This window comes from Netta rufina (assembly GCF_964035555.1).
Source record: "Netta rufina genome assembly, chromosome: 5".
NCBI classification, from domain to species: Eukaryota; Metazoa; Chordata; class Aves; order Anseriformes; family Anatidae; genus Netta; species Netta rufina.
In genome coordinates, this window is record NC_140128.1 from 36,775,541 (window position 1) to 37,063,898 (window position 288,358).

The 288,358-nt window shown below is 38.2% G+C and overlaps 4 protein-coding genes across 6 annotated transcripts in view; 3 read left to right on the forward strand and 1 right to left on the reverse strand.

Moving 5' to 3' along the window:
• Positions 1-12,085: 12,085 nt before the first annotated feature.
• Positions 12,086-66,909, forward strand: STON2 (stonin 2; the record flags this gene model as incomplete). Its single annotated transcript, XM_084288026.1, has 6 exons — positions 12,086-12,173; positions 12,648-12,902; positions 19,155-19,352; positions 58,654-60,489; positions 65,308-65,510; positions 66,671-66,909. The coding sequence occupies 6 exons, from the start codon at positions 12,086-12,088 to the stop codon at positions 66,752-66,754; spliced, it is 2,664 nt and encodes an 887-aa protein (XP_084144152.1). The 3' UTR covers positions 66,755-66,909.
• Positions 66,910-84,393: 17,484 nt separating this feature from the next.
• Positions 84,394-112,617, forward strand: GTF2A1 (general transcription factor IIA subunit 1). Its single transcript, XM_084288556.1, has 9 exons — positions 84,394-84,693; positions 91,605-91,706; positions 93,450-93,657; positions 96,024-96,088; positions 98,132-98,207; positions 99,198-99,331; positions 100,199-100,519; positions 103,796-103,885; positions 107,927-112,617. The coding sequence occupies exons 1-9, from the start codon at positions 84,664-84,666 to the stop codon at positions 108,032-108,034; spliced, it is 1,134 nt and encodes a 377-aa protein (XP_084144682.1). The 5' UTR covers positions 84,394-84,663; the 3' UTR covers positions 108,035-112,617.
• A 9,434-nt stretch (positions 112,618-122,051) lies between these two features.
• TSHR (thyroid stimulating hormone receptor) lies at positions 122,052-187,327 on the reverse strand (the record flags this gene model as incomplete). Of its 3 annotated transcripts, XM_084287014.1 has the most annotated exons (10): positions 187,108-187,327; positions 166,950-167,021; positions 160,499-160,573; positions 152,232-152,306; positions 150,878-150,952; positions 145,304-145,381; positions 144,255-144,323; positions 134,945-135,022; positions 124,947-125,135; positions 122,052-123,462 (listed from the first exon to the last, which is right to left on the reverse strand). In XM_084287014.1, exons 1-10 carry the CDS (start codon positions 187,281-187,283, stop codon positions 122,052-122,054), a joined length of 2,298 nt encoding a protein of 765 aa, XP_084143140.1. In that variant the 5' UTR covers positions 187,284-187,327. The 3 variants fall into 3 exon arrangements, with proteins under 3 accessions (XP_084143140.1, XP_084143141.1, XP_084143142.1); XM_084287015.1 differs by lacking the exon at positions 160,499-160,573; XM_084287016.1 differs by lacking the exons at positions 160,499-160,573; positions 166,950-167,021.
• A 12,823-nt stretch (positions 187,328-200,150) lies between these two features.
• CEP128 (centrosomal protein 128) overlaps positions 200,151-288,358 on the forward strand; it is a gene marked incomplete at both ends in the record, with an annotated part of 109,983 nt that continues 21,775 nt past the window's right edge. Inside the window, 19 exons of the mRNA XM_084288230.1 lie at positions 200,151-200,297; positions 202,243-202,329; positions 202,756-202,882; positions 203,797-203,918; positions 205,934-206,025; positions 206,718-206,790; positions 214,153-214,269; positions 225,156-225,242; positions 226,682-226,756; positions 227,978-228,110; positions 229,764-229,924; positions 239,350-239,700; positions 240,672-241,322; positions 245,676-245,840; positions 248,747-248,923; positions 251,326-251,385; positions 256,268-256,460; positions 283,056-283,105; positions 288,319-288,342. Coding sequence (XP_084144356.1) covers positions 200,151-200,297; positions 202,243-202,329; positions 202,756-202,882; positions 203,797-203,918; positions 205,934-206,025; positions 206,718-206,790; positions 214,153-214,269; positions 225,156-225,242; positions 226,682-226,756; positions 227,978-228,110; positions 229,764-229,924; positions 239,350-239,700; positions 240,672-241,322; positions 245,676-245,840; positions 248,747-248,923; positions 251,326-251,385; positions 256,268-256,460; positions 283,056-283,105; positions 288,319-288,342 — 2,892 coding nt within the window. The remainder of the gene's footprint in view (positions 200,298-202,242; positions 202,330-202,755; positions 202,883-203,796; positions 203,919-205,933; positions 206,026-206,717; positions 206,791-214,152; positions 214,270-225,155; positions 225,243-226,681; positions 226,757-227,977; positions 228,111-229,763; positions 229,925-239,349; positions 239,701-240,671; positions 241,323-245,675; positions 245,841-248,746; positions 248,924-251,325; positions 251,386-256,267; positions 256,461-283,055; positions 283,106-288,318; positions 288,343-288,358) is intronic.

A 288,358-nucleotide genomic window follows, 5' to 3' on the forward strand; every position in this document is an offset into this window, starting at 1 on the left:
CTTGTAGAATAGGCTGGGCAGGTTCAGGCTTTTCCCCTTCTCATAAGTAACTCATCTCTGTGACTTCCACAATGTAATTGGCCAAATTTCTGAAAGGAGGCAGCTGTATTGGTTTATCATACTACTTATATGCTCAGAGTTTGACACCAGCATATCAATGTTCACTTTTTTTTTTTTTAATTTTTCCCAGAAAAGATTGCAAATACTCCCTGTATTCAATCCAAGCTGTTGAAAGGAAAATGCTTGGAGCTAAGACTAATTGAGGGTGGCCATGATCTTTTGGGAGCTGCAGCTCCAAACAGCTGGATTAAACTTTCCTGTGACACTGAAATGAGTGCTAACTTTAAGGTTTTAATCCCTTCCTTTCAGGAATTTTGTTTGTCTTGAAGAAAAGTAAATTCTTCTAATTCTGCTCAATTCCAGTAGTTCACAACGTGCTTTTGTTTTTCTGTGTAAATGGGGCTGGAATCAGGTTTACAGCCCTGGTACAGGGAGTTACTGCCAGGCCTGGTAACAGCAATTGAGAGTCTCAGTCCCTTTGTGGATCTGTGCCTCTATGAAAGACGGAGGTAAATATCTCAAATATTTTAAAATCTTCTTGTCTGCATCCCATTTGCATCGCACACAAGTACGTGTACCTGCAGTGCTTGTATACCACTGTCAGGAGCCAGGCACAGAAGCAGCAGTCACTGCAGAAGCACCCCCAGCCAACAGCTCGCTCCACGGCCCACCTTCTCCCCCAGGTGTCTGTGCAGCTCTGTCAGTGTGCCTGTAATGCAGTGCTCCCTGCTGTTCCATTTCTTGACAGTTTTCTTGAGCAACAGTGCCCTAGCTGATGAGTGAGTAGCCATTGTCTATTCCTTTTTTTCATCCTTGATCACTGTTTTATGATCTGCTGACTGCTGGCTCGCCAGTGTGTTGGCACAGTGACTGTCGGAGCCGTTCCAAGCACTGTGAGACCAGGGGCTAGTATCAGCCATTCCTTTGGGAGATGGATTACATGAATTTCAGTGCATAATACTGCCCATGTGTCACTATCCTGAATGCCTTGCAACTGGACATTAGTACCCGATTAAAAGACAAGCATCTCATAGAAGCCATACAATAATGTTGGCATTAACTGTCCTGCGGTACTTGATGCTGTTGAGCATGATGTGAAATTGGTCCTTGTTGCTGCTGTTGTTATGCACACTATGCTCCTCTTGTAGCTTCCTCAGCAAAATGCTGAGTGTAATTTAAAAAAAAAAAAAAAAAAAAAAAAAAAAAGTGATTTGCTGCCTCCATATACCACAGGGGTCCACCTCTCACTGTGTACCCCTGCAGAGTTTACATGACCTCATGTGGATACATGGCAATGTATCTTGGCTGCCTTTCCTGGAACGCGTGGAGCTGCATGCTGGCTCACCAGTGCAGCTAGCTATCAGGGGAGTAGCACCATAAGGGTGATGAGCAGCTGCTGCTCACTGAAGCGGATGATGACAAAGAGTTGGTAGTTTGAAAGCAGGGAATTCAGAACTTCATACACAGCAAAAGGCTCTGCCCTTTTGCACCTGAGGAGAAGAAACCTTTGGCGTTCTATTTCCCAGGAACTTCCAGAAGATGAGTAATGCTGAGGAATGAGTATTTACCTCTACTGCCATCTTACTGACCCTGCTGACTACGTAAGGGCCTGCTGACAGATATATTCCAAAACAGGTTCTTATTTTCTCCACTGAAACAAGTTTTATTTTTATTGACATCAATGTGCTTTCTCATATGCTCTGTTCTACACTTAGTATACCACACACTCTTATTTCATGTTTTGACCATTATTAAACAAATACAATTGCACACAAATGTATTAGACAGTAGTAATGCATACAAATGTATTAGTAGTAATGCAAGCATACTATTTACCATGTAAGAATTTGACTCGACAAGGTCTTTGTTTATACTTTGTTTATTTTTTTTTCTAATGGCATATAAAATACTGGGTCCCTTTGCTCATGCATGTTTTTCTTCCAGAGATACTTTTCTTTCTCTTAAAATGGGGTAGTCATGCTAAATGATCAGCACCATCAAGTCTAATGGGCCTATATTTAGAGTGTCTAAAATAGAGAGTGACAACAAACATGGTATTTGTGGGTTGCCCCGAAGGACTGCAGTGTCCTGGCATCATACTAAATTGCATAATCTCAGCTGGCTCTCCAGACACTGGAAACGAGGAAGGACCAGTTGGATCATCTAAGGAATTTTCTGCCAGGGCAAGCCTGTTCCCTGTGATATCTCTTCCAGAGTATTGTATTTTGTCTGGCTTTAAATAATTAAGAGGGAATTCCTCAAACTGGAAGACAGCCTCACATTTTAAGATTGCTTTTTTACATAGCGCTCAAAACGGTATCTCCCTTACAGTGAAGATCCCTTTTTAAACTTGATTCCTTTGAGAGATATTGTTGCTACTGCTTTGAAGTTATCAAAGATGTTATATAGATGTATAGTTACATAGAAATTTTTTGCATATATAGTTAATTATATGGAAGTATGGAGAAAACTTGAACAGAACACGGCTTTCTGGTTCAATATTCCTAGTCCCCTTTTCCAGCCAGCATTTAGCACAGGCAAACTTCTTTGCTTTCTTTCAGGGCTGCATCGCTTCCTCAATGGTCCTTGTTTTTCTGCTGCTTCACAGTTGGATTCTGTTTTTTTTCACTCACTCAGAATCTGTTCTCCTGTTCTGTACATACTGACAGCTCAGCTAGATGAATACCCATCCTCTCTGTAGGCATTCAGCCTCCAGTGAAGCATCTCTGCCTACACAATCCGGTTTCTGCCTTGTCTTGAATGTGACTAGTGTTTGAGGGCTTGACTTTTTTTTCATGCTCCCTTGGTCCAAAATAAGTATAACTAATACTGATTGATAGCAACTAATTGTACCCACCATTTTTAGAAAAGATTTTTTTCACCTAATTTCTAGCATAAACCACAGCATGATCTTAGTTGCAATTAGACTGAAACCAGTCCTGAGGTGTTGGAAGAATTATGCTGGCTCTCCTTTCACTGACGGAGGTGATACACAGTGAACACTGGTAAAGCACTAATTTGTTGCAAGGTCTGTAGGCAATGCTAGGATGTTAGTGTCTGGCTGAACAGGCTGACATTTCGTGCAAGCCAGCATGCGAGTTTACTAGGACAGTGTTTATCATCCAGTGCTGTATTTCAGTAAACTTATGATCACTTACTTCCCTGTTGTTTTTTTTTTTTGTTATTAGCCCCAGTTTAGAAGAAGGATATGTACAGGCAGGCCTTTGTGATCTGTGCTCACCTCATGACATCTGTCTTCAGTGATAGCAGACTGTGGTGAGTGACATAGTTGGTTCAGGGGTGATTAATTGTACAACACTGCTTTTAACTTCACTTAGATAACTTTAAAAAAAGAGAGAATAAAGAAAAAACACGCCTTGATAATCATCACAGCAGCAAATAAAGTACAATAGCTTTTGGAGGATTTAGTAAATGGAATATATCTGCATTGCTTGGCTACGTGATTTAGACAAGAACATATGACAGTGTCTGTATCAGATGTGCAAACAAGGGTGCTCAGTAGGAGCTTTCTTTTCATAAATATGTTCCTTGTATGAATCACTTTATCGGGTTTGAAAGAAGAAAGCAGTTTTTAAAGCCATTTTCCTCCCATATTACAGATTAGAATGTCTCTTATGATAGCCGTTATCACAGAATCATAGAATGGCCCCAGTTGGAAGGGACCTTAAAGATGATCTAACTCCAACCCCCTGCCATAGGCAGGAACACCTCCCACTAGATCAGGTAGTCCAGGGCCTCATCTAACCTGGCCTTGAGCAACTCCAGGGATGGGGCATCCATATCTTCTCTGGGCAGCCTGTTCCAGGGCCTCAGCACCCTCTGCGTGAAGAATTTCCTCCTAACCTCTAATCTAAATCCCCCCTCTTTTAGTTAAAAAACATCCCCCCTTGTCCTATTATTATCTGACCAAGCAAAAAACAACTTTCTTCATATTTTTTATAACCCCCCTTTAAGTATTGAAAGGCTGCAATAAAGTCACCCCGGAGCCTTCTCTTCTCAAGGCTGAACAGCCCCAGCTCTCTCAGCCTTTCTTCACAGGAGAGGTGCTCCAGCCCCCTGATTGTCTTTGTGGCCCTCCTCTGGAGCTGCTCGGACAGCCCTACATCCTTCGTGTGCTGGGGACGCAGACCTGGATGCAGCACACCAAGTGGGGCCTCACAAGGGCAGAGCAAAGGGGGACAATCGCCTCCCTCAACCTGCTGTGTTATGTTGAGCAATAGTTGTGACTACTGCAAATTTGCAATCCCAAAGCAGAATAAATTAACCTTTCACAAGGTAAAATGAGTATGTGTCAGAGAAAGAGAGAGACCATTGCTTTCTCAACAGCTTAAATACCCTGGTGTTGATAGCAGGAGAAAAACTTAGGTGTTCTCTCTGAAAAACAGGGGAGCTTCTGCCACAGATAAGCTGTGATGTAGAGAAAACAGCAGCTGTTGACCTTTCAGATATTAGACTTGGCACAAGTATTCCTGAGGGAGATGCTTATGGCTTCCTTATCGGCACGTCACCTACAGATTCTCTTTTCTTACTGTCACTGAATGTGAGCTTCCAGCATAGCTGAGCTGTATGTTTGTGGGGCATGGTTGTATGTGTGGGTGGGTTTTTGTGGTCAAGGGAAAATAAGGGCATTTCAGGTCACCTAAACTTTAACACTAGTTTCAGACTTGCAGTCTGAATTTAGGCAGATCAATTTGGAATAATTGGGTATAGCTGTTAGTTAGTGTGGCTGCACTAGGTCCTGTTCTCAGAGAGACCCTCACCACTCTTCTGTCATCCAGTGTGCCAGATGGCTCTAGTTACCTTCAGTACCACACTCTGCCTCACTCCATCTCGGTCTAAAATTGCCATCTGTATCATCAATCCATAGGACAGTGGCAGTGACCTACCTTGTAATGGCCTGAAGTGAGATTGACCAAGCTCTGAGCACACAGTGCTATCAGGGCTCTCATTACTGTTCCCTTAGGAGTAATCTGTAGTGGGCAAAGACATTGCTGCTTCCAGGGAGGCTGGAGGAGCTTCACAAGTGAGTTGTTTTGGCTCCCTCTGAACCCTAGTTCTTCCTTACTTATTGAGAACTTTAATTATATGAGTCTCATATGCACAGATAATGACTGAACTTAAGCTAAATCTGAAATCGTGGAACTCGTGTAATGGCACATATGAGAGTAAGTAAAACCGGGGCAAGTTCTAAAACATGCCAGAAATTTCCTTATGGCAATTTATAATCTGGGGGAGCTTTATACATGGAAAAAAAATATGATTGTCAGTATCAGGAAATACGTAGAATAATTAAACATGACTTACTCCTGTCATTATCTAGGTTATTCGTAAGGTAATCTTTTCTCAGGCATTTAGACAGAAGCTGGTGTAATGATTTTTCAGTAATAATAAAATTCAGTTCCTTTATTTCATTGCATTTCTTTTGGGTATCTTTTTTTTCTTGTCATTTGTCACTGGGTTTTGTTTTTGTTGTGGCACCCTGATGTACTTAGAACTTTCTTTTGAGGCTTGAGAACAGATTTCCAATTTGGAGTTTGTTTATTATTCAGGTCATGATGTGCTGATGGTCGCTGCTTGTTGCACGCCAAGTTGAGAGGAAAAAACATGAGCTCTCACTCATTTGGAAATGTGCCCAAGGCAGCAATCATTCCGCAGTTCATGCTATTAGAGTTGTTTTGTCTGTAGAGGTTTGCCAAACAGACGTGGTCAAGATAAAATTATGTATTTTTCCTTGAGACTTTGATGCAGTTTATGAAACTTGATTGTTACAACCAAAGTCATAGTCATTTCTTCTTTGCTGTCCCTGTGGCTTAATTTCTTTTTCTGCTACCTGTAGCATAACTTGTTTATTTTTTTCCCTTCCATGGTCTCCTACAATGACTGAATGCAAACTACAGTAACCAGTTATTGTTTAAGTCCTTGGGATTGTATGGGAATGTATAAGCAAGAAAAATTGTATCATGTATGGATCACAAGATTTTTTAGTGCTGCTGCCGTGTAAGATGATATACTTAGTCTTTATAAATTTAGATGAAACTTGCTATACATACTGCATTTGCAAAGCAAAACCTGAGTTTAATCATCTTGGGTTTTTATTCTATTTTGTTTGTTTTTGTTTTCCCATCTAACTGTGCTGTAGTGAGCTCTGGGTAGTGGTGGTAAAGCCTGCTGCAGTATGCATCATATGTATATAACTTGAAGCAGTTGAAGAAATGATCCTTAGTGCTTAAAATGATTAAATGTGCTAAGCTGTTTCTGTTGAATGCGGTTGAAATGTACTGAGAATCAATGTCTGAGTTTGCTGTCTCACTATGCGAGTAGCTAATTTATTTTGATAGCGTTTCTGTAAATATACCGTGTAATTGTAGCTAATTCTGAAGTATCTCAGTGGTGCCATGAACTGCTACTACTGTTAGTGTTTGTATTCACATAGTGGTAAAAGTTCAAATTAAAGTGCAGGCTCAGTGTGCAAGGTGCTGGGTATGAGACTCCTGATAATTAAGAAGATAATTACATAACTTTCTCACATATTATATTGTTGGCTTAGCAAAGAAATGGAGAAGAGTATTTCCTTTTATCTGTTGCTAGAGCAAAGGTATACAAAAGGAGAGACAAGTAACTGTGTCACGAGAAGAAATGGCTAAAAACTGAATTTACAGGGATCAGAAAGGAGATGTTTCTAGTTATAAAAGCAGTCTATCATGTTAAAATGAACATTCATCAGTATTAGAAAGGGATTATGTAAAGTCATCAATAAAAACATCAGGAGGACTACACAGCCAGTAAGTTTTATTCCAGCTCTGTAATATTTGGAGAACTGGAAATAACTGTTACCCATTTGTCACTCAGAATTGCATACCCCAGTGTGAAACTGTTAAGCAAAAAAGGGAAACTTGAAGCAGAGATTTAAACCTGTTAGAGTTTTGAGATCTTGTGATCAAAGTGCTGCACTGGAATTGATGGTAAGGATCACTGGGATCAGTGCTTATAACATCTAGTGTTGTGTCATATTTACGATGTAGTGGTCAAACACCTTCACAAATTTTTGAATCACAAACTTTTGACAAAAATCTGATAAATTAGTTCACTTTTTTTTTTCCCAATTCCGCAACAAAGCTTAATCCACGTAACGCAAATCCATAAGTAACAAAATCTAAACTGACATGAATTCCGTTTACGTACAGAGGTGTATTGCTGGCCTCAGAATATTTTGATCCAAGAAATGTGTTTCCATCTCCTTTTGTTTGAGCTGCTCAGCATAAACTTTTGCTTTAACTGTAGCTCCCTTAAAGTAAAGGAGGACCGTTTTGTTCCCAATCTAGGCTCCAAAATCCATAGTTCTAGGAATAGCTATAGATGCTTGGGCATTCAAAAGGATAGGGAGAAAAATTTTTAAATTCTCTTAGAGTGTTCTCAGCATTGTTTAAGTAGTGGGTGTTGATTGCTTTGCTAAGGAAAGGACTCAGATTTATCTGTATTGTCAAATGGATCCCTAAAGAAACTTTACCTCTAGTAGTTCTGCAAATTGTAGTACCGTTTTATTAACTGAATGCATAGTGGCATTGGTAGCACGCTGGCTAAAGCTCCTTGTTTCATAATGGGTTGGCTTGGTGTATTTCACTGGGGATGATTTTGGAAAGCAAAGAGAACTAAAAATAATTTGAGGTGAATTTATATCTTTTACATATAATCTGCATAGGAATTAGCTTCATGTTATTCATAATTCTGTTACAAGTGCTTAGGTCAGGTGGTGGGATTAGAGCTTTCTTCTGAAAGCCGGGAGAGTACAAAATGCTCCGTGTTGTATATCTTTTTCATCCTAACATTCATCCACAGAATGCCTCTGCTCTGAAAATCTTTGACACAATAATCTTCTCAGGCTGTGTTTCCTTGCTTCCAGACTGCCTGTCTAAAAGCTGTGATAACCCTGCTAAGTCAACACAGTCATAGAATCATTAAGGTTGGAAAAGACCTCCAAGATCATCCAGTCCAACCATCCCCCTACCACCAATATTACCCACAAAACCATGTCCCTAAGCACCGGATCCAACCTTGAACACCCCCAGGGATGGTGACTCCAACACCTCCTTGGGCAATCCATTCCAGTGCCTAACTACTCTTTCTGAGAAGAAACGTCTCCTAATTTCTAACCGAAACTTCACTTGGTGCAACTTGAAATTCCCTGTAGTCCTATCACTAGTTATCTGTGAGAAGAGGATGACCCCCAGCTCCCCACAACTTCCTGAAGTAGTTGTAGAGAGCAATAAGGTCTCCCCTGAGCCTCCTCTTCTCCAGACTAAACAGCCCCAGTTCACTCAGCTGCTTCTCATAGGACTTGTGTTCCAGGCCCTTCACCAGCTTCGTAGCCCTGCTCTGGACATACTTCAGGGTCTTGATGTCCTTCTTGTACTGAGGGGCCCAGAACTGAACACAGTAGTCAAGGTGCGGCCTCACCAGAGCAGAGTACAGGGGGACAATTGTGGAGGAATGGTTAAGTAAAATAGGACATGTGGATGTTGGGCAGTTAGGAGGCAATGGGCTAGTAAAGTACCGTACTCAACTTACATGAGTCTGGGCACGTATGCAGCTGGCTGAGAGCCAATCAGGCTCAAGGACACGATGCCCTTGAGCGATTGGGAAAGTCCCTAAGGCGGACGGTGGCTAAAAGAAGGAGGAACTACCTGAAAAGAGCGGGAAATGTTAGCCAATCCTGAGCTTAGTTTTTGCAATATGTATGAGTTGATTATGTTCAAACTAGATAAAAGGCGACTGAGCTATCCATTAAAGTTGAAGTTCATTGTTCGCTCATATTGAGCGTCTGTGTCTTCCTTCCGTCGACAACAGACAATCACCTCTCTGGTCCTGCTGGCCACACTACTGACACAAGCCAGGATGCCGTTGGCCTTCTTGGCCACCTGGGCACACTGCTGGCTCATGTTCAAGTGAGCATTGACCAACACCTCCAGATCCTTTTTTTCTGCATAGCTTTCGAGCCACTCTGCCCCAAGCCTGTAGTGTTGCATGGGGTTGTTGTGGCCAAAGTGCAGGACCCAGCACTCAGCCATGTCGAACCTCATTGGCCTCTGCCCATTGATCCAACCTGCCCAGGTCCCTCTGAAGGGCCTTCCTACCCTCTGGCATATCAATACTTCCTTGGTGTCATCTTCAACCATCTCCTTCATTCACCAAACCGGGAATTCTGTACAAAATTCTAGCAGTGGGGAAATTGTATAATTGGAGTACACACTTAATGCCGTGCTTCATGGTAGCCTGATGTTTTTTTACTCTTACTATCTGTTGTAAGGTGTGTGTCTGCAGCATATACTGCATTTGTGTGGAGACCCAGAACCTCATTCAACAGTTTGATCTGGAATTGGAGCTGGGGCAGTCGTTTCTCATGCTGTGACGTGAGGGTTTCTGTGGTGCTGAAATGAGGGGGTGCCTGGTAAAAACCCAGGAGTAAAACCAAACAGAACAAATCCAACTCCAGCCAACTATTCTAGACTGGTTTTTTGCTGTCTGATATTGAGTGGATTTAGAAAGTATGCTTGTCCCAAGCCAGTAGAATTAAAAAAAAAAAAAAAAAAAAAGGCAAATCTATGCTAAAATAATGATATAATTCTCCCACATACCTGCACAGCTGAAACAGTTCATTTTCTTACCTTCTTCCAGGACTTTTTTTCCCTTGACATTTAAAAAAAAAAAAAAAAAAAGCTCTATTGGCGTCTGTGTGCATTAAAAGCAAAATAAACTGTTTTCTTTTTTCATTTCCTGTCATTTCATGCTTCCGTCAGGTTTTTGCCAGGAGAAAGGAGAGGTCAGTACTCAGTTGTTTAGGAAAATATGACTTAATTGGTCTCATGAGGAAAGTAAGATAGCAAGGTCAGCCTCTCCTCCCTTCACCTGGAGTCCCTGGGACACTAAATGTCAGTTTATTCTTTTTTTCTTAGCTTACCTCTATGCTTAGTTTTGTGTTTTTTTTTATTAAGAGCACCCAAAATCAATTCAGTCTCAGGCAGGGAAAAGCCCACACTGCATGAATGAACCTGGAGTGGAACAACCCCAGGTCCCAGTACATGCTGGAGGCCACCCAGTTGGGGAGCAACTCTGCAGAAAAGGCCCTAAGAATCCTGGGGGACACCAAGCTGAACGTGAGTCAACAACGTGCTGTTGCTGCTGAAAAAGCTAACAGTATTTTTGGCTTGCGTTAGGCACAGTATTGCAAGTACATCAACAGAGGTGGTCCTTCTGCTTTACTCAGCACTGGTGAGGCCACACCTGGAGTGCTGTGTCCAGTTCTGGGCCCCAGTACAAGAGAGACATGGACATACTGGGAACAGTTCAGTGGAGGGCTGCCGAGATGATCAGGGGCCTGGGGCACCTGACCTATGAGGAGAGGCTGAGTTGGGACTGTTCAGCCTGGAGAAGAGAAGGAGGGATCTTACCAATGTCTATAAATAACTGAAGGGAGGGTGCAATGAAGATGGAGCCAGGCTCTTTTCAGTGGTGCCCAGTGCCAGGACAAGAGGCAGTGGGCACAAACTGGAATGCTTCAGAAAATGAATATGGACCCATGAATTCTCTCTGTTAGGTGTCAGGCTGTTGTGTGACTTCCAGGCTTCTGAAGTTTTTGGCTCTTTAATGCAGCTCTTATTTGCTGATGGGCCTTTACCCCTCCCATAACTGTGTGGCCTTGAATAGACTAATCATGCTGGAGCTATGGAATGATCTACCTTCTGCAGAAAATGCTTCCAGAGTCAATATATTTAAATATTGTTCAGTCCTTTGGACCTAAACAATGTTTAGAGTAAGGAGAAGCCTCAGTAAAATACCTGTTCTTGTACACCAATATGAAATTTCACCAAAAAAATATATATATGCTAGCTGGGTGAGAGACAGAGATGCCTCGTAAAGCACATTAAAATAACCAAGTTTGAGTTTTAGAATTTTCAAGTACTTAAATACCATGGCAACAAGAGCTTCAGTACTTGTGGTGATTATGGACAGAATTCCCACTCTTTCCTAGATAGAGGCAATAGTCCTCTGAGAGCTTTGAAGTGTTCTGCAAATCTGAGGCAGTCACGGGTGCTTGTAAAAGGAGAATTTCTCTCCCTAGGCCTGACCTTCCCAGCTATTAGCTGACAGTCAGAGTCCTTGGCAGCGTCCCATCAGCTCTAGCAGACTCACAGATCTGTGTGGGGTACATCCCATTGAATAAAGTTGCTGATGCTGTGAAAGTGTTTGCTGGGCTACCACAAAATCGTGCTTAACTCCAGGCAAGGTTTAAGACATTGTTTTTTAAACTTAAAATCTGACATACCAGTCAAGCAGCAGTGTTGAAAGTGCAGCTAGCTGAGAAGGCATCTTTTCATGCCCAGACTGTGATGAGAGTCATGGGAAATATGTCCCAGTTCCAGAACTGGATACATAAATTTTATTGATAATGAGGCATGCAGCTTATTGCTAGCTCTTGAGAAGGATCAGATATAAGTGGCAAACTGAACAAGGACATCACAACACATTGGAATTGAGGCTACATTGCATCATAACCAAAGTTCACTGGACTGGGGGGAATTCCCTGATAACCTCTCTTACAGGGTTTCTGAGAGACATAGATCCCTGAGTAGGGAGTTGTTTTTGATGACTGACTGACTTAACATGAGGATATTTGAAGACCCTCGGAAGCTTTAATGAAGGAGTTGTTCAACTGTAGCCTTCCTCTAGTCATAGGTGACATTCCTCTCTTAAGGATGGCAGCATTTTGGCAGTACTCTGCCAGTGATAAATAAAGTGTCTTAACATTCTGTATTTTTAAAATAGTAGCACTGGTTTCTCCCATTTATTTTTCTAAAAAGCATTATTTAATCCTTTCTTAACAGCATTTGAAAAGAAAAGAAAGCACAAAGGAAGAGTTTCTCTCTATTGGCTTATCTTCACTGTGCCTCTCTCCCAATCTGCTTCCTCCTTATAATCACCAAGTGAAGATGAGGAGCCTGCTGTGAATATGACGTCTCTGACTAGTGTCATTGCCTCCAACCAGTCTGAGTGGGTGTCCTTCGCAGATGAGCTGCTCCTCCCGGTTAAGCCACGAGGTAAGGTACTTCTGATTTTCTTTGAATTGTTTAAGACCTTTTGTTTGATTTATACTATCATATACATAGCATTGCATAGAGTATTATCATTTAGGATCATAGAGCTTGCCTTCTAAGTAGAAGTGATATGTCCTGTTACCCTGACATAATATGAGAATTGGGGCCAAAAATGTAAAGCACTTTCCCACCTCTTAGCACAGATCTGTTACATGGTTTGGGTCTGTCCTTGGAGATACAAGGCAATATCCAATTGACCATGAAGGAAATCTCACCTATTACAATTAGGTGCAAATCTATGCCCAGTGTTAGGTTAAAAACTGTATTAGATGAAGGAAAATTTTCCATGTACATTCAAAGGCAAGTTTTAGAGGTTTCAATAAAAAAGATGAAGTAATGGTCATTCCTACCAATATTGCTGTTTGTTTTTATTTTTTTCTTTGTCCTTTTTTTTTTTTCTCTCTCTCTCTATTTTAGGTAGCACTGAGGAGCCTCTGGAAAAATGTTTTTCTTCTTCAGACACCTCCTCAGAAGAGAGCCATAATGTGGATGGAGAATTTCAGGACCTCTTCCGTACAGAGACAGATGATGCAGGTGACAAGCCCAAGGAGGACTCTACTGCGCTTGGGAACCATGTGTGTCCCAGAGCTGATCTGTCATCATCTATCAGAGCTTGGGTTCAGTTTGAAGATGCACCATGGACCAGTGCTTCAACCACCCATCCACAAGCAGGTGAGGCACATGCATGAAAAGGTCCATTCCAGTAACTTAACAAAATTCAGTGAGAGCCTACCAGATTTTTACCTTGCTCTTTGATCTCTGAGAGGTTGAATTTTGATTACTTTGTACTATATTTTAACACAACTAATGTTGTCAGAGTTTCAAAATGGATCATAACATAGTTCTGGATTGATCTAGCAACATAAACACAATGTCTTTTCTTCATGAAAAAAAATGAAAAGTTTCGGTGATTCATTCACCCTATACATGTATCTTGACCTTGGAGACTGCCAACATGCATTCTTGGGGAAACAATGCAGTGGTATTTGTAGTAGTGATGTTTGTTATGTACAGGTATGAACAGCCATCTGAAAAGTCTGAGCCATGTTTGCTCCTGTAATCTGGAACTGAAAGAATGTTGATTCCTGTCTGTGTTTGATGTCGTTATCTGCTCATAATCCCCACACTGCTTTTGCCAGAAGCTTAGAAAGACCAACTGCTAGTGTGGCAGTTCCATCAGGTTTTCTTTGCTGTCTTCTGATGCTCAAGCACCTTGAGATTTACAAAGACAGCAGAAGTCGATCCTATCTCCAGGACTGCATATGTTTTTGTTCCGATGTAAAAGTTCTTTCTGACATGCTTCAAACATGCATGCAAAGCTTCTGGCTTACCTCCTCAGCTTGCATTAACTCATACAGCTATATAAGCTTCTAGCTTTTCTGTATGAACACACTTCGGTTCCGTCTCATAGGAGACTGCGGAATAATTACCCAAAGAAAACATTTAGTTTACTTTTTCATGCCTGAATTGAGATACTCTCTCAATAATACCACTTGGTTACTTCTAGTTATTAAAGTGGTTTTAAAAGTTACAGTTTCATTCTCCTCACTGAGTCCATCAAATATTCCCTGCAACGTAAATAATGCTTCTGTCAGAAAACTTGGATTAGCAGCTTTGAATTGGGCTTTAAGTTTTTTTCCATCAGCTCTCTTTGTGGGTCCTACAGGTTAGTCCACTTAAGACAGTGGTTAGAATTTTGTGCAGGACAGGTGGGGGAATCTTCAGGCAAATATTTTTTCTTTTAAGCTCTTCATTAGTCCTATTTACCTTTATGTTTGTTTTTTAATTGCTCTTAGTTGTAAATATTTACTGATCCTGGTGAAAAGGAGAGAAAGAATAGTACTCACAATTGTAAATCTGTAAAACTAAGGTGCTTTACCTCTCTATTTCACAGTTAGGTGAAAACAATACAGACCCTCCTACTTTCTCTTACTCATACAGATACATACAGCCACATACTTTTTCAAATGTAGCTGTTGGTTGCTCTTATACCACATTTCCTTCCTACTGTGATGTCCCTGTTGACTGGAAAATCTTAAGTGCACCTTATTAAACAGCAACAACAAAAAAAAATATTTGATCAGACTAAAGAAAGGTAGCTGGAAAAAAAAATAAAAAAAGAAACTAATTTGATGGTTTATTACTTGATTTCCTGTTCTTAAAGGGATGTGGCCAAGTTTCAAGGTCTGTGCTTAGCAAGAGCAGTGCTTCTTGGTTTGTATTTTCAGACACAGGATACAGATTGTAGACAGAGCTCTTGGATATCCAAAAGAGGTGATCAGAGAAGACTGTTCAAAAACATGTCTGTTTTTAAAGGAAGCACCCATTTTTGCTCTGTAGTGCTTGGCCTAAGTGATCCATGCCACTGGAGGGATATTTGCACTCTAACTTTCAGCATCAGACTGAGATTAATGGAGGAGGATGGTTCCCCTGGCAGGCATATTGTGAGCCTTGCTTTGTTACTCCCTGTAATCCCTGTGTGGGAGGCTGCTTTTCTCTACTTACTACATAGGAAGCCTAGGGAGATTTTTTTCTAAAATGAGGTGATGTGCATAACCTGTGTTTAAGATCCATATTTATGAGCCAGTCCCACTCCTCTTCAAGACCCCATCATTTAAATGGCCAGACCAGCACAGCTGACAGCCACCAAAGGGGAGGTCACAGAGCATAAGAGATGACAGCTATTTGTTGCTGGCTGTCTGCTCCGAGGGGGTTTTGACAGCCGGAAGTAGGATAAACTTCAGGCTTGTTCTCAGTTAATAATGCAGTCACATCTTTTTTTGTGAGCAGCAGCAAAGCCAGAATATTTCTGCTACAACCGTGATACACTCACACGGTCTGTGGAAAGCCTGCGGTGACAGCAATTGTTCATTTCCAGTAGCAAACAGCCCACATGAGAACAATAGTGAATAGCCAGTTGGAGGGGAAGAGTAGGAACACCGACTATCAACAGCCAGATTGGTGTGAGAAGGATGGAGATGTTTGAAATCTGTTTCCTGTGTAGGCAGCTGTGAAGAGCGATGTCCTGAAGTCTCAGCATCCCCAGCCATGTTCCTGTCAGGGCTCCAGCACTTAGGAAATTGTCTGTCTGTCTCTCCACACTGAAGCATCTGCACAGCTGACTAGACAGTTACCCTGACCAATGGCCAGGCTGCCTGGAAGCACATTTTGAAAATCGATTGCAAAATGATGTTTCCAGAGCACCTTGAGAGCAGAGAGGACAGGTTCTAGCAGAGACAGACGCTATCTTCTTCTGACCCTAGTGTCATGATACTTCTGCACACGTTCCTCAGAAAGTGAATCTGTCCAAAAGTGATCACCATCTGGAAAAAATATTACTTTAAAAATGCAGCTACCACATGGTGGTTATCCTGTAGGAAATATGTTTAAAAGAAAAGCAAATCTAATGCTGGACCCTTGTTCTGGTAAAAGTGAAAACATTATTGAGGGAGCAGAAACCAGGGGGACTGATAGCAAGAAACAGGGCTGAAAAGAATTCAGAAGATGAAAAGAAAGCATAAAAGCTGAGGTGTAGCAATGAAAAACATACATTGTGAGCCTTAGAGTAGAAGTTGCCTTTGTTTAGGACATTCCTGTAAACCCTTCATTCTACCAGCTTCAGACAGAATAAATGCCTGAAACATTTGAAAAGCAAAATCTCTTACTTTCAAAATATTTCTGCCTTTCAGGTTTATGCATAGGTGACTGACAGCTGCATAGTCATATGGCTTTCTCCCTGGGAAGCAGTAGCTCTTGAGTGAGGCCACAGACATATTTAGTCACAGAAATGATGCATTGTGATGCCCTCTTCCACATTTCCCTTTTGCTGGGAAAAGAAGAAACATGATTTTTCTCATAGTTATTATCTGGCTAGTCAGACTCGTCAAACTGATACTGCAAAAATGAAAACTGGGATGTTTAGAAATCACCCAAATGTTCCTATCACAAACGTTACATAATCAGTAAATGATCACAGCCAGCCAGTGACATAACATTTGCATTTGTTATACAATGGGCTTTCAGCTAGCAATCTCATATTCTATGGGTGTTAGCTGCACCCTTGCATTCAATGAGGTATTCAGCAAAGCACCAAAATTAGAGCGAGGCAAGATCTATTACATCATCTGTTCCACCCCCACTCCTTCTTCCCGAGAGCTTTGTCTAGTTTTAAATGGCTCAAGTAACTTGGTCTCATACCATGTCCCTTGAGAGGCTGTCCCACAGTGAGACAAACCTCAGTTTAACCATTTCATGATGTTTTGTCTGAAAGTGGAAAGTACGTGCAGGACGAGGTCAGCAACTGAAGACTAGACAAACTGAGATGCTGTCTAAAAATCAAGAAAATCAGAGGTCCTGTGTGATAGGAAAAAAACAATGTTTATATTTAAAAAGGTTTATGGGAATACAGTGCAGGGATCAAGGAATATGTCCTCAAAACATCTAAAAGGAATGAATGCTTAACAGTAAATCTGTTAATTAAAATCCAAGCCAATGTATTAAGAACAAATGGATGCAGAAAAATAAAAATGCAAGTAGAAGGACACGTTGGAAAACACAGAAGGAAACACTTTGGGAAACAAGGAGTTGATTTTTCACTATTCTTTGCATGCTATGGGATTTGCATTTTCCAAACAGTTCTGTCCCTGGTCTTTCAACACAAACAGATTTCTGAGAACTGCTGCAACTGCAAGGCGTTGCCTCGGCATCTACTGACATTGGAGATTGAATTCCAAATTTCTAGGAAAAAAACTATATTATTTAGGATTTCTGTTTCAGAACTTCCAGGAGGTTGGAGAGCAGCAGGAGCATCTTAGGACAGGCCTTAGCATGCAGATGTTTGGTTCAGCTTGTCTTGCTTTTTGAGACTGGTTGTTGTTTGACTCAGTATAGGGAAAAAATTTATAGTTTCAAGTTCAGGAACCTAACAGTGGTAGGTGGAAGTTGACTGTAGTAAGATCCTAAAGAATGCCTGTTACAGGAAAAGCTCTCTATGGTTACTGTTTTCCAAAATAAACGCCACTTTATTTATAAAAAAAAATTATTCTTCCAAAGTGGCACAACTAACCTACAGTGAAATTAATTTGCCCTTATGTAGAAGTGTTGTGCAATGACGTTCCAGTCAGTGTCACTCATTAGACAAAATTTGGGTTTGGAAAGCAACAAACAAAAAAGAATTACTGTTATTACATAAGTATATGAATTATTAAATCCTATGTGTGTCTAAATTAGACTGGTTTTTATATTGCTGACTGACTTCAACAAAACAAAAAAGGGCACCACTGCAAATTTACAGCTAAGACCTTTTTTATAAAACACACTTAGAAAAAGTGTGTCTTGTTACTGGTTCACATACAGAGCTCAGCGTTTAAGCGTGTCTTCTGTGTCCAATTGAGCATTGTCCATCAAAGCAACTTCAGGTAAGGTTTTAAGGTTTGCTTTTCAGATACCTCACACAATGTTTAACAAAAGGCCTGAGGGGCTGGCAGACTATAATCAGGTACTTGTCATCGCTTCTTGACAGGCATCAAGCATGACACAGTGCAGAATTACTGGATGGAGAAGTGGGGCTTTTTAGGTTGTGTTACTATAAGATAGTTGTCAGTATGTGTGATGTGATAAGGAGATAGATATACTTTCAGCTCCTCATCCTTCAGGATGACTACTCAGAAGCAGCTCAGTACATAGGCTCACAGCTGTACAAATATAAATAGATTAGTGCCTGCTTACCTGAGGGTAACAGCGCAGCTATATAAAGTAAATTTGCACTTAGCTGGCAAGGCAGGGAGCACTGTTTGCATAGTACCTCTATGCACACAGAAGGGTATGTTTTTCCATAACGAGATGGTGTCCCATCACACTGTTCTGATGGAGAGAGAGATAGAGAGAAATCCTCTTCAGTGTTAATTTGCCATTTTCTTCCAAAGTATTTGTCAGCCTGATAAAGGTTGGTTATGTGTTACATGCTGAGGCGAGAACCTCTGTATCTCAGGATGTTCTATAAACGCAGATTTGAGGTGCACTGAAATATTTGCTTGTTTAAGAGATAAACGTAGATTTACAAATTTAGCAAACAGTTATTATCCCAAGGTTAAATTAGATATTCTTTAGTTCAGGAAGATTTTTTACTGCATCTTTTTTTTTTCCTCTTTACTCACATTTGTTAACTCAAATGTTAATGTGAGTGATATGGTGGGTAGAGTTTGCAAGACAAATTCATAGTAGTGCATGAATAAGATTGTTCTATCAGCTCTGGATGATGGTTAAGCAGGACTTACTGCTTGACATGTAGGCTCTGGCAAGAAAGTGGAATGGGATTTTTGGCCTAAACTAAGCAGAAATGTTATTCATTTTATTCAGATTGGGGTACTTCATTCTGCATATTCAGACACAAAAGCCATTTCTAATTCACATCAATAGATCATCTTATTTTTATACTCTACTCCCATATGTAGCTTCCTTAAGATGACTGCTGCATTTGAATGGGCACCACAGGTACAGAATGCTTAATGAAATACAATAAAACCACTTTATAAAACCTATGGTGCTGTAAGAACTCCACTGTGTCACACAACGTAGATACTCAGATATTGTCAGCAGTGGCAGAAGCACAAAATCTAACTGCTCTGAAAAGGTACTGCTTCTACAATACTTGAACAACAGGAAAACTAATAGTTGCCAGCAGTATGGGATGTAAGGCGGAGAGCTGAGTAGTGCTGCTCCCATCCAGTGGAGTCTAACAGTGCCATGCACTTGTTAAGTTGCTGTGTGTTTGTTATAAAATAACTGTGTTGCTGTGGGTGTTGGAATTAATACTTACAGAGTCTCAGTACGATGGTGTAGTGTATCTCTGGAATAGTGATCGTCTGGTTCTGGATGATTGCCTTGTAAGTCTCTCACTGGTGCCTGTTTGTTTCCTGCATCCAGTGTCTCCATCAAAAGCACCCAGCTGGACCTCCCCATCCTCCAATTCGTCTGAGAGGCATGCCCATGCATCGGAGAGCAGCTGGACAACCAACTCGGAGGATACCAGCAGCCCCAGCATTGCTCCATCCTACACAGATCTGCAGTCAGTTAATACTGAGGACTTGACTAGTGGTGGAACATCTGCAGCAGATTCAGCTGGTAAGAGGGGAGCTTCAGGTTTCTGTCTCAATCGTTTTGACATTACTCAAGCACTGTGCTCAGAATTGAACTACAGGAAATGCATCCAAAGCAGAACAAACTCAAGGATTAGGCAAACTAATGCTTTTCTTTTAGGTCCAATCCCCAAGTAATCATACTTGGATTTTGCACACCCATGATATGTGCAGGCTGCCAAAGTAAGAGCCAAATGCAACTGTGTACCTGTTGGTGGACTTAGCTCAGTGAAATGCTGCAGAATTTCTTTTGCATACCACATCAGCTGAAGCTCTTGGTATATGAGGAGCTCACTCTCAGTATATTCTGGGAGAAGTCCAGTGCCCTTCCTGGTCTTCTGTGCAGAAATGCTTTTAATTCACCAAAATGTTCAGCTGAGGCAGGCATAGGTCTCCATGCTTCCTGCAGTTTCAGTGAGTGCCAAAACACAGATCCAGGCTGCTGGATGCACTGTTACTGTAGAATAACAAAAAGACAGCATAGGAGATGACAGGTGGTGGTTCAGCAGTAGATTTTGATCCATTAAGGATATTGGCTGACTTTACAGTGATCTATTCATGCCAGATGATGCCCTGACTGCAGAGAAATTCTCTGTGTGGCATTGCAGCTCTTTGCACCTCAGTTGTATTCTAGAACCTCTGAAGCAGGAGAAATACCAGAGTGGTGCCATCAATGTCATGTGGAGCTGGGATGATGAGAACTCCTGCATGATAAAGCAGATTTTCACAGAGCACAAAAAGAGCTCCTCTTGGGCTTGCCATGTCAGAACATAAAAAGGAAAGAAAGAAGCAGCTCCAGGAGCAGGCAATTCCTGGAGCACCTGCAGTACATTGGAAGCTATCAAGACGAGTCTGAGGACAGTCAGTGGCTACCCAGTTTGGTGAGAATTGATTTGCTGGTACCATAATAGCTCAGACAAGTAAGGCATTTAATAATGTGTTTTACTCTTAGGTGGTGAATGTAACAATGTGTGTAACAGATGTGTTTTGCTGCTCTAAAAAAAAATCAACAAAAACAAGAAATCAAATTTTGATCTATTTAGTGATGATCAGGACAATACAAATATATCAGGTTTAATTTTTTTTAAGTAAGAAAAATGTATAGATGAGAAAAGCTTGAAAAAATCTGGTCAGTGGTCAGAGAAAAGTTATTGTAGCAATGGTGAATTTTTATTGTCTGAACACCACAGAAGATAATCTTGGATATGCTGTTTCCAAATATCACCACCTGTCCTGAATTTACGCGGCATGCAGAATGCTTAAGCATCTACTGCATGTCAAAGTTCAGGGCACAGCATTTTGCAAGGGAACGAATGAAAGCCTGAGGTAGGTCTGAATGCAGGCATACACAGAGCTGAGTCCCAGTGGTGAAAATTGTAGTGTCCAGGGATGTTAGGCTATAAGCAAGTAAAACTAGCTGGCAATCAACTTTCTCTCAATTTACACAAGATTTAAGAGCAAAACCATTCCACGGGCTTAAGCTTTATTAAGCTCATGTGTTTATGTAAGATATGACCTCGGAAGATATCCTAGAATGATGGTAGAGACCTCAGCAGTCCTAGTCTGAAAGTTTACCCTCACTATGGGGGGGATCACAGAAAGCCTCCTGACTGATGGAGTCTGGATAAGATCAGTGATTTCCTATAAAGACAGTGAGGTTTACAGCAGTGAAGGTAAATACAGCATGAGCAGACCTGAAAGCAAAGATTTGCTCTTCAATCAGAGAGCAGTTAGAGGATGCTGTGCTTTATTGCCAGTGCTGGTTTGAACTCCAGCACCAAGAAGCCTTTTACGATACCTTTGTTATATGAGGGGACTGTTCCAGCCTGCAGCAGCTAGCCCATAAATGTGGATCAAGTGACAGCAGACTGTCCGTATAACATGGGCACCTTTATATGGTTATAACATGAACTTTACAAGCCAGGGATTGTAAAGTGCTGTGGTTTCACAGTGTTTGTGAAGCTGTATTTGGTGCTGGTAAAGTGGCCTGTAGCTTCAGAGCTTCCTCCTGTGCATTTCTGTGTTGCTCAGCTTGGATCAGCAAGGAGCATGAAGAGAAGCACTTTTGGCATTTCTGCTGTACTCTGCAACAAAAATAACACAGGACATCTCTGTTGCTGATACAACTGAAGTATTTATTCATTCTTAAATGGATGCCTGCCTCTATTAAAAAAAAAAAAATCTGCACATAAGGGGAGCAAGGGAGAGCTTTTTGTTATGATTTGATATTTGGAAGCCCTGAGATCTGTTCAGAAGTTGCACACAACTACCTCACAGCTAGGTGTTTCGCATTAGAACCTAGCTTAGCTTGGATTTCTGCACTTCACTGTTCATCTCTAAAATAATTTTATTTATATAAATTAAAAATAAATATTGACTTATTAAAAATTAATATATATAGGATATATATGTATATACTAAAATAGATAAGATGTATTATACATTAGCACATGTAATATTTAATAGAATAATAAAATCTATATTACACATAATCATTAAGTTTATATATAATTATATGCATTATTTATATTATGTATGGCATATATTACTCTGATTTTCTATGATACATGCATAGGATTATCATATATATGATATGTGTTTACACGTATATACACACACACACACAGCCTTGTGTAGATGTTTGCTGTATATTTTAGGTGTTTTACTGCCAGTTCTGTTGTTGTTTACGCACTGATTGGTATCTATGGAGAGCTGGAGATACGCCAGGTTTGATGTTGACAGCTCAGCTTGCTGAGCAGTTGTCCTGTTTGGCATTCTCCTAAAAATCCAGGACTATTGGGGATTGTGAGGGAATCACTCCATTATTATTTTCTAACATCTGCATGGTTGGAGATAGAAGGTTGCATGTGTGACCCATAATGGCTCAAAATTTAGAAAGTTAATAAATAACACAAGGAATTAACTTTGAGAGTTTTGTTATTTTAAAAGTAAACAGCGTGTTTTGAGGGGATTCTGCTGCTTTCTTTTTAAAACTTGGAGATGACAGCTCTGGCAAGCTTAGCTTCAGCTATTTCTTGAAGGTAATGGAGGGCAAATACTAGCCGAAGTTTGAACTTTTCAAACTTTCCACCTCGCCTTTTATGCAGTAGTTTTCATACAAATACTGTTTCTTTGGCTTTAGCCTGACAGATACTGAGTCCTGATATTATGAATGCAAGAATGGTATTCTGTAGGTTTTAAACAAGCAGCTTTGAACAGATTATACAGCTGTGCAGTGTGCTGGCATTGAATGCAAGAAACTGGCTACAAGCATTGTTACAAGCTGTGGAGATACTGAACATTAATAACGAAACCAGAGGGGAAATAACACATGCTGACAGTTACCACCTTCTGCCCAGAACTGCACTTCAGCAACGCTGTGTAAATATTAACCAACTTGTTCTGGTTCCAAGTCCCAGACACAGGACAAATCCTAGGTGGGAGAGCCTGCCAAAGTCAGCTGGACAGACTGCACAGAGGAGCATCAAACCGTGCCTTCAGGGAGGAGGGGACTAAGGAATATGATGAGGAAATAGCATCCAGAATCTGTTCTTGCACTTGCTCAGTGCCAGAAATAGAGGTTTTTTTCTTCCTCACATCCAATACTAGCCAGCAGCTAGCAATTCAGGAATTCTATAAACCAGTTTTAATCCAATATTTTTCTTAATATATTTCTGACTTCTGTAATGCTTTTGTGAGGTAGAACAGGAAAGCTAGGACTAGATAATTCAAGCAGTAGAGAAGTTCTGATCTGAAATCAGATATGCGTACTGGAAATCAGTTCTTCCTTAACACTTCATGAACGCTTTAAGGAACCCAAGAATCTTAGTGTCCTCTGCATAGGTGTTGATGGAGTCACTGTCTTTGTCCCTCCTTATAGCAGGAAGGAGAGGCACAGGAAATCTGTCACGTGAGAGAGGGAAATGTTAGAATCAGTACCACAACAAGACAAAGTATATTTCTATCTATTATGTTGAGAAAATTGTGAAACAGGCTTGGTCTGCAGTCATCTTTTAAGATCAGCAGGGAGGACTATAATATTCTGCATATCTCAGGCCAAAGAACCTCACCCAGTCTTTTCTGCACCCAACCCATAACCACAGTCTGAGATACTGCATATTCTGAACAAGTATCTCCATAACATTTTTCTGATTAATATTAACAACAGCAAAGCTTGCCCCTATTCAGCCATCTCCAGCCCTTCAAAACTCCAAGTGTTTTCAACATGCAACTTTTTAAGTTTCAAAAAGGATTGCCCTAGTGGTAATACTTAAAGCAGAATCGAGATGTCAGTTGAGCTCAGCTCTGCCAGCCCTTGTGACCTCAGCTGAGACTAAAAGTAGTCCACTAACCTCAAAAGGTTCAGTATCTGCTTCATCTGTCCTCTAAAAAATAACTCTGATTAGTTATCTTCTCTGTTTTCCTCCCTTCCAAAGAAGAATGGTGTAAGTTGCTGTGGGACTGTCACATTCTTGCTTGTTCTTCAGGAATGCTGATGAGTTTCAGGAGGAGAGGATATAATGTTGCTCTCATATGAATAAAGGAGTTAGAAGAAAAATCAAAAGTGTCTGTTCCTACTCATTCCTACTAGGCTTTCTTATCCTGGTTTCTCCTGTGAATTAGTCTGGCTTCCTTTGCATCCCTGAAAACATCAGGTCTAGGATAGGGAAGAGGCAAAGTAAAAGAGGAGAAAGTGATGGTTTGAAAGAACAGGGTCTGATTTTAATGGTTGTGTAGGAACATTTCAGTTAAAAACATATATATATATATATAAATATGTTTTAAAACATATATATAAAACATACAGATATGGTCATTTTTCTGTTTAACTGTTTTCTTGCCTGTTCACCAGGGTAGAGTCAGTTCTGACTCCACCTGTGCTGTTGGCCCTGTACTGAAAGCAGCCAATGGACCATCTCCCAGTCGAGGTGCTGGGAATCATGTTTTTCCTCGTGGCTATTCTGAAGTGCAAACCACGGTTACTGTGAATTTGTACCAGTTATACTTTGTTAAAAAAACACTTAGTGCTGAACCTACACGGTGTTCTACATGAATGTCACAATTTTCACACGTATTCACTGATGTTTTTACATAGCTGGAGCAAGCGAAAGGGAAGCGGACAGAATTCTAGTCCCAGTCATGGGACTGAGCTGGTGAGGGCAATATCCTGAGAGAATAGATGTGGGTAGCTGCTTTGTAGTTTATCTCATGCCAGTGAGGCGAACTAGGTGGTGCGAAGCCCTGTGTTTGTGTTTGCAGTGCTGCAATTCCTCAGCCCCTGTGTTTACATTGGCTCCAGTTGCTCTCTAATGCTGTGCAGAAAGCCACATGCCTGTGTGATAAGCTGGAGAAGTTCAGTCAGAGATTTTGCAGCTGGGCAGGACATTTCAGTTGGAAGCATAATTGGAAATGGAGTACTTGCATACAGTGGCCATCTGTGCTGAAAGAAGAAAAGCTAGGGGTTTTTGTGCAATCTAAATTACTTCTGAACTTAAAGCCACTGGGAGTGAAGAGCACTTGAGGCATCTCCCGGCACCAAGTGTTTTGGTACAGTATGGAAATGGAAAACATCAGTGGCAATCTTCAACAGCATTATCTCACCTTTCATGTTCAGTTCCTGGCAGCGCACTGCTGTACCACTGATAGAAGCCAAAAATGGTACAGTAGAGATACAGCAGTCACAAAACCATAGAATGGATGGGGTTGAAAGGGACCTTAAAGATCACCTAACTACAACCCCCCTGCCATGGGCAGGGATGCCACTCACTAAATCAGGTTGGCTAAGGCCCCATCCAGCCTGGCCTTGAACACCTCCAGGGATGGAGCATCCACAGCTTCTCTGGGCAACCTTCTTCGTGTGGCACAGTGGCATGCCTGGTGCCCCATGGTGCTAGCTGCACCACTTCTGCTGTTCTCAAGCAGAAGGTAGCTGGGTTCACAGTGCAGAGAAGGTACCTACCAGGGAACACACATTTTGCACTTACATTTGTAAATTTGCATTTACATTTGTGAATTCAAAACAGCAGAAAAATAAGCAAGGCTTCAGCAATAGTAGTAATTAACAGGAGCTGTAAATTGTTTCATGTGCTCTTAATTAGAGATGTGCTATCCCAGTTCTGTGTGGAATTTCCTGTCTGAATAAGAAGGGGCTAAACAGAAGTGGCAATGTAAAACAGCAGGTGTAAAGGCTGGCTGGCGCATACAGCAAGAAAGAATGAGTGATTTCATTATGCCCAACTGCATAGATTTGTTTTTTTCTTCCTTACTGTGATATTATCTAAAACATAAGAGAGGTTCAAGGGATCACTGGACAGGATACACACAGCACAGGAACTGGAGAAGTGCTGATGAACGCCTTTAGAGGATCAATTACAGAGTCACCCTCTCAGTGTGGAATAAAATGGGAAGCAGGTTTGTTAAAAACAGGAAAAATGTAGGAATTATTTAAACAAAACATCTAGCTTCTGTGTTGACAATTTATTCTTTTGTGCCCACTTAGAAACTTTTCTTAATTATTTTTTATGTTCACTTTTATCAGAACTCCCACCTCCTTTATTCATTTATTTGGACCCAATGTTAGGGAAAAGAAATGACACTTACTTTCTGATCTTTCAAGCCAGAAGTGACCACAGCTGGATGAGAGCACTGTAAGGAGATTGTTGGTATGTGCCTCTACTTGAACACGTCTGCTTTCTAGTGGTCTACCGTTGATCAAACCAAACGTGTTGAAGCACAAATAGGACATCAGTGTTGTAGAATGAGCTTACTCATCTGTTATTAGAAGCAATTTGGGGTTAATTGTCCTAGTGTTGTCAGATGAGACTGAAGTCCTCTTGCCTAATCTTAGAACAGATACAAATTGATATTTGCATTACGACTGTGCTTGTTACACAACAATAAGAGGAGATTTCAGGCTACTTTGTTCATTCGGATTTTGGTTACTGAGAATTGTGAACCTGGATTTTGGGACATGGATGCGAGTCCAATATACTGGCATGGCATAATTTTCAAATAGCTGCAGCTCAGTATGCTCCTCTCCAAATCTAGCTATTTAGATCAGTACATAAAAGGATATTAGAGATCCTTTCAGCATACATCCCGTAGCTCAGTGCCCTCATTCACCTTACAGGCTTTGCAGAAGTTATGCCATTTAAGTGCAGACTTCAGTCACTAATTTACTGAATGGGGTGTATTTTCCCAGGTAGATGTTTTCAGAGAGCCTTAAACATGATTCACTTAAGATCATAGGAATAGAAGCTATTTCCCAGGACACCAACTGTAAACGTATTCATAACCACTTCCTATCCACTTGTTCCCATGCCAATATTACATTTTAAATAGATTTTGCCCTCTCCAATGTAAGTCCCTTTAATGTATTTATACAGTGTAATCATATCCCTCAATGTTTTCATTTTGCTGTACTGAACATGACAAGTTCTTCAGTATTCTGTTTCTCTTTTCTCCTGTTTCTCTCTGGCGCTTCTGTTTGAATTAATCTTTCTCAGATATGGTAATCAAAACTGCACAGACTGAGGTCTCACCATAGCCTGATGTCATGATAATATTTCCCTATCTTCTGGATTTCTCTCCTTGAAACACCCCCAGGATCTTATTTTCGTTTATGCTAGTGCATCAAGCAAGTACCTTTTTACTATATTCAGATTGACTTGCTTTATCCTAGATCACTCTTTCATATCTAATTAGTGAGTTCCTTCATCATTACAAATGTATCTGTCCTTAAATGCCTAAATTATGAACTTTATATTGTTTATTATATTTCATCCCATTTCTGTTCCACCCCTCAAGATGAACTGCTCCTTTCTGTATGATATTTAGAACTTCCTTTATATAACCAGTTCCTCCTAATAGTGTGCATTCAGCAAATACCATTAGCGTGCTCTTTTCTGTACCGTTATCATTAATTAAAATGCAGATAAAAGTAGTCTGTCTTAAAGAAATTCTACCTGTAGCTGCTCTAACCTAATACTTCTCTTATAATAGCTATCTTCCTTCTAGATTGGTTCTTATTTTTGTCTTAATACTAGTATCAGTCTCCATTTGAACTCTTTCCCAGATGGCATTACAGTATATGTTTTTTCTAATGCCTAAGGATCTATCTTTGGTCTGGAAAATCAGTTGTCAAAGAAATCTGTTAGCTTTAGCTGAAACAAACTACTTCTTTTAAAACGAGATTCCATCCCTTTTTCATTTTCTACTTTTCCCTCTTTCATTCCAAAGTCTTGCATAGTATTGCAGTCTGATTTTCAGCCTTGTGTTTTCCAAAGTCATTTTTACCCCCTACAAATAGTTACCATGTACGCTGTTCTCCACTTCTGTGTTACCATTCCCATCTGAAGTGACTCCTTTAAAATCCTTGTGATCGGAGCTGTAATTGCATATGCCAGTTCTTTCAAAGTTTAGGGATGGGGCTTATCAGGCCTCCTGATCTGAGTACAGTAACCTCTTCAAAATGTTTTCTTACCTCATTAATGTTAATTTCCACTTCCACTCCCTCCTTCTGATTATCTATCCTGCCTCCTGTGCTCTTATCGCTACATTCTGCATCATCGTTCTTATTAAAGAGTAGTAGCAAAGTATTCATTAGCTTTGGGGCAATGTCTAGGTGTGTTAATGTTTAATTATCACCACAGCCTCACTTCCTTGCTCTTTATATATACATATATGTGGTTTGCTTTGTATCCAGTGTGCAACATGACTGCCAAGGATTGTTTCTGAGGAAGGTAGGGCCCATTAAGCAGGTAGACTAGTCCTGTATTGGCTCTACTGAGCTTTCATCTTCAATAAGAGTTCTAGTTGTAGGGGAGAATTTAACGGAGATAGTGACAAAATAAGTCAACTTGGTAACACAAACAACAATATCCCTCATTTCAGTTGCTTAAATCATGTTAGACCAGAGATGAAGCTAAACCTGCTTGGAAAATCAAACGACTAGGGTAGGATCCCTTTCTGTCAGGTTTATCAGTGCATGCATAACTAAATTAATGTTTGGGAAGGAAGGAAAGAAATGCGTCTTCAGTGTTTATAGCAGCACAGTGGCACAACTCCACTGTCCACAACTGCGCTCTGTGGTCAGGAACATTTATTTTACACCAGCTCATACTTTAGCTGATGTACCCAAAGGGCTGGCTCTGGACATTGGTTCAGTTTTACCATGCCAGTGGAGAAGGTCCCAGGGGTGAGGAACATGGGGAGAGCTGCCAGAAGTGGGGCAGCGATGGCTGAAGGTGTGGGGAGACAAGAAGGACTGTGTGTAGGCGGGGGCTCCGACCTTGCCAGGAGCTTTGGATGTGGTCAGAGCCCCTCATCACTCCTTCACCGTTTTTTCCTCTCCTTGCTGCTTTCTGCCTTACCATGTGTGAGGATACAGGGCCCACATTGTCTGCCCTGGAGAAGAGCAGGATGTGGAGGCTTTCTGCTCTGCCTGCTGCTAGGGGTGTGGGAACTGCTGCTGGCAGGAAAAGCTGCCCACACACTTGGCAGGGCCGGGGCAAGGAACAGAGGGCTGTCGGGTAGGAATCAGCTGTTGGAGGCAGAGTAAGCACTCTCTGCCTTTGGCATAGGGTAGCCCGCAATCTGCCACACCTGGCAGTCCAGCACCTTTGGCTGCCATTTACGTTTTGCTTTTTGCTCTCTTTGTGTCTGCACACACAAACAAGCACTCTGGCACCTGAAAGAGGCGTAACTCACTGCGCTCGCCGTGAGACTCTGACCTCTGTGGGTGCAACTGTCTGTAGGAATCTCCTTGCTGGTTGAAATCTTTGTGTAAGTAGGATTTGAGAAGGTAGGTGCTTGTAATAGACACCTCTTGGCTCCAGCCCCAGGATTAGTCGATCATTTTCACAAGCACAGTAATGGAACAGCAATTACAAAGCACACTGTTTCCTGAAACACCCTAAGGCAGATTTTGGGGCAGCAGATTAATTTAATGTTTGAGCAGCATAAATGCAGATAAATTAACACTTGAGCATCTTCAATGCTCCATACCAAAGTGAGAAGTAAAGTGTAGGACAAGGAGATCAGTGGTTCCTAGCAAAGGGTAAATTATGATATGAAACGGACGTGTTGAAGTAGGTGTTTAGTAAGTAGCTGTTTTGAGTATTATCTGACATGTAGATAAGGTGTAAGCTTAGACTTAACCCCTTTCCCAGGTTTCATGTTATGCTAAAGCAGAAGTCCTGGTTTTCTGACTCAATACATAAAGAGGATGGCCCACCACAGCAGCACTGGCATGGCTGGAGGGAGCAGCATAGATCTGAGTCTGGATTCAGACTGATCTGCTGGATCTGAGTCTTTTGAAAAGTAGGGGTATATGCTGTACTGTCATTAACTGCTGAGGTCTTTCAGTATCTAAAATAATCTCTATGTGTACAACTCCATCTCAGTATAAATAATAGGTTCCTAGCACAGGCAGCTGCAAAGCTTTAGTCCATTTTGCATATGCTTTTTCTTAATATGTCCCCAATTCAATATGAATCCTCTTTTTTGGATTTTTTTTTTGTGCAGTTGCATAATTGTGAGTGTAGTGCTGAGATGTACGTGTTCTTACAAGAAATATGTGGTAAGACTGTCAGTTTTGAATGAAGTGAGATAAATTCATGTTCTTGCATAAGCACCAACAATGGTCTTGATTCTCTTCAGCAAAACATACAGCGAGGTCCTCCTCCAGAGAAGCCCAACAGAAATGTTTGCTCAGTGCAAAGAGCACAAGGATTTCTGTATGGCTGTGCCTGTTATATCTTGCCTTCCCCTAATCATGCATGTGTGTGCATTGTGGTGGGCACGAGTCTCATGGAAAGATCTGAGTGGAAGCAGAGCACAGCACACAGGGTCCGGAGAGTACTCTGGGCGCAGGGTCTTGCCAGCACAGCAGACAACTGGAGGGTGTTAGTTTATTTGACACACCAGCCGGGATGCCAGCTTCATTGCTTCACTGCCCTTCGGGGCTGCAGAGCTCTGTCTCCAGCACAGTGAGTTGGCTCTGAAAGTGGGACATGAGGTTCGCCCAGGGTGCTTCACTGTGCCTCCTCAGCGGCAGGCCCTTCGCTAGGCAGGCAGAATTAGGCTCTGGGTGGGAAAGTTTACACAAAAGAAATAGGGGGGCTTTACTGGAGGCTTTGCTTTCACAAGCCCATCACTCCTCCTCCCCCGGATTGAGTTGTTTGTTCAGGCCTGGTTGCCTCCAGCAACACATTATAGTGTGAACTATGGTGTATCCTGGGAGACCTGCAGGATTCTCTGCAAACCTTTTGAATTCTTAGTCTCCAAGGAGGGGGAGACAAAAAGGCATTTCACTCTGTTGACGCAGTTGCGTGGACATTGTTCTCCTTTTTTGAATGTTGGCTTGTCTCTCTGGCAAATGCTGTAACTGGACTCCACAGTCTTCATCTTGCTTCTTCATCTCAAACAGTAGAATGTAATTTTCTTGTTAAAGCCACCGACCTGCACTGCCTTAAAGGCTGTATTTGAAACCAGGCAATCTACTATGCCCAGCTGCAGAGGTTTCAGCAGGGCTGTGCACTTGTTATCTCTGTACACACAGGTCAGCCCTCACGGATGGTAGACTTCAGGCTTTCTGGGTACGTCTGGCCTTAAAGTAAACAAAGATTGTGTCATTCATGAGCAGTTTTCTGCTTGATTTGGCAGGGCCACAAAAGCAGTGAAGACGCAGTGACATGGATTTGCAACACGGGTATGTACTCAGAGCTCTGTTAAGGTCACATGTCTATGCTTAAATCGGTGCCACTGCAAATTCTTTAGATCTAAACAAGTATTATGAGAGCCTCTCCATGATGTTGTTAAACCCTGTAGGTACACATTTTGTCTCTGCTCAGTTTGAAATTACAGGACTCACTGATATTCCTCAGCTGCTTCAGCTCCTTTGGCTGCTTTGTGTCCTGTATTTACAGGGACCAGCCTGTCAGTCTCAGCATAGTTAAAACATTTTGAAAAGTATTTGATTTCTTGGTTAGTCATGTACATGTCCAGAGGCAGACAGTGTCAGACAAACTGAGCTCCCATAAAGCTCAAGGTGGGTTAGCTGAGAGGTCGGTGCTCCAGTAGCTGAGGCATCGACACCAGATGGCATCTCAGTAGCAGAGCAGAGTCAGATACAAGGCACACGACAATGGTGCTGGTGGTAAGGGGATGTTTCGGGAGGGCAAGAGGGTTGCAGAAATACACATAGTTGCAGAGTCGTGGACACACTCAGGGCCATGCCCTCTGCACCCAGGGGCACCACGTCCCTTGGCAGGCCTGGTTGCTGTGCTGAGGCTTTAGCCCTGCCCTTTATACCCCTGCTGGGGAGCTGCTGGGGCAAAAGACTAGCTGTGCCCTGCTGAGACTGACAGTCCAGCTGCACCCACAGAACAAAACCAGCTTGTCTCATGCCTCTGGGCAACCACACGGCTGAACGAATGGAGCAAACAGGTGTGAAGAGAGAAACGGAAGGGGAGAGGGGTTTGGCCGGAGCCAGTGGCTCCCTGTGTGCGGGATGAAAGGAAAATCAGGTCGGTGGAGACCAGCAGGTCAGAGGGGCTGCCCTTCAGTGCGGGAGGGCACTTGAGGTTAACCTGTTGCTCGCTGGGGGCCTGCTGCCAAGGACATCTCAAGTCAGACAGCGTGTGACCACGCCCCGGCATGCTTCTGCTTTTGTGCCTGGAAACGCAGCTCGGGCTTTCTCAGCTTTTTTTCCAAGGAAGAAATGAGGAGCAAGTACATATGAGGACACATGGGTAGCCTATATCTTTTCGTCTGGTTTGAATTCTTTTTTACTCTGTTAAGTAGGGAATGGCTTTAATCCATATGCTCCAGCCCATCCACTGTTTTACAGAGAAGTTTCAAAGCAACTCTTGAGCCTCCTGGCTCCCAGTACTTTGAAGAGAAAAGAGAGCCAGCAAAGGCCTCCTGGTGAAAGACAATTCTATTTTGGGTACTGTAATTGTAAGTGATACTGCTTCCTTACGTGTTCTTGCAGTTTTAAGGAGAAAAGGCTATTTTCACTTGCTGGTCTTTGTATACTTCTAGAGCAATCTTGTATTCCTCCCCAGAGGTGACTCTTATTTCAGGCTATAAAATGCATTCTTCAGTTAGCATAGTCCATACAGTGCTTTGGGATCATTTTAGTTGGAAACTGCCTTATTATGTGCAGATAAAATCATAAGTGAGGTCATTCTTGTCCTCCAGAAGTGCCAGCCTTCCTCATTTACTAGAATTTAGTAAACCCCTTGAAGACATATCCCAAACATTCCAGCAGATTGTTGTATGAGCTGCGCTCAAACACCATTGTGCCAGAGCAGGTTACTTCAGCTTCTTCTTAGCAGGTGAACATCTTGCCTTCTGTCAGTGAAGGTAAAATGGGCAAAGGGACTGTCATCCCCCTTTACTTGGCAGAAGACCCCTCTGCATGGGGAAGAATTTCTTTATAATGTGCCTAAGAATTTAAACTTCTGTTCATTGATTGGGTAATCATAGTAGCACTGATGCAAAGTAATGAAGGAATGGTATTCCCTGAGAAAATACATACCATACCAATTCTAGTAGTAGCTAATCCTACACTGAAGTGTCCTATAGTGTCATTTACATTTCATCAGCGATGATAATTTTTGCAGCTCACAAAAGACTGAAACTGGAACTAACTGTGTAGTAATCATTGGAGGTAAATATTTTTCACTGTTTTTCCCTCAAAAAATTAAAAACCTAATGCTGCCTTTATATTCCTTAGGTGATTTTTGTTTCTTTTAAAAGCCTTCAACTCAGAAAATCATGGCTGTGTTTGGAAAATGCAGTATTCTGTATTTCTTTGTATAAATGGAGCTGGCTTTGCAACGTGTTCAAAAAGTCAATTTCCACTTGACTACACACATCCAAATGGAAAAACATTTAAAAAGAGGCAAATACGATGGTGAATATACAGAAATATTTAAGAAAACTTCCAAGGTGTATGTCAAATCTGCTAGCATAGTTTATTTTAAAGTAAATTTCAAGTTAGCAGCTGTACAAAATGGTGGCCATACCATTTCTGATGAAGGAGGAAAAGTAACTGATAAAATCATTAAGGCAATGAACTGGGACTCAGACATGATATGTTCCTTGCTGTCTCTTTGTCCTCTGTGATGAATGGCAGGACAGATGATAATTCTCTTTATTACTAGCCCTGTAAGGATAAAGTCACTTTTAATTCCTGTGAAAAGGAAAAATGGGAACAATGAAGATCCTCCAACATAAGGTTCTTCTCTATGGTTTGTCCCACAGAAGTTTGAATGCAAAGGCTGCCTTTATCAGCTGCATGTTGATTTTATCAGCTTCTCATACTTTATAATTTGTCTATGAATTTTAAAGACCATCCAGTGGAGCAGAGATTAAAAATTAGCACCCTTTGTGTCCTATTGAAAGCTGAACAGCCCCTCCTTCTTAGGCACTGCAGTTCTTTGCTAATAAGGCTGACTGAACAAGTCTTCATTAAACTTCATGTTGCTGGACTGGAGAATTTATTCAGCCCCACCATCCGCTCAGACCATGACCTAGACAAATCAACCGTAATGCCTCAGATTTGAAAGGCCTTTGTTTGTCTTCTCACATTCTTAACGCAATTAGTAGCTCTGCAGCTTGTCTGCTTGGGCAAGGTGGGGTCACAGAGTCTCTTGGAGTAGCTACTGTTCTTACTGACTTGCCACGGGCATCCCTCAAGTGATTCAGTCCCATGTGATTTTAGCCATGCAACTTCCTGTCCCATGGCACGTAAGGATAAAGCCAGTAGCACCCAGCTCTCAGTCGCACTGTACTGCCTCTGCCTGCAACCTGCTAGGAAACATCATAGGCCAAAATTTCCTCTAAATGGGTATAAATAAACTTGGTTATGCAGTATGTCTGTCCTTGATGTGACTGAGTCTTCTCCTCACTTCCAGGCACTGTTGTCCAGATGTTCACCACTTCTTTTTTCAAACAGGAATTACAACAGGTATGACTTCTGTTTACCACAGCAGACTATACACAAGTCTTAGATGGAAAGTTATCTTCTACTTGAAGTTAGAGCTATTAGAAACAACACCAAATAAAACAGCTTTTTGTAAGAGTCTTTAAAGCCTTAGGAGATATTTTACAGATATGTAATTCCTTGAGCATGTTGGAGTTTGCTTTGCTCTAGAAGAATGAAAGGCCAGAGATTTAAATTGTATTTCTTCATCATAAATCCTGTGGATGATGCATTTACTTTGGCACTAGTTTTGCTGCTTCTTCAAATTAGGTCTCTGTTCCCTTCAGCATTACTGCATTGGAGGGAGTGGTATGATTGCCATTTATTATGGTCAGGAGCTAAGATTTCAGGTTTCTTCCCCCAGGCACTGGCTTACGCAGCATTAAGGCCTTTGCCTTTTCTGTGCCTTAAAGTCACAACACAGAGGAAACATATAGCAGGTAAGGCAGGGTGCTTCTTCTGTGTGTGTGCACATACGTACGTGTATGCATGTAACTAGATGCATTTCTATATATGTGTGTCTATATGTGTGCATGTATATTTCTACTTGTCCTTTTTTGTAGATTCTTGCATGACATGAAACAAAATCTAAGTAGCATTTATTGTCGGAAGGGAGGGGCAAGCATCAGGCACACCCATCAGAGTGGTTATTGAATCGGTATCAAAGGGTATCGAAGCAGTTCATAACAGTGCTACAAATAATCTCCCTGCTTTCTGGTCCCCCTTCATACCTCTTACACACACAGATCCAGGTCTCTCTGGTGTGAAGCATGGCTGCTGCGCAGCACAAGGCAGACCATTTTCTGTTCAGATGTCATCCACCAGTATGTGAGGAAGAGAACATTTTCTGACTCTTCTCAGCCAAGCTCATCTTAGAGAGGAACAGAGTTCCTGCCTCCAACTCAGAGAGTGGTTTGATAGGAGATGTGATAGGAGATGCACTCAAAGGAATCTGTTTCTAAGCATGGAAAGCTTGGCGTGGATTTGAGTAGCATGGTTAGGATATCTTGGGGGTGAAGAAGGCGTCTCTAAGAGTTCCCAGCATAGCATAAGAACTGGAACATCTGGGCATCGGTCTGTGGCCTGTGAACTTCTCTATACTCTCTTTTTCTCACAGACCTTAAGTGCTTACTGGCAAAACACTGATTCAACATGTGGAAACATGTAACAAGCAGAGACTCATCTGAGACCATGGCTCATAGAGCTCCCTGATATTAGTGGGTTTGGCTATTCATATTTTCAGTCATGAGAAGCCATATTTAGCTCTAATGAGTGCCTGGATTGAGCCTCGTGTTATATAGCTGAGGATTATCTGGCTTGCAGTTGATCTTTCCTCCCACTGTATTTTGATGCCTTTCATTCCTTAAAGCTTTGTTCCTCGTATTTGTTTTGTTTTGTTTTGTTTTTTTTTCTTTGAATATATCCTGGCCCAAACCACCTTGTCTATCCTGCCAGGATGGTGCTCCAGAAATGCATTCTGGGCCACTGAGCTTTCATTTTACCACCTTTTCCTCCAAAGGAAAGGGTTCAAGCCTGGCTCCTGTTCAGAAGTCATTGGTTGCAAGTTCTAAACACAAGACAAACATGACTGGCATGGGATTGTGTTCAGCTGAATTGTGTAGACTGGCTTTGGTTTGTTCTCGCTCTCAACTCCTGCAGGATGAGCACAGGCCAGCAGTGACAAGATACTGCGTTATGAGCAAATCCTTATCTGTTATCTATACTTTAAATGCCTCAGGAAACAAGAGTTGAAACAGACTTTGATGCAGGTTTCATCTTTTGTAAGGGTGAATATGAATAAAGCCTGATGAGCTGTGATGAAAAATAGACCTGGTGATCATGGGTAGCCAGGAGAGCTTGTGGATTCATGCAGTGTGATCCATTAGGCTGCCAGACTAGGCGCCAGCACTAAGGGGAAAAGCACCACTGGTTAGTTGTCAGAAGGTCCATCATGTTGTCGTAGAAGAGGTCAACTCAATAGCTGGTTTTAATTATTCTACTGGAGCTGTTGGAAAAGTTCTGAGGTTGTACTGGTTTTCTAGTACCTCCATCAAGGTTCACAGTTAAGCTTAAAAAGACTGGACCTGAACTAGCAATAGCATTATAGGGTCCTTTTCTGGGGTGAGGGGTGTGAAGCTCAAGCTTCTGCCTTGGGTAAACAAGAATAAAGTTGAACCCGGACTTCCTACAAGCAAACAGAAAGCCTTAGCACCAACCTAACAAACATTTTGAGTGAATTTATCCCTCTGATTTTTCAAAAAGGCTGTTGAGAGTCTTCAAGGTGTGTTCAGCTTGGAGATAACAACTTTTTAGTGCCTGGGGTTTTTGGAAGGCAGTATTTTCTTTCCACAGATCTGATTTTACTCCTAATTTCAGGTAATCCCTGCACATTTTAAACATTTTTTATCAGAAAGGGGTCAAGAGTCTAATACCACATGAGAGAAAAATCATCTTCTGCCTGAGCAACACGTTTACTTCAGTATTGCCATAACGTCTTTGAATCCCATGCAGTGCTCCATCTTGGTGGCCAGATTAATTAGGGACTTTAATTAGGAACAAGAAACAAAAGAGTGTCTATGAAGAGATGACTTCATCTCCCTGTTCATCTTACTTTGCTGTTTCACACAGAAAGACAGAGACAACAGACAGAACAGTAGACAAAATTATCTACATAAAGGTTTCACTTGGCTGAGGAGAAGAAGGATAAAATGAGAGAGTCATTGTTCACTTGGAAAGTCACAAGAGCAGGTTCAAGTTTTCATCTCTTCCAGCCAGGGTGTTTGTTTAAGCCATGCACCTTTTACAGTTTTGTTTAAGCAGTTTGTCCTTCGGTTGATTTCTTCATCTCATTCTCCTTTAGCCTCAACTTGCTACAGGCCAGGGAATTTTCAGCCTCGGAAACAAAAGGTGCCTTTTTTTTTTTATACAGGTAGAGAAAGCCCTATCTGCTACTCAAAGCTATTACACAAGGCTCAGGAGGGAAGTGAGTGGGGATGGTGTTGCAAAAAGGATGGCTTTATGGCTGGGGTTGTTAGAAAACAAATGATCCAGCTGTGCCATTAATTACCTAATTTCAGGCTCAAATTCCCAAAGGCCTAGACAGAGAGACTGGCACAAGGGGGCTCGTTTTGTGGCTGCTCTTCATTTGTATTTCTTTCCAGAGAGGAACATTTAACCACTGCCTGCCTCCTCACCAGCCAAAACAAATTCACCCTGTCAGAAAGGCAGTTGTCTCTTCTTCAGGTTGGCACTCACCAGCTCTGCTGCATGCTCTTCAGCATCTCTCCCACCTGAAAGGCTTTTGTATAACACTTGTCCCTGCACTACCCATTATAGTCATTCCATCATCTAGTCCCTCTTTCATCATTTAATTCACAGTCCTCGTTTGACCAAAAAAATCATAGCTTGCTCTTTCCTTTTTGATGGTGCACACTGCCATGCCCTGCTAGTCAAACTATAAAACCATTTACTTCTTCAGTTAACTCAGTGTACTTAAAATGGTTTCTGTACTGATTTATTTTAATGGTTGGTTGTCAAATCAGTAATTTATTGGTATGCCAGATACTTTCTGGCATGATTTCCGAATTATCCAGATAACCTTGCCTTCAAACAATCTGTTTGTTTTCCTTAGTGTGACAAAATCCCAAATAAATTTTATTTCTCCATAGTAACCATTAAGAGGAAATGAAAAACAAAAAGCTGAGTAGCCCTAAAAATGTCACAATGGAGCGGAAGGATGCTGGCTATTCTTCAGGGCCACTGACAGCTTGTCCCTGTGGTTTTGAGTCTTATGTCCAAAGTGTTTGGGATAGGAGGGGAGGGCAATGACAGAGAGAATGGAGGCTATGCTCAAGGTTTGGGGGATATATGGCAGATGGAGTGATTGGTTTTGATGAACCAGGGTGCTTGGGTTATAAGTTCTATTTCCTTCTTTAGTTTGGCTTCTATGGTAGGAACTGGAAGAAACTTCCCGGACCGTGAAGTCTAATCCCCTGCTATCACAACTGGACGCATCCTGTTTCCCTGCCATAAATTTGTTGTGCATGGTCTTCAAAAACAGGATTTCCATGCCCTTCATATTCCTACTGTATACAATATATGTATATATTATTTTTAATAATCAGAAACCTTTTCCTAATTTCTGTCCTTTAATTTGAAAGAGACATAGGAAAATACAAGAAGATACAAAAGTAGGGATTGAAATTGGTTGTCTTTAAAATATGGTAAGTACTTTGCATTTAAAAGTTGTCCCTGTGTTTACCTAATCTGGAATAAATCCAAACGAGTTCACCTGAGAGCAAAAAAAAAAAAAAAAAAGAAAATTCCCGTCCTAAAAACCAGCTGGTATTTGAAGGGTTAATTGGAGAAAGTGATTCAGCTGCTGACACAGGGAGTGGGCTGGGGATTGCTCTCCCAAGGTGATCAGCTGAAATGTTTGGGGGGTTGGTTTTTCAAAAAAAAAAAAAAAAAAAAAGAGGGAAAGAAAAGTTAGTTTTTCTATGGGAAGGGGAAAGGCTCAGTTTCTTGCATGCAGTTTCACCTGCAGTTTCCCACCCGTTCAGCCTGTTGATGGCAGCCGTACTGTCTCTCTCCCACTGCCTGCTTTCTGGGTGTGCCAGATCTGGAAGTAACCTGCACATTTTTCATATCTGCCCTGCCCACACAAGCAGGACGGGCTGATTGGCAGGCGGAGAGCCACGGGTCCTGCTCAAGCACGCCGAGTGCATACCTCCCCACACAACTCCCACAGGAGGCGGCCATGGACAGGCGCATGCACAGCCAGCCGGACTGACACACTGGGGGCTGGCACCGCAGAAAAGTTATCTGATCCCTGGGTAAGCTCAGCAAGAGGAAAATCCATTCATCCAAGCGATCTGGATTTTTTTTTCATCAGTGGGAAGAGGAGTGTGTAAACTTCATTTAGAAGAAAGGTACCGTAACAGCAGGGGCCAATACGTGTTTGGGTAGGTGGGTGGGTAGGTGGGAGGATGGCTGATGGATGAACGACAGACAGAGAAGACTGGAAGAAAGAACAATCTCAGCCGGTGGAGTCCTAGGGAACCTGTGACACAATACCTCTCACTTGGGAAAGTTTTATTTCCAGGAAGACTTAGGTCTGTGAAACTGGTAGGATGAGGCGGAGGGCTGACTTTTGGTCCTTCAGGAACAAGTGATTAAAAAGAGGGATTGTAAGTTGTATGTATACAACTAAACCAGCATGTAACGTCCCCCTGTGCTGTGCTCACAGTGCCTGCTGCGCTGCTGCAAGTGCAGTGTGTTTTAAAATTGAGAAGGATGTGGGGGAGGAGGGCAGTGTGGTTCATGAACTTTTGTGGGAGGTTATTTTCTGATCAGACGAAGGAAAAGTAGGCTGTTTCCTTGTTGATAAAAGGTGTTCTCTGTGCCATAAGAAGATAAATAGAAACGTACAAAAAGTGCTATATTAATTTTCTCCAAATATTGCTGAAGGGATAAAGGAAATCTGTGTCTGCCTACTTAGGTGTTCAAAAAAGTGAAGGTTTGGAAGCAGGTTTTGCTGTAAGACTAACAGCTCTGAGCTGCTCTGTATAGAATTTCAGTGGGTGAGTGAGCAATTCAGATTAGTCAAGTGCTGCATTGTTCAGGGACTTCAGTGTTCCAGTATTTGTTGAAAACACAAGAAATGCTTTGCCTTCGTGTGTGCAGGAAAAAGCAGCTGGAATGACAAATGAGCATACACTTGGTACTGAGTTCTGAAATGCAAAAAGCAAAGTTCAGCTAAGTATACTGTGATCTACAGGAAAGGATAATTTGATACAAACTCTTTTTCCCTCTTATGTTATTTTTAAATAGTACTCGTACTGCAGTATCATTATGTGTAAAAGCTTGTATGTCTGAGAACTCTGAGCTCAGGTTGTGTGAGGACATCCTCACAGATACAGTTATATTGGGCTTCCTGAATGCTGTCCTGGTTCCCTTCATATCATTTAATTTCCACTCCTTACAGCCAGTCCCAAAGAGCTCAACTCAACATCAGCTCTCCATACTTAATCTTGTTACATTAATGCTTCTCTGTGAGGGAGCAGCACTGACATTCATCCAGCTATTTCTAAATTCATCAGGAAAGGGGAATGCCCTTAAATAACTGTTGCTATAATTTTTCTCATGCATAGTTACAAGAACAGCTGTTTTAAAATTTACTAGTCACTCTGCAGATTAAAAGGTCAAAAAGTTTTAAAGTGATTTTGTAGCAGGAGCTCCTGCATATCGCAAATCATAGCACATCCCAGATTTAGTTCCCGTGAGAACAAGAATAATCCCTTAGAACAACTCCGAACCTGCCTAAAGCACTCCAGTGATGCGGAGACTTCACAGAGTTTTCGGTAAATCAGTTCAATAGTTAGTTGCTTTAGCTGTTAAAAATCTGCATATGATTTCTAATCTCAGTTTCTCAATGTTGCCTTCCAACTATCACATATCACTTTTTAGATCAAAGAGATTTTTCTTTTATAATTTTCTGTGTAGGTGCTTACAGACTGACTGTTCCTGAATCTCCTGTGAAGCAGATTAAATAGAAGAGCTTTTGTCTTTTGCTGTTTACTAGGATTTTTTTTTTCCTTTATAGTTCTGTTAGATCTTTCCTGAATCCTCCTCATTTTTTTCTACATCCCTGAATTATGGATGAAAGACTAGGTCATTGTGTTCCATTAGGAGCCAGGTCATGCTACGTGCATGAAGCAAAATGATTTTTGTACTGCTTCATGTTTCTCTGTTCCGAAATCCTAATATTACATCAGTTCTTTTAGCCTGAGGGTTGCACCACAGGTGACAATCATCCAAATCTTTTCCAGAATCACTGCTTGTGAAGGTGTCCTCCATCCTTTAAAGTTGCCCTACTTACCACTGACCCTCCTTACCTGTATGAAATCCATGCACGCTATTCCTAAGTGCATACTATTTGAACACCATTGTGTAAAACACATTTAGAGACAACAGTAAATGAGATTTATAAAATTATTTCCATCTATAAGTGGCTCCTGTAGGCTCAGTGTAGCAAGAGAGGCTCCTTAGCAAAATTGCTGCTCGCAGCATACAGGAGTTCTGGTTTGCATCTCATCTGCTGCAGCCTAAAGAGTGCACAGTCTGACTACCCAAGGAGTGTTACTGAGTAGTGAAATCTGCTTGGCATCTGGCCATCCATGGCAATCCACTTTCCAGGTGGTCCCTTGCTAGGAAATGAATGAAGTAATGCAGACAAAAAGAATCAACCTGAACTTTCTCCTTCCCAAATGTAAGCTGAACTCCAGAGCTTCTCAGGAGCTGGAAACTGTTCAGTCACACTTAGCTTGTCTGCTTTGCAGCTGCCTCAGCATGTACAGGTTCCAGCTGAGACTGGAGAATCACTGAAATGCTGTCAGGAATGCAGATCCAGGAGACTTTCTGTCCTGACCTGAAGTTCAGAAACTATCAGGAGAGCTCCTGTTCTCAGGAGATTTTCATTCTGCTTTGGAGGCCAAAAAGATTATGGAGGAATAGCCAGCCTTCAATGTACTTGTATGAACATAGTTTACAAGCTATTGAAGTAGACAGCTGCTGCAGGCAGAGTTCTTGTTCCTCCAGCTGAAACAAAATAAGGCTGCTCCTGGCTGAAAAGGGAATTGCTTTTTTTCTGCTGGTGGTTTTTCCATCTGTTTCTGTATCTGGGCAATAAGGGAAATAAGAGAATAATAATTGATTATTTTCCCCATCAATTATCATCTAAAAATGCCCTGACTATCACAAAATCAACTAGAAATATTCAGTTTGGACAGGGAGTCCTCGGTGTGGCATCTGTGGATGTACATGCTCTAGGCTGTCCATGCACACAGCCTCAATGCAGAGGCAGAAGTTGGTTACAGCATCTGCAATTCCAGTAACCACACTCCTCTACATGGATTTACACAGGATAATACTGCTGATGCTATTTATATTCATTCTTTGCTGGGGAATTGTTTGCTGCTTGCACTGACGACTTGCTAATTTTTCACGTTCTAGCATGCTGTGCAGGAGGAAGAGATAAAATAAAATATGCAGGTTCAGTTGTCTCCATATGTTTAAGCTGTAGAACCACTGCTGGCATTCCTGATCCGCCAGAGATCCCTGGAAAATGACTACAGTGAAGGACATCGTGCATTTCTGCACTCACAATGTTGTTACTTCTGGGGGACCCAGGAGGATGCCAGTTCCAGGCATGCTATGTTATGAACCTGTTTGGTGCTCATGATCTGGATCTTTCAAGTCCTGTAACAAGTGCTGAGGCTTGTCTGCAAGCAAACAGTCCCCAGTGGCTTTCACCACAGCTAACCTGCTCCAACCCAGCGCCTGAAATCTGTGTCCGCTGCCTCCCCCATCTAAAGGGGACACCCCTGATCCCCGGCATGGCAGCCCTGCCTCCTCCGCTTGGCGGGTGGAGGCCAAGCAGGGGTTAACATCTCTTCCTCTTCATTAACCTCTGTGCAGTGGGCTGCAGCCCCCGTGGTGGCCCTGCCACCAGCCTGGGTGCCGCTGCCTCGGCATTCACCCCGCTGCTATAGCAACAGGTTGGAAATTCTTCTGTCCGGCCATCCATCCATCCCGCCTCCCTTCACAAACGTCTGCTCTGCAGACAGCTTTATTGTCTGCCCGCCGGTCTCTTCCCATGAGCTCCCAGCCAAGCAGCTTCTTCCCAAAGACAAAAGGCCCGGCACAAAGAAGGGACTAAACAGGACTACATGTTTAAAGGGAAATTAAAAAAAAAATCCTTAAGTTATGTTTTAACTATAAGGGAGAGAGAAGGAAAATAATTCTGGCTTCTCCTAAATGATGGTTCATGAAGGAGGAGAGGGGGCATAATTAGGTTTTGCTGGGATTCGGTAATTGCTTCCTGATGCCTCATGAAACTCTTTACAAGGAGCATGGCTCGCCCACAGGGCTCTGTGGCACCGTCCTTCCCCCAGCAAGGTCAGGCTGCTGCCATCCGACAGCTGCTCGGGTCCTATGGTCAAAGAGTTGGGTTTCAGCCCGCTTTAGGGGTGATCCAATTTTCATATCCCAAATGATGGGCTATGTTGATGCTAAGGCACGGTTCTGTTCGTGTCAAGGTCAGAGGGGTCAGCCCCGGGTTCAGCCACGTGCCAGGTACGTATCTTGTTTTCCAAGGCCGCCCCCTGATGTTGTGGTGCACAGATGATGGGGAAATTTAGGGGGGAGGATAGTGCTGAGTTAGTAAATACGGGATTTAATCTTCCAAGCTGTCAGCGTTTATAAAGCACTGAAATTCTGGTTCAAGTAAACACACTCCCTTCCAGTACAACCTCTTTGCCTGTCCCAAACAGAAACGCGCTTTCATGAAGCCACAACAAGGGCAGAATTCTCCTCCATGGTTTCAAGTGGTCAGAAACACATTCCTTAACAAAGCCTTTGAGAAATACCATTTCACATGAATTTAAATTAGTGCTTTCTGTAAGGTGCATCTCCTTGTCCACGGGACCAGGCTGTTTGTTTCCGACATTTGTCCTCAGTGTGACCTAGGTGTGTGGCTGGAGCCTGCCAACTGCAGCCCCTGGGGAGAGGCAGCCCAGATTACAGATTACATCATCTTCCTAAACCCAGTAGATGTTTTTTCTTCACTTGTTAACCTAGTGGAAGTCAGCTGATGGTATGTTTTCATCTGACCTCTATTTCTGGCACCTTACCCATACCATATCCAAGTAAGTCAGTGGGCAAAAAAGAAATCCCCCCCCCCATTTCCATGTTTAAAAAAAAATATAAATAAATAAATTAATTAAAAAAAAAACAAAAAACTTTTCCTTGGCAGTGCTCAACTTATTTCTTGAAATCTTAAAATATAACACTCACTGAAGCAGGCATTCTTGTCCATAGCAGTGTTGCTCTTTTTGGTGCAACTAGGCAGTGCCACGGCTTAATAGAGCTGCTGCAGGGTGCTTTCATGATGTGTTAAGTATCTGCTGGACATTCATTTTTGAATGTTTGTTTGATTTTTTTATAGGAATAAATTGCTAATTATTTTTCAGTTTATAGTCTGTGTACCTTTCTTTTCACGCTCAGTAGTTAAAGTCCTCTTATCATCCCATTATCACACGTTTCTCATTTCTCTAATCACTGTTGTTTCCTTCTGGCAGACCTCAACTCTTTCAGGGCTCTTCTGCAAAATCTCACATGGCTTCAGAAAGCCGTGCTTTGTTTAGAGGGCACAGCAGCTGTGGGGCCCCTTTTGTTTTCCTTCCCATCCGTCACTTTCTGTGCTCAGCCCTTGTCTCTCACTGGCCACCAAATCAGCTATGCAGCGCTGGAGGGACTTTCTGCTTCGCCTGATGAAGACAGTAAGGTTTTCCCATCACGTTCTCCTTTTTTTTTTTTTTTTTTTTCTTTTCCCTCATCTTGTCCTATGCCCTGAAGACATGCTAAGTCTCTTCCATATTTCACTATGTAGTTGCCTATATATGGTATAGTGAGTACAGAAATTGCCCTGATACTGTCAGAGCCATGCCCCATCCAGCCTCTTTACCCTGCCTGATTCCTAGTAACTACTGCTTCAGGACAGAAATTTTCAGTATTCCTTGTTTGTCACCTTCAAAGCTGACAGTTTGTTCTGTCGTATGTGTGTCTGTATGTGTGTGTGTGTGTGTATACACATATGGCGTGGGGCTCACTTCTCATACCTTACTGAGATGGTGAGCATTTTGGGTCTCTTGTTTACTTCTCCACAGGATTATTTCAATCTTTTCTGCCCTTTGTTTCTATCTTGCTAAGAAAAAGAGGTGACTTGGCTAAGCCGGAGCTGAATTCCCCTCTCTGCACCCCCATCAAAAGAATGCAGAGCATCATTTGGGAAAGAAAGAGGACATACAGCTTCAGCTACAGGCTACACAGTGTGTGAGGGGCTGGGGGGAGGGAAGCAGAGACTTAACTGTAGGAAAAGAAATCATCAGAGCTGGTAAGTTGTACAGAACTAGCATAAGGGAATTGGGGCCTTTTCTCGCATGTGTTTTACCCACAGGCAGAGCTATAGCTTGGAGGGAAGATGCCTGCTAGAGATGGGAAGATGGGAAGTTAAAATTCATGCAGAGAGGAAGGAAGCGTGGGTTTCCTTTTCACTTCTCACCACAGAGTGCTACGATAACATTATGGGTCACTTTCCCTTCTGCTTGCTTGGGTCTCTTTTGGTCAGACTTTCCTTTAACAGTAAGGCCCAAGCCTTTCTCTTCTCTGGACTAACACCAGCATGGCCCAAGGGAGTGTGGAAGGACTGGGTTGTTGGATCGTTGCTGTTTGGCACTTTTGCGGCGTGACCCTAAATACCCCGTGTACTGTGGTGGCTACACACACACATACAAAAGGGAAAAACAAAACTTAAGATGACATAAGAAAGATAATAGCCCAGTATTGGGTTCTGTTCATTTCCTGCAATTGTGAGTAGCTGCACAACAGCTGGGCCTTTATGGTGGGAGCCTGAGCTGAAGGAAAAGTCCCAGGCCTGGAATGGGTGAAGGCGTAAAGGGGGGAATGGCCTCAGTGAGAGCAGTATGTCGCAAAACCAGCCATTCCCTCCAAACAGCCTCCTGGAGTGGTTGGCAGCTACCTTGAGGTTGGAGATGAAGTGCTGATTGTATCGTGGGATGGTAACAGGACTCTAAAACTGAGTCCTGCCTTATACCAGGAGTAGTTAACTAACATATATTTAGATGAATGTGCTGACAAGTTTCCTGTATCTTCTGTTATCCTTGGGAATCCTTGCATTATGCATATATGAAGGTTGAGCTGGATCAGCTCCATTTGTTTCCGGAGTTGGCAGAAGTTGTCTTAGTGTGGTTGTCAGCCTGGCAGGGCAGACATGAACTGTGGTTGCTGATACAACCGTGCTGTTAGAAATACTTTCCAAGGCAGCCCTTGTAATAACACTATAAATTTTCTGGATGGACAAAAAATGAGAGTGAGTCTTTAAGTGTCACAGTAAAGGAGGGTGAAGTTAGGTTACCACAAGTGGGAATATTTCTTCTTCTTGTGGCCTGTCTCCCTAAAACATTCTTGCTCAGCATATATCCAAAACACATCTTTAAAGGCCTCAGGAGGTGAAAACTGTCTCTGCAGAGCCCCTACTCAACCCTGCAACTGCTTCAGCAAGAAGCAAGTTTATTACAAATTCTGGGGACAAACTTGTAGTTTATTTCAGAAATAAACTGGTATCTGTCTGTCTGTAACAAGAACATTTCAGTTACTAATATAGCAAGAATTTGTTTTCCAAGGTCTCTCTACTGCTTGGAAACTTGAGGGTTTCTCTCAGTATTTTCACTCAATGCAAAGCTTTTCTTGTTGGGGATATCTGAGCAACTCCATAGGCCCTACTTTTGTCACCCTAATTTCTATCTCAGCAAATATTTAGGTCTTTTGGGTACACAGTTTACAGGAGCAGGTGTAAACAGTCCTTGTGACCTTACCACCATAGGGTGAGGAGCAGCCACATGTTCTCTTCACAGTCCTGGCAAAGTTCCCAAATCTCTTCCTATTTTATAAATGTTCTCCAGCCACCTGACCACTTGATCTCACTGTCTCAGGCCTTTCTTTGTCCTCCTTGCTGTCTACCTGAAGCAAAATCAGGCAGGAATTTGGTTGGTTGGTTGGTTTTTCTAACAAAAAGATAGGGATATTTTATGTATGTTGTTGCTGTATAAGAACATGTCTACCAGAACATAATTTCTACTGTTCTAAAATTCTGCAGAGCAGTTGCTTTCAAAAATGACTATATTTCAACACACTAATAATAATATGGTAATTTCCAAATTATCACCATCAAGACCCAATAAAAGGTATTCTTTCGAATTGTGATCAGTTTTTCCCCAGTTAATATTAGGTCAGTCTTGGCAGAGGGAACCATGCCATATACTCTCTCCCTTTCAAACAAATAGCATTTGTCATGCTGAGATCTCAGGAGAGTGTATTGCTGACTGGAACTAGAGTCCGTTTTTGGCTTACCTCCCATATTTTTGGTGGAATACTTCTTGCTTGTAAATGCTGTGGACAGTGCTCTGCTTCTCAGCCTCGGGGAGGAACAAAAGTAGGAAACAAATTTCTCCTTTCAGTTCACAGAGAGTCCTGTACTTAAGCATCCAGCCTTTGGTCCCAAAGCCATATACTTACTGCAGCTTCTCCACCTTTCTATTTGCTTACATCCAGATATACCTACATGCAAGCAGCAGGTGTATCTGTGCACAAGTAGCCAGTGCACAAGGAAATGCTTTGGCATGGCGTGCATGAGTTCAGTTTTGCTCAGCCATGGCCTATAGCTTCTACTGTCTCCAGTTGTCTTATTCCCTAAAGGAGTTCCCTTGCTTATTCCATATATCCTGCAAGGTGCCTAGAAAGCCCACAAGCTTTAATATGAGTTATGATCTATTCATTAAAGAAACTTGATAATGGCCAGTAACACTTTCCATCATACTAATATTTTTGCTTTGCTACAGAGAGAAAATTTGCAGAACAGAGGGCATAAATTGCTTATTGAAGGTCACTTGGACAATCACATAGTTCAGATTACCACTTAGGCCTTTTGTACCTACCCATTCCTGTATCATATTCTTTGCATCATGCTGCTTCTCACGCACCTGTAATTATCACCATTTGTCAAGGGTGGAGGTGTTGCTTTGGTTGATTCTCAGTGACATCTACACGGATCAGGCATTACAGACAGATCAAGCTGTTTCCTCTCACTATTTCTAGCTAGTCTCCGTAAGTCCTTTCTGTTAAGTGGCAAAAATTCCTCTTGGAATTAAAAACAAACAAACAAGCAAAAAACCTGCACATGATCTTGTTATAGCTCCTATCACAATTGCAGTGAGCACCTCATTCATAAAACTGCAGCCTGGAGGTCCTGCATGCTTTCGGTCAGGAAGGACTGGCAAAGCTGGCTACCTGCACATAGTTATATGTCCTTCTCTGTACTTTAAAACAAACAAAAATTGTTTGCATAAGTTACAGGGGAAAAATACTAGCATAAGCTTCAAGCAGAAGTAGACTATGTTGCTGTGGATATAGATGAGATCGGAGTGTGCTCCTTTGCAGTCAGAGGTTATGTTGCTTAATGGGACCCTATTTATGGAATAAATCTGTCTTTGCAGTTAATCACGCAACTAAATTATTAAAACACATAGCTGAAGTTTAAGTTTGCACAGAGCCTTACATTAGCAATTGGGAAATGTCTTTTTTTTTTTTTTTTTTTTTTATAATAACAGCAATGGCATAACTTGTAAATCATTTTGATATTGCTCAGGGTAGCAGCAGTGTATAAACATGAGATTACCTCTTGCCCGGATAACTAGAGATATGTAGACAAATCTGGCAGACAGAATCTGAGCTGCTGACTTGATATGATATAAAACTTGATCCTGGGAAATGCCTTGGGTGCTGGAATCAGGAAGTTAGTGCTACTATTTTTAAAGTTGTGGGGAGCCAAAAGCATTGGGCAATAATGCATTTTGAAGATGTAAAATATAAATGTCTGTTTTTTTTCTCTTTGCCACTTCAGTTTTTTCTCTGCAGTTAAGAGATTGAAATCTTTGTATGTAAATATAAATTTTACTTTTGTACCATTTTATATCAGTCATTAAACAAAACATATCCCTCCTCTTCCTGATTTACCTTGTCCTGCCTCCTCCAAAATGATGTGCAGATTTGGACATCACTGTTCGTTTTTGTAAGCAGTGAATTGAGCACTGGTACAGGTTTATTCGACTATGTACTGACCTTTTTTTGCTAGAGAATCGGCACTATACTGGGCAGATACCTGGCTTCAGTGATACAGAAACTGCCCAGCTAGACACCAGAGGTCAGCCAGCTATTTCACACTGACTACCAAGTTGTCCTCAACTGGTGTTACCTTTTGTGGCTGCTACCAGTACAGTTTCTGAACAGATGGACTAGCAGTAGCAAACCTGTTTCAGACATCTAATGCACATAATGGTGCATTAAAGGCACGCTGTCTTTTGGTCCCATAACTTAATGAGATGGTGTGTTGCTTTGCAATCAGAGGTTATGTTGCTTAGTGGGATTCCAAACTCTGAGAGGATCCATCAGCTGGCACATTTCTGCTTGCAGTCTGCCACTGCAAATATCAGGCTTATCCTGCATGGTACTGTCTCAAGCTCTGAAGACAAAATGTAAGAGATTTGCAAACCTTTGCATTTTGTTACCAGTCCATTACTGGATTTTCACTGTCATAAAAATATGACAGAATGGCATGCCTTATCATCTGCATACAAGACTTAAATAACTGCTCTTTGGAAAGGAGAGCTTGTTCAACACATTCTGCCATCAGCTCCTGCAAGATGGAGTGGGATTGTCTTTTCATGTTTAGGATGGGCTACAGGTCTGTTCTACTTACCAAATATCACAGACTTCCTGAAACTTCTTGGGCTACCAGTAGCTTTCTCTTTCCTTATTAGCACTCAGAGTATTGCTCCACAAGCTCTATGTTCTCACTCAGTACCAGTTGCACTACTGAAGTGTATGCACTATGTACTGCTGAGATTGAACTCAGAGAGGGAAGTAGACTTCTGTGGGTAGAAGCAAAGTCCAAAGTATGCTTAGAGGCAAACTGTCATCAATTATCTTAGCCAACATACTTTGAAAGGAACTGCTTTTTAAAAATGTCATGCCTGCGTCTTCCGTGGTTCTCATTTGTTCCTTTTTCTCCTTTTGGATTAAAAAAAAAAAAAAAAAAAAAAAAAAGTGTAAAGTAATTCATTCTTCTCCAGAAAACCTGTCATTCTCAGCTTGATCCCTCTGTTGAACCAGGTTTGGCTTTGTGTTTCCCAGCTCTGCTCTGTCCCCTCACATACATTTGGCTAGGCTTTGTTTAGCCTAGCCAAACTGGGAGCCTAAGTATTCCACTGGTAGTAATAATGACTAAGACTGGGGTGTAGTCATACTTTTGGTAACCTCTGGACTGAGCACACCTTGCTGAGAACAAAGCTAGATGACAGAGCAGTAAAAATATGTAAGTCGCATCCATGCTGTGTCTTCAAGGATGGAAATGAAGTTGCTTTGTAATAGTTCATGAATCATGCATGTATGCTTAGTTGCTAAGGTGTTTGCTTTATGAGTATATTGTGTTTGTTTAATAGAAATAAGTTCTAAGGAAAAACAAATTTATTTATTTTTTAAATGTTCTCTCCACCACTTATCTAAGATCTGTTCATAACTCAGCTCAAATGATTCCTAGTCATAAACCCATGGTATTATGCCACATATCTATTGTGAACTCTGTGAACAGACATTGTCTTGTCTAAATCTTGTAATGATCTTAAAGACTTCCTCTAATTATATTAGTCTTAATGTACCACCTTCTGGCCAGCTAATGGAAGCACATGAACTGATCTTCGTGAAAAGCGTGTGCTTTCCAGATCTGTGGCTCTCAGAAGGGTTTAAATGAAACAGCTTTCTTTTCTGGAAGAGTTTTTGGGCCCATTCCCTACCATTGTTTCACAAGTGTAAAAGAAGAGCTCCACTTTCTTTACAAAGTAGCCTTTTTTACTGAAAAGAAAAGCAAAGAAACCTGCTTCCAAGTGATAAATATTTTTTTCCGGAAGTACGTAATGTCTCCTAGCTACCTCTATAAAAGTTTTGTTCCCTTTTAGAATTCTTTATTGCTGCTAACTAGTTTGAGCCAATAGTCATCTGTGATTTTATGAGATAAATTATAACTAAATTAATTGCATTGCTCTCATCTCCCAGATAACATTTCATTTAAGGAACTTTCAAATATGTTTAGCTTTCTAATACCAGAAAATTCTTCCACTGCAGTATTATCTTCTTCTTCCCACAGTCTTGAGAGTGACTGATAGAGACCCTATAGGGACTATGTGCAGTGACAGTTTCATCAGGCTTCGATAAAATAGCTAGCGTTCTTCTTATATATCCAGGAGGCAAAAGGCTTGGATATGAACTTCAGCCAGGATTTTAAACTCTTAATCAATAAACATATAAATGTGTTGGCAAAAGCTGTAATAATGATAAATATTGTTTACATGAAGCTTTAATGTTGCTAATGTTTATTGAGATTGTAATAAAGATTTAAAATCTTTTGGAGATGGTCTCTAACTGCAGTTGTTTGTGCTATTTTCTGTAAGGAAGGAAGAAAGATGCAAAGCAAGGAGAACTTCTCAGAGAAGTTGGGTGCTCGCTTGAAATGAATTCAGTTCGTGCTCCAAGGAGGAATGATAATATATACTTTTTTTTTTTTTTTTTTAATTTCTTCAGAGTTTTAGGCCCTTTTGCCACCTTTGTCTTCTACTTTCACATTTTTCGTCTAGCGAATCCCAAAAGTGAAAGCTAGTAAACAATTTAAATTAGTAAGAATTTTCCTTGGTAATGTAAATGCTTATACTGACTATTTATATCTACTTTTTATTCCATTGTAGGAAGGAACTGACCTGGTACCTTGTTTGAGGAAAAAATACCAATATATCTTTAGGATCAGAGTTAATATTTAAGTGTTTTACAGTTTCTCAGAATCTTTGGCACGACCCACAATTTTAGAAACTAAACCCCAAAGTTTAAAAAGTCGTCATGTAATTCCTACTTGACATGAAGGTCTAACAGTTTCCTCAAGACACTAACAACCTTATCCATGACCTGCATGAACTATGTCTAATTTGGAATCTACTGTTAAAGTGATAAATGTATTATTTGGAGACTCCATCTTTCCTCTGCCTGCTGTGGCCTCAGGCACACGGGCAATTATATTTCAAAACTATACATCTTATTTTTGCTGCAATGGTTTAGTGATTTCTGGATAAGTTATGGTTTTGTTCTACACTATATATAATTCTTTTTAAGAGTGTTTGTAGAAATTCTAAGTGTTTTCAGACTAAAACCTGAACAGTATATTTGGAAAACACATTTTCTAACTATAGTTATCTGCTGGTAGGTATCTAAAGTACCAGTTTCATGCACTAGGTGTGTTAGAGATCCTTGGTTTTGTTTTAAGACTACACAGATCCATTCTGGTTATCTAATTTACTGAGCAGTTCAGGCTGCTTTGTAAGAAACTTTTACAAAGCTCCAGTGATACCTGAGAGCAGGTGGCATACCTGAGAGATCTGTAGAAGGAAAAACGGAGTTAACTGTACATAGATTTTGAGTTGCTGAAATATTGTTCCAGTTACTCCGTACCATGTCTGAAATGCTTGAGCTTTGTTTCATAAGCTAGAATTTAACTACTCGATAAATATAACACAATGAAAATATTGAGTACTGTTAAATTAAATCGTGCCAGAAAGTTCTAAGTTGTAAACTAATTTTGTTACCTTGAACATTTTCTGTACTCAGTGTATAATGACAGGGCACTGATTGAATTTCAAGCTTAATGAATTTCTTCAGTTGAGTGAAGACAAACAGAAGAAAGCAAAACAAGTGAGACAAAAAAGGCTCTCAGGTAGCATCACACACAGCTGGTTGCAATGATGCTTCCAGCTGCAACTACCACTGTTCCTCTGGGTAGTCTGATATTAGGTAGACCCAATGGCTGCAACAGGCTCAGTTGCTGGGAGGATGGTCTCTTCCCTCTCTAAGTCGGTGTCAGCAAAGGAGACATGAGGCAAATAATTCAAGGCAATGAAGCACAGCAAGCACCAGTGCCTGAAGTGCAGTAGTCCTACCTTCCCATAAATCTGTAAGTTTCTGTAGATATAGAATAATAAGAAAAAGTCACAGTATCAACAAAGTCCATAAAAGCAATGCTGACCTCTAGGGTCCTTTAGGGTGGTACATGAAGATGGTCCCTTTCAGCAGCTTTCCTGCAGTATGAGGGCTGCTGCAATCCAGCTGTAAGAGGCTGAGTCATAATCTGCTTGTATTTTATCTTCAGGTTAGTATCTGCATGATGGCTTACATTTAAAATGAAATATAGCAATTCTTATAAAGATTAGAGGCTCATGGGGCTGAATTAATTGAGCATAGATGAAATTCATTGTGTTTTAAATAGAGCTGGAAGCTCTGTGACATAACTTCTTTGTAACTTCAGATGATTTAACTTCTTTTAATGATTAAACTTCTTCTAAGACTTGTGATGAATTTGCAGTAGTTAACTAAGCAAGAGGGATCACATTTAAATAGTCATTAACCCACTGCTGGGAACAAACCATTCAGTACTTGAGATTAGAACTGCTGCAGATTTGGGATAGAACGACACTAGGTTTAATCAGGCCATCAATTGACATGGCCTAAAACTAGATACCCAAGTTCAAACAGATGTAGTGATAGAATATGACAGAGTACGGTGAACTGAAAAGTTATCTATGGATGAATCCATTCAACATCATCTGAGAAGCCTGTCAGGTGGGAGGAGGAAGGATAAGAACGGGACCCATAGAGAGCAGGTCTGTGACTTGAGTCTCATCTTGTACCTGCCGGTTACTCAGTCTGTGATGATTTTGAAATACCTCTTTAGCTGTGCTGTAAAGTATCAAGTTAAAAACATGACTTTTAATTGACAGTTCAGCAAGCTGGAGAACCAGATTGCTGTGAAATTTTGTATGTGATGTGTTCAGCAGCAGCAGTAGAGGGCATGGAGTAGAGGGCAGTAGAGGGCACTCATCTCTTTCACACATCAGATCTTGCAGAAACACCCAAAATCTGCAGAAACGTTTATAAAACATCCCATCCAGCCTGCTGGGTGTTACTGCTCAAAGGGTTCAAGGCTTTCTGACCCCCTCCCCCCCAATAGTCCTAACCCATGAAGGGGTGATTGCCTCTTCTCCTGTCTCCAAAGTCTATTGTGTATCTCATGGACAGTGTCCTGCAAGCTGGGAGAGAACATTTCCAAGTACTCCCTGAACATTACCATGTGCTGACTGATAGCATAGTTACACAGGAAACATATGGAGGTAATAACTGTTATCCTCGCAGGGATATCGTATCCTCTGGGTAAAGCAACAGGTAGTAACTTCCCTTTGACAAGACACCTTTGGTGCTTTGGGTTGCAGATTCTTAGAGATAAATTCCATTGTGCTTTTGTACTGTAGCCTTGTTTAGTGACATCGCTAGAGAAATTTTGACTGATGTCTGCAGCAGTAACACATCTGCCATTAGCAGAGCTGTGATAAACAGGAAAGCTTGATAAAGCGGGTCGGGGTTCACAGTGTCTGCCAAACTTGAAACACTTCACAAGTGCATAGAAAAATCAGAAATATCTGATGAACCAATTTATTGGTTTATAACTTACGTGGCATTTGCACACTTACACTGTGTGAGGTAAACATAGTCATTTCAGACAAAATTTGGCATAAGCGACAGATGCTTTATTTAGATTTTAGAATAAAACTTGCATTAACCTTTTCAGAACATAAACTACCCATTTTTAATTGTCTTGAGTTATGAGGTAAGAGTTTAATGATTGAACAGGGGAAGAACTGGGTCTTTTCCTTCTAGACTAAAATTGTGACATGCCCAGTAGTGTCTGGAAGTCCTAGAAATGTGCTGGATACTGTAATATCTCCCAGATTCTATTTCTCTGCACTTTCTGCTTTTCTATCATTGCTTAGGATACAGAGACTGCAGTTTTTGTAATTGGCATCCTCTTGGCCTGTCTGATCTTTAAAGGCCAAGTCTGAAGTGCTGTCTGCTGTATACCACTGCCTTTGTTTGCGTTGTTTTCCCAGCAAGAGTCCTAGGCTAGATTGAGCTATGCCAACAGAAAATTTAGCAATGCTTACGTTGTTCGAGGGTGTTAGCTCCAGTAAGAAAGAGCGTATCCATTGGAAGTGGTGACCATACTGAGCCCATGCCTGTGCTGTGGACTGAAGTGTAAACTAGAGCTATCTGAGTTAAATGTAAATTAATTTATGCAGGGAAAAGAAATAGGCATGCCATGAAGCTCCAAGATAATTTCTGTCAAGAGGCAGACTAGACAAGTACTTTTGAAAATCCAGGAGTTTGCTCAAATCCATTCCTTAAAGTAGTAGTGTTATCTGCCTTTGTTTGACATGTCTGCAGTGCCTTCAGATCTTCCTTCTTCTGGGGCACATTTCTCTCACAGTTTGCAAGGTATCAATGTCCTTTAACAGGTGGATGTGTGTCTTCCCCCCAGGCGTAAGTAAGGTGATACCACCTGGTGACGTGGGCCCCAAAAAACGAAAAGATGAAGCAACAAAGAGAACCAAAGCCTTCTCTCCTTGTAGCCAGTCACAAGAGATTGATCATAGTGAAATGTTTGACATTCATTATAACATAATACAGTTCTCCAGTTTATCTAATGGAAATGATTAAACATTTTGCTACTGAGCACTTGTAAAGCCAACTAAACATTAGGAGGCCTTTGGATGGAAAACAAACAAACAAAAAACTTGTGATGCTGCTTGGCATTTTATTGCTCTCCAGGAATTTAAGTTTGCAAATTAGTTTATAGTTTCTTAATGATATTCAGGCATGTATGTGGTAAGGCACAGCCAGTACTGGTTGGAGGCACCCCTTAGGTGAGGGAATGATGCGGAGACACACAGAAGATGCACACTGGAAAGGGAGATAGGTTTCAAAGTCATTTGTTTAGGAAAGCAAAATTGGTCAATCAAGAAGGAAAAAGCACAAGCTCTGGTTTGGTCACTTCTTCCTTTTTTTTTTTTTTTTTTTTCTTTAATGCAGATCTAACCCTTCTTAGTTAGGAACCACTCTCTGGTTGCAAGACTGTTTGCACCCTGTCAGCAAGCCATCTTCTTGATTTATTTTCTAGAAAGGAATTTTAAAACACTTAAGAAAGCAGAGCAGTAAAGCAATGAGCTTAGCTGTTCATCTGAGGAATTGCTTTCTTAAGTGCCCTCTCACAGAACTACTGGTGTGTGGCCAGATTGAAGGACATCTGTGCTTTAAACATTATCATCTGTGTTCAGGAACTTATCAAAAGTCAAGATGAGAAAAACCTCAAATCATTGTCTAAGCCAATGCCTGGCAATGTCAGAATTTTTCAACGCGAGATATTTGCCTTTGCAGCAGAAGTTCCAGTATTTCTCTTGGGATATACACGTTATTTCATCTAGCCCTCCAAAGAGAGAACTTAGGATGCTTAGGTGCATTAGTATATTATTATTTTTACCTCCCTACTATTAGTCATATTTTTACAGACAAAGCTAAAAAACTGTCTTTTCTAGAACCACCTCTGTAATCTTCAAATATTTGTAAACCCAACCATATGGCTCTTTGGCAGCAGAAGAATGTATTTTTGATTTTAGTTTGAGGAGGAAAGATTATTTCAGTTCTCAGATTTGATACTTCCATATACCAATTCAAATAACAGTTTATTGATTTTTCTATAAAATATAATTATGTAAATGTTTACATTTACAAAACCATCTTCATTTAATGTGGTATTTCTGGGTATCTCAATCAAAACAACAACAGCAAAAAAATGTTTTATAAAACTTGTTTGATTTCTAAAGAAATGTTGTCAGGTGAATTTTGTGTGTTCTTTTATATGGACTCTAAAGGAGGTCTGCTCCTCTGCCTCTCTCAAATTTACCTGAAGTGTTGATACTTTTGTGGAGTTGTACTTGGTTTCTGCAATTCAAAAGTTAAGATACAGGAAAGGGGAAAATAATAACTTCAGGCAGGGAAAAGGTTCTGAATAATTAAAAAAAAAAAAAAAAGAATTTCTTAATACTCTTAAAAAACCCTGATGTTGTTAACACAGGACTATTAGAAGTCCCAAAGAAATTTATGTTTTTTATGGTATTTCTGGGAAAACGTTAAAAATGTGACTTTCTTATCACATCCTTCCATTGCTTTTGCTTTGCTTCAGAAAACTACATGCTTGATGACCAAAACACTGGAAAGGCATGAGACAACATAGAAGGTATCGGTGTGGACCTGAGGATCAGAACAACATCAAACTAGTCTTGCTGGCTTTTTCTTAGTATTTTCTGTTGCTTGCTTTAGGGTGTGGTTGTGAAGACAATCTTTTTTCTTTTTTTTTTTTAACCCACAGATATATTTATAATCTTGTGGCAAAACTTAATAAAGGACCCACTGCTATACCCAGTGGTGTAACTAGCAGCAGGGACTACAGCTAGGTATTGTACAAAGCTAGAAGTGAAAGGTCAGAGCTGAGAAGAAAATCTGAGAATCTGAGATAGTGCCACTTCTTGTCCAATATGCTTTCTAATGTATGGATAGCCTGTAGAAGCAGAATCTGTTCTTGTTATGGCTTTGTTATTATGTGACTTGAAAAATTGTTTTCATTCTTCTTCATATAATATTCACAATTATAATAACCCCTAGACTGCTCATTTTGAGGACAACTCTGATTCATCAGCCCAGTGGGAAGAAAACAGGAAGAAAAACTCTGAACTCTGAGAAATGATGGTCATTTTGGAAAACACCTTATTATTGCTGCAGCTATCTCCTCCAGAAAGAGCTGGGACTGAAATAGCACAGTATGATGCTGGCTTCTGGGGAGGTATCTTGGCAGAGCCCAAGACAAGAAGGAGAAAAGTGGTCAAGGGTGCTGTGTCCTGACAGAGGGTGAGGACAGCTTCCACAATACAAGTCTAAAACATCTTCCCTTATCCTAATGTAAGTTTTTAGATCACAACTTCTCCAAGGGGTTTTACAGAGACATCCCAGGACTATTAGACTATTTCCCACAGTGCAAGCCACAAAGCATCTTTGCTGAACACATTTAGAGTAAAAATGCCACCTAGGCACCTTTTATAGTGCCTTCACCATATCCCCATGTATTTTTGTCATAATAGTAAACACGTAGACAAGTGTGTGGGGATGGAGTGATATTCCTCAATGTTCATTCCCTCTTCCCACAAAATTCTTCTCTAAAGCAGAGTAGTGGGGACAGAAAGAAAAAAAAATGAACAAGGAAGAGAAAACAAAACAGACAAATGACAGAAAATAGGTGAAGAAAGTCAAAAGTGAAAGTTTCGAGAAGGAAATTTAAAAATATCACTACAACACATGGGATGCTTCTTTTTTAGGTCATTATGTTGGAATGAGATCTGAGAGATACAATCATTGCTCTCATTCCTTCTAAATTTCTTCCTGCTTTCCTTTTCTCTGACCTACTGTCCATTTAAAAGTGGGTGAATTATTGATTATTAATTATTGACTGATTCTGCAGAATTTTATCCAAGTCTTTTGACTGTCTTTCTTACCCAGCGTACGAATAGGCCTTTCTTGAGCATGCAAAATATTGTGCAGACTGTGCTTTTCTTTTAGTGGAGAGAATAAGCTAACTTCAGAATAATTAGCTGAAATTTCCTCCCCTCCCCTCTTTTTTTTAAAGACAATTCCTCATCTCTCCAGGAAGATGAAGAGGTAGATATGGAGGCTGTCAACTGGCAGCTGAACAACACCTCCATGAATGGGCATTCTGCTACCCCAACCACAGTTCGTTTTCCCAGCTGGGTGACTTTTGATGACAATGAAGTCAGTGGTTCACCGCAGAATCTTTCTCCCTTGAAAATAGACACTTCACCTGCAGAAACACAGACTCCAGATGTTAACTTTAACCTCACTGCATCCTTTAAGAAAAGGGAACGTCCTAAAAGCACATTGGGTGACCTCTCCAAAATTCAGAAACTCGATCTCTCCTCCTTAACCAAGTTGCCTTCTGTTCAAACACCACCTTGGAGTGCTACTAATCCCTTCCTGGATGAATCTCTTCGGGATGTCCAGCCCTCACCCATCAATCCGTTCAGCTCATTCTTTGAGGAGCGAGACAGGCGTTCCAAAAGTTCTTCTGTCTCCAGTGCTCCGGGCAAAAGCCAAAGAGACTCTCTCATTATTCTCCATCAAGAACCCGATACCATCAGCTTCCAAGAGGCAAACAAAAGCGTAACACACACAGATGCTGTAGAGCAGCTGAAACAACTCCAGATCGGAGATCCAGATCGTGTGAGCAGCCCTACCTTGCCTGATGATGACCCCATGATGCCCTATGATCTGGATGCTGCCTTATTTAACCTGGCACCATCTCGGCCAAAGGATGGATGGCCAATGATGCTCAGGATCCCAGAGAAGAAAAATATTATGTCATCCAGGCACTGGGGACCAATATACGTCAAGCTGACTGACAGTGGATATCTACAGCTTTTCTATGAGAAAGGACTGGAGAAACCTTTCCGGGAATTCAAACTGGAAATTAATCATGAGATTTCAGAGCGCAAACTCCAAAACTATGATGAGAATGGAAGGATACACAGCGTGCGGTTGGACCGCACAACCTACAAGGAGAAAAAGAAGTATCAGCCTAAACCAGCCATTGCTCACACAGCAGAGAGAGAGCAAATCATCAAGCTTGGGACTACAGATTATGAAGACTTCCTTAGCTTCATCAGTGCTGTGCAGGACACACTGATGAACTTGCCAGCCTCATCAACAGATCTGAGCACGGTGGGACTAAACTATCAAGAGGAAGAAATCACTGTTGATGTTAGGGATGAGTTTCATGGCATCTTGGCCAAAGGAGACAGTGTGATTCTCCAGCACAGTGTGCTGACCCATATCTATGTTCTCAGCTTCCTTTCTGGCCTGGCAGAATGCAGACTGGGCCTTAACGATATCCTAGTCAAAGGGAATGAAATAGTTGCAAGGCAGGATATTATGCCCACTACTACCACTAAGTGGATTAAGTTATACAGCTGTCGGTTCCATTCATGTGTGGATGAGGATGTCTTTAATAACTCCCGTATTATCCTGTTCAACCCCTTGGATGCCTGCCGGTTTGAACTGATGCGATTCCGAACTGTCTTTGCTGAGAAAACTTTGCCTTTCACTCTGAGGACAGCAGCGAGCATCAACGGTGCTGAGGTGGAGGTGCAGAGCTGGCTGATGATGTCCACTGGCTTCTCCTCCAACCGTGACCCTTTAACTCAGGTCCCTTGTGAAAATGTGATGATCCGCTACCCCGTGCCCAGTGAGTGGGTGAAGAACTTCCGCAGGGAGAGCGTCCTGGGGGAGAAATCTTTGAAAGCCAAGGTGAACAAGGGGGCCAGTTTTGGATCAACCAGCCTGTCTGGTTCTGAGCCAGTCATGAGAGTTACTTTGGGAACTGCCAAATACGAGCATGCCTTTAACTCCATTGTATGGAGGATAAACCGACTGCCTGACAAAAACTCAGGTGAGTGGTGTACACAATCTCTGCAGGAGTAAGCTTAAAGGAGTTATGTGTTTTGGAAGACAGGGAGTACTGGGTTAAAATACTGAGGTATAAGTCATTCTTTGTAGTGTATCAAATAACATAAGTTTGTTGCATATAGCATTTATCTTACCCTTAATTGCAGTAGTTTATACATCCTACAAACATTACTAATGATAAAAACATTTGGGATTTTCCAGATGCAAAAATATGCCTTCTGTCTCTGCTTTTATGAGTACACTATGGGACTTCTGTGTCAAACATTTCTATATGCTTAGCACTGCTGATGGAAGCAGGGCTCATTCAGGTAACATGCAAAGGCAAGACCCTATGCTATGTGACTGAATGACAGGACCAGATAATTTACTGTAGTGCCAGCACACATGATTCATTTTCCATGCATTTCCATCCATTGCATTGCCAGTGCCTTGCAAACATACTGGTTCAGTGTTATATATTTTGACACATATACAGCAACTAATCCCTATGAAGCGTCTAGAGTGAACAGTCATAAGAAGACAGAAGGTATTGTGTAACCATTACAGAAAAAAGTTTTGCAAATGTCAGTTCATGGCTATGTTTCTGCAATCAGTGCAGACAGGTGAACACAGCTTAACCCCAAAAATAGCAGCACGAATTCCACAAGTCTTTGTATTTCTTGTAACATGTTAATAATTAAACACTCAAGTAATATGAGCAAGCTACTGTTCCCTTTGGTTGTCCCCACTATTTGTTCACCCTGGGCAATAAAACTAGATAATTCAGGTTTATATTTATGCATAGTGAACTCTATTTCTTGATTTGTCTGATCTAAACAACTTTTTTACTAACTAGGTGTACTTTTTAGAATTAATGCTGTAGTATTGTAGCTGTGTGACTGGGTGGGTTTCTGTGTTTGGTGTTTCCTGAAAGAAAGTTCAGTGTTGCACCAGATCTGCCACTTTCTAAGAACAATTGTTTTCCCAAGTTTAAGCTATAGCATTAGCAAAACATTGATCCAAGTCTTCTAGTCCATTGGATCACGTTTCAGCCCAAGGACACCAGGTTATACTATTGGTTACAAATTTGGAGGGATATCACTGACAGAAGTGAGGGGTCTGTGCTTTCTGTAGTGCAGGGCAGAAAGAGAAAGAGTCTGGGAGCCTGAGAAATATTGCAATGAAAATTTAACCTCAGGCTGTGTATGAGCAATAACGTGCTTGTGAGGAAAATCTCAATGCACCATCTGTATAAGCTCTGGGAACGAGATGGTGTCAAAGTGGGCCTTCTGTGGCATCTTCTCTCTGTATACTGTATAGACCTTACAGCTGGGACAACGAAACTCTCAGACTTTAACACAACCCCAGAACTCGCCAGGAACAAACCAGGAAAAGAGGCAGAACTCCTGGCTCTGTTGCATCCTACAAGGTGATGCTGCCTTACCCACCACAGCCAGGAGAGAGATGTTTATCTGCAGCTCTCACTTCCTCACTGTTGTCGCTCCCAGTGTGAGGCTTTCCGATGCATACCCTGGGTCAGGGGGAAATGAAGCAGACTTGGCACTGCTGTTGGAGGCCTGCCACAGAGCATCTATCCATCAGTGTCACCACGCAGAACGCAGGGCTGTTAATATTTGTTTACATCCTGAGAGGAAGAGAGTGTCCTCACCCCTCCGGTCAGGCCAGATGTAATTTCAGGGAACGGAAAGGCCTTGCAAGCACTGTATTGGCCAGGACACACGGGGTATGTGAGAGGGAGGGAATCCCAGGGTGATGACAGGACACACTAAATGTAATTTAAATCCGATCTTGCCTCTCAAGGGCTATTTACATTTTTCCAAGTTCTGCTTGTTCCATGGCTTTCCTTACTTGAAGTAGATGGCAAACAAAGAGGGATGTAAATGGAACTGCTCGACACCATTGATTTAGCAGGGAGAACTAGGGAGGTTTATTCCTGTTCCTCTTTAGAGGCACCAGAGCTAAAGAGCTGCTCTGGTGCCTGGCACTCCACAGCTGGAGAGAGGCAGCTGAGGGGGAAGGCTGCGGGCGGCCACAGTCCCCGTCTCCAGCCTGCCTCCAGAGGCCACCCGAGCTGTCTGCACGGCCTGCGGGCATGTGTGTAGACGTGAAGCGAGTGACACCACCGGCCCTGGCCATGCCCTGCCCTGACAGTTGGTACCACAGCACTGCTGGGGACGACAGTGGGTCCCACCAGATGCTCACAGTCAAATTGCAGCATCCCAGCACTCAACTTGGTAAGAATGATTTCAGTGGCTTCAGTGTCTTACCCAAATGTTTTCTCTTTGTGCTTTCTAATGGGATGGGGCCCTTCGCACTCTCACTATAGGAACTTGTTATCAGCACTGTCTGTATTATTTTGTAGCCAAAGTGTCTGCTTATGACAAGAAATGGAAAAGCATATGACAAATGAAGAACTGTGTGTACTCTGACCATGAGTTGACCTAAGAAACAAATGGACTGCATTCTACCAAGCACATTGCTGAAATCCTTTCCAAAATAGCTTGGTAAACTTGATTGCCCTTCTCTTATTCACAATTAATATAATCATAGCAGTTGATAAAGAAAGCCTATTTACAGGCTTTGCAGAACTTCACTTGCAGCTGGCTGGGCTCCACATGTTGGTATTTTTTTTCAATCCACCAGCAGAATGTTAGGAAAACATCCACCCAGCCACCGATCGTGGGAAAATGCTCTTCGAACGAGGCAGGGCTGTAACCTCTAAGCAGGGTCTGGATCTGGATATTTGAACTTTGGCCCATCTTGGCTGAGGATCCCAGGCATGCTGCCTGCAACACCTTCTGCCGTAGAGTAATTAAATCCTGTAACGCAAACATGTTGGAACATCAGAGGACGTTGGAACAGATTCCCTGCAATCACGGTAACCCATGTGTACCTGTGAGTTACATGATGAGATCCTTGATTGTCAGAATGAAATACTAGTAGTTCAAGGATGCAAGAGGCTCAGGAGAAAACCAGTCTGGTGATTTCCTCCTGATTTTATTAGAAAAGTGCATGTGTTAGAGCACCGAATCAGCCTGTTGAGCAAAGAGAAGGAATACAGAAGTTGTGCTTTGTGTGCCTCACACTCAGGACACTGATGAACGCTGATGTGCTCACTATTTTTGCTAGAGCTGAGCTAGAGGTGGAACTTCCTCTCTTAATCAGTTCACTTGGTTGTCTGCCATGCTGATCTGGTTTAAATGAATAACTTCCATATTTTTCTGAGTGTTGTACATGGTCTTTTCTGTTAGTGGGTACTCCTGCTGGAAGAAATTAAATTATTGAAAAATTGCACTATTAAATGAATTGAAAAATAAATTCAGATATTCGTTGATATTTGACTTAATTCATCAGAGCAAAGCTAACTATTGGTTGCCAATGAGTGAACTCTGAACACAGGGGTTTTGAGCCAGAAGTGACTAATTTTTAGTCAACTTCATTATGCAGTGCCAGGCTGCAGTGATTCCCAGGTACATGCAGTGACACCCCTCTGTCCCATGACAGAGGATGACGTGAGCTCAAGAACTGGGAAGAAGCAAAAGCCCTGTGGTGTCGGTGGGCACAATGTTATCAGTGAGAGGCACAGCTGCTGCACAGGAGGCTGCTGCTAGCCTACATTTGCTGGGATCACCTTGAAGGTTGGCTGTGCTTTTTATCCACAAAAAGTGTGTGCTCCAGGTGTGAGAAGCTGGGAAGTGCTGTCAGAGAGACGTCCTAGCTCTCTCTAGGACCAGGGCAACTGAGTCAGTGCTGTGTTTGGGATAATTCATCCTGATGAAATGCAGGTAATGGTGTTCTACAGCTTACAGTACCCAAGTTTTTATATCTGCCTGATACTGCATCCGCTCATTCATAATTTGACTGCGGCAGTGGATTTGATTGGATTTGATGCACAGACAAAAGTTTCTGATGCTTCCAGTTGTGAGAAAACTGTCTTAGAAATACCAAGTTCATTCTAGGTATAGGATTTACACCAGGTTAATTTATTTTTCCCAACCCTACTTTAAAAGTTAAGTGGGGTGTTGTGATGCCTAAGCCCTTTTCAGAGTGCTCACATCCTGTCAGGATGAGTAATACCTCAAAATCCTGCATCATGCTTTTCAATTTTAACTTTAATTTTAATTCTGTTTTAATTTTTAAACATCACTGATGCCCAGCAAAACAAAGGAAAAATATGATAGCAAAGATTATCAGTTACTGATGGTAGAGCTAAACATGATTACTTTGTCACCTTTTCATCTTTAATGATTAGCCATCTTGTGGTAGGTTAGAATAAGGAATAAACAGTTATTTCCAAGCTGTGCACAAATTAGCTTTTTGAACCCGGGAAAGTGAGTTAGTTTTATCCAGTATGTTTTCTTTCCCAATAAATGAGGATAACAGGTTCAAAAAATAAACATGAAATATCTGCCAAATCTGCCTTTACTTACTATCAATACGTGGCATCTTAGAAGGATGTGCCACAATGTGCTTAGTGTATTACATACACTGGGAGAATCAGAAGAGGGGTAATACCTTTTCCTATACTGCTTGATTTACATGTTAAGTTTTCACTCACTGAAAGCAAACTAGACTGATCGGCAGTCATTTTAGTGGTTTAATTTGTTTAATTGGTCTTGAAACTCCAAAGTATGAAGTTTCAATGGCATTGAAACAGGTAAGGTACTGTCCCTTGCCACAAACTAGTTCCTCCAGGCAGAACATCATTTTCTTGCTGTTTCATGACATTGCTTCCTCCTAGATGTGGTCTTTTCTGATCCAACCAACACAAATTTCATGTCTGTTTGCTCTCTTTTTCCAGCTTCTGGCCATCCTCACTGCTTCTTCTGTCACCTAGAGCTTGGCTCTGACCGGGAAGTGCCTTCCAGTTTTATCCGCTACGTAGATGTGGAATTCGACATGCCCACCACTTCTGCGTCCAAAACCACGGTTCGGTCCATCTCTGTTGAGGACAAGACTGATGTGAGAAAGTGGGTCAACTATTCAGCACACTACAGTTACAAGGTAAAATTGAGTATTTGGCAATCACCATGGTTACTTTGCGTACTTCATTGTCTTGAAAAGTGTGGGCAGACAAATGAAATACCATAGGCAGATGAGGTGGGGATTTGGTACAAGTCAGGCTCTGTGCAGTTGCTACCCACGTGCAGCCTACTGATTCATGGCAGATAGGCAGTGGATTATCCCTCCGTGAAGGTGGACTAAACTTGGTTACAGTTGCTTTGTGAAAGAGCATGCAGACAGACAGTCAGTTCCTGGGGAGCAGCTGGTCAGCCAGGAGTGTGAACAAGGAGTTTTGCTGCTCTTTGTAGTAGCTGCAGTGGGAGTGCTAAAGTGGGAGTACTACAGCAGACAAAAGGATCACATTATCTCTGTGCTTAAATATTGCTTTTCCCTGCCTGCCCTAAGGAGATGAGCAGATGGGAAAATGCACGATGTATATACATGCCAAGAATCTCAGTATGCCAAATCTGCATGGTAGCTGATCACTCAGCAGAGAAATTGGCATTCTACCTGCCTTTTTTAAGAGCAATGATGAAAGATAGTGAAAAAAATCTCAGGGCAAATATTTCTGATGTTAAATGCAATTTCATTTTTAGTAGTCACTTAAATTCCCTGGAGATGACATTTGATCTTCCTAAGTAAGTATCCCTTCTAAGAATTAAACATTGTATTATCCCTGAATTTTCAGAGGTATTGAAATTTAGAACACATAAGTAGATGTGCATTTTGCAAATGAATTTCTTTGCTTTCATCAAACACTTTTCATCGATCTTCGCAGAGTTTAAAACTGAGGCTGGTCTTCTGCTGTCACTTTGAAAGCCACTTAATCTTCTGCAGATTTGGTTCTGGGTTTGGATTCGAAGTACAGCTGGGGATGGTGATGAATATAAAATCACGTGAGACCAATTCTCTTCATGATATTGTCTCTTCTGGAAATGATGTCACGACACTATTGAATCATAAAACTGTCTGGATTCGACTTAAAACCATTATAGTAAATCAAATCCAGCTTTCCCTCCCCATTCTATTTCTCTTACAGGCCTCTCAGTTTACCAAGAGTTTCTTCACCTAAGCATTGACCGCTAATAAAGATTTTTCAATCTTTTGTTTTTTTTTTTTTTTTCTCATTACCGGTGTTCTCCCTCTTTTTCCTCTGACAGGTAGAAATCGAGCAGAAAAAAAGCCTGAATGAGGATCTGAAGGGAGAAGATACTGCAAATCTCAACGAATGTGCCACACAGTGAAGGAAGATCAGTTTTCAAGTCCCAAGAGGGATGGTCAAATTAACAGACTTGGAAGAAAGGACTTGCAGGTTTTTTGTATTTTTCTTTTAAAGGTATGGAGTATTGCTTTTAAAATAATGCTCTGAAGAGTATTGTTTTTCTTCTTGATGATCTGTACTTTGAGAAGAAGCTCACCAGTGCTTTGTTTGGAGTGGACCCATGGGCTTTTGCTGGAACTATTTAAGTATATATCACCAATACTGTTGGTGTATTGACAGAGTGAGTTATTTCTCTTCTATGCTGCTTGGCTCAGTCATCAGCAGATTCACTTCCTTCTGAACAGCCAAAAAAACAACAGGGAATATCAAGTGAAAAATGATACAAAATCTAATTTCTGAAGTGGTCAACAGAATGAAAATCCTGAGCATCATTCTGGAGAATCAACAAACTGCCTTTTACACATGGTAAATGTCAGGCCGACGAACTACAGACAGTACAGCTAATCATGTAGCTGTTCTTCTATTCACCCTTTCCTGCCTTGTTCTCTGAACTATGTTGTTGTTGTGCACATTTTTTGTGGGGTCTGGACAAGCTACAAGATAGCTTCTGCATTTTCTTTAAATTTTCATGTGTTAGTCTGGGCTGTTCTGTTATCTTGACTGAACATGGTTACAGCTGCTAGTAACAGGGAATGTGTGTTATAGTAGAGATGATACAGAAGGGACTTTGCTAAAATTAGATCATTCCTGCCTAGAAAGATTTAAGGGAAACATATTGTGGTTTTGTTTTGTTTAGTTTTCTTCTGTTTAGTTTTATGTTTTCGTGAAAGGGTAAGGTGGATGGTTATTGAAAATGTCAGAGTGCTATTACTTTAACAATGTTGTTTGCCTTCCCAGTACTCCTTGGAAGTCTGCCCTTGCTTGCAGCACAATATTGCTTTCATGTTCTATCTTTAACTGACAATGTAAGTAATTTTTGTGCAGCTATCTTTACAGAATCCCCATTAAGTGAGACACAAAATCTTTTTTTTTTTTTTTTAATGAGATGTTTAGATCTCCAACTAGCTGAAACTAGCAGCAAGTTTTAAACCTTCTTTCTAACTAAAAATGCAGAAGGCAAAAATCACTTATTCATATATATATTTTCAGAAAAAAAATTCAGATAAGAGTGTTTTAAACACCTATTTTTTGTAGTTGTTTCCATGGCTTGCATAATATTTTGTCTCAAAGTAGTTTAAATGTGAAGAAAAAAAAGTAATTTATTAAAACATTTATCTTTTGAAAGATTACTACTGACTTTAACGTCACAAATTTGGAAAGTCTTGGCAAAGTAATTTAAAATCATAATGAATTCAAAAGCATTTTTAATAAATTTATAGGTTTATTTTATTTTACATTTCATATTAAAGAAAATTAATATTCACCCCTGGTTTACTACTTTCACTGTGATTCCTATAAAAATCACTGCAGTGCTAAAGTCCCAAATAAAACATAAGATTAGCTGTATGAGTCTATAACTGGTAGTGGTAGAATTTAAAACAAATTATAGGGAATTCCTAAATGCCTTTTTGTATGCACCTGAAGTTCAGGCCTAGATCAACCTACTGATAAATATTTAGACAGCCATGTTGCTGCACAACCTCTGGCAAAGGTACACTGCTGTAAATACATAAAGTCTCGGTCCTTCTAGGGTTTCTTCATAAGCGTATAATCTTATTGAAGCCCAGAGACCTCCTCTGAGCACACCATCTACTACTAAGTATTTGCAACGTCTTTTTATAAATTGAAAATGGTATTAACTTTTATGAAGCATTTTGAGATCCATGGATGAAAATAATTGATAAAGTGCTAAGAATTATTTATTAAATAATAATGTATAAAGGTTGTGAAATATCTGACAGCACAGAGCTGAATTCATGACTGATTCTCAGCTCTGCAACCACTAGCTGTGATGAGTTTCATGGCAACTCCACTCTACAAAATTCACTCTACATTTCAAAGACATTCAAAGAACTTCTGGGTATATTTCCTGGTTTTCACTGCTGCTCCTAGTGTACATTTTCTGAAAAGGACTGGCAAGAAACCTAACAAGGTAAAACTGAATGTGTTCTGAGATGTTGCTGAGTAAGTGTGAGATGTTTTGTGAACGAACCAGTTATGATCTGCAGACAGAGTATAAGAATCCTTTGCCTTTTTTCCCCCAGATCCTGAAAACACAAATAATTAATAGCAAATAAGCAAAATTATGTTGTACTCCTTAATGAATGGGGAAAAAAAATCAAAGGAATATATTTTTCCATCTCTGTTGAATTCCAAACTATTCAATCTCTATCATACTCCAACCACGGACTATTTCTGCCCCAACAGTTGAAGGATTAACATACTGGAGTTCTGTGGATTTACTCCATTTCTCTTCTTCATCACTGATTCTTTCTTTTGTCAGTTCAAGGTTAAGGAATGAAGGTAAGAGTATGGGCCTGACTCTAATTTCTCTTACGTAGTGAGTTCTATGACAAAGGCATCTCTCCCAAGCCTAATGGGGTTACGCAGACAAAACTGGAAGATTGTATAGTAAAAAGCTATATTAATTCATTTTGATCTCTGGATCATATCTTTGTGATGTTCCTGCCACTGAATTTTCAAGAGCATGAATTTTTGAGGTATGAATACCACAGCCAGAGTTTCCAAAGATCTTACTTCCTATCAAGGCACTAGTGTAAGCAGTTGGATTTTTTCAAAAGAGCACTAACAACCAAAATCTTTAGAAAATGTAACATTGATACCACCAAGTGTCACCACTCAAAGCTTTTTGCCATCCAGCCCAATTATGAGAGTTGAGCATTTGAACACTAAGCTCCTAAATGCCCTTGTTGAGGCTTCCACTGTTCTTGCTTGATTAAACAGTGCCAGTTCTTTGGTGTTAGATACTGCCACTGTACGAACTTCATGTATATGAACTGCATGCTCTTCATGCACAGCAGTAATTTGGACAGACTGCTGTTGGAGGTGAGAGGAAAGGAACTTTTGTCAGTTTTAGAGTAGCAGAACTGGTTTAGATGGTTTAGATACAAGATAGGCCTGTAGTGGGGGTGATGTATTTTTATTTATTGTTTAATCTTGGGGAAGAATCTTTTTAAATATTTTCCATTTAACACTCCTTTTGATACAGATATAATCGCTGTCTTTGGTTTATTTGAAAGCTTTGTAGTATTCAAACACTCCATGCGGGAAATGTGCCTTCAAGGTAAGCATACATTTACTCCCTGAAGCTTATTCCCACTTTGAACCTTCCTTCTATATCTCATTACAATTTTGATTCACTTTGTACTCTGGTAAGACTTGAGGTATTGCAGGGAATTTTGCCTAGAAAAATAAACTGAAATGGTCTTTGATCACAAGGGGTAAAGATGAACATCATCTCCAGGCAGCTGAGCTTATTTTAGTGAACTCTTTTTGCATTTATTAACTATGGATACTCTGCTAGCAAAAGAAAATGGGTAAATTTGAGATATTACAAGTTACAGAAATAATTGTAACTGACTGATATTTTTATCCTTTCAAGTATTTTATTTAGACTCAAATTTAGTCATCCTATGAAGGAGACAGATTTTAGGTTCTTCGTTGTAGCAGCATCATAAGAAACATCACAGAAATAGTTTACCTTTTCTGGTGGGTTGCTGGCTGACATATTGGCATGACATCCAAGACCTGTTGGTCTACCTGTCCAAATGACTTAGTAGCTGCTAAAACTCCCTCTTGGTCATTCGACTCCCAGGACTGAGAACAATTTCATGCATATGAGCTTGAAAGCAATAAGAAAAGGTGTACATGTACAAAGTTCAGCCTGGGGGTAATTATTCTGTCTGTTGCTTGCATGAAACTCTCAGTAATTTCTTTGGCTCTTGAATGAGCACAAAATAATCAAGGCCCTGACAGGTGACCTCTGTTCCAGAGGTTGAAAAATTCCTGTCTGTGACTCTTAGCAGCCCTTTCTGTAGCTGTACTCATCTCCAGAACTGGTCTGTGCAGAACACAGATCACTTACAGTACTTACCCCCCTTCTGCCAAGAAGTTAACCCTACTTCATGTGTTGGCTGAGATACAACAGCTACATGTAATACAATTCTGAGATCACAGAATTTTCTGCGATAACAGGTGTTGTTGTTCCTAGACTTCTTGTTTTGTTCAGCCATCCACCCATCCATCCATCCACCCACCCATCCGTCCTACCCTCCCTCCCTCCCACTCTCTCTCCCTCCGTCTCTCCCTCTACTTGCAGTTCATTCTTTGCACTATTGACATTGATTGGTTTGATTATTTTGTAATATGTTACTACCTTTTTTTTTTTTTTTTTGTAAAATAAGGAAGTCTATACACTGGCTGACTTTGTAGAATTGGTTTGTTTTTTCTTTTTATTTTATGAGTTGAAATGGGATGTAATGTTTTGTTTGAACTATGGGAAAACTTAAATAAATGTTAAGATGAAACAGCATATCCACATTTTCAATACGAAATTGAAGTTCTATGTAGTTTGTGCTGTATAGCCTGATAACTCAGTACCAGTCCTCTTAAATTCAGAGGAGGAAGTGTTTTGAATGGTATAAGGAAGGACGTCAATTAGAAGTAACGGGATTGTTTACAGAAATTATATTATTTCATCTGATCACCCAGACTAAAAGATAAACTGCAAACAAAAGGAAGCAGGCCTAAAGCATGACAACAAACATGTAACAACAACATGACAACAAACTTGTAACACAAACCATGCAATATAGCAGAGAATCCAACACTTTGAACGTAGCTGTCCTAAAAACAGATAGAGAATTGGAGCTTCTGCTCAGTGCTCATCTTAAGCTTCTGCTCTCTAACTGCTAAAGCCATGAGTGGAAGGGCAATGTCTTCTTGTGATCAGAATATCTTTTTGCAAAGCAAGAACAAGGTCTAAATACCTCTGGTATGACCTTTTGTGTTCTTTCAAATTTGAATAAGCCATATATCATTTCATACATTTTTCCACTTCTCTGAACATCACTTTCTCAAAAGCACTCCCTGAATCAGACTGAAGAGCTGGGCAGTCTCATTGACCAAAGAAAATCAGACACCCATCATAAGGGCTGCTCAGATTATTACTCTGAGCCCAATATGTTCTCCATAGTGTATGCCTCAGTACAACTCATGGTTAGTAAGTCCATCATTTTAGGTGATCCTGCTTGGCAGGGAGCTTGGACTAGATGATCTTCAGAGGTCCCTTCCAACCTCAACCATTCTGTGATTCTGCGATTTTACAACATAAGAAAATGGAGGCACACAATGAAAGATTCCTCATGCTCATTATTCAAGAGTAAATCAACCAGAAGAAAGAAGAAAGTTAAATGGGAAAGTTCAGGAACTGTTCGTAATAGCAGTTTATTTACTATTATTCAGATATTCAGTGACATTTGGAAGGGGTAGTATCAAATTGGGAGGGTAGGATTAGAGTAACTGTCATAGCTTCATAATATAAAAAATGGATAAATAAAAGGGGAGAGAAAAAAAAAAGTTTGAAACCATGCAGCTCAAAGTTCCTTGGCAGTAATGCAGTCCTTCAAGGCAAGCCAAAATATGGCCCTACAAGAGATGGAGACCTCAGAGTGCCAGCGCAAAGTGTACCTAAACAAAAGACATCACTGGAGTGAGATAGGGCAATTTGGAGGGAAAAAGCACCAGAGCTTTCTTTCAGCTGCTCTTAGTTGCCATGACTGCCCTTAGCATCTAACTCAAATATGTTGTCCATTTATGAGTAGGACAAAACCTGCTGAAGGTTAGCTGAGGTAAAGCAAAAGATAAAGAAGCAGCCCATTGTTTCGCATCCAGAAGCCTGCTGCAGCTTAAGTGCAGTTCTGTGTCACAGCAGATGTGCCTGAAACACAAAGCTCACAAGTATCAGAAAAAAAAACTCATGTCCACAGGATTAGAAGCCTAACAGAAGCCTGCCACCAAAAAATAATAACAATATATATATTTTTATTTAAAAAAAAAAAAAGTAGATGCAATCATATGGAATCATATTCAAACACTGAATATGGATGATGTATTTTTCAATCCTGACTGATGGAGAGGGGTGACTGTAGCAGAGCCTGCAGCCATGCTGGGATGCAAGGGTTGGGGCAGGCTGGTCCTGCTCTGGTCCAGGACCCTGCTCCCAGCTGCTACTGCCTCAGGTGCTGCAGATAAACCAGGAGCAACCAATGTAGCCTAAGGTGTTTCTGAAGACAGAGGATGAATACAGTGTGAATACAGCTGAAAGTAATTTCCAAAGGGGAGAGCCTCTTTTGTAGAGGTTTGCTGTATGCAGAACAGAAAAACAAAGATGTACTTCTTTGTGTGGAAGCTGAGAAACTTGTTAGGGTACAGTCAGTTCAGCAGTTGTATTAGTACAGATAGTACTTAGATGGAAAGGGGATAAGCTGGGAAAACTGCATGTCAGCTCCCAAATGCAGGCAGAGCTGTCGGGGAGTTCTGTCTTTTGGTCAAGAGAAACAAAAGCAAAATTGCGGCCAGTTTTCAACCAAGAGATGAATAGAGACAGCTTCCTCTGTCTCCACCTCCATCTGAATCAAAATCTTGTCTGAACTGCATCAGTGTGCAGGATTATTTTTTTGTCTCCACAGGCTGTTCTCTCCACCCTTTGCACAGGAGGAAGAAACGTCCCTGGCAGACAGGAGGTGACATTTGGTGTGAGAGGAGCAACCAGTGGAGTGTGGGTGGCAAAACAGGGTGCGTTGAAGTTGCAACCTCAACAGACAGAGACATGCAGCGATACCTCACACAGTCCAGTGATGAGTCAGGAACTACCCAAAAAAAAATGTGACTTGAGGAGTCATGGTTTGCAAACACCGCTATTGGGAACAAAGGGAAAAAACAGTCCACAAAAAAAAAATAAAATAAATTAAAAAAAAAAAAATAGACTGGGAGGCTTGTGAATAAATGTAATTGGGTTTGGAACTGAGCCACAATGTCAAAATCAGTTGTCGAATTGCATCATGACAGAGAATCAGAAACACATGGGGTGCTGAAACCATGATCGGGCTGTGGCCCAGCAGGCGGTGGGGTTGAGGTGTGTGTCCTGCCTACAGCCGTGGCCTGCAGTTCTGAAGGGTGAGGGGGCCAGTGACCGGGCCTGCCGCCCAGGCCCTGAGGGACTGTTGCTCTCTGCTGGTCACTGCGGTTGCCGGCCTGCTGCCCCAACTGCTGGCCAGCCACCGAGGGAGCCTCAGTGAAGAGCGATTCTCACTGGATTTCAGAGTTTGGCCCTTTGTGAGACACGGCAAATCAGTCGGGCCCAGGTTTTCAAAATGGGGCATAAGTACCTCAGTCTGCTTTGTACTTAGCTTAGAAAAGGCCAACAGAGAGATTTTTCAGTGGTGCTGACAGCTCTTTTCACCAGAGCAGTCCTTGCCTGTCAGCCCAGGCATGCGCAGTCAGGCTGGGCATTAAAAGCACAGACTGCAGCAGCCATCGCCAGCAGCCTGAGCAGTATGGGCTTCAAAAGCTGGGGCCTGCAACTGTTCTGGAAAATGGATAGTGAGAATCAGCCCTACTGAAAGACTGAGCTTAAATTTATGTTCATAAGGCACTTTAAATATCTCCAACTAAAAAAAGGGCATCTTGTGAAAGGATAACTATTACTACTGTCTATTTAACACCAAAGTTATACATGTGTGTTGTATAGGCACATAGCTAGTTGTATAGCACAGAGGTGCCTTGTGTGGTGGAAGGGCCAGCAGTGCCATGTTTTTATTTTCCCGGCACTCTTTAGGAAGACAGACGCCCTTCCCTGATGCATACCAGTAGGATTAGGTCCAAACCTGGGCAGCCAAGCTCAGTGATCCCATCAGCAAACCCCCAGCAGCTGCTGCCTCAGCCTGGAATTACCAGGATTCCCAGGAGCTCTTATAAATTTGTATGAAAGATTCATAAGTACAGCTACAGCTCAGCTCCTGTGCATGCCTCAAACTGCCTCTGCCTTGACACAACTAAATAGCCAAAGCCAACCTGGATTTTCAAGCCAAGCATTTTCCTGCATTCTCCCTCCCGAGGAGTCTCATCTGCTGTTGTATTGACAATAAACATTGTGCATTATAAACTTGCTCAGTGGTTAGGGCCCTATGTTGGTGATAAGCAAATGGCTCCCCTTTTCTCCTTGTCTGAGGCTACCTGGAGGGAAGGACAAGCAGCTCTCCTCCTGCCAGAGGTGGAGTCAGTTCAAGACAGAACAAGAGCGAGGGAAGACTTTGAGGGCTCAGAGTGCTGGCTGGGTTTGTCAAGCCTTGACTGCAGTTTCTGCAGCTGTTGAGTAAATTATGGAAATAGTCCTTGAAGCAGGAACTAGAATCCAGGCCTGCCCTCTGCCTTCAGACATATCTTTCTCTGCTGAGCTCGCTGAACCTGGAAGTCTTTCTGTACATTCGAAGTACTTGGGGTAAGTAATGGCACCGTTTGAGGACAGTACCTTAACTGTTCACTGAGGTGCAAAGGAAATACAAGTGTTTAAATACATCCTTCTGCTGTATTTTCTAAGAAGTAATTTGTTATACAAAGTCTTCTACTTAAAGTACAATGGTCTTTCTGTATTAGAGCCTGGCAATAATACAACCATATGCCTTTGAAATAAATGCCTTATAGCATGGGGGCTGTTTTTCTTCACAGCACCCACACGAAAATCGGTTTCAGCTTGTCATAAAGTAATTTCTTAGCTATTTTTTAGGTTTAATTAAAAGATGTACTAGTAACCAATTTTCAGTTTACATTGATCATTTGGCAAATTGGGCATTATGAAACTACTTTTATAGAAGTCACAGACAACAATCATTGCTCTCAAAGAGAGTGCTATTGAAAAATTTTAGCAAAAAGAGGGAAATTTTGAAAACATTTCTCTGACTTGTTTGTTTGTTTGTTTTCTGCTGGAGTTAGTATACTAGCATAGGAGTTCTCCTGCCTCCCTCTTGTGGCTACGTTTTTATTCTCAACTTGGAAAAGGAACAATTGCAGTGCAGCCACAGAGTTCATGATAGTTACCCTTCTGATACAAGCCTACTGCTTTATTTTGCTAGAAAAGCCCCACTCTGTTGGGAATATCCCAAACAAAATTTTTCTGCCTAAGGGAGAGATTCTTTTTCACTTTCATGTGGAAACAACTGAACACGTTTGATAAAATCAGTGGTAATTCATGCTGGTTGCATTTTGTAATTGATTCTGGATGTTCAGATTCAAGTTAGCCAAATATACGAGCTCCACCTAGGAGCTAAGATGGTATATTTGAGGTGATGTAATGTTTTCAGACTGTGCTGGAAAGTCTAGACAATAACTTTGGAGTCAACTGCTTTGATGCAATGAACCTGCAAAAACACATGGCCTATACGTTTTAGGATATCGCTTTGTCCTTCCCAATCACCTTCCATTTAAGAATTGCATAGCCCTTTCCAAACATTAAGAAATTAAGCCCACAAGAACTAAATGAAATAGAAGACTGTACCTCTCAGATGATAAGAAAGCTATGATAGCATTAAATAGCTACCTTGGAATGAGAGGGCCCCAACTGAACACAAATCTAATGCCCTTCCATTGTTTCCTTAATCCACAAGAACATCTTCTCCCTTCAAGGTCCTTAGCAGATTTACACCACATGTGGTGTTATTTACCTTGAATGTCTCTGCTCTGTGCCCTAGTGTTCTTCATTCCTTAACAATTTGCACTGATACCAATACAGCACATTGCTTACTGAAACACTCATGAGGTTTGTTTCTTGAAAGCCACAGCTGGAAACTGGGCAAGAGGGACCTGGATACTTGTAGAGAATAGAAAGAGAATGAGCTGCACAGTTTAAAGCCCACTGCTGTGTTTCTTGCTTTGTTAGGCCTAAAAGAAAGTGAGCCTGCAGTTCTGCACCAACATTACTTGGTCACATCCTCCAGCTTCATCTCCAGTTTCATCAGTGAAAGGGACTCGCTTTGACCACTCACATGTTTATGTAGCTACCCGGGTGATATGGATAGAGATATTAATTATCATGTTGGCTTTGAATGTACTCATCTGCTTCACGTTAAATGATACCCATCAGCACCTCCTTGGCTGCCAGCCAGTAAAAACATTCATGGGAGCTGAGCCCAGCCCCATGCAGGCTGCCAGGGGCTGCCTGCAGCAACAGCTACAACTTCTTGGGAAAAATCATTCCTGGTGCCTACAGACCAGGAATCTCATACAGCTGCTGTTGGCCCTTTGCTCTGTAACCATTAATACTGCATCTGGACAGTTCGCTTGGAAGAACAAATTCAGTCAGACTCAGGCACAATCGCGTCTCTGTTGGATCAGCCGGAGCATACCACACTGTGTGTGGGATGGCAAGCACCATGTCAGCTGGCTCCCCAGGCTGCAGTGTGTCTGGGTGTTCACTCACCTGCCTGGCAAGAAGATGGGTGTGTTGTGTCAGGGGGGCATTTTGGGGGGCCAGCCTCGTGGTGCTGACATGAGCCAGCCCCACAGAAACCCCAGGCAAAGCTCGAAGCAGTTGCAAGACCCCTACTGCATCCTTCCCATGTGTCTACAAGGTGTTATTTCCCAGATATTACATTATTTCCCAAATATCACACCATCTGTGCCTCAAACCTTCTGGAATGTCTTTAGTGAGCCATACTGAGTTGCAGCATGGATCAGAGCATGGTTTCAATCCTTCCAGCACAAATACAGCTGCCTGAAAACTCTACACTGGAAGCATTGTTTTCTGCTCATTGTGTGCTCTGCCCATACCATAAAACAGCAAGCAAAATTGCAGGTATAGTGGCTGTGATGGAATGCGTCACTGCAAATGTTAGAGAAATGTTAGAAAATAGAGACATAGACATGCTGGCTGCTAATTTGCCTAGAGTCTGTCTCTGGGAAAAATGAGATGGCTGATGACAGTAGGTCATATTGTGAATATAGGAAGATTTGTAGTGGAGGATGATGCTTAAGATGGAAAAACAATCTTTCATCTAAAGCAGCAAGGCACGGAGTAGGAACAAGCAGCTAAGGGAAAATATGAGCTCAGATTTCTAAGGGAAGCTTCATATTTTTTTACATGTTTGCAGCTGTCAAAATCTTCATATGCCCAAGACTTACAGGTTACACACCATTTACCATGAAGACTCAAGCGGAAAGGAACTCTGGAAATGGGTCACAGGTTGGAAGTGGCAATAAATAGGCCTAGGGCCCTCTAGCTCCATTACAAGATGAGTTGGGCTGGCTCCTTCCTGCTGTTTTCCTTTCTCTCAAAGGCAGGGTCCCTGACTGCCCATCAGTCCTCACACTAGTACAGCTTTGCCATTTGGATAATTAGCCCCAGCATGGGAACTGCACATTAATGGCTCGTAAGCCACAGGATGGCCACAACTGAGTTCATGCTCACTGTTCCTCACTAGGAAGCCTGGACACAGCCAAAATCGAGCTGAACTTGTTTCCTACAAATTTCCATCTTGTCCTGTGGAAAAACAAAAACAAAAACAAAACAAAACAAACAAACGAAAAAACCCACAACTCATCTAGGAAAAAAATCAAATAAAAATAAAAATGTGTCTTGCCTGCCTGATGCCCTTGGGGCTGGGTCCCGGAGAGGATGTAGATCACCTCTGAATGGGCTGTGAAGTGTAGGGCACACCCATGTTTGTCCATGAAAGCTGTAGCCTGCTTGCCCTTAATGCAGCTCTGAGTGATCCTCAGCAAGCCAGAGGCTTGCGTGATTTGCAAGGCCACTCACCTGGTCGCAGAGAAACAGATATATTACCTGGGAGGCAGTGAGCATCCAAGGGAGAGCAAACCTGCCCTGCACAAATACATTTTCAGTTTATGGACACATGAACATGGGACGAACTAGTGGGTAGAAGACACCATAGCACATCACCACGTAGCAGTGGCTGCCCGTGTGCAGCCTCTCACCTGCAGCAGTGTGACAAGCCCAGGCTGCACACACATGCGACCAAACAAAACACGGGGCTAGCACCTACACAGAGCGGCGCCCTGCCATAGTTACAAGCTGCGTGTTTGTATTCTGGCATACTCTGCGGTGATTACTTTGTCATAAGTCACCACATGGAGTCCGAGGTATGTAAGGCTCGCGAAATGACTCTATAGATCACTCAGTGCAAATTTTTCACTATGAATCTTTCGCTCTCCAGCGCCTGCATAAATCAGGAATAACTTCGCTGAAGTGAATTCAATTTTGCTGTGGACCTTTGCACACAAGAGCTGGAATATACGGCAGTAATCAGTGAAAACATTTATCAGCATGCTGGGTAACGCTTTGCTTTAGAGTCAGTAATGCAGGATGCTGCGTGCAGGGAGAATCCAATCGCTGTTTGAAGTGCATGGTTTTTGTTACCTGAGTTCTTTGTTTCTGGGCTTCGTGGCTCAGAGCCAGCAAAATTTTGGCTGTTGTCAGAACCTCATCACAACTGAGTAGCTGTGATTCACAACAGTCGCAGTCTGAGTGATTAATTTTACTGCTTAAAAAGCACTTAAGCAAGGTAGTACTGACAGAATGTGTAACTCGAAGGCAGTCCTTTAGCTTGTGCCTCTGCAGAGATTCTGTAACCTTCAGAATTTTAGGGGCTTTTTTAGCTATATAAGAGTCAGTGCTCAGCATTCGAATTATGATTCATTTATTCTGTAGAAACCTAAGCAGTAGACAAACATATATACACATGCAAAAACAAAGGTGGTCTCTGCCCTAGGACCAGCAATCTTCCTATTACAAACATTACAACTTGCCTACAGCAAGTGGGGTGGGCATTTCAGCACAGGACAATTCTTCTTCAATGAAAGGAGTTCTGAAGGCTTTTCTACATGACAAAGCATTTGGCAACAATGATGTTTTGAAGCATTTCCTCTCCTGGTCACTTATTTCTACTCCCGTCAGCTCTTGCAGTTGCATTAACGTGTCTTTTGTGGGGTTACCCTATGAACCAGATCAGGAAACTTAACCAGGTTAAAAATTAGCCACAGGAAAAAAAAAAAAAAAAAAAAAAAAAAAAAAAAAAACAGCAAGGAACTGGCACAGCTGCAAAAGCAGACCATAGTCACACAGGGACAAAATAAGCAAAGGTTGGCCTGGGAAGGTGGTATGAATGCCCCAAATCCATACTATCACTGATTGTTTTGGGGTTGTGAGAATAACAGGGTTAACATCTCAATTATATTTTGCCTTTACAAACTTTGTATAGCTTTGTCAACCAGAGATGTGAAAGAAACTCTCTCTGATATACAACTCTATGGCACCAGAAACTTCTGGTGAAGTGTAAATAAATACTCTACGGGCAACAGCTTGGAAAAAAGCTTGTTGCCTCCTCCAGCTGTAACTGATCGTGCCACTAGAAACAGCTGCTATAAAGGCCGTGGGGCAGGTGTGCGACTTTTGAGTGGGGTGGGTTGAGGGAGGTTAAAGAAAGCCAATACTCAAAGTAAAGGAGGAAAGAGCAGTCCTAGAAAATAAGCAGTTCTGCAAAATCTGATACGTAGTTTGTACTAAAACAGAGAGGATGTAGTGATGTAGTGATTCTGCTTTGGGGAAATTGTAATGTTGAAAAGAGAGGGTTGGTGGCAAGTTTAGAAGAAACTCTTTGCGTTGGCCTCTGGATTTGATGGTATTGTTCCTCAGTCTTTAAAGGCCTACAAAGGCATAAAGAGATCTACAGGTACATGGGGACAGAAGGAATTAAAGCAACAAAGCTACTACAGTAGCTGGTCCTCTGTTAATATGAGCTTCAGTGAGGGTGCAACTGATGCCTCTTGCTTGGAGGAAGGCGGCTTTCTAATGTTGGTAGGCAGCTGTATGGCATTGCCCGCATAACTCAGTGCACGGTTCTCTTGTCCTGTTTAGACGTGTCTTAATGAACAAGGTGTATACAAGCTGTTTCCAAACAACTATACTTATTTGAATGGTAACAGTCTCAAACTCTATTAAAGCAAAATTCTCTGTACTTCCTACTTTGCTTGAGTAAGCACTTGGTGAAAGCAGGGCAAGCCTGAGACTCTTAACAGTTTAATCCTGGCAGAAAAGCTTAATGTGTTGTGAGCTCCTCACCAGGCCTTGCCTGAAGTAGCCCTTTGAGCTGTGAGCTCCCTGCCCTCGGAGAGGTCACTGGAGACAAACCCTGTCACTCTACAACAACAAGGTTTCGCTTGCTGTGGTAAGGGCAGCTGATTTGTGCTTGTGTTGGACTCTGAAAACTGGTGTTGGTGTGCTTTGGTGAAGTGTGGTGCCGGGGTTCACATTTCAAAAGCAAGCGCAAATCTATCAAGAAAATTAGAGGTGTCTTAGAATGAGACTGACAGGACCTATTGCATTCAATTTCTGCCTTGCTTTTGGGGGGTGTAAATCTAGTACCGAAGGTAAAAGGGGGCGGGGGGGGGGGGGGGGGGGCATAAGTTTACTGTCTCTTGTTTCCAGCTTCTAGGTTGTGTAGAATGGGCTGTTGGAAGGAAAATGTCATTCAACAGATTTTACATAACTTTTAATTAAACAATACTATACCTGAACACTGAATGAAACTACTGTTGCATAAACTCCATTATTTGTCAGCATCTTTTCCAACTCTAGAGCGCTGGTTGTATCATCACACAGAAAAAGCTTTTGTGTGATGTGTCTACCATTAATTTCTGACTGTACCCAAACTTTTGAGTTGTAGCTTAAAACACTTAGTATATTTCAGCTCTGAAGGAAGACTTAAATAAAAACTCGAGTTATAAACAAATTTACACTCTGGTACAGTGAGTGCTCTGTGCTTCTGTGTGTGATCTGAACTGTTCTTACAGAGAAATTAGGGTGCTCTGATGATGATTGGGTCTGGGTTCCTCCAGGTGTATGAGATTAAGTGTATTCATTGCACGCTCTTGGGAGACACAACAGTATCTTCAGATGAACAAAAAAAAAATACATTAAGAGCTTTTTTTTTTTTTTTTAAAGATAAATTTATTCTAGTTTGACTCAGCATCAAGATTTTGTGCTTCTCACTTTCAGATGAGTTGCGAGCTGGTAGTTTTCAGTGGAAATCACAGGTACTTAGCACCTTCCAGTTTCTAGACTCAAGTATGTCCTACCCACTTTTCAAATTATCAAATACTTATGTCAGTTCTCCTTTTGCAGAACATCATGAGCGATACATATGAAAAACAATATACTAGGACGTGCGAAGGACTTTAGAATGGAATTGCAATCAACCCAAAACTCATAATAGACCCTGCTACCCAGCTTCCTTCTAACAACTTTTCTAAATGATCTAGCTCTCTGCTAGGCCACAAAGGAAATGAACTAAGAACACTGCCATAATCTACATAATCTATACCCTTTGTACTAATTTAGCAAGGTAATGTTTGAGTAGTACATCAATTTCTTCCTCTGCTGAGAAGCAAGCGACTCATCTTGTACCACCAAGACAGAATCATCCAGGGCACTGAAAGCAGACTGTGTACACCTCTATGTATGGTGTTGGCTATAAAATATAACTTGTATGTCTTTGTCACAAATGTTTTGGTAGAGAGAGAGATGCTTTTGCCTAGGATTGAGTGTGAACCTTATTTCCTCCAGCACACCAAGGATCAGCTTTTGATTTTGGATGTATTTTTTCCCACTACAGTACTCCCTCTTTGGAACTATTTGCTTGCAATGAAGGAGGGAGAGTACCCAAATATCACCACCTTTGCTTTGGGTAGAAAGTGCTACAATATGTATCACCATGCAGTTCAAGTCTAGGCAGCACAAGGCTAAAATGTCAACAGTAGAACTGGCATTACTGCCATACCTGGTGAAGCCACTGGGAGTTGGCAGGGGTAGAAATCTTAAACTTGTGGATTATCCTAGCTTTTTCCTTAATATGATCCATTACTGACTGGCAAACAAAGGATAAATACTGTTAACTGTAGTAGTAATGCTGTGTGTAATTCATGCTTACTGAGACTATCCAGACCATTAGTGTTCCTGCTGTAGTGTGTACATATACCCAAGTTTGTTAGGCTGAAATAACATAATGCTGAAGCCAAATCCACTGACATTAATACAGCAGGGCAGCTGAGGTGCTGGGGAAGCGGTGGGTGAGCAGGCTTCAGAAACCAGCTAACTTGCTCGCTCTCCCTCGGCTGCAACTAAATTGCAACTGAATTAGATGGACCATTGACTTGACTCAATAGGGCATTTCTCATGGGGCTTGATTTGTTTCTCAGCAACATCCTTTAGAGGAGCTTGGGGGTTACCGGTGCCCGCAGAGTAACTTGATACTGATGTCTGAGAAACTGTGAGGGGCTATGCCCCACAGGCCCGATGTTCCTGGGGGACAGTCTGCTGAACTGCAGAAAGGAGTTCAATACCCCACTGAGCTGTTACTGCTCACGTCCACATGCTGACTTTTGAATTACACAGCGAGCCACTCTGGAAACCAGTGGGGTTTCTGGTCTATCCAGGGAAGGGAACTGCATTTGTCCAGTGCTTCATCTTGAAAAGAGGAAGGGTGTGAATGGCAATCTGATTCATTCCTGGTGGTGTGCCAGTTGCTTCAGCAGCTAAAACTGTTTGTGAACTCTGCCTGTGAGTGCCCTTGCCAATTTCTTTGAGTTTTATGTGACTGTTTGTGCAATTATTTAAAGTGTAGAAAATGGAAGGCTGGACAATTTACAGGCCGAATTTGTAAACACTCTGAGAGATTGCTACCTTCTTATTGCTACATCAGGAGTGAAGTAATACTAGCACCTTATTCCCCCTGCTCATTCAATATACCTGAAGTCAGACTGTGAATTATGGCTGCTGAGATGGCAGACCCTCACCAGTCCTGCTGGTTGGGGTATGAGAGTGGAAATCTCCAGCAAAAATGTGGAATTGACAGCTGAGGATGGTAAAACTTTGTGGACTCTTTCCCATGTAACTTTTCTGCCAGAGCTCCAGCAGTACGCACCATAAACTGGATTTATCAGGCGGTCTGTTGTAATTAGTCAAGTCCCTATACAGTCAGCCCTTCAGAAGGGAGAGGGAGGTATTTGTTACCACAGAACTGAAGGATGTTGAAGGAGTGGAGGGGAACAAATTCCCTCCTGTCAAAGGATATGAAGACAGAAGTTTCTGTACTTGCTACTTGGGCTAGCTGATAGGTGGGACTTGAGGTTGAAGGCAGTGTGACAGGGCTGGCCTGTAGTGCAGTATTTGTGCTGAAGCAATGTAACGTGTGTTTGGTGACTCAGAATTGAGTGCTGCTTCCCATTTATGCTCGAGCAGGGCTTTTACATGTGAATTAGTGGTGGAGGTCCAAGCTGGGTTCGGAAGTGCAAAGTTAACTGCAGGAGCAATGCTCATGGCTGAGGACATTTTTGCTGCATTACACGGCTCTCACGTGTTGCCATGGAGAGTGGGGACAGGGAATGGAAAAGGAAGGCGGTAAGGAGGGGAAAATGGAAGTCGAGCCAACTGGCAGGGCTCTGACGACTCATGCACGGCGGGGAGGTCCTGCGGCCGCCATTTCCGCCTCGGCAAGAGCCGGGCGCGCGCGCGCGGCCACTTCCGCCTCAGCGCGGCGGCGGCGACGGCGGGGCGGGCGGGCGGCTCACGTGACGCGGCGGCGCTCTCGCGCGCAGCTCTCGCGGTGCCGGGCCGGCCCCCCCCACCCCCCGCCCGCGGCCCCCTCTCGCCCTGTCGGCTCGCGCAGCGGCGGGGCTCTCGCTATATAAAGGGGCGCGGCGGGCAGAGCGGGCGGCTGGCGGCGGCGGCTGCAGCCCCCGGGGCCGGCGAACGAGGCCGGGCCAGGCCCGCGGGGCTCTCTGCAGGCGGGGGGGAGAGGCCGGGGGGGGGCACGGCAGCCGGGCAGGTTTATTGTTTTAGGGGCGACTTCCCCCCCCTACCCCCCCGCACCGCGGTTGGGGGCGTCCCGGGGGGCTCGGGACATGGCGAGCTCGACTAACACAAACCCCGTGGTAAGGACCGGGCCGGGGGGCGAGGGGGGCCCCTACCCCCGCGCTGCCTGCCCCCGGCCCCCTCCCCTGCCCCCGGCCCGGCGGCGGGAAGGGGGCGGCGGGGACGGGAGGAGGAGGAGGAGGAGGAGGAGGAGGGGGGTGGCAGCGGGCAGCCCCCCGGGGCAGCCAACTTGTGGCGCCCGGCGCCGGGGAGGCGGAGAGCGGAGCCCGGGGGCGGCGGGAGCGGGGCCGGGGGGAGCCGGGGGGGAGCCGAGGGGGGCGCGGGGCGGCGGCGGCGGCGAGGCCGGGGTCCTGCGGGGAGGGGAAGGGCAGGAAGGGAAGGGAAGGGCCGGGGGGCGCCGCCGCCGCCGCCGCCGCCGGAGGGAGCCGCCCGGGGAAGGGGCGAGCGGCGGGGGAAGCGCTGCCGCCGCTGGGAGCCCCCGGCCGGTGTCGGTGCGGCGGCGGACCCGGCCCGCGCCCCGCTGGAGCCATTTTATGTTGCTTTATCCGAAGGAGACGATGGTTGAAAAGCACTTCTCCCAGCCCCGCGGGTCGGCGCGGCTCGGCCGGGCGCGAGCCCGGAACTTTTTCTGCAGCGAGCGAGGCAGTATTTATTTTACAAAGACAAACTCTTCCCCTCCTCCCCTCCCCGCTCCCCCCCGTGTCCCTTCTCGTGCTTTCTGCACCTTCGTGGGTGGCTTGCTGCTGTGCTTGCGCTCACACAGGTTCGCAATAAGCAGTCACACCAACCTGCGCGGCCACCGAGCCCCCCCAGCGCCGCTCTCCTCTCCCCCGCTGTCCGCCCCCCGGCCACGACCCCCGCCCCGAAACGCTGGCGGAGACAAACCCGGCGTCCCGGCTGCAGGCTCGGCCCCCTTGTTTGTGGCTCTCAGATCCATCATGGCTTCCCCCTGCCTTTCTGCCTGCCTGCTCCTTGTGTTCCTCCTCCCTGTGGCTGCCCTGTTTATATAGAGCTATTGCCGCTCTCTAATATAGACTCTGCTAGGATGGGAAGGTGCTTTCCAGCCCCACGTCACCGCCTCTCCATTTAAACACCACATCAGCCTTTAAATAGGGAGAGAGCCGCCGAGCGCGGGCTGGGAGGTGCATGCATCCGCGGCGGCGGCTGCCAGCCGGGCTTTTTGTCCCTCCGAGCCCGCCCGGCCCCGGCTCTCCCCGCACCGGGGCCGCTGCCTCGCCTCGCACAGCAGCCGGGCTCCGCGCTGTGCTCGCCTCCAGCCTCTCCCGCCTTCCAAAAGCGTTCACCTTTCTCTCCCCATTTTCTTTATTTTTTTTTTTTATTTTTTATTTTTTTTTTTTTTGGTCACTAGCATCCAGCTAGCCCAGAGTCGCGTGCTAGCTGCACGGTCTTCCGCCGAGCTTTTTCGGCTGGATGAGGAAAGTAGAATTGAAATGGTTCTGCCCCGGTATGTCAAGGAGAGATGTGGTACTTATTGTGTGGCGCTTTGCCAACATCTGCCTACAGCTGTCGCACCAGAAGTATCATTAATATTAAAGTTTTGTCTGGGGGCTCTGGGCCGCAGATACTACTTAATGAGTTTTATGTGCTTCTGGTAACTAAAGATGATGGATGCACGCGGATTTTGCTACAGTCTGAGAAGACTTTACTGCAGTCTGAGAAGGGCAGAGGTTTTGGAATTTTCATTAATATCTTGGAATTTTCACTAATATTTGAGTTAATTACAATATTTCGTGTACTACAAAACATACAAAAGCACATGGAAAGCATCCGGGATTTCCTTTCCAAATCCAAAATTTTGTAGGCTGCCTATGATGTAAGGTCGTGCAGTTGCAAAGGAGTGGCGTTGCTTTGTAGCGTTCTGTCAGGTCTTGTATCAGGAAAATTTCGGACAGCAGTCAGCCATTACATGTGACAGGATGCATTTCAACTGTGTGATCTGAACCTGCTGGTTGTCCTGTTCGTAAACCACTGCCTTTACTTTCTTATTGAATGAAAAGGCTCTGTCTTCATGTAGTAAATCCAAGGTTTCGCTTCTCTTTTTCTACCAAGCTATTACTGAATAGGAAAATACATGCACTGAATGATTTTCAGAGCTCTTGTAAATGACTTTCTTTCAGCAATTTGCTAAGGCTTATCGGTGCTGCACCTCTGCGCTGGCGTAACGTAACTTCTGTAGAGTTCTCTTGGAAGGTGTCTGTGTGTGAACGTGGTGTTCAGAATTAGAGAAGACAAAAAATTAAAATGAGCCTGACTCCAGTAGGCGTGCTTTAGGCTAAATTTCAACAAAGTAGTAAAACCTTGCAATCTGTGATAAAAATCGGGCTTCGCTCCATAGCAATGGTAACAGTGCTTACCTCAGGGTTATCAAAGAGGAGTGGGAACATCTGGAAGTACTGCAGCCAGATGATGGCTTTAGCAAGCCAGATTTGGAGCCTGGTGTGCAATAGTATCACATCAGCATCCGATCAAATCTGGATTGCTAGACAGCTGTTCTTGCTAGTAAAGGGCCGATATAAAATGTTAACAGTTGTATGCAATGTAAAGTTTTGTAGCTGGCAAACATAGTTACTTGTAAAGTCTGTGACAATGTTTAAAAGAAAAAGCACGTTTTATTAATGACTTACAGCGTAGATTTTATGTGGTGATTCTTTTTATGCTCTTCTTTGATGTAACAGTGGCTGAAATTAGTTACCTCTGTAGTGTGCTGTTCTGGCTGTGGTATAGCTGGCCTATAACTGGCCTATAGCTGTGTCTCCACCCCAGGAGAAAGGAGCTGGCAGCAGTGCAGGGGTATCTGCAGAAGTAACCAGGAACAAACTGCAGTCAAATGCACGAAGCGTGCAGCGCCTATTTCTTCGTGATGTGCTGGCACTTGGAAACCCAAGCTGCTGAGTCCCAAGCGGCGTGATAACAATGACAAAGAGATGCAGGTTTTGTGCCCTCAGAACTGGTGGAATGTGGGAAGTGTAGGCCCCCAAAGGCATGTGGCATTTCTTAAAATAGCCGGCTGCTTGCTCTTCGGGTTTGGATAGCATGCGTGCGCGGGTAGCAGTCTCACCACGCTCAGAGTTTTCTTTACAAGATGTACAGAGAAAGTGAAATATAATCATTTCCCTATGTTCCCAGAGGGGAAAGGACTAGATTTTAAATCTTTTCTATGTGTTTGTGGTTGTATCTAATAAATCAGGAATTTTAATTGTTGTCTTTCATGTATAGTAAGTGTTTGGGATAGTGTTTATTGAAGAGTGATTTGAGTATGTTTGCGCTTAAAAGGGCTCGAAGTTTACAGTAATGCTCTCTTTATGAGGGAGGCACTTTAATATAAACCAGATGAAAGCATGATTATTTTAATAGCGATCTTTTAAGTTTCTATTATGTTCTCATTGCTTTCTTTGACTGAACCTGGAAATTTATTGCAGAGCTTAGCTCACCTGCTGTCCTGTCTTTGTAGGCTCACTCAGTAATTGTGTTCCTCTGTTTGGTTTTTGAGCGCGTAAGTAGCACATGAAAAAGATTGTCATTCAACTGCAGAGTTTTAGGCGGTTTATATAAGCAACTTGAGCATCCTGTAAATAATACTTGAAGCCAACAGTTAGTGTATATCTAAAACAATACAGCATGCTTCCTTTTGAAGGTCAGGGATTAAGACTGTTCTGTGATTTCACTTGCTGGATTTACTTCTGTTGAAGTAGTAAAAGAGCGTTTTGTGTTATTTTTCAAAATTCCTCTATGGATGGCTTTTGAAAAAGGCGCTGCTGCTCCATTTATAGGAGTTGCATCTCTCTTGACTGCATGCTCAGTACAAGCATATACAGCAAAGGTTTTCAGCCAGCCAAGCCAAGATTTGCCTGAGTATGGTGGAAATGTGGATGTAAAATCGGTAAGTGCAGGGGGTCAGACACTATCTCATCGTAAAGCATAGATACTTATTTTCTCTGCTCCTCTCCTTTTTCTGCTAATCATATAACAGTGACTATTGCATATTGTGATACTGGCTGATCAGAACAGTGCCCTGAAATTCTGGCCCATCATCAGGTCCAGTGCGCTGTACAGCTCATGCAAAGCGATGCATCCATCTGCATACCCCTTGTGGGTTTGTAAACCGCCTTGTTCGTGAGCCCCATTTTTCAGGCACAGTGCTTGCTTGTGATGCCCTTGAGGTCTCGGCTGCTCACTTGGGCTGCTGGAGGTACACTAGAAGGACATCACGTTGGTGGCAGAGCCAACTCCTACGCTACTGGCCTCCCTTTCTGCTCTTATGCTAAACTGGTGCTGAGCTCAAGAAAGTGGTATCCTGGTCTTCGCATTTGCTTTTCCCCCTAATTATGCAGGAAAAAAAACGAAAATGTTCCCAAGCAGACTGTTGAGCTGTAAGGTCAGTTTGCTGTATCTGAATATTAGTATTTTTTCCTAGGGCTTTGTATTCCAAGAAAGCCTTGTAAGCACACCTTCCAGGAATGCCTGACAGGAGGAGGTAACTGCTGGTGGAAGTCAGTAGGGCCTGTTTGCGTAAAATCTGTTTTACTAGTTAAGTGGACCCAATAGATGATTGAAGGAGAAAGTGCAACCTCCAGGAATTTGGTTCATGATTTCAGGCATAGAGGAAGTTCTATTGACTGAAGTGAAGCAACTCACGTGCCTACGGATCAGCGTGTTTATTTGCAGTGTGGTTTTGTCTTCAGGAAACAGATGCTTTTAATACAGTGAGGAACAATATGCAGAATAGGTCAAGTGGCATTTCTGTTCTAATTGAATTGTGTAAGCTTTATGCAATTTGTTTAATTATAGAAATAATAGGGCTTAATGTTATTAAGCACAATGTCTTTTTGCATCTGCTGTGCATTAAATCTAAGTGGAGAAATAATCCTATTAATGATGCTGGGTATTTCTGAGTTCCTCACTGCACAGAACTAAAATGCTAGTGCACAAGAGTAGTCACCTTTTGTAAGTCTGTTTCAAATGTCTCTATAAGCACAAATAATGCTGTACGTGCAACTTCAAGATACAGGCATGCAGTACTGTACTGTTTCGAGAGAAAAAAATGCAAATCTGCTGTTTTTTGTTTCTTCTGGAGAAACTGAGTTTTGGATGTAGGTGCTGTAACTGTAGTTTTCAGGTAAGGCAAACATCCCCTATTACTTGGGGCCAGAAAGTTTTTGCAAAGACAAGTTTAAAAAACAAACAAAAATAAAGATGAATTCTGTCATTACAGCTGCTTGATTTGCAGTGGTTTGTTTTGAAGCTGCAAAGTGGCAACCTAATGAAATGTGAAATGGAAAAAAAAAAAAACTAGTGTGCTGATAGCATGGCGTTCCCCAAAATGTTGGGGGTGGATTTTCTGACCAGAGTTGTAGTGGGGTGTGTGTGTGTTTATTTTATTTTATATTTAAATGTAAAGATACTCACTTTGTTTTGTGCTTATTGTCTGTTCAGCTTCGTTAAATCTTGTGCTGTTCCCTCCTCCTTTATTCCATGATGGAGGTGTAACCGTTCTGTTTCATAACGCGTGCGGTGTAATCTTGGGCATATCTGTAACGGATTCAGCACTTCTGGGATGCATTAAGCATCTGTGCGTGCATAAAAGATGTGTTTTAAGCGCATGCAATAAATCTGTGTAGTTCCTGCGGTGCCGATCTATCTCGCTGTGTGCACTTGGTGCAGATTTCCTATACATTCATTGGAGGGACAGCCCTCCTGGAGGGTGAAAGCCACCATACAAGTACAGAGTGTTTTGCTTGTGTGCAGCATATCTGATGTGTGGCATCATTTGGGTTTTTTGGCAGGAAGTCAGGGAGTGAGGTGGAGGAAGATGTCGGCTGACAGAAATTTGTAGTTACTTTCAGATTAGTTTAGGAACAGCCTGTACCCAGCCAAGGAACAGCCTTGAGCAGTGAAGTATGTATGGCTCACAGGCTGCAGGCTGATCAACCCTAATCCAGACCTCCAAGTTCTACCATGCAATTAAATAGCACAGATGTTTAAACCCCACCAAAGTGCCATTGAGGTTCACGCATGTAGAGAGGTCCAAACAGTGGTATCTGCTTAAAAGGTACAGCATGTGTATGGTACAACTAGCCTACGGTCTTATGAATTAAATATTACACATTTACTGGTAAGGTTAAGTATTCTCTTTTTAAAATTGGCAGTCACCTAGTCCAACCCCCTGCTTCAACAGCTTGCCCAGGACTGCATCCAGGCAGCTTTTGGGCATCCCTGAGGATGGAGAGTTCATAGCCTCTCTGGGCAACCTAAAGTGAATTAGCAGTTTGCTTTGCCAATGACAATTCAGGCATGAAATCAGTGTAATAGAATATGCGTATGTCTAGTTTTGCCCCCTGAAAAGTGTGTATTGTAAAAACATAAGGACTGAGTGAAAACAAAAGTCTGTCTAGTCTAATATCTTGTCATCAGTAGTTTCTGTAAATAGATGTGTTAAGGAAGAACAGGACATTCATATATGAACACTTTGAGTTTTCTGAGGCTTCAACATTTTTCAGCTCGGCAACATCCTGAGCCATAATCGATTCCTGCTCAGCTAGCAAGCACCAATGAGTTTCTTCTCTGTGCATTTACCTAATGTTCTTTTGAACTCCTGGCTTTAACGTACTTTTTTTTCTTTACACATTTAGCACGTACACTGGCAAATAGGCCACAAACTTTGCTAAATGGAAAACAATCTTCTTTTCCTTGTTTTGAGCTAAACTCCTCATGGCTTGAAGACTCTTGTGACGCAAAAGATGGTGGATGGTCCCTTCCCGTTTCACCTTGTTTGAGCTGTTTTTGCTGACATATACTTTCGTGCGTATTTTAGTCACTCAAATGTGCAGCATATTCTGTAGTGCACTTTTCAGAGGGTTTATTTTTTTTTGAAAAAATCTTATTTTAATGTTACACTACTAAATTTCTTTCAAAAATAATGCTGACTACTTGTTTGTTTTTTTTTTTTAAGCCTAAATTGTACAGGTCTGTAATTGAAGATGTCATTAATGATGTCAGAGAAGTTTTTCTGGATGAAGGAGTGGATGAACAAGTTCTTATGGAACTCAAAACAGTAAGTTACAACTGAAAAGATTTTAAATAGACCAATGCACCGAATAGTTCTTGGGTCTGTCTACTGTTGTACGCAGTAAAATACTAATTTTTAATTATCAAAGCAGTGTATTGATCTGCATGTCTGTAGCCCCACATCATTTGGATTATACTGCTCTAGAAAGAGGTCTGCCCACCTTGTTTACTTGCCCTAATATGGCATGTCAAACTTGACAGAAATTAACAACACATCTGAGTTTACAGTGCAACCGTTTCAGTCCCTGAAAAGTTGTATCACTTCTTTAAAAAAGAAAAGGGAAGGAGAATATGTTTATTTTAGAGGTAAAACAATTCTTAAGCTTTCTGTGCCGGAAAAGTAAAATGCTTGCTATACTTGGTGTTTTTGTCTTAGTGAAGATGCTTTTGACTTATTTTCATTGCCAGATTATTGCAGATACTATTTGTGGTTTGCAGAAGTATTGTTCTGGGGGAGTGGTATGTGATAAATCACACTGCGTGTGTCACACTACTCCAAATATCTCTGATTCGGAGTATTCGCTTCATATACAGTGTGTTTGAATTGTTGACAAGGGGCCAAAAGAAAGGCATGGTGTTGACTTGAGCTGTACTCAATGGGTTTGCCATGCCATGCTTCAAAAGCTTCCTGAGTAAAAGTAGAAAGTTCTCAAAAGAGAAAATAAAAGGCAGAAAAAAAGGAAGAAATAAAGTAAAAGGAAATTGTGGAAGTAGTTGCCTGCTTATTTCAGCTGTTGGATAAGGCTTCCTTCAATAAACGGGATGTTCCACATCAAGAGTATTTTCAAAGTATTAAAAAGTGGGTGGCGTATGAACTTTGATTAGAAAGAAACATTTGAAGAATTCTTTTCCATGAAACCGTGACCTGGCTTGAGGGAAAGAGAATGAGCGCTCCAAGAAAAGCACCTGATGTTTGTGTTACAGGTGTGTTCTGCAGATCATGTCAGAAAAGATTCAATGAAGAAAGTGCCAAGAAGAGAAATGAAGGAAGGCTTAGGGAGTCCTAGGCAGGATTTGAGATCACGAGTCTTGGGTGCCCATAGCCTCCCTGACTACAGTGTGTTACAAAATACTCGTGTTACTGTTTTTGCAAGAGCTCTGCTGCTTTGGTGGTTGTGGCTTATCTTGAGAGACTTTCAACTGACAGTCAGCCCCCTGAGCTGAAGGGTTGGAGAGGCTGAGTTTGACACCGTAGTAGAAACTTTCAGTGCTTGTACAGAGACTTTATCTTAGGTACACCGGTATTTTCTGTTAGTGTTTTATCAGGTAATAGTCTTCATGCAACTTGTGTTGAGAAGTTCCAGGAAGAAATGACTTGGGGAAAGCTGTAATAAAGAATTGATTTTTGTGATGAAAGAGATAAGAAAGAAAGAAGGTAGAGAAGTGGCAAACCTGAAAACTATTTAAAAATATCAGTTTATCTTTATTCATGCTTCTGTTAGGGTTGTTATGATCCTTCCACAAATGGAAAGAAGGAAATGGAAGAAGGAAAGAATGAATGTTAAAGCCCGAACTGATGATTCTGAAGGGACTATTTAATTCTTATTAAAACATTACCTATGTGAAGTTATCTCTTCAATCTGTATTTGCCAGGGGCTTTTTGGCTAAACAAACTGCACGAGATAAACAGTGAAAACAAATTCAATTATGTAGTACTGTCTTTATATCATTACAAGTCTTGCTGAGTAAGAATGGTACAGAAAGATTTCTCTTTTCTTTTTCCAACTAGCTGTGGGAGAACAAGCTGATGCAGTCCAAGGCTGTAGATGGCTTCCATTCAGAAGAGCAGCAGCTTTTGTTGCAGGTGCAACAGCAGCAGCAGCAACAGCAGCAACAACAGCATCACCACCACCATCATCACACACAACCTCAGCCACAGCAGACTGTGCAGCAGCAGTCTCAGCCACAACAGGTTCTTATTCCAACGTCTCAGCAAGGTCAGACTTACTCTTTAACATCTCTGATGAAGGACTCTCAAATTAGACCAACTCCTTCTGTAGCATATTTGAAATCTAGAAGGATGTTTGTACCATGGGTAGCTGTGTCTTTACGTCAAACTTCGTCTCTGCTTGACTCTTTAATGGGTCAAGAGAGCTGTTGTGGTGGAAAAGTATCTTGGCATTTCTTTTAGTCATTCCTCAGAAGATTTTGGAAAAGCTGATTTCTTCTCTTACTACTTAACATATGTTTTCAAAATACATGACTTTCAGGTTGTGGCAAAAATCCATTAACAGCTCCGTAAATTCAAGACAATATACGTATGTGGTTGGCAGCTTATTCACAAGATAGTAATGTCATTAGGAGCAAATTATTTTAAAAAATATTTAAAGAGCTTGTTAAGCATAAGTAGATGCTAGAATGTGAAAAATACCTCTATAATGGTCTGAATATAAGTAGATGTTTTCATGTAGCAGGTTTCAAATGAAAAGCTTAACAGCTGTTTTTTTTACGGTTGTAGCAAATTGTACTGTGGGTGTTCACGGTACATTTGAGTTAGCCGTAAGAGCATTGTTTCTTGTAGTGATTGTCTTGATATTCATTGTCCGTGAATAATGTAAGGGAAACAACATGTTCACCATTTACAATTTAATTTAAAAAATAAGATGAACAGTACTGGATTCTACTGCAAGTTTGCCACATACACAAATCTGCTACCCAGCTGACTACTGACTACTCTGCTTCAGCTGAGTTTTCAGTGTGGTATTGCAATTGTTGCTTAAAGATATTTATCTGTCTTAGTCAGGGACTTCAGTCTTCTTACCAGGTTTCATAGGTCAGGACCTGTGTTGTCATAGGCACAAATTGACCTCCTCTGCTCCACCCTCCCCCCAAAAAAGTTTCTATTCAATACTGAGAAGAACTAGTGTGAAAATAACTTGTTACTGTTTTTTGTTTGTTTGTTTTCTTCTTATATTACTTTGTTTTTGGCTGGAAATAAATCAGTTTGGACTGCCAGTATAAAATTTGTTTTGAGATTTAAGACCCCCTAATGCATCTTGAAAATGAGCTGGGTGTCTTCAACTCTAGTTTCAGAATCTGTTTACCCAGACCTCTAGTGGCTGCTTAGATGAATAGCTGTGATGCTACTGATCACATTGCCCACTACTGATCGGAGGTCCCTGTTCCCCCATTTGTTTCCTAGGGTAAAATACAGTCCTGCCTACAGCAACATGTTTAAAACTGATTAATTGTTGCCCTATGTTGTGTCCTAAGACCAAATGACAATGTGGAGGTTAAATGAATTTGGATATTGAAGCACTTTGATCACAGATACATGTAGTTTAATAAATTACATAACTTCCTTGTTCCCTGGTGGATGTTGTGCAGTGGGAGGATTGGGTGAGTTGGTGTAGTGGTTCTTTACACAACTTGGTGCAGTCCCAGAGAGAGGCTGGGACAGTCAGCATGGTTGTTCCTGCTGTGCTGTGTGTGATTCTAGTGCAGGGTCATGGCTTTGTAAAAGTTGGAAAGATGGTCTTGGACCTTGGTGTAGTGTTGTGGGGCTTCCCTCTCAAGAATATTTCCAGAAACTCTCAGTTACCTCAATAATCTTAAGATTACAGGATTTTACAGGATTGCATGGAAAATACCGTGTTGATGATTAGTTCATATTGCTCTGTCACTGTCCAGTTTGTGGTTACTGATGGTGGCACTCACAATCTGTTCCGTAGCATTCTGGACACTTGCACTTACAGATGATCAATAGATTGATTGTTCACATAGCTTAGCCATCTATTTTCTGTAGCACACCAAAACTACTGTGTTGTATGGGACAGGTGTTTGATGATTTTCTTTTACTACATCAAAAATGTCAGCGAAGATCACGTTTGTTAACAGGTGTGCTAACTAGACCACACTCAAGCTAACTGCTGTGTCCTGTTAACATACTCTTCTTCACCTTGCAACAGTCCTTGCAGTCTGTTTTAGGAGTTAATCACTGTTCGTTGATGTTTTTGGAGAACTTGGATCTGAATGTCAGCTAACTTATAAAAATTTCTTATATACCTTTCATTTCAGAAAAATATTTTAAATTTTGCTTTACATAGGATCAGAGTAGATCAGACTGACGCCATTGAAATAAGATCTGTAAAGCCAAAATAGCCATACCACCTCTCAGAGCTGTTGTTATGTATTGCCTTCACAGTAAAATTTAATAAGGTCAGAAGCTGCTCAGTAGCTCTTTTTGTTCTGAAGCCCAGCTGATGTTTGTGTAATGTCTTTTCGAAGTTATTCTGGCTTGGATGTTTTTTTGGGCCAACTGCATCATTTTCATGAAATGTTATTTTTTTTTTTCTGGTTTTAGCACCTCAGCAGCAGGTTATTGTGCCAGATTCCAAGCTGATACCACATATGAATACATCGGGCATGGTAAGAAAAGCCAAAGTTTATACATACATATGCTGTCATTATATAAGTTGTTTTGACTAAACAGTAAACACAAATCTGGTATTAGTCATCAGAGAAGTAGGACACATCGGTAAAGCTGTCTGTCATTGCTGAGTTCTGCTGCTGTAATGATAGTCCAGGAGAAGTAACCCAGGACGTGGTTTTGGTAACTAATCTAGGACTTACCTTGATGTTCTGCTTTAAGTGGGTTAGACCAAAACTTTATTTAAATTAGAAATTTGGTGAAAATCTGCATGATGATATTCTTGTCATATACCAACACAGCTGTGTTAACTGGTACAAATGTATTGCTAGATGCAGAAAACAACATTAACTGTTCTGAAAATTTAATTTTACAGCAAATGAGAGATTATTTGGCAATTCAGATCTATCTTTTCTGGTCTTATTTTTTAGATTCATGAATTTTATAGGAGGATGTGAAACAGTCTCGTTATTTATCCATTTCTCTCAGTTTTTATCTCAAGAGGTTATTCTTGGTTGTCTTGCTTTAAATGCCCTTGCAGGTCCTTGAAAACAACAGCTAGTAATAGTTAGTGAATTTTTATTCTAATTATATATTTGTATTTTTTACCACTTCTATCGTAAAAGCACATGAAACAAAGCTTTGTGATTAGACAAAAAGCATCAGCAACTTGCATAACCTTCAGTTCTCCATTAATTAGCTGCTTACCTTATAGAAAAGAATCTGAACTTCATTACTTAAATGGCATGATTTACCCAGAGGCTGAGAGCACAATAATATCTACCTTGTTCTAAAATGTTTTATAACTATTTCGATTTAATTTGTAACTTCCATAGTACAAAAGTTAAATGTTCTGTGTTTTCTTTTCCTGTCTCCATTCAGTTAGACCTCTTTGGGCAAAAATGAGTATGCAGAGATTTTAAAACCATGCTATTGCCTAAATGCAGATGAATTGTATATGGCAGAAGACTACTATTCAATAAATACTCTTTTACAGAATTCATTTGGAATTATTGTGTATTTCTAAGAGACTTTTAGGTTGGTACTAAAGACTGGATCTGACCTTGAGTATCTTGGAGTGCAGAGACAAATGAGAATTTATTTATCTGCCTTTGGGACATGAGGATGCAGTAAAGCACTTCCAAGTTTTGTTTGGTGTTCTCTTATTTTGGAAATTGTAACTACTATATGGATCAGCCAGTAAGGGGAGATCATGTTTCTTAGGATCAAGAGGTATATGCTCTACCCAGTAACAAAGTTTAAATCCTTTCTGTAGCAGACAGTAATCTCCCGTGGTTCCTCTATGATGAGGGAAGGGAGGCTTTTCAAAAGGTAATTGACGTTAGACCCTTGAAATGGAGAAGCCTCTGGAGAAGTCTAGGTCCCTGTGTGAGTAAAGGACTTATTGCAGATTTTTGTGTTTGGAACTCACGTGATTGTGTTGGAATTCGATTTCCTTGTAAGATAGAATCATTACCCATTGAGAGTCCTTGGCTTTTCTCTTTTAGCCAGATATCTTGAGAGAAAATATCAGTCATTCTGTCAACTGTCAGTACATTGTATGCATATATTCTCACAAAAGAGGTATGTAATTTGGGACTTGAAAATGCAAATCATTTGTAGATTGAAGAAAATTGCAAACTCCTTTGTGAAAACAAGATAGGGGAACGTGATCCTTGTTTAAGTACTGTGTTTTCCTTCACATATGAAAGATTGCAAGTAAAATAGCCACCTGAGCAATGCAGTGTTGTATTAGGTCAGCAGACAGGGCAGAGGAGAACAAAATCTGCTGAGCATAAAGACAAACCAAGAAACGCTGTGCAGCTGAGTTCAGGTGTGTTGTTTAGTGATTGTTGCTTGTCTCCTTCCTGTTAAGGAAGGATTTTTTTATATGTAGTATAATGTACAGTTGCTTACAGCCTGCTTTTTCAATTGCGTATGTGCAAGCGTTGTAAATAGCGATATAAAAAAAGGTACATATTTTCAGGCAGTGTATTGTGACATTTAACACTTGTGGCTAAAAAGCTTTTCCTGTATTTCAGAGTGCTGCAGCCACTGCAGCTACGTTGGCTCTCCCTGCTGGCGTTACTCCTGTTCAGCAGATACTTACAAATTCAGGTAACTGTCATAACACTGAGGTCAAAGAATGGTTATGTGGGTGCTTGGGAGGGAGAAATCCTGGATTGTACCCCCTGCTATAAAAATCAAAATCTGGGAACCAACCCTTAGACTGTAGTGTCATCTCTTCAATAAACTCCTGGACTCTTGTTCTCCAGCTGGTTAGTCTTATGAACCTAACAGTGGTTTGGTTAGATTCTGTGCACATCTTCTGTGCTTGTTAGACAGGTACGTGAAACAAGAAGACAGGTTCTTCTTTTTGCTGTCTCTCTCCTTTTGCATATTTCTGAATTTTATGAAACTTCTGAATTTTTTGAATCATGATCAGAGCAGAGATACTAGACAGGTTATAAAAGATCAGAATCACTTCATCTGTGACTGCAGATGAGGAGTGTCTTAAGGTTTTGGGTATCTGCTAAGCACACAGTGGAATTTCTAATTTTGCTGGCAATGCTAATTTTATTTTAGATTTATTATGTTTAAAGAGACATGCTGTACACTTAAAATATAAATGTGATTTTTATGAACAGCTTAACCAATGCTTTATGTACTTGTCCATGTATTATTCTGATGGTGTAAGCTTGATTCTAGGTAGGCTGTGTGTCGACAATAAAGGCTCAATTTTCAAGAATCACTTGGTGCTCTTGCCAGAATAATTCACTTAGTCTACTCAGAATCACTTGTGACTTAGCCTCCCTGCTTTAAACATTTGAATGTTTAATGGATATGTAGGTGAAATGAAATTGAAATCTGCATAGGTAAATTATTTTTGGCTTGCATACTTCATAATCAGAAGTGGTAAACAGCCCTATTAGTGCTTTGTTTGACATAGGTGCTATAGCCTAGTGTCTTTTCACTGGTGAAAACAGACCACAAATGCTCTTTAATTGTTACCAGTGTTCTTCCAGGAAACAAGTATCTAAACTACAATAATTTTAAATGGTTATTTCTGCTCTTTGATTCATTTGATAATTATTTATCTTATTACAGGCCAGATCCTCCAAGTAGTTAGGACTGCAAATGGAGCTCAGTACATCATTCAACCACAGCAGCCAGTTGTTCTACAGCAGCAGGTCATACCACAAATGCAACCTGGTGGTGTACAAGCACCTGTTATACAGCAGGTAAAGAAAAAAAAAAACTGAAAGTAGAAACCTTACAGTAATAATTAAGCAAGTTTGCATTTTTGCTGGGAAATTGAAATGGAGTACAAAGACAGAAATAATATATTGAAAAAAAATAAAGTTTCATTCGTAAAAAGTTCTTAAAAATTAATAATTTTGAAATGTAGCTTTAAATGTCATTTTTATTCTTGCAAAATTCAGACTGGCCTAAGTTTAAAATTGCTTTTGTGTGGCTCCAATGGCAATTATATGATGTGCATAATGTTAGTCTGTATCCTTTCACAAATGTGTTTATCAGTTAAAATGATTCTGTTACATAACACGTAGAAGAAAATACCTTCAAAAAAATACCTCCACGAAAAGCACAAAATCCCAAACTGGTCATTTTATTACTGAATCCAGTATGTTTCACCAGGATTTTTGTTCAGCTACAAGGTCAACTGTGCATCCAAATTTTGTTGGCATTGAATTTAGTCAGAGTTCTGCAGCTTAGACATGAATAACAATATGTATAGAGTTTAAAGTTGAGTGTTTTATGAAGAAGCTTAAAAAAATAGTATTTTATTTTAATTTAAACATTTCTTAACTGTGCTTAGAACTTGGGGTGATTATGGTAGTGCTAGCTACTAGCATGGAAAATGAAACAATAGGTTTTCTTCGGTTTAGCAATACAAAATGCAGAAAACGAATACCAAGTAGTGAGAGAAGCTGCTATTGAAGATTAAATTATCTGATATAGGTAGAGTATTAGTAACTTTTGTTTCTCTAATTAGTCCAAGTTGGACTGATGTGCTTTAATTGTTTAAAAGAGTAACGTGGTACCTTGTTATGTTATCAGTCACTGTACTTGCAATGGTATTTCATCAGGTTTTGGCTCCTATCCCTGGAGGGATATCCCAGCAGACAGGAGTAATTATTCAGCCTCAGCAGATCCTGTTTACAGGAAATAAAACACAAGTCATACCTACAACAGTGGCAGCCCCTACACCAGCTCAAGCACAGATTCCTGCAGCTGGTCAGCAGCAACCACAACAGCAGCAGGCACAACCACAAGCACCACTTGTTCTCCAAGTTGATGGAGCAGGAGACACATCATCTGAAGAAGAGGAGGATGAGGAAGAAGACTATGATGATGATGAAGAGGAGGACAAAGAAAAAGATGGAGGTGAAGACGGCCAGGTTGAAGAGGTAAAATTAGTCCTAATTTATAAGATTGAAGCATGTCTCTATTTATTTATTTATTTATTTTTCTCAACAGTATTTGAAAGAAAATTATATACCACAAAAATTGTTATATTCCCATGTCCTGGTTTCAGCTGGGCTAGAGTTAATTTTCCTCCTAGTAGCTGGCATGGTGCTGTGTTTTGGATTGAGGATGAGGATAATGTTGATGACAAATGGATGTTTTAGTTGTTGCTGAGCAGTGCTTACACTAAGCCAAGCACTTTTCACTCCTCATACTGCCCTTCCAGTGAGGAGGCTGGGGGTGTGCAAGGAGCTGGGAGGGGACAGAACTGGCACAGCTGACCCAAACTGGCTGCAGAGATACCCCATACAATAATGATACGGTGTCATGCTGAACAATTATATGGAGTGGCTGACCAGGGTTGGGGGGACTGCTGCTCGGGGATGGGCATCAGTCAGTGGGTGGTGAGCAATTGCATTGTGCATCACTTGCTTTGTATATTCTATTATTATTATTATTATCATTATCATCATTATCATCACTATTTCTTGTCCTTTTCTGTCTGATTAAACTGTCTTTATTTTAACTTGTGAGCTTTTTTTCCCCTCCTGATTCTTTCCCTGTCCCACTGGGGTGTGAGGGTAGTAAGCAAATGGCTCTGTGGTGCTTAGCTGTCTTCCGGGCTAAACCATAACAGTCTTTTAGTCTTACTTGAAAGAAAACTACATACCTCAAAGAATGTTACACTCCCATAATCTTGAGAATATCACTTCTATACTTGTACTTAATTTTCTTTATTTCCCATATTGAGGCTGTGGAAACTGTTGTTAGCAGAGCACCTTGAAATGCAGCTGGTGTGTGTAGGGTGGGAACAGCAAATACTGTTAATTATTATACCCTTCTGAAAACTTAAGTAGTATTTCTGATGCTATGGAAAGATCTGCCATGAAACCTTCACAAGCAAACAGAAGCAGTCAACTGCTTTTGGGACTGAGTGCATGTAACAGCAAGATGTTAGGAAGAATGACAAAAGGAGAGCATATTTTTAATACATCGAGGAGACAAATAACGTGGTCTGGCCTGTATCTTACTCACTGTGTAGTTGCTTTCTGTTGAACTAGAACGAGACCAAGAACTCAGATTATAAAACACCTTCTTAAAAGAGCAGGAGTGAATGTTCTTAATAACATTCTTGCTGCCTTCTTAACGCTGTGCTTAATTTAGACTTTGAATTTGCTTGGTTTTGAACTTGAGCCAGTGGTTCTTACCAGGTTTTGCTCTGTTACACCAAAAAACCACACAGAAAAAAAATCCTAATAAGCTAAAAGTACTTTTATTTCAGCTTCTGACAGGAAATTGAGCACTTCCTAAATCTGTCCCTAAAATGCATTTTGAATTATCAGATCACTTCCACAGTTTTCTGCAGCCATTCCAATTATCTTAAGATATCATTTAAAATGCCAGCATGAGGAGCAGTTGTAGTATTTCACCATCTGTATCACCCATATATTATACGCAGATAAAACTTAAATTTTTTATTAAGGAGTTAAATCAGTTTTTCTGTGATACATTTACAGTGGTGTCAAACAGTATTTTTCTATTACAAGTTGAATCCACATCACCTTTTCCATTATTACTATCATTATTATTTCTCTTCCCTTTCTGTCCTATTAAATTGTCTTTATTTCAACTCATGAGCTTTTACTTCTTTTTCCCCTCCTGATTCTCTCCCCCATCTCATCGCCTCAATATGGGAAATGAAGAAACTGAAATACAGGGATAGAAGTGATATTCTCGAGAATTTGGGAATATAACGTTCTTTGAAGTATATAGTTCTCTTTCAAATCAAACACTAAGACTGCTGTGGTTTAACCCGGCAGGCAGCTAAGCACCAGCACTGATGTCAGTCTGAATGTGTTAAAAGTATAGGTCAACATGCTTAAATATCAATTGTTCTTTAATATTGTCTTAATGCTAGTGCTATTTTTTTATATGATAAGGCTTTATTATCAGCATGTCAGAGAGCCCCTGTTACTTTTGCTCCTGGTGTTCATCAGGAACTACTTAATGAGTTGAGCAGTCCATTAAAAGTTTTTTAAGTCACTTAAATAGAACATTATTTTTGAAAGAAATTAGGACTTTTGGTTCACCTTTTTCTTCCCCCACTAGCATTTCCCTAGTATAGCTTACATATTTTGGGGCAGGTGGGAAGATGAGGATTACACAGAAGAGAAGCTGTTCTTTCTTAAGAAAAGCTTTCTTAAGAAAAGCTGTTCTGCTTTTATTAGTGGTTGTTTTAAACTTTCGAAATACTTGCTATTTAGTTGAGATGTGGGGGGGACACAAACCTCAGCTGTACTGTTCTCACCATACTGTAAAGAATTTAGTGCATCAGAATTCTGTTTTGTCAATACAAGCCTTCAAATGCTTGAGGAGAGGAGCAAGAAGGATCTGGAAGAGGTATGCAGTTTAGAAATGAGCTTTAAGACAATCCTCTTAAGTACAGGTGGGAAGGCTATGCTGGGAAGAAAAAATTAGACTTGCAGTTCGGTAGTGATATTTCTAAGTATCCTCGTGATGCTATCTGGTTATCTTGTAAGACATGCACAGTAAAATAGTAAATAGAAACAGTAAAATGATAAAGGAAATAGCACAACTTAGAAAGGTTTGGAAGGTGGAGAAACCCTTGGTAGAAAGAGGAAAAAATGAAAGTAATTTTTAAGGAACTTGAAAATACTAGAACATCTAGAGAAATTATTTTTATGTATCTATGCAAGATCATCTTAAAAATAGCTTTTTTTCTCCCCTAAAAACTTCATGCTTTTGTTGAGATCTTTTTCTGTTACATACATAACTAAGTCATGGAGTTTGTATTTCTAGTGGCATGCAGGGAGTGATGTGGGTAATGTTGCTTTTCCGCTGCTTAGAGGCTTTAAAAAATGAAAATCTGTACAATGATAGATTTTTTTAAAATAAATGACAGGCACCAGAACACTTAAAATAAAGAAGTAAGAATGTTTGTAGTACTAAGAGGTTACAGTGTCCAGAATCTGGCTTGATCATTGAAGTTGGGTACTGAAAGTGGTAACGACATCTCCTGAGTAATTGTCATGGAGGGGATAAAGGAAACAGACTTGATTTGTCCACTGGGAAGCCTAATACTTAATGTGTCAGATGTTTATTTAGGTCCATAGTTCATAGACAGACTGTAGCCTGATATGAGTAATCAAAGTAACAGTAATAACCTTGCAGTGTAACTTTTCACACGTTTCTTCCAGGAGCCTCTTAACAGTGAAGATGATGTGAGTGATGAGGAAGGACAAGAACTGTTTGATACAGAAAATGTTGTTGTGTGCCAGTATGATAAGGTAAAACATAAATGTGAGAAATCTAATTTCTCTGTTCTTCCTATCAAGTCATAACTTCAAAGTGACACAAAAACATCTGTGTGACTGTCAAGTATAGATAGATCTGTAAAGATTATAACACGAACGTTAATGTAAGAACTAATAACTGTTTTTAAAACTCGTCTCAGTGAAAGGTGTTTTTTATTTTTTGATGGACTTGGTGTCAGTGAGGAAAGCTTAGAAAAGTTTGATTTTTTTTTTTTATCATGTCTGACTGATTTTTAAAAAAAGGTTAATCCTTTGGGCTCATGAGAAGTGAACTCTTGTAAGTTTTGTAGTTTGCTGTAGCCAGAAATGAAAATAGTAGTCATTAAGATTTAGACTTGTTAGAAAACTACCTACTGATCACTAAAAATGTTTCTTTGTGGTGACTAAATAGTCTTCAGAGGAACAATTCTTTATGTGCCCTGTTGGTTTTTTATTTAAAAAAAACAATATGGAATGCTTTTACTTATTTTGCTTTAAATTCCGCTGAACTATCCTGTCTTCCCTAGAATGACTAGTTTCTTTCTTTATATTTGCCCTGAAATATGTGAGGATACATTTATGTCTGGAATTGTTTTAAATTTGTCCAGAGGCTCTTGGCACTTTTTTATTGAAGTAGTATGCAGAAAGATTATTCAATATGGATTTTCTTTCTTTGCCTGTGAGAGTTTACTTGCACTGTGAAGAATAAGGATCCTTTTTAAAGCAGAGAAAAGATTGTTGAAGAAAAAACCCTTCATTGCAAAGAATGACTTGAATATAAAATACTCAGTTATATCTGGATTCTACTTGTGCTTGTCATCAGATTGAGGAAAATAATATCTACATCCTAGCTGTCTTTCTCCTCTAGACGGTACTCTGGAATTGTTAGTTTCAAGGCAGTTCATGTGAGGGACCTTGGAATAGCAGTCAGAAAAGCTTATTGGGAGCTGCTAAAGCTGAGCAACAAGTACTATCTGAAATCCTCACCCTCTGCAAAATTAAGAACTTGAACTCAGTAGGGAAGTGTCCACCGTGAAGCCTCTAGTGCTCTGGAAACACTTCACTTAACAAACAACCATTCAGTTTGTTTTTCTAGAATACAAAACCAACAGCTCAGTTGTTCTGAACAAAGTTCTTTGTCTTGTACAACATACTGTGTCCTGCATCAGCTGATACAACAGGTGCATCTTGAACAGTGAGATGAGGGCGAACAGGTAGCAATGATGCTCACAGAGCACTCCACCGTCCTTGGTATCTTATATGAACATGGATCATCGTATGCCTCCTCAGTCGTCTCTGTTTGAAATCAGAACTACACTTACAGTTGTTACTTGTACAGCTCTCCAAACATTTGGTTACTCTTTCTTTCATTCTCCAGAGGTATTTTATTCCTTTATATCCTTCTGTATCATATTTGATACAGGTGGGTAATGCTGTGGGAGGATCAGAGCTATTCAGTTACAGTTGAACCTTCCATTTATTAAGTGGAGCAACAGTGTCCTGTAGTATTTCACGTGTGCTTTTGACCTCAGTGGACACAGAGCTGATGTTTTTATAGAAAAGTCTTTTGGAACACTGGAATTTCATTCCTGAGTTGTAACTGTCCACTCAAACCTATCATTTTTTCTACCAGTGCAATTGTTTTTTCATCATTACAGCCTTCCATATACATTGAATGTCACCATTGTTTTGTTACACAATGAGTTAGGACAGTGATGTCGTTCTGCAGCTCTTTGGTAACCGTTCTTCTCTGTATGATCGGTGATGTTTTGTCATTTTTTGGATGATTTGTGAATTCTTAAACTATGCACACTTCAGCCAGCCCAAATACCTTTTGGAATAATCTCATTTCACTGTAGTAACCGTGTTCTTGGTTTCTCATCTTTTACCAATTTATCAGAGGACCTTCCTGCTTACCTTATGGCAACTCAAAAGTTTCTGATGAGAGATTTGTGTTGAGTGCCATTTGGAAGTGCAGGTACACTATATAAGACAGGCTTTTTCTTGTTAGCTTCTTTGCTGATTCCAGTAACATAGCTTAAAATGACCACAGAGCAGACAATAGTACTAGTGATTGTTTGAGTACTGTAGTTCTTCAGCATTAATAATAAATGATGAGACTTCTCGATGAAACTTGAAAAATTGCAATGGGGTTATCTTGATTTTTATATGCCTTTTGTAAAATTTCCTAAACTCTTTTTTTAAGAGTGCTTAATGACACTTTAGTTTAATCTGGTGTAGTTTACAATGACTTTTCTCTTTTGGACAGCATTTCAGCTTTCTGAGAGATCCTTGCTTTCTTTGAATATCTGGTTGTCCTGCAGCTTAATAGTACTGGTGATCTTCTGCTCTGTGTTTACAGTATGCTTTCTTTTGAAAAAAACGTACAAAAACTCTTCTGCCTTCAGACTGAATTTTGATCAGTTTCTTTTAGTTTTAAATTAAACATAAGAACACAAATTTACATATACGGCATTGTAGGGTGTTCATTGCCAACTTACTAGCCCAGGGAAAATGCTTGTCTTGTGTTTTTGCTGTCAGTTCTGGTGATGTTTTCTAACTGAAGCCCTTAGTTCACTGTCTTGGACTTAGAAGATAGTTCTGTGTTCTGTGGGGTCCTGAATTAGCTTCTTCATGAAGTAGGACTGGACTTTACAGTACCTAGAACAGCCCCAGTGTGCTGCACATCGACCTTTACTCAGAAGGCATAAGATAATTGAAATCTACTCGTGGTAGTAGTAGTGCTTCTAGTAGTACCAGTAGTACTTAACTACTGTTTCATGTCCTTGTATGTTTTCTGATCTCCTTGACCGCATGGGTCATCTGCTTCCTTTAGTCAGGTACTACTGGTTTGGGAATAGGCACTAAGAAATAAGAGTAACTTCTGCATGAATGTATTTGTAAAGCGAACGGGAATAAAGCTGTTGTTTTATTCTTTCTATTATTCTGTGGTAATTGGAATATATATTATAATGTGAATATCCATTATGTCACAGACTGTCATGATAGGGACTCGATGTAGATGAGGAATGGAATGAATGTCTTCATTTTTTTTTTCTATCTCATTCTTTTTTGGGCTGATGCAGATAGTTGGACTAATCTGACAGAATAATTTTCATAAATTTCTTTTATACACACCTTAAATGTCTAATATTTTAGCTAGGAAGGCTGTAGTTTAAAGTTGCAGCTAGAATCTTTTTGAACATTCAGCTTCATTCCATCATCTCGATCTGGAGATCTTACATTCCTCACCTTACACTTTGAGAAGAGAATTGGAACATAAATCATATAAAATGACCTACCATTGAGGAGAAAGCATACAATATAAGATCAGTGCATATATGTGTTATCAGCTATATCATCTTGTGCATTTTCTACTGTAGAGGATTTCAGGCTGAAAAATCTTGTAAATAATCTTTTGCCTTTTAACCAGTACTTAACATTCCAAATCCCAGAGTCAAACTCTAATGTTATAAATTGAAAGTTGAGTATGTTAACTGTCTGTACCTAAAGTAAACAAACCATTTTGCAAGCAAAATGGAATTTAGACAAGAGATGCAAAGAATTAACTAAGTGGTTGACTCTTTCAGGACTAGTTTAAAACTTTAGTCTTTGTTATGGTGGTTGAAATAAGAATATCTGGCTTTCAAGTGGAGTTTCATGTAACAAAAATAATTTAATCATATGAAAGCAGCAGAAGTGAATATATACTTTTCCTTTTTCCATTTCAGCCACATCTGAAAATGTTCTGAGTGCTTTGGATTTTACAATGTCTTTGTGGTTGCATTGTTTCTCATCAGTTGCTGTAAGAGTTTTCCCTGGTTTAAAAAATGGAAGCTAAAAATGCTGCTAGATGCATCATTACGCTTTTTTTTTCATAGTTAAATGCAAAATTGATTTTTTGAGATGTTTATAGCAATCTAGTAATGTGTGTCTAATTGTTATTTTCATTTTTCTTGCCTGTATAATGTACTTTATGTATTACTACCCATTTCTGACGCAGAGTAATACTTCAACTTTTTTCCCTATTTTTAGATCCATAGAAGTAAAAACAAATGGAAATTTCATCTCAAAGATGGCATCATGAATCTTAATGGAAGAGATTATGTATTTTCCAAAGCCATTGGGGATGCAGAATGGTGAAGTTTTTAAAACAAACAAAACAAAACAAAAAAAACTCCCTGTAAAAGGAAAAAAATCAAAAGCAGGAAAGGTTGAGACTTGGACTTATACTCCAACCAAAATGTGTATCTGCACATCAGAAATAAAGCATAAACAAAAGTATTGGAACAAAGGTAAAATGTGGCAACAAAGACACTACTTCAGATGAGCAAGCCATGGACTGTAGCAGCTATAGCATTGTCTGGGAGCTGGTTTTGTGTGTTAGGAATACCTTAATTATCAATTCTACATACAGGTACCTACAGCTGGTATTTAGCATGTAAGGCTTTGTCCCCCCTTCTTCCCTTGGTTTAAGATTTTAAAATACTTCTTCCACTGATTGAAGGAACTCTTCCCTTTGATAGATTATTAATCTGAAAATGCTTATTGTGTGTACAAATCTTTGCTTTGAACACTTCCTTTTGGTAGTGAGGATGGTCAGAATGTTACTTAACTGCGCGCAAGCTTTGTACAGAAGGGTAAGAATTAAGGTGTTAAATTTTAAATAACTTGTATAAGGAAAATATTTTTAATTCTGATATGCTCATTAATTATAATATCTATTTGTTGTTTTCAGTTCAGTTCCCCATAAACAAGTTGTTGTTCCTAGCAATTATAAAATGGTAAAATGATCATTTATATTTCAAAATTATTTTATGTGAGTGATACCTTTCATTTGGGGCTGTATTTTTTTTTAAATACTAAGCACCTGTAGCTCTGGGTTCCCCCGTCCCAAAGTCAGACTGCTTAACTTTTAAACTATATTCTTGCTGTTTGGTGGTGGTTCAGCATCATTGAACTGAAATGAATAGTACAATTTTCATTGACTTCTTAAAAATGCTTTGGAGAGCTTTTGAATCAGATGTGTAGATAATCACATAATAGATTTAATTCCTTTACCTACTTACTACATCTGTAGTTCAGACATCCACAAATAATTGAACAGAACACAAGAATGACTAAATTTTTAATACAGAAAGTAACATAAAAATTCTAACATCCTGACTGCAACTCTGTTAATCAAAGATCAGCTTTACTGAAAAGTATAGCCATAAGTTACCTGCAGCAGTTAATCTCTCTAAAGTTTCCAGGTGGCATATAGTTTCATGAAAAGAGCTGCACAGCTTTAGAGAACACAAATTTTTTTAAAGCATCCTTAAACTGACTTGGTAACAGAAAATCGAACAGTTGGATGCACTAAATCTTGTGTAGCGACTTTCTCTTTTCCAAAGGTATGATTTTTTATTTTTATTTTTCCCCTTGGTGTGTGTGTGTGAAAAGCAACAACGTTGCTCCCCCGTGGTTCCTCTCGTCCTGAGAACTTGAACACCTTTTCTTTATGCATAGGTTATTCTTGTAAACCCTGCTTCCAGAAATGGAGTTACTTTTGGATGAGGAGAGGGAATGGGCATTATACTTATAAAACTGTGTTGAGGAGGGAATGTTCGTGTGGCTCACCATTTCAAAAAAATGTCTTTCGCTGGGTGCTTGGGAAGGCAATGAAATGGACAACAGCAAAGATGATTTTAAATAAATTGGGGAAGACTTACAGAAGCAGACATTTGATCATGAGTTCTGACCTTATTTTTAATCTTGAGAGTGAAACTTACTAAACGTAATTTAACAAAGTCACAAGTGTATTTTGGCAGTATATAAGCACTGCCCTAATTTTCATTTTGATTTACTTGCTTTCAGGTGTGTTCATTCATAGTCTAAATAGTATGTAAAAGAAACCAACAAAGAAACTCAAAATACATTGCAAGGAGTGTTTTTTTTTGCTGTGATTTTGTACACCTGTGCTCTCATTGATAAGGACTAAAACTGCCTGTAGGCCATGTCTAGAGCCATGTGGTTGTTAGTAAGCTATCTACATACATAAGCTTTATGATAAGTTAATTGGTATTTTTTCTAATTCATTCTTAAGTAATGTCACCATCATTCAGAGTGTGTTTGTGGCTCAGGGCATCAAGGTATGTCAAACTGGTGTTTGCTTTCTTCCGAACGAAGCAGATATTTTATTATTTTATTTTTACCACTGTTGACACTTCTATGTACAACTGCAATGAAGTGAATAATTTACCAACTAATACCTTCCCTCACCTTTTCTGTATCTGTTTCCAGTGAGTCTTAAGTAATGGGCTTCAGAAGAATTCCCATAACACTGCACAACCAAACCAACAAAGGAAAAAAATCACTTTTTTTTTTTTTTTTTAATAGATTCCTGTTTATGCTACTGGAACCCAGATTATGTGGACAACACTTTATTTTCATACATCTTAGTCATTTTTTCACCCACATATGCGTACTAGAAGCTGCATAGCCTTTTAATTTATTTTTAAGGGATAGCAGAACATTACAGGTAACTTAAGCTTATACTATTCTAAAGGATGTATGAAGCTGTCTGAACTTGCACAGTCTCTTGCAAGCTAATTGTATGCTATGCTTTTCAGATGAGAAATTTTGTCTTCAAATACAGTACCTGTGAAACTTTATGAAAGCCAGTCAGACATGAACATACCAAACTGTGCTCTTATTGCTACATCAAGTGTTCCTTTTTTAAGTCAAAAAGCATGTTTTAATTTTATTTTATTGTAGCAGCTTGCTGTAAGAATGTAGTTTGCTTAATTTTACTATTGTACTTGAATTTTAATCATGGTTTTAACAATGTAACTGAACAGACCATTTCACTAGGTTCCACAGAAACCATTCCTTTCAGAGGGCAAGGGATTCCCATGTTCATAGTTCATAAATTTTTGTTTCCTTTGAAATATTTTTTGTTGCTGATTTTTTTTTCTTTCAAATAGTTCAGTATTATGGAAACAATTAATGATTTCAAGAGGGCTTATGTTAAAATTTGCACAGATAATGGAGCACCTTTTTATGACGGAAAAAATGGGGAAAGATACCTTCATAATTATAACCATGATGGCTGATGGAAACTTGCAGAGCAACTGGGCAAAATTGGGAGTCTTGTGCCTTTTCAGTTTCAGCAGAATACCTGTTTTGCCAGTATATATATTTTTTTTAATTTTTTTTGGATTCCCAAGAGAGTAAATTTCCTGCAGTGCTTCAATCAAAAAAAGCAACTTTTTTGCTCTAATTCTGTTGGGTTCTAGTGTGTGCAATCATTTAAAAACATCTAAGTTGAAAACAAATGGAAATATGTTTTCTGTTAAGGAGATGATAGATAATTTAGTTGCGTAAGGAACTTTATATTGGACTATTTAAATAAAATTGTGATTTTATTCCCCCTGAGTTGCTGGTTAGTGACAAGATTTCTTTGAGGCTTCATACTCCTCGTTCCCTCATTGTACTCACAAGTTGCATTTGAGCATCATTCAATTTCCTAAACACAATTTGAAGTGATAATTGTGGTCTGAGTTAGTTTCCAAGAACATGATACATGATTCTGAAGCACAGTTTCTAGAAAAGTGCAAAGAGCATGTTTTATCATGTAACAGGTTTTTTACAAATGTTTTTCTATTTCTGCTGCAGAATAGGAGTGTTAAAAGTGAATTTCGTTGTCTGTGAAAATAATTCTACCACTTGACAGTTAGCAGTAATTACGTCACTGTAAAACATTAGCAGAGGAAAATTTCTTAATTCCAGTGAAGCAGTTAGAGACCTTGTTAACTAAAGTTCATTTTGATTCAGTCTCCTCAAATTGTTTAAAAAAAAATAAAAATTTAAAAACAAAATGGGAAAAGCCAAAATTCCTCCTAAAGCAAAAGCTTCCTAATCAAATGCAATAAGACATCGTTCAGGAGGTGAAGAGCAGTTTTAGGATAATGCGCACTGGTTGACACTGGGCTGCTTTACACAGCGTCGTGGGGTTTGTTGTGTGCCGCACCCCCATCCACACACACCCAACTGAAATTAGAGTTCTCAGACTTGGAGAGTAATGACTATAAAAGACGAAGAAACTTGCACATTGTTTTGTATTGGTGTCTGGCATCTAGAGTCTTGTTTTCCCATTGCTGTGATTGGGTGGGAAATGTGTAAAAAAACAGTCCATTGGTTTCCCTGTTGTCTACTTTTTTTTTTTTTAGGGAGTTCATGCAGTGTGTCTTTTAATTATTATTTGGTGGATTTGACATTGTGGAACAAAAGGAGTTTGTTTGTTTGTTTTTTTTTAACAGGATGAACTACCTTGGGTTAGTTATATGTACAGTCATCCAATGAGACATGTTCCAGAGTGCATAGGGTACCAATAGAATATGGAGTGGGGGAATATCCTTTTTTGCTGTTCTGAGCTACTATTGTCAACTGCTGTTGTACATATACTGTTATGTGTAAGGGGGTAAATATATTTATTATGTTTGTAAAATTCATTCTGTACAATTGCAGATCAAGGTTGCTCCTCTGTGATATACAGGATATTATGTTTCAAAGGCCATGCTTGGAATACAATTAGAGAACTTAGTATTTTGATGTACTAAGACCTATTTTAAGTTTAATATTTTGCCTTTGCAAAAACTTTAATTAAAGATGTTATTTAAAAATGTTTGCCACTTCATTTACTATCTTGCATGTGCATTTGTTTTATACACAATGTTTAATGTTTATCACTGTAATAACAATGAAGATTCTGAATTTATTTTTTTCACAAGAGTAACTTCTCTGTCACCTACTTGTTGAGTTTGCTTTGTAGGCTTTCTATTTAAAATAATCAGAATGTCATAAAAAGTCACATTTTAATCTTGGTGCCAGACATCTGTATTTATTTAAGAATTACTGCCCTGTGGTAACTGGAGAGACTCGCGTCTTGAGACAAGATTGGTGTGTGATCTGCAGTGTTAGTCCTGTAAATGAAAATGCAGGACTACCGCAAATAAAATACCCAGTTGTTGGAGGAGAGCAGGATAAGCAGAAAGGTTTTGGCAGTGACACAGATTGACAGAATAGCTTTCTAGTGTGAGCAGGTGACATCTTAGTTTTGGATAGTCTGAAAAACCATACTGCTTTTTTGTCTTATTTACTATTTTCTAAAGGATTTTGAAATGATTCATAAGAAGTATCAGAAATTATGATATTTATTTAGTCCTATCACTGCTATCTGAGTTTGCATACTATGTAAGAAAAAAATAAATTGGAAAAATCACCTGTAGTTTTGGCCAAAATAATTTCAAAAGGACACCAAAAAGGGGACGAAAAGCAGAACAGTGACAAATTAGTAGCAGCCTCAAGTTAAAAAAACAAAACAAAACAAAACAAAACCCAAGCTGTTTTCATCCCTTAAAGATAAAAGCATTACTGTTGTGAATGTTAACTGTGCTCACCCAGCTGTGCATGAGCAAAGTATTTCAGGGGTGGTTATTTGCCAACTCAAACGTATTTAAAATACCAGATTTTTTCTAATTGATTTCTTTATGGCTTTATTCTTTAACTGCTGAAGTAAGAGAGGATAAGGGGTCTTAGGATAGCATTTAATGTATCCCCATTTGATCTCAATTAGATACCATTCTTACAACGTACAGTTTTATAACTGTGTTACCTTTGGAGTCTGGGTTTTGCATTGTTTTTTGAAGTAGGGCTTTCATTTGAAGCCTGGCTGAAGACTAAATCTTGCTGCTTATTGTCAGAGCAGTCTCTGTCAGTCTTTTTTTTTCCAAAGTGTTTTTTCACCACTAATGGGATTATGCCAACACCACTCTAATCCTTCCAGATGTAATGACATCTGTCGTTCAACTGCAGTTCGTTTCACTGTACTATTTTTTACCTTCATTGTGGATATCTAAAAATCACAGAAGTATATTTATAACAAATTATTCCTTAGAGCGAAGACTTTCATGGTAATTTTGATGTGAAATGCCTGTACAATTAAATCTTTTTACATGGTGTAAACATGCATGTACTTGGTTAACTTTAAGGGCAATCTGAAATAACAAGGTAATGCATAGAGATGAAGTGCTGAAAATACACTTTGCTTTCCAAGTCGTACTGAGTGACCCATCCACTCCCATAGTTAAAATCCCCTCTCTGGAGATGGATGCTGGTCGGCCGGTATTTTAAAGTGCCTTTTGGTGATATTATTTCTTAAAAATACAACTGGGTGTATTTGGTTTATACTTTCTTGTTTTAGTTTTTGTTCTTAGTTCAGTTTTGTATAAGAAATTGTAAACAGTAAGTGTTCTATTCGGACAAGTGTATTTCAATAACAAATTCAAAACAAAGCTATTGATAAATGGTAAAACAAAAAATCTTGATACACAAACTTATGTGGACACACAATTGTGTCATGTTAGAAATGCTTTTCTTTTGCTAGAGGTACCAAATGAAGCAGAACTGCACTGCAGACAAGCCCTCCAGACACCCGAACAGAAGACGTGTTTGGAATCAGCAGCTGGGATGCTGCTTTTCAAGCTGCAGGAGTCAGTGCAGGAGCTGGCAGGATTTAATGTCAAGGTAAAGAAAACTCCTACCTAGCAGGCATAAGATGATGATGGAGACAATGGTTTGGACTATCAAAACAAGGAAGGCAATCTGTTCTACCAAACCACCTTGCTTCCTGATTTTTCCAAAGGCTTGTTCCCGTTTCTCCTAGGAATCCTGCTGCAAGGTCCCTGCAGATAGGGCTCCTCCACATGTCCTGCCTGACCAGTGCCTGAGGACTTCATGCAGACTTTTCCCCTCAGAGGAACCGGCAAACTCCAGGTGGGCTGCCCTGATTCAGCAGGTAATGTTTTCTGAGAAATACGGTGTTCTAGGGAGTACAGCACTTCTGAAAATGATACATGGCAGAATTCACCCTGCAAAACTTCTGTTAGTAGATTTTGTTCTGTTTTGGGCGGCTCGTTTCTGAGAAAATTTTTGCAGGATGGAAGTTCTTTCCTTCTGGGCTTACCTTGTCAAAACTTTTAACAAGACGAAAAGGTTTGTACTGGGAATAAGATTTCTGATGCACTGTTCTCTGTGACCTGAATTTGGCTGATTTCAGCAAATAGTTTTAATCTTAAAACACTAAAGCAGCAGCTAGTAAAATTTCCCATATATATGGAGAGTTAACACATTGCTTGATAAGTGTGGTGATGCAATACTAATGCTAAAAGCTGTTCAGTTAAAGAAGAAATGTATTTGCTTTGCAGCCACTTCTGCATTTATCGCTAGTTGGTTTTGGAAGGGAGCAGAGAGGAAGTGAAGCAATGCTTAAGAGATCAAATTGCTCTTAATGTATATATATAGAATAACTTCTGGCTTTCATTTTCTGTTCCAAATTGTTCTGTTCATACCTTTTGCAGCTTTCTATAATTTCTCCCTGAGGTGGCTGTGTGTATGTTGCCATGTAGCTTAAATCAGTTCTAGACAATAGGTACGTGGAAAATGTAAAGTACTTCATATATGGCACAGGATTTCTGCCGTGGTAAGGGAAAGAGTCATAAAGAGACTCGGGAAGGAGGAAACTGAGAGAACACAGGATAAGGGTAAGGTAGCAAGACTTTTTACAAAATCTGAGAGAGTGCAAACATGCTTAGTGGTAGGGAGAGAAGTGTAAGTAAGGAACAAAAACCTGTTTTTTTTTTCCAGGACTTTTCTTGGGAAAGTGCATCTGCCAGTGCGTCAGCCACCCATTCCAATTCTCTTTTACCACGATATACCTCGTTGCTGGGTTTAATTGGAAGTCTGCAGCTAGCTACAAAGAATTGTTCTGCTGTTTCCCCAGTTCCCTCTAGGCAGCAGCAGTAACCCACCTATGATTTAGGGAATTCTTTGACTACAGTCAGCCTACAAACAGCACTGTAGGTGCAGCACAAATACAGTCGTCTTGCTGCTTAGTATTTCAGTGCTATCCTGTATGTGCCAGTTAGCAGTGAGCCATGGAGAAGACAGACAAATAGAGCCTTAGAAATTCGAGTGATAGTTTTTTTTGTTAAAACCCACATTACTGCTTGGATTTTTTGTTGCAGTTTGCCTTCACGTAAGGCAGGGAGTACTGTCATTTTCCCTCACAGTTGCGCTTTTCAAGGAAAAGCCACTGTCATTTCAGCTGTAAGACAACCAGCATGGGTTTCATAGTCTAGCCAGTTAACAGCGCCAGTGTTGGCAACAGGAAGGCAGCAAAGTAGTTCTTTAAAAAAGTATCACAATATATGTACAAGGAACAGTCCTATCCCACTGTAATGACTGTTTAGTGGGCTCTTAGATAAACATAATGAATGAAGTTGATGTTCACAGCAGCAAAAAAAAAAAAAAAAAAGCTCTTCAAAAAAAAGAAAAATAGAGAACCAAAGGGTTCTCTATTTGTCCTCACCACAGCTGCATAGTGAACGTCTGAGAACCAAAATGAGCGTGCTCTTCTTTACCTAATGCATTAACAAAGCTCTGTAAGCTTCGGCTAAACCACACAGATGCACAACAGTAAAGATGTGGCTTCAGGTGGCCACACATACAGGGCTTGGCATTGTATAGAATCAGAACAACATGGAGTGCTACTACCCAAAAACAGGGTAAGCTTGGGTTGATTCATATTAAAGCAGAAAGTGAACTCTTCAAAGAAGGAAGTTCACGGTGGCCCAAAAGAGTTCCAAGTCCTATGCTGCAGTTGATGAGACTTTTCCATTTTTTTTGAATACTGATACAATATGTTAAGGGTGGAAAATAAGGACTGGCAATTACAAACAAACAAAAAAAAATCCACAGGATTAGTATTCTGTGTAATCTGAGACCCTGAGATAATCTGAAGTACTGTAGCAATTCACACCAACATGTGTGCATCATGGGGAAAGGAGGTTAAAACTGGTGGGTTATGCTGATAAAATTGTCCATGTATGGACCTTTTAGAGCATCCATTGATTTGCTTTCATGTCACTATAATCACACAAAAATAAGTTAGGCTAGACAGAAGAAACTAAACAGTTTAAAAGTATTTCAGTTTTGATGTAGATGTGTTATTGGCCCAGTATCAATTCTAGGTCTACAGTGCTGTCAGAACGTCTCAGTGTGCGTCACCAGGACCTCTTAACCACCTTCTGTTCCAGGGCATGATAATGGCCCTTCACAACTTGTGCCATAGCCAACAAAGCCTACATCAGAGTGCAGTGTCATATATTTTCACAATCCCTTCCAAGGAGTAGGGGAGTGCACAACAAAAAGGCACGATTAGGTGTTCAATTAATTGTGTGCCTTACCCCATCCAATTTTAACTGCAAGCCAGACACCATTTGATTGTGGAGGGGTTTTAGACCAAGGGTGCCTTGCGTCTGTTAGGGGAAAAAAAACAAATAACAGATTATGCTGCTATTGCCAAACAGCCTGGAAAGGAGGGGTTGGCTCATTTTAACACATGAGTATAGGAGTTCTGCTCAGCTCAAGCTTTACTATTCAAGGATTTCTTTCATACGAATTTTCCAAAGGCTATATTGTGAGCATTAATATATAAACTATCTGGCAAGAAAGGAAATAGAAGTGCGTTTCGTTTATGTTTGTATGCTGAAAAGCTATGGTACTGATTTGAAATTTACTTTTTATTACTTATTACAGGTTCCAGGATTCCGTAGCAGGGTGTGCTTTACTTTGACTGTAGCTGACCCACTGCAGGTGGTGTCATCTGTCTACTCATACAAAAAAACGTGTCTGTCCTTGGGTGGGGAGAAGGGAGATAGCCAGCTTAAATTGCTCACAGAAAATTTCAAGTCTCATAACCAAGGCTGCGATGCAGCTTTACAGCTTTTTTCTTCTCTGTGTCTGAGAATGAGGAAGTCTTTCATTGTGTATGTATTGGCACTATAAATTATGCAAATACAATCTCACAAGTTTATGTAGAAAAAATATTGGCGTTTTCTGCCACCCTGAAACGGGATTTTTATATTTTGTTCTCCCATCCAAATTCACAGAGCCAGCCAAAGTCCTGAAGACTGTGGCTCTTGCCATTTCTATGCAGGGTTTTGAGTGAGGACAGCCAGTCTTGCCCTTGCAGCTCAGAGCACATCACTTAAGATGTGTGTTTGTCTTTTTTTTTTTTTTTTTTTTTTTGCCCTGCATATCACTTTATATCTGTGCTGAATTTCTTTTGCCAGTCATTCAGTCTTTCTGCAGTTGTTCATGGTCATATCCGTTCTTCTTGATTCTCTGGATACCTTAGTTTTATTGCAAACTTTCCTTACTGTTCATTCCTTGTTCTAGGTCCCTAATGCACTTGCTGAACAGCACAGGCCTCCTGGAAAGAACTATTTATTCGTGGTCATTTGTTAGCCTACTTGTCCCAGTTAGCATCTACAACTGAGAAAGAGATTGCTTGAGCCCTAAAGCTTCATGAGAGAAGCATAAATGCCACAAGATGTGGCATGGTGCACCGATGCTGAAGTCAACTGAGTTTTTTTAGGACAGGGAGGGTATGTCAAGACTTGACTGATACTTTATTTAGCTATGTGAGAATTCTTGCTGCAGTCTCTCTACCACATAATTTTCTTACTGTGTGTGTTTTCTCATGAAGTATCCAATCGTTAGTCATTGTGGCTGTCACATACAAATCAAGTTTAGAAAGGAGTGTGAAAATGATCAAATACCAGATTTAGTCTTTGAAGAGGATCTCATAGCTGTTAGGTGATTCTTCTGACTGTCTTGAATGTTTTCAGTGATGATTTTGGAACTCCGGAGCTCAGCAGTAATCTCAGTAAAATACAGATGTATCTTTCCATCTCTGCTGCACTGAAATGGCTGTTTAGGACAACTTTTTCCCTGCTAGTTGTGGGGAAAAAAACAAAATCTCCGTCAAATAGTGTCAGTCTTTTTTGGCTGTGTGCTAGCCAAGGAGAACAATTAAATTCAGTGCAGGAGAAATGGTCTTAACTTCTTTTAGAGGAAAAATATTCTAAAACCTTCAGAAAAGCTCACTGGGCCTCTTAAAATTTCAAACAAAACATTTTATTCTAATGCGCTGCATTATTTCTGAAGTATTCTAGAGAAAGGAAAAAAAAAGTGCTTACTGCCGGGAATAGGACATCTTGCTGAGACAGTTAAAATAGCAAGTATTACATCAGGGTGTATGCAAAACCAAAAATGGCTGACAGGACTGACCAGAGCAGAAATGCAAGAGAATATCTATAGGATACAGCTATTTACAAATAAACACATGAAAAATAATTTATTTGAAAGTCTACTGCATGGATGTTTCCCGTAGCTTCTTAAATATTTTTCATTGAGATAAACACAAAAGGAAGATGCAAGACAAAACAGAAATACCTAACTTTGTTCATAACGGCAATATCACAGAATCTTTTTAATTGACAAAATATATGCAGTGGTGGGAGATAAAGTTCAATAATGTGTAAATGCACGTCTTCCGTAAGTAACAGCAAAGGGCTGTATTAATTCAAAGTCATACTGCAGGCAGTCCAAAATTCCACGTCTTTCCAATGTCCTAGTAGTTTCCATGGAGTGAATCTTCTGGTTTCATTTAAGGTGAAAAGATGTTTGAAATAAGTGATCTGTGGTACTTCTAAAAACAATTTTAAAATGTTAATTGATTTAGTCTTTCCTCTCTTTTTGAAAAAGCATATGATTCAAGCTTGGATTTTCTTTTCCCCCCTACTGGTACACTAGTGCATATGGAATTTGTAGCATAAATACATGTATACAGTATATGCATGGAATTTGATTGTCTTAGCTTCTGATGAAGTGATAAAGGCACTCAGGAAAGTATGGACAGATAACCATTTCTCCCTTTAACGAGCATTTCTGTGTCAGAAGGACAGCAGAATCTGAGGGCACGGGTTGCAACTGTAGTAGCTTGCTGTGTATGGTACTCTTGGACAGGACTAGGGTGCTCTGAATGCTACTGTCCCAAGATGGAGTTAACAGTGATGGAATAATTTTTTTTATAAGACCATGTCACAGTTTCAGTGAATGGTAGGCCCTTTTTTCTGTTCCCTGAAGCAGCCTTTATTTATAATTAGGAATGTGAAATCAAATTGTGTTTGAACGAGTATGTATGTGGCATTCACAATCCTGCAGTTACTGGCTGTAACAGCTCATAGTTGGAAGGGCTCTACCATTATGTTTGTTTGGAGCCTACTGACTCTCATTGTAAGAGTCTTGACTGCTGTCTGCTCAATTTAATCACTATTCTCCAAAGACTGTAACTCCATTAAAATTGTATAGATACTACAAAAATGAGCTTTAAAATACCTACCTGAAGGCAGAGACTCACTCAGTATTCTTTGTTCTCATGGTAGGCATTCCAAATAGATAGGTGAAATAATCAATGGCAATCTCAGCACCAGTCCTGCAGAGCTAGTATCTACATTTGGCTGAGAACAGGTCTGATCCTGCTGTCAGAACCAGGCACTTGTGCCACACAAGTGTTAACAAGCTGATGCAGAGCAGCTTCTAACCCGACTCCTGATCTCTGCAGGAGATGCAGAGAGCCAGGCCCTGGCTTATTTGACTGTGGCATGTGGGTGAAGTTACCACAGCCAAGCCTGATCTAAAGTTTGGCTGTATTTAGCAGCAGGTGTGCCAGAAGGGTGCTTTAGTGCTTCGCTGTAGCAAGAACCTGTGTAATGTTCCTTGTGTCTGAGCTTGCATTTCCTTAAGCACAGTGTGGTGAGTATGCACCTAAGCTGCAGGCATGCAGTGGCCAGCCAAAAGATAACCATGTGGTGTACGTGGCTGTACTGCAGACCTTACAACATTCAGATACAGATCTCCCCACAAGATGGAGAGGTATTCTTAAAACATGTTGGAGGAGCCAGCAGCTGGCCTTCAATTCAGTAACCGAAGGGCATGAAGTAACTTGAAGACACAATCCGCATCCTCTGTCTAAGTGAGGCAGCTCAGCATAGCAAGTGCTAGAAGGAAAGTCATTCTAGCTGTGTAAGAGAGAGGTAAGTAGGAACAGCAGTGGTAAGGAAGCAGTACTTGGTGTTCAACATAAATGTGCTCAGATTCATGGAATCACAGAATGGCTGAGGTTGGAAGTGACTTCTGAAGTCATCTCATCCAAACCCCTGCTCGAGCAGGGCCACCCAGAGCAGGTTAACCAGGATCACACCCAGGTGGCTTTTGAAGATCTCCAAGGAAGAGAGACTACAGCCTGTCTGGGCAGCTTGTGCCAGTGCTCAGTCACCTGTGCAGTAAAGTGGTTCCTGATGTTCAAATTAAACAGCATTGTAGTTAGGTGAAGAATGGAGAGTTGCATTAAAATTTAGTACAATCTCAAATTTTCAACCATCAAAAAAATATGAACAACATTAACTTGACTTGGGTAGACTGAATTTCTTTACAAGAAATTCACATTAAATCGTCTCCTATGTAGGTTTATCAGAAAGTGAGAGAATGTGATAGCAAGAGGTATTTTTGCAACACACAGACAAATGTCCTAATGTTTGTTACCAGTTATGAGTAACAGCAAAATCAATGGTATTTGTCTTTTCGTATTTGCCTTTATAGCAGTAAGAAGCTTCTCTTCTCACTTCACCTAAGTAAACCAAAAACTGCAAACAAAGTCTTGGCTTCATTTCAGGTCAGAATGGTAGGAGCAGAAGGAATCTGTTTCGTTTCACACCCAAGTGGAAGTTTTAAGAATTTGCTATTATAAAACCAAAGCTTTTGACACACAGGCAGTTAACACTGAAGAGCTTCAACTTTTAATATTTTTTAATCTCATTTTATCTCTAAGACTGTACGTCCATTTTAGTCATAACAGTACCCTGACAATGGTACCCTGACGTTTTATGCTTGGTCTCCTGCTTCCTTATTTTATTTTATTTTTTTAGATGAAGGTACATTTAATATTTGCTGACTTTATTTCAGTATATTAAATTTCCTATTTATATAGAACCTTCACATCCATTTCCAGCAGCATCATTGGAACAGTATCTTGTCACCTGCACTGATAAGAATGTGAGACAAGGTTCAAGTGACTCATCTTTCAGAAGCTATTTGAGATATCACAAGGATAGGGTAGGGAAAAAAGGATAAGGAGAAAACATTATCTTCTCACTCAACTTTCTGTATGCACAGCCAGCTGATGACTAGATTGTGGTTTTGATACTTGGAGATGTCATAGCTCAGTTTGCTTGGATTCCTCGACAAGAATTTGGTTTTGCGTTGTCATAGCAGGAAGGTAATCATTGACTGGGTCTTGAATGCTCGTAAGAATCTGACCTACCCCTTGGCTGATTCTCTGCCCATAAGAGCCACTGCTGTTTTTGGCTGAGATTGTCTGGCCTCTGTAGACTTGAGCCTGATGCTCACATATTCCAAACTTGCTTAGCAGGATAAACACATCTCTTTGGAAAGCTTTGGTGAAAATAGCATATAGAAATGGGTTGGCACAAGAGTTGAGTGGGTAGAAGAGTACCAGCAAAATCTTTGAATTAGTGACAGTTATCAATGGTTTGTTCATAATGGCAGATAAAGCATGGAAAGAGATGGGAGCCATGCACAGAAAGTCAGTGAAAATCAACACAGCCATCCTTTTGGCAATCTTGGTGTCTTTGTCCCCCGACTTGTACTGAGGGTTTCGCACAGTGATGTAGATTTTTATGTAGCAGGCACAAATGATGACAAAAGCGATGATGTTACATATTAAAACAAAGACAACGTAGGCTTCAGCCACTGGTGTTTCTGTGTCCATAGGCAAGCAGATGCTGACTTTGCTGTAGCTGCTGACTCCAACCAGTGGCATAAGGGCCAGAAGAAAGCACGAGAGCCAACCTCCCAGCATGATAACCAAAGCATGCCGGAGGCGAATCTTCCGATCTGGGCGCATGGCAAACGTGATGGCGTACCAGCGCTCCAGGGTGATCACAGTGAGTGTGTATATAGAAAGTTCACTAGCAAAGACTGTGAAAAAGCCTGCTGTGTTGCAGCCAGGCCCTGTCTGCCACTCTATAGCATGATTATAGTACTCTGACCTGGTGTAGAGATCCACTGAAGCAATCAGGAGAAGGTATAACCCCATGCAAAAATCAGCAAAGGCCAAGTTACACATAAGAAAGCGTGGTACAGTCAATTTGTAGTGGCTAGTCAGAAGGATGAAAAGGACAAAAATGTTACCTAGGATGGCCAGCAGGTTCACAAACCATACCACAATCCTCAGAAATTGATATCCCATTATGTCTTCACAGGGATTAAACTCATCAGGTTCTGGAGTGCATATTACATCCTCGTTGCTTCCACAGACAGGATAGTCATAATGGCTGTCAAAGGTCTGCATGTCATCCGTCTGAGGGTTCTTCAGCTCTTGGCCAAATCCAACATTTCCTTCCCCATGATCTTCGAAAAAAATGTAATATTGGGAATTTTCATGAAAATTTCTGAACTTGGTGTTTTTGTCATATGTAGTATCAGTGTGGTCTGTGTATTCTTCTGTATAATCTTTGTAAAGTGGACCTCTGAGAGTTTTGACTGATCTTCTCTTACGAAAGCTGTGACTGCTGGTCTGGTTACACATCAGATACTCCAGAATTCTGAAAGAGTACAGGGGAGAATTACCACTGGCATTTACAGTCTGAGGTAAACAAAGGGAATACTTCAAAAACAAATCACTGAATAAGAATGTAGCTATAAAAGTGTAATCAGATATATTTTTGTTAACATAAAGTGAACAATAAGCTTGAACGTTTCTAGGGTCAAACATCTCAGGAGACTTCATCATCACAATAGCTATTTTTTTTCAGTCTACATCTTTCCTTTCTCTATTACTGTCAGATATCCCCAGTAGTAAATTGGCCTGCCACCATCTATAATCCCTCTTCCTTCTTGGTAGTAGTTCACAAGATTGTTTATAACGCCTTAGATGATACACACAATGTTATTTTCCTTTTCATTTTTACTCACAAATCAGTTTCTATAAGAATTTTAATCACTTTCATTTCTGTTCTATGTATTTCCTCTACTTTACTTACAGCTACCTAGTACCATAGTAGTTGGGAATACAGTGCATCATGGTGTGATGCACCTGCATTTGTAGTCAAAATTAATTTGTATTTATTAGTAGAAAAAAGTTGCAATTCAGCATCATTTTTTGTTTAGAACTTGAAATCACTTAAATTTTAAGATTGCGTAAAATTCAGTCTGAGATATGTTCATGTTTGCTAATAGACATGCATGTCCTTAGTGTTTTTTTTATTAGGTTGTGCTGGGTTCCTTCTGCACATTATTCCTGTCCAAGTTTTGAATCTCTCTCCTGTCTTATTTGATTGTCCTAATTTTTCCCAGTCCAGTTTAACTGTGAATGTTATTGGTACATGAGTTTTTTCTTCAATAATTCATGCACTAATCGTAGCATATTTTCTAATATACTATACACTGCAATGGTAAATACTGCATTACTGAAGATTGAGGCTGTTTTCCTGAATCAAGGGCTGGCCTCAGTAAGAGTTCATGGCTCTAAACCTTATTAAATTTTGTAGAAAATTACACTGAATTTGAATTCTGAAGTAGAATGCTGCTAACCACAGCAAGCCACTCCCTCTTGTGTGCTCCCCTTCCCCCCATGCAGCAGATTAGTTGCTGTGTTGCAATAGGACATCTATAAATGTATTTTTTTCCCCTCTAGAAGCTATCAGCACCTTTTCTGATGGGAAGCTGGAAATCCTGCTAAAATTACTACTGCAGAATATCATACATCCTTGGTTTTTCAGTTAGAAAACATCTGAAACATGAGGTTATAAACCCTCAAAAAAGTTATTTTTCTAGTCCTTGCTGTAGCATATTCTGGTTGTTCTTTCTACCATTTTTTTTTTTTTTTCCTTCTGGGCTTAGCAAAAGGAAGAAAAAGGTCCTACACATTGTGTTATATCAAAAACTCTTTCTTCCCTCAACTGGAATTGTAACCTCTGTTTCAAAGAATGTCCTCTATACCTAGAAAAACGTTCATAAAAGTGTCAATATATGTAACTTTATATTAGTACTAAAACATTGTCTTCATTTAATTCCTTTAAAAACTCACCCACTGCTTTTTTTCATGTGCTTGAAAGCACAGCAGTGACTTGGATAGGACAGATCAGCTCGCATTAGTTGAAAAAAAATCTTTACAGCTGGTAACTTCTTTAAAGTCCATGTGTTTTTGGCCATTAGTTCTTTAAGGCTTTCCAGTCCTTTTGCTGGAAGATTAACAATCTCTGTTCTGGAGATATCCCTAGGAAAAGGAAGAAACAGACAAACTTCAGAAAATAAAATGACTGGCTCTGAAATTTCAGATTCTTACAGTGATTGATGAATTTCGTAGAATTCTACAGCAAATAATCAAATCCAGGGGAGGTTTTAGCAAGCTGCACGGGTATTTTCCACTTTTGAAGCACAAGAGCAGTTATAACATATTCTTTTGAACTACATGTAAATAAACCCTAACTTGACACCTGGGACTGTCTGAATCAATTCACAGGCTCAGATTCAACTAACAGTTTAGCATATAAATAACTTTATGTACAAGAACATGTCCATTTCCTTCATTAGGAATACTATGTATACCTTCCAGGCATGTACGTATACTGTCAGTATGTTTCAAAGATTTATTATATCACTTTGCTAGGTTCTGATGCCATTCAAATTCAAGTACAAAATTAATTCCTTCTATGATTTTCTCTGTGTTTTAAAGCTTATTTTTAATGTCTTGGAGAATAGACATGATGAAGAAATACTAGGACTTCTAAAATAACACCTTTAGAGCCAACCATGTAATGCATGTACAAAAAAAATACAACAGTTCTTCAATGAGACTGGATCTTCCACTGGAAGAGCTATTTTCTTTTGGGCTTACTCATTTTAACCTATTGGGATACTTCAAGAGAGAGCACTATAATTGCTAAAAGAACATTTTTCATAACCTGAAATTAAATTCCTCTACCTCAGTGTATCCTGAAACTCTCAGGAAATGTAGTATGTTTGATGCTTTCTCTTTCCTGAGTTCAGCTCAGCAGTTGCATTGCCCAGTTTGTGGATTTCCTTTAGAACTATAAGCTGCATGCCAGCTGATCCTGCTAGTGTTTTCCACTCACCTGTTTGCTTTGTCCCTAAACCTCTCTGTAAAGAAATAAACCAGTAAAAACGTTTCAAGTGTAGGAGGAACACTAAGCACTTGCATCATGAACACCCATGCTAATAAATAGTTCAGCTTTTTCTATGCATTGTTTTCCAAGAGTGCTGTTCTTGTCACTCTGTGTTTTACTCGCTCTGGCTGGTTTCTTGTGTCTAGAATAAAATTATTACTAATTTTATTCTTTAAATAAATTGCTTCTCAATCTCTTGGTTTTACTCTGCCTTATTTTTTCTTTTGTTTTGCTAGTGTTTGTTTATAATTAAGTTAGAAATTGCTTCCACTGTTTGAAGGAGGGCTTTTTACTTCTAATAGCTTCTTTGCTATCATACATATTAAAATATGTCACAAGGAGTTGATTTCAGTAACGTCAGCTTCTTTTTTTTTTCCCCTCAGATCTGTTTTGGTAGATTGTGTTTCTGCTAAGCCCTTGAGATGGGTCTTAGAACAGTTTGAATGCTGCCTACTGTCATTTTATCTTTGAATCCAGAGATCATCCAGTTTGACCTCTGTCCTCAAAGCAGGATCATCTAGAGCCAGTTGCTCAGAGCTAGGTCCTGTTGAGTTTTCAGTATCTCAAGAAATGTATACTCTACAACCTCTCTGGGTAGCTTGTTCCAGCTTTTGACTACCTGCATAGTAAGGACATTTTTGTTATGTTGAACTGGACTTTTCTGTATTTCAGTTTGTGCTTTTTTGCCTCTTGTCCTGTTACTGGGTACCACTGAGAAGAGGCCTGGATCCATTTTCCCAGCTCCCTCCCCATCTTTCAACTATTTATACACATTGCTAAGTTTTTCTTGAGTCTTCTCTTCTCCAGGCTAAGCATTCCCAGCTCTCTCGACACTTTCATGAATGACAGTTGCTCTAATCCCTTATTAACTCAGTTACCTTTACCTATTTATTTTTCACCAGTTTCCTCATTTTATGTAGACATCCTTCTGATGCAAAACATCTTGTTAATGCACATCTTGGACAAGACCTTACTAAGACGTAGCTGGCTGTTTGGCAATCCCTATCAAGTACTCATGGTGGTGGCAGCTACCTGCAGGAAGGGACCATGGCTAAATGTCATGTGATGGGAAATGTTAATGCTTTTTGGAAGGGAAGTGACACATCACAAACTCTTGGGAGTTCTTTGAAGGTATTCTCACACAAACATAGGGAGAAAGGTGATGCTCTTTGTACAATGAACTTTTTTTCTGAAAAGCCTTGTCAGTTAGATATCAATTGCAATTGAGGTAACTAAGATGTTATGTGACAAGAGGAATGGCTCTCATGGATTAATAAAAAATTAAAAATAGGGCAGGAGCTTGGTACCTAGCGAGAAGTATTCATACTAGGAGAAGAACAGAAAACGAACTGGTATCAGAATATACATGTCACCGCAGCAGAGGCACACAGAAGCTAGATTAGTGCTGATAATACTGAAATATTCATAAACAGTCTGAAAAGAGAATGAGTAGAAGCAATGAAGTTTGTTCCTGCCACAAAATTACACAGGGTGGTGAAAGCTAAAGCTGACCATGAAAAGGAGTAGAAGGATCCTGTAATACTAAGTGACTGAGCGGTAAAATAATAGATGTGATTCAATGCTGATGAACATAAGGTATGCTTAGGAAAAGCAATCTTAACAGTATGTAGATGACAATGAGGTTTAATTTACCTAGCACTCTGGAAACATCTTGGAGTCCTCACTGTAAATGTCATCTCAGTGCTATTCAGTAACATTGAAGGGAAATAGAATGCTAAGGATTTTTAGGAAAGAATGAGAAAATAGAACAGAGAAAAATCACTCTAAATCTAACATGACTACATCTCAAATACTTTATGCAATTCTATAAATACTGCATGTATTTTACAGTGTGCAAATAAAGTAGAAAAGCATAGAAAGGATGATCAGAAGTATCAAATACTTCCTATATGAAGTAATAAGGAGTAGGTAGAGAAGCTTGATAAAGAAGGCTCAGAAGTCTGGAAGTTTCCTGGGTCCCCAGTTTTGGAAGTCCCTGAACTACTGGTACTGTGTCTGCCACTGCGAGGTCTTATCGCCTGTCTGTACCACTGCTATTGCAAATAGAAAACCCTCTTGGGAGTCTGGTGATAATTTGTCCTCCTCTGGAAGGTAACGTTGCAGTTACCCTACCTAAGCCCGCACTTTGTTAGCAGAGCCTGTCAACTGGCCAGAGGAAAAAATGTGGGCTTGGTCGGGATTTTTTACTTTACCAATCCAGTATTGAAGATTATATGTTAAGATTCTCATACAGCTTCAAACAGCTCAGCAGCTGTCTTGAAACTAGAAAGCAGAGGATTGGAAAGGGTTTAAATAATAACTATTAATCTTCAGAGCAATGTGTATCCAAGAATTCAGAGTTATCAGGCAGATAATTGAATCTGTGTCTGTATTAATATAGAGGACAAGTTTTCTTAAGTGTTTTTCTTCTGTTTCACTGTATGATCAGCCCTTACTCTGGGCTGCTCAAAAAAAAGGGAAGTGACTGCAGTTACGACAGCCTCACTAATACGTATTTATATAGATAACTAAGACATTATTAAAACACAGCAAGTGTACAATGCACAGAGTATCCCGCTACTACTGCTAGGCTGTAGCTGGCTCAAAGACACACGAGAATATACAAGAGGTCTGATAGACTCAGCAAGAGCATCTGCCACAAAATTAAGTGACTATAGAAGAGGTTGGGCAAGAAAACTGAGACAATGAATGATAATGAGTCAGGAAGGAAATGGTCAAATTAGCAGAACAGGTGTGCAGCCTCCAGCTTAGCCCTGCGTAGTCGCAGGATAGTAAGGTAGCCAATAAGCCACCAATTCTTGAAATGTTGGGAAGGACAGTGGAAGCACAGGCCTGTCAGTCTGATGTCTGAACTGGGCTTTTTCTGAGAAGTTCAAGCAAAAAGTACAGTTAATGAAGATATGGGTTAATATGATATACCTGAGGGAAGTTAACATGTAAAGGGCTTTTGTAAAGTCCCACTTGAGAAATAAACCTGAGTGTTATGAGAAAAATTTGCTCTTGGAGCATCCTAGGACTTCTACAAGGCCTTTGACAAACCACCACCAAAGGCTAATATATATAATATCATGTACAATATTTTATATAATTATATAATTTTTAGAATGTAAACACATAATATATAATTATAATGTTATATATTATAATATTAACAAGCAAGCAGCATTATGTGAGACACTGAATGTTCAGGGTTATCTTGAAGTGCTGGAAAAATTTCCTGCAAGCCCAGGTCCAGACCAAACTCCAGCATTTAGCTGGGATATAGAGCTGCTCAGGTAACTGGTAGTGGTCGATCTTCAGTAGTACAGAGCTCTGCACTGTGGAGCGTAAAAGTAACCAAAGTGCATTCGCTCCCTTCTAAAACTATGGCTCGTTAGCTGTTTCTTTTTTCCTCATGGTTTCTCATAAATCTCAAGACATTTCTAGGAATGTCTCGACATTTCTAAGTAAGCTGTTGCTTAACTTACATGAAATTTGCACGTTAGATTGCAGAGACATGGGTGAGCTTCAGAGGAATATGGGAGTAAAACTTAGTTTATGACCTAGGAGATGTTTTCTGAATGAACTGTATGTATGATACAAGTATCAAATCTAGGCAGCTAAATATTTGTCTTATACTTTTTTCTGGATTATCATTGTTGGACTATTTCTTTATGAAGTTCAGAACTAGATGTAATGGGTAATAGCTTTTTTCAATAACCTCTTTCACAGCCAGAAATGTGGTTGTAGTATGAAATCAAATAATAAGAAGAATTTAAAAGGTTGAGAAAATGAGATTGAATGTGTAGTAGCACAATTAAGAATTTTTACCTAATTACACATAGATTTCTGAGTATTGCAGTACTATAATAGTTTAAAAAGCACAAGATATATAACAGGTGGGCTTAGACTCCTCATATTATTTCTGTTTACTGAAATAGTCTTTAAATTGACAAATTTGCAGTGTTTGATTAGCAGAATGTGGAGTGTTCCCGTTCCTTGGAGACTTGCTTGTGCTCAGTGGCAGGAAGAGTGGAACCTCCACAGGTAGGACTTTTTCCTAGACTGGGAAGTGATATTTTAAAGAGTGCTTCTGCTTTCTAAAGATGATCAATTGCCCACATGTATCCTGTACGACAATAATGTTTTGAATTTGGGCTGCATGTTTTGCGAAAGCCAATTGCACAATAAGTCTGATTATGTTTATATTTTTGTTGTATTCTACTGATTTTGTGTTCTAGGCAGCAGCTCTTCTTGATGTATTTTAGTAAATCAGGTCCATTGAATCTCTGAATACTAGCCAAGAATCCATTGTCAGGTGAAGAGCAATATAGTGTCATGCTGCTAAAATAGTTTTCCAAAGGTAGCAATCTGTGTATACATCTGAATGTACAGCAGTGACAGAGGAATCAGAATGACCGGCGTGTGTTCTGTCTTCAGTGATGCCACCCCCCACTTCCTCTGCTTTTGCAAACTGCAAATATGTGAAAAAAGTACCTAAATTTTTAATATCTACTTAAATATACCACCTAACTAGGTGGTCTGAGAGCATGCCTAAACTCATGTAACATACCTAGACAAGGGTAATTATTTTGTAGTTAAATATTTTCCATTGGCTTTCATTAAAGTTAAAATGGAAGAAAATTTCCCCATCAGGGTAGATCCAAGGTAATTATTTTGATCTCCAAGTTGCTGTTGCTGCTGAAATCCTGATCAGGAAAAAAAGCATTAAACAATAGATCTGTGGCACAGACATTTGTTCCATCAACCACAAATTCTCTCACTTCAGGAGTGTGTAAAAGGCAATCCAGAGATGATGAGTTCTGACAGCTTGGTAGGGAGGCAAGGCAGAAAGACAATCTCATTTTTGAGCTCGATAGATACTTCCACCCCCTCTCCTTTTAATTCTGCTACCATTGTAGGCAATGCCCTTCATTGCCCCAGGAAAAGGAATATTCATCTTCTGGCAATCATTTTCCATGGAGTTATTTTTCAAGAAGGAAGAGTATTTAAGTGGAACTTTTTTCTTGAGGAAGGTCCAATGTCCACAAATTCCTATGCCAGCTAATGAAGCTAACAACAGCGAGATGCCTGAACCAAAAATGACTTAATTTATTTATTAAAGTAAGCCAAGTCATTTACACTACCCAAGTGGCATATGGAACAGCCATATTGGTCAGACTTCTGAGGCTATTATGCAAGTTAACAAATCTCTCATCTCTCTATAATTAACTCACTAATGTTAGTCTTGATGGTGCAGCAGGGTTGTGTAATAAAGCACTGATTGCAAACACATTTCTGTCCCCCGTGGGAGATGTTACTGGCCCTCAATATGACACAATGATAAATCACAGTGTTTGACTCAGTTCTCATCCATTTTGACTTCAGCCTCCTTAAGGAAGCACATAAGTGGGAGTTTCAGATTTTTTTTTCCCCATTAAAGTAGTTTCTGAATATCAAATAAGGGATCTGTGGAGTGGAAGGATTCTGCTGTAAATTGGTTTTGGAAGATATCTGCTTAATAACAAACTCTTCTTGCGTCACACATGCAGAATAATTCCTAGCTGTTCACAGATAATAGGAGTCTCTAAAATTGCTACTACAATTCCATTAAAATTAAATTAAAAATTAATACTCTAAAGATCGTTAGCTTAGTACTAGCAAATCAAAAGAATGTGATGTGAAATACTCTTTTTTAATCACTGTTGATATACTGATGCTTACATGCTATTTTATACCTTCTGCCTTTGAGAACAATACCTCTCTGTAATCAGTGAGTGTAGTGATAGGACAAGGAGTAATGATTTTAAAGTAAAAGAGGGTAGATTTAGATTAGATATAAGGAAGAAATTCTTCACTCAGAGGGCAGTGAGGCCCTGGCACAGGTTGCCCAGAGAAGCTGTGGATGCCCCATCCCTGGAGGTGTTCAAGGCCAGGCTGGATGGGGCTTTGAGCAACTGGCCTACTGGGAGGTGTCCCTGCCCATGGGGTTGGTATTAGATGATCTTTAAGGTTTCTACCAACCCAAACTATTCTATGATTCTATAATATCACTGTAGTATCACATCCCTCTTTAATTATAAATACTACTGTAGCTATAGTCTACCATTCTAATGGGAGATGGATAATTGGCTGTTTAGATTGTAGATGTAAAACATGCCCTGAGATGAAGGGTCAGTGACAGCTATGCTAGCGCTATAATTACAGAAGATCAGAAAAATTTCAAGTCATTTCAGAATCTGTCTTGAAAAGAGAGGGTAAGGTGAGAAGGCAGTTTTCTACAGTTACATATGTATATTCTAGGAAGTGATCTCTAGCCCCTGACACAAGAGGTTTGTGTGGCTTAAATACATCAGCATACAGCATTATTATTAACCCACAACTCTTTGCAGCATGTCATCACTTGTACACCTCTCTGGCATAACAATGACAGTGGTGCTCTAAATGCCCACAGTAACTCCAGGAGTCAAAATCTGCTGCTGCAGGCTCTCACCTCCCTTTTTTTCTTTTGCCATTCCTAGGAGGAGCTTTTCAACCCTTTGTGCCACCTGTAGTCCCAGAGGGAAGATGTTCAGTGAGCTGTATGAGACCTCAAACATAGTAGGAGAGTGTGACTTGGTTTGAGACTGCACATTGCATGTGACAAAGTAGTATCATAATGAAAATATGGTGTCTAGGTAGCATCAGATGGAAAACTTATTTCTGGTCAGATACAAAACGAGAAAGGGATTTTTTTTGTTGCCATGTGCAATATTAAGAAAAAGGCCTCATCAACCGAATACTAATGAAAATAGTGGCTGACTCAGCACCAACACAGCCTCTGCCAGTTGTACTACCATGACTGCCTCAGTACAGAGGTGGGTTGCCTGAGCCTTCCTGGAAGGCAGAAGGCAGTCCAGCCAGCAGGGAAGCAGAGCAGCAATGGCCCTTTCTGGGACAAAACTACCACCCAGGTTCCCTGAGCAGGAAGTTTAACAGCCTCTCTGTAAGCTTTTCCAGTGTTCCCTCCTGATCTATTGCCTTCTGATTCCAGAAAACACTCTTTTGCTCTGCCTAAATGGGCAATTTTCCTGCTGATTGTGGACCATGATTTTAATTGTATTTTTTGTCCAGAATATATAACTTCTAGGAACCAGTTGGAAAACACTTCCTCCTCGTTGTCATCTCAGGATCTGGTCACTCCTGGCATAACTGAAATTTAGCCCTCAGGTGACTCAGTGACAGGATAAAAAAAGTAGGCATTTTAGTCTTTGACAGCATCTCGAGAGACAGTGCAGTGTGTTCCTGCCTTTACCTATTCTCATACACACCTGTATCCCAAGGACTTTGCAAGCTAAAATAAAGAAGGTTGGACTAGATTCCTCCCTTTGCAGGCTCCCTGGAGAGAAGCACTGGCTGAGATGTCCCACCAGTTGGCACCTTTGAGGTGAGAAGGTTGTGGCATAGTGTTACCCTGTTGACCTATGCAGTCTGCAATATTTTTTTGCAGAGGGAAGGGGAATGAAAGAAGTGAGAGGATGGGAGGAAGAGTTGGCCTGCGTGCCCTTATGAGCATGGCTGTAGGATTGGTGCTTCCTCTTTCAGATCTGGGGTTAGCTGGTGATGCATCATGTGCCACTGGGAAAGTGAGGAGAATTTAAGGAAGCAGACAAAATGTCAACCCTTGTGTGATAGGAGTATTTTGGCACAATTTGTTGTTGGAATGACTCTGATTGTTATGGACTGCCCCCCCAGCGTCCAGTTATTTCAAGTATCTGCTTCAGAATTAGGAATGCGTGGTCTGTGCTTCTCCCTCCCCCCAGGCTGGTGAAAGGAAAACCTGATACTCACCAGAGCTTGTCTCAGACCCTGTTCCCTGCTAGCAAGTCCAGTGGACCTTGTGGTAGAGAGTGATGTGGAAGAATAATGTGGCCCTGAAAGGTGGGCCCTCAGCCAGATTTTCCTCTTCATCCAACAAGGCCAAGTGATTTAGACAACTGAAGCAGAAGACAGGCTACCATCCACACACAGGTCTCACAATGCATCTGCATTTAGATGCAGGGAACAGAGAGAATCAGAGATTTGATAATGACCTCGCTATCAAAGGTGTGTTGCAACTTTGCACAGTAGGTACACAACTCTCCTTAGCATAAAGTTGTATCTGAAATGTCTGCATGTAGCTGGTAGCCAGCCTGATTTTCTGGAGTCAGCAAGATTCTGGGAGAAAAACATCTGTATTTTTTCATAACTATAGCTAATTACTAGGATTCCTTATGGAAACCACACACCATTATGCTGATGTAAAGGTGCCATTCTGAAGAACAGAAAGTGAAACTGATTCTTCCGTGGAGGAAGCACTGCCAGCACCATCTGGTTTTGCAGTGGAGGAGGGAATCTCACTTTTGGCACCTCAGTTTTCCCCATGATTGGTTCTACGTGCGATGTTAAATACTAGATGAATAGAGTCAGACAATATGGTTCTTCTTAAAGTTGTGTCACTCCATATTGCCATTTCTAATTTTGCCGGAGAGTTTTTGGAGGATTATGAAATAAGACTGGAAGCTGAGTTATGTGAGAAAGAAGAAAAGGCAGCACCAGAAGTAACTATTCTGTCTAAAATTCCTTTTTTAAAATCTTTTTCCATTTCCTTTACATACATGCTACTACAGTCCTTAGTTTTACAATTGCACTCCAATTGTATAGTCAGGAGACAGATTGTAGCACAGAGTCTTTCAGAAGAAAAACCTGTAGGAACACTATTTCTAACACTAAATGAGTTCCCTAAAGAACAGCTTTCACTGCTGATCATCTTTTTGTAAACATGCCATTCCCGCTCTTGCTGCTCTACTGCTGATAACAGTTGGAAAGAAAGCATTGTATTATTTTAAAAGCTTTCTCTACTTCATTTTCTCCTACTCACAGTAGAGTTGGTCCGCTGTGTACTCCCAGAAATGCGTCTTCATTGATAACTTTCAGGTATTTGTTCTTGTGCAGATAGCTGCAGAAACAGACAAAACACAGGTATTTGGAAATAGTTACCCATGGGTTAAAGATCTTCAGTTTACTTGCCTAGTAGATTTACAAAAATCATATGTAAAGGGCCACCCTGTCCAAGTGTTGAGTTGAAGGTACATGGTTGAATGTAGATAATGCAGTGCTACTGAACACTCAAAACAAAACAAAACAAAAACAAAAACAAAACAACAACAAAAAAAGCACCCAAATGGAACGATGAATTTTTAATTCAATTCTGTGTTTTTAGATTACATTTTAAAATGATTGATTAGAACATTTTTTTTAATATATATATTTTTAAGCTGGATTCCTGTTTACCGTGGTCTGAAACTGTCGTTTGAAAAGCTTAAAAGTATGAGTTGTTATTGGAGGTAATTTGGTCAAGTTCCAAATTGCTTTATATTTATCTCAGACTTTGTTCTCCGTGGCCTAATACAGTTAATGAAGGTTTTGTGGGAAGATCTGGGAGAAATAATTTGTTTCAGTAATTCCACAATTGCAGGTGTACAAAGAGAAAGCATAAAAAACCTTCAGGAGCAATAGAAGCACCAGCATCCTAGTTTTCTGCTGGAGTCACAGTGAATGTATGGCACTGAGCACTTTTTAATGACATTCTGCAAAGAGCAGATAGACATGGAACATGATGAAATGGAAAAACAAGCATTATTTTTATGCATATGGTGCCAGCTTGTGCGTGAGTTGGGTTTACTTGACACAGAGTTAGAACAAAAATGTGGTTTTGGAACAACTGTCCAGCTAAAAAGTACTTCACAAAATGCTATGGGCATGCTAATTTCTTTGACGAGGTGGTACTACAATGCCAATCCCAGTACCTCCCTCGTTAGCCAGGAGGACTGCAAGCAGCCACATCTTCTAAGCATAGGCAGGAATATGTGGAATTTGCTGAGCAATGAAGAGAGACTGAAGATGAGGTTGTGATACATACACGTGTGTGTGTGTGTGTCTATATATATACACAGACACCCCATACACATACATGTAGGGATACAGGTAGGACTTTACTGTGATAATTCTTTCTCTCAACTAGGGATTAAAACCTAGATGGTGTTTTTTCTTAGTTCAATCTAGTTCTGTCACAATGTTTACAAGATTAATAGCTTGCAGGCATCAAATCTAGTTGTGCTCGTTAACTTAATTGAATTGGAAATTGATGTCTTATGATGGCAGTCATTTACCAAATATAGTAGTCCCTGGAGAAAGATGAACGAACATCTCTCTCTCTTGGCAGAGGGACACTACATAAGCAATGAGATACTACAGTCCAAGCATTTTGTATCTGTATTATGGTAAGTCAAGACCTCTGAGAGAAGCTTGAACTAAGGCAGCAGTGGAGATGGTGAAAAGCTGCAGGGCTGAGCTTCAGAGCAGAAGTGCAGTGCAATCCATTAAAGAGAACACAGAAAATTGCCAAGGGGAATGTGTAATCCCCTTGATGAAAAGGTTGTAAAATGATCAATGCTATAAAGGCCCTGAAGGAACATAGTGCCTTAGGCACCTGTGACTATCCCATTTATACTCAGAAGGTTTTTCCTCTTTGTATCAATTTTCTGTGTAGTGAGAAAGGTAAAGTCTAATGGCCCAGTAGCAAGCCACAGATTAAAACATGAGACTGTGGTCTAGGAGCAGCAACAACAGCCCCAAGCTTCAGTATTACAGGCAGCTCAGGTTTGGCAGAAGCAGGAAGAGGATCTCCTGCTGATAGGAATGGGACAACAGTCGATCACTCAGGCCAAACAACTGCAAGTGGCAGAATCCCTTGAATCCATTTTGCCAACAAGGATACAGGGCTGGTGGAGGTCTTGCAGTGCAAAAATGATGAAGAATAACACGACAGCAGGTGATTTGTAAAATCTTGCTCCTCTTAAGTCCAGCTAAAGGACAAAAACCTTGCAAGGACTGCAGACAGACTGCCTGATGGAGATCATGTTTGAAAGGGTAGATAAAAGCAGAGAAGAATGCCAATGATGTGATCAGCAGAAAAAGAGAGAAACAGGAGGAAACAGTGTTGCCCATGTGAAGCCAGGTGACATTGCTCCAAATGTCACCTATCATGTTCAGAATGTCATTGTTCAGAATTGTTAAGATAATTATAAGTATGATAATCTTAAAAAGAGGATTTTTGTAAAATTTCAGTGCTGTTGGCACAGAAATGATAAGATACCCAGACCAGACCTATTATAGAAATTCAATGACATGAAAGGGTAAAGAGTTTGATATTACTGATTCAGGCAGTAATACTAAAGGTGAAGAGGGAAGGTAAATGTCAGGATGCTGGGTACTATAACTATTATAAACATTTTAAAGCTAGCTTGTGATGTAGCTAGGAAGGCAAAAAATATGAAAGAAAGGTTGTACACCTGCTTTCAGAGGGTGTCAATGAAGATGCTGTGCCCACTGTGCCAGTTAATGGCAGAGGTATATTCCCTGTCAAACCTTTCTTAATTCTAATCTCTGTAACAAAAACACCATTTGAGGTGGTGGCTGTGGAGATATTTCAGTCAACTCAGAAAATGCAGAAGACCACCATTTTACCTCTGTGCTGCAAGAATCTTTCAAATTCAGATAGGTGAACTGGGGTTTGGCTGTAAAAACAAAGTCAAAGCACTTGTTTGGTTTGGAAAAAAAATCAGGTAAAAATTTGAATCCCATCCTAGTTGATGTCATTGGCAAATCTTCCTTAACAGTCGTTGTATACAAGCTTACATTACAGAATCACAGAATCACAGAATTTCTAGGTTGGAAGAGACCTCAAGATCATCGAGTCCAACCTCTACCTAACGCTAACAATCCCCACTAAACCATATCCCTAAGCTCTACGTCTAAACGTCTTTTAAATTGTGCATTACTATTTTATGTAGGTAGTTGTATAAAATATTTCAACTCAACAAAGCATTGATCACCATAGTGAGAAATGAGCAGAAGTAAATGCACTTCAGCTGGGTTATACAACGCTAAATCTTAGGGAGCCATGCCAGGATAAAATTTCTGGCATGTTACTTATTGGACATTGCCCATGCCTAAAGCCTTGCTTCTTAGAGAGAAAAACAGCCTATTCTTTCTCCTCATCTATTGGTGTTTGAAATAAGCTTTGTTTCTTCAAAAATATATGACATTATAGTATCACATTACATTTGTGCTTTCTCAGAAGAACTCAGACTTTTATATTCAGTAAATGACAGCCTAGTCACCTTTGGTTTGAACTATTGCTTCAGTTTGCAGATTTCCTCATGATTTTGTCTGCTAATTAATGCAAACATCAAAAACAGAGCAAGAGCTAAGAATTAATCTAAGATTTCAACATCTAGGTTGTAGTTTTGAAGGACAGAAAAACCTGCCTGACCTAATACAACCCGTCTGCTTTAGTAATTAGACATTGTTATACAGCCAAGTTTTCCCCAACATTTGAACACTATAGTGAGTGATAAACCTCAAATATAATAGTTTGCATATGCAATAAAAGTCTTCAAACTTACAAATAGAAAGAGCTAGGTGGAGACTTAGGGAAAGGTCATAAGCGTGTGTTACCAAGGAGGGGCTACAACATTAGCTGCCAGTTTCCACATAGATGAGTCAGGCCCATCAGAATGTACAGTTTCCTGACGCTAATTGATTTCAGTTGTTTAAGCTTTTACTTTGATAGGTACCTCTTTAAAAATTGAAAGAAATAAGACTCTAGTGAATAGTTATTTGATAAAGAAAGTTTATGTATAGCCAGCATAAGTTCTTCCAAGAGTTCCTTTAATCCTGCTTTTACGCATGGCCAAATGGTATAGAGTGTCATTTAAATACAGGGCAGAAAAGAAAACCACAATTGTGATACCCATGTGTATAAACAAAAGTCGAAAGGCTAACAAATCACATGGGTGAAGTGGAATATCTGCCCTTGGTGGGGACATTAGAATAACAGTCATTTTGGAAAGTTGGTGGAAGGCAATCAGATAAACATCACCATCACAATGCAAAGTACGCAGGAAGTCTAGAGTAGGATAAGCAGATGGTTTCATAGTGCTATCAGTAAAAGAAGGGGTTTTGATCATTTTGTTTTAAAATCAGATCAATAAGCTAATGATAAGCTAATAACCAATGACTAATACTGAATCTTGATGGGCTCAAGTTCCAGGGGTAGGTGGGAAATATATTTTTTCAGGTCTGTACTACCACTGCCCCACCAGGACAATGTCACTGTAGTATGCAGAGGAGCATCAAGAAACCTTAGGAGGACATGAGACAGTAATAGGGCATTTAAACTACTGTGTACAATAGGACAATGTCATGTCAGGGCATGACAAAGATATGAGTATTAAGACATTATCAATGCATGCTTCATAAAGTAACAAGTTAGAGAGTCCATCTGAGGAAAAACAATTCTTGATTTCAATTTGAGTGGCTTACGGGATCTATTTCAAAATGTTACTGTCTGAAGTCTGTTTTGTAAGATCAGCCACCAGGTACTGATAATCAGCAACTTTGTAGGCCCAAAAAAGACAAAGAATATACCACAGCTAGAGTCTTCAAAAAGGAGAAATACATATGTATGAGAAAAGTTCTTTAAAAGTAAACAAAAAGAAGCAGGTATAAAAGTTGAATTACCACAGGTGTTCTGGGAACTCTTTAGGGACACCATTTTGGAGATACAGAGAACATGTGAAGAGCATGAGATGGTAAAAGAAAACCAAAATACCGATGTAGTGGGTTTACGTGGCAAGGTTTTGGTAGCAGGGAGCCATAGGGGTGGTTTCTGTGAGAAAGATCTAGAAGCTGCCCCATGTTTGGGAAGGGCCCCATTGTTTTCAAAGCTGAGCCAATAAGCGATGTTGTTTTGCGCCTCTGTGAGAGCATATTTAAGACAGGGAAAAAAACGCTGCGCCAGACAGCAGCTGGGAGAGTCAAGGGAGTGAGAAACAGCCTGCAGGTGCCAAGGTCAGCGTAGAGGGAGGGGGAGAGGTGCTCCAGGCGCCGGAGCAGAAGTCCCCTGCGGCCTGTGGTGAGGACCATGGTGAAGCAGGATGTCCCCCTGCAGCCCATGGAGTACCACGGTGGAGCAGGGTTCCATGCTGCAGCCCGTGGAGGAGACCACGGTGGAGCAGGTGGCCCTGCACCGATGGAGGCTGCCGCCTGTGGAAGACCCCTGCCGGAGCAGATTCCGGGCCGGACCTGTAGCCCGTGGAGAGGAGCCCATGCAGGAGCAGGTGACCCGGCAGGAGCTGCTGCCCATAGGGGAGCCAGGTTGGAGCAGTTTTCTCCTGAGGGATGGACCCCGTGGTACGGACCCATATCTGGAGCAGTTCTGGAAGAGCTGCTGCATGTGGGAAGCCCACACCGGATCAGTTCATCAAGGACTGCATCCCGTGGGTGGGACCCCACAGCACAGGGGACGAGAGTGACCGAGAAGGAGCGGCAGAGAAGAAGTGCTGTAGACTGACCATAACCCCCATTCCCTGTTCCCCTGCGCCGCTCGGGGGGAGGAGGTGGAAGAGGGTGGATGGGGGGGAAGGTGCTTTTGGTTTGCTTTTTCCTTTGTTTTCTCACTTCTCTTGCTTGTTAGTAATAGGCAATAAATCTATCTCCTTATGCCGAGTCTGTTTTGCCCGTTACAATAATTATTGCGTGATTTTCTCGTCCTTATCTCAATCCTTGAGCCCTTTTCACATATTTTCTCCCCATTCCTCTTTGAGGAGGGGGAGTGAGAGAGCGGCTGTGGTGGAGCTTGGCTGCCCACTCGAGCGGAACCACGACAACCGAGTATTCAAACTCCTCAACTGAGATGAAAAACTGAAAAATGCCAATAGGTCCAAAGATATTTTTACAAAATATTTTTACTAAAACTGTGTTTTCCTCTGGGGGTTAAAGATACGAATGAAAAGTGCTGACCAGCTATTTCAACTAACATATAGTTTCACATACCTTTATTTTTTCAGAAAGTGTTTAAAAAACTTTTATTTCTCTTCTTTCATAGTCCAAGGTTATTTATGCCATCCCCTATATTGTAGCTGGACACAGCTTTCTCAAGGTGTTTTTTTTGTTTTGTTTTGTTTTTTAAGCTAGATTATTTCAGTGACAAGGTTTACTGTAGTCCTACAACCAATTTATGAGCATAAGGAGTGATGGAATACGAATAAACAGATTAGAGAAGAAGGGAGTTTTCTCAACATTTTCTTCCAAAGGATCACTTAGTTAAAACCAACTAAAGTTACAGTTTTATTTCAGCTTCTGGTTTTAAAGTAAGCCCATAGATTTTAACAAACAGGGAGTAAAAAACAAAACAAAACAAACCCACAAAACAACATTGGCCACACATTTACAGAGCAGCACTATAACATTAAATGGGTTCTGGACATAAAACATGTTAGTCTGTTTAAATATTGTTGGTTTATGAAATGAAGGTTAAATGATGAGCAGACAAAAGACGTGTGTTGGTAAATTAGCAATATTAAGGATTCATCATGTGGTTTTACCACACCATTGCTTATCTTGACTCTGAGCTCAGCCAACCATTATAAATGATCCCTGGGAGTGTATACCAAAGTAAATATATTCCTTTGGAGTTTATTTTTGTAATTAGATTTTGAGATTGCACACTCTCCGTTTCAGTACTTTAGCTCTGTAAAAGCTCATCTCAAATATATTTTGCCATTTGCTGGAACTATATTTTTAAGAAACGTCTTTCCTTCCTTGCAGAAATAAACACTGGTGCAGGAGCACCACGTTGCAGAAAGTCTGCAGAAGTGACACAGTTCAAACTGTATCTTAATGTTGTGTTAGATGAGGGATTCAATTTTCAGATGAACACTGTTCAGTAAAAGTATTCACCTCTTCATTCATGATTCTTTACTTCCCTGCCTTTATACAACAATTATATACTTTTATTATATATTATATACTGTGGCTTGCTCTAAAACACAAATCCTTGTTGAATGAGAAGATTTAGTAGGTAGCACCATTATTTAATATGATGCAGGAAATCATTTATGCAGAACTGCACACCTATATCTGTGTTAGTTGTTTTCACCTCATTGAATTACATAAGTCAATACTGCAAGAGTGGTTGAAAGACATGCTATGTTGTAGAAGGTATCCTCAGAGATACCCAAAATTTCTGAAAATTTCTAGATGGTATATGGAATCTTTGAATGATTTCTCAAAAAAAAAAAAAAAATCCCAATGTTTTCCTTTTTTTGCCTTTTTTCTTCCTTGAGGTCATCGTTCAAAACCCATTAAAATCTCTTTTTCTTGTTCTTTTTCACTCTTCATTACATCTAGTCCAAAGGGCCTTGCATCAGACCCAGAGGAAAACAGCTACTTTCTTTGCAGTTCAGCGTTAGATAAACAGGACTTCAAATTAGAAATGTCAGAATACAGAAAATGAAATATTTGCCTTTTGCATTAACTTAATGCTGCTGTTAGAAACAACAAGTCTCCAAGCTTGCACTCAACAGAATTACACCTTATCTTGGCATATGGTAATCAAACTACTTCAGAAAATTAGTTTAGAAATTTCAATATATTTTATCAAACAGATAAAGACTTCATCACTGATGTTCTGCTCCCTAGTTTGCCTTGTAAATCTGGAGTAGTGCTTTGCTTTAGGTAAATGTCATATGATTTAATTAGGAGAAAACTGTTTGTTGTAATGAACCATTTTTCCTGCTGGTAGACAAAGCCCTGAAGGTAAGCCTATTTTTAATTCTTTAGTATATATTTTTTGTCTTTAATGCTTTTAACTAGCACATCATAACCAGTCTCTGGAAAGATTCACTTAAAAAATACTACTTATAAACTTTTTCTGAAAAAAAAGTAAGCAGTATCTGCAGAACCTGGTATGTGTTTTCTCCTTTTCTACTTCCACCCATTCAATAAAGCAGATGTTTGAGCCCCTGAATCGCATAAAAATACGTTTTCACTTGATAATAATAAGGAAAATTCCAGTAAGACCAGAAACAATAGTCCTTACACACTACCAGAGAAGCAAAAAGAAAAATTTCTACAAAATCATCTATAAACTGTCAAAGTGGAAGAGCTGCACAGTTCATATATTGGCTAATACTTAGAAAGGTATTAAGCATTTCATATACAGATTAGCAGGATTTGGTCAAGACACTGAATTCATTTAGCCATACTTTGCATCTTGTGATTTTTGTAGGCACTAGTACAAACACTATGTCATCATGAAAAACTTCCTTTTTCATATGAAATAACTGAACTAAAGTGAGTAAAATAAGACCTATCCCGATTCTTTAGTTTAATTTCAATCTTTTCAAATTAAGGTGTTAAGGAAGAAAAGGTGGTTTGCAAAGATTCAGACCATGTGAAAAATGGTCTTACAGACTTTTTTATACAGTTAAAGTCCTATTTAAAATAAAGAAGTACTGAAAATAATTGTGTATTCTCATACCTCTCTGCTTAACTTAAGAGCTCACAATGAAGAAAGCTCTTTAACTCATGAGATAGATTGCCAATCAGATTCTAGTCAGGCCTCTGTAGGAGCTGAGTAAGCTCTGCCAAATCGAATGGAGCCTCTGAAATCTTTTGAGATGTGTTTTGTGTTAATGATTGATTAAGATTATTTTGGGAACAGTGTAAAAAGGATATTTAATCACTAGATAGTTGTTTTCCAGAAACTACAATAAGGTGAAAGGAAAGCTGGAATGGTTGCTTCATGTTTTGGACATGCACATCTCATTTCTAGTGCAAATGACTGTTTCTTCTCAATTGCTTCCAGCACTTTTTTATTTTTTATGTTTTTTTTTTTTTTTTTCAGGTAAGATATTTCTGTGAAACGGCTGCTACCATTATCAGTATTACAGTTGTTAAAATAAACTGCCTTGTAGGTAAAACAGCATAATTGTATTTGAAATAGTCTTAGAAATCTTACTGATCATAATTTATTTTATTATAGCTTCAAGCCAGAAAGTTAAACAAAATTTACAGTAGAATTACCTGCCATTATTTTATATATATATATATGTATTAACAGCTCAGAAATAAATCAAAGCACACTGCAAAAGACATTAAAATGCCCATATTTTTATTGCTGGCTGAAATTAATATCCTTTTTTTTGCTCCTTAAAAACAATTAGAATAAGATATGCATTTGAGAGCCTCCAGCAAGAATACAGTATTAATTATAGTTGTGTTTTTTGTATAGTTTGTTGTTTTATTTTTTCCCTGAAAGAAGAAAATGATCTGCTACTTACATAGCATCTAGATTTGTCCCATTAAAAGCATGGCCTTGGATGCTGGTAAAACCATTATTGTAGAGTTTGCTGCAAGCAAAAAAATAAAAATAAATTAGTGTATTTTGGGGATGCTTCAATAACTGAATACCTATCATCTTATGTATCATTTTCCTTGGCAACAGCACATTTATGGATGAGTTAATTTTAATATCTTGAAGAAGCAGCAATTATAGTGCAAGGTCAAGCAGATGCCCAGCAGCATTCTTGCAGAATTAAGAATACTGTGTGGCAGTTGTGCTATCTTTTTACTTCTTTTTACAGCAAAGATAGAACTAGACTAAAATGGCTTGCCATAGCTTTCCTACTCCCAAGGTAAAAACAAGGAAACGGAATTCTGCAAGGACCGATTAAGGAAATAATGCATACAATATAGGTACCTTTTTACTCTAAGGCCTGTGTGAATATTTCTAATTTATTTAGAATTCATTCTTTACCCTTTTAGTACTGCCCTCCCTAGTTGAGATCCTAACTCATTACAGTCATTTTCTCTCCCCTCTCCTCAGTCCTTTTTTGTGGCTCACATCGAGTATGACTTGCATAACTGAATTAAATATAATTCTTATATTCTTATATAATTCTTATATTCTTAAATATAATTTTAAACATTTTTTCTCTTAAATAGGACTTCTGGCACTTGCCACCCATTAGTTTTCATAATATATGCCACTTAGGTTGCAAAAAAGTTAAAGACAATTCTAACCATACTGTAGCTTTAGAGAAGGAAAACTAAAAGTTTTTGCCTTTGATTTTCACCAGTATAATCATTTCTTGCCATTGTCATACCAGAGCAAGAATGTTTTAGTAAGCCAGTTTACAGAAAAGTAGCTTGATTCAAATTACTGCCACGGTAGAGGATTTATGCAAACTAGATTATGGATACTACATATGATGCTTCTCTGTTACAAACTACTTAGAGAGTAGAACCAAGTTATATTTTTTAACATTACCATGTGCCTGAGAGACCAAGGCAAAATAATTGCCTTGTGACTTAAACTGGAAGGACTTACAGGGTTAGAGATTCATTACAGAGCCCATGGAAAGCATTTGCAGGCACTGAAGTCATGAAAGGATTATCTGCAATTTCACTGGAAAAGGAGACAAAACATCACAGTCAAACATCTGCCTAATAGAACTTCTCCAGAACAGTCTTGTTATTAATTCTTCTCTGCCTTGATAATAAATAAAAGTGTAGAATAATTGTTTAGTTACACCTACGGTCAGAAGTGGGATGATAAAGAATCAAGTAGGTTCCAGCAGTCAGGAAGTGAGCTTGTGAAGTAGTTGGGTTTTAAAGTCCTGGTGAGGTGTGCCAGCCTGTGTGAATCCCATGGTTAACAGCACAGACAGATTAATTTTCCCAAAAGCCAAAGAATTAACAAAGTAAATAATGCTGCAATGTCAATGGAGTCAACCCAAATGATTTTAGAGTTGAGATCCTGCTGTTTAGCTATGCTCGGCTGAGCCATCAGATAATACGTTGTTCAGGACAGGCATTTCACTTTACAGAACTGCATCTAACGCAAGTGAAATAAAAATTTACTGTGTGATCTAACCTAATGAATTTTCTCAACTCTTGTCCAAATGAGTGTTTCACCGTCTGTCATTTCTTAAATACTTAAGAAATGCTTTAATAAAGAAGTAAGCTTAATAAAAGAAATACTTAAGAAATTTGTATTCTCAGAGCAAAACTCTGTTGTGATAAAGAGACAAAGAAAAAACAAAACCTATGACTAAAATGGAGAGGATAAAAAGCTGGCAGAAACAAAAGTGTCTGATTGTCCCTTTCCTGCTTTTTCCTGAATCATATTACAGTCTGGAAAATGAAATATTCTGCAAATTCTTATTTTTGTCAGATGACATTCTTGTGGATGAGACATGATCTATTAAGGCCAGATTATAATGTACATCAGCTGAGAAGTCCTAACAATAGTTCATGTGACAAGAACAATTTTGTTCCTTTCCTGTGCATATCATGTGTGTTAACACTGAACTGTACTACAATTATCTTCATTCTTCATTTCACCAGTAGCTGTTTTCCAGCACAAATTATTCTGGTTTGGCATTTTTCAGATTGCTTTACGTTTCTAAACAAGTGTTTACTTCTAAGTTGCTTATAGGCCACTGTTGTGGTTTAACCAGGCAGGCAGCTAAGCACTATGCAGCTGTTTGCTCACTCCCCTGCAGTGGGATGGGGGAAAGAATCAAAACAGGTAAAATACAAGATGTCATTGTTGAGATAAGGACGGTTTAATAAAAAAAGAGAAAGAGGAAGAAGGCAATGCACAACACAATTGCTCACTACCAGCCAGTTAACACCCAGACAGTCCCTGAGCAATGGCAGCCCCCGCCCTGGCCAGCTCCCCTCATATTACTGTTCAGCACCATGCCATGTGGTCTGGGACTTCCCTTTGGTTGGTCTGGGCCAGCTGTCCTGGCTGTGTCCCCTCACATCTCCTGGGGCACCCCTGGCCTCCTCGCTGGCAGGGCAGTATGAGAACCAGAAATGTCCTTGGCTTTGCAAGCACTGCTCAGCAATAACTAAAACATCAGTGTATTATCAACATTATTTCCATCCTAAATCCAAAACATAGCACTATGCTGGCTACTAGGAAGAAGACTATCCCAGCTGAAACCAGGACAACCACAAAGGTGAATACTGATATAATGAACACTTTTTCCCCAGCTATACTTTATATATCACTTAGAAGCCTACTATTCTTCAAGAATAGGTTCTTTTTCTTGATAATAGAAGTGAAAAGATTATTTTTCATCGAAGTATACACCGGCAATTTCAAGATAGGCATTTCTAAACATTGATGATATCCAGTTCTGTTTTCACTTAGTGTAAGAGTCATTCCAAGAAGTAATCTCTTGGCTAAGAGCATCTGCAATCAGGACGCTTCAGTTAAGTGCTGCTGTCACTGGGAGGGCTGAGCTCTTGTAAGTTGCACTGTTGGGACACTTCTGTCAGTGTCCACGAGGCCAAATTACTCACTTGGAAGCACAGACACAATGGTTGTATGAACTTTTACTTCTGTTTCATATAGCCTGTTTACTTCTTGTTTCTCTCTATATAGTAAGAGTAGGGTTTAATTCGCAACACAGTAATGCTTAAGCTGAAGCCCATTTGATCTCTGAGGATCTCCCTAGTAGTTCTTCAGATTAAATATATCTCACTCAGAGCTCTGGCTAACTCAGATTTCCATCCTAGAGGCCTACAGCTAAGGCAAACAGCATCTTCAGGTTATGGAGCAGGAGGTAGTACAAGGTTTACCTCTAGTCTCAGAAGATCCTTGGGAAGTAAAATCTTGCTTAATGCAGGTCTAGACTTTTCAGCAAAACAGCCAGCATTTCCAGCTCTGAGGGTCACCTGGCCACCGGCATACCATGAATACAGCGGGGACAATGACCATTCACAGAATCACAGAGTGGTTGAGGTTGGCAGCGATCTCTGGAGGTTCAACCCCTCCCCTGCTCAAGCAGGGTCACCTAAAGCAGGTTGCCCAGGACCACATCCAGGTGACTTTTGAAGAGCTTCAAGGAGGGAGACTCCACAGCTTCTCTGGGCAACCAGTGTGAATACTTAGTCACCTGCACAGCAATAAAGTCTTTTCTGTTGATCAGTCATAACCTCTTGTGTTCCACTTTGTGCCTGCTGCCTCTTGTGCTGGCACTGGGCACCTCTAGAAAGAGTCTGGATCAGTCTTCCTTGCACCCTTCCTTCGGGTACTTATAGACATTGATAAGATACACCCTGAGCCTTCTCTTCTTCGGGCTGAACAGTCCCAGTTCTCTCAGCCTTTCCTCATAGGAAAAGTCCTCCAGACCCTTCATCACCTTGGTGGCCCTACATGGGGCTCTTTCTGACTTGACTCAGAACACCACTTTGCAGCACTGCAACAACACCTACAGTATTCCACCAATCACCTCTCTGCAAGTTACCTTCTAGAATAATACCTCTGATTTTCAATAGCCTCTTACTTAGCCCATCTAGCTGTCAAGCCTCTTCCAGCTGAACGCTGCTACCATATAGAGACTGCAACACCTAGGTAGTGACTGAGATACTTTAACCAGCCTGCAAGTCTTCATCTGAGCTGCTCCTTCTTGGCTTGATTGCAACCCTGAATTTGGGCTCAAATTGTAGGTTAAGGCACAGAGAAATAAATAGGGTTTGCTTTCTAAATGGAAAGAAACACTTGCTCTTTTAATGATAGTACTCTTTGTTTCTGAAATACCTTTAAGGATAGCAATGGGATATACACCACCACTACCCCTGCCACATTTGCACTCCCTTTCTCCAAGAAGCCATTCTGCAATTTGCTTCAAGCCATTGAAGCAGTGAAGGGTGGGCAGGAGAAGAGATCTTAAATTCAGCTAAAGTAAATGGTTTTTAAGGTGTTTTAGTGTGATGTAGGAGTGCTTCGTGTGAGCAAACTCAAGTAAATTAGCAAAGCTTGCTAGTAGGACTCAGCTGAGGACTGCAGTTAATAAGAGAGGGCTCCACCTAGGAAGTCTTGCTTAAAAGTAGTTAATTATCACTCCTTGTGCTTTGCTTGTTCAGTGGGATAATAGAGTTGTGCTTAAAATGTGACTATATAAGTAAGGTTAGGCAAGAATATTTAAGCAAAGTATCTATTCATATAGGCTTATGCTGTGACTCTAAAAGAAGATATGTACCTTGTTCAACTACTGTGAAACCAGGTGAGTGACAGAAAGGAGACAGGCACTCTCTCTTAAGGGTGTTTTCTTAAAGTAAAGCCAAATAGTTTCCAGGAAAGATGTGACCCTTTGTTCACAGGAGGCTTACGGGTGAAAGGCTTTTCTGCCTTGGCTGGATTGGTACTTGCAGGCTGCTGTCTGATGTTTTGATAACAGAAAGAAGACTTGCTATCCATCGCAGTAAGGGCAGAAGTATGAGAAGTAAGGGAAAGGAAGGTGGCTGCAAGTAGGAGAGAAAGAAAGGAATTCAGAATACCTAAACTAGCGAGAGGCATTGGTGCTACCAGAATTACATCAATGTCTACGGACACAAAAGGCTATTCTGGAGGTTGCTGCATCCACTTACAGTGGATATCCATATTCAGTTCCCTCAGTGTGCTGCAGTCATTATGTACAGGGGAACAGTGATGGACCCTGAAGAAGCCTTATGATGTTAGGGAAGGGAGAAGTGTGCTTGTTGCAGTTATGAAATAAGGATATTACAGTCAGGACTAATGGAGCCCATCAGCTGAGGATGTGAATTTATACATAGGATTGCTGTTGTGCTAGAGGTACTGCTAGCTCTTCCCACGGACCCCCAGGGCTCTTCCTAGTGTTAGCAGCTCATTAACAATCAACCACAGTCTGAGGCCTGGTAATGTATGTCCAGAAGCACTGAGATACAATAATTAAATTTCAACAGTGCAGGTAGGTTCTTAAAAGAAGGAGTGGCAGTGCCTGATGTTAGTTCCTACTAGTTTCTTACAGCACAGATCTCTTATTTTTTTCCCAAACTGACACCAAAATTGGGTGTCTGCCTGTGACTATACTGGTGGTGTAGTAAGAGCAGTGTGAATTCAGATAGCCTGCGGTGAACTCAGGCTCTTAAAGGAGGCCTGTGATGGGCTAATGTAGAGGAAGTAGTGCAAATTAGCTAAGGTACAGCTTGCTGTGCTGTGGCCTCCCAGGTTTTCCAAGGCTTTTTGGTATTTGCTGCAGCACAGACATTTAGGATGTTCAGAAGTACTCTTAGGGCTGCAGGTATGGATGAACGCATGTTGTGCCAGCCTGAGCTGACCTCATTGTCATGAAACCAAGGTGCTCCTGAGTTACAGACTTAGAAACTCTATTTCTAAGCTTTGGTAATTTGCTTTTTTAAACTCCTTTTCTGTTTTGGGATTTCCTGTATTAAAACATGAGTTGTATGAAGCAACATATTTGGGGTAAAATAAACCTTCACCAAAATGTGAAGGCTTCCTTAAAATCTTTCTTCTTGTGAAATCTTCCTTAAGGTTCAGGCCAACACTGAGCTTTTTTAAAAGTGTAAAGATAAAAAAAATTGCTGTAAAGATTTTCCATTTCTCCTGCTCTTGAGCTGTCTGTACTCAAAAGAAAGAAGGCAGATAGCCAGCTGAGGTTATGATTCAACAATGTGGGACATTAGTGGATGCTAGTATCTGAAAATGTGTACCACAAGCTCACCATGCCAGCACAAATTTGTCAGAAAGATGTTGACAGGCTGACTACATGTTAGCAGGCTGCATGTTAGACCACGTCCCGTGTGTTATACTATTCTGATGTCAGGCTAATTCAGCTATTGCACAGCCAGTGTTAAAACAAAATAAGAGCAAAAGGCCTATAGAAATTATGTATCATGTTCTTTGGGTAATTTAAGAGAAATGTGATTGTGTGTCTCATCCAGGTCAAATTTTATAGTGCTAGATGACCTGGCATTTTCCAGATTTGATACTAATGATCGTTGAACTACAGCTTGAGGAAAAGTACTTTGACAGGCGTATTTGATATTTTTCTCTAAAATGTAAGCCTTTACAGTTGGTTTTCTTGGGATCTGAGGATGGCAGAATTCTAACCATGATACTTACAGTAAAAAGTTCACATCAGATGAGTAGATTTTGGTGAGGTCAGGAAATACTTTGAGTCCAGTATTAAAAATACCACTAAAGCAGAGAGAGGAGAAAGAATTACATGTAGGGGATCACCAGATAAAGACATACAGTGTATTTAAATCATTCAGCAGTGCAGTATCAGTATTTCTTTATTGTCAATCAATTCACTGTCCAAATCAACTCTCCAAAATATTATGATGGAAGAATAAAATAAAAAATAAATCAGAATACCAAATTTATGGTAAGTGATAGAATCTAAAAGATGGAAACACAGAATAAAATGCAGATAAGTAGGTGTGCAGGGGGAAGTAGCCTGTGAAGTAAGTAGGGAGGAAAAAAAAAAACACAAAACAACTTAGTGCACATTTCTGAGATTAAGGCTGCTTCAGACTCTTGTCTGGGCCCCAAATCCTCTGTCTTTCATTGAGGCTCAGAGCTGTTGAAATACCTCTAAAAAGGAAAAAATGTTGTCTTCCAAACAGTCTTCTAACATGAATACAGTTAATTCCCCTTATTTCTGAACTTCTGTAGGGTTCAGGAAATACAGTTCTCAAATTTTAAAACTATTTTGAAATTAAATAGTGTTGATTACATTCTTTTTTTTTTAATCACTTTTGATAGATAGGAAAAATCTGGAAAGTCTTTCTTCCTTGTTGCTATCCCCACCACAAGCACACAACTCTTTTCAGAGTCTTCTGAACATTACTAAAAATTACAGAAGATAATCTTTCTCTTCTTCTATTTCCTGTGCAATAATTTTATAATTCTGTGGTTTGGTTACTCTGTGCTGCTCTTCATATATATAGAGAGAATATATATATAGATATAGAGAATCCCCAAGGATTTCTTTCTACCATAGAAGTCATATGAAATCAGATATAGACTTATTTGTCACATGTAGCTGATGGATATTCTCTAAAACCCTATATAAATATCCAGCAAATAGAAAAGATGTGTAATTTCTGTTATATCTCTCTTCACAGTATTCCCTAGATAAATATAGTATGACAGCACCATCATTAGCAGAATACTAGCTGTGGAATGTGGTCAGGCAAAAATTTGTGTATTGCACTTAATAGATCACAAGAATAGTAAAACTACTGATGAATTTGTGAACCTTTTCCTTTCTTGCAAAAGTAGTTAAAGTTCCAACCACTTATTATAGCTGATGTTCTGTCATTAAAATAAACATGGAAAAGCATTGCAACCATTTCTAAAATGAAATGCAAATAAACTGTTGTGTAAAAATAAATAAATAAAAAATAAAATAAAAAAATAGAGTTCTCTGTAAGGCTTAAGTGCCAACAACTTACAGATGCTAAATACTTACAGGTATTTCAACAGTGGGAGGTTCTTAAAGGCATCTGGATCTATGTAATCTAAGTTTCTAAGATTTCGAATTTCACTGTAAAGAAAGGGGGAATGTTAGCACATTGATAATTATGACTAATCATTTCTTTCTTTATTTTAACAGAAACTAGCAACGTTAAAATGAAAGTTAAAATGGGTGGCATGGTGGTGTGGGTTTTGTGGGTGATGTTCTGGTCTTAGGTCAGGCCAAAAAGTGGGCATAGACATGGTGCAAACCAGTAGTACTTGCATTAGCATGCCTTTGCACTGCCAAGTAACCCAAAGCAGTGATCAGCCTAGACAACATAGGGTATCAGGAAGCTGGATTTTAAGAACACCTCTGCCACTGGAATCATTCTTACATAATAAAATCATTATAACCAAGTTATCTGAGAAATGAAAGTGGGAAAGGGTAAGACAATAGATAAATCAGTATGTGGAGACAGGTGCCAAGACTTTATCTTCTACGTATGCTGCTTTACTGAGAAAACAGTTCTCCATCTTCCAAGCCTTCATTTTCTACTGTTTACGTGGTAGGGAGACAAGGGTTTAGCTTCTACTTGCACGTTAAACTGATTCAGTTAATAGCTATAATACTACTATTAGAGCAACGTATTCAAATGTTCTTTGTGTCTGTTAGCTTCTTTGAACAGTACTGTTTCTGCTATTAAGAGAAATCTTCTGTGTCAGTCTCTTGCTTCTCTCAAATTATTTTATTAGTTATGTAGCAATCACACTTCCAACAGTGGAATTTGCTCCACAGATCTGAACTGACAATGTTTTTTTCATCACTGGCTGCATTTGAAAAGCTGGAGTCAGGAGCTTCTTGGCTATATATTCCTTTGTTGTGGACCAAATGTATTCCAGGGGAAGAGAGTTTTCAGATCAACATTCAGTCTGGAAATGGATAATACATTGGAGTACCATAGAGTCATTGAGTTCTGGCTTGTTTCTATTCATAGTACTCTGCAGTTTGGAAGAGGGTATTGAAAGTAAGATTTCAAAATCTGCAGATGGTACTAAAATTGGAAGCACAGAATAATGCGATGAGATCCAAGCAGATTTTATTAAGTAACTAGGCCAAAAGAGGGCAAGTGCTGTTTAACACAGCAAAATGAAATACTAGTTAATCTATGAATAAAAGATTTAAAATTGCCAGATGAGACATTTGGCACAGTAATATGAGAAAAGCTTAAAGACTGTTAGTGAGGAAATCAATATATACACTGAACAATGAAGAAAGGCTTATGCCATTGCTGTTTCATTTCCTTGAATTGGTGATGCTGAGATTAGGGAAGAAGTGTACTTTGAAATATAATGTTTTTTTATAATTTCATTTTGTCCTACAAGTTGTATTATAGAGGTTTCTTATTTTCTGAAAGGATGAAAAGGGCCCATTGTGGGCACTTTTGACAAACAGTTGCCCATAAGTCTCTTCTCAAAATGGATGAGAAAGAGGGTTAGAGAGGTATAAAAAGGGAAAAAGTGATTTGACCCAAGTGAATGTTAAGCTTACAAAAAAAATCAGGAGAAAAATTCATTTTTCTCTGCTTCTAGTCCAGTCAAATGTGTTTCTTGAACTTGACTGGCTGAATATGTGGCCTCTCATTTCACATGCATGAAAAAGAGAAAGATCTTCAAATTTAGTTCTATTCATGAAACTGTCCTTGTTTGCATACTCAAACATCATTAATATCACAATACTGGAAAGAATCTTTTCTAAAACCTCAGATTTAAAGGATATCTGTAGCTCCATCAGTATTGCAGCTTATGAAGTAATGAAAGTTATTAAATAGTTCTGCTCTCACAAGCTAACAGGACAGTGATACACAAGATAGATTTCATAATTTATTCTATGTGAATCAATCATGAATAGTACATTCAAAGGTGCCTAAATGTTATGTGATAGCAATTTTCAAATTGTAATCAAAAGACTCCTGTGGTTTAAAGATTACTTCTAAAGGTTCCAAAAATGAAGAAAAGATTGTTGATTATCAGTAGATTCATTAGACAGGGTTTGTATTTCTATCGGTAATCTTTTCTAAATCAGTGAATTGAAAAGATTGAAACACAGATTTTGAAACTTAAGGTTCCTTTTAAAAGTAGCTCTGAGAAAAATGTTAGTAGTTTTAGCTGCCTAAAACACAGAGACAGCCAAAGTATATACTTAAAAATGTCTGGCAGGCTAATTCCCTGGTATATAAGTGCCTATGAGAACCAACTTTAGGTGACTTTTGAAATGGAACTTTGATAAACAATATAAATACAATTTAATCTTAGCATACAGGGCTTAAAGTCTGCAGCAGCAATGTAACAATTCTGAGTATTTCTGGGAGTATTTCTGAGTATTTCTGGGAACAAAATGATTAAAGATATACTTAAAAAAAAAAAAAAAAAAAAAAAAACAAAAAAAAAAAAAAAAACAGAAAAAGATATTTAATAGGTATCCTTGCTGAGCACTTACACAGAGCGGTGAAAGGTGTCCTGGACAAATCTTTCACTTCACAGTCCTAACTAAAATTACTTAGAAATGCTAATAAGAAAGAAGGCTGATGCTATCTACCCTTAAGATAACAGAATTATCTGTGGAACACTCATAAAATTACTGAAAGTTACAATACAAAATATTCATCTTCTGTTTTACTTTTAAAAAGTACGTAAAACCATTAAGACTTGGCTTATGTGTGATTTAAAGTCAAAGTTTTACATTTCATTTCTGGCCCTCAGACTAGTAATTAAAAATGTGCTAGGTTCACAATCAAACCAAAATCTTACTGTCCATGAATAGCACTTAAGTTTTGCTATTTAAAGAAATTACTTTAAAAACCTTAAAGTGTCAGTAACACGTGCAGAGAAAATTACTTAGTGGCATACTTACAGTCCTGTGTTAACACTTATAAGTATGTTATTTATAGTTATTCATGTTCATGAGCAGACATAAGTATTCAGTTCCAAATCAAAATTAATCTAAAACTGAAACTAATAATCATTTGAATATTAGTCTGACAAATTAGTTAATGAGCTGCAAGTTTGCAAAATAAACCCTAGAAAATAAGTGACTTCACGTCTTATATGAATTTAAAAAAGGAAAAACATTCACATATTTATGCTGCTTCTAAAATTAATTTACCAGATATATCTTTCATACCTGCCTTGCAGTATTGACACACCCCTGAGTTTGTTCAAGACTAGAGCTCAGCTATTGCAAATCAGAGCAAAGTCTCTATATAATGCCACTATGCTGAAACATGTATGAATAATAAGGATATCTAGGTCAGCAGTTCTAAAATGTTTTAAGTCAGCTGTTTTCTTTGTCTTAAAATAACTAGACCGCTCTCCACTTTGATTTACTTTGTCTATAGCTTCCCTGGTCTCTATGATTTGTACATAGACTTCCACATTTCCCTCTCCCTGCGCAGCCTAGCTGCAGTCCCCCCAAATTGAGCTGTCTGTGGCATTCCACCTGCACACAGCTGTCAAGCTTTTGCATCACTAGCTCCAAAAAATTGGCTCAGGCTCTAGCCTGTCTATTCCCCACCTCCAGACAAAAGCTTTTAACAAGATTTTTTTTCTGCACAGGTCTTGTTCCAGTGCCCTGCAATTCACTGCAGGTATACAGCAGTCCCCTTTATTCAGATTCCTATTAGGGCCAGCTCTTCCCTCTTCAACCTTTCTCTCCAGTTGCTTCCCTGACCCTTCTATAAAATCATATCTCCTTTCTGCAGCCTGATATGCCATGACTTGGCTCCCTGAGCTGGCTGCAAGAATTGCAGCATTTGCCTGGAGGCTGGGGGAGCTGCCCCAGCACTTGCCCAGTGCAGAGATGGAGAGCAGCCCCTGCAAGCTCTAAATGATGTTGCATGTACAAGGGCAAGCCACTTGAACCGCAACCTTTGGCACTACTCCCATATGCTCAAAGGGCTTTTCATGTGGTTGTTCAAGAGGAGAGAGCATTTGGAGTAGGGAGGAGTTGTGGAGAAGTGAGGGAGAGATGAGGAGAGTGAGCAGAGACATAGGGAAAGGGAAAAGAAACAGTCTTCCTGGTGTTCCTTACATGAAAATGTTTTCCTGAGAAAAAAGACCTTGCTCCAAAAGCTCTCAAGCCTGATGCTACCAAGCTGCAACACACTAGTAAGATATGTACCCAGAGACATTGCTCATCTGGCACTTTCACATTTATATCTACAATACAGTTTTGTCACTGTATGGGAAAGACAGTCCTGAATTTGTAAACATGTTAAATTTGTCTTGCAGGTATACTTAGAAACAGTAATGACTAAAATAAGGAAAAATAAAATATTGTTAGACCAACAATCCCCATCACTGGGGAAAAATTAATAAAAGAGTGGCTATTAATTACAACTGAAATGAGATCCATCTCATTAAAACACAGCAGTTGATCAGTATCCTCATTTTGCAGAAGTTACTCAGCACTCAAATGGATTAGGTTCATATAAATATATATATATTCAGAGTTGCTTGTAGGGGAATATGGACAAGCTGCATACATGCAGCTAAGGTCTGCAGGGAACAGAAAGTCGGAATGGAGGCACAGAAGCAGAACCGAACAAGGACCAGGAAAGCGGAGTGCTTAAGATGAAAAGTGAGGCACACTAACAGGCTTGGCACGAAGTGGTGACAAACACAGGATGCCTATTCACATGACACTTGACTCAAGCCAAGCAATTAGTTCTTCCTTTCCATAAACACTAAATTTTCTCATATGAAGTTCTGTAGAAAAACAAATGTTTTAAAAATTAAACTGTGTATATAAGTTTAAGTTAGGGTAAAAAGATTATTTATTTAAAACCGTACTCTATGAAAAGTCCATGAAAAATGAACCTATGAAAGCTAACCTCTATGAAATGACTTCTTTTCAAAACTGTTCGAGTAACTTCAACTTCCTTGAACATATCCTGTGCTACTCTTTATCCAGTATTTTAGCAATAATAGTTTGAAAATAACTATGTAAGTGGAGAACATTAAACAAATGCATAGCACAACACATACATTTATCCCTAAATAATCTTGTTCTTTGGAAAGTAAATCAAACCCAACAATAAGTGTTAACAAATCAGAGGAGTTATGGAAGCAATCAGAGGAGTTATGGAAGCAATTGAGAAAAATAGTCAAATTTATAAATAGCTTTCTTTTTCTGTTTATATTCAACTGCCTAATTTGCCAGATATTTGTGTACTCTCTGATTAAATAATGTGTGTGCTGTACTTCCAAACTGATTTTAAAAGTGTATAAATGCTTTTGAGTAGTACAGTTAGCCCTTCTTCATGGGATAGCTGCAGAGGTTGGGGTTCTGCCTTTGCAAGTAAGCTTTTGGTTCTGGTGTGTTGTCTTGAGAAGTATTTATGGTTCTTTCTTAATTATATGTATATAGTTTGTCTATGTACATTTTCTTTTTTTTTTTTTTTTGGTAGTGCCTTGTGAGAAATATAGAGTCCTACATTACCCTCTATAACAAATGAGGATAACTCCTCCCCACTGTGCCCTCCCCAGAGCCTGTACCACAGATGAAGAAGGTGTAATTACCATTGAGCTCCACTGGCTCCTACACAGGCTGCAGCGTCATGGGTGGCACATGCAGGCCATGGATCTGACATGAGTGTGATAATGTGTTGGCTTCAAACCTTGTTGGTGTGCTCTGACAGGGTTTCTGGGAGAGAAGGCCTGTAGGGTGGGTGTGGATGTAGTGCCTTACAATAAGTTGGGTGCTTGGTGCTGAAACATTCTGTAGAATACCAGAGGGTTTCCAGAGGAGCCTTTATGTGCCAGAGGAGGCACTGAAAACACCATAGCTCCATCTACCACTCCTTTAAAGTAGTCACATTTCAAGATGCACGTTTTTATGGAAGTGTCCTTTATATGCAAAGGCTTACATTACCCTTTGAAAGAGATCCTTTGTGTTATGAATTACTATCCTGAAGTAGACTTTTCTAATCCATTCTTCACTTTGAATCTAATACAGAAATAATAGTAGCTATCTAACCAGCTAGTTCCTCTTTTCCTCAAGCCATTCTTAGGAAAACTTTATATTCATATAATTTAAAAAAATATGATACAACCCTGGGTATTGCATAGAAGAACTCTGCAATGAAATGAGATGGCCCAAGAGTATTTTATTGTCTTTAATTTCTAATAAGGTGAACCACAGGTGTATAGTGCCAAATATTCCATTACTTATAAAATGGGATGCCAGTGTTTCATTAAATGTTTTTTTGTTAAACAAGAAATCCTAAAGACACAACAACTTTGAAACAGGAAGGGAGAATGAGTAACATGGGCCTGGAAAAACCATTTACAGAAGAGACTGGCTAAATTCAAACCAAAGATAAGTACTGTTATAACACTAAAGCTTTCTTGTGACACCATTTCAGGAATATTAAAGGAGCATGTTATTGGACTAAACTAAGTCTCAGGATCCTGGACTCTACTCTTAACTTAATCTGCCAGGGATTTGTAGGGTAGATGCTTCCCTTTTCCAGCATTAGTTGCTCTCTATCTACAGTAAGAGTAATGATATTATCTCCTTTATTTTTATTAACCCTTCTGTTTCATAATGTATAAATTAAATGCAAAAGAAGTATAGAAAATAGAGCAGTGTTGAGAGATCACCTAGTTCAATCTTTTTCTCTGAGTGAAGGTTAAATAGACCTATGGAGTTTCTGATTACAGACTTAAAGGCCTCCAGTGACAAAGACAAATTCCCTAGGAAAGCAATTGTATTTATTTATGCCAACCATAAGAAAGCTTTTTCTAGATTGCTCCTTAATCTAATTTTATTATTAGTTTTGCTTTGTCAGTGTGAAAAATGCATAGTAGTTTTATCCCTTGCAGCAACCTTTTATACGCTTAAAAGATGTATCTGCCTCTGCCTATTTTAGTTTTGGACACTTTATCTTTCAGATAAAGTTTTCTGGACCCTTAATGACTGGCATTGCTCTCCCATGGAGTCTCTTCAAACAAAAATCTCCAAAATGTGCCAAACTGCAGCTTATATGAGCTTTTTGATACTGACACACTTTGTATGCCCTCATTTGGATCAGAGAACCAGGTGAAGGATGGATCCTGTGAAGCCCTATTCAGTATATTAATTTCTCATTTTGACAGGGTAATGCTGAATGACAATAATTCTCTAGGTGCAGGTATCCTGCCACTTTTATATCTGCCCCAGTACTATTTCAGTTAGGCCTTGTTCTGCAAGCCTTTTTATAGTGCAGTCTTGTACCATATAGTGCCAAAAGCCATAGTACTGTAATTTTGACACCTTCTTCCTGTTGCAGGATAGCCTGATCTGATTTGTTCTTAAATCCATGTAGCTGTAATTTCATTTCACAGTATTGTGTTTACACAATTAGTTTGATTACTGGTTCCAGATTTTTTTTTTTTTTCAGGAATTGAAGTTAATCTGCCTTCATCACAGTTTCTTTTAGAAGACAGACCTAGTTTTTGCCCTTTTTTCTTTTCTGGTATTTCACTCATCCTTTGCAAGTTCTCAAAGATAGCTGACTTTGTTTCATACAGGACTTTAAACATTCTAATGTTAGGTTTGTTTGACACAATCTGAAAATCTCGAGTAAGAATAAGCAAAGAAGAAGTTAAAGAATATTAAGTTGGTATCTCTTCCCTTTGTCCTTGATGTTAGTTGCACTTATGTTTTTTTTTTTTGTGAGGACTGGTAAGAACAAAAAATATAAAAACTTGTCAGAAACCTTTACCCATTCCATTTAATAACCAGACAAATACTCTTTGTTATTATACTATTATACTATGCTATACTATTATATTCTACTTAGTGCACTTCCAGAATGATTACTTGTTACTCTTCATGTCTCTTGCTAGTGCCATTTTGCTCTGTGCTATGGCCTTTCCAATTTCACTTCTTATGCTTATGTTACTGTTTTACACTTACATGTATGTTTAGTAACTTGACAGAACCAATTCTTAGCTGCCAGTTCAAATAAACTTGCCACCAAGCCAGAGCTTGCAGTGCAGTCCCACATATTTTTCTTACACTTAGGAGGATATGGAAAAGCAAGGGAACTAAAAAAGCACAAGAGAAAAAAACAGACTTTCTCCACAGTACGGAGAAAGAAAATGAGAAAAAGAATCCTTTTCTGCAAAGGAGAAGAGAATGACAACTCATAAATCAACCTGTATGTTACTCCATACACCTTGAAATTTATTCGAACAACTGCATTCATTTAATTATGTTTAATTAACTGCAGTACTTACATATGAGTGACTTTACTTAAACTGTTGAAGGAATGGGCCTCCAGACTCTGAAGGGTTTCATCTATGGAGATATAGCTAAACACCAGCAAACAGAAAAAAGAAACAAGTCACCGACCTTGGCAAGCAATGGCTAGTACTAAACAAGTCACTTTATTTTTCCTCTCTGTTCTCATCCACCTCATGGAAGGGGCACCGATGTTGTGTGACAAACGAACTTTTAACAGGACTTTAATTTGGGCTGATGTTCTAGATGTATACTATACTACCATTTAAAAAAAAAAAAAAAAAGCAATGTGATAAGTACTAAATATTCAGATTTCACATTTTAGAATCATATTCCTTCTCTTTTCCCACTTGGTATTCACCTTGGTGTTCTCTAAGGAACCAAGATCACCTTAGTGTTCTCTAAGGAGACCTAATTCTCACGTAAATTGGCATATTTTTCTACATCCATGAATAAAAAAAGGAAAGACACAAAGATGGTCCTTGGGCCATCACTGCAACAGTTCTCACAATTTCTCTATCATCAGGGCAAATGATTTACTAATTGCTGAGGAAAAAAATATGTTGTAACATGAATTTAGAAAGAAACTCTAGCCACACAGTGAATGTCATAAAGGGTATAAGGTGTAATGTGGCTCCAAAGCAAAACAAAACAACAAGCTTAAGAAATATTAATTTACAAAACAGTTTAGACTGAGTAGCAATTATACTGCTGGTGATCTACTGAATGTGGTAAAAAAAAAAAAAAAAAAAAAAAACAACAAAAAAACATCCTTTCAGAGTTTCTCCATCATCACTAGGAATATGGTAATATTGGAACTACTCTGTTAAAGGCTTTGAAGTGTTGAATAAAGCTGCAATACAACTTTCAGAGTAACATTGGCATTACTACTTGGATTATGCGATTCGAAATCTCAAAATTTTTAAAATGTTTTAAAATTGATCAGTACTGGAATAACATTTAAATGATGTATTCTTGTATTTTATTTACTTTTCTAATCACAATTCACATAATATTTCTAATCTATAGATCTTTAAAAATAATTGGAATGCCTTGCATATTCATTATATTTATTATATTAAAATATTTAACTGCTATCTTTACTTAATTTGCTACTTAACCAAAAAGTAAAAAGAAAACATTTAAGTTTTAAAAAATGACAATATTTTTCTCAAATTGAATGTCACATGATCATGTGCGTACAAAAGTAACGTCAAAAGATTTTTAAAAAAATCTGGTTCTAATTGAAGTTACTGACTCAGTTTTTTATATTTTGCATGTTTATGCATCCCCTGAGCAACCTGGCCATTAATTTAAATATTAAATTTAAATTAAATTGACCAGAAGAGACTTAGAAGTTAATTTTAAATGTCAAAATAGAGTAAAATATAATAATAAAGAGAGTATTATATGCTTTTCCTCCTCTTTAGTAGGCCTTCAAAGACCCAGAGTCAGATCTTAACTATCTGACTGGAATTTTGCATTTATTCTAATTGGGTTGTGTTGTGCTTTGTAAACAAAACAGAAAAAAATCTGTTAAATAGAAATGTAAGTATGATCTTTTAACTCAGGAGGGCTTTTAAATGAAAGGTATTATGGATCAGATTTTTTTATTCTTTTGTTGAACTTTTGTGAAAGTTGAAATTTAACTTATTTCAATGGATATTTCAGAAATACTTGAAATGCTTTAAAAAATTGGAAGCAATACTTTGTGAGCATTTTATGCCTTAACAACCAGCAGATGACTAATGCTACTCACTGTTTCAAGGGAATTTAAGTCCTGCCTATTCTGGAGCTAAAGACATATTACCTGAACTATTTTTAACTTTTCTAACATGAGATCTACTTTTTATTGCATATTTTGGAGATGTATTCAGCAATGTTTGAAAAGATAGCAGAAGTTACAAGTAGAGATTTCATGATCAGTGGATTCTCTTTCCACAGTAATAGTACTTTTAAAAAGCTACTTCAGATCCAAAAAGGAAGGAAAAGAAAAAGAGGAGAATACAATAATGTATTTCCAGTCTGTATCTGAGATTATTGCAGCATTAGATGCATATGTGAGATGCTTTAATTTTGTTTTTCTTGTAAGCAGTAAATGCCTACTGCCCAAGAAACTGAAGTTCCAGTCTTTGCAGAAAAAAATAATTATTCCATTTTAGCAGAGCCTACATTTTAACACACCAAAAGATAGGTGATATCAATGACAAATAATGATAATAAAATGCTGTTCTATGTTGCAAACAGCTGTATATAAATCAGCTTGACAGAAAATGAAATGAAAACCAGAGAATGAGCAAACATCGCATCCTCATGCCAAGCAGCTGGGGCTGAGAATTAGAGAGCACTTTTCATGTGCCCCATGGGTCAGCTCACCCCAGGCAGGCAAGCACCTTTTTCTCACGTATGAGAGGAGGCAGAAGAGCAGCAAGGGTGGTGGTGGTGGTGTTTCCTCTTCCCCTCCCTCACGCCTGCAACCACCACTTCCCTTCCCAGCACTCTGCATGTCACATTTTTACTGCACTGGCTGGCTTGGAGCTGGCTGAGTTACAGTTTTACATCTTACAGCTGCAGGAGTAAAGTGGGAAGGAAATGGCTTATTTTCTTTGCATGTTGACCTCCATTCTCCTGCTTTGTAAGCAGGTATAATTGTGTATATTAATTAAACAACATCATCAGTAATAACATGCATAGTTTTACATGTATTTGTTTCAGTGTCACCTAGATCAACACTTGATGAACATGCACAAACATGCAGTCTCCTCTGAGAAAGAAATATCAAATTGAAAAGTATTAATTGTACATAAATATTTACTTCCAAGTGTTCAAAGTGCTTCTGAACTAACCAATGCCTTGGCTAATGGACACATAATACAACACATTTAAATGCAAGAAAATCCCAGCAATCAGAACCAGAAGGAGTTACCCTGGAAAGAGAGGAAAAGTGTGCTGAAATTCCCAAGTTGAAGACATCTGGTAATTCGGCACTGTCTCTCTGTACCAGCTGTGTTTAACTTGCAGGATTCCAAAATGCCTCTGACACCCATCATGAGTACAGCCACAACCTAAACACTATGTGCACAAGTTCTCTTTTGGAGAAAGTCTGTTTGCAGTTAAATAACTTTAATCATTATTGAGAAGAAGCCTGAGAGCACAGGATTTTAAACAAGCCCATGGCAGTAGCCTCAAGGACTTCTCCCTGCCCTCACTGTTCTTCTTTCTCCCTCTCTTCACCTTCCTTTGTTTTTCTCCAGCCTCAGCGCTCCCTGTCCTGTGCTGTGTTGCTGCCTGCCACTTGCTGAAGCTCCCATCTTGTGCTGCTGGAGGGCAGATCAGTGATGTGGGGTGCCTCAGGGGAGCATAGGGGCTGGCACTGGGGAGCAGGGGAGTTGCTGTGCAGTGTAGGAGCAGAGTGTATGGGGTGTGAAAAGGTACTGGAGATTTGGAAAGATAAAGGAATTGTATAGAGAAATACAGTGCACGGAAGAAATGTTAATGCTCTGTGTGGGGCTGCTGGCAAAGGGAACTGTGCAGTGCAGGGCTGCTGCCTTGTTTGGAGAAGCTGTGGAGAAAACTGCTTGGGGAGCTATGCAGCAGGTGTCTATAAGATACTCACAAATGTCCTCTTCAGTCCCTCTGAGCCCAGGAAAAAAGTTCTTTATGTTTGACCTTAAAAGTACTGTATGTTCCACCTGTCCTAAGTCAGAACGGGATGGAAATACCAGGCAAAGCCTTTCTACCAAGATTTTTCAACTTTAAGATGAAAAAAAAAAAAAGAGAAATTTCTATTGCATCTGAATGCCTTATAAAACATTTTTTTTCAGTGTTGTTATTGTCAGAATGAAGCATATCCACCTGAGTGCACTGATGCATTTCTGATAGGAATTAGCTTTGCACTTGAGCATTTCATTGAAATGCTTTTTGTTTCATTCCTGTGGCAAAGGGAAACAATCTCTACTTCTGGTTATCAAGAGTACATAGACACACATTAATTTAAGAGAATAGTAGCTTTAAAATTCTTGTTTAAACAAGGTTCGTAAAAGAGGCCAACTAAATCTTTTATTCAGCTCAGAGAATAAAAAAAAAGTTAATTTGTGGAAACTGTATAGTAGAAACCATATAGCAAAACAATGCAGTGTATTTGGAACAGTAAACATGGTCTCTATCATCTTATTGAAACTTCAGAACATTTTCTAGATGAGTTTACAAAGCAAGGAATGATCTAGTAGTTTTCATTACTAATGGCAGTTATGGGCTGGGAGAACCAAATGAGGTGCGTGGTATATTAGAGGCCAAGAAAAACACACAAAGAATTGTAGTTAAAATCTAGGTACTAATTCCTTAAGCCAAAATTTTTAACAAGAATGTGAGAGTTCATTTCATGATTTGTAGTAGTAATCATGCTATAAGAAAAATCCAGAAGGACATTGATGTTACTGAAATTTAAATCTTTATTCTTCACAGGCTTTTGCAAATTAACAACAGAAGATGTTGTAATTCAGGAAGAATTCCACAGCAGAAGCGCGGTACTGATGCCTTCTGGAGGAGCGTCTTTGTTTTTCTATTCCTTCATACCATGAAGCACCTGGCACCAAGCGGAAGACAGAACAGGCATGTTTCATCTAACGGTAGGAGAGAGAATGTAATGCTACCATGTCAGGTCATAATTATAGATAGGTTATTGCTATGTCAACTGTATGCATGCTGTATGTATGATTCCATAAGTTATTTTCCTACGCATAAATGTGGAACGGGGGAAGGTAAAACTCTATATTCAGTTAATATCTCTGAAGAATAATTCTGAAAAGGATACTGACATTAGTTTGCTCAGCTAGCCTTGAAATCACCAACCAAATAAACTGACACGGATGTCAACGTATTATTTCAAGGTGTATAAAAAGCACCTATTATCTCATTCACGGCCATAAGGACTTTGCAAATGTGACTTTCCTTTTCACTAAATTATCTGCTGGTTATCTGCTACCATGTTACTACCAAACAGTATAGGCAAAAGGTTGTCATTGGTTCATAAGCTGGGTATATTTAAGAGAAGAGTTCAATTAATTCTTTAGATGAACACCTATACTTTTACAAATTCATAGCTATTACAGTTTGAGAGTTTTGCAATCTGAAAGGCGTCTAAGCAACAGATAAAGTGTTATTCAAAGCCAAAGCAGAGATTACTTCCTTTTACATTTAAAAGAAGCGTGTTTTGAATAAAGTTTATCAGATTTACATATGATACTGTAAGTCATAGGAGAAACTTATCCCCCAACAAAACCAAAACAAAACACCATCTATGTGATAAAACTGAGATGCCGAATTAGGCTGCAGATATTTAAGAAAAATTATTTTTAAGGATTTTAGAAAGTAATTAATTCAATATAGTTGGGTAAAATTATAAAACATAATTAGGCAAGCCTCAATGTCTCCCCATTTTCATAAATTCTTAATTACTAGTCCATCTCAGCAATTCAGCCAATGCTGAGCTGGAGATTAGACTTGCAAGGAATGTTAAGGATAACAAGAAGGGCTCATATTACTACATTAGTAATAAAAGGCTGAAATAAATATATGGACTTCTTGCTGATGCTGGTGGTTTATTTAGTTACCATTGGACACAGATAATGTTGAGCACCAGGCTGGATAAAACCCTGAGCAACAGGGTTGGACCTCATAATTGGTCCAATTTTGAGCAGGTGGTTGGATAAGAGGCCTCAGGTCCCTTCCAAATTACATGACTCTATGATTCTAGGGAGTGAACTGGGAGATGCCAGAGAAGTTCCTGCATCAACTGGTCATATATAGGATTAAGAGCAAGAATTAATAAACCTGGGACACCTTTGCCTCAAGACTGCTGACATCAATGAACAGGGCAGTACAAAAGCCGGCAGCCACTTGTTAACAAAAGCTGATCTGAGGCAAGTGTGTAGAGGCTGTTGGCCTCCATTTATGGACTGTATCCATGCGTGCATTTACATATAAAGGAAGTGACACAACAGAAGTCCTCATTTCATCACAAAAATACTAATGTTTTAGTGAAAATTCATTCCAATTCTAGAAAAAAAAATCATTCCTATTCTAGAAAAGCCACAGATTCTCCAATAGAATGAGTTAAAAATCATGCTGGGAGCTAAAACAAAAAAACTTAGTCTAGACCAGCAATAGGATACGCAATTTATTATGAATGGAGACATTTTTCATATTTTGTTAATGAGAAAAAAAAAAGACTTATCTTTATTGAAATAGATGTGATAGATAAGTTCTCATCCACTAATGCCTAGCATGCCTTGTTATGGCCAATTCAGGTTATAAACAATTGAATAATTACCTGCAGTTCTAAAATGTGAGTGGTGAGGTAGCAAATGTGCAAGAGTACTGCAGGAGGGGAAGAAACGTTATTTTTAATAGAAGAGCTAAAAGAATAATATCAAAAACAGAACTTACATCCTAGAGATGTTGGGGAGATTGGAAAAAGCTTCACTTGGAATTGTTCTTAGATGAGTCTCCATAAACCTCCTATAGAAATAAAAGTTTGAGTTAATATCCCCTGTTAAGCACATTTCAACATTAAAAAGTCCTACACAACTCCACCTCTGCTCCAATATTTCTGTTTTTATCTTCTCTTTTCTCAGTGTTTCCACCTTCATATTATTCTTATTCCTGTTTCATGCATTGTGGTTTGCTTGGTGTGCTCTCAATCTAAATTAGGACCTTCTGCATCATCTTACCCAGGAATTTGGCATTCAGTGGTAATGATGGACCTTCCAAAAACCCAGAGCATTACTGGCAAATACATCTGTCCATTGAAGTAAACGAAATACTAAGAGTATAAGCATTCTTTTAACCATTTTAGGCTCTTCAGAGATGACCCATCCCTGCTTCCAAGTAAGAAATTCAGGTACACCAGCTGAAATTCAATCAGAGCAATTGCATGCTACCTCCATAAAATTCTCTACGTGCTTTGTAGTAAATACACTGTTTTTCCATAAACATCTGATGTGGGGATGGCACAGTACATTGTTACTTTTTAACAAGCCCAGTTAAAGCTGCTCTTCAGGTGAGAATAGAAATATGTATCATATCCATCTGCAGAATTTTCAGAAAACCAGACAATATTTAAGGGAGACACTTATCAACAGTCAGGTTCTTAATTGAATGAATTCCTAGCAGACTGACTACTCAAAACAAAACAAACAAAAAAAAAAAAAAAGGAGGAAATGCTTTAGAAAATTAGAATATAATGTCTGTTATATTTAAAGTTACAACATGTCATTGCTGGATGAAGGCATTTTTGGTTTTCCAGTACATCTGGGAATACACTTACAAAATACATAGTAAATGAACAGTCTAAAGAGTAACCAAGAACAAATGATAAATGTTTCCCTTAGCTGCTGTTTGAATGGTTCCATAGAGCATAAATGAACAAGCATTAATGTTTTCTGTTTTCTAACATGTAGTATCAGATTATAAAATTATATTTGATTTACACAGATAAAATATTTTAAGATTTATCAAGTTTCTGGAACTTGTATGCAAGAAATAAAAATCTCTACAGATATTTTTAAAACTTCCATCTTGAGTAAAAATACAAAGCAAGAAAACATACTCTTGTACCATCACAGGGGAAGGCTCTTAGGCATAAGGCTCTGCTTATTCCTAAGTATACATCCCTTACTCCATAGACATGTTACATGAATGAGTAGAAAGAACCTAAAGACAGGTTTATCTAACAGGTTGATGTTTCTCCTGACTTTGGTGCACCCAGCTTCCACTGAGCCCACAACCAGAGGAACATTGGTTGGTCTATGGGTGTATTAGCCTATTCCCCTGCACCCAGAGCACCTTGACACCCATACCACTCCCTCCTCCATTTCATAATACTTCTTCCTCCTATTACCACAGTCCTGAACAAAATGTTTGTAAAGAACAACTATGGTCTGCTGATCTTGCTGTTGTAATCTAACATCTGTCTGTATTTCGAGTCCTTTTAGGAAGCTGAAAATGATGACTGAGAACTTTCTGGTTCCAAACAGATTTTAACAAGTCCTCAAGTAGAACAGAGTGGAGGGATCTTAGCAGGCTGGAGAAATAGGCTGACAGAAACCTCATACACTTCAGCAAGGGTAGCACAAAATACTGCCCCTGGAGGAACAACCCCAGGCCCCAGTACAAACTCAAGGTAACCCAGCTGAAAAGCAGCATTGCAGAAAAGTACCTGGGAGCCCTGATGGACACCAATTTGAGCATGAGGCAGCAGTGTGCCCTTCCCATAAACAGGGCTAACAGTACCCTGGGCTGCATTAGGAAGGAGATCTAAAGCTTCTTCCTAAGACTGTTAGAACCCAGAAGTCAGGGAAAGCATAGGTTAAGCCACTTCCAGCTATCCAAGCTCACTTTTAACCTGTCTCATATTCCTCTGGTCTTCTGTTCACCTACAAAATGCTGGCTCACGACATCATAGTTGCCTCCCACCAGCAGTCACACTTAACCTATAATTCCATGTTTCAGGAAAGCATGAATTTAAACACTGTTGTAAGTCTCCTCTTGACATCCTGCTTTTATGTCAAACATTCATCCCTCTCCATCTTTGTCATGGAATGAACTGAGTCAGACCCATCATGGGCTAAGAGAATTCATGTTAATCTTTTATTGACATAGCTGAAATTTACATATCCCATCAGGAAAACGTGGAAATTCTGAATAATATATGAATCAATTGCTATAAAAGTTACTATACTATGAAATGGATCTGCATTTACGGCTTTCTAGATAAGGCTTCTAATATCTCAAGTACAGCACAATGAAGACCATTAGCTTTGAATACTGTATTTTGATTGAACAGCTCATAAATTTATTTTATAAGTTGAAAGTGGTAGCATCATATTTCTTCCTATTTATTTGCTAACGTTTAAAGATATAACAACATTCTGCAAATATGATGAGAAACCATAGGTGATACAGAATGTATCATAAAGGAAATAGAGACAGTTAAGTAAAAGGACAATGAAGTATGAAGAGAGAGAAATCTTAGGCAGAAGATCAAAAATTGTACATTTCATGACAAGAACTTATTTGTGAGATGAAACAGTATTAGAGAAGATCAACAAAAATAAAAGACTCCAAGTTCATGTAATACACCTACTAGATAAACAATACACTAGTAATAGCATATATAGCATAGAGTGACAAAGTATTTGGTGTATGCTAGCTGCCATTCTTCAACTACTTGCTGTGTAAACAGATTGGTGACTGAGTTCAGTCAATGCTTATGCAGACCATGAAATAGAGTCAATGCCTGGGGCTAGGGGTAAACTTTTAGGCCAGCCTTTTTCAGCAAGCCCCAGTTCTTGCTGAAGAACCTGTGGACTGATACACCAAAGCTAGTTATAAGTTGCCTTCTAAGAAACATAAAACGCAGCGGGAAAAAAAAACAACACAACAAAAGACAGCTCAGGGCTTCCAGACAGACAACCTGCCAGTTTCTGGCACCCACCTTAACGTACAGTTTGAGCATATGATAAATAATTGGGAATTCATAATTGGCTGTGATTCTTCCTGTCTTGCATGTATTAGAAATTGCTTTTTAACCTGAACGTTCCAATTTGCAAATTGGCAAGTGAGTCCAGCATCTGGACACCCACAGGGTCTTCATTAAAAAAGTTTTTTCCAAATGAAGGCAAAATACACGTTACTGGCAAACATATACATTTTACTGGCAAAATATACATTGCTTTTCCATGCGAGAAAAAAAAAAAAGTAACTATAAGTGCTCACATATTTAATAGCTCATTTAATTTCCTTCCTATATTAAGGCAAAGACAACACACATGAGAATGTTCAATCTTATTTAATGAAAAATTGCTCCTGAGTACTTCCATTTATTTCTACTTTTATTTTCTCATTCAGATTGAAAGCTTCAATAAATACTAAATCTGGAAAAAATCTTCAGACTGTATTTCATAAAGTCTTTCAAAAAAGAAGAACCCAAAGTCTGAGGTCATTTTCATTATAAACATGCCATCCAGATTTGCAAAGATGCAAAAGCATACAAACCACATTTTTAGTAAATGAGTTGTTTTAAAAATGGCAATAAGATGTTTGAATAAAACATTTTAAGTTTTTTAGTTTGCATTTCCTGGTTTCACAGGTCAGTTGAAGTTTTTAAATTTTCTGTCTGCTTTGATATTTACACCAAGTTTACCCTGCATGTTCCTTAAAGACTATGTCCTGAAAAAATCTCTCTACCTGACAACTGGTAAGCAAAAGAAAAATATTAGCGTTTTGTTTGTTTAAGTGTAAGATCATGTGGATAGACTATAAAATATTTTATATCTGCATAGGAACAACTCTGTTTCTGACTAACAGAAATACAGGTACAAGGACTGTGAAGTATTCAAAATGACACGTATCTGCTTCATTTTAATGACTTTACAATACTGATGCACAGAGCATTACCCACAAATCTGGTAGATAATAATGTCATATCTCTTTTAAGCACTGCATTCCTAGTACTACTATGCACAAATGTATTAGTTCTGCTTTGCTCTTCTATGACAGTTAATCTAGTGTCCTACCTGATAATGCACCAGGTATTCTTGCTGTTGTTGGTGCCTATGTTCCCATCAGATATGAGCTACCTAAGAATAAATATTTTGTTGATTTCAGTATTAATTAGTCCCATAAGAGCAGGCAGCTTAAGGTAGGCATGAGACAATGAATCTGTCAACTAAGCAAGTGATGTTACTTGCAATGTAATTAATGTTAATTGTCTTCAGTCTATTTGGTTGTATCACATTCTTTTTTTTTTTTACACTGCACTTTTAAAAATATTTAAATAAGAACCATTAAAATATTCAATTTACAGATGGCTTTAAAAAAGCCACTAATAAAAATAAGAAATAATTTCACAGAAATATTCCATTAATAAATAAAGATTAAAAAATAGGTGTAAAGCTTTGCTATTATATGAAACTCTACTAACTATTCCGATTATAGTTCTTGATTATCCATTTAGGAGTCCTCTACTTTAATGTTAAGTAAAGCTATAGTTTCATTTCAGAAACCAGGAGTTCTTCACTTCCATTTGTGCATTTAAGTGAAAATTGCAGAACAGCTGATTTTTTTTTCACTGAACAGTAACTACAGTTACAGAAAGACTAGTAACAAGGAGTTACAACAAAACTCAAGTGATGATCTCAGTTCTCTTTTGAATGCATAAATGCACAAGAATAGAAACTGGCCCATGATTTACAAAAGTCAGTGTTTAGCATATAAGGAGGTTAAACTCAAAATGTTGATAGAAATGTATTTTGTTTCTCACAGGTGGTCATTTTCAAACATTGAGATTCGTGAATATCAGATACACCTAGCAAGCAGGACCAGAGGAAAAACATCAAGCCATTTTCCATTTGACAGGTACAGACAATCTGGGTGTAACTTTGTACTGCTGCAGCCTCTGCCTACTTGTGTTTGACTGTATCAATTTCATTAATCTCTTGTGTTAGAGAGAAAAAACAAAACAAAAAAAAACAGGGGAGAATGTATACAGCACTCTTAACACCTCTTCATCTGATAAGTAGCAAGTAGCACTAACAGCTTTATGTAACCAAAATATTGGCAGAGTGTGAAGGACTTAGAGACTTAGGTCTGATAGAATACAGGAAATCTAAACAGAAAACATTTCTACTGCTCTCCGCCTTATTTGGTGAATCACTTGAAAGCTTTACCTCTCATTGCTGATGAATCCTCCCTCAGCGCTGAAGTTCCCACAATAGCTTAAAGGCATATGTAAGATATCTATTGCCTTACACTAAAGCCATCTATAAAAAACAGTCCCCTTTTTTAGAAGATGTTTACAATGGTACTTAACCACCAGCTTCTCAAGAGTCTCTCTCTTTTTCTCTTTTTGGTTTGTTTGTTTCCAAAGCAGGAGACTGCTCATATATAGAAGAAGGGAATCCTTCCTATCTATTATCTGGTGATAGATAAGTAATAGATAATACCTGATAGATAGATAATACCTGATAGATAGATAGATATCACCTTGTGGTGATGACACAAGAGAGCATGCCTTCTTTGAATAACATGTACAATGACTTCTTGCCCTTATTCTCCAGTACCCTACACCAGGCAGAGATCAGGATGAATAGTCACGTCCATCACCTGAATTTACAGACCAGAAAAAAAATACAGTATACTGTGGTAAATGTGGAACCTAGACGCTTAAGTGCAGAATAGGAGATGGGAAAAACTGCAAGAGGAGTCTGGTGCACATTAGCAAGTAGATCTAACTAAGGTAGTCAAAACATGGTCCTCTACAATATAATGGCAGAACTAGATGGAGAATTTGGGTGTTCGCTTCTTAGCTGTCCTTCATAAGCCTCAGCATATGAATATGAACTAGCCAGGGACCTGGGTGATAGAAAAAATGAGACATTCCTTTCAGCCTTTTTATGAGATGACAAAGTACCAGAAAAAATGGTAAAAATACCAGATTCTAAAGTGACTGGACATATTCATGGAAGAAAAATACATCTGGGTGTAGAGAATACAAAACCTTGGTTTCAGTAAGTGCATGAACCACAAATATATAGGCTGGGACAGTACTCTGCGACAGTGTCACTGAATGTTTGTATCATATACTCTTCATGGGGCGTACTTTACTAGTCACAGCTGCAGGCAGAAGGTGGAGAGATGGAGATGGCCTGATCCTGCACAGCCAATCCTCTGTGCTTATGTGTGCAAGCCACTGGACATGGGGAGCTCATGCAAAGTTCAGTGCTGAAGAGCCCTCATCCCAGCACAGGCTTACTTAATCATCTGAAATGTACAGGTGGTAGGTGTTGAATATTTCAAAAGAGACACAAGATAGTGATTACTTGTGAGAGTTTTCTTCTTTCTCCCCTTTTGGCTTTCCAGCACCCTGACAGAGGCAAAACTAAGCATGGTAAAGTAAGCCTTTTATTTGCTGTCTTCCTCCCCTCTTGTCATTTTATCCATACTTTCTTGTCAATGTCCGTACCATATAGAAATGTGACCTTCATATTCTACATGTTATTTTTCAGCAAAATCAAATAGAATTTCACTTAATAGATAATATCATGAGGATTTACTACGTAGATAGGGCAAATTACAGTGATCAGATACTGGGCTTGGTCAGACAAACATACTGACCAGCCCCATTTTACACCTTAACTGTACACCCCTTTTTGTCTTCTCCTCCTTTGTTCCACCCAACCCCCATCCCTTGCACATTGCCTCATCTGTTTGCATTGTTCCACCAATTCCCACCCTCAATATGCAGGACCCCCGGGTTTGCACACTTATCTGTTATTAAGTCCAGGTTGGCCCCTCTTTGAAGTTTCTTGATAGCTCATTGATAGCCTGCAGTTTCTTGATAGCTCATCAATTAGTATGACTGCCCAGGCTGGTTTCTTGTCATTATTTTGTTGTTCTTGTCATTCCTGTCAGGTCTGCATCTCTGAATGTTTTGTTTATCACTTCCCTTTGCCTTAGCATCCCATTTGACAAGTCATTGATCAGATAACCTTAGGGATGCAGACACACTCTCTCCTTCCCCATACCCTTACAGGTAATTTGAACGATTCGTCTGCATGATATAACAACCCAGAATGAGTTTTTAGTATTTTAAAATTTTAAGTGTTTGAAAACCTCAAACCAAACAGAACTCTTGTTTTTCAAGCTCCTTTGTCTACTCAAGCATGAAAATTCGTAAAATACCACCCCATTAGAAAGTACATGTTATAATGCAAATGGAAATATTTGACTAACTACAAATATTAAACTATTCACCTAAACAATTAATTCTGATATTTATTAGATTAATTCAGTGTTTGTACTGTATTAGGTTTCTCAAATCTGCCCTAGGAAGAAAACTGTACAAAATATGTAGCACCTAGTTTAAAGCATTATTTATTACATACACTAAATTTTACCCCAGAATCTCCCACTTATAATTTACACTCGATCATTTCCATTCACAGCAGACTACTGAAGAACTCCACCTTATGTTCAAGACCTGGATATTATTTTTTCTCTAGGATGAGTACAAGGCCTGATGGTTCTTTCTTCCCTTTCACTGTTTCCTGAGCTTTGAATCTACTCACTCCACCCCTATGGTTGCACTGTGCTGTCTCATGGACTACTCCTGCACTCAGGCTTTAAGAAATCTACCATAAGACCGGTAAGAAGGGAACTGACCCCATGGACAATGAGGTCAGCCAATGGTGATACGGCAGTAGAAACTTATTTTTGTCTTTTCAGTGTCTATGAAGATAATTACTTGTGATCATCTCAATAGCAAAGAATTTTTTTTTCACCACAATTTAAAAACTCTATCTTAGGAGAATATTTCAAGAGTCATTTAATAAGTGTTACAGTTCACTGAATCTTGAATTGCTGCTGCAGTCAGTTTTCATTACGTTGTTTTCTTTTGACTTTAAGTTTCCAACCCATTCCACTCAGAAGCACACAACAGCCTTCTTCTGAACTGAGAAACAGTTTATTGATATAACTGTAAAAGGAAAGAAAAAGCTTAAAGATTACCAAATGCTGTAACTATTAAGGAGCTGTTTACGAAGCATTTTTTAAAAGCTAAGAATAGTATATATATTTTCTATTGGTATCAGTTAAGAAAGCAACTTTTCACAAATCTAACTTGTGCAGATGTTTTATATATCTGCAAAATCAAGAAATGTTTGTTATTTTCCATAACAAGGGCTTACAGAACCTCAAAACAGTCTAAAAAAGGTGATTATGTTTTGAAAACTGGACATTGTCAGGAAGTGGTTTAAGGAAATATAAATGACCTGCCTTCATCAACAACTGTTATGGAAAAATTTAACATGTGCTACAGATAGACTACTGTCAAATGGTGATTTACCAAAATAGGGATGAGAAGTATGTAGCACAATATCAGTTCCTCAAAATCTTAACTTTAAATATGTGCTTTTGTGTTCTGCTGGAGTCAGCCCTTGCACATCCTCATGTTGACAGGATAAACATTTCCACAAAATGATTCCACAAAATCCAATGCTCCTGACTGAAGTAGACACAGTGAAAGCACCTATAGTGAATTTGTTGCAATTTAAATCTCTTTATGATAATGAGCTATTGACACATGCTAAAATCAGACCAGTCTCTCTTGGTTTCAAGGAAGCATGTGATCTGCCTGGATCTAAAGAAAACATCATAGATTACTTTTATGGAATTCTTCTGAGCTTGTTTTGAAATAAAAACTAATGTGGCAATGTATACAGCAATTACTATCCCCACTTAATGAAAATCATTAATTTAATGAAAATCGCTATATTTCTTTACTAATGTCTTCAGCATAATGGCAAAAAAAATAATGATGGTCTTAAGACTACTGAAGACCTCAATCTTCTACTACAGAAATAGTGCAGATTTCTCCCCTGGTATTACTTCTTATCCCTGATATCTAAGACAGAGTACCATTGGTGGCAGAATATTTTGTTCTTAGATTTATTTCTGACAACTACTAATAACAGTTTCATAAAAATACTGGTATATGCTCACTATAATCTGCGCTAAAGCTCTTAACAGCCTCAGATCACACCCAAGTGTTCTTTAAGACCAGGGTGACCTGTTCAGGCCGACTGATGATGGAGAGGCTCTACGTGGTACTGCGGACCCCACTGCTGGCCACTGCTCAAAGAGCCCATTGCCTTGCTCCACCTGTGCAGGATGGAGCACACACTCTGAATGCGCTTCTAAATTATCAAGATGAGAGTCTATTAACGGCTGCAAAGAAAGTTCAGATGGGATTGTGAAATTTCAGAAAACAGCGGCCAGAAGAGGTTCACTTCCTACAGGAAAGAGAGCAAGAACAGGCTGTAATTGCTGGCTACTATTGTTTCTAATCAGAGGACCACTAAGTGCCTATAATTGCTGCCAGCTGCTCAGCAGAGGTCAAAAAGGCAATCTGAATGTTAGGAATTACTACAGCAGAAATAAAGAACAAAACAGATAAAATTGTTTTTGCCACTGTGTGGATCCTAACTGGAAAGGCAGCATAGATAGCACTTGAAAAAGGATGTTCCAAAGTATAGAACGGCTTCCATACAAAAATTACTCCATAGGAGCCACCAGCTCTGTTTCCCCAGATCCTCCTTTTTGCCTTAATGGAAGGTGTGCGTGATGTTTGCCTTATTTGGCCATCATGAATCTCCCTTGTTCACTATGACCTTTCAAAGGTAATAGAAAAAAAAGAGTGGCCTCACAATGACACCAAAAAGCTTCCTAGTACAATAATTCTTAAATTTCTCTGCTCCAGGACACTCCAAAGGCTCAGTACACACACTTGTCCCACAGGAGGTAATGACGTAAGCTGCTTTCAACTCAGACCCCTTTGTCAGAAAGGAAATGCCCACCAAAACAGTGTAAAAGACTGTTAAAAAATGCAGTTTTGTCTTTAGCCATCTAATTACAGAGTTTCCACAAATGGTAATACAAACTAGAACTATACAAAATAAAATTTTCTTACAGAACTTCTCTGCAATGGTGAAATTCCTCTCCCTTCCTTGACAAGGACAACATGCAAGCTGGGAAAAGGGAAGTGTCTGTCACAACAAGAGAGTGAACAGAAGCTAAAAAATTAAAGCCTAAAGCTTAACACAGCTGTGAGGAAATAATTTTATTCATTTATTGGTAAATTCAGTTACAAAGAAAACATCATCCAAGAATGTCTTCAGAGGCTATCGCCATTACAATATTTTGTCATGCCTGAACGTGGCTCCATAGATGCAACCAAGGCTGAGACAATCCTGATGGCAATTCTTAAATTTGTGTAGCTCACAACAAAATGTTTGTTCCCAATATAATTTTGAACATATGTATCTATATGGAGTGCAAAAATCACAACTCTATGCCACAGCATTAGTTTTTTACTACAGATCCACAAGAAAATGTTCATCCTCTCCACCAAAATTAAGTATTCTCTTCCCACTTAGCCCTTCTTTCTCACCACTTCCATATATTACAGATTTTTTCAGCTTTTTTTTGTTCATTTTCTTGATTTCCCTATGAGTCAGACATATGGGTTAAAAAGTAGTTACAGTACAGAAGCCATCTTCCTAGACTGTGACAATGCTACAGTGGGTTGTATTTCCAACAAAGACCAGCTTTAAAGAAATCTTTGCAGGTTTATTTGGGAATAAGGAGGGAATCTGACCAGTTGAACAGGGATTATAGAACAGCATGCTTTAGTTAATACTTTTCTTTAAATTTCAAATGCAATTCCATATGAACAAAAAAGTAACGTGGCTTTGTGAGACAAAAAAGCAACTCTGTGCTGAGATCATATGTATAGGAAGCAAACAGGCTTTGAAAATCTTAGAGGCCTTTATAAACAGTCAGAAATACTTTAAAATTCAGAATGATCTCTCAAGTCCACTCTTTCATACATATGGCACGCATTAAAAGCACACATGAAAGTGTAAAGAAACTTTTGTTATAATACTGTTAAGATTCACCAGAGGTCTTTTAGAAATAAAATTACACAGGAAGTTACTTCAGAACTGCTTGAATTTCTGCTTAAAACAAACACAAATAGTAATTTTGGCTTCATTTACCTTAGTGTATAGGACTTTCATTTATGAATTACAGTAGTGCCAGTGCCTACCTTAGGGGAAGGAAAAAAACTTCTGTAGAAATCTGCATATATTATATATGTATTATATATGTAAATATATATGTAATTATACAGCTTTCTACTGTCTTACTGATGCCATGCCTCCTCACCCCAGCGTTTGTCTATATCTATCTGTAGTCCTCTGTTATTTTCAATTTTTTTCCAATATTTCCAGGAACTATTTATGTCCTGTCTTTGTACAATGTGTACAGTTATAGGGGTTTGATCTACAAAAATGAAAATCTACAAAATTAAAATCTTAGATGAAGAGACAAAGATGGCAAACATGGTATTGCAGTTATGTGATAAGGCTGCTAATACACAAGTAAATAGACTCAAGGTTTGAGGCCAATCAAAGAGAGAATATTCAGTAATTCCTGAAGTAATATTTTTATTTGTTATTTTCTCCTAGATCTTCCTTAAGAAATAGCTTTAACTGTTACTTTTATCATGCATAAATGTTTATGTCAGGATTTTACATATCAAAAACAAGTTTATGTAATTATCTCCTCATGAGGGAGACACTTCAGTATACAAGGAAGAGTTAGTTCTCCCCTTGGAGAAAAAATGTTTAGTTAATTTCCAAGATTGTGACAGTTTGGATAGACACACTGCAATTAACTTATTAGTTAAAATAGAAAACAAAGGATAAGAGTAAAGGAAGTTCCACAAAGATTTTCATAGAGGCTTATGCTGTTTAATACATTCATGAATGACCTAGAAAAGGGAGCAAACAGTAAGGAAACAATGCTTACTCATGCTAGAAAGTTATGGTAGTAATGCTAAGAGCTGACTGTGAGGATTTTCAGAAGGCTCTTATAGGACTGAGTGTTTGGAAAATAAAAGGGTAAATGAAACTTGGTGTCAGTAGATCTAACTGGGGAAGTTCAATTCTTCTGTTGCATATATTGAAAAAAATGACAGGTTTAGAACTCACTATTTTCACTCCAGAACAGGTTTTGGCATTATGTTAGATCCACGAAAACATGGATTCAATGCTTAGGAACAGTCAGAAATACCAAATCAAATATTAGGAAATACTGGGAAAGGGATAGAGAACATACTTATGCCACTGTAGAAATGCAGGGTTTGCCTGGACCTTGAATACCTTCAAAAACAAGAACAAAATGCTTTATGTATGAAGCCAAAGAAAACCAAATTGAGAAAGATAGGAAAAACAAACAAACAAAACAACAACAAAACCAAAGAGAAATCTTTCATCATACAACAGGAAGTAGACCTGTGAAATTCCTTGTTGAAAGACATTATGGGCACCAGGTGAAATTGGACATGCTGTTGAAAGAGAGATCCACTAAGAATCATTGAATAGGCAAAAAAAGGTGGTGCAGTTGAGGCAGTCTAGTAGTGCAGGTAAAGGATGCCATCCAGAGAGATCCTGACAAGCTTGAGAGGTGGGCTTGTGTGAACCTCATGAAGTTCAACAAGGCCAAGTGCAGAGTTCTGCATCTGGATCAGGGCAATCCAAGCACAGATGCAGGCTGGGCAGAGAACAGATTGAGAGCAGCTGTGATGGGAAGGACCTGGGGGTGTTGGTTGATGAGAAGCTCAACATGAGCTGGCAATGTGTGCTTGCAGCCCGGAAAGCCACCAAATCCTGGGCTGCATCAAAAGCAGCATGGCCTGATTCTCCCCCTCTACTCTGCTCTCATGAGCTCCCACCTGCAGTACTACCTTCAGCTCTGGGCCCCCAGCACATGGACCTATTTGAACAAGTCCAGAGGAGGGCTACAAGGATGATAAGGCACTGGAGTACCTCTCCTACAGACAGGATGAAGGAGTTGGGGTTGTTTAGTCTGGAGGAGACTGGGGAGACCTTATAGTGGCTTTCCAGTCCCTGAATAGGCCTACAGGAGCTTGGGAGTGACTCTTTTTCAGTGAGCGTAGTGATAGGACAAGGAGCAATGGTTTTAAACTGAAAAAGGGTAGATTTAGATTAAATATAAGGAAGAAATTATTCGCTGTAAGGGTAGTGAGGAACTGGAACAGGTTCCCCAGAGAAGCTGTGGATGCCCCATCCCTGGAGGTGTTCAAGGCCAGGCTGGATGGGGCTTTGAGTAACCTGGTCTGGTGGGAAGTGTCCCTGCCCATTGCAGGGGGGTTGGAATTAGATGGTCTTTAAGGTCCCTTCCAATCCAAACCACTCTATGGTTCTATTAATGAACAGGCTCAGAAAATTCCTTCAGTTGAAAAAGTTCAGAAACTGAGAAAGTATTAACATGTGCTTGACTTGTTCATATCCTTCTGGTCTATCTGTGGTCTCTCTCAAGTGGAGGATAGTTGGTGAAATGGGTCCTTGGTTTCAATCAGCAGGGTTATTATGTTCTTACTGTCATAGCTGTAACCTAATAAAATCAGTGTTTCTGGTTTAGATGAAGACTAACTTCACTCCTATAACACAAAAAAAAAATCTATTTAGGTAAGTAATGGAATTTTTGCTAATTCCATCCCATAGCAGCTAGAAATAGTTAACTGTGTTGTTGTTGTTTGTTTTATTTTTCCAGGAAAAAATACATCTCTTTCTGACCTCCCTACATGTGTCATTTTACATCTAGCAACATCAATTCTATGCATAGTACCTAAACAGTACAGATACTGATACATGTTGGAACATCAAATGTCAGGAGAATTGTCGATTACTTGGAAAGAATCCAAAGAAAAGCATTAGGAAGACAGTGAGGTAACGGAGAAGATTGCTGAGGGGAACCTGTAAATACTTCATCTCTGAATGTTTTTAAGAATAAAATATCTTCTGGAAATAACATGAAGATACATGATTCTGCATAGGGACAATAAGAACATCTGGCTCATGAATCACCTTATTGTTAGAGGTCAAGAAAGTATTAGAGGAAAAGTATAATATTCACTTCTCTTTTTCTTATACTCTTCTTAGCACCTACTTATGAACCGTACAAGGAGCAGGACAGTGGACCTTTGGCCTGACCAAGTACAACTATTCCTCTGTTCTTAAAAGGATTTCCTTTTGAGGTACTTTTAAACAATATTTTTTCCATGGGTTAATGATGTCATAGACTACTTTTCAAATAATTCAGTTACAAGAGGAAGGTGGACAGGAAACCTGAAAATTTGAGGAGATAGAAAAAAGGACATGTGATCAACTCTTAGTGAAAGTGCCTTTCAGTGACAATGTTGTTATACTGATCTTCTGTTTTTGTGATGAAGGGAATGGTTATCTTTGTGAGAAGAAAAACTTATCTCAAAGATAAAAAGATTTGAAAGTTTCAGTAAACATTTATTATTAGATTTTTAGATTATATGGTTTTAAAATATTTTTTAGTTTTAAGGAATATTCAGATGTAGACTCTAGTGTTTCTAGTCAATAAATGATTCTTGAATACTAGCACCATCTTGTTTTTATTAAGTTGGTAAGTGAAAATTTTCATCTGAGGAGCTGAATAGAGTAAAACAGTTTGAAAAAGAAAGCAGATGAGGGGAAGATATCGTGTGCAATCCCTACAGTAAGAGTAGCTATTGTCAGGTACAAGAATAAAGGAAAGTACATGCTCTGATGTGCTGAATGGGTGTTGAATTATGTAACTCAAGCAGATAACAAAGTTTTTGTGAATTGTAAATTATGAAGATGACACTGAAAAACAGTGGTTGGATAAACAGTCAATTTGGTAAACTGAACACATGCAGACCACACACACTGAAAATAGATGAGCAGAAAAAAATGTAAGAACAGTGAACTGCAAATTCTTTGTATATGTTTAGCAGACACTACTCTCAGTAACAAAGGCTATGAAAAAAACTTAAGGGATATGCTCAACTGATAACTGATTGGCACTCTATGCCCAAAAATGTTTCATAGAACATATGGGTAGTTCAATTGTAATACTCATAGTTGAAAAAGGAGATAGAAATATTGCAGACAGTATGTAAAAGGATTACAGGGTTAAACAAATTACTGAAAAAACATGCCTTAGAGTGTAAGACACTAGATCTTAACTTTCCCAATTTATTAAAACAAAAAGGAGTGATTGAATCACAATGTTAACTGTGAGAATGACACCTTCATCTGACAGGTAAAGATCCCACAAAATCTGGTGGTGTAAAGATACAGTTGCACAGATTCCATCCTCTGGCAGAAAGGATTTATCCCTCCTAGTTGCTTCAGGGTGGTTCTGGCACTGTCCTTACGTGCCGTTCAGTGCATCAAAATAAGAAGCCTGAATTTCTTGGAGTCAGTACAGAGTGGTTGGTGCCTCCAGAGTGGCTATTAAAAGTGAATAAATTCACCTCTAAGTAACTGTAACAATTGAGATGTTTTATGCTTTTATCTTGCAGAATGTCAGACTAGATGATCCCATGAACCCTCATGGCATTAAGCTCTCATTAAGATCTATGTATCTACAACTTACTAAGAAATGAAAACAAATGAGACTAACAGAGAAGCACCTACTATTTTATCATAGTATATTATATCATGTGACAGTTTACAGACAGTTTCACTTAAACAGTTCCTTTTTAAAGAATTATGCTACACTTGTGACTTTCCATTGTTCTGGTGCCATAGCTGACTTTAACACTAAGCTCCATACTACTGTACGTAATTCAGCAATTTTGTATTTTAATGTTTCTGGAATTCTTACTTTAGTACTATCTGGTTCAGGGAATTTAATTCTTTTTTTTTGTGTTTTGTTTTGTTTTGTTTTTTCCCAATTTGTTTCAAACAAGCTTTATACTGATAGTTCAAGCTTGATGGAAGTTTTTCCAGACATTCTCTTTTGTGTTTGAACAAATATATTGAGTTTTTAAGATTTGACATGTTTCTCCTCAAAACCCTTTTTGTATTATATTACTTTCATTTCCCAGAGATTCCCTTATTTGGACATGATTTCCGTTTTCCAAAGGATGCCCTAATAGCTTCCTCCAGTCGGCTATTTCACCATGTCATTGTGTTTCCTGTTCTTTCAGAATTTCAGTACTTCATCATTAAAATAGAGGTAATAATTATGTGCTTATGTTGCGAGGTTATTTATGAAGCTGCATTTATGAGACTCCATACTCGATTCTGAAGTAAGGAAGTGTACAAAAAGATCATGATAGAATTACCTGAAATCACAATATCTCTGAATTTCAGACAGTTCCTAAGACAAAGACTTGGGAAAAATATATTTTATATCAGTTATTTTTTAATATAAAATAAAGACATCATCATCTTCAATTTTACTTGTAGCTTCTGTGAGCTCAGTATGGCTTTTCTAAACTGCAGAAAAACACGGTAGTACACCAGGCAGGATATTGAGAATATTGGGGCTGGGAAGAAGAGATTAATTTATTTTAGTAAGTGAATGCAAGAAAAACTTTATTTGTTTTATTGCAAAAGAAAAAACTAACAGCAAGCAATGTTAGACTCATAAAATGAAAAGCATTCAGAACTCTGTTGAGATGATGTTGGGATACTCAGACACCATCTGAGAATTTCATCATAATGATGCCAAGAAAGATATTGCTTTCAAGATATTACTTGAAAAATACTTCAAGCATTATGATGCAAGCATATATTTGGACAAAGGTTCAGTGGTGGTTTGTTGATCTACAAATTTAAGTTGTTCTTAGCAGTCATTAACCCCCATGTCCTAGTAGATCTGCTGGCACTGAAAGGCCAGGATCTTCCATGGCATGTTCCACCAAACAGGGAAGAGGTCAGAGCACCAACCACTGCTCTGCTCCAGCACTGTGCTGGTGAAAGTGGAGAGCAATGACAGCTGTGGGACTGGGACAGGGGTTCCATCATCACTGTGCACATACTGCCACTGTCTGAAGGAAGAGGAAGGACAGGCAGAAGCAGAAGCAAAGGAGGGCAAGGAAGAGGCGAAATGGGGCCAGCCCAGGCCAGGCTGCCAGCTGTGCAGAGAGGCACAAAAATATTACAGCTGTCACAAAATTATCAACACCTAATTTCATATTGTTTAGTACTGTATTTCAATGCCACTTAGACCTTCTTTCCTACCATAGTATGGCATGGGTATATAATGCTTAACATCAGGCAACAAGGCAAGCTTTGCCCATAATACACAAAACCTTTTTCTCTCTACTTATTGAGTTTACTCGACAGGGTGAAAATAAGTAAATAAATAAAAATCTTGTCCTGAAAAAAAGCAACATCAGAAGCAGTATCTATGCACTTAGCCATTCTGGGTAAGCACCTGCATCAACTATATTTGGACAAATACATTAAAAACACTTTAAAACAAACACTCTTTCCTGGCTGGAGTTCATGACGCTTTTCTACTAGATGAGTTTGGAAATAAATATTTTTACAATTTCTTATAAGCATGGCTTGTTTTTTTTTAAAAAAAAAAAAAGTCCACACTGCTCTTTTAAAGTAGGGCAGAGAAATGAGAACAGTCCCGACTGAATAATTGGAATGAAACTTTAATTGGAGTTTCAAGATCCCATGCATTGAAAAGAGCTCATCGTCTCCAAGAACTGGCAAAGTGTTCCTAGATTCACCACACCACAGCTGCTGAGCTTTACAAATTCTACAAAACTGAATAGCCACATAAGGAAGTTTTAAAACCAGTAATCTTGAGATTCACACACAACAACCCAGAAGCAAAGTTACTTTACCTGAAGTAACAAAGCTGCTGAATTTGGGGAAATTTTTAGATATTTTCAACATATAATGAGCAAATATGTACTTCACTTCAAATGAAAGGTTCAGTTAACAGAAACTTTGCTTATTTTAGAATCTTTTGTCTCTAATTCAGAGCTGTTGTCAATTGTAAGGCAGAAGGATGCAAAACACGATAGAAGTAGCAGCACACACCTTACAATTCCTCATGAAAATGGTTTGTATTTTATCCTCTATGTGAAAATCATTCCAAGGTGTCTGAAAACACTGAATGGAATACAGATGAAAGTAACTGTTATAACTTCCATTTAATGTACAGAGGGAAAGAAAGTCATTTGCTAAGAGCAAGGGACTACAGCATTTGACACAGTCCACTGGACTTAAGCAGTTCGGATAATAACACAGACAGAGAATGTACACACTTTCTTCAGAGAGAAAACTATACACTGAAGTGAAAAAAGCTTTTTTTTTTTTTTTTTTTTTTTTTTTTTGTGAAAAGAGATGTTTTTTTCCTTATTTTGCTAGAGAATTTTCCTGTTAATTTTCAAATCAAACAGACTACACAGTACCTGTTCTACCTTTTCTAGTACATACTATAAATTACAATTGTCATTAGCTGAATTTTTTATTGTATTGTAATGGCTATGTTAGGGAGTACACTTCTTCAGTTTGCAATGGTAATTCCAATTGGTTCAGATGATTAAAACACACCCAAATAATTATAAAACAATTATGTACTTTTTCATGGAAAGAAGATATTCACTATTTTTTTTTTTAAATCTATGGCTTATGATCTTAGTGTCCCTTAGTGTTTAAATTGTTGAATAAAACACTGGATGTGCAACAGCCCACGGCTTTACCTGTAAAGCTGTATATGGAGAGGTACTTCTCAGTCCTCATACCAGCATTTTTCATAGAAACCATCCAATTCTATTATATTATCTCACTGTGTCTATTAACTATTTTAAATGCCTGTACAAAGATGGATTTCTCCTATAAGCTGAAACTGCTTTATTTTCTAGCTTGTCATAGCAGATTTTGAAGAATATACTATATATTACATATATTACATATATATATTACATACCTTACTACAGTTTCAAGATTTATAAACATTATATACAAAAGAATAAAATACAATAAAAAATGTTTAAGATATTACTTATCAATTGAAATACTTGCATGTCTGCAGTCTAATTATCCAAAAAAAAAAAAAAAAAAGACATGCATAAGTAATGGAAATAACATGAGTTTTCTCTGTCTTTTCAGGTAACTGGTTAATTTGCTAAGCTTTTACTTTTAAGTGTTAAAGTGCATCTTGAGAAAACCCATTCAAATAATTTCAAAAAATGTCACGGTTCTTATTTTAAAATAAAGTCCTGAGAATCATTATCAAGATATAAAACTATCAACCTGTAATGTTTTTATCTTGAAGTTAAATCAAATGAGTTTGAGTTTGTTTCTTTCATCAGGAAGTAATTTATATACAAATGAACTTCCCCTTGGAGACTAGAAACTTTTTTTAACTTAGGAGACAAAGGAAAAGGCAAGGAGTGATTCAACTGCTTAGCTAAAGCTGACTGGTACCATTTCGGTTTCCCCACAGTATCTGTCTCATACACCTGTATGGAGCTGACAGATAGAACATGCAGCACTCTTTTGGACTGGCAGTGAGAATCCAGACAACATAGCCTAAAGTGCCTGTAATGGTACTAAACCCTACGGTTTAGGTACCTGAATGGCTCTGAAATGTCTATCACTTTGGAAAGCCCCAAATTTGCTGATCACATACTGTGCAGTTTTGTTTTCCTGAAGTACTTTGTCTTCCAGATGGCATGTTGGGATTCCCAGTTCCCATGGATTCTTTTTGTCAGGCTTTGTTTGGCAAAGCAGCTGAAAGTGTGCGGAAGCTTTTATGAAACTATTTGCGACATGGTACATCCAATTCCTATTCCTTTTATAATGTAAAACTGTGTTTTTGTGTGTCCACCCCACGCATGGGACACACAAAATCCAGACTTCCAATCAGCTTGCTCACAGTCTGGTGACTAATGTTCCCATATCCTACCCTGAACTTTTAAAGTCAAGCATCTCTTCACATCCCTGTAAGGTTTAAGGGACACTTTCCTTAGGTCTGCTAGACACACACAGGTTGTGAGCGCTGCCCTTCCCCTTATGTTGTGCTGCCCAGGTAAGTTACAGCACTTCCCCCCTTTGGCACTTCCCTCTCTCCTCTCCCAGGGCTTTAGCTCAGAGCATCTCCTGCTTGCACGGTACAAATAGACAGGCTTAAACCACCGCAATGAACTCACAGGGTCTGAGTGTGCTCCGGCAGGCTGGGGATGAAGTGGATGTCCCTGCAGGTGATTCTGTAGTCGTCCCAGTCGGAACACTCGCAGAAGGCTGAAGGGCACGGCTCCGTGCCCTGGCTGCACAGCACCAACACCAGCACCAGCACCAGCTGGAAGGCTACCGGCAGGCACTGCATCTTCTCTGCCCACTCTCCCCCGGGCTCTGCCCCTCGCTCCTCCGAGGGGCCGGCAGGAGACGGGCGAGCCGCGGGGCGCCCGGCGCTGCCCGGCCGGGGGGCGCCGCCCGGCAAAGGCGGCACCGCCCTCCGCGGGGTCGGGGAAGGTCTGGCCGCAACCCGCGCCCTCCCCCTGGGGCGCCATCCCTCTGCCTCGCCCCGTTCCCAGCGCCCGGCCCGCCCCGGGGTCCCTCCGGCATCCCCGCTGCCCACCGCCGGGCTGGCTCCGCTACGGGCGGCGCGGGTGGGGTGGCCCCGGTGGTCCGTGAGGGGCCCCTGCAGGCACAGCCGTTCTGCCGGGCCGTGCTTCTCAGCAGGTGGGAGCCCGCTAGCTGCCAGGTAGCTGTGGACTAAGTGCAAAGAAGTTGATAATACTGTTTTGTATTAGAAATTGCAGCGAGTGGTTTTGAAAAGCACACGATAAAAGAGAGCGAAGCGGAAAGAATAACTTTTCCTGAATGATCCGGAAAGATAAAAATCCTTACGCCAAATGAGAAAGGGGAAATATCTACCCTTGAGAGAAATGGGGTGGGACCATTGCCACCTCCAGTAGCAATCTCCTGTGGTCACTGGTAGGACACGGGTACGCAATGGGCACGATACAGAGGCTCCCACACTGCAGGAGTTGTACCTGCATCTGACAGACACAGTGAAAGCTGAAAAAATCTGGTTAATGTTCATTTAGTTATGGGTTTCTTCATAAACAAAAGATGCTCCTCTAAAAACAAGTATTTAAAAGTAGAGAAAGGCAAGAAAAAAAAAGAGATAGTTGAATTGTTGAATTCAATGAGGACAAAGAAAGCTCTTTAATATTTGCCTCAATTCCTTTTACCTTTTTTTTTTTTTTTTTTTTAATGCCAATGTTTTCTCCTTCATGCAGATTTTGTGCATATGTGGGTACATGAGAAAAATGCCAACAGAAAGTCAACAAAAATGTTTGTAACTCTCTAGGGAGAAGGAAACTGAAAAAGGCAACCTACTCACAGTGAAAAACTAGATCATGCTTTTGGGTAGATAGTTCCCCTGCAGCCTGATCAGTGATATCAAAAAGATATGAGTACAAAACAGCAGATGTTATGTCAGTGTAACTTTTTACCAGTAATTTAAGTAGTTTCATCCACAAATACAATTAGTACCCTTAGCATATATTTTTTAAGGTGAGGAAATAATACCATGCCCATGAAGAAACAAAATATAAATCCCAGTTCTGCAGACCTGTTAGAACCGAGACTGTGTTCAAGTGAGGCATCCCATCAGACACATTTATCCCTTTTAGTTAAGGGTGTTTATGTATATATATATATATAAGGACATCCCAGTGAGGGTAAGGCAAGCTGAAGCATTCTCCACAGCTGGAGTGCCCTAGACAACTTACAGTGCATTGACTGCGATTCCTTTGGCATTTGGGACTTACACTGCTGTAGCCACACGGCCGTAATTTTAAAAAATGAAATGCAGATACATCAAAGACCAAACAAGAAAAGTTTAGTTTACTTTAGAAAAGCAGAGCTAGGCTTGGCTTGGGTCCTCTACCCAAAGACAGTAATCAACCACTTAGTTTCATCTAATGCTCTATGTGTTATAAAATTCAGACAGTGCTTCAGCTGCCTACGGGATTTTCCTAGGATATCAAACTTCTCTGCTGGTTTTCTTGTTCTTGCTGCCAAAATAGCCAGCTTGTCCTGGGGACACTGTATTCCATATTAGCCATAGGACATGAAAACCTCCATTCCTTTTGGCATGGGCAAAGAAATAGTTTGGATGACACAGGCTGACACAGAGGAGTACATCTAGCAAAACAAATGGATCACCAGAGGAATCTCTGTCTTCTCTTGGATCAATGCTCTTAGCTGTCATGAGTCTATTTTACACTTGATTTCCAGGCAGTGGGTAAAAGCCATAGCTGTTTCACACAGCAAACAACATTGCCTGACACTGCCAGAGGCAGCTTGTCAACTTTGAGCACTAGCATTAAACTCTTCTTCCAGCTTAATCTCTGTCCTCTCATAACTGCTCCTGAAGACCCAATGCTACTAGGAGCACAACAGAAGAGTCCTTGCTTTTCACAGCAAGCAAGACCTGGTTAGCAGGAAGAGAGCGGGGAGGTGCATCCCCTCTTTAATGAAAACTGGGGTGATTTGTTACAACCTCTTATGTGCAGTCTTGCAAACTCTCCTCCTTCACTTTTATTCTGATGTCAGCATAACTTTTTATGTACTTTTTGTGAACTAAGCAAAAGAATAACAGTTTTATTGCGGGACAGGTAAGTAGTCCCAGGATTTGAGTCATTTCAGTAGGTTTTCATGAACCCAACCATACTCATTTATTTGGTGTACTAAAGATATCCTTATGCTACTTATCTTTACTAATAAGCTACTCTATTAGCTGCTCCATTGTAATAATGCTTCAGGCTCTTTAACTAGAAGATGGCTAAATTGTTTCATTCTCTTTCACTGAAGGCAAAGTAATTTGAATTACATTTTATTTAGTGGGAAGAAAAGCATGTACGCAGATATTGGCATTAAAAACTTTGTTATGTCAGCTGCTCCGTGGCAGCCACAGAAGTCCAGAAAGTGTTAATGGAAGGAACAAATACCTTCCCAGCTATTACTAACAGAGCCAAAATGGCAACTATTAAAGACTGCAGACCAAAGAAATGATAAAGCTGCCATCGAAGTTGTAGATGTTCTAAGTAGATTTCAAAAGGATTAAGAACCATAACGTGTTTTCTGGACTTGAACCTGAATGACAGAAGCACTGGATTCAAGGCCTGATAGCCTTGAAGAAAACAGGACAAAACTTCAGCCTCAGGAGAGCTCCAAGTCTGGGTGTGTTGCCTCCTGGACTTTGAGACCTGTCTTGCATGTTCAGAACTGGGAACACTAAGAGTTTGGGGAGAAAAAGGGCTCTTGCTAACTGCATTGTTTTTCCATGGGCACTTGCTTAGCTCTCAGAAAAGTTACGCTCTGAGCAAGATGACATTGTTTACATTACAGTTTCTCACATATGCCGAAATGTATAAGGACCTTGCCAGCAAGGAATCTGCAGTCAGAGTTTGTTTCATTCTCTCAAGGCTCTGCCCTGGCCAACCTCCCCACCCCATTGCCAGACACCCTCTGCACAGGCCCCAGGGCTCCATGCCAGCATAGGCTTGGGCACCCAAACTTGGCAGGAGCTATGTAAAGGTTGAACTCAGGCCTACTCCTGCAGCCCTTGCTGCTGGCTGGTTTCCCTGTGTGTGCTTGGGACCTATACAGAAGGTAGCATTGTCTCTGATCTTCTCTCTGGTCCTTTCTCCTGGATGGAACATCAGTCCAGTGATGCCACACCAGGCCAGTCTCCAGATCCCAACATCCTAGCCTTGGGCCTCAGTGAGCCTGGCCTGATATCTGGCTGATGTCCCAGCTTGGCCACTGCCAGCCCTCATCCCCATGGAGGTGCCCAGTGCCTGGGGCTGCTCTCAGCAGCCCTGCTGGGGTGATGACATGGGCCCCAGTCAAGTTGGTCCTTGCCCTGCACATGTTGGCAGCCATGCTTTGGCTTTCCCATGACACCTCTTCGTTCTTCTGTTCAATGTTTTCCTTAACAGGCTGGTGGATGGCAGAGCAAAAAGTACAGTTGTAAAGCTACCTATAGCCCCAGGCTAGTGAGGTATGTGATCTCTAGATCAGATTTTAAAATTACTTTGGTAGCTTACCAGGTTGTAATTCAGAAAAGAAAAATGCAAGTAACTACATGCAAGAAGACTCCTCCTGCCTGGCAGAAAAATGGTACTATCATTCAATTATTCCACTTTGAATTTATAGTTATTTGGAATACTTTATCTGGGTTTGTGCACTAATTGCCGAGGCACATGTAAAAATACTGGGGATTATTCAGAGGGTAGTAAATAAGGAAAATAGAAGGATTAGGAACATAACCTGCATCGAAGGAATTATGGAAGAGTGTTGTTTAGCATAGGTGAGACTTCAAATATTTTTAAAGGTAGAAAAGAACAATAATCAGTTCAAAAAAAGAACAATAATCATTTCTGAAAAGTGACATTTAACAGCTCAGATTGACTGGCAACTTGCCAGACCATGTAGATTATGAATAAATGTTCCTTTCTTTTATGCTTAAAATCACAGTGTATTAAAAGTATCACCCACACTTGTACATACGCAACTATATATACATCCTAAGAACAGACATTCAAAATCCTGTATGCCTTGAGTGTAACAAAATGATGTGGTTTTAAGTGATGGGTACTGCTTCTGCTCTAGTCCTAATGAACAAATAAAACAGAAGTCAGCTGTAAAACTGCAGATTGCAATTTGTTTTCCTGGTGCTTACCCTCCCTCCCCTTTCCCCCCCACCTTCCCTCCCCCACCCAGTTCCTATTATGTTAACCATGGCAAAAATTGACAAGTATATTTGACAAGTATATTTTTCCACTGTTACAGACACTCCCTCTAGTGACAGCCATGGTCACTCATCGTGTACTTATCTCAAGCACTGTAAGGCTCAGAATTCCATTTTTTGGGAGGTTATTTAAAAACAAACAAACAAACAAACAAACAACAACAACAAAATAAATTACTCTCTGCTGCCAGATCTGATATAGTATCTTGGGTATCTTTGCACTGATTATATGTTTAACATGCAAATCAGATAAACCACAACAGGTTCTTCCAAAGAAGCAATTAGTTCTAATTGCTGTTCTACATAAACTCCCTACGGGATTACAAGATGTCAACAGTTAAATCTTGTAATATCTGTATGAGGAAGTGTTCAAACTGGAGAAATCATTCAATAAAGAGTGAAATAAAGACTTAGGATTTTTTTTTTCTTCTGATTAATCAACAAATTTAGCCATTCTAGACATTTCTAAGATATGCCAGTTACAATCTTTTTCTATTTCAATATTTGAAATAATTTCTGTCAGAAAAAAATACATTAGAGATACTGCTTTGACGTTGCACCAGTCATCAGTCCAACTGTTTGACTAGCTACATGAAGGAATGTTTTCTGGGTTCTTGAAGATTCTTTTCTCTATAACCAACTTATCTCCAACTTCAAGAACACACAGTTATGGAATTTTATCATTATGGGACTTAAGGAACTCTTGTGCTTCTCATTTTGCTTTATTTCACACACACACACAAAAGCCATGAAAAAGCTGTAAAAAAAAAAAAAAAAGTACTCAATTGACTGAAGACTAAATACTTCTTCACACCCTCCCTTCAGATAGCAATATGGATTGATAAGATTCCCCTTGAGCCTTCTCTTATGGAGTTATCTCTGGAGCTGAATACTCCTGGCTGTCTCAGCATGTCAGTAGGTCCCTCAGCACATTCCATTTGGGCCAAGGACCTACATATGTCAAGTATGCTTTATCTTATCTTTTTCCACCAAAGGTAAGTCTTCCTTTATCCAGACTTCCTCCTAGTTTTCTTGCTCCAGATTTTCCCCCTGGTTTCTGAGGCCTTGGATTCCCAAAGGCCAGTCTTGGTAGAAAAGACTCAGGCAAAGAAAGCATGTAGTACCTCTGCTTTCTCCATCCCCTGTGTCATCAGGACTCCTGACCCCATGAAGAAGTGGGCCCACATTTTCCCTAGTCTTTGTTTTGCTACTTACGTACTTTTAGAAGTCCCTCTTGTTGCTATTGTCATCCCTCACCAGACTAGGGTACAGAATAGAATATAGCTGCTCTATGTACTATTACAAGACCTTTTCTTCTTGTCTGCATTCATCCCATTTATCCTAAAAAACTTACAGTTGTTTCACACCCCCAGATTATAATGCCTGTATCTCTGCATCTAAAGTCAACTTTCTAGACATCTTTGATTCCATTCTGTTCAACCTTCATCTCTTGCATAGGCCTCCATACTGAGAAATAGCATCCAGCAAAAACTACTCTGCCCTCATAATTCAGACTCTAGAGGAATCTTGCACTTTTGTTTGACTTGGGTCACGGCATATACCTGCCTTGGTTTGGAGACCAGCACTGTTTAATAAAGAGACTTGACTCATTATTATCACACTCATACGTCAAAAATGGGTTTGAAGTTTACTGACTTAGGTGACAATACATCTAGTCCACAATACTTTCCCTTCTTTTATGATAAAATAACTAATTTTTTGAGCTCAGTAAGTGATGATTCTTTAAGCCATTTTTTTTTACATACTTAGGGGTGTCTTCTCTTTTCTTTTTGATTGATTTCTTCTGAAAGAAATATCTAAACAGTCTCCTGCAAGCCACAAGAATGATGATGACCTGTCATGGATAAGTGGTGTAACACAAAAAGAGACCACTCATGACAAATCCAATAATTAAAAAAATTCAACTTAAGCCTAACAACAACAACAAAATTATAAACAAATGTTTTTTTTTTCTTTTTTTTTTTTCTGGATTTTCTATTCTTGAGGTCTGTGTCCTGAGACTCCCTATACATATATTTTTATATATAGCAATGTGATGGTTTGTAATAATCTTCCCTTTTATTAAAAATGGATGCTCATTCTTAAGTTTATGAGTCAAGGGGTACAACGACGTTAAACAAGCAGCACTAGCCTTAGGGAAAAAAAAGAAAATGCTGGCCTCTCTAAAAGCAATCATTGTCAAGTGACTGTTGCAACTCAGTGCCTTAGATAACAGAGTACAGTTTTTGATTTCATATAACATGAAAGTGTTCTGTGCTTGAAAAGTTAAACAACTTCCTTAGAAATATGTCTGGTACAGTAGATTAATAATGTAGGTAAATCACTGATTTCTCACACATACTCTAAACTGAAGAGAAATTCTGTAGCAATCCTATTCACTTAGATTTAATATCTTTATTACAAAAGCAAACAAATAATTCATCATATTATTTTTCTCCTCTATAGATATCTTAAAATTAGTTCCTGGCTCCAGCCACATCCAGGACACACTCCTTACCCCTTCAACCACTCTGTGATTGCCCGAGAGACTACTGAGTCAGGAAAGTAAATATGCATATGGATGAATTCCAAAAGACTATGAAGGAGCAAGCCCACTGCCAGGTGCAAAGGTGGGAGGATAGGAAAGCTTTCAGAGAGCTTGGGAAGTTTCAGGGCATGTTCCTCAGAGACCTCTATACGCAGCCTCATGAGATGAGACGAGAAGCAGAAGCTCTGACTCTTGCCCTGTATTTAGGCCTGCCAGCACAACTTGACCACGCTGCAGTTTGCTGAGCAAAGGCCTTGGCAATGGTCATGTGCTGAAAGCCAGGGATGACATTTCTTCACTAATTATTCACTAATGCTTCAGCTCACAGTGACGTGAGTTATACCATCCCATTTCTGTTCTATATCCCAGAGTAACTCACCTGCCTTCGGCTCAGGCAGCAGCAGGGGCCAGCAGCAATTGCCAGGGCTGTTGGTGGATGCTGCCAGTGTGTGGGGCCTGTCTCATTCCTGAAGTGTGCTGTAACTGTACAGCATGCAGTCCTGCCTGCTGCATTAAAGGCTTGTGGGGGAGCCAACAAACAGTCCTGCAAGTCAGGAACGACGCTAGCCGGTATGGATATCAGCCACACTTTATGACTGTGCTTAGAGGCTTGGGGTAGCTCCTTGGAGTGGATACCAAAGGCAGCATGGACATATGTTGGTTTAAAATCATATGTACCTTGGGCTTGAGTGCTTGCTTACAGGTGACTTGCAAACAAATTTTAAGACTTTAGGACTGTTGCAAGCTCCATCCAAGTTTCAGAGACACAGTCAAATGTTTCCTGTGATCATTCAAAACACTCTTTCACTTTTCTCTCTTTAAGGCTTTTCAGCACTGTAATCTGTTTTTGCTCATTGTTACCGCACACACTGGTGGTAGATACAACATTCATGACCAGGGAGATGCCTGGCAGAAAGCAACAAGTTAGGAAAAGCTGTAGGAGAGGGACAGAGGTATCATCCTTGCCACAAACGAGTGCTGTTTGAGGTGGATCAGCCAGGCGTCAGTCTCCTCACGCCCGTGGCGTGTGGCACATACACCTGCTTTGACAGGGCAACAGCTTTGGTTTCAGCACTTCTTGTTTATTTCACCGTCATCTTTGGCAAATGTCAATGTTTGTAAACGTTAACGTGCATTTTGTAAAGCTGTATCTTTCACAAGCCTTTATAAACACCAGTCACGGCCTGTGAAGGGCCCCGCCCTGCCCTCCGCCCTCGGCTCTGCGCCGCGGCCTCTGAGGTGCCAACGGCCGGCGGGCAGGGCGGGGCCGGCCTTCAGTCACCACCCCTGCAGCCACCCGCCGGTCGGCTCCGCCGGCCGCGCCGCAAAGCCTCTTGGGAACTGAAGTCCTCCGCTATGCCTCCTCCATGGCCGACACCGGCCACATGACTACACATCCCATGGAGCCTTGCGGGAGTGCCCGAGCTCCCGGAAGGCGGCTGCGGCCGCCGGTGGCAAGGCGGCTAGTTCAAGTTGCCATAGCGGCGAGGTGAGGGGAGGGGGTGCTGCGGGGCGGGGGCTGCGTGCCTGGGGAGGGCGGGGGGCTGCGACGGGAGGGGAGGGATAAAGGGAAAGGGAGGGAGCCCTAGGGGGTCCCTCGGGGCTGGGGTGGGCTGTAGGGTTGGGGGTGGGTGGGCGCACGGCGCGGGGAGGCTGGCACGGCGATACCTGGGCGCGGGGTGCGGAGGGGTCGCCCTCTGTGCCCGGGTGTGGGTCGGGCAGGGGCCGTGCCTGGAGGCTGGGTGCAGCGGTGGTCCCTGCAAGCGCGGCGGGGGGATGTGGCCGTGGTGTGTGGCCTGCCTGCCGCCTGCAAGCTGCTCGTGGCTCGAGCAGAAGTGCTGAATGGAGGGCGCTGTCCTGTGCCCTTCTGCAATGGCCATAGTTTTTTTTTGTTAAGCTCAGCCTTAGCGATAAGGCTCCAAACGCGGCTTTAGCCACAGTTTCCTAGCGATGGAGTAGCGTGTGTGGAGATAAACAAATAAAACCCCTTGAGAACTGATCAGGCTGTGTGTACTGAGTTTGTCTTTTCCTCACTTGAGCTGGAGCAGTTGCTGTGGAGACTGTCAGCTGCCTTCGTGCTTGCTCTTATCAGGAACGTCCCCACGAAACAGAAACGCCTGTGTTCCAACAGGGAAGGCGGATGCTGAGCGTTGACGTTTTCCTTGGTGCAAAAGATGTTTTAATCTGTCTAGGTGGACTCAAAGTAACAATAAAAAACAAAAAAAGGCAACCAGTAATTCTCGGTCAGGTAGGCTTTATGATTGTGTGCTAAAATCGGTTTAGCGGTTTAGGAAAAGTGTTAATGCTCCTCTTTTTTTTTTTTTTTTTTGTAAATTATAGCAAACGCTCATGCAGAATATTTCTACAAATTTATTCTTCTGTATGGTTTTATTTTTTTTTAATCTAAAATAAAACTTCTGCAGTTCCTTTTAAAATGAGGATGTCACTTTATGTGAAGTGAGACTTCTCCAACTTATAAGTGCCTACAGTTCCTCTTAAGTTGCCCGCAGGAGCAAAGAGGAATTCTGCTCAACCATAAGTGGAAAGTTTTCTGCAAGTGCCCTTGTGTATAGCATTTCTTCTGTTTCCTTCACTCACTAGCCTGTCTTTGCCACTTTGACCAGTACCTTAATGAGCTATTTTTGGCCAGCTGAAAACAAACATCGATATCTTCTGCTGTAAATCTTCATTTCCTTCTTTATTTTTATTTTTCCTACAGTGTCATAACTTTTCTGTGCATTTCTTATGATTGAGATGCTTCTCAGAATTATGTTTTGAGTGCATCAGTCAACTATTGTTTTTCATTGTCTTTTTATCAGTGCCTATCTTTCCTCTGACATGAGTTGCCATATTCATCTACCTAGAGGTAAATGTAGCATTGTGTTCAGAGACTTGGTTGCTTTTGAGTTTGGGAAATTTTTAAGGATGTAGTTCCCATCAGCTGAGTTGCAATAACTGCCCTTTAGTATTCTGCTGGCTTATAGCATTTCATCTTGAAATGAGTTAAAACACTTCTGACCATTTCAGTGTTCTGATGTGTACTTCATTTCTCTATCTACTAAGGTATACTTAAAAAAGCACGTTTTTACTAATGTGAAACTGGTAATGTTGTAAATGATGTTATTTGGGGGCTTGTGGATCTAGAAGGAAATGTGACATGGTGGAAATAAGAGTTCAATGCAGACAAGCTGTATGAATTGCATAATGTTAAGGTTGCTTTTCTAAGTCTCATGGGGTACTGCTGTGCAATATTCTACATACAGAGTAGATCCAGCCTATGCTTTTCTGCATGGTTTGGGAGGAAAAGAGAATTTGCTTCCTGTGAAACTATTACTGTGGTTTTGAAGAATCTAATTTGCCAAAACAACTTTTATTATGACTTTGTAGTTGAGGAAAAAATATGACAGGAACAGACCATCAACCATTTGGTACGATCATTAAAATTAAACGTGTTTCAACTGTAAGTGTGATGGGTCAGGCAAAATATGCTGGTGCATAGGTACGTGAACAGGTAAAGGCTGGATTCATGTGGATTAATGTCTCAGGGTTGGATTCCTGTTCCATCTTGGGACTGATCTTGTGTTTCGTTGTTAGTGTGACCACTAATTCCATCTCTCCTTTGCTTGGTGTCTTAAAAATATCTTCCAAAAATGCTTTGAAACTGAGAACCTTTGTTAAGCTTTGCGGAAGCTGTTTGTTGAAGCTGTTGTTTATTGGGTTTTGAGTGCTTGTGCTGCTTCTTGTGCATGGCGGATGAGAACAGGAAGAGATGTTTAAGCCCAGAGAACTGACAGTGTTGTTATAGGGGAACTTAAAAATTACTCTAGAACAGGTGATGCCAGATCTGTTCAGGAGAAGTATTGTTTCATGCTTATCAGTGATACTTCTGGTTTGTGCCCTAGAATGGGGATCTCACTGATACCTACGTGAAGTTCCAGTAAAGACTGACAAGGAAAATAAAGCTTGTTATCATGATTAACAAGACATAGTAAAAATGAAAATTAGTACACGTTGCTTTGGTACCGGTGGTTAATTCTTTTCTTTTTCTCTGCCCTTCAAAATTCTCCATGTTACCTTTTTGCTAATGCACAATGTTTGTGCTTCCTCAGCCACATTTAGGCTTCATTTCAGCTGATTGGAGTGAGAAGTTCTGGAGCAGTGAATGCTGATATAGGCAGGAAGAACAGGCTTTAGTGAGATAAGGGCAGGGAGGATGTGATAAATTCATCATTTCAAAAAAGAGTTGTAAGGAATATTGGTGTACTTGAGCACAAACTGATTATGTTGATTTACTCTTTCATGTCAAAAAGGTTTCTGTGCAAGTCTGGCAGACAGAAATTTACATCATAAAAATGTAGTATACAACTCTGGAAAAACGTTGAGTGGCACATATATAAAATATATCATAGCAATTGAATCTAGTTCCACTGGGTGTGGTGGTTTTACTGTGCTGGTTTTACTGTGCTAGGCAGCTAAACACCACAACCACTCTCTCACTGCCCCTCCTTAGATGAGGAGGGGGAGTTAAACTTCTGCATTAATGATTAGAAGAATGATACCTTTACTGTGGCTTTATTTATTTATTTTTTGTCTGCTACAGGACCAAAAGGAATTCAAAATTTTGCTGGCCTATTTCCTTTTCCCCAAAGTAGATTCAGACTTACTCTCCAAATATACGTGGTCAACACCAATCTTATTGACAGTGATTCTGTGACCTCTAGGCAAACTGCTGCAGTGCATAATAGTTTGAGAAAAAAAGTTCCATATAACTTCAAGTGGATTTTCTTTCCTTTGCCTTCTTTTAATGACACTGCATTGCCTTCTTCCATAGTATCTCCAGTTCTCCTAAACTCCTTAAATACACTGGTTCTTAGACTTGCTTCCCACAATTAGTTATCTGGAGTTACTGTCCTAGTTGAGCCCAGCTGGTCTGAATATAGCTTAGAAATTAATGTGAGGCAAGGAGGAAATTCTGTTCTGCTAGAACAGAATGGTTCTGCTAGGATAAAAACACAATAGCTCAGTTGGAAGGGACCTACAAAGATCATTGAGTCCAACTGCCTTGCCTCCTGAGGGCTTCATCTTTGATTTTCCTCTGCTCTCCTGATGTCTCCACTGTATGTTTTTCAGAGAGAATTTGTTTTGGGCTATGGTCTTAGCCTGGGTACTGAACACCTGGCTGTGATGAGGGTGCATCTATTAGTTTAATTCTGTCCTAATGGGCTCTGCTTCTTGCGTCTTGGCCACTGCTTCATGGTGTGAACAAGCATAATAACTGAGGAACAGTTGGTAGATCAGCTCCAAAAGTACATCCTGCTTCAAAAGTACATCCTGCTAATGAATGACAAACACCTCTCTTGTGAAGAAAGGTTTAGAGAGCTGGGCCTGTTCAGCCTGGAAAAGACCCAGGGGTGACCTTACGGCAGCTTTTCAATACTTAAAGGGGGCTTATGAAAAAGATGGAGAGCGACTTTTTGCTTGGGCAGATAATAAGAGGACAAGGGGGAATGGTTTTAAAGTAGAAGAGGGGGGATTTAGATGATAGGAGGAAATTCTTCACTTAGAGGGTGGTGAGGCGTGGGAACACATTGCCCAGAGAAGTTGTGGATGCTTGATCCCTGCAGGTGTTCAAGGCCAGGCTGGACGAGGCCCTGGGCGACCTGACCTAGTGGGTGGCATCCCTGCCAATGGCAGGGAGGTTGGAACTGGATGGTCTTCAAGGTGTCTTCCAACCCAAGCCATTCTGTGATACGATTCTAATACAGTAGTCTGAGTAGTTTTGCTTTGGCAATGTTGTGCAAGTTGAATCTGTTCAGTAACAATCAGGATTTAACATTTGTTACCTTTTCTGGTCTTCCTACCTAGGTTTCAAGATACTAATGGCACACTCATCCAGTGATTCGGATGACTTTCTTAGGAGTCGAATAAGAAGGCGGCCACCTTTGAGGGCATCCCTCAACAGAACTCGGAACGATGGTGCTGAAGAAGTTACAGAGAAGATACATACTTTAGCAAGCACTTTACAGGTTGCTTACAAAATACAGTTTTAAAGTATATTTAGAGTATGTAAAATAGAGTCTAGTTTCCACTTCTGAAGTTTGGCAAAATACTGTAGTGCTGGGAAATGTTGCTTTCTGTGCAAACCAAAAGGGTTTATGAAACTGATCATATTGCCTCTGAGCTGAAAGTAGGTGGCTTGCTGTGGTCTGAGATAACAACTGTATGAAAGTGTAATAGAATATTCTTAGAAACAATGATGTGTTTGGCAATGGTGTTTATAAAACTAGCAAAATGAATAATGCAAAATTAACCTTTACAGATTGTTAGAAGAGGCATTGAATTTTGTAGTAGAAAACTCCAGCCCCCTCTTAACTGTCTTGTACTGTATAAAATTTCTAAGTTCTAACTAAAGAAAATATGTAGGTACTCTATTGCTCATAATAGAGCTTACAACTGAAATTATTTCTAGATGTGGCACAGCATTGTGAGAAGCAGTGTGTGTAAACTTATAATGGATTCATCCCTGAGTAGGAGAGCGTTCATCTGCTTCCTGCTTCTTCAGTGAAGGCAGCAGACAAGGCTTCTGAAACTGTTTTGTGTATAGGAGGAGACATTTTGCTCCCTTGACACCATTTGTCACTTCAAAATTCATTAACATTCTTCAGTATGGAAGAAAAAAAAAAATCTGTATGGTGAAAATAACTGTTCTAGCTGATAGTTCTGAGGACTTAAAGGGCTTGTGCATTATCACTTGTGTTTAATTATTGTTTGGCCTGTATATATACACTGTGAGAAGAGAAAAATGCATATTCAATGGTTAATTTATATTTGAGAACTTTTTGTCTGGAAAATGATCATTAAGCTAAAAAGAGATGAGTTAATAAGAATGTAAACTGACAATATTTTTTTAAAAGGCACTCTTCAGAATTGTCCTGTTCTTGTCTAATCTTTCTAGCTGCTCTTCTAAGATTCTGATTTTAAGCTAATTGCTTATTTTGTACTGCTTTTTAGCAGATCTGCTACCTGATCCTGTTCTTCATCTGGTCACAGGAGTGCTTGTATAGAGGAGGAGGAGGAGGAAAAAATATGTTGAAGGGAAGGGTAGGACTGTCACAGTCTGGTTTAAGGTGCCTTGAGCTGCTAAGAAATTGTGCTATATAAACTAAGTGATGGAACTTGACCAAGGTGTTCCACAGTAAAGAATGCAATAAGTATGTTTTGACTTGGTTATCTTTAACCAGGCAGTCCTTTCCATTATTGTATAGCTTTTGTGGTTTATTACAGGCTGTGACAAATGCTGTACATGGCACAGACAAATGTAGTCTTGAGGGCTGAATAATCTTGCAGTGGCTTTTGGAGAGCATGTTAACATGGCCAGTTTTTTCCTCTTAAATCCTATTTAAGAGGCCTATTTCCTGCCATCAGAGGGATGTCACCTTACAGCCTTAATAATTTCTTATTTTTTTTCTTGAGGTGAATGTTTTAATGGGTGTCTTTAGAATATCTGCTGTAGCTCTGTTTTCGGTTGCCTGCTTGGTGAACTTCCTTACCTTTGCTCAATATGCTCATCTTCAAAAACTTGTTATTTCTCAGTTTACCTGCCCACAAAATAAAGTACTGTAAGATCTTTGGATAAAAATATTTTTCTGGAGAGTGGTTGAAAATGTACACACTTTTTGTCTGAACCTGAGTCCTCGCTTGCATATGTAGTGTTCAGTTTTGTTCCTTTAGCTGCACTGTACATCTTCGGATTCTGTCTACTTGACTAGGATTTGGAATTTTGGAATGCTAAGACCCTACAGAAAAAATACTTGTTTTATTAGTGTTTTATAAAATATATATATATATACATATTATATATATATATAATATATATATATATATATTCTTCATTTTATAAATGAAGAATAGTAAAGACAGCTGTTGGAAGTTTCTATTTTGACTTTTCTTCCTCAAACTTTTTTTTTTAAGGATACCAACAGAAATCTGAGACATGTTGACCATTTACTAGGACAATACAGAGAATACAACAAGGAACAAACGGAAGCAATAGCAACTGTGAGCAACTTTCAGTTTATCTTAACTTCTTAAATCTTTTTTTTTTTTTTTTTTTACCTAATAGCATTCATAGCTGAGAACTTCGAAGCAATGCGCAGAATATATCAAGAGTTAAGAAGACACGAACAGAAACTTTTCATATTTATTTGAACAGTATAAAACAAACTGTAGTAGTTTGTTATATAACGAAACTAGCATTTTTTGTAGCTTTATTACTCTTCTATTTGGAGCTTATAAACCAGTTTATATTATAGTATGGTAGTATAGTATGAGATAAATAAGAAAAGCTGTTATTAATCCATAATGGCACTAGGCTAAAAAAGGGCTCTGATTTTCTTAATGACCATTTTTTCTGAAAAATATCTTGCATATGTGTTTTTGTATGTGTCTGTGTTCATATTTCAGTAAAATGTAATTTCTTCGCAGTTAAAAGAAACGCTGGAACAGTCTATAGGTCAGTTAAGGAGTCAAAGATTAAACCGAAGCTCTGGAATGAGAAGTGCTTCTCTCTCAAGCTTGTACCCTAGTGATCTGGATGGAGAAGCAGTTTCAGGTAAAATACTTAAGGTGCTTGAGTGTACTTAAATTATGTTGTATTGATATTATATTGAATGAAGAAATTGAAAATAAAAATGTATAAAGGTATTGGCATGAAGATATATCATGGATTATTTCAAAGAAATTCAGTTTAGAAATCTGTGACACCTGCATTAAGTTAAGCAGTTGTTTATTAGGTAAATGATTTCCATTGCATGTTTTGTTTTTTTCCTGCTGATATCTCAAGAGATCAAATGAAACATTGATACATGAAAACTGTCTTACCCACTTTATGATTTGTAGGTAAATGTAAGTCGAATCAAAAATGTTTTGCAGTTTCTGAAGCTTGCTTCACAGCAAAATGAAAACATGAATTTTAAATGCATAAGGTTATGGATAGGTAGGTAAAATTGTATAAGGCTTAGTGGAAAAGGAAAAAACTAAACCAATGTATAATATACAGAAAAGTAGTTTTTTTTCTTCTACATCTCTTAAATTTCATTATTTTGGAGGGCGGGAAAGGTGTATTTGAGAGGAATATTCTTTCCAGAAATAGCATTTAATATATTTTAGTAGAAAACTTTTTAAAGTTTTCTGTTTTTTTCTGGTGTAAAATCTGTGGCATAGTTTGAAACTGCAGTAGATCCAAATAGAGGAAAAAACATTGCTTGGGCAAATAAAATTTGAATAAAAAAGTCTACCTAATTCTTGGAGGAACAAAGGAAAGCTCCTTCTCTTTATTGCCCATCTCATATATCTAAATATTCAAAAATATTTCAACTATATGTCCATGCATTTTATGTACCTTTAGTAATTCTTTTGTTTATAACGTATTTCATATTGGCAAGATGAAACATGAGTTTTTCTCAAAGTAAAATTAAATGTTTCCTGTACAAAGCTTTGTCTTTCTTATTTATTTCTTTTATAAAGGGAACCGCCACTTCCTGCCTACTTCTCCTCTCAGGGATTATGGAGACTCACAGGACAGTAGACATCGAAGATCTAGATCTGCAAGTGTTCGATTCGTCAATGAGGCAGATAATTTGGACCAGGTAAGATCACTAATGGGAAGCTATTTCCCTACGCAAGCAATACGTGGTTACCAGGCTCTTTAATGTTAAATCAAATGATAAAACTAAGAATTTTACAGCTGTGAAGTGCCCTTTCAATGTTCTGTGCCATGTTTTATGACAGTCATCTATCATATCTATCAGTGTCAAAAAGTTTCATGCAAATTTATCTTTATAGATAAAAAGGTACAGATGGTAGTAATGTCAAAAGTTATGAAAATGATTTCTGTAACTTTTTGGGCAACATAGGAGACAGAAATAATATCTGAATATTTAATTAGCATTATGCATATGCTGAAATCTGGTATAGCTATAGAGGGGATTGCTCTTTAGTTAATAGCACTGGATCTCACTGCTTTTGCCATTCACTTCAGTCTAGTCTGAACTGATCTGTAGTCAGCTAGTTCTTCATTTTAATTCTAAATCTGACCTGTGAGTAGGATAATTTAACTCAGTACTTCAGGCAATTGTTGTGGGTGTGAGAGGATGTGTATGGCATGGTTGATTTTCAGACCTCTCCAGTCATGTCTACCTGCAGACTCTTCAGAAAATATGAATTAACTACTTTAATGGTTTACATTAAGTGAAGGTGTAAATATATAGTTTTTTTTCTTATTTTTATGATGACTGCTAGTTTATTCCTTACCCTTGCTTTTCATTGAGTGAATATAGCTTTACTGGATCATCAGGTATTTTATAAAAAAACAAACAAAAAAACACTACAGTGTTTTGAGGAATGTTGAACTCTCTAGAAATAGCCATTTGTTATGACCATAGGCAGAAATTGGGGCAGAGATAGAGTAGCACTACTCAAATAAAAAAAAAAAAGCTTCAGCTCTTTCTTATTTATATAACCACAGCCCCTTTCTTCTGTTCTGACTGCTTCTGGCGAAGGTAATTTTCTAGCGAAATGGATTTTTGACACATTTGAATCTTTGTCCTCCTCAAACTGATACATTCTGAAGATGTATTGTGTTTGTCAAAGCCTCCTAGACCAGGCTGAAATTCCTGGTCTGTCACACAGGGGAGAGGTTGATGCCTGTGCCTGAATATTGAGGGCAATCAGCTGGGCTGTGGAAGATTCAGTTTAAAGTCTTGCATATAGAACAAGGAGATGTTATAAGTGAGGGTTTTCCCAAACAGTGGCCCTAACCACTGAGCTGTTTACAGCACTCTGGTGCTTAAGCTGTTGCTTTTTTTTTTTCCTCCCATGAAGGGTGGATGACCTATTACCTTTCTATCCTCTCTCTTAAAAGCTTTTACTATAATGACTATAATGTTATTATACACATTATATGACTATAATGTTAAGTCATTATAAACTATATAGTTTATAATGACTATAAACTAGTCTGCTAAATAAGGGAAACAGGAATCTAAATGTGACATTTTATTGAGGAAAATGGTGGTTTGTTTTTTTTTTCCAACTCTGGAAAAAACCTTTCTAAGATAGTATATAGAAATCTTGGGCAAAGTAAAATAGAATTCCTCAGTGCTTTGGTAGTTTCTGAAAACATTGTAGTGCTCTACTTGGTCACTTGCAATTTTACATGCTATGCTTCTATAGTAGTTTACGTAGCTGAGCAGAACTTTGTCTCATTCATACTAGTATTTATTTAGTTTGTCCTGATGCCACCTGTTCAGATATTTCAATTTATCTTGTATTAAATTAAAAAGATGGTACAATGTAAAGTAACTGAAATGAACAAGGTCTGAAGAATAGAAAAAATATAGTCGGGAAACTTGTTTTAGCAAATCATGTACTGGAAATTAAACTGGATGAGCAAGTTTTGTGAAGAGCTGATAGAAACAGAAGCATACAGGCTTCATCCAGGCTGCTCTTCAATTCATGCAATTTTGTTATTTTCCAGATAAAAATAATCTGCTGCACTTCATTTAATATTTTCTTTTTAAAAGCGTGTATATATGTATTTTTGGAATATCACAGATAAAAGCATCCTTAAAATTTGGTGCAATTTCTGTACTTTAATTTACAGCTGCATTCTTTCCACCAGTCTCTTCGAGATCTCAGTAGTGAACAAGTTCGTCTAGGAGATGACATCAGTCGGGAGCTTTCAAGAAGAAACCGGTATAAACAGAATATAACTTCCATGTGAATAAATAATTCTTAAATTCCTGTGTTCTTTTGTATTAAAACAAAATAATGTTGGAGAGTGGTACAGGTGAAACCAGTACTATGAAAGGTTTATTACCCATAATCTCATCCAATGTTTATATGTATAAATGATGCACACACATTGATTTGTATAGTATATGTGGCTACCTCCCTCTTTTTATATGTGGACAAAAAGACAGGGACTTGGGAATTTCTTTTACTAAAACTTTCCTTTATTTTTCTTGATACTGGAGTCTATTGAGGATAAGCTCTTATGCAGGCCATAATTTTTTTTTTATTATGTGCTGTCTCAACATACAGTGCTTTGTCTAATCACAGTAACAGGAATTAGTCTTCTAATTCCTAGTAAGAACTAGTCCTATTCAAAAGGATTGTGTTGACATGTTCATAATTTTATACTTGTTGACCTGATACCTAGTCTTTCTACTTAGATGCTCTGATGTCTTCACTAGAGGAATGGAAATGCTTTCTATAATGAATTTTCCACTTGAGGCTGGTCTCTAATTATGCTAGGGTTTTAGAAGCCGTAGAATGACTCGGAGTAACCTAAAAATCCATGAAATTGTTGCTGCTTAAAATTATCGTAGTTGATATTTAGTTTTTGCACTGCAGAATATAAATCTTACCTGTATTTTTCTGTGAAGGACTGATGCAGAAATGAGAAAAACTCTAGCAGAATTGTCTGAAAAGCTTACTGAGTCCCAAAGACGAGAAACGGTGAGTGTGAATAACATGAAAAGATTTCTATTTAATGGTCTAAGCAGGATATGGGTTACTTGTATAATATATGTTTTGGTAATTAGTACTATGTATTGGTGTATATCTGAACAGGATTCTATCTAGGTTAGGATTGGTGATTGTTAACCTTCCATAATGAAATCAGCAAAACAAGTGCCTGTATCTCAGGTACTTGTTTAAACTGAAAGTGAATGTTTTACAAATGTGTATATAGTGAAATTCTCTCTGAGAAATCATGTTTTTAGAGAAAACTGTTGTTTAACTTTGAACATTGGTGTGAACAGATAGCTTATGAAATATACAAGTTAGTTTTTGCCATGTTGAAGAACTTCCATGATAACCATGGAATCTGAGTAATAATATTGATTCCTCTTCCTCCTTCTCTCCCTGTCCTTTTCAGTCCTTATCTGTGAAGCCTTTTGAAAGGGAAATGTCTCTTGTGGCTATAATTTTCTCTGGAGGCTCTGACAAATCAAAGGAGGAAGCGCAGCCATGATGAAGTCTCTTACTTTTTGCCTCTTGTATCTGCTGGAAGGAGATACTCTAGTCTATATCACTCAAATATGGAGGAGATCAGCTCTTGAGACGCAAGTCAAAGCAGTATTGCTGTAGGCACAAGGGAAGCTGAAAATCTAGTTAGGAGGTAAAAATCCTGCAGATAGGTCTTGACTTGAAGACTTGAGTCTATGCTTTATGTAAATGCTAATGTGATATCAGTAGCCATGCTAACATCTCAGAGCAAGTGTTATTTTCTCCTAGGTGGATCATCCTTCCCTAAAATTGCATGAATTGGTACTAAAGGACCTGGCAAGAGCTTTAGTGATGCATGTGTCACCGATATCAGTATTGTTGGAAAGGGCTGCTTCTTGGCACCAACAGACTTAGTAATTGTTTTTGTGTAAATTCCTGACTGTAGATGAAATAAGAGAGGGATTCAAGAGGCTGTGATCTCTCAAGACCAGTTATACACTTAACATGATAGAATCCATCAGTGGAAGACGACTTTCCTCTTCAGCTGTTGTAGAAGAATTTAACAGGCTGTCCTTGTTAGAATGTTAGCACTGTTTATATGGTAAGGAATTCTTTGATACTTACAGCTTCCTATGAGTGTTGTGTCCTGCTTCTCTACATACTTTTTTTTCCTCTGATGCACCAGGAAATAAGCGAGCTCTAAGTTTTAAGAAGGACAATTCACAAGAAAACAGCTGCTGCAGCTGTCTACGCCACAACTGTTCTGTGCTGTTGAATGAGAGAAACAAACCTTCCTCCTCAATCCTCTGGAATGCTGGCAACCACTGTCTTTACATAAATGAAAGAAATAACTAGTTTTGGTTTGTGACCTCCTATAGCAGGATTTCAAGATTTGAAATTGGTTGCTACAATTTTATTCTGAGACAAGCAAAAGAGAGAACTGTAACAAAGAAGCCTTCAGTATTCTTCTTTGATATTCCCCTTACTGTTAAAAAGAAGTCTTCTATTTGTGAGAGAAACTATCATCCCATAAAGCTTTGAAAGCTGAAATGTTTAATGAAACACTTTTAATGAAGATAAGATTTCTGCAGTTGGCTGCAGTCACATGGTTTTCCTGGGTAGGACTAATACAACTTCAACAGGAATGTTCTACTCATTGCTGTTCATTAACTGTAGGAAGAACATGGGCAAAATAGAGGGAAAACCAGAAGGGTGGAGGATGGAGAAGGCAGGTCATTCATTTAGATACCTCTCTGGAAGGTTAAAGCAATTGCTGTTGTTCAGTTTGCAGAAGGGTTATGCGGAAAGGAGAGACCTAGCCCTGTATGATGGAAGGTCAAAAAGTAAATGTCTAGGGAACAATACTAGGATACAAATGCATCTAATGATAGTTCTGTACGATACTACTTTACTTATTAGTTGTGTCTTTATTACTTCACTTCAGAGAGGTTGTTTATCATCTTCAATGTTACCATCTTTTTATTTGTATTCTATTTTAGGGGTTTTGACTGTAAATTGTCAATTTGAAATCTTGATAATTTGACAGAATGAGTTTGTAGCAGGAACATTTGTTTCAGCTTAGTGTCCTTAAGCCTTCATTTCTGTAGGGACTTGTAACCACATTCTTACAGCTGTACTGTTCAGAATGGTCAGTACTGTATGAAAACTGCTTATATATAAACTACGTAAATGTGATAATATATGTCCAAGGTCTCTTTGATACAGTCAGCCTGAGTTACTTGCTTAGAATTTATTTATTAGAGGTTTATGATTTGAGAACCTTTTTGATGTTGAAGCTGACTGCTTTTTTCCCCCTATATTAGAGACTTACACGACACAATGTGGTGGTTTTACTCAGGTGGGCAGCCGAGCTCCACCACAACCGCTCTCTCACTCCCCCTCTCCTCAAAGAGGAAGGGGGAGAAAATACAACACAGAGAGCTCGAGGTTTGAGATGAGAAAGGTTTAATTAGAGGGAAAGGGAATGGGGAGGAAAAAAAGAAACAACAGAAACAGTCAGTCCATGTGGAAGCACAGAGAAAGGGAAAAAAAAATTATTCTCTACTTTCCATCAACGAGCGGTGTTTGGCCATGTCCTGGGAAGCAGGGCCTCAAAACGTGTAGTGGCTGTTCAGGAGGAACAGCCCCCTCCCCCACGAGAGCCCCCCCCTTTTATTGCTGAGTGTGACATCAGGTGTTATGGAATATCCCTTTGGTTGGTTTAGGTCAGCTGCCCCAGCAATGTCCCCTCCCCATCACTTGCCCACCCCCAGCCTGCTGGTTCTTGGGGGCTTGGGAGGAGTCCTGATGCTGTGCCAGCACTACGCAGCAATAGACACAACACTGGAGTGATATCAGTGCTGTTCCAGGTACAACTGCAGAGTACAGCACTGTGTGGGCTGCTGCAGGGAAAAGGTGACTCCAGCTCAGACAGACCCAACACACACAATCGATGCGCATCAATGTTAACTTTAAAGGAAGCCTTTTCCAGTTTAGCATAAAAAAAAAAAAAAAAAGATGACTGAGGTGGTGAGGCATAGCTGGATGCCTCTTTCAAATCAACCATTCCTTGTGACCGTATACTTGAGAATCTATGTACAGCTTTGGTAAAAAGGCTGCGGACTCTACAACTTCTGCTGTATCAAAATCTCTTATTTTTATCTAGAAATAGCTCAATAGATGATGGAACTCGTAATTCTATGTTCTCCTCTTAGAGTATTCTCTAAGATGTTTCTAAGAGACAGTATCCTACACATCTGTTCTTTAACACTAATGGAAACCTTGGGATATGTTCTGAGATTTTTTTTCTTGAAACAAATTTGTATGTTTGAACTATACATTAGTTCAAACAGCTATAGAGGATGTCCATAAAGACCTATAAACAACTGAAAAAATGTTTATTTACGTTGTTTATATAAAGTATCCCTCTTTTTTTTGTTGCCATCTCCTCATATAAAGGCTCATCCCAAATAACATAGAAAGCAACTGCTGCAAAGCACAGAGTTGTTCAAAGTAAGTAGATGCATAGTTGAGATGGTGCTGTTGGAAGGTTAGTGTAGGTTATGTCTGTGGAAAAAGACAGATGTCAAGTAAAACAAATCTCACATGGAGTTCATGTGGTTAAGACGTCCCAGAGAGACACAGTTACTTTTAGATAAGTAACTGTCCCTCAGAGGACCTGATGTAGAGATTTTTGGCCTTGCAAAGGTGACTGTTGTAAAATGCATTTCATGCATTAGTGTTTGCCATGAGGGGAATGTTTAACTCAATATTCAGAGTGAAATCTGTCAAAGGACTTTGTCATTTCTGTGTTTTTTATGACTTCTGCTTCAAGTCTGCATTGACAATAAAATAGATAATAACAAAAGCAACAAAGGTCTATTGAAATAGATTTCAGCCAGTAGGACTTCTGCACCAGAAATAACAGTGGAAAGCTGAAAAACGGGGGAGGAATTCAAGAAGTAGGATACTGCTTTTTGTAAATTAGGCATCCAGCATCTTCTACAGAATTAAATTTAGCTACGACTTAAATGTTATCCTGGTTTTAAACAGGACATTATTTTCTTTTTGCTTAATTGGTGATAGGAGAACTTTTTTGGTAGCCTAATCCATTTTCATAGATTTTGCTGCTACTTGAAAACCTAACACAGAGATAGAGCTCCTAGTGTCATGATTATTGTTCAGGTAGGCTGTGTTGCTGAAAATACATCCTTCAATCATGTTCTAATATGCACTGAATGCAATAATTTAGTTTTAGCATTTCATGTCATTATGTAGAACCTCCATGTTCCTTGTTACTGTACTTCAGTGAATCACTTGTCTGCACTACGGCTTTTAATCTGGGGACAAGATGTGTACTGTTCAGGTAGGAATGTTGTCCTGAATAAGGGTCATTTAGGATAGAGGAAGAGAAGTGAATTTTAGTCTCTTCTTCATATACAACTTACTGCTTACTTGCCTACTGCTTCTAATATTTCTTTTGTTGTTATCGCTCTTGTTGCATGTCACAGGTTCTGTGACAATCCAAGGAAGATCAGAGAAGCTACAAAATCAGGAAACACAGTTCTCATGGAAGATAATGTCTAAACCTGTAGATGGGTAACTGTCATGTTGGGGGAACTACATTTTTAGGTAGCATATTAACTACTTTGTAGAGCAAATAAACACGAACTATTCCAGAAGAAAAGCAGTTATTTGTTATAAACCACGTCCTGTGTGTGGCTTTTAATCTATGAAAGACTCGCTTTGTAACAATCACCAAAACAACAAACATAAGCTTGGCACCTCTACCATAGCAAAAAAAAAAAAAAAAAAAAAAAGTAAGCTTTTTACAATAACATCTGATTTCTAAAAGGGAGTTGCACAAAAATGAGGAAACTTATTTGAATAATGTCGGGCAATGAGGAAGGTAAAATAGTTCAAGACAATGTAGAAGAAATTGGAATACACTACAGTAAGGACTTTAATGCCTTAGGAGATCTGAAGGTGATCAAAAGATACCTGATGGGACTATACAAGGTAAAAGGAAGTCCTTCCAGAAGTTATAGCCAAATGATAGAAGTGGAAAGGTTAGATAAACTTCATCAGCTGAATATAAAAATGGAGTAAGGTAGGTTAAAAATAGTTTGATGAAGAGGTTCCAAAGTTACACACACTGATAAACCCTGTTTAATGCCATAGTGTCACTAGGAGAAAATATGATTAAATGAGAAACAACGTTCAGAAAAGAAAACACCTGTGGAGAGGATGGGAGGCAGAATCTGTTCCTTGTTTTGCATCCATTTTTACCAGAGAGGCTTCTGGAAAGTTCCAGTGTAGAAACACATAAAAAGATTGGTGTTGTATCTGGAGGGACCTGTGCTTGGACTTCAGCTGTTCCATAGTGTAAATGATAATTAGTTTGGAAAATATGGTGATATGTGACCCAGTTTGTGGTACTGTGGTGGTGCTAAATTTTCCAAAACAGAAAACGTAAATTTACTGCTTTCCAGAAAGTCTTATTACTAAGCATGGCTAGGACATGAATGTGACATAGCAGCTGTCACAGAGAATGCAGAGGAAGTTGCTAATGATAGTACTTGGTTCTTTTGCACTATTACAAGATACAACATAATAAACCTGATCTGCTGTGGACTTCTGTGCTCTCTGCCTTCTTTGCCTAGTCTCCTCCCTGACTACTTGTGCAACCCTACAAAAACTTATGTTGTATCCTAGCTATGTAAATCCTTGTACAAGAACTCCTATGTTTTTCCCATGTTAAGCTTCATCACCATACTAGCCCTCCTAAATGCCACGTTGCTTTCTTTCCATAACGCTGACTTCCCCACTACCTTTAATTCCTTATGCTACCAACATATGTATTTTTTTAAATACTAAATAGCCTAATACTTCATTTCAGATTTTTTTAAAACTTTATTTCAGGTGTATTTAAAGTACACAAATGACAACTGTGACAGTCATTCCCTAATTTTCTGCGGAGATGCAACAAGTTTAATGATAGTGTTATTTTTTGTTACTGTTAGATAGAATCATTGTTAGCTGTATTTTGTGAATTATTAGAAGTAACAATAAGTAGTAGTTTTCACAATAGAAATGCATGTGTTGTGACATGATCATTATTTTTATGCATTAGTTTACAGTAATTACTCTAATTATGGCTGCAGAGCGTTCATAACTTACATGAAAGAACATGATTTGATGAAGTACATTTTTTAACATCTCATGATGGTTTTAAGAGAAAATAGAAAATTCCAAGTTGTGAGCTGACTACTCACCTGGCTGTGCAAACAAGAAACCTTTTCAACGCACCACTTTTTGTTATAAAGACAAAATGACTGTTTCATTCTTTTAAACCTAATGTTTTATGGTACTCATGAAGTATGAATGTGTCCATAATTATGTATCTGTTGCTACACAACTGTGTTGTTCCTGTTAAAATTCTATATCCATACACATGCATATATCCTAGTAAAAGCATGCTTATTGGTGAAAGTAGATATGAGAACTTGCTCCCCTCCACATACATCAGAAACTTGTAGTTGTACAAGTCTTTTAAATCTTTGTTTTATCTAGATACCGTTTAGTAATTTGGTAATACTGCTTTCTAGTGACTCCTTAAAGCTGTTAGTTTTGAAGTAGGGAGGATACTAATACATAAGTATTTTCCTTGCTGGTCTGTAACTTCAACGATGTAAATTTAATTTGCTGCCCACAAGAGGGTGCTCTCTGCTAGTAGCTAGAAATGCAAAAATAAAGTAGTTCTGGGTGTAGTTTAAAGTTGAATTATTGTACCTGTAATCCAGATTGCTTTAACAATTGACTGGTGTTACTTATATTAGTTTGAATACGATTTGAAAAAATATTGGGGAAAAGTCTTATTGATGTAAATATTTTGTGCTATTACAGTCATTCTCATACTTGTCAGTCATGGATTTCTGCGTATGAAGGAGGCGAATGGTGGTCTGTTTTATAGACAGGAGATGTGAAGAAAGTGGCTCTCCAGAGATTAACCAGACCAGTGGCAGAGAAGCCAAGATTTTTATATTGCAGCCTCAGCTTAGCCTGTACCAAACTTGATATATTTAGCACTTGATCAGAACCACCACTGTAAAGAAAAATATCATAGATGTAAAGGAAGATATTGCTAACAAAATAGCAGGCCATTTCCTTGCTTGAGTACTCAGTGTTATAAATCTGGTTATTTTCTATACCATTCTAAATCTTCACAAAATACAAGTTGTTTTGTTTTTCTTTCTTTCTGTCCCATACTTTTTAATATTTTCTCAATTTCTCAGTATGTGGTAAAATAAATTTCTCAGTATGTGGTAAAAATGCGCCCTAACTTCCTGCAGGTTGTTTTTCCTTTTGAAGGTGTCAGCCCGGGTAGAAAGAAGACTACAGGAGATAGAACAAGAAATGCATGCCGAAAGACAGCTTGTAGAAAGGCGCCAGGACCAACTGGGACAGATGTCTATTCAATTACAAGAGGTATGCAAATGAAAACTTCCTGTATATGTATAATTAAATTAGGATCTTGCTGTGTTTGTGACCCTGTACCTGTCAAACTGGCAAAAGTGCTCATATTTTTGGCAGGTTCTTTTAACTGTATCCAACCCACTTCCTCTTGATTTGATGACCAGATAATAACAAGTAGTCTCTGTTATTTGTGGTGCTGCTCTGAATCATGATACTGATTTAGACCTTTTTGGTAACTGGCACAAACATTATTTGAAAGAAAAGCAAATTAGACCATGTTAGGCCTTACCTTTTGGAAAACACTCTTTTTGAGAACAAAATAATAGGAATTCTGTATATGTTGTCTCTGTGTACTAGCATCCCAAGAGATATTTGTGTGAGAGTTTTGTTAAGAAATTTACTTTTGTTATTGAAAGTAAATTATACAAGAAATAGGAATATGAGAGTTTCTAAGGAGACAAAAGGTTTAGAACTGGTCTAATCTTGAATTTAAAACAAGCAGAGGAAAAAATGGTAGCAACAGAACAGGCTAAGAATTTGAGTTCTTGAGCTGTATTTTTGGACTATTTAATTTTTTTCTTTGAGTGCAGCGATACAGATGAATAGATTCAGTATGGCAAACTAAATAGAATGAATAATATGACTTGTTACTATGAAGCATTTAACATTTATGAATAGTTTTATAAGGTTGTCAACAATGTATTTTTTAAGTTGAATACTAGCTGACTTTTTGCTAATTTGTTCATTGCTTGCATCAGTGTAATTGTTTGATGTATTGTGCTAAGGTGTTTGTCTATTTCTCTGTATTATAGAAATATTAAATTTACCATTAGAGATCTTCTCAGTTTACGCTATTTCTCACAATTTTTATATATCCTATATTTAAATAGGCAGTCTTTGCAAAGCTGCCAGCTTACAAGGTAACTATTCAGCAACAACAACAAAAATTCCTTGTAAGAAATGTTAGATTTTTGTGTGTAATATATGTTGTCATTTTACCTTTTTCTTACTTATTACCCATTACTTAACAGTAGCATTTGCCATAAAGATTGCTTGATAGACAAGTTTCAAGACCAGAGATTCTCAGAGAATCCAGTGTAGAAGTTTACTTATTTCTTGACTGCTTTACACTGTGCATTTGTTAGACTTCATTGTACGTTAAGAACAGCAACTTAACACAATAGATGTTGCTGATTTTCTCTTTTATTGTGACATTTGTCATTTGATACTTCTTTGAAACTCAGCTATTGCAGATGCTCTTCTCAAGTTTGCAAGTCTCATTAGTGCATTCCTTTGACCTCTCATGGGATGTACAGAATATCGAGGACCAGCTACTTAAAAATGTAGATCTCTTCACTTTTTTATTTTATTTTATTTTATTTTTTTTTAACGTTAATATGACTCTGTACTCAGTTTCCTAGGGGGTCATTGTAGGTGAAAATATTCTTAATGAACACAATCCACACAGGGAGAGGCTTGCTCCCTAGCTTCTTCTGCAGCTTGACCTTTTGAGCAGCTGTGCCTCTTCTGCCTTCCATTTGGCCTGAATTATCAGGAGTATTAGAACCAAGCAGCCAAGGTGCTTTCCAAATAAGTGAGGAATGTTCTTCACTAATGAAACATGAATGCATTTAGGGATAAAACATGGAACCCAAGCCAGTAAACTGTAAAGATCTGTTCTGGTCCACTGGAAGAAGGCTTGGAGATGGTGGTAACAATTTAGATTTCATTGTCCTAACATTTTTAATGGTGTTCATCTTCGATAATAACACTAACCTGGATAGTGGTGGTCTTGGAATGTTTTTGGTCCCCACTCATAATGGTGCATGTATTCAGCCATGTAAATGTGTGAGCAGTTGCTTGAGAACTGAATGTTGTTAATCACTGTATTGTTAGAAACAGTTTAATAGGATTGAACTCGCATTGTTGTGTGTACTTTTGCATATACCCTAGTGAGAATAAAGCAAATAGCTAAATATTTTACTGAAGTTATTTGTGTGAAGCATGTCTCTACATCATTGTAAAAAGGAGGTTTTTACTTTGTTATTCTTTTTCTTGCCCTTTGTACTTTGAATTACGAGTTAGATGGACTGTTAACTCTGTCAGTGGCCTCAGTCTTGTGGTGACCATTGCATGGATTTAATGCTCTATTAAAGTCTCTTTCTGTCCTTTTTTATTTCTCCAAGATTCTTCCCAAGTAATATTACTGGAAGGAGGATGGGGTTTGGACTGAGTTCTGAAATCCTGTCATTCAATATGGCCTGGATAATTTACAAAGAAATGCTATTTAAAGCATTTGTGGCTATTTAATGAAACATTTTTTTCATTAGCTTTCCTGTTATTACATTTCAAACCCAACAAAATCAAATTTAAGTTTTGGATTTGATCAGCAGTTGTTTTAATTAAGAAATCTTGTGAGATTTAAGAGTCCTTATCTCTAAGGAAAGTGCAGTGTCCATAACTGACCACTACTTGTCAGTATTTTACCACCTTAAGAGTCATCTTCCTAAATCTCAGTTATTTAATTATATATTCTCAGGATCTAACTGAACATGATGATACATGTGTTTCTTTTTCTCTTTGTCTGATTTGTCTTTGCTTTTCGCTTGATGTGCAAACTTTTAAATTTTATTTCATTATCATCATCATCATGGTCTGATCATTAACCAAGATGATATCTGGTTATAAACTGACTATAAAGAAAGCTTGGCATATAATTTTTGCATTTTTAGTATCTAAATCTGTGTTTTTTTGAATCTGCATTCAATATGTGCTGTGTGTAGGTGGATACAAATTTTTTATCTTGAGTTGATGTGTATTCTAGGTGTGCTTAAATGCTATTTATAAAGAAAATCTTAAATTAGTGCAAGTCATGCATCTTAACTTTCTTCTATGTTTCCCTGATAGAAACTCTTCTGTTTTGAAAGGAGAACAAATATGTTCATCTTGTCAGTACCACTGAGATGTATATATGGATCACTTTAACAAAGTACATTTGTTGTCTAAATTAAGATTACTTTGAGATTCTTCAGTGCTTTGTTTTGAATATAAAGATACCATCCACTTTGTACTGTTTGCATATATGGTTCCATTTTCTAAAACAAATATAATTCTTAAAAAAGTAGCCTTTAAACAGCTTTTATATGCAAAGAGTGTTCTGGATGGCTTCAATAATTCCTATGCTCGGCTTTCTGGATTTTGGTAAAATGAGGTAGTGTTCGTGCTTTGCTCACTTTAGCAGAACAGTATCATATTTATAAAACATTTTTGAACACACTGGCTGTATTAAGGCAGTGACTATGAGTATGTCTTAAGCTAATAACTTATTCATTTCCTAGTGCAACTGGATACTTAGATCTCTTTGCCTCTCACTGCACGTACTTACTGTGAAGTGCAAGATGCTGGCAAACTTTAAACAGAGGGTGGGGTAGACTGGTCAAAAATGTTATTGAAAAATTCTCTTTTTGCATGACCTTCTCTGTGATCCTTTTAGACAAACATAAACTTGATCTGTGCTCTGAGACATCTGGATGTTTTAATGCATCATTGATACTTGCCCCTTGACTCTGTGTTATGCCAACTATGGCTAGTGGGTTTTGTTTTAATTGTAGTTTGTCTGACTTGCATCTCTGCATTAGAACACAAGCAGGTTTCATACATATGTCACTGAATTATCTAGGCAGTCTGTCTTTAAATGCAGTGCATTTAAGGAAGCAGTAACATGGACTGCTAATGTGGCAGGTTAGAGAAAAAAATCAGATTAGGATGAGGTACATTTTTGTTTTATTTTAAAACATGGCTCAAGGTTGATCTTTTTGCATATTTCAGTTAGTATCAATCATTTTCAATGATCAGTCTCACTTTGAAAAAGATTTCAATTTGTGGTCTGTGCACTACCTTCAAATCTATTTTTATGTGAACAACAAAAAGCTAAGAAGTTAGTAGGCTCAAATATCAGTAACAGTTATTTCTGTATGTTGCAAATGATTGAGAACTTTTGTTACAGAGGCTTCTGCACAGTTTTCTCCGTATATAAGAGGAAAAGTTCTACAAAATAGGGAATAAATGATTTTCTTATGAAAATTAGGAAGTTTGATGTATGGATGAGGTAAAGTGAGCTGAGGTACACCATGTATATTGATATTCTGATTCTATTTTGTGCTAGTAAAGTCTGTAAAAACACCTTAAGAATTGCTCCCCTGGGTCAAATCATAAGTTTGTCTAGCCTGTCAGAGATAATAGTCTGTTTCTAACTGTCTGAGCAGGACGTAGAACATCTAGCTGGCCCATCCTGAAATCACACAATGAAGATGTCTCTATGTGCATGTTCTCTGCTTTCTTGTGGCCTCCAACCTGCCTGCTGCCTCCAGGGCCTCACCAAGTTACACAAACTCCTTGTCAGCCATCTGCTAGGCAGCCTGGATATTAGTGTCTTCAAGAAGAAGATCTTGATGGGAGAATCTAGGGGACTGTAGACCAGTTTCCATTCTTTGGTGCTTCAGTGTTTCCAGGTAGAGGTCCCCTGAGCCATGCCTGCCTGCTTTTTGGAAGCCATCACGCAGGAGTGTATTGGAATGGGATGTTGTCGACGGAAGGAAGACACAGACGCTCAGTATGAGTGAACAGTGAACTTCAACTTTAATGGATAGCTCAGTCGCCTTTTATCTAGTTTGAACATAATCAACTCATACATATTGCAAAAACTAAGCTCAGGATTGGCTAACATTTTCCCGCTCTTTTCAGGTAGTTTCTCCTTCTTTTAGCTACCTTCCCGCCTTAGGGACTTTCCCCATCGCTCAAGGGCATCATGTCCTTGAGCCTGATTGGCTCTCAGCCAGCTGCGTACGTGCCCAGACTCTTGTGAGTTGAGTACGGTACTTTACTAGCCCATTGCCTCTTAACTGCCCAACATCCTCGTGTCCTATTTCAGTTAACCATTCTTCCACAATTCCCCCGTTTTTATTTTGCGCTACGAACACCCTCTCTGTGAGTTGCTCTAGTCTCCCAGCTAGGCAGTTAAAGCCCATTGCCTCTTAACTGCCCAACATCCACGCGTCCCACCCCACCCAACCATTCCCATCTGAGCAAGAATGTCTCTCCCTATCAGTGCTTGTACTCCATCTGGCAACGGTAAGACAGATACACTGCATTTTACAACTTTGTCACCTATTGTCCATTGCAGTACTGGTGATCGACGAGCAATAGTCATACCTCCTACTCCTGCTACAGTGGTACTGGATTCGAATGTAGGCCAATGCGGTGGCCAAGTTTGCGCACTGATTATTGTCACATCTGCGCCAGTGTCCAACAATGCCTCAATTTGCAGTTTCTCATCCTTTAAGCATACTGTGATTTTCTGTCGTGGTCTCTGCTGCATGCCAAGCGTTAATAACGCTACTTTTCCTGTGGAGCCAAATGCTCCGAGTCCTCGGTCCTTATTGACCATCGGTGGTAGAGATGCCGCCAAGTGTGGCAACGGAATTAATTGAGCTATCTTTGTATCCTTTGGTACATGCATTGGAGGAAACATTGCAGAAACCATAATCTGTATTTCCCCAAAATAGTCTTTATCTATAAGTCCAACCAATATTTGTAATCCATTCAGGGTAGCAGACGATCTTCCGATCAATAAAGCTCCCACAGGATCACCATTAATAGTAACTGGTCCCATAACTCCTGTCTTTACCCTGGTGGGTTTAGAGTCCAATAGCATTACGTCTACTGCTGTTGCCAAATCCAAGCCGAGGCTCCCTCTGGTGGCTGGTCGGCAGACATTGGTGACAGAGCCGTTCCGGCTGCTGTCGTAAATGCCGCTTTTTGTGTCGTCGCGGGGCGGTCCTTCCCGCTGCTCCAGCCGTTTCCCGACGCACCATGTCGACAGGTCGCTGTGTTATGCATATTGGATTGGCAGTTCTGACACCACACTGATTTCGTTTTGCACTCTCGTCTCATATGTCCCATGATCCCACAGCGAAAACAACGCGGTCGCGGAGGACGGCCTCCGGGCGTTTGCAAAGGAGCAAGGGCAGCGAGTGCTTGATTCTGCGTTTGCTGCGCAGTCTCTCTTAATACCTGTGCCTGTTCTTTCATACTATCCCCTAGCTGTTTTATTACTTCTACCAACATAGCCTGCGGACCCACGGGTACCTGAGCCATCCTTTCTAAACCCTCCTCAATTGTCCAAGTTCCCGGTAACGTAGCTAATATACTACGAGTTGAAGGGTTGCAGTTTTGAATTGCACACTGCTTTAGGATAGTGCCCTTTAGATAATCAGGTACTCCAGCCGCTTGTATTGCGTTTGCTACTCGATCAATAAACAACCCAAATGGTTCCTCCCTTCCTTGCTTGATGCCCATATAGGATGGTATCCCCCCTGGCTCTCTAATTTGGTCCAAGGCTCTCCGAGCCAATCTCATTGATTCTTTAGCTTTGTCTGGACCCATCAATGCTTGTGCTTCTAATCTATAATATGGTCCGAGTCCCATCAATTCCTCCAACGTGACACCATGTAGCGGATCTCCAGGTGCCCTTATCGTAGCTACTGCCTCTTGACAAACACTTTGCCAATGCGCATTAAAAAGAAGCTGTTGATGTTGTGTTAGGATCAGCTTCATTATACTACGTATGTCCCCAGGGAGCAATATATTAGTTCCCCAAATATAATCTAACATTTGCCGAGTAGGTTCCCCCTTTAAGCCAGAATCATTTACAGTAGATCGTAATTGAGTTAATAGTTTCCAGTCTAAATTTGTCATATTAACCGTCACATTCCCCTGTGCATCTGGTGGCGAGTATACTACCGGAAAAGCTTGTGTTAACTGTGTTGCCGTTTCATAATTCCCTTCACGCAGTGCCTCATTTGCTATTTGCCTCCATAGACCTTCTCTCCCCTGCGCCCCCGTTGTGAAGGGATTTGTATTCGATAGAAATAGGCTAGCACTGGTCCTTCCACTTGCTCCTTCCTCACTTTCTATTGGAGCGGTTGGAGCTGCTGGTAGTGAAAGCTTCTCCTCTGCTACAGAGGACATTGTTACAGGCACCTCCGAATTTCCCGAGACCCCCTGTGTAATGGTAAAAGTTCTAACGGAAGGTGGCAACGGGCAATCTGTTCCTTCCATATTTATTTGCTGTGGATTAACCTTATTAACCCTTCCTGGTGGTCCTAACTGCTCTGTTGCAGCAGCGGCAATTCTTTGTTCATCTTTATGTATGCCTAATGCATTAGCCACTGCTCTCCATGGCTTCATTAAGGTTTTTAGCAGACTTAATATCTTTAATAACATCATCAAACAATTTGTCCCCAATTTACACCACTCTGTTTGTTCAAAAAACTGTATCAGGATTTGTAAAAACAACCCTGCGCTACTGCATATGCTAATTCTTTTATCTAAAATGCTCCGCTTTTCTAAAAATCATCTGAGCAAATTATACGCCGCTTGTCTTTCATACCTTTATATATACAGTTGCAGCCTTTGCAAAGACCTCGGCGGCGCTTTTCCGGCGGGACCCTTTATAGGCTCATCCCGGGTGCGGGGACTCCCTTCCACCTTCCGAGCTGCGGGTGCGGGGACTCCTGTCCCTTTCACCTTTCCGACGCGGGTGCGGGGATTCTTGTCCCTTCCACCTCCTGGGCTGCGTTGCAGGACCGGTTCCTCCCTTATTCCGTCCCTCGCAGATTCAACTCCAGCGGAGTCCCTGTTCCCGTTCAGATAGGTCCCTGTTCGGGCGCCAAATGTTGTCGACGGAAGGAAGACACAGACGCTCAGTATGAGTGAACAGTGAACTTCAACTTTAATGGATAGCTCAGTCGCCTTTTATCTAGTTTGAACATAATCAACTCATACATATTGCAAAAACTAAGCTCAGGATTGGCTAACATTTTCCCGCTCTTTTCAGGTAGTTTCTCCTTCTTTTAGCTACCTTCCCGCCTTAGGGACTTTCCCCATCGCTCAAGGGCATCATGTCCTTGAGCCTGATTGGCTCTCAGCCAGCTGCGTACGTGCCCAGACTCTTGTGAGTTGAGTACGGTACTTTACTAGCCCATTGCCTCTTAACTGCCCAACATCCTCGTGTCCTATTTCAGTTAACCATTCTTCCACAATGGGATGCTGAGTACAGCAGTTCCTAGTTCCCATTTTTGACCCTTTGACTCCCCCAAACTATGGAAATAACAAATGAAATAAAATCAGTTGACTCTTTACGTGGCATTTTTATTTTTATTTTTATTTTACCCTTCCTTTCCCAATAGAATCCTTTCACAAATCTTTAATGGAGAAAAAGAAGAGTGACAAAAGCCAGTTAATAATTATTTAAAAGGGAACACAACAAGGAGGGCAAAATTAAACTTTTACCTATGTAATTTCTCAACCATTATTAAGATCTACTGCTTGTCTAGTTCCAGATGACCAAATATTTTTTTCTTAATGACATATTGATTGCTTAACTGATGGCCTATCTAGCACCTAGTGGAAAAACTTGTATTTCACAGCTGAAGCAGTACATGTTTGATATATTTAATGTTATTGTAAAACCACATTCTTTTTATAGTATTTTAACTGATATATATGAGCTGTTTTATTAATGAAATTGTTATGGGCTTTTAAAACTATATACAGAAAATAGAAGTGAATGTCATTTGCTTAGTGTCTGTGATATGAAAGACTGCCTTTTTATTTGATGTTATTTATACTTAATAGTCTAAATATCATTCAGTGATCCTGGTAAGTTGAAATGACATTGATTTCTGTGGTTTATTCAATGAATTTGGATGTACTGCTGGTAGTGAGACAAACTTTTTGCCTTCAGTAGGGACATCTTTGAAAGTTTTCCTAGTGTTTCTAATTCCAAGTCAGTTAAAGCTTAATTTTCATTAAACTGAATTTAAATTTCTTTATGCTGACTTCCATAACAAAATCTGCATATGATAATATATATATATGTATATTTTACAATTAATTACTAATTCAGTACCAAAAATAAGGTTGGCATACAGTTGACTTTTTATAACAAAGCTTCTAATTCTGCTGAAAAATGAAGCTGAATTGCAGTTAGTGTATATATACATCCCTAGTAGACCGAACTAGTACCTCTAGTTACTTAAAACAATGATTTTGTGTGCAGTAATGACATTAGCTGAAGTGTTGATCTTGGGTTTGTTTATTTGTTTTTTACCCCTATAGTTTAGCTTTTTTTTTGGGGGGGGAGGGGCGGGTTCTTCATAGAGTCTTTTTGAGTGAAATGGGTACATCCAGTTTGTGTGCAGTGTTGAGTTATATAGGTTAACTGATAAGATAGATTTTGAATCTGTACTGAGTAGTTAGAGAAATACCTTAAATATGTTACAGTCTTGCAGTATCTGATTATGAATCAGTAAGACAAAAGCCTAATTCTTTATGTAGCATAATATTTTCAGTGGCATAGTTATAATAAATAGCTTCCACAATCTCAGTTTCTAGTATAAACTGTTCAGGCAGGAGAGGAAGCCAAAATATACTGAAACCCTTATGTTTTATGAGATGAGGATATAAGGCTGTATAGACATCCATTTATTTTTCTCCACAAAGCTACTTATAAAAGCAAAACTTCTACAGCTGAATTTTTGATCAAGTGAAAACCTTCCTCAGTTTTCAGTGAAGAGAAAATGTTAAAAAATTGAATGATATTGTACTAATGACAGGGAAGAGTTTCAGAGATATCTGTTTAAGGATATACTCCTATAAAATGAAAATAAAATGCTGCTCAGAAAGAACAGACTGGAAAAAAGGCATTTTGTTCTGGACAGGCTATGTTATGTGTTTTTGTTGTTTGGTTGCAGTTTTAGCAAGTAATGGTGGAAAGGCCAGGTGTACTTATGCTATGTGATACTGGATGAAAATCAAAGGTCTGAAGACCTCTAATGAAAGTGTGAATGAAATGCTAGTGTGAAAACTGCTTGGTGATGTTGACAGCAAAGAAATGTGTGACACAATTTCTCAAATTCAGAGCAAATTATGTCAGCATAGCTAGTGATGTCATCTTGTGTTTCTACCTGGTATTTATGATAAGCCAATGGCATCGTTATGGCGTGGGATGCTCAAGCTTGGGTTATTTAGGTTGCAAGTCTCATGTGTCATTAATATCTTTGATATCTGCTGCGTTCCTTTTCAAGTTATGGTATATGCTCAGCAAAAATGTTGGTTTAAAGAAGGAAGAGGTTTCAAAATTGGTGTTCAAGGCAACTTTATTTTTATAAGATGCTTTAGAAAATGTATGTAGCTAGTTTTAGACTCTTTAGTCAGAAAGAGACAGGAAAAGTCCCTATGGTTGGTTGGTTTATTTATTTATTTTTGAAGTAAGGCATGACAGTGCCAGTAGCTTTAGATCAGGAATGTTTCAGTTAATCCTGTCTTAACAATGCACATCTAAGCATTTGTCAAGATTCAGATAAAATTAACTTCCTTTTTTTGGCTTCTAACACAACTTTGTAGTAGTGTTTTCCTTACTGCAGTATGTTGTATTACATGTGACTGCATATTTTATGTTAGAGAATATATTCTCCTTATCTGAGATGTTCACAGTTTATCTGTAGGGATTCTCTTCAGCTTCTCAGTCCTTCATCTCACAATGTTTAGGGTCAGTCTTGAGCATCTGTGAATCTATACATCGGAAGGATGTTAATGCTAATTTTGACTTTGTATTTGGCCCAGTTCTGTGCATGGGTGTGTTTATGCATGGACTTATATTTATCTTTTCATAACAATGTACATTGGCTTCACCTAGAAATATTAGACAAAGTCAGAAAGCACTTGTGTAGATCTCTTCTTATACATGTGAGTAGATTCTTTTCTTTTAACATGCTTATAAGGAAGACTTCTGTAACTTCCGTAATGAAGTTCACATTATATTTTTCAATTTAAAGGCTCTAAAGAAACGAGATGCTAAAGCAGCTGAAACAGAAGAGCTCATGAAAAGTAAACTTGAGAAATATGAAAGTGAAAAGAACCGAGTAAGTCTTAATTTTATTTTTTATGTAAATCTATGTTATATGTTGTAGTATATGCTTCCTCTTTCAGAGAAAGCAGCAGGATAAAACTTTCTTTCATCTTTAAGATGACTTGGTCGTTTTTGTTGTATCAGTTACACAGTGAATGCAACTATATTGAACTTGTCTTTCCTACAAAGCTTTTTAGTTACATTGTGTTTTTTCTAAAAAGTACTCCATCCTGCCAGATAAATAAATTTATAACTTGCAGATTATCCTTGATTTCTTTTTTGATTTGTTGTTGAAAAGACAAATAGATGCAGTCTGCTGTCATGTATTTATGGCAGCTCAAAGGTACAGCTTTTCTTCGTCCCAGCAGTTAATGCGTGTTTCATTATTTTGAAACCTGGTGAATATTAAGCGCTCTTTTTACTGACCTATCTGTTGACATATTGCTTTCATCCTGTTTGTAGGAAACAAAATTCATTATATTTCTGTCCCTGCAGATTGCTAGTGCAATGTTGCACTTTTGCTGGCTTTTTTGTCCACTTAGCTTAACCTTTTTGTCAGTACTTCCAAAGTCTATGCTAAAGCTATTATTCTAAACAATCTATGTATTGTTACCCTCTTCATTCCATTACTTCTAGTCCTATTTATTTTGCCTATTTGCCAGCCTCTTAGTAATCACAGAAAGGATGTTATCTCTGCAATAACAATTTCCGCTGTCAAAACTATTTTTATTTCTATGTGCATCTTTGCAATTTTTGAGCTATTTGTGGCAGAACTCACAAAATATTTCATAACTTTTTTTGTTTTTGGAAATGGTAATCAGTTTGACTACTTCTGTTTACATGCTTTTAAATTCCCTTGATAGTATATTTTGGGGAAAATTCTAATTGTCTGGAAGTCCTGACACGTCAATTTTTCAGTCGTCTTGTTTCCAGAATAATTGTAATATCTTTTTGCACAACATGGAGAAACAATTTACTACTTACCACTTGTATCAATAAGTGTCAACTTTAACATTTTTATGAATGAACTGTATAACAAAGGCTTCAAATGTGAACTCATTCTCAATTTTTATCTGAATTTGAATGCATGGCACAAACCCTGGAACAATTTTTAAAAGTTTATTTTATTTTTTTAACCTAGTAAAAAGTTGCTTTCATGCTTTTTTGTTTTGTTTTGAATATATACACCACTTCACGTGTTATAGAAAAGTATATAAAAATTATAGACTAAGTTAAATTTTCATCGTCTAATTTAAATAAATATAGCAGAGATTCAGTACAAGTGAAAGCTTGCTTTAGAGTTTTGGACAAATTGAAATATGGTGAATATTATATCTTAATTTAAATAGCTGCTTACACTGATTAATTTGCACCAGAAGTAACTAGGTAAAGTATATTTTTTTTCTATTGATGCATACTTCAATTTTCTTCATAATTTTTCTGTAATGAAAGCTTGAGCAAGAATTGGAGCAGTCCCGGAAAAAGTTGAATCATTCAGAAGGCAGTAGAGAAGCTCTTTTGCATCAGGTAACTGCTTTGGGGTGGTGGAAATCCTAAAGCTTTTGTATTTGGCTATGTCATAGTCTTTTTGATTAATCTTCCTTTCTCATATTCTGATAACATTGCTTTGGGAAGGAGATACAGAGAAAAAGGTTTGAGTCTAAAAGAGACTGAGACTGATTGCTCTTGATACTTTTTCTCTTTTCCAAACCTTCTTGCATATATGTTCATGTATTAATAATAAGAACAGTAGTAGCAGTTATGGTACTTCTTACATACATAAACACATTATTTGTAACTACCCTTCAGAGTATGCTTAAAAACAACTTCTGTATTAGTAATTATTATTATACAAATTGCATAACTTCAGATAAACTAGTGACATAGATGTATTGTGTGCATATGAGGGGGAGACAAACATTGGGAAAGCAATCAAAAATGTATTCTAAACAATACCTACTAATGTACATATGACTGAATTTAGAAGATGAAGGAACCTGGATTATAGCATTAGAAAAATGTCCTTTTTCCTAAATGTCTCTAGCCCATCCTTCTTTCAGAGGAGCTGAAGAAGAATACATGTATTGAGATAGGTAGGGAAGGAACAATTTGTGTACTTATCTGTTAGAAATAGTTGTTTCACTTGTGCATTTAGAAAAAAATTGAGATGGCTATATTACTGTTTTGAATTTAACTCATTGTGCATGACATACATACTGTAACACATATGGGTAATACGAGTTATTTTCCTTCAATTCATGCTAAATCATGTCTGTTTCCTTTATTTTCCCATATGCAATGTCATTGTTGCAAGCATTAGGCTATATATAATAAAAAATAAATATGTAACCCCCTGTATGTTTCTTGAGAATATCAATAATGTATATTTAATGAGCAGAATTTACATAAAGTATATTACTCTTTATATAGATATCTTCACTAACAGTGTAGAAAGTCAACTGAAACACATATAAAATGATATTACTTTTTTTAATCTAAAGAAATTGATGCTCAGCCATGGTCAACATAAAAGACGAAAATCATTCCTTTTGATTTGAATAAACACTTTCTGGCCAATAACTAGGAACTACCTCATTTGTCTATCGTTTACCATCTGCAGCACTCTTGAAATTTCTAAATATTACTTGTACAGTCCCTTTTTTTCTTTTACAATTTAATAAAAATATCTTATTTACTCCTTCACTCTTATTTTTTGTTAAACATTTGATACTTCTACATGTGTTTTAGATTGAAGATCTTCGTTCGCAACTTTTGAGAGCAGAAGAAGATCGTGTAGAGTTGCAACATCAAATTTCACGTGTTGCTATGCACCGCCAGAGCTCCCAGGATGTGCAAGAAGATGAAAGGAGAATTAGAACAGGTACAGCTCTCAAATTTTGCACTAGATGCCTACAAATTAGTTGACCTGGACATTAATTCTGTCATTGAAGTTCCAGTTTCTTTACTGTTTCAACTAAAACAGCTGATGAAGTTCTCAGCTTTAAGTTAATAAGTACTGGTGACTGGGTATTTAACAAATAAATATCAATGACAGTTAAAATTTAGGATGAAATACCTTGATTTCTGTGGTTAAAACAAATGAAGTGTATTACAGAAAATTAAAGGAAAGTGGATGGTATGTTTACACTATTTCTATTTACTAATTTTTCTGAAATTGTACTTTTCAGTCCATTTGCAGTTTAAATCCTGTCATCTTGAAAATCATAACAAGTCCATTATGTAGCTGGTTATAGACAAGCTGCTGAACTTCTGGTAGAATTTCTAATGAGTAACAGCATATTCCAGAGTATTTATAAATACAGTCTAGTATTATTCAGTCCAGGGCTTCTAATTGCAGTTTGAGAATTTTGGAGGTGGAACCATGATACTTAGAAGAAAAAATCATTTAAAAATTTCAACATGTAGTTGTGAATTAATTTATAGCTTTAGTGAGGACTATATTATTAGATATCTATCTGTATTTAAACTTTTCAAAATGTAATCAAAATGCATTGGAGAATGTCTTTTTTTTGTCTTTCTCTTCATTAACAAGGAAATGGAGTCAGTATTCCTCTATCATCTTGAGTAGCACTAGTACAGTGTCTTAGTGGTTTAATTGGTTTGGTTAATGACTTCAGCTATTGAATTATCTTGATTATTAAAACAGGACTTTGACTCCCTTTTTTAACAAATCTCATACAGAGTCCTGGAAAATGGTATGTGGTTTATGTTCAGAGTTTTAATACAGGATAGTTATTTTAATAGCTTCTGTTCAGTCACTTGGATGTTAGTGTATCTGCTTAAAAGGAAATTTATTTGCAACTGTTTTTCTTGTTTAGCTTGTCTTGAAAGCATATTTTATTTTTCCATTTGTTTTATAAGAAGTACTGTGTAAAAGCAAGAAAAAATATGTACTTGGAGTTATTAAGAGACACACACACAAGAAATGAAAATTAAAGCAATTGTTTTTCCTTACTGCATTATTTCTCTTTCTTCAAAGATGCATGCAAAGAATACAGACTGATTTATTTTTTTTTGGCCTCCTTTAGCCATAAACAACTACTAACCTTTGAATTTCTGGCTGAGGATATTTACAGCTTATTCTCATCAGGAATGTCTTTTGTAGTACTGGAACATATAATTCACAGATAGTAACACCTCCTGACTTGGAAGTCACACTGATGGGATAAAACCTTGGCCTTGAAATTTGTGGAAAATTTTCATTTGCACCTGAACTTCCCCAGTAGTTTCTTCCTTTTTTTTAATTTTTCTCCAGTAAAATGCAGGGGGGATATGGGAGGAAACCCTTCTAAAATAACTGGATAATAATAAGCCCAAAAAATACTGTCTCATTCAGTGGAAGGTTATGATATAACTATAGCCATTTTTCACACATACTTCAAATAAAATCAATAGCTGTATAATAGTCGCATGTAAAGAAGAAAATTGCCAAAAGAGAAATGAGTGAAAAAAGTAATTTTCCACAAGTCCGTATTTCTGCTGGGCATATTGTTCTGTTCCCACTGTTTTATAGTTGCTGAAAGATATGAGAAAGAAAAGCAAGAACTGGAGAAATATATTTTGGAGCTTAAAGCAAAGCTGAATCATAATGCAGTAATGTCAGAGGTAGAAGAGTTAAAGAAATGCATAGAACGTAAGGACAAGGAGAAGGCACAGCTTGTAACACACATTGAGGTAAGTTTTCTTTGTAAGTCATTTCCCATATCTTTAAGATATGTGATATACCAGATTAGGGAGCAACCTTTAAAATTGAGTGACTGTCATGCTCTATTGAGTTTATTCTATGAATAACATTGAAAGGTAATCTGAGCTTGCAGAATTTTTTTCTCCCATCTCTTTAATAAACTAAAGAAATAAAGTATTTACTGTTGCCCCTGAATTCATGTATTGTATTATTTTATTATTTTTTTGTATTATTTGTCATTTTATGATGTCCAAATAAAAGGTGATCTCATTTTGTCATCAGTTGCCATTAATAGTGGTTTGTGGAATTAGTTTCATAAGTTAGTTTTTATTTGCTTAGCCCCAATTCTATCAATAGTAATTTCAAACAAACTGGAATTCCTTGTTCTATGAAATGGTGAAGTACAGTAACAAAAACAGTTTGTAACTTCTATTTTTTCACTATTAGATGTGATGCAATGATAGTAATAATTATTAGCATACTTATTTATGGCAAACACATACAATGTGTGGGGGTGGTTAGATACTGGAACAGGTTGTCCAGAGAGGTTGTGTGTACCCCCTCCCTGGAAGTGTTCAAGGCCAGGTTGAGTGGGGACTTTTGCAACCCGATTTAGTGGAAGGTATCCTTTCACATGTCAGGGGGGTTGGAATTAGATGATCTTTAAAGGTCCCTTCCAACTGAAACCATTCTGTGACTCTGATTTAATACGGTCCACCACAACGTCCTTTCCCCTAAGTTGCAGGGACATGGATATGATGGATGGACCATTTGCTGGACAAGGAATTGGCTTGATGACCACATCCAAAGAATTGTGGTCATTATGTCCATGTTGGAGACCAGTGATGAGTGATGTCCCTCAAGGGTCTGCGTTGGGACCAGGCTCAAGAGATGGGCCCTTGTGAGACTCATGCACTTCAACAAGGCCAAGTGCAAGGTCCTGTAACTTGCTTGAGGCAATCCGAAGCAGAGATACAGCCTGGGTGATAAATGAATTTAAAACAGTCCTACAGAAGACTTGGGGGTACTGGTGGATGAGCTGACAATGTGTGTTTGAAGCCTAGAAATCATATATATCCTGGGCTGCATCAAGTGTGATCAGCAAGTCAAGGGAGGTAGTTTTCCTCCTCTGCACTCATGAAACCCCATATGGAGTACTGCATACAGTTCTTAGGCCTCCAACACACGAGAGACATGGACTTGTTGGAGCAAGACCAGAGGAGGGCCACAAAAATGATCAGAGGGCTGGAGCACATCTTCTATGTGAAGAGAAGCTAAGAGTTAGAGTTGTTTAGTCTAGATAAGAGAATGTTCTATGGAAACCTTATTGCAGCCTTCCAATACATAAAGGGGAACTACTCTTTCAAGATGGGGAGAGTCTCTTTATCAGGATGTGTAGTGATAGAACAAGGGTTAATGATTTTAAAGAAAGAGGGTAGATTTTGGTTAGACGTTAGGAAGAAATTCTTTACTGTGAGGATGGTTAGATACCTGGAACAGGTTGTCCAGGATGGATGCTACTCAAGGGGAATGTTCAAGGTCAGGTTGGATAAGAATTTGAACAATCTGATCTAGTGGAAGGTGTCCCTACCTAGGGATGAGGACAGGGGTGTTTAAGCTAGGTGATCTTTAAAGGTTCCCTTTCAACCTCTCTTGTTCTTTGTACAAAGAATAACAGTGTCTATGTCACAGGATTTTCAGTTGGGAGACTTTTAAATGTTAATTAAGATGTAAGAAGTGGCAGCCTTTTTAAGACAGGACATTTCTGTGGTTTTGCTTCCTGTCTAGATTAGTTATTGTAGTGAAATCCCTGAACAGAAATGTTTCAGAACCCAATGAGGGATTTCATTAGTTGAGCACATAAGGTTTGCTGTATTGAGGTATTTAGTAACCCAGAGGTTCTGTATTTTGTGTATATTTTTCTAATGAAGGTACTGCTCTTTGAAATAACGTTGTATTACTTTGGAAATTCAAAAGTGGGAGCTACTTTTTGTGTGTTATCATAGATTCAAAGGCCTACACTATTCAGTTTACTTTTGGCTGGCTTTCCACCGTTCTGTTGTCAACTTTTGTGCTAATTTAAATCAAACAAATACCTCAAGTTGTGTTGGGAAAAAAAAATTAGTCTCAAAATAAGTTCTTACATACTTTATGTAAGTTGGCTGTTAAAAAGGCTTTCAGAAGATCTAGGCTGCCCTCAAGAGAAAACAGCAATCAGAATGCATTTCTGATGCCCCTCAGCATTTATGTTCTGGCTGACCAATATATCTCTACACTAATGTGAAGCATGCTGATTTTTTTTTAATTTGATTTTTATATATATTTTTAAATTTTGTCTTTATTTAATTTTTTAATTTTTGTATGGTCTGAGAAATTCCAGTTACATGGGTGGGGGGAGTTAGTAGGATACAAAAAAACGGAAAAACATCTTTTAACTTCTGTTTGTAAAACATGCTTTTTTAAGGGCCCGAATGATGTTCTAATACTAATTTCCTGCTCTGTGAAAATACTGATGGAAGAGGGCTAGCCAGGGTCATTGTCATTGCTGCAAGTTAGAAATCTGACTTCCCTGATTATCTCAACAGAAAATACTTTGTACTTCTTATCTGCTTCCCACTGCCATTCTCCTACAGAGGCAGCAACAGGAAAATAGCTAGTTTTTTTTCTTTTAATGAAACATCAAGGAATACAAGGATGTGAATTTCTAAACTTATGTACTAACAAAGCATTTTGTCAAGTCCGTTCTAACAGCTGCTCCTATCAGATAGTCACTTCCAACTGGGAATCAGACTAGTCATGTCTGAATTGAGTGTAACTTATCTTTGGTTAGTGGGGAGGATGTGACTCTGCTGTACATGTGATATTAGAAATTTCTTTTGATTTATTAAAATGTCGTTGTTTTAAAGAATTTGAGTTGTGCTGTACACTTAGTCCCTGTCACCATAAAATCAGAATATGATATAAAATGGACCGGATGAGAAAGCTTAAGAATGTGATCATAATCTCATGTTTAGAAGTGAGTTCAATCTTTAGTTTTTTAAATTTAATAGAGAAAATTTTAATTTCAATTATCATAGTGTACCTGAGGATGCCTCTGTAAGAACTTGGAAACGTATGTCATTATTTTAAATATATTTTTCTATATGGAACTAACAGAGAAATTGGTCTAACTTGACTATTATAGATAAGAAGTAAACAGTGTATGAAAATTGTAAAGATACAATAAGCCAGTTTATCCATAAGCTTATATGGACTCTTTATGCTTGTGAAATAATGATTTACTGAAGATTTCTCTAATTCTAATTAGATTCTAATTAGGTCAATGGGGTCTTACAGTATTGTCCAGTAGAGTGTAACAGCAGGCAGTCAGTTTGTTAAAAATATTTCAAATTTTCTGAGGGAGAGATTTGTTTAATTCAGACATAAATAATAGAAATCTTCTAATCTTATAAAGGTTGATTTAAATTCTTAGCCTTATTAAAATTTATTTTATGGCTTTTCTTTCACTGAAGATGACACTATTAGCCAATTATTTTAATTTTACAGGTCAACTAAGATACCTGAAACCAATAACCGTAACCCACTTTTATAAACTTAAACAGAAATTCTCACAAATTATGACAAATCTATATCTTTGGCATAGACTAGCCTGTATTGCTATATCAAATGGTTTTTAAACTTTGAAGTAGTGCTACAAAAACTTTATTGAAAGTGACTAGCATATGTACTTTTAAAAATCTATTCAAAATCACAAATCAACCTAAAAATTTAAGATGTTTCAGCTGTATCTTTATATAGACTATTAGTGATCAAGAACCAGTAGCAGTTCATGCTTGGGGAACATATGGAAAAAGTACCTCTTTAACCAGTTGATTTTGTACAATATACCTTTTACTGAAAGAATACGTTTCTTGACTGATTGACCATATGCATCTTTGATTTTTCAATTCATAGAACTTGTGTTTGTATAAAAGATCTAAACCTCCAGAATCAATGATTCTTCATGGTTAGATACATTATGGTTAGTAAGAGATGCAGATCAGATTGTGAAGAAATATTTGAGCACTGTATTCAGTAATAAATAAATAAATAAATAAGAGAAATAATTAGGTGCATGATTTAGATCACATTGTTGAAAACAATACCAATGACAATCAGTATGATTACATAATGTTAGAAACTGGTGACTGTACTGCTGAGACCCGTTACAGAAAAAGAGAACACTACATACGGATCTACTTTAGGTGATCAACATAATTAGTGTGGTTGAGGTGAAATGTGGTTTATTGTATTATCATTATAGAATGTTTGCACATAACTCATTTAAGGCATTACCTTGGATTATGGAAAATTGTATGAAATGAATGATCCTTAATTGTATTTTCAGTGTTCATGAAAGCTTTAAGGAATGTTACACTGAGAATGTGATGTGATTTATTTTCTGTATCTAGAGTGGAATTTCTTTTGCATTTTGTGGTGATTATTTTTAAATGAATTGTTGAAAATGCAGGTCAAAAATACAATATATGTAGTCAAGCTAGGGACTGGAAATCTGAACTGAGTAATCATGTGTTTAGAGCCTATGATGATTAGTTTACATTTTGGATAAATAACTAGTTTTAACTGGAAAATGTTGATCTTTTTCTCTGCTGCCTCCAATTTCTTGTGAAAGTTGATAGATGGGTTATATATTTGGATGTTGGCTATGTAGTAAATTAGAACTACTAAGCACAACTGTTTTACTCAGGGCAAATATTGCATCTGTCTCTGAGTTTGTTGATCACCTCTGTTCTGAATCATCTCTAGACAGAGTCTGTCAACTGAAGCATTCGTGGTGGTTCTGCAGTCTGAGGGATAACAAAGTTTCATCAGTTTTGAAAATAATACTTGCATTCAGATCTCTGGAGCATTAACTTGCTGTATCCCCAGGATCAATTAATTAAATTTAACAAATTTTTAAGTGTTCCAGGGAAATAATTCCCTTTTATAAAAATCCTCAGATATTAATGCTGGTGGGAGGTTATTTGGTATTATCTTGGTGTCAAATGTGTTAACATGAGTATTGTAATACTTTCCCCTTGCTTCTGTAAGCAGTAAAAAAAAAAATGAAAATGCAGAAAGAAATTTAGTCAACTGAGAAAAATTGGGACCCAGAATTGTTTTGTGTAAGGACTGAGAAGCAGCAATGTGCCCAAATCAGTTTTTTCTATAGTAAGAGCAATGCTGAAAACACTTAAAAGCAAACCAAAAACAACACGCCCGTACAGATCCTCAGAACACATTTAACAAGCAACTATTCTAAATATCATGGGCTTCTCCTGTCAGGAGAACCTCCATACATGCTGTGGAACATGGTCATGCTTCTATTACATTCAGAGCACTGAGGTCGCCTGTTGAACAACCTTGAGCCATCAAAGATACTGGGTACTCCTTGGAATATGAGGTCTTATTCTATAAAGGCAGCATTTCTAATCTGTCTAGAAGTTTTTGTCGATCACAGAATTAGTAATTTACTTCTTGGAAGGGAAACTCAGATGTCCAAGGAATGTGTTTTGTTTTCTTTCTCTAGTAAGTGTAACCTCCTGATATTTGTTGTCCTTTCTCTTAGATGATCTGTCTTGTTTACTGCAGTCATAAATAAGAGAGAAAGCTTGGTGAAAAATAAACAAATCACATCTTTATATTTCTGTCTTGTGGAAATTTTTAAAATATTTAATTTCTAAATTACCTACAAGGGTAAGATAAAGACAGGAATGTGAAAATTTGATACAGCCTATAAGGCAGCTATATCAAAGCTGCCAACTTTTTATGCCCTAGTAAAAAGGCAGTCTGCGAGGCTCAGGCAGATGGCCATGCCTGGTATAACCCCTGTCACTATGTACACATGACTGTGATGCTGAGGCATTGTCCAGGCCTCAGTAACACAAGTCAAGGATATTTTCAAACATCTTCCTTTGGACATGAACCTGCTGACTTCAAGAGCTAAACCTTCTAAACCTTATATTACTAAAGTAAAGGTGGAAACTGAGATCTATGATAATTGTAACTCCTCTAGTTCTAATAGGTCTCTTGGCATTGTAAATCTAAATCTACCCGGGAGTTATGTTAAGGTGTGGTCTGTGGTAAGGGCTGATTTTTTTTTTTTTTCCTCTCTTTGACCAGTTCCTTCAAATCCTGCAGCTCTGAAGGACGAATTTCTTTAGCTTCTGGATGTTGTGGTATCATAGGACAGCTTCTTTCCTACAGATAACACAGTATTTCACCCTCAGTACAACACCACCACCAACAACAAATAAAATCCAACCTTCTAAACAAACAAACACAGCAAGAAAATCCTGTGGTGTCACACTTGATTATAATACCAGAATGTCCTCAAAGTTTTTGAACCAGCCATTATCTGGGTTTCAGGTTGTGCTGAATTTAGTACTGCTCTGGCCACAGCTGCCATAGAATGTTCACAAAACCAGCTGTGCAAAGTAAATAGTCAAGCTCTGTTCCTTATACTAAGGACAGCATTTTGTGATGTATTGTATTCATGTCCCTGCAACAAAGGCTGAAATGAAACTGAGGGCAGAAAGGATAAAGGGGAACTGGGGAATGAGACTCCTACAGATGTTTTTATACAAATATTAAACATGATGGGAAGTAGGGGCTACCTATTTACTCCAGTTATTAAGAGTTGAGAATAGTTGAGACTGACCGTGTGTGCTTCCACAGTAGGATATAGATATAAATCTTCTATGTAAGATATTTTGTTTTTGTATTTGTAGTGAAAATTGATGTCTTTCAGGACTGAAGAACTTGACAAACTTATGAAAAATAGGCAAATGCTATTTATTAACAAAAAATAAAACATAGAATGGCTTGGGTTGGAAGGGACCTTAAATATCATCTTTTTCCAAGCCCCCTGCCATGGGCAGGTATGCCACACGTTAGATCAGGTTGCTGAAGTTGCCATCCAACCTGGCCTTGAACACCTCCAGGGATGGGACATCCACAGCTTCTCTGGGCAATGTGTTCCAGTGCCTCGCCACCCTCTGAGAGAAGAGTGTCCTCCTAACCTCTAATCTAAATCTCCCCTCTTTTATGTTAAAACCATTTCCCCTTTTCCTATCACTGTCTGCCCATGTAAAAAGTTGCTCTCCATCTTTTTTACAAGTCCCCTTTGATTACTGAAAGGCTGTAATAAGGTCTCCCCGGAGCCTTCTCTTTTTTGGGCTGAACATCCCCAGCTCTCTCAGCCTTTTTTCATAGGAGAGGTGCTACAGCACTCTGAATATGAAATCTAATGGTTTTTGAAAATACACTGAAATTGAAAAATGTGATGCTATGTATCCAGCTTAATTATCAACTACTTTTCATTTCTTTCTAAACAACCTTTACAACTAAAAGCCAAGGTTATAATGTCATGCTTATGAATTGAAACTGTATGGTCATGCTTTCACAGCTTACCACTGCCAAGAACAATGTTCTTCCAATGACAACAGTAATTTACATAATCACTCCTTACTATCAAAACAATCTTGGTTCCCATAAAATCAAAATTAGGCTTTTAAAATTTCGTAATAGTTTAGCTTGTTTAATGGAACTTTAGATGCGTTGTATTAACCATATGCCATTTGCTGGTAGTATAGCTCCACAAAAAAAAGTGGTAATCATTTTCTGAGCAGTGTTTGTCTGAAAGGGGTATCGTCTTTAGCAAGGTATGCTCTACTGGCCCTTTTGATTGTTATTTCCAATCAAAACCATCTTATGGGACAGTTTTCATTAAATGATGGTATAGATGTTAAAGTACCAATGTAGCCATTTGTTACTGAACTATCGGAGTTTGAAGATGGTGCTTTTGCTCTTGGCTTGTCAATTTTAAAAATGTGGTATATTTGGTATTTATTTTGGAGATCTGACAGTATGTTTTAACCTTAACTCAGAACTTTACATCTTAATTTTTGAAATAAATGTAAATTGAAAAATATTTTTATTTAACTACTTTTAAATACTTTGGCTAAAGGATAGAAGAAAATGCATTATTCCTTGAGAAAACATCAGGCACTGCTAGAAGGCTATTAATATGTTCAAGTTAACTCATGTAGGATAATTCTGGCATTAAAATTAGCTTAGGGTACAAAGCTATAGGCAACAATATATCTTTCTCTATATCTGTTTCTAAGCACATAGGGGGACATACAAATTAAGTCATTTAGTCAAGCCCTATCTTTCATAAGGATTTTTCAGACTTAGAGATGTTTGTTGCAGTAGAGGGTTGCTTCAAATCAGCATTGATGTGTGCAGACAGATAACGACAAATGTCAAAGACATTACTTACCTGTAACTGTTCTATTAGAAGTATTATCTAAAAATGTGCTTGCCACCAATCCTTCTCCTTTTTTTTCAATGAAATACTAGAAACTGACGTTGTGTTGGGGTTTTCCAAAGAACCAAAAGGCCGGACCACAACCTGTCCTTTTTTTATTGACTTTTAAGCAGCATATATAGACAGTAAAGTTTGAGGTGTGTTATTATAGATGCTGAAGCAAAACCACCTCCAACAAATAGTGCTTGTTTATGTCTGTTCCCAGAGCGTGAATAAACATATGCACCACATCTGGAGGGAGGTTTCGGAAAATTATTGGTAACCTGATCACGTGGTTTAGCGGTAGGCTTGGCAGTGCTAGGTTAATGGTTGGACCCCATGATCTTAGAGGTCTTTTCCAGCCTAAAGATTCTGTGATTATATTAAACTATAAATATAGTTTAATAAAAGGTGTTTTTTTTTTTTTTTCCTTATGACAGCCTGTATCTGAAAAGTTGTTTATTTAATTTTTTAAATACCCTTATAGATCAAACAGAATTTTGACAACTCTATGCAGGTTAACATACAGATATAATATGTCACAATAGGAATTCAAAAGTACAGGTATATTTGGGACTCCTGTTATGAAATATGAAAGTGTAGAGACCTGCTCTTTCTCTAACCCCCCTTATTTTGTAGGGAAGGCTTCATGAAAAGTTGGTATGCTGTGATTTTTCAGCTTACATCAACTGCTTTGGGTCCATGCTTGCTTATCTTTTCTGAATGAAGGGCAACCTGATAGAAAAGATCAAACTTATTTTTGTTAATAGTAAAAATAAAACCTTAAAATTCACATTTATGTGTGTATATTAATGTCAAAGTTTTTTTTTTTTTTTTCCCCTCGTGCGTATTTGCTAATGTTGATGTATTTTATATCCAGTGATGAAATTCTTTACCATCGCAGAGTGGGAGATTCTATGTGCTAACATGATAGTCAGAGATCTTTTACTCTCTTCATATTTTAGATAGAAAAGTGATGTAAGCATTGCTGTATGTAGTTTAATAAGGTTTCATACTGTATATCTTTAGGGTTGAAATTTTCATACTTTGCTATGATGATTCTAGGTGTTAACATCTGACCTGGAAAACAGGGAGAAGCAACAGCAAAAAATGCTAGACCAGCTAAAGGAAATACAGAGTTGCTACAAGGCATGTGAGAATGGACGTAGGCAAACTGAACTCCATTCGGCTGAGTTAGCTCAACAAGTTGAAGAAAGTACCAAGGAAGCAGAACGATACCTCACTGAATTCAGGCATTCAGAGGCACTCAGGCTAGAGACTGAGAAAAAAAGAGAAGATTTGAAGGTGAGAGCACAGGAAGCCATCCGACAATGGAAGTTGAAATGTAAGAAACTAGATTATGAGGTGGAAAAACAAAATGAAACTATCAATGAACTGATGGACAAGAATAATCAGGTAAGATTGACTCTTATTTGTAACCTTATCATTTATTTTTATAAATAATTTTTCTTTTAAATATATTTTTATATAGCAGTAGTTGATGCATCAGGAAGATCTTGTAACCTTTTTTTTTTTTTTTTGTAGTAACAATTGTGTTACTTATGGTAAATGTACTGTAGACAGTGTTTAAAAAATTACATGGTAAATTGAGATAAGTAAGAATCAGGAATGGTGAGTGCAACAGAATCATAGAATACCACATTCTGTTAAACTTGTATGATTCTATGATTTAGTAACACATGCACTTGCAGTGTGAAATATTTCCATCCAAGTATTTTCTAGAATTTTTTTAAACCTGAGATATTAATGTTGTGGGTGGGAGGGGGGAAGGACATAAAACCTCGCACCATTAAGCTGTTTAGGAAAAGAGCAGTGTTTTTATTAAATGTGTCTGATTTTCATTTTAAGGTCTTCATTCCTTATCTTTCATTTGAACTCGGTTTTCAACTACTATTGATACTTCTTCAGAGTGTAGTTTCAGAGTTTAAAGGCAATAAAATATTGTGTAATATTTTAGAAAATAAGCAAAACAAGCCAGGCTATACAATGGACCTATAGGTAAGGTATATATGGCCAGTAGTTTTCATTATGTTGTTCTTCATTACTGTATTGCGTTTCTTGTTCCATACTGCTACTTGAAAAATTTGCAAATAAGACTATCTCAGTCAGACAAGAGGATAAGAGAAACGGGGTATTAACCTAAGGCATCCCTGCTTAGGTGTCTTAGTCATTTAAGGACAGGTATACTTTGAGATCACAAATGTTCTGCACCTAAATTTAATACACTGAGTAACTGAGCTCATTAGAAGCAATTTGAATTGCGTTTTTGCAGAACAGAGTAGCCTACATGTTCCTTAGATGTTAGTTTCCAACAATTTTCTTTAATTACTTTAGGTGGCATTGGATTTATTTTTTGTATTTCCTAGATCCTCAAAGAAAAGGATGACCTCAGAAGTCAACTTCTCTCTGCTATACACCAAATAGAAAACCTTCGGAAAGAGCTGAATGATGTACTTACAAAGAGGGCCCAGCAGGAAGAACAACTTCATTGCAAAGAAGTAAAACTGAATGAAATGAAATCGCAACAGTTGTGCCTTGAAGAAGAGATTAAAGAAGTTCAAGGTACTGTAAATAAATTGGAGGATGAATTGAAAAAGCAAGTCTGTCTACAAAATCAAATGCAAGCTGAGAAGGAACACTTGGAGCAAGAACTTGCAACTAGTAACTCAATTCACGAAAAAGACCAGGAAAGACTCTTAGAAATGCAAGCAGATATAAAAAATCTGAGTGCCATACGTGTGGAACTAACAAATAGAATAGCAGAAGAAGAGAAAGTCAAAAAAGAACTACATAAGAGCCTCTCAGATTTCCAGAAACAACAGGACTCTAAGCATGAAGAGATGACTTCAGCTAACAGGCAGTTGAAGATGGAAAGAGAGGTTCACCAACAGGAGTTAGCAGATCTTCGATCAGAGTTACAGAATGTTAAAATCAAGCACGAACAAAACATTCAAGAGCTCATGAAACTCCTTAAACAAGAGAAGGATGATGCAGATGCTCAGATTAGAATGCTAAAGGTACTTATTCTGAATAATTCAAAAGCTATTTTCTTTCTATAGAGTGATGAAAGTATTGAACTATGGGTTGTAAAACGTTTAACACACACACACACAGACACACACACACTTTATTTCAGGTCATCATAAAAGTTTAAAATTAATGGTTGAAAATGTAATCTCATATTAGTTTAAGGGAAAAAGCTATTAGCATGGAAGTAATGACAGTAGGTATGTCAGTGATCAGAGCAGGAGGAGATGTGTAAGGCTGTAGTTTTAACGTCATTTGATCCTTTCTTTATAAACTACTATTTTAACAAGTTATTTTCATGGTTCTACTATAGAACTTGTATTATGTCAGGGATAGTACATTTTTGTAAATGTTTAAATTGCATAATGCTGGTGTACCTGGAAGAACTTTCAGAGTATGAACAGTGATAATATATCTCATTAAGATTAATTTTTGTAGCTCCTTCTATTTTGAAGGCTTTTTAGAATTTCTAATTCCTCAAGGAAGTGGCTACATGTGCAGTAAATTATGAAACTAAAACATTTTATTCATTAAGAAACAAGTTAATGTCTTCAGCTCACATCCTTTGCTACTGATTCAAGGCTATTGCATTGGAAAGAAAACATGTATTTCAGTGTCTTAAGTGGTCTAAAGAGAATTGAAGAAGTTAAGTTGAAATGGATACTCTACATAGCACAGTTAATTGTCAACAGTTGTATGAAAACTTGTGTATAAGCTAAACATTGCACTGTTATTGAAGCAGTTTGATTACATGATTAAATATATATGTATGTTGGTATTTTTTATGAATATACAAATTATTATTAGGACATATTAGTGGAGGCAGTAGTTTTCCAGACGGGCTGTAAATTACCAACATAATTTGAATGTGCTTCAGAAGCAGTATAAATGCACTTTCCATCTCAGTCCCATCAGATATTTTTTAATTAAAATTTGCTCATATCAAAATTCTGCCAATTTAACCATAAAAAGTTATAATATCCTTAATCAAAACTTCAGTGATTCATGGTGTACTTCATCATTGGTAGTATAAACAAGTCTATTTCTTTTCACACAAATATGCAGAGTCAGTGAAAATGCGTATTTTCTGCATCTTGGCAATTACGAATTAATGTTACTTAGAAAAGGATGGTTAGTTATTATATCAATCATAACATAATTGATAATAATTCATAAGTACTGCATTTAATGAAGATAGCAGTAAAAAAATCTAGGTAGCTGTTAGTGGAAGGATCATTAAAAATAAAAAATATTTTGACAGCAATGCTTAACATTTTAGGGACTTAATTTGTGATGTGTCTAGTATTGTTATTTAGGTGATCTATCCAAATATGATTTTTTTCTTTGACAATGAAATTGCAATTAAGACTGTACGTTTAATGTCAAGTGTAGAGAAGGGGAATATGTTCTAGATGGTAGTAATCAAAAAATGAGTTGATTGTGACTATGTGTTCCCCTTAGAAGGAAAAGTCAGTCTTATAGCATGGACCTCAATATTGATACTGGTTGTACCTAAACAGAATCTTTAGAGAATTCACTTCCTTGTTTCATTTACAGAGTTGTGACTTAACCAGAATCCTTAATCCACATGCATTTTTTTTACAGCTTCATCTCTCTGAAGCAGAGGAGTGGAGGGATTAAGGGAAATGAATTTTTTAAGATAAATTTGGGTAGACTACTTTATTTTTTTGGAAGTACACAATGATAATTCAAAATAGTGTCTTGATTCAAACATTGTAAGAGCAATGAAATATCTGGTCATATTCATCCCTGGGAAAATATTTTAAGAATATATTGTGCAGGTGACTTTCTTTTTGTCTGAACTCATCATTTCATTGCAAATACCATCTCTCTGGCAAGCTTTGGACAACACTAGTAACCAAAATGGCAACAACACCATTGGATGATGGGAAGACTGCATGTTTATAAACCTGTATGCCCTCCTCCTGTTTCTCTGTTTCACAATTCAAACTGGGTTTAAGTTTTATGGATAGAGTTGTCTTCCAAGTTAAGGTAAATTTTTTATGTGAGTTATCAAAGTATATTTAAATACTATGGTTTTGGGATTAGAGTTTAGGGAAATTTAAAAGAAAGTTTCATCTTTTTTTGTGCCTAGTGAGCAACTGTCTGTTAATCAGGTTATCTTGACTTTATTTACAGGTCAGCCTTGTCTGACCCTTGTAACCGTCTTTGTGAAAAAATATACATAACCCTGTCCAAAGGTTGTTAATGGCAAAGTCTAAAATATAAAAGTCAGTTGGGAGGCATGTAGTAGGGGTAAAGGCAAAATGAACACATTTCTTAAGACTCAAAGCCTAATTTGAATTAGAGAAGGAATTTTGATGTTGAAAGTGCCTTTTGATCCATTATAGTTCTTCACTCTATTGCCTCTTCTGCAAGAAAGGCAGAAAAAAAAATAAAAAAAATAGGGTAGTTAAGGATTTTTATGTAATGGGACAGTAGCATAGGGATATTGCATGTTGCTGTAGAACTGGAGAAGCACTCAGCATTTTGTATGAGATGTCAGTATTGAGAAGGATCTTACTGTCTGAGTACTGAGATTCTGGTGCTAAAGTTTTTACTTCTCTTTCTATTAGGACCCCTACTGGAAGCACAGTGTCTCTATAATTTTTTCAAAATGATAGGTAAACCAGGTAGAGAAAATGAAGTAATTTGCTTAGTAGTTCCCAAACACTGTGCATTCAGAAGCCCTGAATCTGTCCCCTAATTTTACTATCTGCCCTCATTTACTTTTAAAAACATCCATGTATTTTTAGAATAAGGAAATATAAAATTTACTCATGGCTGACAGCAATTTCAAGTTATGTCTTTAATGAATGATTATGCAGAGATACGTATAAAATTGTATATAAATGTCTTTCTTTTTGGATTAACTTTTCTAAAATTCAACAAGTGGGTGTAGTTTTATTTTTCCTGAAAATAACCAGAAGTGGAAATTGGTTTAAATCTAGATCAATTCAATTATGTTCACAATTGCCTTGTCCATATTAGAAATTAATAATTATTTTTCAACCTCATGTCTCAAACATAATGTACAGGAGGAATCTGTTTCTTGGATTGTTTCCATCTGTATATATTTTTTTATATGGCTACCTTTAGTAGGAACTGAAGAGAGGATTTTATAAACATACTCACAGAAACTATTTTAAGCACTGCAGGCTTGTATTTGTGTCCTAAGTCTAAATTAACTTGTAAAACTTCTCTTACACTTCTTCACCATAAAATGTATATGTATAGTCTTATTTATAGTCTAATCAGAAGAACAGAATTTTTGATTTTCCTCAAGAAGGAATTTGCTTTGGAAGTTTATATTTGTGTGTAACTGCATCCTGCAATTCATCTTATACGAAGCTGGTTTTGGATAATGATATTATGCGTACAATTTTCTTCTTAGCTTTGTTTACTTTTTTGTGTTTTGCAATTATTCTGGAGAATTCTCAGATCTGTCAGTTTTACTAAGTTGAATGAGCAGCAAATCCCTTAATTAGAAAGACAGGTCTCATTGTGTTTTCCACAGAAAACCAATATATTTTGTTCACTTGACTACTTAGGGCTCTTAGGACCCTTAGAAGTTCTTTTTTTTTTTTTTTTTTTTTTTTTTTTTTTTCATTCTTACCTGTAGTATCTGCATAAATAGAGTTAAACTCACACAAATTAGAAATGAAAAAATAACAAAATCTTTAAAGTTATTTCTCTGCAGATATAAATTTCATACCAGGTCCTGCAATGAAATGAGTTTTGGAGTTTCTGATTCCAAATTATTTTAGTAATGGAAAAGTTGCATAAATACTGAACTTTTTAAGGTGATGTCAGCTGATGAGTGTAGCAGAGTTGAAATGCAGAATCTGAGATTTCTATTTACTGCTTTTAAATAGCTCTATGGTACTGCAGTGTCTTGCAGAAATTTACAACATACCTGGCAAACATCAACATTCTTCTAAGCTGATTGATCTGGTTTTGCAGCTAAATTTGCATTATTAGTAAAATGTGGGAAAGCTCTACACTTTAAAGGGAAAGTCCATATCATTTAACTTCTGTGTCAGCACTAATAAATCATAACAAATAATAAGTGATATTAAGTCACAGTGTACAATTTTATTTTCATTATGTGTTCTTGAGTTGATCATTATCTTCAAATTTTGTGATACACGTTTTCCATGTTCAGATAAGTGATTGCACTTAATATAACTTAAATGTAAAAAATTAAAGATAATTAATCATCCATGATCATGTTCTGTGGTTTTGAAGCTTTAATGTCTGTGAACATTTTTAAATAACCCATATAGTAGTGACTTTGTCATCTGTTCATCTGTTACCATCAGATGGAACTTGTAGAAGAGAAAAGCACAGTCAAGACTCAGTGTCGACAACTGGAGAAGATAAAAGTTGAATGTGATAAATTGACAGAAGAATTAACCCAAAGTGAAGAAGAAAATATAAAACTCAGGCGAAAATGTGAGTTTGTAAAACAAGAACTGGAGAAAAAGGTAAACATAATTCATCAGTCTCTGAACTTTATTTAAACTTTAGGATAAATATCTAAAACTGTGAACTAAAGAATTAGGCGATGAATCTAAAATGCAAAGAATACATATACACATTCAAGAATATATGCAGTCATACTGTAGTACAAAGTTTCCACACAAATCAAACAAGGCAGAAGTGATTTGGTTGAGTCATGAATGGTATCCCTCCAGGGATACACTGATATTATTTATCAGTGAGTTATATCAATAATTTATCAGAGTAGGTATATAGGTACTACATGTACATTCCTATATACTTCTAACACGGGCAACTAAAAAATACTTAAGTTCTTCCAGTTTTCTTCACGTTCTCTGGAGTTGCAGTTAAGTTACAAATAATTTAGAGCAAATTTGAATTAGATAGGCAAGGTAATCACTGTAAAATAAATTCTAAATATCTTGATAAAAATTATTTACTGCTTGAATATTTTAAACACAGCAAGCTTTTAGGGAAACATACATTATTCTCTTATACTGGCATTACATTTCTAGAGATCGGTGATCTCTACAAGCCATTCTTGTTTAACGTTCTTATTATTAATTACTATCAAATACAAATTTGCAGTTTCACTATCTGCAATTGTCAGCTTTTGTTTTTTAATAAATCGAGTGATAACTTCAGAGTTGCTGAAGTCATTATATGTTGTAACTCCTTTTACTGCTTTCTTCAGTTCTTCTTTTTTGTTTGTTGGTTTCCATGATTGGTTCTACAACGTTGCTTTTTAATGTTTTTCTTAACACAAGTATATTTTACCTTGTGCAATTTTTATATCTTAATTTTTTTCTGCAGTGTTGTGATTTCAGATGAGTATTTCTGTGCATGGATGAAGTTTTACCTTCTCCAGGGTAAAGCAGCTGTCAGTATAGATTAATTCATATTAAGAAAGCATTGATTATTTCTCATCTTTGATAGTTTTAAGTTCATTTCCTAAATTAAAATTCAAGAAAACATTAAAAAAAAAAAAAAAAAAGCATCCTGCAGGAAATTGCTTACATATACATATTTTTTGCACTATATCCTCATTATTTTTTTTTTTAATGGAGCCTCTATCTGCTTCTTATTCTTCTATGTCAGATTACTATTTTTTCATCCGTTTTGCGTTAAATTCTGCGATTTAAGTATTTGTCTTAACATGATACAAGAGTTTTATTTATCCATTGCACATAGGCCACTGGATTGTTGTCAGTTTCATTAGGTTAATAGTTCCAAACTATTTAAATCTGGTAACAGTTGACTATTGATATTGGAGATCCCTTATGTTTGTTCAGGTTTTCCAATTTAATTTTCAATTCGTATTTTGTTACTATAAATGAAGTGTACAAACCTCACATAGAAGTTTAGTTTAAAATCTAACAAGTTCATTTTGAATATAGTTTAGGTAAAGGGATTATTCCAAAATGCTGTTAACTCCTTTTGTCATATTTCTTCTATCTTCAGCCTATAATGACTCTTTACTCTGAATATTGGCCCTGAGAAAAAAATGTTTTCTTCTTTTTTGAAAGAATGGAATAAAAACCTCTTGACATAATGTAGTTAGCTCCCTGCCAATTTTTCCTTCTTGTGTAAGAAGGATATCAGACTTTTTAAATGTATTGATAACATGCTGAATTAAATGCTGTTTTTGACTAAATTAATTTATATACTGAAATGCTGTTTAAAAGCCTTTAAAAACAGTGAGGAAGGCTGCTGTACATTAGTATTATTAGCTGCGTCAACTCTTTGGTTGTGATAACTATATTCCCAAAATTTAATGTAGTGTGTAGGTAGAACTATTCAGGGTACAAAACCTGTTGCATAAATTATTATTTTCATAGTTTGCTAGTGAAATACCTATGGATTAAAAAATCTTGGGATAGAAGTTTAACTGAATTACTGTAATATTCCAACTTCCTGCATTTTCCTTTTTCTGCTAATATTTAGGATCAGTATTGAATTTTATTTTTTCAAATTAAATTTTCTGATGAATTCAAAAGACTGTATTACTTTTCTATTATTACAATAAGTATTTTCATAGAATTTTCAAATAGTGCATCCAAGACTTACAGGACATGAATATGAAATCTGGCCTTTCTATTAGCTTGCTTTTATTAGACTAACAGGAAGTGCTTTAAAAGCTCAACTTTTCAGGCTAATAGAAAGTACTTAAATTTAAAATGTGTTTTGTCTAGGTTGGGATTTTAGCACTATAATATTTATTGTTAAGGAAATGTGTCTGTAGAAGTGCACGTAGTCTTTTGCAGTCAGTTGAAAACTAGTTCCAACTTCTGTCGTATTAGAAAAATACATCTTTTAGACAGAGGTGGTCTCTTATGTTTAAGGTGAAAAAGGATGGAGAAGCTTTTAAGCACAGAATCATTTTTAAGCAAAGAAGCCTATCTAAGTAAATGCAGATAAAGTAATAGCAATGAGTTCTGTTTCTTTGTGTTGAGTGTGGGTTGTCAGAAAGGGATGTGAGAAATGTTCAGGAAATGAAAAGGTGTATTAGGGTTGTGACCTTAGTGTCGAAAGGAGTATTAGGGCTAGGAAATGAAAGGAGTATTTATTGTGGGCTCTTTTCTACTCATGAAAAAAAGTTTCATGAGAGAATGTCTAGTTTTGACTCTGAAATAGAGCTCTGCGATTGTAGGGTTTGGATTTGGTGTGGTTTCTTTACAACTAGGAGACTTCCAGGTGAATAGGAAAAATTAATAGGTGATTTTGTGTACTATGAGAATATATTATATTCCATGGCAAAGAACTGAACACAGTGCCTGAGTATAGTGTGATTATAAAATTAAAAGATATATTGCTATTTATGCGTGTTATGATATGAATGCAATAATTTGTGGATTTTTTTTCCTGCTTTTTTTTTCCCCTTTGACTGCAGAATAAACAGATCAGTTATGAAGAAGATCATTTGAGAAGGATGGATGAGGCCAGACTGCAGTTTAAGGATCAGCTGCATCATTTAGAAATGGAACAGAAATCCATTCTCACCATGATAGGAAGTGAAATTGATGCTGCTTGTGAAATTTTTTCTCGGGACTCCATGGAGAAATTCAAAGTAATTCTAAGTTTTTAAGTATGCTGCAGATTTTGTTGTGTTCTTAGTGGGTGATTGTAGCAGAATTTATGTGTGCTGTTATTACCTGTCACTCATTTGGTATAGATAATTTAGGGGCAGTAGGATTAGGGATATTTAGCTGATGTGGGTACAGGTTACTAGGTATTAGAATGAGATACTGTGAAGATCTGTCCATGTGTTGCTCATTACTGTGTTCTTTTGCAAATCTTTTTGTGAGCACTCACTCAGATTACCCCGTTCTTCTCTTGCCATTTAATCAGTGCATGCTTTCTTATCTGGTGTCCTTGGTCACTTGGCTGGACTGCCTTTGAAATAGACACTTTTCTGCATTGATACTGAAAATCCATTATCTTTTTAATATTTTTTTGTTTTCTATCTTAAGTTTATCTTTCTAGTTGACAAACAAACTTCCTCCTCTGTGTCCTTACAGATCTGTTGTTACTTACTAAGCCTTTGTGATCTGATATATTCTTGAACATCAAACCATGCCTTTTTGGACTTGCTTCCCACCTCCTGCAGAGTTTTTGTTTTCTGGATAAAGCTTTGCTGTTTCTGTTTTCATAATTCTCATAATTTATCTAGTTTTGTTATTGCCTTTTATATGCCCTATTTGCCATATTGGCAAACTTAAAAGATTTGAAATTGAATTTTTGACTAGACATGTGAATAGAAATGTTACACAGCTCTGTGGTGTCTGGTCTGAAAAATAAATTAGGAAAAAAAAAAAAAAAAAGGTAAGAAATTCCCTTTGTTGTATTGTTCTTCTCCCCAGTACTTAGTTATTGTCAAGGTTTCAGACAAGTTCTTCAAGGAGTTGCCACTGCAACTGAGGTGAGCAGTGAAGGAGTGGATAAACGCTTGTGACATAAAGACCTGCCTTAATCTTCCCTGAATTAAAATAAACAGGATTTTTTAAAATCACCATATACTGGTGTTCTAAACAAAGAATACAAATAATTCTACATATATTTCTCAGATTTACTTTCCCAACCAGTATTCTTGTTATAAGAAACCTTACACTTGGAATAACTACACCAGTCATGCTTAAACTATGGACTGTATACTGCCTTGTTTGAATGTTGTGGCAAAGAATCATGTTTGCTGCCATAGAAGTCACAACTTGTGGTTATGCATTGCTTTGTTTGTGGTCAACATGCCTAATAAATCTTTCTTTTTTTCAGCTGTGTCCTTCTGTAGCAATAATTGTCTTATAAAACATGGAAGTCTGTAATCAATTGGTACTGCTTAGGTTTTTGGTCTTGGTGTTTAATAAAGCCCTTGTAAATACCTGTTAAAGAAATATGCTTATAATAAAAATTATCAGCCCTGGTCCAAAATGTACAGAAATACACACTGAATTTCAAAATGTGCTAAAAAAATTGGGGGAAAAAGCCTAAAAAACAACCAAACAAACCCAACAACCAAACAAAAAAAAATCGTATTTAAATTAGAGAAAGGCACAAAGTAATCATGAGATAGGGCCAGATAAGATAAAGGATGAGCTAGACATAAGGTTAATAGTCAACTTCATTTTAAATAGGTTTCAATTGTGAGAGATGTGTATGACATTTTTTCCCTTATCTGCCAACTACAACAATGAAAAAAAATCCATTATCACCACTTTTTTAGTAATATAGAAAGTATGTAACAGTACCTTTTGGAAATGTTTAACACCATTCAGTTTGCAGAAAAAAGGCATATCACATTTTCTTGTTGTTTGCAGTATTAATGAAGTTTCTTCTCTTTTTATCAACTTAGTGAAATTTATATTTTTTCTTTTTATACCTATAAAATATTCCAAGCAAGTGATTTCTTCTTCATGAAAACACAAAGACCATCATTGTGCAACACAAATATTTTAAGATTTTTGTGGTTTGCCCTTTTTCACTTTGTGACCAGTCATTTACCATGCTGCACATAGCATTTCTGTAGATATACTGGTGACACGTAGCGTTTCTGTAGATATACTGGTGACAATTCAATGACTAACAATTGGTTATGCTACTTTTGGTTTATACTGTTTGGTTTATACAATTGAATTGCTGTGAAGTTGGCCTTTTCTTGAGAAGCAGGCATTTTAAAGCAGTCTGATTGTGCTATTTGGAAAGATAATGTTTTCAAAAAAAGAACACACAGATTCAGACTGAGACTATACACCTTGATGCAGAGAGAAGTCAATGAATTTGTATATTTTGCTTTTAATTGTGGCTAATTTATAATTACAGTTCTATTAAACCATTTTACAGATATGATTTCGAAACTGTTTTTTTAGCAGAGAATATTTAGTTGACAATCTTTCAGTAAGCTGGAAAGTGTTTCTCCTTTTTGTGTCTAATACCCTTTTTTTTATGCATATTTCTTTCTCCCTCACTACTCCATAGGCAATATCACTTACACCAACGGTGCTGAATGATCCTCATCGCTGGTTTGCAGAAACAAAGGTAATAGTCAAGTCTTTTGAAATCTTACTGAATAATGTAATATCAAACATTCATAATCATTCAGTAGAAAGTGTGTTTGAAAAGATAGTTAAAGGGGAAAAAAAACACAAAATCATTCCTTTGGAAGCAGTTAACGATAATATCAGGCTATTTCAACTGATAAAATTATTGTATAGATTTTCCTATCAACAAGAAATAAATATCTCTATAGCCAAATAAATAGCAATTATACCAAAAAAAAATAATGCATTGAAGAATCTGCAGTGGTAGCCTTTAGATCTGAATTTCCCACTGTATAAATTATTTTGAGACAAGAAAAACATGAGAATGAAGTCAGCTGCTTATGTTTCTCCTACAGGATTATATATAATAAGGCAAGTAATAATTTGAAATAAGGCTGTTTTTTATTGAATCTAAAGATTATTAGATTGGATTTCTGGAAAATGATCCTTCCACAGTTGCTTAAAGCTTCTGAATTCTATAATGCAGGTGCATACATGCTTCAAGACTTCTCAGAAATGATGACTAGTAACTTAAAGCTATTGTTTTTCATTTTGGTGCTTCCATCCTTAAACCCCAGTACATGCACAGAGACTCACTTCCAGTACCTTTTAAAAAGACTAAGCTTGGTGGAATACACAAAAATTTTTGCTTCATGTAGAATGCCACAGGAGAACTAACTTAAGGAAAAGTTTCAACTGTTTCCATGTAAGAACCATGAGGTTACTATTGATGTATAGTCTAAGACTTGTAGACCAAGAGAGATTGCCAGTGTAAATAACAAAGATAAAATGAACCAAAAAAGAAATGTTATGCAGAAAGCATTTTCATTATTTTAAAAAGTGGCAATGACATATTAAAAAGACCTTTTAAAGTACAACTAATGATTATTTCCATGAATTTATCATGTAAGTTTCTTTAGCTGCTATAGGAAAGTCTAGAATGAATGAAAAACTTGGTGTCACCCTTTCTTTGCTTGGAAATAAGCAGTGAAAGTATTCATTATAAATAAATAAAATACAATATGAATCTGGGAATATCTTGCCGTAATAGTTAACCACATTTGTATTTCTGGGTTATTGCAACTGCTGATAGGTATTCAGAACTTAAAGTCTTTTGATTTTTCTCTTAAATTTCTAAAAGTGAAATTGTTTACATCACGTCCAAGGAGTGACAAAATTTGCATGTAATAATAATGGCCTTGGTACTGATTTTTTTTTTCTGTAGTATAATTGTTGTGCTCACTTTTTCAAATACTTCTGTAGTTAGAAGTATTTACAAATGGTCCCTTTTCAAGAGTTGGTTTTCTTCTGTCTTTTGATTTTTCTCTCAGTTACTACAATCTGTAGAAGGAACAAACTTGCTTCACATACAAATATTTTTGAGATGTGACTTCTGAACTTTAGTGTTAAATATACAGTTTGGTCCCTGCATTTTTCATAATGTTTCTAGCACTGCATGCTTCCACTGAAGAAGAGTTATGAACTGTAGGGTATATTAATAGTTCTGTAGAAATTTCACAGTTTGTGTGAGGGAATACTGCTTGTGCACTGAGGCTATAACAACTACCACTTTAGAAAAGTGCTGTACTTTTGCTGTACCCAAACCTGCAGCTTTAAAGAGATTAATTTAAATAGTTTAGCTGGGGAGGAGAGATGCTCCCTTCTGCAGTTATGACAGCTCTTGATCCATGGCAAAGTTAACCTTTTTTTTTTTCTGATGCCTTTTGTCTCCGTTATGTTCTTTAAGTGAAATCAAGTCTAAATTAAGAATCTTTGAAAGTTCTAGGTTTACTACTGTTTTGAGAAATAATATGAAGTTTTGGTCTAAAAAAAAAGGATTATTTAGCCCTTCAGAAAGTTCACTAATTTCTTCACGTTTGTGAACATGAGGATGATTTTGATACGAATTTCTGGCTTTTTGAAATATAGAAGTACACTGTAAAAATTACAGAAGAAAATACCATTTTTATAATATCCCAGCATGATAATTGCAATTCATCATGGAGGAATCTCATTCTGTATATCTGCAGAGATTATACTAAGAATTTGTGGTAAAGGCTTATTCTCGACAACAGGTGTTTCAGATTCTGTACTTATTGTGACAGCAGCTATGGGAACATCAGCTATAAGATGCTCTGTTGTTTGTGGTATGTTACATTAAATATATCACAGCTCTAATCCCCTTTTTTTGTAATGTTCTACAGTGCCTTTTTTAGAACTAATATTTGAAATCAGGTAGCTGCAACTCATTCTTTGGAAAGATTCTTCATGTATTTTAAAGACATATGAATTGACGATGAATTTAAGATATAGTATATCAGTTCCTGGCAGGATTCCTAAGTTTCAATATGAGATTTGCAGGCAGAACAAGTGAAAAAAATGACTTTGTCTTTATGGGATACCCATACTTTCAAAATGTTTGCTGTGTTACTTTTCACCATACTACTTGTACATTTCCTCTTACTCAGGTTGGGGTTGCCTTTAGAATTTTTGCAGGTTTTGTCTTTTTCCTCATTCTTCTTAAACTGTTCCCCTGCCCTGTGCCCTCCCCCTTTTTGATATAAAGAAAAAAGTTCTTTGTATCAAAAAGAAATTGTGTAAATATTTCACTGCTAAAATCAGGATAGAAATTAGAGATGACAGTACATTTTATTATGATTACTGTATTTTTGTATTTTCTAAAAATAATGTTTATCTAAGACAGAAGGAAGATTTCTACTGATCAACATTTCATCCAACCAATTAACAAATTTACATTGCTGAGCACTTTCAAACCTATAGGCTTTTACTGAAATAGAAAGGTCAATCAGTTTGACTTCAAATCAAACAATTGTTGCCTGTAGCTTATAACCAGCACTTATACATCAACATCATGCTAGTCATTGCTTCTCTGTCCTCAAATTCTGAGTTTTGTTTGACTATCCCTACTGTTTTATTAAGTGGCTGAATCTGACAAAGAGCAAAACATCTTTCCAGCAGGAGTTAATATAACATGGTACATTCTGGGACTTTTGAAATATTTAGAATGTAAATACAACATGGAAATGGAGGTACCAGAGCAGAGCCAGTCATTAACTACAGGAGATGCTAACTTTTTTGAACGGATCCTGATACACCCCATCTACTCTATGTATGAGATTTGAAATTCCAATCATTACCCTTTTTTCTGTCTCGGTTAATTTGATTGATTTTTTGATGGTAACAGAAATTTAGTCAGCAAGAAAGAGAGTGAGAACACTTTGAATAAAGGTTACACAATAAGCATTCAGTTTCACAGATGAAGAAGTAAATGTTTGAGTTCTTTCAGTGGTGACTTGGTCTCTCAAGTCCTCTGATGATAAATTAGCATCTCATCCAGTTGATAGTGCTAATGATCCTGCCCATTTCCATCTTCTTTGCCTTATACCCTCTCCCTGTTCATAAAAATTGTGTAGATCTTGCAAGTCCTTTTAGGCATAACATTTTAAAGGGAAAATGTGCATCACTATTCATGATGCTGCTGACTGCCATGCTTTTCTGGAGTACATAGTCCATGTGACTGTATGCTGAATCTCCCCTACTGTCTTGTACTGTTTAGCTCTGTTATATATATTTTAAAGTTGTATGAATTTGAAAACATTTAGGGGGAAAATTTGTTTCCTAGTATGGAAACATAATTCAGGCATAATGAGCCAGGGGAGTTTTAGGTTAGATGTTAGGAAGAATTTCTTCACTGAAAGGGTTGTTAGACATTGGAACAGGCTGCCCAGGGAAGTGGTGGAGTCACCATCCCTGGAAGTCTTCAAAAGACGTTTAGATGTAGAGCTTAGGTATATGGTTTAGTGGAGGGCTGTTAGCGTTAGGTTGGAGGTTGGACTCGATGACCTTGAGGTCTCTTCCAACCTAGAAATTCTGTGATTCTGTGATTCTGTGATTCTGTGATTCTGTGAAAGAAAGTAATGTAGGTCTGTAGTTAATAATTTGAATATAATAGAATAATAAAATATCCTGTGTTGGAAGGGACTCACAAGGATAAAGTCCAGCTCCTGGCTCCAACCAGAATCACCCAAAAATCAAACCATGTATCTGAGAGTGTTGTCCAAACACTTCTTGAGCTCCATCAGACTTGCTGGTGTGGCCGCTTCCCTTGGAAGCCTTTTCCAGTGTCCAGCCACCCTCTCAGTGAAGAACCTTTTCCCAATATTTGGTCTGAACCTCCTTAGTTGCTGTTTCATGCCATTCCCATGGGTCCTATTTGCTGGTTGCCAGAGAGAAGAATATGTCTCATTTTTTTTTGTGTCTTAAGTCCTACAGGTAAAAGATAAGGATAACCTTTTATATTCTTCTGCATCCAGAGCAATATATTATTTAAGTTTGCTCTTTTCTGATCAAACAGTTGGGTCATTTATGTATCTATACATGGTCTTCTCTTCTATTGCTTTTAGATTCACTCTGACCACCCATCATCTATAGTATCTATAAGCTCTCTTTTCTTTTTCCTCTATATGAACCTTAAATGTTGTCTTTTGCTGACTTTAAAGGATTGATGTCACTTAATTTTTAATGTGGATGGGAAAGGAGGGAGTACCTCTTTGTGTCTATATACATACCCTAATTAAATTTGAATTTCCTTACCCACAGCAAATTCTTGCTCCTGATTAAAAAAATAAAATCTGTGTATTTCATCTTCACATAGTTATCAGCCAAAATATATCTCTTTAGAGATTCTTGAAGGCTCAAGATATATCCTTGTAATATATCCTAATGTTCACTTTTATTATTATTATGCAGTAATGCCTATAAATAAATAAGCTGTAATTTCAAAGGTAATTTGATCAATTAACATTTATGTCCTAATATTTTTATTAGAATTCTTTTATTTTCCTAATTTTTTAATGTAGACTAAACTTCAGTGGCTGTGTGAGGAGGTGAAGGAGAGAGAAAGTAAGGAAAAAAAGCTGCGATGCTACTTATTGCAGAGCCGCGAACAGCTTAAACACTTTACACAGATGAAGGAGTCTGAACATCAGTCTCTCTTTAAACAGATAAAAAAGCAAGAACAACTTTTGGAAGAAGTTCACAGAGAAAAGAGAGGTATGTTACTGCTTCCCTTTTGTTAACGAAAGAACAAAATTTTAAAAAATAATAGTTATAATTCCTATGCATTCAGATGTATTTTATCAACTAACTATTACAAACTCTGATTTGGTGACTTGCTAGTGATAACCAAGATAACAATTACTTTTTGTTTGTTTTCTATTTGTTACATTTGCCTTTTATTTTTTGGTCAACTGCATTTCAACCCAGTACAGGCTGAATAACACAATGCAAAAACGAGAGCCCAAAGCACTTCATAGTCCTGTGCAGTTACTCTTTTTTGTCTACATCGTATGTACAAAGAATTTTTTTCTAATCCTTTCTTCTGTGTTGTCAAATGGAGTAAGACAAGCTTTGGATCTAATTAAAATGAATGATGTAGTCATCATAATTTCCATATTGAAGTAGATTCTTTGGTTCCACCTCTTTCATACAAATTTTTGATAGAGGACCTAACTAAGCCTGACAAATAAAGCACTACATGGTGAGAAGACTGTATTTTGACATCTATAAATGGCTGGAGCTAACCTGACCTGTTCAGGAGAATAAAGTACTTCTACTGAAAGTTATCATGTAGATAAACCTTGAGAACTATTAACATGCCTTATGAGTTGCTATAGTCTATAAATAGGACTGACTTATCTGTTTTGCGTCTTTGTGCAATATTTTAGACTAGTATTTGAATACCTCAAGATTTATACCTATTGTATACCTGAATAAATTTTTCATTCGATTCTATTCCCTCAGTTTTAGCAGAACACATTAGCTATAAGGTGTTCTTTTCATATGTTTTCTTTAAAAACTTTGTTCTGGCTTTCATTCAAGACTCAGTACTGATAATTATGGGCCAATTATTGTCAGACATAATAAGTACTATATTTTAATTGTTTGGTTAGTCATTTTGTATTTAGATTTGATGTAGACTCCGATTAGATGAGAGAAAGCTTTTAAGTTTAGTTATAGCTTCTGGTAGCTGACTTTATTATTAAAAATGTTTTGTGAAATTTTAACAAAAGTAAAACAATAACAAAACAACATTAGCAATAACAAATAAAAGCAAAGTGTTATCATAAATATTTCGTAGAACAATACAGATTATTTGTTTTACAAGAACAGCAAGATCCTGTCAGGATTTTCTACCTCCACTTATAAAGAACATTGAAAGAGAACATACTTTGATCTTTCAGGCTTGAACATTTCTATTATTATCCTTCATTTTATTAAAATGATAGCACCAAGACCCTGATATATGAATAGTGAGTAATTATCTGCTAAGATGATCTCCCTGAGGCCTTATTTGCCATTTTTAAGTCCATAGAAAAATAAAGCAAAACTTACTTAGTTTTTAATTCTATTGTATCTGATCTGGTTCAGGCTTTCTCAAAAATTCTCAGCCTGCATTTTAATTTCAAGCTATAGGCAAAATTATGGCTAAATATTATATGGAGAAGAGTGGTGAAAATTAATCTATTCAATGAGCACCAAAGATAGTATATAATCTTATGCCTTCTATTTATAAAGAGCATTCATTTGTTCCCTACAAATATGCACAAGTACACGCACATTTGCACATTACTTGATGTGACAATTTTTGTAATTCTAAGTAAAAGATGGTCTTTTCAGTTTACTTCTGTAGGCAGATGCTGGTTATAAGTATCTAAGAAAAAGGAAGTAATGCTTTTTAAAATGTGGTTACATAGTCATTAGTTTCCTATGTAACACAAAACAGTAAATATGCTTTAAAATTCCAACAAATACAGTATAAGAAATAGGAGTCTTCTGAAAGGTTACAGGATGCAGACCCTGCAGCCCAGTATTAGCTTTACAGCCAATATGAGGTTAGCAACCAAAGATAAAAGTGTTGGAAACCAGGAATACCAGCTGATATACTTGGAGCAACAATCAAAGGCTTTAGTTTTAAGTAGCCGCATATGTTGCTATAGTTAACTTTTACTCTTACAAAGCATTACTAGTATTGTGGTCCAGCTGAAAGGGTGTGATGACCCAGAAACTGCTAATCAAGTCTGAATTGAGGAGAGATCAGATGAACTAACTAGCTATGACTACTATTGATAGATTTTCCCAAAACATACCCCTTGCATTGTTCACTTAAAAGTATTCCTAAATGATTTTTAAAAATTTTCTTACTTTTTGCCTTGTAGTAATGAATTTATTTAGCTTTAGATGCTGTGGTGTCACAAACCTTCCAGTTGTGGGTCCTCCACTCTTCATAGTATTCAAGGCTTTAGAACAAACTTTTATAGAATGAATAATTAGAAACATGGAAATAAAATGACAGAGATTTACTACAGGTAATCAAAGCCCAGCATCCTGGTATTTCTTTCATTTGATAAGACAGCTGGTAGTTACCCACTAGTTGACAATTGTAGCGGAAGACATAGCATGTCATAGTACATAGCCTGTATAGCGTTCCCTTGTTACGTGGGACTGTGTAGGAAATAATTAAATATAAGAACTATAAATTAAATTAATGAATGTACACCTCTGAGAGTCAGATGGGTAGTTAGTGAATGGGTTATTTAGTACTGTTTTACAGATCTCTGTGTACTCACTTTTCTTCATCAGTTAGCTTAGTATAGAGAGTAAGGAATATGATAATAAAACTTGGAGCCTTAGAAGATTTGTTGGCTTTGTTGATACACAGAGAAAGTGTATCCTGGGATTGCTTAATTGCTTTTACCTGGTGCCAAAGAAGGAACTTAAATTTATAATTTCTTTGTACTGTTATTTATACCAACTTTTAATTTATTCATAAAGTGATGCATTTAAATGTTTATAATTTTCTTTCCCTTTATATAATGTTCCAAGACAAATTATGGCTATTTAAATGGCAAATACTCTTACATAAAAGCCCAGGTTTTAACTGTAGTGCAACAAATAAACTGTAAACTTGTTGATAGTAAAATGTATAAGTGGCTTGGAAAAGAAAATTGGAAAAGCTATTTTTCCCAAAGGAAAAGGACAGCACGACTAATAGCATAGGAAAGATGTTAAGCTGAAAGGAGAAAACAATGCAACAGTGATAGAGAATCCAAATGAAGGAGACAGGATGTTGTTCGACTTTTTTTACTTGAAGATAAAATAATGGATGAAATCATTCTTACAGAACAAAGACAATCAATGGTAATATTATGGGTAAATCCCAGATGCAGGAATAAAGCAAATGAAGGCAGAATGGATTTTCTCTAATTGTTAAGAAGGCACCCCACTCTTTTCATTTTGAATACCAAAGTATAGTTGACAGTACATCTTAATAAAATGGATTTTCAGTCATATTTTGTGCAAATGGGTAAAACTATTCTCTTCTGCATTTGGAATGATTTCAATTTTAGATGAAAAGTTTATAAGACCAACTCTGTGAATATTCGTGGATGTGGTTGAATGCCTCTACTAACAGCGTAACACAAAACACTTGTCTGAGTACTTCGTGTAGTCTAAAAATACTTAATGAATTTAAATCAAAAATTATAAAAACAAGACAAATTGTGTACTTGAAAAAATAATTTGTTGATTTGTCATTCTATGGATCTTGTATTACAGCTTGTTTGTGTTTGATTTCATGGGAAATAAAAAGAGATTTATTGTGGACATACAGTAGGTAGGATGATTATTTAAACTGCTTTATTGACAAACATGTTTCAGGAAGTTTTACAAATAATAAGTCTGTTAAAACTATTTTAAATACATAGTCTTTTGCCTTTTCCTTTCTTCACCGAAACATATGTAAATACCTAGGAGCTTTCTTGATTTTAGGCTTTTGGTGGCCCCCTTTAGGTACTGGAAGGCTGCAATGAAGTCTGCCTGGAGCTTTCTCTTCTCCAAGCTGAACCACCAACTCCCTCAGCCTGTCCTCATAGGATAGGTGCACTGGCCCTTTGATCGTTCTCTTGGCCCTCCTCCGGACTAATTCTAATACTTCTATGTCCTTGTTATGCTGGGGACCCCAGAGCTGAACACAGTATTCTAGGTGGGGTTTCACAAGAGAAGGGGAGAATCCCTCCCTTGGCATGCTGGCCATACTTCTTTTGATGCAGCCCAGGGTATGGTTGGCTTTCTGGGCTGCAAGTGCACATTGCTGGGTCATGGTGAGCAACCTGGTCTAGTGGAAGGTACTCCTGCCCATGGCAGGGGGGATTGGAACTTGATGATCTTTAAGGTCCCTTCCAATCCAAACCATTCAATGATTCTGTATAGAAGCGCTATTATTTAAACTGACTGTCTAAATATTATAATCCTGACAAATAAAATCAAGATTCCTGAAAAGGAAAATAATAAATGAAGGAAAATACAATAATGTAGTATAGAAACTCAAGAGTGTTTGCTGGGTACCATAAGTTCCATAGCTCTGTGATGACGTATTGAGATTGGCTTTGGTTGTCCTCCTGTCTTGATGATCATATCGTCTTGGAGAGCTGAGAAATTCAGAGGACCAGCAATATTTCTGAATACCTAAGAACTGAAGGTGATGTGGTACTGTTTTCAAGTTAGTGGGTTTGCCCTTGGAATACAGTTCACTAAAGTTATTTATCGAGCATTCCACCTAACATGATTTCAATGACTAAATGAGTAATTGGATAAAAATTAAATTCTCTTAGTTTACTCTTCTTGATTAGGAGTTCAAACTCACTTCAAATTCATTTTTAAGAGCATTGCACTAGGTATTAGGTATTTTAACAAAGTTGACAATGTCTGAGGAAAGACGATATATAAATTCTGTTTTCCTATCTAACTTTCATTTGACTTGTGGGATGAGTGAGTATGGGGAGGTGTTCTTACAACTGTTTCAAAATTAGTTCAAACTACAAGGGCCTTATTGTTATTACAGAGAAATGTTTGTAGGTAGGAAAAATGCTGTCTTCATGAATCACACCCAAAACCTGACCCAAATTTATTTTATTTACCCAAATTTATGTGATCTAACTAGCTTAGGTAGTATGAAAGGCTTAACATACCAAACTGGTTAGAGCTGATATTTGAACCTTGAAGCATCCATTGGCTTTACAGACTTAGATCTGCTTCAGTTACTGATTGGTTTAGTCAAAAGAATGTATTTGTTCTGTGTGTTCATCAAGAGCAGAACATCAGCATTCTTGGAAAACATACCCAAACCCCTTAAGTCTTTCACCATGTTCATTCATTCCTTCTCAACTGTTATTTCTGTATACACAATTGTAATTTATTCTCATTTTGTTTGTCTGAAATTCTTAATTTCTGATTATGAATGTTTTTAGCAATGTATTTTGCTAGCCTTAGCTCAGATGAATAGCTTTCTCTATGTTCTTTTGTGATCTTGCTATCTTTGCTTTGTGAGATTTCACTAACTTTATCCATATTTGTCAGTGTGCTGGAGTATTTATATATAATCTCAAATTTAATCTGATAACAGCTAATCCTGTATGCATAGTGTTCAAATTGCCGATTAAAAGAAAAAGCAACGCTAAGCTGCAGTGATCCTTTTCTGTTATTGCCTAATTCCCTTTAAAATGTTATGGGTAACGTAATGTTGGCATAACTGTTTATTTAAAGGTGTTAAGAGTATGTACAGGTATAACACACTTAAATATATAACTTCTTCCATACAGCAGTACTATCTTCGTGTTACATTAGGGCTCATGTATACTATGGGAATGAGTACAGAGAGGAAAGATATAAATAGGTATAAATGATATAAAGAAATTGTGGAACACAATCCTTCCAAGAAAATCTATCTTGGAATGTATTGAAATATATAGAATTTAGGTATAGCATAGGAAAAAGAAAATTGTTATTCTGTTTGCATAATTCTTTTGTTTCAGGATAATACGCTGTTACTCAATAAAGACATGTATGGTCAACAAAGAGACATTGTTTGGTAAAATGAGGCCTGATGTGGTTGGCAAGGCTCTGTCTATTTTTTTATAACGTTAGTGAAGCAACAGTGATGTAAGTAGAGCTGGTGAATTGCTCTAATGCGCAGACCTTATACTGATGCAATTTATCACAAAGATGTAGTATAAATATTCTGCAAACACTCTTCTATGTAATGTCCCAGGTGATGTCAGGCATATTCTGTATGACTTTTTAGCATGTACAATCTATATTCACATCCAAATTACTGAATTTTTAGAATTGCTCTGATCCAAATTATGCTTATTAAGTTAGGCCTTAGAAGTATAATGATTATAGTCCTGAATTTGGATAGATTTATGTTGCATGGTTTTGTCACATGCATAAAACTATACCAGGCAATTCAGGTGTTATGCTTTATGCATTATGTTTATCATTCATTCTGTTTTCATTCTAATTACATTCACTATACTCCAGAATCAGAATTATTATTTTTTTCTATGCATTGTCTTAGATTGGAGCATAGAAAATAGAATTTCAGAAGAGACTCTTACATTTTTGGCTGCTTGTAAGTGGCACTGTCACCTGTGTTAATCATACAGTTACCCTATAGTTTCATCAACTGTGAAGATCAGGTATATTTACAGAGACTTTGAATAATTTAAATGGTCTTTGAAGCAAAGCATCCATTTTAATGTTTTGGGATTGCATTTATTTATTTATTTATTTATGTCCAGTCAGGATGATTTCTGATTTAACCGCTGTAGAAGATGGAGATTCATAGATGCTGTTATCTTAAAGCAGATTCCAAATTTAGATAAAACTTTGCTTGGATGAAATTTTGTCCTACAAATTATTATTATTGCCTTTTAGAAGCCAGTAAGTCCAATTTTTGTTTAAACCAGGAACACTAAAGCAGAAAGTATAAGCAGTTCAAAATAGAGACTGTATGCATGCAGTCAGTTCAGTGCAAATACATTGACAATGAGCAATCTCTGTTGCTTCAGATGAGAAAAATAAAAGTAGAAAATAGTAGAGTATCAGTGAAAATAGAAATACTGTAAAATACTTCTTATGAACTATTATTTTTTAATAGTGAAGTGCATATACTGTTTATTTACCTTTTTAACCTTGTTTTCAATCTTGTTTCTTTCCCATTTGTTTTATTTTTTTCCATGTTATCTCATATTGTCCTTGTATGACTACACATTTTTTTCTGTGGCAACAAGAAACATCACAGTGTTTTAATGTCATTCCTTATTGACTAGTGAATGGTACCATCAAGTAAAGAAAAGTCTTTTTAAGCATTCATAAAGGAAAGAATCAGAAGGATTCCAGAGAAACTCTCCATATTTTTTATGGTGAGCTTGAAAATGCATTAACTTGAAATATAATTGCTATTCAAATAATTAATTTTTTCTTAATAGTGTTCTTGCCCTTTAAATAATGTTTGGTTTTTTTAATGTGATGGGGGAAGGAGGAGGGAGGACTTCTAAGTTATTTTAAACTTTGCCAAAATGAACCTGCATTCAGAGTCTTAGAGGAATGGAAGTAAACCTAAATCATTTGGAAATCTTATTCTGTGTTTCTTTATATTGAAAATCTGCAAATAACTGTCTGGATATCCACTGCTGTAACAATTTAATATTTTATGCAACTGTTTTTATTTGCCATTATGTTTTTATGCAATCATAAAAATATGGCTGCCATTGTGAAAAAGTGAAGGTAAGACATGGGATCAAACTGTAGCTGAGATGTTTTAAGACTTCTTTTGATTTTTTTATTTCTCAATCACATACTTTAAATGCTTGTTTGAAACTCATGTACAGATTTATAGTTTAAGAAGCATGATGTGTCCTTTAAATATTAAATTGCTGAGTTTGTAATGGACATAAAGATGCTAAAATCATTAGTTTTACCTCTTAATTTTACTTATACATACTGGAACCTAAATCAAAATTAACAAAAGTAACCTGGAATGTGGATTTAATACATATTAAATAGGTAGAATATATTATTTAATCCTCTCTTTTTCCTGTTGTGAATTATTCTTTCTTTAAGCTAGGCTAAAGAGTTGGTGTTCTAAGAACTACTATATTGTTTTTTATATTGTTTTTTTACCCCTCCAGCTGTTGAATTGATGGCATAAGAGTGTGTATCATCACAGGGATACAGTAATGCTGCTTTAACATTACATGAAAAAGAGAATCTTGTAAGCAGCTGTACAGCTTGATTCGAAATTGTGTTATTCTGGAAGGCTTTATCAGGTTTTCAGGTCATACTCTTCAGTACTGAAGAAATAATATAACAAGTATCACTGATTTACAAGTAACTATTGGAAAAAGAAATACAGGTGCTTTCAAACTTGCTTGAATAATTTCCTGAAAGTTACATGATTGAAATATGCTATATGTCACTCAGTCTTCAGTAGGTAGAAATAACATTCCCAGAAAACTGATATATGATAAGATGCTTGTTTTAATTAAATAATACACTGTATTACAGGAAATGAATCTGAACCAAGGGTTCTGTGGTCCTCCCACCTATTGCCATAGTCATGTCATTTTCATCTAAAAGACAGGTGAATCATGTTGCAGATTTGAGCAGAAATGAAAAGAAACTTGCTGAGCATCTAAGATTTTTAATGTAAGAAAACTCCTGTAGTTCAGTGTAGTTCATTGATATGTTCAACAGCTTTTGTTTTCAGATGACATGCTATTTAAAACTCTTTAGGAAATAAAGTTAGTATTAATGACGTGTTTAGAGAACTGAAGTTTCAGTTCTATTTCAGTATTAAGAAATTTCTTTGAAAAGAGCTTTAGTCACCAGTAAAGCCTTTTCTTAATGTTGACTGTAAACAACAAAATAGTTTTGATTACAGAATAGACATTAAAAGTGAATCCTCGTAAAAGGGAAAACAAGCTGCTGTGTTTTTTTCTTTTTAATATAATACAACTAAGTGTTTAATTAAGTGGTTTGCATTGTTTTCCATCTAATGGTTTAAATATGATAAAGTGCTGTATTCTAATCAATTTAATGAACTCTGATTAGTAACTTCAAGGTAACAGTGAGCTGTATCTGAAATTCAGCTTTTTTTCCTTTACTGTTTTGACTAAGTCTCCTTGGTTTTAGTTTTTACAAAGTGGGAACTGTACTTTACAAAATCTGTAAAGCATTTACAACTTGAATTAAAAGCAATTTTAAGGATTTTGGTTTTTGAGCCAAGTAAGGGAACCAAATGAACTGTATAGTTCATATACTATCAATGATTTGAACAAAAATCTATGAAGTGTTTATTTTGAAATAGTGTGTCTCAATTATTCATTTAAACTCCACTTGTAGTAATGGACACTTATATTTAAACTGTTTTTCGCTGGGGGACAAAGAGTCACAGTATTTTTCTTGTCTGTGTGTGTTATCAGCATTAATATTAGGTGATAACCTAGTCTTGTACATGGTTTGCATACTTTTGCCTATATTATAACAGAGTCTGTTTACTGATTTAGCTTAATGATATGGTTTAGATAATTGATATGGTTTAGTGGAGGACTTGTGGGTCAGAGGTTGGACTTGATGATCTTGAAGTCTCTTCCAACTTAGAAATTCTGTGATTCTGTGATTCTGATTATTAAACGCTGTTATTTAACACATTGTTGCTGTAAGATACTGTTTTCTTGCTGGATTGGCACAACATCTCAGTCATAAAGATAACGTGCTTGCTCCTGGTTATATAAGAAAAGGAAAGGAGAACTGAGGATAAAGCTGTGTATCCTATTTCTCAGTCTAATTTCTTAATTCTAGACCATCTTTCTACTTAAGAGAATTTTATTTAAATAAAATTTTTTATATTACAGTCATCATTTTCCAATATTTCACCAGCAGCTTTGGGCAATGTTATATACTATCAGTATCTTAATCTCCGTTCAACAGAAAACATTTAAAATGAAAAATTATTAATCATGTTAATCATTATTTCAAAATTATTGATTGTGTTGTTTGTTTTAAGTATGGCTAGTAAATTCAGATACAGAAAGATAAATGAAGTATAAACCCAAGAAAATGCACTCTTTGAAAGATGTATGCACTTCATTCATACATACATACTTCATCAACATATGTTGCACATAATTCAGCAGCCTAAATATAATGCTTCTCTGATGTTAATCAAACTTTTTGTCCATAAAATGCTACTTTGCTGATTGTTCTGAAGCTCTAAGAATAGCATTTTCTGAAAAGAATGGTTAAATGGTGTACATTAGGAGAAATGCCTGCATTTACAAAGTAAAAAGACCAGAGAGTATGCCATCTTGCAAGAATCTATATCAAACAAAAGACCCTAATGAAAGCCTTTTATTTTACTGTAATGCACTTAGAATTCGTGGAGCATATTTTTAATTAGAGAAGTGCTAAAAGGAAAATTAACACAATCTTGTGTAGAATGCAAAGATTATAAAATGACCATTAAAAAAAAAATAATTTCAGAATCAGAAACTGAAGATGTAACTGTTTTAAAATGTGTAATAGAAACTTTATCTTCTTCACAAACTTTTGTCCCTCAGTAGTAATGTATGCTATCAAGAGCAGTAGCACTTGCTGTTCAGTTATTATTATTATGCCCTTCAAACACTTTCTTCATCGTATTTTGGCTCCCATTTGGCTTTCTGGTTAAAAAATGCTGTGACTTTCAAGGAAGTTGAGTTCAGAATGTTTCTTTTATCTCCATTTTGACATAGGACAATGTCAAGGAGGCAGTATCATGCACAATCGACTGTCTAGTTTGAAAAAACAAACAAACAAAAAAACCAGCTGAATTGTGGTTCACTTCTTGAGAAGGCACTATGGTGGCTTTTGGCTCAAGCAGCAGTGTTTTCCAGAGGCCTTGAGTGGAAGCACTCTCCCTCAAAATACTGCACTCTAAAGATGCTGTCAATAAAAGTATGCTTTACAGTTTTTAACAAAGGCCTAGTGGTGAGATCAGGGAATTGTAGAATGGCTTGGGTGACATTAAAGAACACTTAGTTCCAATTCCTCTGCCATGGAGATTATACACCTCTCCAATAAACTTCCACTAGACCAGGTTGCTCAAAGCCCCATCAAAACTGTCCTTGAACACATCCAGGAATGGGGCATCCACAACTTCTCTGGGAAACCTGTTCCAGGAAGAATTTCTTCCTAGTATCTAATCTAAACTCTTTTAGTTTAGAACTGTTAACCCTTGTCCTGTCACTACACTCCTTGATAGCTGAAGCTCCCTGAAACTGTCTTTCCCCAGCTTTCCTGTAGGCCCCATTAGGTATTGGAAAGCTACTATAAGGTAACTCAAACTCTCTTAGCCTCTCTTCAAAGGAGAGGTGCTCCAGCCCTTGGATCATCTTCATGGCCCACCTATGGACTTGCTCCGACAGGTCCATGTCCTTTTTATGTTGGATGTCTGAAGTAGTATCAAATAAAGGTGAAAACCTAAGATCCAAAGATCATGCTGCTTATTTTGAATAAAATTCAATTGAAAAGTATAGTTTTAAATAAATATATCATACGTAATACATTTATATATTTCTTTCATGTCTGTCTTGTTTTCTTAGATTGACTTTCCTTATCTTTTGAGGCATTCATAAGGATTTAATTCATGCTGAAAAGTGACATCAGTTTAATTAGTTTTCTTGTGTCTGGATTTTTGCCCCCTTTAGAATCTCATTTCTTATAAATTTCTTCTGTTCTGAGATTGTTTAGAATTGAAAATAGTCTGAAAGACTAATTCCAAGGTTCAAAGAATTTTGAAGGAAAAAATCTAACTGTACTTTTTTTTTTTTTTTTTTTGCTTTTAAAGCAATAAAGTAAATTTAATGCTTAGTTTACATGAGAAAAAATAAAGTAGGTAATTTATTTCAGAAAAAGTGTACTCCATTACTGAATTGTTGTATCAGTCTGATTCTGTCAGTCAACACAAGCATTTAATTGCATGAAGAACTGTGAAACTGAGTAGCTTCATGTAGGGCTGTCTTTCAATGTTTCCTTGAACACATCTAAGGATACATTAGCAAATGCATATCTAGGAGAAATGTAGTGGGATTAGCAATTCCAGCTGTCAGAGGGTAGTCTTTGACCAAAGTCTTATTGTCTTTCCAGTCATTTAATTCTTGTCCAAATCAGGCTAAGGAAGGAAGTGGGTTCTGTCGTGATCTTAGATGTTTGGTGATCCATGGTTTCCATACTCAGTTCTAAAGGAATACTACTAATTGCTACTTTTACAAGGAGCCTGTTTAAATTGACAAAGGACTTAGATTCTTTAGATTGTGAACTTATTTTTCTTCTGTCAAGGCATGAGATGTGAGATGGAACTTGGAGGAAGTTTGCATTGCATAGCTTCACATCGTCTTTGTTTTGGACAAAGAAGGGACTTCCTTTTCCAAGGCTGTTGAGCTGATGCGTTTCAAGAACACTAAAGGGATTATGCTGGGTTATGTTTTATTATTAAAGCAGATTCTTAAGTAGGAATGGAATATAAATATTCTGTGTGTTTCTCTACTTAAAAGGTGGAGATACTGTATTTTTCAATTCTTCATTGTTGCACAATGAGATTTATGCACACAGAACTGGTTTAATGAGGTACTGTGGATGTTGTATGTATTACAGTGAAATGTGCTGCTAGAAAATAAACAACAGCATAGAATTAAGATCTGACCTTTAAGCTTGGACTATTTCTAACTTTCAAATTTGAAATAGTTTTGTAGATACCAAATTTTGCTATCCTTCTAGAAATTCCAAATTTTTCTATCCTTTCTATCCTCTAGTGTGTGTATAGCATAACATCTTCAGACTGACTTCTGACATAATAGATGTTTTCATTGTGAGAAGAATGACCATGTTTTTTAATTTAGTATGTTTACAGTGCAACATGAATGCTTATTCTGATGCGATCTTAAAACATTTTGGATTCTACTTTCTAAAATATCTTGATTAAATAAAAATAATTCATATGTAGTCTTGCTGTAATCAACATATTATGCTTGTTGTATGGAAGGAAATTATGATTTCTATAGAATCATTTACAATAAAACCACTATTATTATTGTATAATGATGAAAATTTTTCATCCTCACTGTGTTTGAGAATCATTAGCATGTCTGTACAGGTCATTCAGTAATATGCTTATGAATTTTTCGTAAGCTGACCTGACATATTTTTTTACTTCACAAATTTGTAGTTTCATATTTCTTCAAAATGTACTCTGTGGAAGTAAGGTATAATTTGATGCACATTTTATTTTCTGCTACTTGTCTAGTTTTTGAAACTTACTCCTTTTGGTTTCTTTTTATTGATTAATTTATGAATCAAATAGTGCACTTTGATTTGCTGGCTTCTATTAATCTAATTTACATGAGTTGTACCATTATGGTACTGGACAGATCCAGGAACCACTCTTGTTGCACCTGGGTTTAGAAGAAAGGCCACCAATTATAGTCAGTTTACAGACACTGTTACTAGCTGTAACTGGGGCACATTTACTGAGCTGCATAAGAAATGTGTGGTCATCAAAAGTTGTGTAGCTTCTTACTTCATCTGAATCACTGATATAACAATGTGCAATTCTAAGTCGCTGAGTCGGGACAAAGCTGTATCAGGTTTTTCATACATTAAACTTGGTTGCATATGTTCTGTACTCTTGTGATGTACTGCGTGTGTGGATGGGCTTCAAGTTGCATATCTCACATTATTCTTTCTCATGAGCCTTGCTCTTGATCTGAGGCCTGTAAAAGAAAATGTTTGTTTTCTTCAGTTAAGTAAATGGCTTTAAAATCATCTTTGCACTTTCTCAGCATAGCAAAGAAGACCTGACAGAAGCTGATTTTGTTCCAGAAAAAGTTCTGATGCCGTTGTCCTTCAGCCTAAGTTTGCTAAAATACATGTAAAGGCAGCTATAAGACAGACATTAATAAAAAACAGTCATTATTCAGTGGGAAAAAATCTCAGTAATTGATAAAGTTAGTTCTTTGGAAGAAATGAGGAGAAATGAACTTTGAGGGTCAAATGTGTTTAGGAGAAGCCCAGTTATGTGCTGCACTGTGAAATTATGCTGTGAGTAAAGAATAGGGCTGGAAAAGAGGCTGTCAGAAAACTTCATATAGTCAGATAAATATAGCATGATTAAATTCCAAGATTATTTTGAAACTAAACGTTGTCTATGATGATTTGTATCTTATTTTCATTGTTTGTTGTGTCATACAGAAAAAAATAACTGTTTCTTATGTTGCATGAAAGAGATTTTGAAATAAGTATGCTGGCAGCAAAAATGTAATGTCACATCAACATGAAATTATGCTAGGAATCCACAGAAAAGGATACAGTCTCTTGGGTAAGAGGCACAATACAGTTTTTGAAAAGCAAAGCCAACTTTGTTTTGTTTGTTTTCTTGTTTTCTGAAAAAGTTTAGAACCATATTTTTTCTCAAGTTTCATAACTCATAGAAGTTTGAATTACAAGTCTGAAATAAACTCCCTGGTAGAGCTGTTCTGGGAAGAGAATGTTGATCTGCAGTTGGATCACACAGCTATTGACTGCAATGTGCTCTCCCTTTTAAATGAGGATGTCAAAATTACAGATACCCTTTGGGCAGCTATTAGCAGAATTCTATATGGTGTTCAATACCCACAGCAATGTGATTTTTAAATGCTCTTTTTTGAGAGCTGGATCATTTCTTAATGCATTACTAAAGACTTCACAAATAAATACAAAAGGTATTGGAGACAAGTAAATATTTCTGTAAAAGCTATGGACATATAACAGCTTACTGAACTGTCATTAGCTTTGCCCTTTATATGCATGCTTCTTACCCTGTGTGTTCGGATCCTTTTGATTTGGAGTTAGCTAATCTGTTCTAGCTAATGAAAATTTTACTAGTTTTCTGAAAAGTGTACGCTAATGAAGTGACCTTCATTGCTCACTTTATAAACTACCCAGTAAAACTTTGATATTCACTCAAGTTCTGGTAGTAAGCATATCATTTTAACTTATGTATATTGTCCAGTTGTTGAAATAATAGAATTACAGTGTAAAACATTATTGTAAACCTTTACTTTTAGGTTCAGGATCTTTAATGTTTTGTTACTGTATTTTATCTTATACAACATAAAAAAACATGAGGAAAGACAAATTTAGCAGTTTATTAAGATTGCTAAGGGGTATGAAAATAGTATGACTTTTCAATACTGAGTACACATTTTCAGAGACTACCTTCCTATAGATGGTTCTCAGTTGGCAAGAGCAGGTAAATGCATATTTTAATGTATGTGTAGTAAGTTTCACACTTTAAGGAGATACCCAGTGGAGAACACTTGATATTTGCTTGGTGTCTCTCTCTGTTTCCCTCCTTTCCTGATACTGTTGAGAATTCATTCCTAATCTAGGGGATGATGCCCCTGCTATTAAAGTCACTTTCTAGGTTTCTGTTTGTCAATATACTTTATGAAGTGTGTTTTAAGAGGCCTTTGTCATAAATGAATATCAAACGTTTTATCAGCTTTGCAAAATTTAGTTAATTCCAGCATTTTGGTGGGATTTAACAGACATAATGTAACTATGTTGTAAATAGGTACAAGAATTAGGTGTGTGGGTTATACAGTGCGTTCTCCCATTTATATTGGCTTTTTTTTTTTTTTGTGGGATTGCGATGAACTGTTTACCACTTCTTTGCTAAATGTTAATTGAATATCTGTCTACCTGTAGAAATTATGCAGTGGTGGGAGAATGGGATAAACAATTACAGTTTCTTTCTCTAAAGCACAAGTTGACAGATAGTTGACATAACTGCTTGTTGTATTAACTGTGGTTGCTAATAGCTATCTAATTAGTAGGAACTAATGTGAATTTTTGGAAGTTGTCTGTATTGTGATGAGAGACAGTGGCCTCTGTGTGCATATGTTTGTTTGAAGTGTTTTCTTAGAAGATCTTTGGGTCTTAGTGATGCATAGGGCAACCAGGTAGAATTAAAAGCTTTCTTTTAGTATTTATCAAGGACTGAATCCCACAAAGCTGTTTTTGCATGCTTTACTTTTGACTGTTTATTAACATGCCCAAGCAGCTGAAAGATACTTTTTTTTTTCCTGAGACAGGTAGGGAAACAAAGTTAAGACTAGCACCTTTCAGCCTCCTATCTTTCCTGCTGTTCTTTGCTGAAAATGTTGCAGGGCTTGTTTTGCTCTGATCTTCAAATGGACTACTTAAAAATACACTTCTAAGCTCCAAACAATTGTTCAGCTCAGGTAACAAATGTCCTTTGCTAGAAAAGCTTTCCATGTTGCAGCTGATAGCCTTCCTCAGTTTTCCCAGTTACTACAGTTTGAATGAGTTGTACAAGCTGCTTCAGAAAATTTGTTATCCTTAATCTTTGGCTTGTCCTTAGTTGTTAGGTCCAAGATCAGTTCTCCGTACTTTTGGGTATTAAGATACACAGCTGTCTTTCAGATGTAGCCAAAAGGAAATTTGCTGATATGCATAAATATGTTTGGGATAATAAACATGAGAAAAAGAAAAACATAGGATATTAAGTCAGAGATCTCTGTCAAGAAAGTGGCATTCAATTTCCTGTTTTGTCATTTATATATGCCATACCATAATTTTTATGTAGCTGCTATGCCCATAAACATATCAACATAATTTTCTAAAACAAGAAATGAGAAATTATCTTTTCACACTTGCACTTGGTGAATGAAAACAAATTAAGTTTCAATTTCTTTCTCTGCACTTCTGGGAGGTTTTGTTCATCAGCAGAAAGGAAATGTTTCTCCATTTACGAGAGAATTGTAAAAATTCAATTCTATATTGTATGCAATAACAAAACAGGATGTTCATCTATATTTTCTGTTTAAAATATCAACTGTTCTGGAGACCTGAATTTGAGAACATTTCTTATTGTATTTTGTTTTATGTAATGATTCCCCTCCCCCGCCCCCCAGTATATTCAATGTTTTCTAATCAAAAGTGGGGGATGGGAAGGGAGTGGGGGGAATAGGGAAGCCCTTGATCAGTTAGCCTGGATAGCTCTGCACTGTATCCAGAAGTTTGATTACAGCTCACATACTCAAATCCAAAATAATGATGAGTTAGAATCATAGAATGGTTTGGCTTGGAAGGGACCTTAAAGGTTGTGTAGTTCTAATGTAGTTCTAACCCCACTGCCATGGGCAGAGATACCCTCCACTAGATCAGGAGTTAGTGGGTCAGACTATAGTTTCACATTTAGCTGAGTTATTTAATTTCTTATTGCAGACAAAAGGCTAAATTCTTGCTTCCTTATCACTCCCATTGGTGGTATTTACTCCTTTTTTTTTTTTTTTTTTTTTTTTTTTTGTCTTCTCATCATTGGACCCCTCTGTAACCATTTTTTTTCCTTATCCTTAACCATGTAGGGCTATTTGTGTTTTTTGCCATTACAGACTATTCCCATTGTAATAAACTCAGTTGTCCCTGTTGAAGGTTCAGTGACCATTAGAGCCAGGACAAAGCAAGCCAGAGCAGTACATGTGCAGAAGCAGGGAGCAAGAAGACCTCCATACCTGCATACATGCAAATGCAGTGTATGATGTGACCTGACCACATCTTCTGGAACTGGTGCATTTAGTACCAGCACGTCGGCTGGGATTTCACTAGCTTCTGTTCTAAACGGTAGAATCAAGTCAAGTCATCAATGAAACACAGGCATTGAGGCTTTAGAAGCACTGATAATATTCACAAAATAAAATTCACAAAATAATGGCAGTAATTCAGCAAGGAAGTGGTATCTGCATCTACTTAAAATTGAATTACTCACAAATCAACAAGAGTATGCAGTATGGAAAGGCTGACATATGTTTATTTACATCCCTTGCACTGGACCCGTCTGTGGTATATGGAAGATCATATTTACCCCAGGACAGATGATAGAATTGTATACAACTTTTGATAAAATCTGTTTTAAAGTGAGCATCTATACCTGCTCAAGAAGAAGCTTGAAATCATTTTGGTTGATGCTGTTCAAGATACCAAAATGAAATATAAAGATAGGGAGTTTTCTTGAAGTTCTGGTGGTTATCTTGACTGATCTTTTTCATTTCATCGTTTAGTGGAAATTCTACTTCTCACATACTGTCAGATTCTGTAAACCTGTAGAGGAAAAAACAGCTATTTATTAGCCTTTTGTAGAGTTGATAATATCAGTATGGTCTCTAACAACTATTTACTAACTTGATTTACAGCATCTTCACCTAACCTTCACAATCTTCTGGTAGATGGTTGCAAAAAGTAAATGAAGCAGATTTTTCCCCACTTTGACATTTTCAAGGTGACTTATGTTGTCTTTAAGTTTCTCGAATGTCAAAATAAGTCTAAATTCAGTTGACTTCAATGACCTTCTTTGTCTCCCTCAATTATCTTTCTTTTTAGTGTTCTTAATCTCGCTTTTTCTTCATGAGAAGATCTGCATAGTTTTAAGTGAAAAGGAACTTCTGTGACTGTGATCAATACATGTCACCCTAAGGATAATAAAAGGAAGAGTTGTAGTCTCTACTTTTATATTTTGATGTTTTTCAGTAGATAGTGAGAAGAAAAGCATTGCAGCTTATTCCAAATCATGTTTCTTTTCAAATGTATGTATGTATGTGTGTTAATGTGTGTTCTCTTATGGATTATGTATCTTTGACAATAAGCAAGATGAAGTACCACCTGTATTCCCTGGTACTGAAATTTAAATAGTATGTTAATTACTGCAGTTAATGGTGCTAAGAATTTTGTTTCCCATGAAGAAAGTTCATCTTACACTTAAAACAAACAAACAAACCTGCCTTTTTACTTGTGAGTAAAAAACATAGTCCAGAATTTTACCATAATGTTTCAGATTTGGATTTTTTGTTGATAAAAAGTGTTGAAGTGAGGTTACAGGACAATGCTCTAAGCTAATGCTCACATCAGAGAAGGGCACGAGCACTAGCAGTATTGATTTTCCCTGCTATGTTCAATTCTACCACCTTGAGTGTGTTAAATGGAAAATAACGTGACACTGACGCTGTAGATTTCTGATTACTTTATTCACTGGCATCCTTATTAGGTTACTACAACAATTGTTGATGGATCTAAATTTGGATCTAAATTTGTACAAGCCATGAAGAATGTCCCGTGATGGGAGTAGTTCACAATTATTACTGCATGTTTTATATGTTTTATATCATTGATTTGAAGATAGGTTCAACCAATGGTTGTATGACTTGTGTTTTAATCTTCAGTAACCTGTTTACTGCAGATTTATGGATGTATTTTTCATAAGTAGATTTTAATTTGTAATTGGGAAACAACATCCTGGAACTCTAAACTGTTCTCAAAACAGCCAACCAAGATACTAGTTAAACAGCTTTGATACAAAGTTAATTTTGGCAACAGTGTATATTGTGTCCTCTTTTAATTATCATGGCAGAAGTGATGCATTTGTGATAAACTTTTGCTTTACTGAATCATTTTTTTTGTGTATTTCTTCAGGTTTTGTTTCATTCTGCTATCCTTAACATCTCTAATTATTGTTTTTAGACAATTTATTTTTTCTGCTAAAAAAACATTTTATTGGGAAATATATATATATATATATATATATATATATATATATATATGACTAAAATGCCGTAAGTCATTAAATAGATGTCTAAAGATAATATTAGCCCATTGTTGTTTTCTGTGTCAGTAGGCCTATGATTTTATGAAGGCTTCAGATAAGAAAAAGCTCTGGTGGTATCATTCTACAGCAGATAAAACAGGAAAGTCTGTAATGCACTCTCATGTATCTCATTATATATAGGTATTGCTGTACTAATAAATATGTTATAAAACATACACAAAACAAAAATTAAAAAGAGATGAGATAAAGTTGAAGTAAACACTTAAAATATTTTGTATTTGTCAATGGTACACCCAGCTGATGTGTGTGTACCCCACTTTGGAGACCACTGATGCATGGAGACCGCCATTATTCTAAGCTTTGATCACAGTTTCATAATGGTCTTTGAGAATAAGGCAACCTTTTTATTTTTCACTTCTGGGTTAGCCCTCTGATTTTACCACGTCAGTGGAAAAATGTCAACACATTTCAAGAGTTTCTTACTAAAGCATAGTGAAGTATCTAGGAAGTGATGCTTTCTTTAAGTTTTTCTTCAGTCATTATTTAACTAAGATACTAAGGTCCCTCAGGGGCTGCTTGGAATCCTCTGCAGCTTGTCTGTTGCTACAGAAAAGTCATGCAAAATTTGCTTACCTATAGCTGTTCTTTAAGATGAACACATATACATATATATGTGTATTCCTGTTCACAATCCTCCCTCTTGCGCCTTCTGCACTAGCTCTCATTTTAGAATGAACATGGTCCAAAATAACTGCAGTCAACGTAGTTTAACATCTTCCTCAGCTGATAAGTTAGGCAATTGCTAAGACAAAATGATTGCTCTGTTATCACCTTTTACAGTGATAATGATATCTTTTGCATGGATTTCAGTGTATTGAAAGTCTCACATCAGCTCTGTGAAGATAGGGAAATATTTTTCTAAGCCTCAGGGAGTGGAAAGAAAGCACAGCGCATACAATTTTCTGCATAGCAATAAATCTCTTTTGTGGGGAATCTGAACACTAAACTTCTGTCTCAGCTTCAGATGCCTTTTTTTTCTTTTCTGTGTTATGATCATGAGTTCATGTGAACAAACACACCACTGTAGATTTAAGAACCTGTTTTCACATTTCATAGTGAAAATAATAGTGTATACCAAAAAGGTTTCACAAAACTGAATTTGTTTAAAACAACAACAAAAAAGATTGTGTAAACTAAATACCTTTCCAGATACTATGTTACTTACTAAAGACTACAGCAGCTAATATATTGCTAGAGTTTAAGAGCTTGTTGAGGCGAAGAATTCAGCAAAAACAAATCACTTTTTTAAAAATGGTACTCTTTTGAGGTTGGAGGTAAGGAAGCTATTGATTTAGATTCAGATAAACAGCTGATTTACTCTTGTTGGTGATGAGCACTGCAGTGATTGCAGTGGTAGTAACCAAATTACAATCTTTAAAGATTGTGTAAGGTGCTCAATACTAATATAAAAAATTGCTAATAAACAAGTAAGCTGTAATGAGTATTAAAAATCGTTTGAGAATTTTTAAGTTTAGCAGAGCTACAAATAAAAAACAAACAAAAAAAACCACAGTGACCATTGAGTTTGGCCATGACAAACATTAACCAACTGAATGTAATTCCAGAGGAAATAACTTGAAAATACTTTTTTGAGGTTTCTCCCTGCTTTATTTTCTTTCACGAGTTGAAAAATATTTCACTGTTTTTTGTTCATCACTTCAATGTTTTTATAAATTTTAATGCTTAAAAGAACGTGCATTAATAAAAGGGGATTAGTATAGCAAAAAATCTTTATGTTCATGAACAGCGTGCAGTTGGAAAAGTTGTTGTAAATTCATTTACAGTGTCAGGAATATATTTTTAAATTTATTATTACTGTAATATGTGCTGCAGGCATGCTAAAGTAATTTATGATCTGAAGACTGCACAGCCTGTAGTCAGGGGATACAGACAATCTAGTAAGAGTTTAAGTGATTTTCATTCAGTTTTCCTTTTAAGTTCATATTTACTTTTCTGCATATTGTGTTCTAAACCTATGCATATGGTAAGGATGAAAGTAGCAGGATAGAAATATTCAGTATTTTATGTCCAAATTATAATTTCACATTTTGAAAAATATCTTGATTGGGGTTATTATAAATGTGCTTCTATTCATAATTTATCAGTCTTTTTCTACACTAGTAAAAATTAAGTTTCTAAGAAATACCTATTTCTCTAGAGCTCTTCTAAGATAAAATATATAGAAATTCTCTTAATGATTTGAATGCATGGCAAGCACAATTTCAATTAGTTGTTCAAAGCACGTCCCAATACTGTTTTTTGTCTCAGTTGTATATAATGCTTGGGTTATTTGTAGTGTCCAGCATAACTGTACAAAGGTCCAGACTCACTGAATCATCTTCTAGTATCCAGTGTTTCTGGACCTGTGTCAGGATACTGTGAAGCCATTCACCAAAACCATACCAACATAGGTACAGTGCAAAACAGTAGTTCTTCTGGTTGGGATAACCATGAGCATATGCATTGTGAAATGTTTAGCTTAAAATGATTCATTCAGAAACAGCTTAATTCATCCCCCCAAAATAGGGCCTTAACTCGTTAGTAGCATAATATATGATTCAACTTTGCTCTGCAGGCATATGCGAGATAAGTAATTTATAGCTGGGAGAAACAGGTTTGTTCAGCTGCTTGAAAATTCCCTCACACTTTATGGAAACCTGCTTGGCTGTCTTGTGTATCTACAAAAATGCTGCAGTATCTGTTCAGCGGCTTTCTGGGCAATATATCCATATGATGATTGAAGGCCATAGCATGTATATTTGAAGTCAGAATGATATGGAAGACTTGAAATAAATCTACAACAATTTTCGATCAAAGTAAATTTAAGGATAAAATCATCAGCATACAACATAAAAAACAAATTTCCAAGATTGCAAACCTGGGGAAATCAAAAATAATTTTACTAATATATAACTGAAATTCCTGACTTGTGTCTTGGAAAAGAATGGGTGTTAGCATGATGAGATAAATATGTTGATGCTTTTCTCCAAACTGCTGTTGTTCTCTGGTAATAGCCTGGATTTCTTGTTTTAACACCACATAAGTAGAATTATTGAGATTGCACTTCCTTTGAGTGCCATGGTTATGCAGCGCCTGCATAGCAGCCTTCCTCATTGACTGACCCCAATTTAAATATGCAGTTATGTTCTTTTAAATCTGCAGTTAGCTAATAATACTTAATGTTTTCTTTGAAAAATAAATAACTTGCAAATATAATCGTAGTTTCATTACTAGGTGTAAGGTAGCTAACATTCTTTCCATTTTACAGGTGGAAGAACAGAAAACCAAACAAGAGTATTAGTATATTCCCAATATAATAATTCCTATTGGTATTGAATTAGAGATAAATTTGACTAAGGGAAGTTAGTGGTGGGACTCATTTTGAAATTGGCATCTATATGTTGGTGGCTACGTTAAACTAGTTGGCTGAATTCCTGTTACAGTCAGTCGAGATCTAGTCATAGTCAGCAGAGCTTAGGCAGCTATTCTGCCAACCCCAGTGGCCCACAGACAGATATTTAGTGTTGTATGATTTGACGTACAGTTTCCTATGTAATCTGTAGCTATTTAAGAGGGGTGAGAGTCCTGTGTCTAATGTGCTTTCAGCATGCAGATAACTTGCAAACTTGCATAGTTTACGGTATCTTAACTATGTATGGGGTACTGAATTGAAGTGCAAATGTCAACTTTAGTGTTTTTTTGTTTTCTGCTTTTTTTTTTTTTGTATATGTTTTATATGTTTTAGAGTTCTTGGACTCTACAGCTAGATACTTGTGACTGTAAGAACTAATTCTGTGTACACATCTGTATTTGGGCATTCGCCTTTGCTAGGACAAGTTAGGAATTTACGGATACCAAATTATAATCTGTTGTGGTGTTTATCTGTTTTTTAACTTTTCTCTGACACTTTAGTCTTCACAGAGAATATGAAGTAGAATGTAGTTAATCACTGTCTTTGGTTTCTTAAAATGTGAGGTTATGCAGTGTTTAAAACCAGTTCCTACTACTTAATAATGAATGAAGGCAGTTCAGTCTCCTTTCTGAAATAAATCCCTGATTTTTGATTCAGATTTTTAGGAAGTTGCTCCAGGTTGTACAGAGTCAATGTCTTGTTTCCCAGCTTCTTGCTCTCAGCATAGAGGTAAAGGAGCTGAGCTACTTTTTAACATTTTACAATTAGTTCTGCATATCTTTTTTTCATCATGTATTTAAAGTTATGATGAAATGTTTTAAATTGTAACCTGTGTATTTCCTGGAATTTTGATCAGATAAATCTTAAATGCTGTGGTATAACATCAAGGAATTCAGCTGTGCTTACTGGTGTTCATAAGCTAAATGTGATATAAACCTTAGATGGTTTGTTTTTTAACCATTTTTAATACTTTTTGTAAAACTGCACAGAAGTATGATCCCTAATTTTTCACACAATATTCTGAATTAGCTCTTGATTTTAAGTGTTACTAAAACAACTGAAACATATTTGATTTTTGACTGGTTTTAGCTTATTGCTCATTATAGGATTATGTGCTTCTTAGTGAGCTAAAAATAAAAAAGGGAAATATGTTGATTAATACCTTTATTTGTAAAAGTAATTTCTCTTTTTCCATGTATATGAGTCATATTTTGAAAAGAACCATTGGTGCCTGATGCTGCCTTTGTAATGCTTTTTCATTATTGCTGATTCTTCTAGACAATCTATAAATTGATGTGTTCTGTGCTCCGTGAAAATGAAGATATTTTGCTTACAAAAAAAACCAAGAACCCTGTGGTTACGTTAGACCTTAAAAGATGGTCATAGTGGGATTGTTGATAGATGTAGAAACTCATGGCACAGTGCAACTTCCTTTAAGAAGAAAGGTATAGTTAGAGGAACTCAAGAGACTGTTCGCTGGATGAATGGAAGGAGCCTTCACTAGGGCCAGTGACCATCTTTGTTATATTATAGACATGATGCATTCTCTATATGTCATTGTAATGTTATTTTTTTGGCAATGAGTATTTTAAATATGTTTGCACATTTAAATACAGCAGATAAAAAACATTATCAAAACATATCAAAACATTATTTGATAATGTTTTATCAAACAGAGCTTTTTAGATCAAGTAGGCAAATATATTCTGTCATGATGAATAGCCATATTTAAAAGAATGATTCAATGTGCTGCATTTTTAGTGGACTTTTTTGTAAAGCTGTATAATATGTATTGCTCCTTTTTTCTTTTTCTTTTGCTTCAGCTTTGCTTTCTTAGATGAAATGTTAAGCAGAATCATCAGTTTTGGTACAGAACTTGGTTCTTAAATACGTGGTCATAGAGGGCAAGTCCGTATAGTATGAATATGTTACCATTTAAATAACATCACTTAAATAATTACATACTCTTCTGGGGTAAAGTTTTGTGAAGCCTCCTGCAGGGCAGCCAATTTAGGCAGTGGTATAGTAAAGAGAATTAATTCTGGAGATCGCTACTTTCAGATACAGAACTTTCAAATTTAGAGTAGAAATTAGTTCAGTTTGCATTACATTTATAAAACTTCTTTGAAAAGAACCTTGTAATAACATCCTTTTCACTTAGAACAGTAATGTTAGTACAATGGAATGTCAAGTGTTGCACTATAATTAAAATAAGCCAATGTTGAGTATAGAAATCTCTTTTTTTTTTTTTTGGTCATATGGAATGCAGGGAAGAATCTTCCATTTCCTATCCCTTTCTCATAGATTTAGTCCTCCCTCCTCACTTTTTTTTATTAAAGTTAGTACTACAATACTAATTTGTACCAAGTCAATTATAATACTGGAGTATACCCAAGGAAAACATTCAAGGAGGCCACTTTCCAAACCCAAATCTCTTAGTAACTAATGGTGATGGCAGCACATTTGGCTACAGTAATTTACATGGCAGTTGAATCATTGTACTGAAAAGCATACAAAAGGATAATACAGAAACATATGAACATGCCAAAAGAAAGTGAAGAAACAGTTATTTTATTAAAGAAAGGAATTGAAAAAAACTGCATAGAAACTAGGAAGGAAGAACAGCAAGTCAATATCTCTGCTTGTGAATGAAATAATTAAAAATTTGTGTATGTTATCTTTATTCCTTTTAAAGGACTAATGTCCAAAACCAAGTCTCAGGTAACCTGTGTGTAGTCAGAAATGGAGAATGAGGTATGGGAATAAAAGTAACAGGTTAGGGGAGCTCAAGAGGAGACGTCATAATGAGAAAGGAGAATGAAAAGTAAAGATAAGCTAAGTAAAACAGAAGAAGGGATAAAAAGGAGAAAATTTGAAGAAGGCAAATTCTTGTTGGTAGAATATTCAAAGCAGCATTTATTGTACATCATTTGAGTTTATCATTGATAAGTATGTGTATTAATTTTCAGTCATTATTTCTTAGGTGTACACAAGTACTTTCAGTTAGCTGTATTGTGCTGAAGGAATTAACAGTCAGAATTCAGTCCTCTGAGGCTTGTTCAGGCAATTTTGTAATCTCATAACTGTCCTAATTGCTGGGAAACTGCAGCACATCTTGATTCAGTCACTGGCTTAGTTTACAGCAGTGCTTGTTTCATGCAAAGATCTTAAGAAACTTTCTGATAGTTAAAGTAGTAATAAGCCTGCAGCAGGTTGATGTTTTTTTTTCTGCTCTCCGTTGGGTTTTAACTTTAAGCAGTCTAGAGTAAATGTTGATAAACAATTGCATTGCTTTTAGGATGTATTGCTGTTTTAGTCGATTTTCAGAGTGAATCTCTTTGCTTCTTTCTTTCATTCAAATCTAAAACCACACTTAAGTATTGATTTAAGCATAAGGAAGTTTGTCCTATAATAACTGAATCAAATCTGTTGTCTTTTGACTTAATGTCCTCAAGAGTCTATGCTTGGAAACAATTGTATCACTTACACATTTAATCAATTAATTTAATTATGTCAAAAAGAAAGCTGTGCAAGCTGTAAAATAAAAAAAAAAACTCAGACTATTTGACACAGTATTTTTCCTGTGAGGCTACAAGGCAAGAAGGTGAATTTACTTGTTCCATTTTTCATTTTACAGAGCTATTAGAGAAGACACTCAGAAGAGAAGAAGAAATGGGAGCTCTCCAGGTATACTTTCTGTATTATTAACTAGCTACACTTTTTGTTACCCCTGAAATTATTAAATTGTATTACAGCATTACAAATTTCTGAACTCACTTGTGTCTTGAATTCAGCTTTGGAAATATATGCAGCCAAATACAGACTTGATAGCTAATAAGACTCAATGTTGAGTTTCTGCCCATTGATTAAGTTACACATTAGAGAAGATTAAAGTAGTTAGCATTCTCCAATGAGTCAATAAATCTAGCCCTTTAGTGAAAAGAATGCTTCTTTCAAGTCACAGTATATACTGAAGTTGTTGTCTTATGTCTTACTGCTGGCTTCACTGTGTGGGAATAGAGGCAGTGTAAATCTGCGTTCAGAACTGCAGAGATGCTTTAAATTCTACTTCATTGGTAGTGATAGATTTTCTGGAGTATGTTGCGTTCTTCTGTATCTTGGGGAAAAAATGAAAAAGATTTGAAGTAAGTGCTTCAAATTTCTGAAATGTTAAATGTCATCACCATCATCACCATCCTAAGGAAGAAAGGACCAGCTGATATATGCTAGGACTTGATACGATGTAAGTAAATCCTCATTGTATGGTATCTAGCAGTAAATCTGCTTGTGTTAAGCCCTTTACAGTTGTGCTTAGAATGTGAGAGTTACCTTAGACTCAGCTCTGGAATATTATTTAAGCATTACAGTCAAAGAAAACATGTGCTCCTTTGAAATGAAAATGGCTAGGAACACAAAACCAAGCTGGAATGTCTAAACAGTGAAGTTTGGGAAGTTATGGTGGTAGTGCCTGTATTCTTTAGAATACAGAGTGAAAAAAAGATATTTTAAACAAAAAATCACAGCAAGTAATGCCCAACATGCATATAAAAAAGCATAGATACAGCAAGAATAATATATCAGTGGAATAGGATTCTGTAACTGTAGTGGAAGCAGAACATTTATGAGGCAATTGATGACACTAAAGCTGTTAGGTCAAAAAGTAATTTTGTTTACCTTGATTTTTGACCGTAAGAAGTTTGTTTGAAGGTATGTTGACTCTGCTCATATAGTAAATATAATGCATTTTGAGGGCTAGAAGTATCAAACAGTTAGTGTAGAAACAGTTTGATCCAGTAAGAAGAGACAAGTTGCAAGACCCAAAAATTACACAACACACCGATCCAGCTGTTTCCTGTTCAAACAAAAATCTTGGCCTAGCTTTCTGGCAGCTCAAGTTCAACAAGGCTGAGAGCTTGTCTGCGCAAGCAGTTTACACAGGTGCGTATCTAGTTACATCAATGTAAAAAGATCTCCTTTCATGTGAAGAAATTCAGTATCTGCTTTCCTGTGAAGCACTATAGTTGACAAATTGTTCTAATGATGTTCCTTGTGACTGAATGAGGAATAATATTATGCAGGAGAAAAGTTGTGTCAAATTAGTGTTTTGTGTGCACATATATATATGTGTGTGTGTATGTACTGGTGCGTATTTCTGAAGGTTTGTCCAGTTCCTGATTGGATTGCTCTATGCCGTTCCCTAACTGACCGTTCTGTGTAAGAGTGTGACTTGTACAGCTCTGACTGCTGTATTTGTATTCAAGTGCTTGATAGCTGTTTTTTTTTTTTTTATTTATTTATTTATTTATTTTTTTTTTACGTCTTCAAATGCATGTACTTTCACAGTTGAAGTACTCAGCAAGAACATCAATTACTTTTCTAGATAATACTTGTCCACTATGGTCTGTATGTTTCAAAATGGTCCCAGTTTGGGATGCTGTGTTCTTGCTCTGTTATTGTAATGTTTTATTCTAATCTTTCAGTGGCTGAATATATAAAACTTTGCTAGAAAATAGGTGTTAAAAACAGCTCATGTACTTGCAACTGAACATCCCCATGCTGTTGCATCTCAATATATAAAGCATAGGAAGTAAGAGGAAGGTGAGAGTTTCTTTAACTGTGACATTTCATAGAGCCAAAACTCGCACCCTTTTTAACCAGGTGACATGGAGCATTTGTTTCTTCTGACCCCCAGTTCAACAAAGTATATATATGGCTGGCTGATGTATGAATGCTTTCATTGAAGTAGATTGCTATAACTTAATTATTTCTCATTAATGACCACTAGCATATAAAATAGTACTCTTTGTCCCTAAGGCCTTGAATATGATTTCTTGGGTGTTAGGGCCTGCTCAGTAAGTCCTTGGTTCAATAGACAACAGGTGATGTTAATTGTTGTAAACTTTTTGTCTACAGTTCCCGGGGTCCTGTTTTAATCGTATATGTGCAGAGAATTGTGTGTATTAAGTCAATCTTTAATGCATTTTCTTTGCATCTAAATAGAATGTATGTATAAAGCACATTCAGGAAACAGGTGGGCAGAAAGCCTGTGTTTTAGACTGTGGGCAGATGATTGAAAGCAGCCAGGTTATCATAGTTGAGGGAGTTATTTCTTGACACTTGAGCCATGAATGCCAACTATAGTTTTAGAAAAGCCAGACAAGAAAGGAAATCTATCAGAAATCCATGTTTTGCTGTGGAGAAATGGTGACTGTGGAGATACTTTGAGGTTCTTTCTCATCAAGTAGCAAGAGCATTCCCCAGAGCTAGGGATGTGTGTTTTAATGTATTTTTCATTTGCTCATTTTTTGACGGGAGGCAAACATTATCTTTTGTTAAAATAATTCAAATGAGGCTTAATAGGTTCTAACTAAATAGATTTTATTTTGCCCTCAATGGAAATTTCCCTTTTTGGATGTGATGTGCTTACAGTTACCCAAACAAAGATTCAGCAAATAACTGGTATTCCTCATTCAGATATAGATGAGTAAAATCATTGCTTCTGCAATGCCAACAGTTAACAGTGAGAAAAGAGCAATTTTATGAAGATTTTTCAGGGAAATATTGGGCATATAGTTTTCATGTCTTCCTCTGCTTAGGTAATATGTTGGACTGTATGACCTGACTGTTATCTTACACTATGTGGTGGAGATGGAACCTATATGTAATATGTGCTGGTCTTTGATACAGGGCTTTTTAGGAGCTAGGAGGCTGATGCTATGGGTGACATCACTGTACTCTTGGTTTTGCATCTTCAATTTCTTTCTTTTTTTTTTTTCCTAGAATTTCTGTTATACACAAATTTATGAGAGTTTGTATAGTTGTAACACAAACTCTTAGATATATTCTAGACAGTATCTATGTTCTCATTACACATATGTTTACTCTGTTGTTATATGTGCACTCATGAATAATCTTATAATATTTAGCTTGTGAGGAGTCTGGAACATTTTCTATGTACTTTTCCATGCCCACTCCAAGAATATAACCTCGCTTCTTTTCTTACCTCATTGGAAGGTAAAGCCTCTGAATGTTTTCACCTGCCTTTTTGTGAAAACTGTTCCATGGTACAAAAGATGGCTTTAATGAAAATAGCATACTGTGCATGATAATAGGAATATTCAACTGCATGTATGTTCTCTATGAAAACAACTGCAAACCATTTTCATCTACTTGGGAATTAGTGACACACTAATGTCAGTGTCCATGTAGTTCCAGTACCAGCCAGTATAGTGATTCACTATAAGTCATCCACATTTTACTGGCAAAATGTCAGCATTTTTTTTAAACAGTTGTATTTCAATAGTGTAGTAGATTTCCATTAAACTTGTTTGTGTGTGCATTGCTGTTTTCCCTTTATATATTTCCTCATACATATTTTCCTGAACAGTCTTGCTCGTTATTTTTAGCACATTTTCAAAACTAATCAGTCTTTTCCAGACACTACTTTATATTTTTCATCCTCATATACTACAGTTGTTTTTCCTACAGTATGTTTTGTCACTCTTTCTGCCCATGGTTTATTGTTGTAATCAAAGGCAAGACTTCTGTATGATGCTGAAAACGAAAATCATTTGTACCCCAGACATCATTCAATGAATGAACTTTAAACATTTCACTAGGGTGAACTGTGTGTTTTCTTCAAAAGATTACATGGATAAAAGTTAGCTTTTCAGTACTCAGAGTGATACTGGTTTTATACAAATAAGTAAATACACAATATGTAAATGTTGGTTTTACATGCTCGTTCATTTAGTGAACATAACCATTCTTTTAGTCTTCTGAGACAGTAATAACTCTTGAAGAGTCTTTGCAGCTCATTTTCAGCTAGGCTTAAAAAAAGAAAATTACTTTCACATTCTTGCAAACAGGAGCTGCTTCTGGCTCTCAATTTCTTCCATTGGTCTAAAAAAATGTTTCCAAATTAGTGAAGCCAGTTCAGGATTTTGTCTTTGGATGTTGCTAGAATAAATCCAGATTATTACAGTCATTTTTACCTGTTAGGGAGGAAGAGAACGGGAAAAAGTGTAAGGATTCTTAGCTTAATCTAACCAGAAACGAGAAGAAAACAAACAAACAAACCCACACATTCAAAAAGATAATATGTGAGCAAAGTAAAAATTCTTGTCTGAATGGTCAGGTGGGCTCAGCTAAACACTTAAATGTACGTTTTCTCAAATTCCTTAAAATACTATGTCCAGTCAGGACATAGTGCCAGAGTACATTATCTTGATTTTACTAGCTCAATATTTTTCTTAAAGATACTTTAAAGCGGAAAACTGAATGTTAAAATATATACAAGTTCTATGTTTCCTGTATTTTGTGCTGAATTAAAACTGACACAAGTTTATTTTACTTGCATTTTATTTCTGTCTGACGTTAGCCATTGTTTTATTAATAACGAGATGACGTTAGTTGTTCTTCAGAGCTATTTCTGGATAGCAGAATAATGCTATGGAATTTATATTTTAGTTTTCTAAATAAATGCCTAAAAGATAACTAAAACAGTTGCTAACATGACATAAACTCCAAAGTATGCTAGATTTAGAGACACAGATCATCAAAAAGGGAAGGCAGACTTTGGGATACGTGAGTAAAATCAACAATATTGAAGGTCTAACAGTACTATTTAAAAAAACATTGGAGTAAGTATTTTTTTTTAATTCTTTCTTTCTTAGTTTTTAGGATGTTTCTATTACTTTTCTTCAGAATAAATTTCAAAGTGAGTTAGTTTGATAAGTGGGTCCAGAGGTCCACTTTTTAGTGGCATTTTAAGTGACATTTTAACAAAATCATTGCACATCATACAAACTGCAAAAAAAAAAAAAAAAAATCATGCTTTTTTACCATATATTGCATTTATGTTCTTTACTTTCTAACCACAACTTGTATTTTATTTGTAGGAGCGAATTACGTCCTTAGAAATGGTAAGTTTCTTAAATT

Excerpts from the sequence above, each read along its gene's own strand:
- GTF2A1 (XM_084288556.1), top strand. The coding sequence starts at position 84,664 with ATGGCGAGCTCGACTAACACAAACCCCGTG. Across the intron at positions 99,332-100,198 it reads AAGCACCTGTTATACAGCAG|GTTTTGGCTCCTATCCCTGG; the intron begins GTAAAGAAAAAA and ends GTATTTCATCAG. Across the intron at positions 100,520-103,795 it reads AAGACGGCCAGGTTGAAGAG|GAGCCTCTTAACAGTGAAGA; the intron begins GTAAAATTAGTC and ends CGTTTCTTCCAG.